Source organism: Pleurodeles waltl, chromosome 5, assembly GCF_031143425.1.
Source record: "Pleurodeles waltl isolate 20211129_DDA chromosome 5, aPleWal1.hap1.20221129, whole genome shotgun sequence".
NCBI lineage: Eukaryota > Metazoa > Chordata > Amphibia > Caudata > Salamandridae > Pleurodeles > Pleurodeles waltl.
This window is the reverse complement of record NC_090444.1, coordinates 1856852876-1857140873: the sequence shown is the minus strand read 5'-3', so window position 1 is coordinate 1857140873 and position 287998 is coordinate 1856852876. Positions and strand designations below refer to the sequence as shown.

Sequence of the window (287998 nt, the reverse complement as noted above, 5' to 3'; positions counted from 1 at the left end):
GAACGGTGTGCCCACTGACCCCAAGTCCCTGATTGTCTTGGGGGCGAGCTGTGGACTGGGGTCCCTGTAGAGGTGGGCACAATGCTGATTGACGTGTCCTGGGGACAGAGGTGTGGGTACGCTGGGTGGGTGCTGTGGTGGTGTTTCCCGATGGGGGAGGCTCTGTGGTGGTGTGTGACTGGGCTTGGGTAACAGGCTGTCCAGTGGTCCATAATGGGCCAGGTAGATCGACCAGATCCTGAATACCAGAGTTACTGTCATCACTGTGGGCCTCTTCTGTTTGGGGAGTGGATAGTGCTGGCACCTCTTCTCCGCTTACATTGGCTGGGGTACCTGTGGGGATGTAAATGCTGTGTTATGGTTTATGTGTCTGACATATTGTAAATCTATGGCTTCCCCTCTATGGTTGGATTTGCCCTGCCAGCTTTCACTTGTGTATGTTAGTGCATGGTGGGATTATTAGTTCTCTATGGTGTGAATGCTTTAGTGATGAGTGTCCATGCAGGGTTGTGAGGGGTGATCATGCATTGGTACAGCATGTAGGGCTTGGCATTGGGATAAGTGAGATGTGAGGGTGGAGTGTGTGGGATATGGTGGAGTGATGGGAGTGAGGGTGAGGGTGTGTGATGGCATGCACCTATGGGCGGGGTGATAATTGTTGAAAGCTGACTTACCAGAGTCCAGTCCTCCTCTGACTCCTGCAAGTCCCTTAGGATGAAGTATTGCCAAGACGTGAGTTGTGGGGGAGAAGGTGGGGGTCCACCGCCAGTCCTCTGGATAGCAAGCTGGTGTTTTGCTGCTATGGAACGTACCTTCCCCCGTAGGTCATTTCACCTTTTCCTGATGTCATCCCTAGTTCTGGGGTGCTGTCCCACCGCGTTGACCCTGTCTACGATTCTCCACCAAAGCTCTATCTTCCTGGCTATTGATATCTGTTGCACCTGTGTTCCAAATAGCTGTGGCTCTACCCTGACAATTTACTTCACCATGACCCTTAGCTCCTCCTCTGTGAAACAAGGGTGTCTTTGTGGTGCCATGGGTGTTATGTGTGGTGTGTTGGTGAGGGTGTGTTGGGTAATGTGTTGGGGTGTGTGATGTGGGGTGCGTGACTGGTGTATTGGTGTGAGTAGTGTGTGGCTCTAGTTGTGTTAGTGGTGTTGGTGTCTGTCTCGTGGCAATGCTTTGTAGTTGTAAAGGGTTGTGAGTAATGTGGGTGTGTGTTTTATAGTGGTGTGGGTGTGGTGTGTGTATGGGTGTCAGGTGTGTGTTGTTGGAATTGTCCAATGTAGTGTTGTTTTCTATGTGGTTGTCCATTGTGAGCGCAGCAGTATGTACCGCCAATGGTTTACTGCCGTTGAATGTCTGCCATGGTGAATCGTGGATCATAATGTGATGGGCGTTGTTCTGTTGGCGTAATGGTGTGGGTATTGGGACCGCCAGTTTATCACTGACCTTTGGACTGGCGAATTTGTGTCTGTGGCTGAATTCTGTCGGATTGGTGTGTGTGTGTTATAATATGGTGAACGGATATCCGCCGCTGCGGCGGTAAGTTGGTGGCCGTCAGCGTGGCGGTCAATGGGATTTACCGCCAATGTCATAATGAGGGCCTGAGTGAATTCTCATACCCAATACAAGAACCTAAACGTTCTCAGCACTGGCAACATTTCAAAGGAATGTTTGTCATCCTTGAACTATGGGGAGAAAAATTATATTGATTTTGGAACAAAAGTCTGATAAAGACTTGTAAACACAGATTCCTCACCTTAGAATATTCCCAGGTGACAGACTGGATCTACAAAATCTTGAGCAGTCCCTCTGCACACCGGCAGGTAGCGTCAATTGGCTCCAAATGGCAACCCTGGTGTGCTGACATTGCTTCCTTTCTTTCCGTGCCAGTAGAGTGGATCCGGAGAGCTACCACAACCACTTTTTTTGTCAACTTCTGTCCACATTCCTTCTTGAGCTTGCTCCCAGTGTGCTTGGAACATGTCCCCTGCTATACCCTCTGGTTTCAACCCTTGTGGGGATTGTCATCATCCGATATAGGTGTCAGATCCCCATCGGGTCTGTCCCTGGTGCCTGGGGTCGAGGCACGACCCCAAAGCTTGTGCTGAGTGCAGGTCAGGTATGTCCAAGCAACACAAGAAGAAGTTGATGCATTCTTGGGCTTCCCCCTTCTGACATCGAGCTTCTAGGCCCTGCTCCTGCACTCCAACTGTGGAACCAGCACCAGGTCCCACCTGATCTACCCAAAGTTACTGGTGCTGCGATGATGCCTGCCCAGTTTTAGGAATTTTACAACACCATGCATGCCATATTCAGACCTGACTCACTTTGGTGCCCCTTCAGGCTCTATGGAGCTCAGAGGTATCCATTCCGGGATCCGAAACGCCACCTCCCAGGATATCACAACCTACCCTGGCTCCGTTATGACCAGCGCCTGCCACAGTGCCGCTTATCACAAGCTATGTCATCCCATCGCAGCCTTGGGGCCACTCAGCACTGAGCCCAACTTCAACCCATCTCTGTCAACTGGACTTTCCTCCACTTGAATCACCCTATAATCCCCTCAGAGGTGTCGAGGGGGCGGTGTATGGTTGTTTGGAGGAGTACACTGCTGATGAAAACTGGTATGAGGAGCTGGGTGATGCTAGTGACTTGACATCTCACCAGACACTCGCATGCTGTCCCCTTCAGCGGTAGGCATGTCATTCACCACATTGATGTGCAGGGCTGCAAAGGTCCTTGACCTTCAGCCTCCTGCTGTCGAGGTCAAGACAGATATCTTGACCAAGGTGCTTCAGGTAGGGGCAGTCACCCCAGAACTTTTGCAGCAGAACTCAATGGCACTCTCCAGAGGGCCTATACTAAACCATCCACAGGGGCTCCTATGCACAGTATGACTGCCCAATGGCATTGTCCCACCTCAGGGGACCCAGCTTTCCTTTCACAGCACCCCTCACCAGAAAGCCTAGTGGTCCAGGCCTCCACGGCCAAAATTGACCTCAGTGCGTTCCCTACCACACCACTGGATAGGTGACTTGAGAGACTGGATATCTTTGGGAAGTGCATGTTTTCTTCCACCAGACTTGCATTGTAGTTGGTTAATACCACATGCCTTTTAGAATGCTATTCCTAATCATTGTGGGATTCAATTGCCTAGCTACTTCCTAAGTGGTCAGATGAGAAAAAGTAATCATCAACCAGGCTTTAAAGGACAGCAGGGATGCGGCTAACTTCGCCATACAGTGTGGACTGGACACCACAGAGTACATTGGTAGGGGCATGGCCTTTACAGTGGGGGTTTGCCTCCATGCCTGGTTATGGTTCACTGGATTTTACACCCCACCATGTTCTTGGGGGATGTTCGGTCATCATTGATTGACATGCCCTTCGATGGGTTCTGATTGTTTGGCGAGAAGGTTGATGCAGTGCTCAAGTGCTTTGGCGAGATCAGGGTCATCACCTACTCTTTGATGCTCTCTTTCGACCTGGCCGCAACAGCAGTCCTTTCATCCCTATTATAGCAGGGGCAGTTTTGGGCCTCCACAGTACCAGTCCGACCCTTTACAACAGCTGGCCCAGTCCTTTTGGGGATGTGGCCACAGAAATCAAATTGGATGTGGGAACCATGCCCAGCGTGCTGCCCAATCCCCCACTTCTCCGGCTGCCGCAGATTCAAACATCTTTAGAGTACCCTAATCACTGTGTGGGAGACAGAATTAGACATCTTCTGCTCCAATGGTCCTGCATAACCTCATACGGTGTTTTCTCCAGATAATGCAGAAAGGGTATGCCCCACTATTTGTAGACACCCCGGCACCTTTGCCACCCACCCAAGAATGGCTGACGGAGGATCATCTCACTTTAGTCTGCCAGGAAGTGCAAACCCTCTTGGTCAAGGAGGTCTTAGAGAAGGTGCCCATGCCAGAAAGAGGGTGTAGTTGTCAGTCCCACAAATTTCTAGTACTGGAGAAGGACGGAAGCCTAGATCTGCACCCCTTCAGTACCTCCCAGAAGTTCAAACTGCTCATGTTGGCTCAGGTTTTGTTTGCCCCGGATCGCAGAGACTGGCTCGTAGCACTGGACTTTCAGGGTGCCTATTTTCATATCCCTGTCCTGCCTGCCCACCCACCAACTTTACCTGCAATTCGTTTTGGGGCAAAAGCATATTCATTTTGCTGTGCTCCATTTAAGGCTCACCACCACCCTTCAGGTGTTCACCAAGGTGAATTCCGTGGTTGCAGCAAATCTGAAGAGGTTCCAGTATTCTCCTACTATGACAACTGGTTGTTGAAGGCAGGCTCCTACCTCCAGATTAAGGTGATTCTCCTGCATTCGCTAGGGTTTTCCATCAATGTGCTGAAGTTGCACCTGGCATCCTTTCAGATGCTCCTTTTCACCTGAGTCATTCTGGACACTGCAATTTCGTCCCTTCTTCGGGAGTAGGAGTCGTGGATATTTAGGCTATGATACTGATGTTTCAGCCTCTATCCTGGATTTCTGGGGCAGATATCTGGGGTAGGTGAAGCTCAAAGGATTCTGGTTTCTGGTGCTTTCCCAGCTCTACATCAATTTGTTGGAGATAAGTGTGATCTCTTGGCACTGAAAGCCTTCCCTCCACCCATCAAAGAGAGGCTGGCTCAGGTATTCACAGACAACACTACCACCATGTGGTATTGCAACACACAAGGCGGTCAATCAATCAATCAATCATGGATTTATAGAATGCTGCTAATCACTCATAGGGTCTCAAGGCACTGTTTGTGGACGGGCTGCTCAGTCGAAGAGCCAGGTCTTGAGGTTCTTCCCGAGCTGCTTCAGTGATGCGGTCTGCCGGAGCTTGAGAGGCAGCATGTTCCATGTCTGGGCTGCTAGGTAGGAGAAGGAGCTTCCTCCTGCTGTGCTTTTCTGGATCTTGGGGATGGCTGCCAGGGCGAGCTGGGAGTATTGGAGATGTCTGTTGAGATCGTAAAAGGCAAGGTAGTGGTTGAGGTGTGCTGGTCCTATGTTGTGCAGTGCCTTGTAGGTGTAGATCAGGAGTTTTATGTGATTCGCTTGTTTACTGGTAGCCAGTGTAGGTCTCTGAGGTGGGAGGAGATGCAGCTGTATCAGGGGATGTCCAGGATCAGTCTGGCTGCTGTATTCTGGACTCTATGGAGTCTTGATTGAAGTTTTTTGGTGATGCCGGCATGGAATGTGCTGCTGTAGTCCTATTTGCTAGTAATGAGTGTGTGGGTGTCTGTCCTTGTGACGGAGGGAATCCACTTGAAAATCTTCTGAAGGAGTAGGATGGTGTGAAAGCATGACAAAGAGACAGCGTTGACTTGGCGAGTCATGGATAGAGAGGAGTCCAGGATGATGCCCATGTTGCGTGCGTGGTCAGGATGGGTGGGGGCATTTCCCAGGGTGGTGGGCCAACAGGAGTCATTCCAGGCCGACGGAGTGGAGCCAATTACGAGGCAGTGTGGGGTCATCAACACTGTGCCAGGAGGCTCTGCACCTCTGGATCTGGCAGGGGTGGCAGGGCATTTCCCAGGTTGTTCAGCACCTGGCAGGCTCTTTCAATCCAGGGCAGAAAAGCTTAGTCGGAGTAGCCTGACGGACCATGAATGGCATTTGGGTCTACTTTGCCACTGCCGAGAACAAGTAATGTCTAAGCCTGGGCGGAGTTCATGGTGTTCCACTTTGCAGAATTCTGCGGAGTTGATTAAAAACTTCATGGAATTCCACAGAGGTGGAGTTCCGTGACCCGTAGATTCCTGAATGGTTAGCCAGCACCTGAAAATGTGCACCCTTCAACTTAATGCATGGAGATTGAGGTGCAACATTTGAGAGTGTTGATCTCCATCCCAAAGTTTGTGATGTCATTTGGGCAGCCAGGCATCCTTCTACCAAATCTATCATCACCTGCCTTTTGGGACAAGTTTGTGGCATGATGTTCTACACTCCAAGTAAATCCTCTATCTGCACCCCGTGTTGGAGATTTTGTTATTGGTTCTTTCTCTTGCCCAGGAAGGCCTTGCCCTGGGCACTGTCAAAGATTATTTGTTGACCATTTCTGCCTTTCTACAGATGCCAAATCAACCTTCCCTTTATTAGTCACCAGTTGTGACTAGGGTCCGGATGTACAAAAGGTAGGAATTGCTCTTTTTCAAATTGTGATTATTACCAAATCACAATTAGGAAATCACTATTCCTTAGGTAAGAAAATGTATAACTTCAAATCAGCAGTTCCTAGTGGGTCCCAAATCGACCTACCTCAGGAATATTAATGAGATACGTTGCAATTTGCGTCCCTTTAGGAATTGCAACCATCACAGGGATGGTGACATGCTGAGGTCAGCAGACCCACCTGTCTGTTATTACTTTTAAATAAAGCAATCCATTTTTTTTTTTTTAATGAAGCCAACCTTCCTGAAAAGGAAAACAGGATGTTTCAAAAGAAAAAAAGAAAACTTTGAAGTTCCGTTCTTGAAGAGTTGGCAGTAGTCTATAGGACTAGTGCCTGCTCTTAAAAATATGTTTTCAACATTCCCAGAGGGGGCCCCTTCCCATTTGCGAATAGGTCACCACCAATTTTAAAATGATGGTAAAGTATTACTGTTTTACAACTGGAATTCAGTCACAATACAGTAATACATACCACACCAATTGGGCATTTGGAAGGGATGCCCAAACCCCCCCCGTCGTGATCGAATTTTGATTCAGTAACAATTTTTTACATTTGAAAAAACATTTTTCTGGTTGAAAACTGCCTGATTCTGTGAATCTGGCTGTTAGCAACCGGAATATGCTTTGTACTTCTGGCCTAAAGTTGCTTAGAGGTTTGCAACATCTCTTTCCTTTTGCCCCATTAGCCATGCCCCAATTGGATCTGAACATTTTTTCAGGACAAGCTGGTCCTTAGAACCTAGGCCTCTTCACTTCTGGAAGTGCTTGCCCCCTTCCAAGTTGGCCAAAGCATTATTCTGCGTGTTTACTATGCCCCGCCTCCTCTTCCAAAGCAGAGGGGAGACTCCATTGACTAGATCCTAAATTAGTTCTTTCCTGTTATAATGATTGCACATGAGCTTTTAAGTGAGTATGGTGGGGGGAAGTAGGGCAAGGCTGTTCAGAAGCACACCATCTCTCACTGAATTGTTCTGTGTATCAAAATATGCTATGCACTGGTTAAGAAACAACCAACTGAAGGGGTGCATACCCATTCCACCAGGAGAAAGGCCATCACCACTGGGTTAGTGCACGGAGTCCCATACCTGGACATCTGTCAGGCAGATGCTTGAGCTTCTCTGCACATATGTATCAAGCACTACTGCCTTTGCAGCCACATCTAGCATGACAGGCATTTTACCCGTTTAGTCCTTTTGGACATTTTGGTCTAGACAGTTTGCAGTTCTACCTCTGGGGAGGTATTGCTAGGGTATCTATTCTGAGGTGAGGAATCTGCAGTTAGACGTCTCTATCAGATGACCAAGTTACTATCTTCAGTAACACCTTATCTGGTAGAGACTCTATCAAACCACAGATTCCTCAGCGACCATCCCATCCCCACGCTATGCGTACTAGTCTCTTCCCCAAAAGATCTTGCTAGATGCTGCACCAGTAGTACTTTACTTTTAGCATGGATCCACGTTTTTGGTGCAGAAACAGCCACAAAAGAAAACGAAGTGAGCGTGCCGGGGTGTTGTTTATGAAGTCACCACAATGTCTCTTCTGACGTAAATAGAATTGATGTGGAGCCGATCAACACCACTTACCGGCAGGCAGAGGTACTGCTCAAGATTTTCCAGATCCAGGCTGACACCTGGGCATATACTAAGTTGAGGAATCTGTTGTTAGATCTGCTCTTTCACCCTATTCCTCAAATATCTGTTACTAAAATGACACCATAATAGAGCCACAACTCCATTGAAAAAAGATTTTGCAGCACATATAGAAAGAGGAAAAAGCCTCTGAGGATTTTTAAATGCCACTGGCACTAATGTTGTGGCACTACACCCTGGGCCTTTATTGGACAGAAAATCATCACTCCCGTTTTTCGCCCGCCGGTCCAATTAGGAGTTTTCCACTGGGCCTGCGTTTCCACCCACTGGCCCAGCAGAATACTCATCACAACATTGACGCCGGCTCGTAATCGAGCCAGTAGCAATGTTGCGGTGCGCGGGGTGCAGGAGCACCCGTCTCGCTTTTCACTGCCTGTAATTCAGGCAGTGAAAAGCGCAAAGGGGATGTCCATGGGGGCCCCTGCACTGCCCATGCCAAGTACATAGGCAGTGCAGGGTCCCCCATGGGGCTCCCCGCACCTCCTTTCCGCCAGCCTTTGCATGGAGGTGGGACTGCCATGCAAAGGCTGCTGAAAACGCGGGTCATAATCCGGATTGAGACCGCCAACACCGCCAGGCCATCATCTGGCAGCAACCTGGCGGTGCCAGCGGTCGGACTGTGGCGGCTCCACTACGGTCATAATATGGCTGTCGCACCACCCCTGTCGGCAGCGGTCCGAGCACCACTGCGAGTCTGGAGATTATAATTATACTTGAACACTTTGGCAGCCAAAATTCATGAGTAGATTAGGATTTCGGTCCTGATGAATTGCCATGATCAGTTTTGACATTAAACAGACAAGAAACATGCCAACCTTATTTTTACATATCACCTTTTGAGCCAGTTTGAATCATTGTATCCGTTTTTGGCCTGTGTCATATTAGTTTTAACCATAACAAGGGTACCTGTAAATTAAACAAGATAAGGATACCCCTTAGTTATTTATAATCCTCACTTAACACCATTCTACTCACATCACTACCCAGAGCATTACACCTCACTCTTCACATCCGCAGGACACATAAGAACTCTCTCAAAGAGCTCCCAGGCCTTTTGGGCATTGCGGTGCCGGCCCAACAAGGACCTGCCCGATGATGAGGCATGAGACCAATTTGGGAGTGTGAGGGCTCTTGTTCCTGAATAATCAGATCTTTTGATCTGTTGCCTCAGGTTATCTCTGACCTCCTCCTTCTTTATCTAAACTTAAGAACTACATACCTTCTCTATCTACATAATGATTTGTCCATCCATACCCCAGGCTTTTCATAACCACCTTGGCGGCAGGGAGAGTGCCTTAGGATTCAGACTAAACCAAGTAGAGGTGGGTATTCAGGTTATTACCCAACACTATCAGCTACATTTTCTCCCCATTTAGTTTTAGTCAGGAGACTACCGTCCAGCTAACTACTCTCTCCAGACAAGGTCCTAGTGTGGTAGAATGGGAGTCACCTCTCTAGATTAGAGAGAACACCAGGAAGGCAGAACAAAGGATTTCCTTTTGGAGAGGTGTGTTACACACTCTTCCTTTGGAAATAGGTGTTACATAGCTTGGGAGGGGTAGCCTCCCCAAACCACTGGTATGATTTGAAATGCACATCTGGTGCGAAACTGGACAATGGAAAGTGGAGTGACCACTCCCCTGTCCATCACCACCCCAGGGGTGGTGCCCAGAGAACCTCCAGAGAGTTCCTGGGTTTTGCCATCTTGAATCCAAGGTTGGCAGCGAACTCTGGGAGCATCTGAGTGGCCAGTTCAGGCAGGTATGTAAGAGCCCCCTCTTGATAGGTGGTCACCCAGCTAGGTGACCAACCCCCCATTCAGGGCTATTTAGGGTCTCTCCTTTGGGTGGTTCCTCAGATTCGGCTTGCAAGATTGCAGCAGGATTCCTCTGTCACCTCGACTTTGACTTCTGAGGTCTATTAGCACTTCTGCCAAAGGGTCTTCAGGCATTATGTAGCTCCAACCCCCTGCACCCCTTCCTGCAACGCACAGCTCCCTGAGTGGCTCTCCTGCGGCATGGGATTCCTTTTTGTAGTGCTGCATGGGCTCCATTTACAACTTCTGTGGGACTCCTGTGAGTACTGCCTGTGCTTCTGAGGGCTCTCTGTGATACAAATGGACCCCTCTGACTACCATCCTGGGTTGAGGCCTCCTGGGCCTTGCTGGTCCCCGGCAGCACCACTTTCCACCAACCGCAAGTTTTGCCTGTGTCAAGGCTTATTGGTGGGATCCGAACACACAAGCCTGACTGCAATCTTCCTTCCTGCATGGGACATCACGTGCATTCTCCAGGAACTCAACTCCGACTCCAGAGCTGCAGTGCTGACTTTCTTTCCTCACCGTCGACCAACTCCTGCATCCTCAGCTTGGTGGGTAGGGGCTCCTGCCCCCACTGGACTCTGCTGTGTCTTCTGGACTTGGGCCCCTTTTTCCACAGTTCTTCCTATTCAGGAATCCACCATTGGTTTCATGCAGTCATTTCTGGGTTTTGCAATTCTCTTCTTTTCTTCTTAGTTGGTGTTTTGGGGAAATTCTAGTAATTTACTCCTGCTTTCCTGGTTGCTGGGGGGTGTTGAGGTAGTTACCTTTGTGCATTCCTGGTACCCCCAGCGCCCCTTTACACACTCCACTTACCTAGGTGGGGGTCCAACTCTCGCATTCCATTTTTTTAGTATATGGTTTGTGCTCCCCCTAGGGTCACTATTCTCTATTGTGTTTTACACTGTTCGCACTGTTTTCTAACTATTCTTATGCCTATTTCTGACTACTAGTGTATATATCTTGTGTGTTACTTACCATCTAAGAGAGTATAGTATTTTTGGTGCTGTGTTACCAAAATAAAGTACCTTTATTTTTGTAACACTGAGGGGGTCATTCTAACCCTGGCGGTCGGTGATAAAGCGGCGGCCAACCCGCCAACAGGCAGGCGGTCCAAAAAATGGAATTCTGACCCTGGCGGGAACCGCCAACACAGCCCGCCATTTCAACACTCCGACCGCCACGGCGGGACCGACAAACAGCGCGGCGGTCACCGCCAACAGGCAGGCGGCAGACAATGTACCGCCCACCCTATCACAACTCACCAATCCGCCACCTTTTCCGGGGCGGGAGCCCCGCCGATAAAAACACGGCGGAAACAGACTACGAACGGGAAAACGCTCACCTATACACACTCCACGAGGAAGGAGGACAGCATGGAGTCCGAATTACACATCCTACCAGCTATTGTCTACCTGCTCATCTACCAGGAGTACGAACGCCGTCGCAGACGACAACGGTGAGTACTGCACCTACGACACAGGGGAGGGGGGAGGAGGAAAGGTTACGTGCACACACATACGCGATACACCCACCCCCCCAACCCACCCCCCCAAGACCTACACACCAATGCAGAGCAACAAGTCAGAGTGACACCCCCCAAACCCCCTGGAAGAATGCAAAGACATAAGTAAAATGAAGTTGAAAATTTATGTATAAAATAGGGTCATTGAAGTCATGGTAAATATGCCAATTGAAATATACAAAAGAAATAATGAACATAGTGCAAAGTATAAACATAGTCAATAAGTCCTGCACAGTCCGTTCAATATCCATAGCCCGTGGGCCAATGTGTACAAACACATGGGCAAAGCCCACACATGAGACCGGATACCATTGGAGAGAACACTGCAGGGGCATCAGATGATAAAACAACAGGCACCTCAGGGGGAAGGGAAAGGGGGGCACCTCAGCCACATGAGTCCACGACGCCAGATCCACGAGGGGCCTCCATGCCCACTGTACCATCCTGGGTAGTGCAAAGCCACAGTCCATCAGATGGATAACCGACTCCACTGGTATTGGAGGAGGCATGGTGCCCAGAGTGCTTCGTGAACACCTGCTCGACACAGAACCGGCACTGTCAATGGACCAGCGGTGCTTGAGACGGCGGTGCCCAGCGGAGCGGTGCTTGAGACGGCGGTGCCCAGCGGAGCGGTGCTTGAGAGGAAGGCCCCAGCGGAGCGGTGCTTGACAGGAAGGGCCCAGCGGAGCGGTGCTTGAGATGAAGGGCCCAGCGGAGCAGTGCTTGACAGGAAGGCCCCAGCGGAGCGGTGCTTGAGAGGAAGGCCCCAGCGGAGCGGTGCTTGAGAGGAAGGGCCCAGCGGAGCGGTGCCTGAGATGAAGGCCCCAGCGGAGCGGTGCTTGACAGGAAGGGCCCAGCGGAGCGGTGCTTTACAGGAAGGGCCCAGCGGAGCGGTGCTTGAGATGAAGGGCCCAGCGGAGCGGTGCTTGACAGGAAGGCTCCAGCGGAGCGGTGCTTGAGAGGAAGGCCCCAGCAGAGCGGTGCTTGACAGGAAGGCCCCAGCGGAGCGGTGCTTGAGATGAAGGGCCCAGCGGAGCGGTGCTTGACAGGAATGCCCCAGCGGAGCGGTGCTTGAGAGGAAGGGCCCAGCGGAGCGGTGCCTGAGATGAAGGCCCCAGCGGAGCGGTGCTTGACAGGAAGGGCCCAGCGGAGCGGTGCTTGAGATGAAGGGCCCAGCGGAGCGGTGCTTGACAGGAAGGCCCCAGCGGAGCGGTGCTTGAGAGGAAGGCCCCAGCGGAGCGGTGCTTGAGAGGAAGGGCCCAGCGGAGCGGTGCCTGAGATGAAGGCCCCAGAGGAGCGGTGCTTGACAGGAAGGGCCCAGCGGAGCGGTGCTTGACAGGAAGGGCCCAGCGGAGCTGTGCCTGAGATGAAGGCCCCAGCGGAGCGGTGCAACAGGAAGGGCCCAGCGGAGCGGTGCTTGAGATGAAGGGCCCAGCGCAGCGGTGCTTGACAGGAAGGGCCCAGCGGAGCGGTGCTCTTCACGGCGGGGCCCTGTTCAGCGGTGCCTGTCTTGGCGGGGCCCTGTTCAGCGGTGCTCTTCACGGCGGGGCCCTGTTCAGCGGTGCCTGTCTTGGCGGGGCCCTGTTCAGTGGTGTTCTTCACGGCGGGGCCCTGTTCAGCGGTGCTCTTCACGGCGGGGCCCTGTTCAGCGGTGCTCTTCACGGCGGGGCCCTGTTCAGCGGTGCCTGTCTTGGCGGGGCCCTGTTCAGCGGTGCTCTTCACGGCGGGGCCCTGTTCAGCGGTGCCTGTCTTGGCGGGCCCTGTTCAGCGGTGCTCTTCACGGCGGGGCCCTGTACAGCGGTGCCTGTCTTGGCGGGGCCCTGTTCAGCGGTGCTCTTCACGGCGGGGCCCTGTTCAGCGGTGCTCTTCACGGCGGGGCCCTGTTCAGCGGTGCCTGTCTTGGCGGGGCCCTGTTCAGCGGTGCTCTTCACGGCGGGGCCCTGTTCAGCGGGGCTCTTCACGGCGGGGCCCTATTCAGCGGTGCCTGTCTTGGCGGGGCCCTGTTCAGCAGTGCTCTTCACGGCAGGGCCCTGTACAGCGGTGCCTGTCTTGGCGGGGCCCCTGTTCAGCGATGCTCTTCACGGCGGGGCCCTGTACAGCGGTGCCTGTCTTGGCGGGGCCCTGTTCAGCGGTGCTCTTCACGGCGGGGCCCTGTTCAGCGGTGCCTGTCTTGGCAGGGCCCTGTTCAGCGGTGCTCTTCACGGCGGGGCCCTGTTCAGCGGTGCCTGTCTTGGCGGGGCCCTGTTCAGCGGTGCTTGTCCTGTCTTTCAAGGGAGCCAGACCTGGACAAGACTCCCCGCTTAGTCTCCCTCCGACCTTGCGGTAGCGGGCCCTCCTGTGATGGAGTCTTGGGCCCGTGGGTGTCTTCCGTCACACCCGGTATGGGGCTGGTGGGGCCCTCCTGGTGCGCTCGGCTGCTGCATGTCTTCTCCGCCCTGCTGCCCTTGCCCTCCTTCGCTGCAGCTCTCTGGCCCTTGCCTCCCTTAGATGATGTGGCAGGTGACGTGGCAAGGCCACTCTCCTTGGTGGCAGCCGTCTCAGTCTTTTCGCGCCGGCCCTTAATTTTTCTTGTCCTCTTCCCAGGGGGTGGGCTGGCTGTCCCCTTGCTGCTGGCCGATGTTCCTTCCCTAGGAGCTGGTGGACTCCAATAGCCCTGCACTATGGTGATACTAGATGCAGGGCTGGTGGTGGCTGAGGTGCTCTTTGGACTCTTACCAGATGGAGGGGGTGGATCAGGTGATGCAAAGAGGTTAGCTTTGGAGAGGAAAAGTTTTTTAGGAAGGGTAGGTGCAGTGGGTATGGGAGTGGAGGGAGAGGATGTGGTTGTAGGAGAGTCAAGTGTGCTGTCTTTGGGTGCAGGTGCTTGGGCTGGAGGCTGTCGTGAGGTGGATGGCTGTTGGGTGGGTGGCTGCCTGCGTTTGTGTGGTTTGGAAGAGGGGGTGACAGACACAGTGGGAGAGGACACAGGGGACGTGTAAATGGCAGTGGGGGTGGTGACTGAACGTGTGCTGACTGTAATGAAGGGTGTGCTGGTGATGGAAGTACTGGCTGATGGTGGTGTGCATGCAGGTGTGAGTGGAGACGTCACAGGGAGGGAGGAGGGAGACGAGGAGGAGGGGGACACAGAGGTGGTAGTGACTGTTGGCATGTCTGCATCTGGATGTTGTTTGTGTGAATGCTTGTGGGATCTGTGGTGCTTATGTCTGGATGAGCTGCCCTTGGGTGTTGAGGTGTGTGCAGGCTGGTCTGATGGTGTGGATGGGATAGGCTGAGGAACAGGAGACTGGGACTGGGTGGAGGGAGTTAGAAGAGGGAGGCTGGAGACAGGGACAATGGCTGCCGTCAGTGCTGAGGCCAGAGCGTTGAACGATCGCTGATTGGCAGCCTGACCCGAATGAATGCCCTCCAGGTATGCATTGCTCCGATGCACCTCCCTTTCTACACCCTGGATGGCATTCAAAAGGGTAGACTGCCCAACAATGATGGTCTGGAGGAGGTCAATGACCTCCTCACTGAGGGCAGCAGGGGTAACTGGGGCAGGGCCTGAGGTGCCTGGGGCGAAGGAGATGCCCACCTTCCTGGGTGAGCGGGCAAGGAGCAAAGGCCGAGGGGCTGCTGGGAGGGCGGGGCTGGTGCGCTGGGTGGCGGCTGTACCTGTTGTGGCGGTGGGCACGGATGTTGCCGCCACCGCAAGGGAGCTCCCTTCCGGGGACGTGTCGGTGTCGCTGACGTCTCCACGGGTCCCCGTTGTGGAGCTCCCCTCGCCCTCCGTCTCACTGGTGAACTCGGAGTCGGTTGCATGGCCCTCCGGGGCCATGTGAGATGCAGCTCCCTCATGCGCAGATGCCACTTCTCCTCCGCCTGATGATGCTAATGCACACATGCACAGGAAGAAAAAGAAAATGGGTGGGGGGGAGAAATGAAGACAGGTTGAGTGCATGCATTGGCAACACCGTTGGCGGAGAGGACAGACACAGTAGCCCCCTGCACTATGCTGCACAATCGGGGTACACTACTCAGTTCTTGTGACTAGGCCTACAGGTCTATGGACGACAAATGCACACATGGGTGATGCAGGACCATGGATACCTGTACTTGGCACCCTACAGAGGTGGGGGGCGGGGGCACAGGGCCATGCCTAACGGAGGGGACTAGCCTACAGAAAGCGCCCTGGCCTTGAGTCACCCACAGCCCTCCTCCCCAACCCAGACACCTCCACTGCGCGCAAAGATAGCAGAATGTGCTGATACTCACCCCCTTGTGTCTGCTGTGATGTCCTCACGCGCCCATCCAATCGGGGTAGGCCACTGCCAGGATCCGGGACATCAGGGGGGTCAATTGGCGGCTGACACCCCTCCTATGTTGGGAGGCCATCCCCAGCAGAGACTCTGCGGTCTTTCTGGTCCCGCGGCAGATGTCCTCCCACCTCTTTCGGCAGTGGGTGCCCCGTCTGTTGTGGACCCCCAGGGCCCGGACGTCCTTGGCGATGGCACGCCAAATGTCGATCTTCTGATGGGCACTAACCTATTTGACATGTACAGGGTGGGAAAGGAAATATCATCACTTTTCTGCATGGTAGATGTGAGTGGCCCCCCCTCACCAACCTTGCCATGTGGCACATGTTCCCATCTGCCGTGCGTTGCACTCCTCATTCGCTCCCCTCCCCACCATCTTACATACACCCCACTCAACACAGGCATAGCCCATTCAGCGTGCACCCTGTGTACTAACCTGTTGGTCTGGAGGACCGTAGAGTAGCGCATACTGGGGGAGGACCCCATCAACAAGTTTCTCCAATTCTTCGGAAGTGAAGGCAGGGGCCCTTTCCCCAGTCGCAGCAGCCATTGTATCTCCCAGACCGAGGTCACAGCAGCACTTGCAGTATAGGTCCTCTCCTGTGGATGATCAGGTCTCGAGTGATTAATCAGATAGAAAATGGCGGTCACGCCCACGGCGGTGCGTACCGCGGCGGTGCGTACCGCGACCGCCGGCGCACATCGTCATTGGCTCCTGAGACCCATAGGGTTCAATGTTAACCAATGCTGCTTTGCGCCGCGGTCTTCGACCGCCTACCGCCACGGTGTGCCACGCCAGCGCAGTGACCTCACATCGCACTGTCACACTTCACAGGTCAGGCAGCCGCCATTTCAAGGGCCCACATGGCATGATTTCTACTGCGTCACACAGGCCTAGGCCTTGCATTGCCACTCATACAAGCCGTTCCATGCATAGCGATTCGTGTACTGTGCAAGCTGTGTGAACGAACCTGTGGGTTGCTTGACTCTGTGCTCCATGTTGTCCTTCCTAGGCACCGTCCGCTGGGACTTGCGAGGAGAAGGATGAATCCTCCCGTGTACCGACCGCTGGTGGACGTGTCGACAATGGAAGAACGACATATCATACTTACATACCGGCTTGACAGAGCAACTATACATGAACTATGTGCCCAGCTGGAGCCAGACCTGATGTCCCCCATCCGCCAACCCACAGGGATTCCCCCTCTGGTGCAGGTTCTGTCAGTACTCCATTTTTTGGCAAGTGGGTCATTTCAGACAACAGTGGCCATATCATCTGGGATGTCTCAGCCTATGTTTTCTAAGGTTTTATCCAGAGTGTTGTCTGCCCTGATGAAATACATGCGGAGCTACATTATTTTCCCTGAGGTGGGCGAATTGGCTACAGTGAAGGGTGATTTCTATGCCCTTGGACATATCCCCAACATCATTGGGGCCATTGATGGGACCCATGTGGCTTTGGTTCCCCCCAAAGACAGTGAGCAGGTGTACCGAAACAGAAAGAGTTATAATTCGATGAATGTCCAGGTGGTCTGTTTGGCTGACCAGTACATCTCCCATGTAAATGCCAAGTTCCCTGGGTCAGTGCATGACGCGTATGTCATGCGAAATAGCAGCATCCCTTATGTGATGGAACAGCTACAGAGACACCGTGTGTGGCTAATTGGTGACTCTGGTTACCCCAACCTGTCGTGGCTACTGACCCCAGTGAGGAATCCCCGGACCAGGGCAGAGGAACGGTACAATGAGGCCCATGGGCGAACTAGGAGGATCATAGAAAGGACCTTCGGGGTCCTGAAGGCCAGGTTTAGGTGCCTGCATATGATAGGGGGATCCCTAATGTACTCACCAAAGAAGGTGTGCCAGATCATCGTGGCCTGCTGTATGCTTCACAATCTTGCATTGCGACGCCAGGTGCCTTTTCTGCAGGAGGATGGTCCAGATGGTGGTGTTGTTGTAGCTGTGGAGCCTGTGGAGAGTGAAGAGGAGGAAGACGACGGGGACGACACGGACAACAGGGATACAGTCATACAACAATACTTTCAGTAGCACACAGGTAAGAAACAGCCACCCCAATTTACATTTACTTAAGGCCTCATGCGTCTCCACTGTCTGTGTTTCCCCCCAGTTCCTGTTAACTGATTTGTGACTTTCCCTTCCCTTTTCAGAGCTGTATGACCCACTGCCTGACTTCAGCTTTGTTTGCCCATGGACTAAAGCTTATTGAAATTGGTATGTTGTCATCACAAAGTACCTGGACATTATTGAACCGTTATGTGTAATACATTTGTTAAGAATACAAGCAGACTCCTGTTTATTTAAGTGGAATAAGTGATTTATTTTAAGTGCTAGATATAGGTAAATGATTGGGAAGCGGGGATGGGTGGGGGTGGAGTAATGTCCATGGCAGAGTCCAGTTCTCAGTCGCACAGGTGCATTGTCCATATGCCTGTGGAAGGATGGAGCAGGGGCAGTTCAAGGTTGGACAGGGTGACAATGTGGGACAGTGGGATGACATCAGGGGGTATCTTAGGCTGGCGGGGGTCTTGCAATCCTACTCTGTCTTCTTGTGAGATCTCAGGTTCCGCTTGCGGGGTGGTTCTTCTTCTGCAGGAGGTGGGGTTCTGGTGGCCTGTCGTTGTGTGGGGGCCTCCTGTCCACTAGCGCCGGCGGAGGTGGTAGGCTGTTCCTGGCCTGGGCTAGTGACAGGGGTCCTTTGGGTGCCACATGGTCCCGCAATGTGGTGACGATCTGGGTAAGGGCCAGGACGATGGTCCCCATTGCGGAACCGATGTTCCTCAGTTCCTCCCTGAACCCCATGTACCGTTCCTCCTGCAGTTCCTGGATCTCCTGGAACCGGGCCAGTACCGTCGCCATCGTCTCCTGGGAGCGGTGGTATGCTCCCATGATGGAGGAGAGGGCCTCTTGGAGAGTCGGTTCCCCGGGCCTGTCCCCCCCGTCGCACAGCAGCCCTCCCAGTTCCCCTGTTTCCCTGGGCCTCTGTCCCCTGGCCGGTGTGCCCACTACCACTGCCCCCAGGTACCTGTTGTTGTTGGGGTGGTGGGTCAACCTGGGTGCCCTGTAGTGGTGGACACACCGCTGATTTACGTGCCCTGGAGACAGAGGCATGGGCCCGCTGGGTGGGAGCTGTGCTGGTGTTCCCAGAGGGGGTTGGGTCTGGTGTAGCCTGTGGCTGTCTGTGGGGAACCGACTGTCCAGAGGTCCCCGATGGGCCGGGCTGGTCGTCTGGCTCCAGGGAGACAGAGCTGCTGTCATCACTGGGGGCCTCTTCTGGGGGTGGGATGGACATCTCTGGACCCTCCGTGGCGGTGTGGTGGCGTTCGGGTCCTGCGGCGGTATAAAGGTATGGTTATAGCTTCTGTGTGTGGGATTTCGTGTGATGGGTGGGTGTCCGTGTATCCATGTGCAGGCATTTCCTTGTGGGGGCTTTTGTGAGGGTGGTTTGTGGGGGTGATGTGTGTGTGCAGTGGGCATGCTTTGGTGATGGGTGTCCATGATTTGTGGTCGCATGCAGGGCTTGGTGTTGGGATGGGTGGGTTGTGATGGTGAGGCTTTTGCTAGGGGTTGGTGTGATGGGGGAGGGGGTGAGGGCGGGGGTATGATTTGGCATGCAGGTGGGGTGGGGGTGGGAAACAGTAGTGAAGATTTGCCTTACCAGAGTCCATTCCTCCGCCTACTCCTGCGAGGCCCTCAGGATGCAGGATGTGCAAGACTTCCTCCTCCCACGCGGTAAATTCTGGGGGAGTAGGTGGGGGTCCGCCGCCAGTCTTCTGCACTGCTATATTGTGCCTTGATACCATGGAACGCACCTTCCCCCGTAGGTCGTTCCATCTCTTCCTGATGTCCTCCCGATTGCGTGGATGCTGTCCCACAGCATTGACCCTGTCCACTATCCTTTGCCATAGCTCCATCTTCCTGGCAATTGTGGTGTGCTGCACCTGTGCCCCGAAGAGCTGGGGCTCTACACGAACTATTTCCTCCACCATGACCCTGAGTTCGGCGTCACTGAACCTGGGGTGTCTTTGGGGTGCCATGGGGTGGTGTGGTTGAGGTGTGGGGTGGCGTTTGTGGTGATGAGTGTGGTGCGTGTGGTGGTGTGTGGTGTTTGGTGCGTGGATTCTGTGTGGGTGATGGTGTTGTGTGCCTCTGTGTTGTGGGATTCTCTATTCTGTGCTCTGTCTATAGCCTTCGTCAATGATTTCGGGTCGTAGGGGCTTGTGGGTGATGTGGGTGTGTGTTTTATATTGTGTTGGGTGTGTGGGAGTGGTGTTAGTATGTGTATCAGGTGTGTGTATATCGGACTGACCAATGTGGCTGAGTTTTCTATGGGTGTGTGTATTTTGACCGCGGCGGTGTGTACCGCCAATGGAATACCGCATTTGAAAGACCACCGCGTGGATTTGTGGGTCGGAATGGTATGGGCGTATTTCTGTTGGCATGACGGTGGAGGTTTGGTCAGCGCCATTTTTTCGCTGACCTTTGGTGTGGCGGATTATTGAGGATGTCGGGTTTTCGGCGGTTTGGCAGTTGCGGGTCAGAATGACCGTGGCGGTTTACCGCGGCCGCGGCGGTGTTATGGCGGCCTTCTGGGCGGCGGTAAGCGCCATTTACCACCGAGGTCAGAATGACCCCCTGAGTATTTTATTTCATGTGTGTGAGTGCTGTGTGACTACAGTGGTATTGCATGACCTTTGCATGTCTCCTAGATAAGCCTTGGCTGCTCATCCACAGCTACCTCCTGAGAGCCTGGCTTCTACCCACTGCCTGCACCACACAAATAAGGGATAACTGGACCTGGTATAAGGTGTAAGTACCTTAGGTACCTACCATACACCTGGCTAGCTTCCTACATGTATGTAGAAGAGGCTCAGCCTACTAAAAGATGGGAATGTGTGGTGGGGGTCTGGCCACTTGCTACAGAGCTTCGTTTTGGGAGACACCTCCATGTAGAAGAGGTTTGCCCTTTTCAGTATATGATGTGTGTGGTGGGGTGCTGGAGTCTTCAGGTTGACTTTGGTTGAGGGAGAAAATTGTATGTGTAAGCGGCTCGGCCTAGTAATAGTTGATGTGTCTAGTGGGAGGCTGGCCTCTGGAGGCGGAGATTTATTTAGAGGGAAAACTGTACCATCTGGCATGTTCAGCTTCTTAGGGAGACAGCTCTATGTACCAGAAGCTCGGTCTACTAAATGGTATTGTTTGTAGTGCAGGACTGGCCTCTTAATGCTCAGCTTTATTTAGACTTACAGCTCAATGTAGAAAGAGGTCTCAATTACAACTACATACTATGGCCCAGATTTAGGAGGGCCTAGCGCCTCATTGCGTCAAATTATCGTCATATTTTTTACACTAATGTGGCCCAACGAGGCCAAAATCGGTGCACCAGATTTACAAAGTGGTGCAATGCATGCACTGCACCACTTTGTAACCCCTTGCGCCACATTATGCTTGCGCCAGGCATGATGTATGCAAGGGGGACGTTCCCCCATTAGGGGGGCAGAAAAAATGGCACAAAGAAATCAAAAAGATTTATTTGTGTGTTTTTTTGCGGCATTTTTTTATTGCCTGCACAGAGCCTGTGGATCTGTGGGCCTCAATGTGCTTTGCAGGATTAGCGTCAAAAAATTTTACGCTAATCCTGCAAAGCGCCAAACTAGCGTAAAAATGCAGGTTTCCTGACTGTCACCATGGTGCACCGTATCTTAAATACGGGGCACACGTGGTGGTGTTGGGGGGGGAGCTAAGGGGAACAAGAAAAGTGGTGCTGCATTGGAAGCAGCACCACTTTTCTTAAATCTGCTCCTGTGTGTGGTGGAGAACTGTAGTGTTCAGGCTGAGCATTGCATAAGGAGAAATTTGTATGCAGAAGGGGCTTGACAAGGTTTCTAGTGGGAGACGGACCTGTTGATGCTCAAACGTGCTTAGGGGAACAGCTGTACAAAAGGCTTGCTGTACTTGTGCATACTATTTGTGATGGGAGATGGGAATCTTCAGGCTGGTACGTGTGGTAGGGAGCAGCACTTTTCAGGTTGAGCTTTGCTCAGTAAGAATATTGAATGTATGAGGGGCTCGACCTAGTAATAGATAATGTCTATTGAGGGCTGGGCTCTTGATGCACAGCTTTATTTATGGGAGCAGGTGTAGAAGAAGATCAGACTTCTAAAAGAAGGGATACGTGTTGGGGGACTGGTGTCTTGATGCTGACCTTTGGTTAGAGGGACAGCTGTATGCTGAAGAGGCTTAGCCTAGTAATAGGTTATGATTCTAGTGGGGAACTGGCCTCTTGATGCAGAGATGTGTTGAGGGAGACAGCTGTATGTCGAAGAGGCTTGCTCTACCAGTACATGGATGTGTTATGGGGGACAGCACATTTCAGGATGAGTTTTGCACAGTAAATATATTAAATGTATTAGGGGTTTGCCCTAGTAATGAGTACTGTGTCTAGTTGGGGGACTGGCCTGTTGATGCAGGACTGTGTATAGGGAAACAACTGTATGTACAAGAGGCTTGGTCTATTAAGCGGTAGTGAGTGTTGTACTGTACAAAAAGGGGGCAGTTTCTCATAAAACAAAATCCCATATTAGTTTTCAAAGGCTATGCAACACACAACGTTTGCACTGGACTGAGCGCTTCACAGACAGACCAATACCACCACAACAAACACAAGCTACAACTTATCCAAGACTCAACAAACAGCTTTACACCTAAGCTGACCTCTTAACTAAGATGCCACATAAATCACCTATTGCTTGGCAAAGCTTGTTTTACATAATATTTTGCTCTCTAACCAGAGGTTATCATACAAATGCGAGTACCCTATTATACACATCACCTATTAACTAACAAAGCCTCTTCTACATGAAGCTTTCACCCTGAAGATAGGCCAACATTGAGACACCTGTTCAGTACCACACACATCACTTATTGGTTTCCCAAACCTCTTCTACACACAGGCGATCAATTACAATATTTTGGCGTAGGGCAGCACTGCAAGGCTTTCTGTGGCGCTGCCCTGCATCATAAGAAAAGGGGAAGGAATGTGCTGGATCTATGAGATATGGCACATTCCTGTCCTCTTCCTGTGCGCTGGTGCACAATGGGCTGCTATGCATCAACACAGGCATCCCTGCACCATGGGGCATGGGTGTCTGCGTTGCAGGAATGATTGTTTTTGTTCAGGAAGCCACACCTTCCTGGGCATGTTTTCCTCCTAGGAATGCATCAAAATCCATGGATGTTGTGTGAGAACACCCATGCAATGCCCATTGTGGTGCAGAGTAATGTAATGCAGCAATTTGTGCTGCATTACATTACTCGAGATTTAAGAAGCCATGCACAGCCACGCACAGCCCCCTAATTCTCACTTAAGGTTTGTGTCACTCTTGCCCCACATAGCGTGGTGCAAGAGCGATGAAAACCAGGCCATAAATATGGCCCTTCACATTTATGTAGCATGCCATCTGAATTTAATATTACCCAGATGTGTACCATGCTCACTTTGCTAACCCTGGACGTTATTTAGGGGTCACCAGAGGTTGCAGTTGTGATCCCTGGGCTCTCGCTTGTGACCTCTGGCATTGTTCTTGAGACTCCTTCCCTCTACAGTGACCCAGATGCACCAGGACAAGAGAGAACTATTTTCCAGAGTGCACTTAGGCCCTAATTTAAGAAAAGTGTCACTGCACCCAGTGAAGAACCACTTTTCTTGCACCGCTTAGTGCCCCCTAACTCCACCATGTGTGCACCGTATCTAAGATAAGGCACACCATGGCGGTAGTTAGGGGAACTAGCATCAAATATTTTAACATAATCCTGGAAAGCCCATTGAGGCCCATTGAAAACAATGGTATGCCTCCTTTTAACGCTTGCTCCGAGCAGGCGTTAAAAGTGCCAAAATCAATGATGCAAAGAAATCTTTTAGATTTTTTGCACCATTTTTTCAAGCCCTCACTCATGAGGGAACGCCTCCTTTCCATAGATTACACCTGCCGCAGGCATAATGTACCGCAAAGGTCTACAAAGTGAAACAATTCATGCATTGCGCCACTTTGTAAATTTGGCACAGCGATTTTGTACTCGTTGGGCAACATTACCATAAAAAAATGATGCTAATGTGGCGCAAGGAGACGCTAGGGGCTCTTAAATCAGCCCCTTAATCTTTTAAAAGAAGAGTAGACCACAACTTAGATCACTGAAATTTTGCTCTGCTTGTTTATAGAGCTAATTTCCACAGCATACTTTGAGCACCTGCCTCAACACCCAACCGTATATCAAGAACCCTCATCTTGAGTTTGAGGATTACACCCGCTCCATCCTTGTAGGTTGTCTTCACCTGTAGGCGCCTACTTTGCCAATTATCTGTGAAACTATTGTCACCAACACACCTAGTTTTGTGTGGATTCTTGGCAGTGGATTGAGCTTGTCTACAATTTATGTTGTGAAGTAAGTGCCAGGAACACAGGTAAGTAACGATGAAGTTTATTATTCGAGTTATACAACCAGCAAGCCACCGCTGTGATGCCCTCTCAGGAATCTCTCCAACTGATGCCAGTGGAATATCCCTCAGACAACCTACAGCTATGGAACACAAAACCCCAATATTCTGCTACCAAATTTTCGACATATCTGGAGCACAACAAACTTGTTTTTGAGTCTGTTGATAGCAAACTATGAGGTGAATAAGTCAAGTTCCTCAGGAGAAAAGACAGGAAAAGAGTCAGTAAGCCTCCATGTTTACAAGGAAGGAACATTAAGCTATTTTAAGGAGAATTAGGGGTTGTTAAAAATGGCCCTCTTTACGGGGTCAATCCCAAACCTTTTGCCTTCTTCCTCCTACTTTTTTGCTGGATTTTTTACTTAGGACTCTGTGCATTTGCCACTGGTATCCAGTGCTAAACTGCTTGTGCTCACTTCCCCAAATATGGTTTGATTGGCAAATTTAATTTACTTCAAAGTTCCTTGTAGAGTGTAATACCAAATACAAAAGGCATGTAAATTAAATGCTACTAATGGGCCTGCAGCACATATTGTGCCACCCACTTAAGTAGCACCTTAAAACGTGACCCTGACCTGCCTTTGCAGCCTTAAGGCAGTATCCCACTGCCATGTCAGCTTGGAATTTACAATCCCATGCTAAGCCCTCAGCTCCCATCTTATTACACGTTTCCCTTAAAGTAGGCCCTAGGTAGCCCATAGGGAAGAGTGTTATGTAATCAAAAGGTATTACATGTACTTTTATGTTTTACATGTTCTACTAGTGAAAAACTCCCAAACAAATGTTCTCTACTGTGAGCCCTACCTCTCACGTAGGATAACATTAGAGATTCCTTATTACATTTAATAAGCTGTAATTCCTAAACCAAAGGAGGTGGCAATGACATGTTTGGTGTCTATGAATTTGTAATGATAAACCCTCTTTATTGGAAAAGCTTAATTTATCATTCCAAATTTAAAAATGCCCTTTTAGAAAGTTGGCATTTTCCTGCACTCAGCCCTCTGTGCCTGCAGCCTGCCTTATGTCACATAACTGGGTTAACTGACAGTTGAGACTTTGTGAATTTATCCCAGACAGTCATACAATAGGGGGTTTAGCAGAGCCTGGATGTCCTTCACACTGCCAGGATGGGGACAGAGCTGAGCACAGTCCCACGTGTACCGGAATAGGCTGTGCTCTGCCACCACACAATAGGCTTAACAACCCTGTATTCTCAGTGCAGCCAGCTAGGAGCCATGGCAGCGAAGGCAGAAAACTCCTGGAACTTCAAAATACCTTTCTGGAAACGTCTTCCATCTTCTAGTAGCAGGGCACCAGGGTAGAAAAATAGGGTCTCAGACCAACTCTTCAGACTTGTGGAAGGACTCTCAGAGGACTACCTGCTGCTGTAACCTACTGTGCACTCACCTAGACTGCTGCTGTACCTGGAAGGACTGCTTTGCTGCCTGGGGCCTGACTTGAGCCCTCAGAGGCCAGTCCTACTGGTGAGCCCTGCAGCTGCAACTGCATCCAAGGCAGTGACTCCAAGTGCTAGTTTGCAGGCCTCCTGTTTAGAGCTACGGGGACAAAAAAGTATCTCATCATCTTGAACCCGCACCTGGACCCAGCCTAAGTGAATCTTGAACCCCCAAGAGGTCTCCATACAGTCCTCGACCCTTGGTTGTGGTGCTAAAAGTGACCAGATGTTCACAGTTGGTACCTTTATCATTTAGGCGATATTTTGAACCTTAAACTTCAAAAATTCATAACTCCATTATTACTGATTTGAGTTTTGCTGTTTTGGATCAAATAATGTATTACAAATTTCTCTATTTTTCTAAGTTAGTTCGGGATTTTGATTGTGTTGTGTCTTCACTGTATTTCTCTTTGTGTGTTGTATAAATATTTAATGCCTTGCCTCTAAATTTAGTCTGACTGCTTTTTGTGCCACACTACCCCGGTTTAAGTACAAGTTAAATTAGTGACTTTTTGTGGTTCACACCTTAGTCAGCCAAAAAGCCACTTTCTCACAGGGGGTTCCTGGATTTGAAAAGAGGCACTTACATGATATGAGACTTTTACAAGTGTTATTTTGAAATGTATTGCACACTGATCACCTAAGAAGATATCCAGGCACTTGGACAGTTGTGTGGGAGTGGGGATGTGTAGTCCCCAAGGTGTTAATGCAAACAGCCAGGTCTTCAGCCTCTTGCCAAACTTGAGAAGTGAGGGAGAAACTCTGATGTGTTGAGGGAGATCGTTCCATGTCACAGGTGCAATGTAGGAGAATGAGCGACCTTCTTTTTTGCCTTTGCAGATGCAGAGATTCTGTGAGAGTGAAGCAGAGAGTAGGTGTCTAGTGTGTCAGTGAACGTAAGTGCAGCTGTTCAGGCATTCTGCACCTGTGTTGTGTAGGTCTTTGAAGGTGTGTGTGAGAGGTGTGGATTGGCTGTGCTTTTGAATAGGGAACCAGGAAAGCTTCCCGAGGTGTGGTGTGATGTGCATGCAGTGTAGGAGGTCGACTGTGAGTCTTGAGGCGGTAATATGGATGGTCACGAGTCTGTGTATGAGTTGTTCGGAGATTCTGGCATAGAGAGTATTACTGTAGTCCAGACTGATATTGGTGAGTGCTTGCATGATGGTCCGTCTGGTGTTCTGAGGCAACCATTTGAAGGTATTTTGCAGCATGTATAGGATATGGAAGCAAGAGGTGCTTACCGCATTGACTTGACCTATAGTGGTGAGCTACGATGATCCCTAGATTTCTGGCCTGGCATGTCAGTGTGGCGATTGGTCCTAGTTCAGATGGCCTGCAGGTGGAGTTCCATGAAGAGATGAAGAAGTCTTGTTGCCAAAGACCAGTACGCTAGTATGCCGAAGTATGTCTGTCTTGTCAGAGTTGAGCTTCAGACAGTTGGTCCCCATCCAATCTGCTACTATGGTCACGCAGTTGGTGAGGTTGGTTCTGGTGGTGGTTGTCTTGTCCATCAGGAAGAAGACGATTTGGGTGTCATCGGCGTAGAAGATGACGGTGATGTTGTGTGATAGGATGATGTTGGCGAGGTTATCTTGGAAAGGGTGGGGCTGAGGGATGATCGCTTTGGGACTCCACATACCAGTTTCTTGATTTCTGATGTGAAAAGTGGCAACCAAACCCACTGGGTTCTTCCCATGAGGAAGGAACAGATCCATTTGAGAGCAGATGCTTGTATGCTAATCGCGTGGAGTCTTCTGATGAGGGTGTTCTCTGAGACAATTTCAAAGGCCACAGAGGAGTCCAGCAGTATGAGGGCAACTGTTTATCCTTGGTCCAGGATGATTTGAATGTTGTTGGTGGGTTTGATGAGTGCTGTTTCAGTGCTGTGGTTCTTTCTTAATCCTGACTGAGTATTGCCTAAAACAAGTGAAGTTCAAGGTGGGTTGTGAGCACCTGGACAGCGCCCTGCACCAGGACCCCTGCCCCCCATCCGATCCACTGGTGCTCCTCCAAGGAACTGCTAGACCTCAACACCAGACCGCACAACTATGACTGTTTCTCAGCCTCTCCTTGCTCTACAAAGAGACCTTTCGGCTGCATCCAGGGCCGTTTATCCTGATTCTCACACCAGACACTGCACACCAACACCCCAAGAAAATCCATACAAAAGACCACAACCAACCCCCTACCACTCCAATGCTTCTTGCTCAACGCATGCTCCCTATACAAGCACACCATGGAAATCTGGGACACCATCACCTCCCTAAATGCAGACATTGCATTCATCACTGAAACCTGGATCAACCCCTCCTTGTCCCCTGACATGACTGCTGCCACCTCGGCCAGATACAATATTCACCACTGAGACTGCATCAACAAGCAGGGCGGGGGCATCGCCATCATCTTCAAAGAATCCATCTGATGCTCCATTATGGACGACGACCAAACCACCATCATGGAGCACCTCAATTTCCAAATCCAAACCGACACTAACACCACAATGAGAGGCACCCTAGCATACAGACCCCGGGCCATCAAGCAGCATTCTGCAATGCCATCACCAATCTATTTTCTCCTCTTGCCATCAACTCCCAACATTACCTCCTTCTCTGAGACCCCAACTTCCATCTCGTCAACACCAGTGACACCAACTCAACATCGGTCTCACCCAACTGGTCAACAAGCTCACCCACAAAGCAGAGCACACTCTTGATGCAATCTTCACCTCAAGCACACAGATCTCTTTCTCCCATGTCTCAGATTCCATATGGTCGAACCACCACATTGTCTATTTCCTCACCCACGTCATTCATCCCCCTGCCGCCAAATGTGAATGCACTCTCTGCCGCAGCTGGGGCAACGTTAGTGAAGATCCCTGGTCACAGACCCCACACACTGCAAAGTCCACATCCATGACCAACCTCGACCAGAACATCAAGAACTTCTCCAACTGGATCACCAACTGCACAGACAAAATCACCCCTCTAAAAATGGCCACACCACGCAATGCCCCCAAGTGAGCCAGCTGGTACACCTCTAAGATCAAATTAATCAAACTGAGCTGCCAACTACTCAAACAAAAGTGGCAATCAACCAAAGATCCTGCTGACAGAACAGCCTTTAAGATAGCCCTTAGCAACTACCACAACCACATTAAGACCACCAAGAAAGCAGCAATCTCCACCTGCATCAACACCCCAGCAAACCACTCCAAGGAACTCTTCAAAATCATCAATGAAGTAGCCACTGAAACCACCCCACCCCTTTCCAGCAACTTTGCAACTCCTTATCTAACTACTTTCACAGCAAAATTGCCACCATCTATAACAACTGTGACCCCAAAACCAACCCCACCCACTTGGACGACGGGATGCAAGCAACAGCCCGTGTCTCAGCACAAACCTCCTGGACACCGGACCCCACCCAAACCACACCCAAGATCATGGCCTCCACGCACGCAGGGGTACCCACTGACCCTTGCCCCACCACCTCTTCAATGCCGCAGCCAGTGCCATCAGCCCAGTTCTAAGCAACATCATTAACACCTCCATCTCCTCTGCCTCCTTCCCAGACACCTGGATACATGCAGAGAGCACCCCCCTCCTCAAGAAGCTCCCCATACTACTGTACCCCGCCAATGTAATTAAAAAAGTCATCAACCAACAGCTCACGGAACACCTTGAACAAACCCAAATACTGGACTACTCACAATCTTGGTTTCGAGCCAACCACAGCACAGACACTGCACTGGTTGCAGATGCGAACGACATCAGACCCCTCCTCGACCAGGGAAAAACAGCATCTCTTAGTCTACTAGACCTCTCACAGCTTTCAACATGGTCTCCCACCACACTCTCCTTAAGAGACTTCACAACATCAGCATTCAACACAACACCCTCACATGGATTGCCTCCTTTCTCTCAGGCTTCACGCAAAGCATCTGCCTCCCACCCTTCACCTCCACACCTAAAACCATCACCTGTGGCATACCACAGGGATCCACCCTCACCCCCACCCTCTTCAACATCTACATGACCCCCTCGCCAACCTCATCAGATCCCACAACATCACCATACTGTTCTATGCAGATGATACCCAACTGATCTTCTCCCTCACCACAGACCCCCACAATGTTAAAAACAACTTCCACAACGCCATGAAGGACAGAGCCACTTGGATTAGGGATAGCTGCCTCAAGCTCAACACTGACAGACAGAAGTCCTGATCTTCGGAAAGCGCTCCAACATATGGGACCACAGCTAGAGGCCTGCTCAATTCTGACCCTCATCCACTCCATCAGACCACGCATGCAATTTCAGCATCATCTTCAGCAGCCAACTCTCAATGAAATGCCAAGTCAACTCAGTGGTCTCCTCCTGTTTCTGCGTACTCCTGATGCTCCACAGAACGTTCAAGTGAAAGGAAAACAGATACACATGCCTTGATCACCAGCCATCTCAACTACTGCAATGCCCTCTACATCGGTCTTGCTGCCCAGTGACTTAAGAGACAGCAGTCCATACAGAAAACAACAGCCAGACTCATCCTGGACCTCCCCAGATGCATCTGCATTACTCCCCACCTTGGAGCCCTTCATTGGCGCCCTGTCAAGAAAAGGTGCCATTTCAAGATCCTCACGCTGGCCTTCAAGGCACTCCACAATCAAGGCTCGATGTACATCAACCACAGACTGAAATTTTACACCCCCGTTAGACACCTTCAGTTCGCCTCCTTCAACCTCGCTCACGCCCCCCCCACCCACCGTGCCTGCAGTGGCAGCTCCTTATTCTCCTACGTTGCTGCTGCCAAATCCTAAAATAGCCTTCCCCAACTCCTCAGGATGGCCCCCTCTCTGGCAGACTTCAGGAAACATCTCAAGACATGGCTCTTTGATGGACATACAGTCCCCAAGCGCCCTGAGACCGGCAAAGGTGAAAATGCTGCGCTCTAGGAAAACTGATTGATTGTTGATTATCTTCTCAATCACTTTGGCTGGATAGGGGATAATGGAGATGGGTGGAAGTTGCTCAGTTGATTTGGTTTGGCTGTGGGCTTCTTGAGGAGGGCAAGTTTCTGTTACTCTGGGAAAGTGGCAGACGTGATGGGAGGTGTTGATGAGGTGGGTCAGGGTGGTGCTGATTGGTTATGCTACCAGGTTGTAAATGTGTTGGTGGCATGAGTCCATTGAGGCCCCTGAATGGATGGTTTGCATGATTGCCACTGTTTTGTTTCTGGTGAGGGTTGTCCATTTGGTCAGGTGGCCATCTTGGTTGGTGGTGTGTAGGGTAGTGATGAGTTCTCTGGTGTTGAATTGGTGTCCAAAGTTGCTGCCCCTATTTTCAATCTAAACGAGGCAACCATTTTGGAATGCTGTTGTCTATAGTGTATCATTATTTCACCTTTCCAAGATGACCAACATGTTGTTTCTAAATGTGGTGTCCATGCTTGAAACTTAAAACAATAAACTATTTACGTGCCCTTGCAAAACGGACCCCAACTGGTATTTTTAATGTTGTTATTTCAATCATATGCCTGCCTTGTTTGGACAACAGCATGTTGTCTGTTTTCTACTTGAATACATTTAATTTATTTTGCACATGTTGCTGAATTTGTGTGTGTTTGATTGTGGAATGAATGAGATAATGGATGGATGGATGGATGAATGGATGCATGAGTGCAAAGACGGGTAACAGAGTGCTTGTGTAGTGACTTATTGACTTCCTAAACCCAGAAGCTACACCTATTGGCATTACCAGTTCTTGTAATATATAGGTTATATAGGCATATTCTTTCAAAAAGTGACACCGGTACCAATAACATGATGGAATGTTAACAACTTAATACCCGAACCAGAATGGGCTGTCCTGCACATACCTTTGGCGAGGCGTTTTCCAGTGAACCTAACAGATTACAGCCTCTGAGGCTTCCTCATAAAGCCTTGGTACCCTCCACCGAACAGGCTCAGGTGACATTGGCATCTCAACAGAGCTTATCGGCTGTTTCCTTAGTGAAGGACTTTTGGCCCAGCTGCCTCCTCCCTACGCTGCTGCGTCATTACGCTTGGCACAACGGCCATCCTAGGAGTAGGAAATCCACCGCTTGTCACGCATTGCCACCCTTGCTCTGCTGTTGACATTTGCCCGACTGAGCTAAATCCTTGAATGACTAACTAGGAGCAAGGATGGACAACTATAACCTCATGTGCCCTCATCATCTGACAGTGCTTCAGTGCACTGTTTATCTGGCGCAGAGTTACACCCTGCGGCCCATCTCTATGGCCTTCCTGGCACAGGGCAGGCCAGTAGGTCACCTTGCTGCAGTGAGTGATCCTCAGACTGAGTCATGGGGGCAGTGCAGGTGCATCAAACAGAATACAGTGTGGACGATGAATGGCTTTAATTAAATGTAGAAACGCTCCAATCTTCCTATTAAAATAAAACATTTGTTTTGTCATATTTATATTTGTAAATTAAATAAAATGTGTGATCATTCGTGTATATGTTTGATGAATGCTTGTTTCTGTATTTTTTGTGTATTGCTTTGCTGTTCAAATCATCAACAGTGTTTAGGCCGGGGTCCACGGATCCAGTAATGACTCAGTGGGGGTTCCTAAATTCCAATAATGATTCAATGGGGGTCCCCTGGTTCCAGTAATGATAATGTGGGGGTCCACAGAAGCCATAAGGTTGGGAATCATGCTTTTAAAAGAAAAGCGAAACGCAGCTTAAACCTCTGAGATTGTAAACAGTTGCAAAGCAACTTTACAATTTGTCGAGTGACAGCGCAGCCCACCTCCTAGGGTCGGGGCGCATGGAAGCTTCACTGCAGCATAGACTTTTGGGACGACTCTGCACACAATGGGGCTGATTATGAGTACACCGTCCGCTTAACTTTCGAAGTGGAGGTTGCCGCCATAGTGGATACCTCTCTGCCGGCCCCAAAAGAGTATCCTGCTGTGTCAGGGGGCGAAAACCTGAGTTTCCGCCTACTGGCCTAGAGGAAAACAGCCTACAGCATTGTCTCCGGCTCGTAATCGAGGCAGTGGCAATGTTGTAGAGTGCAGGGTGCACCAGCACCCTTGCGACGTTCACTGAGCATTGCAAGGGTGCTGGCCAGGGGGGGCCCTGCACTGCCCATGCCAATGGCATGGGTAGTGCAGGGGCCCTCCCTGGGCCCCCCTGCACCCTTTCTCTGCCAGCATTTTCATGGCGGTACTACTGGCGGAGAAGGGGGTCATAATCAACAGGCTAGCTCTGCTTGCAGCACTGCCCTGGCGGATTAGGACCACTACCAGACCGCCAGGATCTCTGATCCTGGCAGAGCTGGCAGCTCAACCACCAGGATTGTAATGTGGCCGACCTCCACCCGCGAGTCTGGCGGTCAAGTGACCGCCAGACTCGTAATGAGGCTTAATGTGTCAAAATAATTGACATCAACTAGGAACGAAACAGCTTCATGGAATTGACAATAATGTAATAGAGGGTCTTTGTAGGTAAACATTTCAAAATGTTGTTTAAATGCTAGAGGGAACTGTATTGTGAGTTGTTTTTGAGAGAGGGAGAGACAGAGTGAGAGAGACAGAGAGAACACGTGAGCATGTGTGCGAGTGAAAATGACAATTCAAATGGCATATTGTACGTAATTATCAGAAAATGTATGCCAGTGGCATACTGTGTGTAATTCTTGGCAAACGGGCATACGCCCATTAAATATAGAGTCTAGCCATTGACATACAGGGGGAAACCATTGAACATTTTTTTTTAAATGGGGTGAACTCCTGGGTAACCTCAGACTACATTGGCTTGCACACCACTGCCTTTTGAGCCAAATTGTGTGAAATTTGATCCTATTTTTTCTGCATTTTCTCTCCGGGGTGAATCCGCTAAAATCTCATAGCAGGAGTTTATGAGCATGATTAAAGCCCGCACTGCTACACCCACAGATGTTCCTGATCATTGTGCCTTTCAGCCTCAGTAGTTCTTTTTCCTGTGGCGCTGCGGCTGGCATTGTGGGCAGTAATTGGATGCTGAGGGTGTATCTGGGCAGCAAAGGATGAGAATCTGGCAAACAATGGCGGCTCCTGGATATGTGATGGCTGCATCCCTGATTTGATTTCAGCCCTGTTGAAATATGTGTAATAACTAAAACAGATGTGTCCCTACTCTATCAGTTTATTTTATTTTATTAACCCTGGTTTTAACTGTGTTCTTTTTCAACTTTGGTGATGTACCTACTTATGATATCATCAGGACTAAAAGTGACATGTCATTACATCCTGTAATGCTACCAGGGGTGATGATATGTGGTGTCACTTCCTATGATGTCATCACTGGTCAAAGGGCATGTGATGCCACTTCTGCTACCCCAGGATGTTGGCAATTCGACATCCATGTTTGCTGCTGTAACCAAGCTACGCCCACGTGAAGAGCCCCGCCTAAGACAAAAAGTCTTGGCTTGCGTATGTGTCAGTTCAGAGAGGATTTGGCCTGGCAGTTCAGGCTGGACAGTTTTTATTAGAGCAGTATCAAGGCTGACTTCATATGTCTGTGTGGCACTTTTATACAAAGAACAATGGACTGAGACATTACTAGGGGCTAAGATTAATTCAAGCATCACTTTTTTATTTCAGAACTTTGGAGACCACATGCCAGTGGCTGATGCACAAGCAGGTTGGTTTCTGTGTCGCTTATAAGCCCCCATCTGTGCGGGTTCTGCAAAGCTTCCTTCCCAGGTCTATATTTGCTCTGTTAATGTAGTGTCTGCATTTTGATTTCATTTCTCAACGTGAACCCAACGATCATTCAAGATCACTGTGGGGCCATGGATTGCAACCTCAAAGCAAGGTTTTTGTGTTTGAGGGGCCACCTAACTTGCACCCTTATTTGGCAGTGTGAATATTGCCCTCTCTACCTAGGCTTTGTGGGACTGGCGGTGGAGATGGCATGTTTCATATTAAATGGATAGGCTTTGTCTGCTCATTTCAAGGGAAGATGCCTGCAAGCCCCTTATGTAAAATGTTCCGTATGTATTCCATAACAATAGTCTGTTACTTCTGTGTGGGACATCAGTGAAACTCATACGTACAATGGGAATAGGGCTCAGGATGAGCCTAGAACTTGTGTGCATTTTGGATACAGAGCAGGAGGAAGTTTATTTGTGCCTTCCTGTGCAACACTGGAACCCAGGATGGTGGAAGGCTTGGTGAACAGCTGGCATGGCTCTGCTAATTTGAAGGCCTGCAGATTTGTCATTGATTTACTTTCTGTCATCCTGCTTTGTGGGTAGAGGTGTCAGATTCTGTAGTTGCTTGCCAATTCCCTGCCCGACTGCTCTCCGCTCCGCACTTCCTTCTGCTTCAGAAACAATGTGGCCTGGGGTCTGGGATCCTGATGCATATCCATATCTGAACAGGTTGAAACCAACTCAGGACCGGCCATGCCTCGTTTGAGACGAGAAGCCAATGAGGCATCATGGATGAGGGCCTTTGGCTTTAGCAATGCTTTGTAGCTGTACAGCAGTGCGGATGCTTGGCACTGTGCTTACAAATAATTTTTAAAAAGCGCTATGACGCAGCCAGGGCTAATGCACTTTTTTCAAGTTCATTTCCACTAGATGCATTATTATTGTTAGCCATGCTGCACACCAGCCACACTGCTGCACGGCATGGCTACAAATCACTGCCAAAGTCAGCGATGCCCATGCGGTACAGCATGAACAAAGACAGTGTCAGAGCCAATTGTCTCAAAGGAGACATCTATTGGCTTTCCCAGTGCTTGTTAGGTCTCGGCACAAAACCCCTTTGTTTATCAGCAAGTCTCCCTGTGGATGAAAATGAAAAAAAATACACTGGTCAAAAAATCCTATCACATAAAGAAAGCAAGAGTGCCCAGGTCAATGGCTTAATGAAAATGCATTCAGAAGCAGATAACATCTGTTGTCACAATAAATATACATTTTAAAGGAGAAAAGAGCTTCTTTGAAGTGTGTGTGTCTTAGTAAAACATAGCTACAAATGAACGAGGATGACAGGAAAGAAGAACAAATAAAGTAGTACCTTGATCACAGCGCTATCAGCAGAAGGACAGCAAGTAGTACTTGGTCCATGCTCCAGCCGAAAGTAAAGGAAGTAAAGACAGCATGTGTTGGCCAATTAAACTGCAGCAAATGATGTATGGATGACAGTGAGAGGATGGATGGAAGGATGGATGAATGGATAGAAGTGTGAGGGGATGGTTCTGTTGATAGATGTATAGGTGAGTGGGTAGAAGCCTGAAAGGATGGATATATGGACGTATGATCGCTAGAGGTGTGAGAGGATAGATCTGTGGATGATGTACTTGTGAAGTAACTCTTCTATTTAGAGGATGGATCTATGGATGGATGAGTGGATAGAAGGGTGAAGAGATGGATCTATGGATGGATGAATGGATAGAAGGGTGAAAAAGATGGATCTATGGATGGATGGATGAGTGGATAGAAGGGTGAAGAGATGGATCTATAGATAGATGAATGGATAGAAGGGTGAAAGGATGGATCTATGGATGTATGTATGGATGAGTTGATAGAAGGTTGAAGAGATGGATCTATGGATAGATGTTTAGAAGGGTGAGAGCAAGAATGTAGATGTCAAAGGAACTCTTCTAGTAAGGGGATGGATCTCTGGATGGATTAGTGGATAGAAGGGTGAAAGGATGGGTCTATGGATAGATGAATGGATAGAAGGGTGAAAAGATCGGTCAACGCATGAATGTAAATGTCAAAAGAGCTCCTCTGGTAAGGGGATGGACTGATGGATGGATGTATGGATGAGTGGAGGGTGAAAGAAGGATCAATGAATAGATAGAAGGGCAAGAGGATTGGCCACTTGATGAATGTAAATATGAAAATAATTCTTCTAGTAAGGGGATGGATCTATGAATGGATGGATGAGTTAATAAAAGGGTGAGAGGATGGGTCTATGGATGGATGGATGGATGGGCAGGAGTGTGAAAGAATGAATCTGTGGATAGAAGAGAGAGAGGAAGGATCTATGGATGATGTACGGGTGAAAGGAACTCTTCTATTTAGAGGATGAATCTATGGATGGATGAGTGGGTAGAAGGGTGAGAGGATTGGCCAATGGATGGATGTAAATGAAAGGAACACTTCTTTTAAGGGCATGGATCTATCAATACAAATATGGATGAGTAAATAGAAGAGTGGAAGGATGAGTGTATGTATGGATGAATGGAAAAAGCATGAGAGGCTGGATCTATGGATGGATGAGTGGATAGAAGGGTGAGAGGACTGGTCAATGGATGGATGTAAATGAAAGGAACTCTCCTTGTAAGGGGACGGATCTATGGATGCATATATGGATGAGTAGATAGAAGGGTGTATGAATGGATGAATGGATAAAAGCATGGGCGGATGGATCTATGGATGATGTACTTGTGAAAGGAACTCTTCTAGTAATAGGGATGGATGAGAGGATAGAAGGTTGAAACAATGGATCTATGGATGAATGAGTGGATAGAAGGTTGAAACAATGGATCTATGGATGAATGAGTCTCATGAAGGGTGAGAGAATTAGCCAATGGATGGATGTAAATGTGAAGGGAACTCTTGTAATCAGTTTGGTGCCATTGGAGGCTAAGATCGTGGAGGTAGGTATCTTCATTTTCTGTCTACAGCAGGACATTCATGTCTGCTGTCCTCCTCTAGACTAAGAACTAAACCTAGGACAAGACTGATGCCAGAAGCGCCTCTGTCTCACTCGGAAAGAAGTGCGTCTTCCACTGTGAGAGGAGCTGTTGCCCCACACCCTCCACAGGAACCCACCCAAGGGGAGGAGTGCCTAAGACCAGCTGCAGGAGTGCTATGGGAGCTGTCATGAAGACTTGGGCCCTGATCTAGACTTTGGCGGATGAGTTACTCTGTCACAACGGCGACAGATGTCCCATTTGCTGAAATCTAAATCCCATTGGATATAATGGGATTTATATTTCACCAGATGGTATTTCTGTCACCGTTGTGATGGAGTAACCAACCCGCCAATATCTAAATTAGGCCCTATGTCTCCTGTCTCCTCTTTGCATTGCCCAGGGGCCTAAGTACCATCTCCTGCAGCGTGTTTGGTGAGCCCTGTATCGCAGATCCTGCTGCTGCCACTTCATGCCCCTGCTTGCCACCAAGATACTCCCTCACTCTTCTCCTTGGCCCAGAGACAGACAGAGAGGAAGCCGTGTGAGATCCCATTGATACTAATTCAACAGACGCCCTGTAAATCCATTGCATTGTTTCAGAGATATGAGGATGTGAGATCCTGGGATGTTAGCTTTGCTACTCTGTGGCTATGTCCATATCCTGGCCCTGCTCACATTCCTGGCACAAGAAAACCAATGAGTCAAGCACTAGGGCTCATGTTATGGGCTTTTGACGCAGAGCAGCTCGGCACGTCGCCATGCTGCGCTGCCTGCATCAAAGGAAAAGGGTAGTAATGCACCGTATCTATACAATATGGTGCATGCCTGTCCTTTCTCACTGTGCTGGCGCCGTTTTGCCTGCCTAGGGCCAACACAGGCACCCTTGTGCCATGGTGCAATGCAGGATTGTCTTTGTGCAGGAAGGGGCAGCTTCCTGCAAAAAATGATCCATAGAGGCTTTTTCCACTATCTATGTGTGCAGCAATAAGGAGAAATAGATATTTCTCCTCGTTACGTCTCTCGAGGGAAGGTCTACTAGACCCAGGTCTACTAGGTTTGGTAAATCTGGAAATGCCTCAAACTCCATGGGAGTTGCGTGGGAACACCCATGCAACGCCCGTGGAACACCTCCATTTCGCATTACTCCAGATTTTTGAAGCCACTTAAAGCCACGCAAAGTGGCTTTGCATGGCTTCAAAAATATGACTTAGAGGTTTGTGTCACACATGTGCGAAGATGCATGGTGCAAGCATGACGCAAACCTCTTATTAATATGCCCACAAATGTCCTCCAAGAACATGTGTATGTGGGAATATTTATTGTGCCTACGATTAAAATACTTCGTTATGAATTACTTAATTTTCAATCTAAGAGATGTCATTTCATTTCTGAATCACAATGCTTTTAATGAAAAAGGTCCTAGTAAGTATTTTCTTCAAAAATCATAAATTCATATATTTATGTCTTTTAACTCCTGGTCCGTGAAAGTGATGAGCTGTTATGCTGCTCAGACAGCTTTTCTATATTCGGCCTGAACAGAAATTTATCAAGGTAGGTCGCCAATATCATGGTTTGTAAAGAGCTTTGCTGTGGTTCCCAGTATCAGACGGCCATTGAATTATCAAGTCTCAAAAAACCATTACAAGTGGGTTTTACTTCTACCATACCATACAAACAGAGCTGGCTTTTGGGCTGTGTGACTGGTGCAGCCGCACTGGGCACTGACCTCAAAAGGGGGGGCACTGACCTGGTTTTCACTTCTGCCATACCAGGCAAGTTTCTGCATTGGACTCAGCATTAGGACACCTCTTGAGACAACATTGTGACCTTCGCAAAGTGGTGTGATTTCTGGCATATTGTGGGCGGCCAGACTATCATGATATGAATGGAAATCAGTTTTAATACATTAAAGTCTCAGGGAAGAGAAACGGAAATACTCCACTTGCCAGGTGCTGGCCACCATCGTATTTCTGTGTTTCGCTTGGTGTAGGAAGCTGGCACTCTATTTATTGCACTAACATAAAGTACACTGTGCAAAGAACCCAGTGGAACCCCAATTGGTATTGCAGAGGCAAAAGTAAGTAGGTCTAATTCTCTGTTTGTGTTACGGTGCTTAAGAAATTAGGCGTATCATAGGGCACTGCTAAGCCTTTGTTATACTCACATAAACAATAAATGAGACACACACTCAAAAAATAAATCTGAGACCAATATAGAAAAATAGCAATTCTTTATATGTGTGTTTCAAATCCAATACCTTCATAATCAGGTAATTAGAATTTCAAGCATAAATACTTTGCACTTTCAAAAATCAACACATTTAAAACAAAATTCAGTTCAGCAATGTTAACCTATGGGAGGAAAACAAGAATGCAGTTTTGCAGGTAAATACACAACTTAAAAATCCAGTCTTCGGGGATTCGGGTCAACACTAGGCAAGGTTCAAATCAGTACCAAGTGTGCACCCTCGTCGGCACGGGGGGGCTGGGTGCATAAGTCAAATTCAGGTTTGGGTGCCTGATGTTAACCAATGGAGACTGGGGCTGAATGAAGATGCGCTGCTCACGGGTGAGTAAACCGGTGTCAAGGTTCGATCTCCTGAGCTAAGGTAAGCACGTGGGGGACCACAAGGCAGCACCAAATTTAAACCCTCAGCAACACAGGGGCAGCCAGGTGCAGAGTGCCAACACAGTGTCGGGCACCCAATGTAAATGAATTGGGGAGGTCAGTTTTGGAAAAAGGATGCAGGCTCAGGCCAGAAGGCTGAACAAAGAAAACCTACAGCTGCCAAGGTAACTTCTGATGCTAGGGCATGTAGGGATGCCAATGGTCCAGCTCCCCAAGACCCAGGGGCTCTGGTTGCAGGGTTGTCATTTGGCATCGGGAACAGCTTACCGGGCAGCTCGCAGTCAGAGAGAGTCTTCGGTTTGAGGCTGCATTCTTGGAGTCAGAGTCCAGCAGGGGTCAGCCCACAATGGACTCATACTTAGAATGGCTGTGGAACCTTCACAGGACCAGTGGGCTACTTGGACTTGGGCTGTGGGTGTCGGGTGAAGAGGTGGATCGGGAGGCAGGTTTTCGGTTCCTCAGGACAGCATTCTTTTTTCTTTTAACTTTTGAAGTAGGTTTCTTTTTTAACAGGTCCGCTGTTCTCTGGAGATCTTGATCTTTGTCGAAGGCAGGCAGCCCTCCCAAAGCATTGGGGCAGGATCGTTGAGGGCTGCAGACAGGCCGGTAGAGCTGGGTCCTAGTCAGTTGGTATCTGTAGTATTCTCTGCTGGTGCGACTCTGTGGTGTCTGGCTCTTCTTAAGCCATCAGGAATCTGAGTTCTAGTGTTCAGGAGTGCCACATAAAAACTCAAACTAGGGGCTTTACAGGGAGTGCCAGGCACTAGCCAATATGACTACACCCTTCTGATGACCACTTCCTCTGGGAAGTGCGCATAGCCCTAACCCTAGTTGCCTAATTCCATCAAAACAAGATGGAAAAATTTGAAAAGTAGTGTCCACTTCTGCTCGTCCACCTTAGGGGTGGGACGGCATGAAGTGGGCACTGCTCCTAATTTCACTAATATGCTCACCTGTGCTGCCATCAAAAGCAAGGTCAGGACAGTTGAGTTGGTCATCTCCACCATCTGGGAAGATCTGGGTTGCTTTAAAAAGATGGCAATGCCTTAATAGCTCCCCACCCTGGGATGTCCATCCTGCCTGGGGGAAGAGGTCACACCTCTGCCCAGATCAGGCCTTTGTTTCAGGCCCTTGGGCGCACTGGCTCTGTCCTGAGGGGCCCAGAAATGCATCTGTGGTGGCTGAACTGGTCAGAGCCAGTCAGTCAGCACACTAATGGCTGGTAGGTTTTCAGGGGCACCTTTAAGGTGCCCTCTGTGTGCTTTGAGGTCAGTGAGTTTTTTTATATTCTGAGATGTTTGATACCAAACATACCAGGACTCAGAGAAGCCATCATGTACCTGGGGAACTCATAATGATGAGTGTCCAGCATATACATTTAACATGGCTTTCCTGTTCACTTACTATTTCTCAGAATTGACAGAGACATAGCAGGGGCATTTCTGCTCATGTGTATACGCCCTCACATGTAACATAATGCACTCTGCCTTAGGGTGCTAAGGGTTGCTAGACGGATGACTTACATGTGTTGCATGCAGCTTTAGGGGACATGGTACACAGGCTGTGTGCCATGTCATGTTCTCGATTTTGGGAGGACCTTGTCATGCAGCCTGCAATGGCAGTCTGCATAAGGGGGGTGCTGGGTCCCTCAGAGTGGCACAATATGTGCTGCAGCTCTGAGGGGCTCTTTTTAGTACCCATGTCCTAGTTACCAGAGGTATCATTTACTAGGGGGCTGAAGGGCCTGTTCACTTGGGGATCAAGTAAAGAGGTGTCTTGTTTTAGGTAAGGAACACTGGAACTGGGGACCTAGTTAGCAGGAACCCAGTGCACTTCAGTCGAAGTTGCATCAAAAAACTAGGCAAAAAGTGAGGAAGTACTGCAACCAGACCCCAGCTCCCTACACATGGGGAATCCCCACACATGGAGTGCCGGTACCAGTTAATCAGCTGACAAGGGTTTTGCTACGGCAACTCTTCAAAGATTTTTTCATTCATCCACATCTGATGCTAGGACAAGAGGGAAACCAATTAGGAATGTGAATGACCCTACGTCTGGTGTTGATGAGATGAAACAAAAGTGCCCCTTTGGCATCAAACGCAGGCCAACTTTACAGGGAATTGGTGTAGGGCAGGAATGCCCATATCTATGCCATACTGTGCATTCCTGTCATTTCCCCCTGCCCTGGTGCCGTTTCGGCAGCCTAGCGCCAAAGCACGAACCCTGGTGCAAAGTGCCTGTGATGTCAGGAGGAATGTATTTGTGCAGGAAGGGACACCTTTCTGCACAAAAAACAATCCTGGGAGGCGTTTTTCGCTATCTATGTGTGCTACAGAATGCAGTACACATGGAAAAAGAAAAGAAAGTTGAGAAGTAAAAATGTATCTCCTCGTTACTCCTGCTTTGGGGAGGTGTAAGGTTTTGGCGCAGATCCATATTTACAGACTCTAGTAACTATGGGGATGTGTCAAAATCCATTGGTGTTGTGTGGGAAAACTCACTGCAAAGCCCATGGAACACCTCCCTGGCACAGAGTAAGGCAACTCAGCGACTATCATGTTGCCTGTCTTCTGCATCCTGGAGCTTTACAAAACTTCTCAGGCCAGTTGAAATGGGTGCCAGAGATCATGTACTTGGATATGGTTTTCATGGCCCTGCGCTAAGCACCTTTCGAGCTTGGGCTACAGAAGTCTGGATGTCACTGCTGTCTTAGACAGTCCGACATTCCTGGTTACGTGAGCAGTCTAGGCGATGTGTGTGAGCCCCCTCTGTTACTGACCCCAGTGGCTGAAGACTACTCACCTGCTGAAGGCCTTACCCTACAAACACAAGGGAGTTCCTCCATAAAGTGGCAACTGATCTTCTCTAACAGTTGCCACACATGGAAGCCACCAGAGCACCCTGGTTAGCCTGTGCACGGCATCAGGCTCAGGGAAGCAGGTAGTGGCAGAACAATTTTACATAAATTGCTTGGACTTTCTTACGGATTCTACTGCATTGGTGGCAGTATGCCTCATGTCCACCAGATGTCAGCAGAAGGGTGCCTTAGGCATCCATCTATGCATTAGGCACTGTTATGAAGTGACGTCGGCCAATCCACTATGGAGGGATTTCCACCCCTGTTGTCATAGTGATTTCCCCCTACCTCCATGAGCAAGGTGGTGTGCCCCTGACGTAAGGGTCGAGGTAATAAAGGAGGCTATGGTCTTGTCGCCCGGCAGTTACTCTACTAACCTGGTATCCTGTACTCTGGTATACGCGTTACTGAGGCTCTACACAACTCAGTAACACAACAAATTGGTGACGAAGGTGGGCGCCCTCAGCAGCTTCGCGAGGTGCCTGTAGGAGGCTGGCCTGGCTTGTAGTGGGTACCAAGGGGTACTTACACTCTGTGCCAGGTGCAGTTATCCTTTATTAGTGTAGAAGAGGTGTTTCTAGCAGCTTAGGCTGATAGAAGGTAGCTATAGCAGAGCAGCTTAGGGTGAACTAGGAGACATGCAAAGCTCCTACTATACCACTGGTGTCATATGCACAATATCATAAGAAAACACAATACACAGATATACTAAAAATAAAGGTACTTTATTTTTATGACAATATGCCAAAAGTATCTCAGTGAGTACCCTCAGTATGAGGATGCCAAATATACACAAGATATATGTAAACAATACCAAAAATATGCAGTAATAGCAAAAGGAAGTGATGCAAGTAGTGTAAAGTTACAGTAGATTGCAAAAGGAGCACATAGGTATAGGGGCAACACAAACCATATACTCCAAAAGTGGAATGCGAACCACGAATGGACCCCAAACCTATGTGAGCTTGTAGAGGGTCGCTGGGACTGTAAGAAAACAGTGAGGGTTAGAAAAATAGCCCAAAAGACCCTGAAAAGTAGGTGTAAAGTGCACCTATAACCCCCAGAGAGCACAGAAGTCGTGATATGGGGTTTCTGCAAGGAAGACCAACACCAGCAAAGCAACAACAGTGGATTTCCCGACCTGAGTACCTGTGAAAAAAGGGGACCAATTTCAAGAGTCGCGACAATGTCGAGAGTGGGCAGATGCCCAGGAAATGCCAGCTGAGGGTGCAAAGAAGCTGCCACCGGATGGAAGAAGCTTTGGCTTCTGCAAGAACGAACAGGGCTAGGAACTTCCCCTTTGGAGGATGGATGTCCCACGTCGTGAAGAAGCTTGCAGGGGTGTTCCCACGCAGAAAGACCGCAAACAAGCCTTGCTAGCTGCAAGGGTCGCGGTTAGGGTTTTTGGATGCTGCTTTGGCCCAGGAGGGACCAGGATGTCGCCACTTGGATGAGGAAACAGAGGGAGCGCCCAGCAAGTCAGGGAGCCCTCACAGAAGCAGGTAACACCCGCAGAAGTACCGGAACAGGCACTTGGAAGAGGAGTGAACCGGAGTCCACCCGAAAGACACAAAAGGGAGTCCCACGATGCCGGAGGACAACTCAGAAGGTTGTGCACTGCAGGTTCGAGTGTCGGGAACCCAGGCTTGGCTGTGCACAAAGAAAATCCTGGAAGAGTGCACAGGATCCGGAGCAGCTGCAAATCACGCGGTACCCAGCAATGCAGTCTAGCGTGGGGAGGCAAGGACTTACCTCCACCAAACTTGGACTGAAGAGTCACTGGACTGTGGGAGTCACTTGGACAGAGTTGCTGAGTTCCAGGGACCACGCTCGTCGTGCTGAGATGGGACCCAGAGGACCAGTGATGCAGTCTTTTGTTGCCTGCGGTTGCAGGGGGAGATTTCCTCAGAGCTCCTGGTGCAAGAAGGAGGCAAGGTACCCCCAGAGCATGCACCACCAGGAAACAGGCGAGAAAGCCGGCAGGAAGAAGCGATACAAGGTTGCAGTAGTCGTCTTTGCTACTTTGTTGCGGTTTTGCAGGCGTCCTGAGCAGTCAGCGGTCGATCCTTTGGCAGAAGGTGAAGAGGGCGATGCAGAGGAACTCTGATGAGCTCTTGCATTCGGTATCTAAAGAATTACCCAAAGCAGAGACCCTAAATAGCCAGAAAAGGAGGTTTGGCTACCTAGGAATGAGGATAGGCTAGTAACACAGGTAAGAGCCTATCAGAAGGAGTCTCTGACGTCACCTGCTGGCCCTGGCCACTCAGAGCAGTCTAGTGTGCCAGCACACCTCTGAATCCAAGACGGCAGAGTTCTGGGGCATGCTGGAGGAGCTCTGGGCACCTGGGAGGTGCAGGTCAGGGGAGTGGCCACTCCCCTTTCCTTTGTCCAGTTTCACGCCAGGGCAGGGCTGGGGGATCCCTGAACCGGTGTAGAGTGGCTTATGCAGAGATGGGCACCATCTGTGCCCATCAAAGCATTTCCAGAGGCTGGGGGAGGCTACTCCTCCCAGCCCTGACACCGTTTTCCAAAGGGAGAGGGTGTAACACCCTCTCCCTGAGGAAGTCCTTTGTTCTGCCTTCCTGGGCCAGGCCTGGCTGGACCCCAGGAGGGCAGAAACCTGTCTGAGGGGTTGGCAGCAGCAGCAGCTGCAGTGAAACCCCGGGGAAGGTAGTTTGACAGTACCCGGGTCTGTGCTAGAGATTCGGGGGATCATGGAATTGTCTCCCCAATGCCAGAATGGCATTGGGGTGACAATTCCATGATCTTAGACATGTTATATGGCCATGTTCGGAGTTACCATTGTGACGCTATACATAGGTAGTGACCTATGTATAGTGCACGCGTGAAATGGTGTCGCCGCACTCACAACGTCCGGGGAATTTGCCCTGAACGATGTGGGGGCACCTTGGCTAGTGCCAGGGTGCCCACACACTAAGTAACTTAGCACCCAACCTTCACCAGGTGAAGGTTAGACATATAGGTGACTTATAAATTACTTAAGTGCAGTGGTAAATGGCTGTGAAATAACGTGAACGTTATTTCACTCAGGCTGCAGTGGCAGGCCTGTGTAAGAATTGTCAGAGCTCCCTATGGGTGGCAAAAGAAATGCTGCAGCCCATAGGGATCTCCTGGAACCCAATACCCTGGGTACCTCAGTACCATATACTAGGGAATTATAAGGGTGTTCCAGTATGCCAATGTGAATTGGTGAAATTGGTCACTAGCCTGTTAGTGACAATTTAGAAAGCAGAGAGAGCATAAGTACTGAGGTTCTGGTTAGCAGAGCCTCAGTGAGACAGTTAGTCATCACACAGGGAACACATACAGGGCACACTTGTGAAATATGGGGGTAACATGCCAGGCAAGATGGTACTTTCCTACACAACCCCCCCCCCAAACGAAGGACAATAAGACTAGCCATGACCTGATGAGTCTTCATTGTCTAAGTGTCATTCGAAGGGTGTGGAAGCAAGAAGACGAGACGGCGTTGACTTGCTTGGTCATGGTGAGAAGGGGATCCAGGATGAATCCGAGGTTGCATGCGTGGTCTGAGGGGGTTGGTGCGGTGCCAAGGGCCGTGGGCCACCAAGAGTCGTCCCAGGCGGATGGGTTGTTTCCGAGGATGAGGACTTCCGTTTTGTCTGAGTTCAGTTTCAGACGGCTGAGTTTCATCCATTCTGCGACGTCTTTCATTCCATCTTGCAGGTTGGTCTTGGCGCTGGTGGGGTCCTTGGTGAGGGAGAGTATCAGCTGAGTGTCATCGGCATAGGAGGTGATGTTGATGTTGTGTTTGTGTACGATGTCGGCGAAGGGGCTCATGTAGACATTGAAGAGAGTCGGGCTGAGCGAAGAGCCTTGAGGGACGCCGCAGATGATCTCGGTGGGGTCTGAGCGGAACGGAGGGAGGTAGACTCTTTGGGAGCGGTTGGAGAGGAAAGAGGTGATCCAGTCCAGGGCCTGTCCTTGGATACCGGTGGAGCGCAGGCGGGATGTTAGGGTTCGGTGTCAGACGGAGTCGAAGGCAGCCGATAGGTCGAGGAGGATGAGGGCGACTGTTTCTCAGTTGTCCATCAGAGTTCTGATGTCGTCTGTGACTGAGATGAGGGCGGTTTCTGTGCTGTGATTGGCTCGGAATCCAGACTGGGAGGGGTCGAGTAGGTTGTTGTCTTCAAGGAAGTTGGTAAGTTGCTTGTTGACGGTCTTCTCTATGACTTTGGCAGGGAAGGGGAGGAGCGAGATGGGGCGGAAGTTCTTCAGGTTGCTGGGGTCCGCCGTAGGTTTCTTCAGTAGGGCGTTGACTTCTGCGTGTTTCCAGCTCTCGGGGAAGGTGGCAGAAGCAAACGAGCTGTTCATGATGGTCTGGAGATGCGGGCGATGATGTTGTCGGCTTTGTTGAAGATGAAGTGTGGGCAAGGACCGAGGGGGCACCGGAGTGGATGGAGTTCATGGTAGCTTTGGTCTCCTCCGTGCTGATGTGAGTCCAGGCGTTAAGGGTGATGGCTGGGGTTGTAGGTTCTGTGGTGGTTGGCTGGGTCTGGTGTCCGAAGCTGTCGTGTAGGTCGGTGATCTTACGATGGAAGAAGGTGGAGAGGGAGTTGCAGAGGTCTTGTGAGGGCGTTTTGGCATTGGAGTTGGCGTTAGGATTGGAGAGCTCCTTGACATTGATGAAGAGTTCTTTGCTGTTGTGAGTGTTATTGTCCAGTCTGTCTGTGAAGGAAGTTCTTTTGGTGGCGCGGATCAGTTGGTGGTGTTCGTGGGTGGCGTTTTTGAGGGCAGACATGTTTTCTGAGGTGTGGTCCTTGCGCCAGGCTTTCTCGAGGGTGGGGCAGGTTTTTTTTTATTTCTTGAGGGTGTCTGTGAACCAAAGAGGTTTCCTGGTGTCGGTCTGTCTTGGGAGGCGTCTGGGAGGTGTGAGGTTGTCCACGCAGTTGGTGATCCAATGCGTGAGGCTGAGGGCTGCGTCGTTGGGGTTGGTGGAGAAGGTGGGTTGGTTGTCGCTGAGAGTGGAAAGAAGCTGTTCCTTGGGGATTTTGTTCCAATGTCTGCGTGGGATGGGCTGTGTGCGGAGGTGGAGAGTCTCGCGTCTGAAGGTGAAGTGGACACATCTGTGGTCGGTCCAGTGTATTACGGAGGAGTGGCTGAAGGATACGTGGTTGCTGGCGGAGAAGATGGGGTCGAGCGTGTGTCCGGTCGTTGTTCTGTTCCAGGTGGAAGTTGAGGTCACCGAAGAGGATGTAGTCCGGCGAGGCAAGGGCGTGCGGGGAGATGAAGTCAGTGATAGATTCGCTGAAGAGGGCGCGTGGTCCAGGGGGTCTGTAGATGAGAGTTCCTCTGAGGGTGGTCCTGGGGTCGGTGTGGATCTGGAAGTGCAGATGTTCGGCGGCGAGGGGGGTGTCTTCGGTGGAAGTGGTGACGTTGATGGAGACCTTGAAGACGATGGCGATTACTCCGCCGACTTGGTTGGTGCGGTCTCTCCTGGAGATCTTGTAGCCGTCGGGGATGGCTATGGCGATGTCGGGGGCCGAAGAGGCATTCATCCCGGTCTCAGTGATGAAGGCGACTTCCGGTGCGGTGGAGTCCAGGAGGTCCCATAGTTCAATGGCGTGTTTGTGGACGGAGCGTGCGTTGATCAGGATGCATTTGAGGTGGTTGTTGGCGCGTGGGCTGGCGGGCGGGGTGGAGTCACGGTGGAAGGTGAGTTTGCAGGTGAGGCATGCGAAGGGTCCATGGGTGCGTTTAGGGTTGGCTTGGAAGCAGGTTCTGGAGCGCCCCGGGTTGAGGGCGTGGAGGGAGTTGGGGTCGTAGCGGTGCTGTGGGGTTTGGGAGTGCTGGGGGCCAGGGGTCGTGGCGCTGGGCGCGGTCCAGGCCCAGACGGGCTTGCCTTTGGAGAGAAGAGTCAAGAAGAAGAGGAGAGAAGAAGAGGAGAGAAGAGTCAAGAAGAAGAGTCAGGCAGAAGAGGAGAGACCAGAGAAGCAGAGGAGGGAAGTGTCCAGAAGATGAGGAGAAGGCCACAGAGGAACAAAAGGAACACGCAGAGAAAGGTACAGAAGAAGAGAACAACACGCAGGACTGGGTGCAGAGGAGAAAAGAAGAACACAGATGAAGAGCAAAGCAGGAAGAGAACGTGGTGAGGAAGAGGAGAAAAGAAGAAGAACACAGATGAAGAAAGAACACGCAGGACGGGGTGCAGAGGAGAAAAGAAGAACACAGATGAAGAGCAAAGCAGGAAGAGAACGCAGTGAGGAAGAGGAGAAAAGAGGAAGAACACAAGAAGAAAGAACACGCAGGACGGGGTGCAGAGGAAAAAGAAAAACACAGATGAAGAGCAATGCAGGAAGAGAACGCGGTGAGGAAGAGGAGAAAAGAAGAAGAACACAGATGAAGAAAGAACACGCAGGACGGGGAGCAGAGGAGAAAAGAAGAACACAGATGAAGAGCAAAGCAGGAAGAGAACGCGATGAGGAAGAGGAGAAAAGAAGAAGAACACAGATGAAGAAAGAACACGCAGGGCGGGGTGCAGAGGAGAAAAGAAGAACACAGATGAAGAGCAAAGCAGGAAGAGAACGCGGTGAGGAAGAGGAGAAAAGAAGAAGAACACAGATGAAGAAAGAACACGCAGGACGGGGTGCAGAGGAGAAAAGAAGAACACAGATGAAGAGCAAAGCAGGAAGAGAACGGGGTGAGGAAGAGGAGCGGGGCACGGAGGAAGAGCAGAACACGCAGCAAATGGGCTGCAGAAGAGGAGCAGAGAGCGGAGGAAGATGGCTACCAGAAGGAGGAGCAGAAAGCGAAGAGAAATGGACAGCAGAGGTGCGGAGAAAGGTTGGAGGAGAGAGCGGAAGGCAGAAGACAGAAGTACAGGGAAAGAGAGGTGAGTAGCGCGGGGCTGGGCAAGGGGCTGGGTGGGGGCGAGTACTTACGGTTTTAGCAGATCTTGCTGGGAGGTGTCAGGAGCCTGGGCTGGTGGAGCTGCAGCGGCAGGGGGAGCGACCTACCCTTGTGCAAACCCCTCAATCTCTACAGGTATTTGGCCTTTTTCTGTTGAGGCATCTGAGCCACCCACACAAGTGAGGTATCATTTGTACTTGGGGAAATGTTGGGTGGAAGGAAATGTGTGGCTTCTCTCAGATTTCAGAACTTTCTGTCACTGAAATGTGAGGAAAAAGTGTTTTGTTGGCCAGATTTTGAGGTTTGCAAAGGAATCTGGGTAAGAGAGCCTGGTGAGAGCTGCACAAGACACCCTATTCTGAATTGCCCTCGGTGTCTAGTTTTCAAAAATGAACAGGTTTGGTAGGTTTCCCTAGTTGCCGGCTGAGCCAGAGGTCAAAATCCACAGCTAGGTACTTTCCAAAAAACACGTCAGATTTCAATGTAAAAATGTGATGTGTCCATTTTGCGTTTCCTGTCCCAGGCATTAGGCCTACCCATGCAAGTGAGGTACCATTGTTATCGGGAGACTTAGGGGAATACAGAATAGAAGAACAAGTGTTATTGCCCCTTGACTTTCTCTACATTTTTTCCTTCCAAATGTAAGACAGTGTGCAAAAAAGACATCTGTTTGAGAAATGCCCTCAAATTCACATGCTAGTATGGGCATCCCAGAATTCAGAGATGTGCAAATAACCACTGCTTCTCAACACCTTGTCTTGTGCCCATTTTGGAAATACAAAGGTTTCCTTGCTTGATACCTATTTTTCACTTTTTATATTTCATAAAATGAATTGCTGTCTACCCGGTATAGAATGAAAACCCATTGCAAGGTGCAGCTCCTTTATTGGCTCTGGGTACCTAGGGTTCTTGATGAACTTACAAGTCCTATATATCCTTGCAACCAGAAGAGGCCAACAGACATAACAGTATATTGCTTTTGAAAATCTGGCATGGCAGGAAAAAGTTACAGAGTAAAACGTGGAGAGAAATGGCTGTTTTTTTACCTCAATTTCAATATTTTTTTATTTTAGCTGGTATTTTCTGTATGAAAACCATGTAGGATCTACACAAATGATCCCTTGCTGAATTCAGATGTTTGTCTACTTTTCAGAAATGTTTAACTTCCCAGGATCCAACATTGGTTTCATACCCATTTCTGTTGCTAACTGGGAGGAGGCTAAAAGCAAAAAATAGAACAAATGGGGTAAGTCCCAGGAAAATGACAAAACTGTGTTGAAAAATGTGGTTTTCTGATTCAGGTCTGCCTGTTCCTAAAAGCTGGGGTGATTTTAGCACTGCAAACCATTTGTTGATGCCATTTTCAGGGAAAAACCCACAAGCCTTCTTCTGCAGCCCTTTTTTCCCATTTGTTTTAAGAATATCAGTTTTTGCTGTATTTTGGCTAATTTCTTGGTCTCTTCCAGGGGGACCCACAAACTCTGGGTACCTCTAGAATCCCTAGGATGTTGGGAAAAAAGTACGCACATTCAGCTTGGGTAGCTTATGTGGACAAAAAGCTATGAGGGCTTAAGCGCAAACTGACCCAAATAGCCAAAAAAATGCCTGACACCTGAGGAGGAAAAGGCCTAGCAGTGAAGGGGTTACATTTTTTTAGTTTACATTGTATTAATGTAGTATATTGAAACATTTATGATTTACTATAGTAAACTGCATACTTATAATTAAATCTATATTTTCGTGTTATTTGTACAATATTAGCCTGAAACTATATTTTGTTTTTGATATTTTTGTATTTACCATTATGAAGATAGGGAAACAATATTTGGGTCAACAATATTTTTGGCACAATGTTTGTGTGTCTCGATATTTGTGTAAACGATAGTATGTCAGTGATCCCCTCAAAAGAACTCCTGTTTGGCCATCCTTTAAGGAGTCCCCTGAGTATATTGAGGAAAGTTTGAGAGAATCCTCTCAAACAACCCAAACAGGACCTAGTGGACTATGTACTGGGCCTCTGTTAACGCACGTCGGAGTATATGAAAAAATCAAAAAGGAATTTGAAGGTCAGCCAAGAGCTTCCTAAACTCTGGTACGACCAAAAGTCAGTACTGGTTGAGTATCAACCAGGTCAATTAGTGTGGGTGTTGGAGCCTGTGGCTTCCAGGGCCCTTCAGGACAAGTGGACTCGGGCCTACTTCATGGTGAAGAAGAAAGAGGAAGTCACCTACCTGGTGGACTTAAGTACCCCCAGGATCCCTCACAGGGTGTTCTGTGTGAACCGTTTGATGCCACACCACGACACGGCTGACATGTCTTGGTGGGGCTGACCTGACTATGCTGATGGTCACTGACATGAAGTCAGGTGGTGGCGCTGTAATCTTGTCCTAGTTCACTTGTAAGGTAAGACATGCTTTTGAGTAGCTCTGCCCCCTTCGCACTGGGATGCTTACCGTTCTGGAAATATATTTATTATTAGAATCGCCAGTCACACATGTGCAAGTGGCTGAAATCACACATGTCGACAAACCAGCAGAGTGAGGGAAGATTTCTCCCTCATTACTCACACAGTTAAATACAAAAACATTTATATTATTTGTGGAAAGCTTTAAGTGGTGTTATTTAGATACAAGTGTTACATATTATACATGTAAGTACAAAGTGTGCGGTGAGGATACTCACAACCATAGGGCATCCTGAAACTTAATACCACTAACCAATAATATTTCTACAGCACCACTGAGAAATGCAGCAACATGTTACCTTTTTTCAAGTAGACAGTACCCCAGTCATGGACCTGAGAAGGGTGAATGGCAGACTTGGTGCTGCTAGGAGTTGAATGTCTGATTTGCAGATCCCATTTAATGTCATTGGTGGGGTTTAATTCACAGAACCATCCAGCTAGAAAAGTGCTACTGCCATCACTTAAAGGGTAGCAGTACTGCTTGAAAGTGCTAGTAATGTCCTGCAACAGCAATGCAGTGCTGTTAGGATATATTAGTCATGCCTCGTCATATTTCTTTTTAGTTGGATATCATTGGTGATTGCTGTGTCTGTGCAGTGTAGTTGCTGGTGAGTCTAGCTTTTTTAGACAAGTGAGTGGTATAGTGTTTGAGTACTTAACTCTTTGTGAGAAAGCCACACTTTGTTTATTACTTATTTTAGACAGTGCTGGTTGTTGTTGGCGCATTTGTCAAGTTGCACTTCTTAAAAAGGATCATGGCTAGCCACAGAGTGACCTCTCAGCAGGTTGTTGGCATGCTTTTCGAGTCATTTTCTGACCATGATTATGAGACAGACTGCATCTGAGGCAGAGGAGGAAGAGAGAGATTCTGGCAGTGAGGCCCATATTTATACTTTTTTAGCACCGCATTTGCGTTGCTTTTTGACACAAAAGAAGCACAAACTATCAAAATGCAATAATTTTTTGTAAGTTTGCACCGCTTTTGCATAAAAAAGCAGTGCAAATGTGGCGCTAAAAAGGTATAAATATGGGCCTGAGTTTACTGTCTGAGAAGAGTCTTCTGATGAGGAAGCCACTCTCAGTGCAGATGAAGGATCTGTTTTAGAGGAGGACACTGATGTTCCAATGGTGCAGGAGCCAGCGACTGAAAGGCTTCCCATTGGAAGACCTGGCACCTAGGTTGCCCCAAACATGGAGCACCCACAGTTGCCTGCCTTTACTGGTCTCCCAGGGTGTAGAGTAAATACGGAAAACCTTTTGCCTGTCAATTTCTTTTAGTTGTTTATGGACGATGTATTTTTGGAAGAGGTTGTTAAGCAGCCTAATTTGTATGCAGAGCAGTATTCGAGGGGCAACCCTGCCATACTTAGGCTTCAGTCTAGAGCTACCCAGTGGATTCCGACAAATCTGGAAGAGATGAAAAAGTTCTTGGGTTTGTCTTTTTTGATGGGGTTGATAAGGAAGCCGTCACTGGCTTCTCATTGGTCTACTAGTCCCATGATGGCAACGGCTATATTTCCTGCAACCATGAGTCGTAACCGGTATGAGCTTCTTCTTCAGATGCTGCATTTTGTTGAAAATGCTTTAGCCTTGCCTCGAGATCACCCTGATTCTGACCGTCTTTTTAAGATTAGGCCTGTCCTTGATCATTTTGTAGATCGGTTTTCGGAGGTCTATGTTCCAGGCAAAGAAATAGGTGTGGACGAGTCTTTGGCCCTGTTCAAGGGTCGTTTGGTTTTTAGGCTGTACATTCCTAGCAAGAGGGCACTTATAGAATTAAATTGTATATGCTGTCTGAAAGTAGTACAGAATATGTTTATAATTTCCATGTTTACACTGGTAGGGATTCCAGTATTGACCCCCCTGGTTTTCTGCCCACTTTTGGAGTTAGTGAGAACATTGTGTGGGTCATTGGTAGACAACTGTTTAACAAAGGTCACCATTTGTATGTAATTAACTTCTACACAGGAGTGCAGTTGTTCAAGGAGTTGTTTAGAGTGCACACTTTTGCTTGTGGCACAATCCGTTCTATCCGGAAATGCTATCCAAGGGAACTAGTCTGTAAAAAACTTGAGAGGGGACAGGAGGGATGTGTACATGCTAACTACCATCCATGATGAGAGTACTTCACCTGTGGCTGTTTGGGGTCAAGTTGCTGAAATGCTCAAACCTGTGTGCATTTTATATTACAATAAGCACATGGATGGTGTTGATAGAGTAGATCAGAGATTGGAACCCAAATTGCTGTTCATAAGTCTTCTGTGTGGTATAAAACGTTGGCTATTAATTTGTTTAATCTAGTAATTTTTAATGCTTTTATGGTGTTTAAGGATTGTTCCCCTGAGTCAAGGATGACATTTGTTAAATTTCAGGAGTCAGTGATAGAGAGCCTTGTTATGATGGATCATGCAAGAGCTCTTAAAGTAGCAGTTATGGAGGATGTGGCTAGATTGAAAGATTGCCACTTTTCAGATCAGAGGTCAAAATTTACAGCTAGGTACTTTCCAAAAAACACGTCAGATTTCAATGTAAAAATGTGATGTGTCCATTTTGCGTTTCCTGTCCCAGGCATTAGGCCTACCCATGCAAGTGAGGTACCATTGTTATCGGGAGACTTGGGGGAATACAGAATAGAAGAACAAGTGTTATTGCCCCTTGACTTTCTCTACATTTTTTCCTTCCAAATGTAAGACAGTGTGCAAAAAAGACATCTGTTTGAGAAATGCCCTCAAATTCACATGCTAGTATGGGCATCCCAGAATTCAGAGATGTGCAAATAACCACTGCTTCTCAACACCTTGTCTTGTGCCCATTTTGGAAATACAAAGGTTTCCTTGCTTGATACCTATTTTTCACTTTTTATATTTCATAAAATGAATTGCTGTCTACCCGGTATAGCATGAAAACCCATTGCAAGGTGCAGCTCCTTTATTGGCTCTGGGTACCTAGGGTTCTTGATGAACTTACAAATTCCTATATATTCTTGCAACCAGAAGAGGCCAGCAGACGTAACGGTATATTGCTTTTGAAAATCTGGCATGGCAGGAAAAAGTTACAGAGTAAAACGTGGAGAGAAATGGCTGTTTTTTACCTCAATTTCAATATTATTTTATTTTGGCTGGTATTTTCTGTATGAAAACCGTGTAGGATCTACACAAATGATCCCTTGCTGAATTCAGATGTTTGTCTACTTTTCAGAAATGTTTAACTTCCCAGGATCCAGCATTGGTTTCATACCCATTTCTGTTGCTAACTGGGAGGAGGCTAAAAGCAAAAAATAGAACAAATGGAGTATGTCCCAGGAAAATGCCGAAACTGTGTTGAAAAATGTGGTTTTCTGATTCAGGTCTGCCTGTTCCTAAAAGCTGGGGTGATTTTAGCACTGCAAACCATTTGTTGATGCCATTTTCAGGGAAAAACCCACAAGCCTTCTTCTGCAGCCCTTTTTTCCCATTTGTTTTAAGAATATCATTTTTTGCTGTATTTTGGCTAATTTCTTGGTCTCTTCCAGGGGGACCCACAAACTCTGGGTACCTCTAGAATCCCGAGGATGTTGGGAAAAAAGTACGCACATTCAGCTTGGGTAGCTTATGTGGACAAAAAGTTGTGAGGGCCTAAGCGCAAACTGCCCCAAATAGCCAAAAAAATGTCTGGCACCTGAGGGGGGAAAGGCCTAGCAGCGAAGGGGTTACATTTTTTTAGTTTACATTGTATTAATGTAGTATATTGGAACATTTGTGATTTACTATAGTAAACTGCATACTTATAATTAAATCTATATTGTCGTGTTATTTGTACAATATTAGCCTGAAACTATACTTTATTTTTGATATTTTTGTATTTACCATTATGAAGATAGGGAAACAATATTTGGGTCAACAATATTTTTGACACAATGTTTGTGTGTCTCGATATTTGTGTAAACGATAGTATGTCAGTGATCCCCTCAAAAGAACTCCTGTTTGGCCATCCTTTAAGGAGTCCCCTGAGTATATTGAGGAAAGTTTGAGAGAATCCTCTCAAACAACCCAAACAGGACCTAGTGGACTATGTACTGGGCCTCTGTTAACGCATGTCTGAGTATATGAAAAAAATCAAAAGGGAATTTGAAGGTCAGCCAAGAGCTTCCTAAACTCTGGTACGACCAAAAGTCAGTACTGGTTGAGTATCAACCAGGTCAATTAGTGTGGGTGTTGGAGACTGTGGCATCCAAGGCCCTTCAGGACAAGTGGACTCGGGCCTACTTCATGGCGAAGAAGAAAGAGGAAGTCACCTACCTGGTGGACTTAGGTACCCCCAGGATCCCTCACAGGGTGTTCTGTGTGAACCGTTTGATGCCACACCAAGACACGGCTGACATGTCTTGGTGGGGCTGACCTGACTATGCTGATGGTCACTGACATGAAGTCAGGTGGTTGCACTGTAATCCTGTCTTAGTTCACTTGTAAGGTAAGACATGCTTTTGAGTAGCTCTGCCCCTTTCGCACTGGGATGCATACCGTTCTGGAAATATATTTATTATTAGAATCGCCAGTCACACATGTGCAAGTGGCTGTAATCGCAAATGTCAACAAACCAGCAGAGTGAGGGAAGATTTCTCCCTCATTACTCACACAGTTAAATACAAAAACATTTATATTATTTGTGGAAAGCTTTAAGTGGTGTTATTTAGATACAAGTGTTACATGTTATACGTGTAAATACAAAGTGTGTGGTGAGGATACTCACAACCATAGGGCACCCTGAAACTTAATACCACTAACCAATAATATTTCTACAGCACCACTGAGAAATGCAGCAACATGTTACCTTTGTTCAATTAGACAGTACCCCAGTCATGGACCTGAGAAGGGTGAATGCAGACTTGGTGCTGCTGGGAGTTGAATGTCTGATTTGCAGATCCCATTCAATGTCACTGGTGGCGTTTAATTCACAGAACCATCCAGCTAGAAAAGTGCTACTGCCATCTCTTAAAGGGTAGCAGTACTGCTTGAAAGTGCTAGTAATATCCTGCAACAGCAATGCAGTGCTGTTAGGATATATTAGTCATGCCTCGTCATATTTGAAGGAGCTAGTACTATCTCCTAACAGCATTACAATTCTGCTGGATAGTCATAATACTGTGTTTTACTACTGTATCATAGTATGGTTTCTGCCCTGCTGGACGGTGCATATATTGTCAGTACAGGACAGCAGTCCTGCTGAGAAGTGCTATTAATGTTTCATAATAGGCTAGAGGTCCTGCTGAGGGTCGCTAGTAATGTTTCACAATAGGCTATCAGCCCTGCTAAGAACTGCTAGTAATATTTCATAATATGCTAGCAGTCCTGCTGAGAAGTGCTATTAGTATTCCATAATAGGCTAGCGAACATGCTGAAATGTTCTAGTAATATTTCTTCATTAATAGGCTAGAAGTCCTACTGAGAAGTACTAGAAATATTTCATAATAGGTTAGCAGTACTGCTGAGAACTGCTAGTAATATTTCATAATACGCTAGCAGTCCTACTGAGAAGTGCTAGTAATGTTTCAAATAGGCAACCAGTCCTCCTGAGAAGTGCCAGTAATATATCATATTAGGCTACCGGTGCTGCTGAGAAATGCAGTAGTGTTTCACAATAGGCTAGGGCAGTGGTTCCCAACCTTTTGATTTCTGTGGACCCCCACTTTAACATTAATGGAACCCAGGGACCCCCACTGAATCATATTTAGAATCTGGGGACCCCCGCCTGAGTCATTACTGGAAGCTGGGGACCTAATTTGTCAATCTTTGTTAATATGTTTTAATATTCTCGGCTCTCACGGACCCCCTCAGAAGGCTTCGTGGACCACCAGGGGTCCCCGGACCACAGGTTGGGAACCACTGGGCTAGGTAGTCTGCTGAGAAGTGCTAGTAATTTTTGATATTTCATAGAGACTTATAGCCGCAGCTTCCTTACCTTAGAATAATCCCCAGGCTTCAGACTGGATGTGGAAGCTTTTGAAGCAGCACCTCTGTGTGCTAGTTAGTAGGTGCCATAGTTCACCTCCGCGTTGGCATCATTTGCAAAAGACCTAACATGTGCAGTGCCTAGCCTAGATAAGGGCCATCCTGGCACCCTGACATCAGTTCTTTTCTTTCCACACCAGCGCAGATCCAGAGTAAGCTGCCTCCAGTTATTTTTTGACTGACTTTTTTTTACTTTTTCTCAAAGGTTTTGTTGAGACTTTGGGGGTCATTACAACATTGGCGGTAAAAGGCGATTACCGCCGTGCAGAAGACTGCCAATACACCACCGCGGAAATCCGCCACAGCTATTATGACCCACATCTCGGGATCCGCCGAAATTCAGACACCCACACAAGTCCGCCACACCAAAGGTCAGTGATAAACTGGCGAAAACAAAACCTCCACTGTCACGCCAACAGAAACACGCCCATGCTATCACGACCCACGAATCCACGCGGCGGTCTTTCAACCACGGTATTCCATTGGCGGTACACACCGCGGCGCTCAAAATACACACACATCTCCAAAACACCGCCACATTGGACAATTCGAAATACACACACCTGATACACATACACACACCACTCCCACACAATCAATACTATATAAAACACACACCCATATCACCCACAAACCCTTACAACAAAAAATTTAGACGAAGGCCAGAGAGACAGCACTGCAGAGACAACCCCACCACACAGAGGCACACGACACCATCACCCACACAACATCCACGCACAAGACACCCCACACCACTACACATCACCACACTCATCACCACATACACCACCCCACACATCACCTACACCACCCAATGGCATGGCAAAGGAGGAGCTCAGGGTCATGGTGGAGGAAATCGTACGGGTAGAGCCACAGCTTTTTGGATCACAGGTGCAGCACACCTCCATAGCTAGGAAGACGGAGCTATGGCGAAGAATCGTGGACAGGGTCAATGCAGTGGGACAGCACCTAAGAAATCGTGAGGACATCAGGAAGAGGTGGAACGATCTACGGGGGAAGGTGCATTCCGTAGTCTCCAGGCACAACATTGCGGTACAGCGGACTGGCGGCGGACCCCCACCTCCTCCGCCACAACTAACAACATGGGAGGAGCAGGTCTTGACCATCATGCATCCTGAGGGCCTCGGAGGAGTCGGTGGAGGAATGGACACTGGTAAGTCAAATCTTAACTATCATATCCCACACCCTACCTGCATGCTATCACAGACCCCCACCCTCATCCCCTCCCCTATCACTCTTACTCCTCACTAATGTACTAATAACACAAACCACACATCCCAACACCAAGCCCTGCATGACACCACAAGGCATGGTCACCCCTCACTAAAGCATGCCCACAGCACATACCCATAACACCCCCCCAACCATCATCACACAAGCCCCCACACAGGAATGCTAGCACTGGGGTACACGCTCACCCACCCATTGCACACCATGACACACACAGATGCAATAATCATGCTTTTATACCCCTGTAGGACCACTACCCAACGTCACCAGACAGGAGAGTCCAGACATCTCTACCCCACCCACAGAAGAGGCCCACAGTGATGACAGCAGCTCTGGCCAACCGGATCCAGATGACCAGCCCGGACCATCGTGGGCCTCGGGTCAGTCGGTTCCTCTCGCACAGGCACAGCCCAACACTGACCTTCCACCCTCTGGAAACCCCAGCACAGCACCCACCCAGCGGGCCCATGCCTCCGTCCCCAGGACACGTCAATCAGCTGTGTGTCCACCACTACAGGGAACCCAGGATAACCCACCACCCCAACAACAACAGGGACCTGGGGGCAGTGGTAGTGGGCACACGGTCCAGGGGACGGAGGCCCAGGAACACAGGGGAACTGGGAGGGCTGCTGTGCGACAGGGGGCGGACAGGCCTAGGGAACCCACTCTCCACGAGGCCCTCTCCTCCATCATGGGAGCATACCACCACTCCCAGGAGACGATGGCTATGGTCCTGGCCAAGTTTCAGGAGACCCAGCGCCTGCAGGAGGAACAGTATTTGGGGTTCAGGGGGGAACTCGGAACCATCAGCTCCGCCCTGGGCACCATCGTAGGGGTGCTGAAGAACATACAGAACACCATGAGGGACACCGTGGCACTCCAAGGGTCCCCTGACACTAGCATGGACGAGGAACTGCCCACCACCCCCGCCGGCGCTAGTGGACAGGACGCCCCGCCACAGAACCACCACACCAGCACCCCACCCCCTGCAGACGGTGAACCACCCCGCAAGCGGTCCCTGAGATCCAGGAACAGGACAGAGCACGATGGCAAGACCCCGCCAAGAAATGAGATCACCCTGATTGCCATCCCACTGTCCCACTTTGTAACCCTGTCCATATTGGAACTGCCCCAGCTCCACTTCCTATGCCCATATGGGCAGTGCACCTGTGAGACTAATAGACTGGACTCTGCCATGGACATTCCTCCATCATCACCCATCACCATTTTACCACCCCCTCCAATAATTAGCACTTCAATAAACACCCTTGAAGCACAAAACAATCTGGAGTCAGTCTGTGATTTTGAAAATGTGTATTAGCAATGACAGTGACAAAATGCGTTTTCAAATGTACTGTCAACATACCTATGTCACACATCACAAGTCCATGAAGGATGCAAGCACATGACACACGTTGGTAACCACACCTGTGAAACCGTTATGGATATGTACAACTCTGTTACCAAATACTGCTTGAAATAGACAGACAGGATAAAGGTAGAAGTGTGAAAGTACTTGTAGTAGGCAAGAATGTGTTCTCACCTGTGTGTCACTGGAAATATTGCTGGATGACTGAGTCCCTGTTGTCAATGTCTTCATCCTGTGGTTCCTCCTCATCATTGTCCACAGGCTCCACAGCTGCCACAACACCGTCATCTGGACCATCCTCCTGCAGAAAAGGCACCTGTCGTCGCAAAGCAAGATTGTGAAGCATACAGCAGGCGATGATGATCTGGCAGACCTTCCTTGGTGAGTAGAATAGGGAACCACCTGTCATATGGAGGCACCTGAACCTGGCCTTCAGGAGGCTGAAGGTGCGTTCGATCACCCTCCTAGTCCGCCCATGGGCCTCATTGTAGCGTTCCTCTGCCCTGGTCCTGGGATTCCTCACTGGGGTCAGTAGCCAGGACAGGTTGGGGTAACCAGAGTCCCCTAATAGCCACACCCGGTGCCTCTGGAGTTGACCCATCACATAAGGGATGCTGCTATTCCGCAGGATGTAGGCGTCATGCACAGAGCCAGGGAACATAGCATTTACCTGGGAGATGTACTGGTCTGCCAAACATACCATCTGTACATTCATAGAATGATAACTCTTCCGGTTCCTGAACACCTGTTCACTCCTGTGGGGGGGGGGGTCAGAGCTACATGGGTCCCATCAATGGCACCTATGATGTTGGGGATATGTCCAAGGGCATAGAAGTCACCTTTAACAGTAGCCAAATCCTCCACCTGAGGGAAAACTATGTAGCTCCTCATGTGTTTCAGCAGGGCAGACAACACTCTGGCCAACACGTTGGAAAACATAGGCTGGGACATCCCTGATGCCATGGCCACTGTTGTTTGAAAAGACCCACTTGCAAGGAAATGGAGCACTGACAGCACCTGCACTTGAGGGGGGACTCCTGTGGGATGGCGGATTGCTGACATCAGGTCAGGCTTCAACTAGGTACACAGTTCCTGGATTGTGGCACTGTCAAACCTGTAGGTGATGATTAGATGTCGCTCCTCCATTGTCAACAGGTCCACCAGCGGTCGGTACACCGGAGGATTCCGCCATCTCCTCACATGTCCCAGCTGATGGTGCCTAGGAAGGACAACAGCGACCACAGAGTCAAGCTACTCAGAGGTATGTACCCACAGCTACTCAGAACACAAAACATAATCCAAAAGGTTGTCTGTATGTGTGTTGAGTCCAGGCCTAGGTATGTGTGACGCAGTTGAAAATGAAGCCATGTGAGCCCCTGAAATGGCGGCTGCCTGACCTGTAAACTGGGACAATGGGATGTGAGGTAACTGCGCTGGCGTTGTACAACGTTGCGGTAGGCGGTCAAAGACCGCTGCGCAGTGCTGCATTGGTTAACATTGGAACCTATGGGTCCCAGGAGCCAATGACGAAGTGCGCCGGCGGTGATGATACGCACCGCCGCGGACGTCAACGCCATTTTCTATCTGTTGAATCACTCGATACCTGATCTTCGACAGGAGAGGACCTATACTGCTGCAAGTGCTGCTGTGACCTCGGTCTGGAAGAGACAATGGCTCGTGCGTCTGGGGAAAAGGCCCCTGCCTTCAGTGCACAGGAGTTGGAGAAGCTCGTGGACGGGGTCCTCCTCCAGTACACGCTACTCTACGGTCCTCCAGACCAACAGGTGAGTACATAGGGTGCAAGTTGTATGGGCTATGCCTGGGTGGAGAGGGCTGGTTGTAAGAAGTAAGGGGGCAGAGTTCTGTGAGCAGGAAGGACTGTGAATGCATGTGCCACATGGCAAGAGCAGGGATGTGGGCCACTCACTTCGACGGTGCAGTTGGTAATGACTTCTATTCTTCCCCTGTACATGTCATGTAGGTCAGCGCGCACCAGAAGAAGGCTATTTAGAGTACCATCGCCAAGGACGTCCGGACCCTGGGGGTCCACCAGAGACGGAGCACCCACTGCCGTAAAAGATGGGAGGACATTCGCCGCTGGAGCAAGAAGACGGCGGAGGCTCAGCTGGGGATGGCCTCCAAACGTGGGAGGGGTGCCCGTCGCACCATGACCCCCCTGATGTTCCGGATCCTGGCGGTGGCCTACCCTGAGTTGGATGGGCTCTTGAGGGCATCACAGCAGACACAAGGGGGTGAGTAGAACATCAGTCTGGGGACTTTGCGCGCAGTGAAGGTGTCTGGGTGGGGGAGGAGGGCTGTGGGTTTCCCTAGGCCAGGGCGAGTTCCGTAGGCTAGGCCCCTCCGTAATGCAGGCCATGTGGCACTCTACCCCACCTCTGTAGAGTGCCAAGTACAGGTATACATGCCCCTGTGTCATCTATGTGTGCTGATGTCCACCATAGCCATGTAGGCCATATCCCAGGAACTGCATCAGTAGAGCCCAACAGCACGGCGTAGTGCAGGGGGCTGCTGTGTCTGTATTGTCTGCCAACGGTAGCGGTAAGCCATGCACTCAACCTGTCTTTCTTCTGTCGTCCCGTCCCCCCTTTTTGAGCTCTCCCTGTTCTTGTGGGCATCAGCATCATCAGGCGGAGGTACAGTGGCACCAGAGCACGAGGGAGCTGCATCCCACATGGCCATGGAGGGCCACACCACGGACTCTGAATACACCAGTGGGACGGAACGCGAGGGGAGCACCACGGCGGTCACAGGATCTGCAACAAGCGACACAGACTCGTCCTCCGATGGGAGCTCCCTTGTGGTGGCGGCAAAATCTGTGCCCCCCACTTCTACAGGTACAGCCGCCACCCCCTCTACCAGCACCGCCCTCCCAGCAGCCCCTCAGCCTTCGCCCCGTGCCCGCTCACCCAGGAGGGTGGGCATCACCTTCGCCCCAGGCACCTCAGCCCCTGCCCCTGTCACCTCTGCTGCCCTCAGTGAGGAGGCCATTGACCTCCTCAGGTCACTCACTGTTGGGCAGTCTACCATTGTGAATGCCATCCAGGGTGTAGAAAGGGCAACACAGTAATGCATTCCTGGAGGGCATTCATTCTGGTCAGGCTGCCCTTCATCGAGCCCTGCAATCTCTGGCCTCAGCACTGATGGCAGCCATTGTCCCTGTCTCTAGCCTCCACCCTCCAACTTCCTCCACCCAGACCCAATCCCCTGTACCCCAGCCTATCCCAAGCACACCATCAGACCAGCATGCACACACCTCAACACACAAAAGTGGCTCTGGCAAACATAGGCACCACACATCCCACAGGCACTCACACAAGCATCACCCACATACAGACACAGCAACATCCACTGCCTCCACTGTGTCCCCCTCCTCGTCATCTCCCTCCTCCCTCCCAGTGTCATCTACACTCTCACCTGCATGCACTACCACTACAGCCACTAGGACCCACACCAGCACACCCACCACCACACCCGCTCACCTGCACTCACCACCCCCACTCCCATTTACACGTCCCCTGTGTCCTCTCCCAGTGTGTTCGTGACGCCCCCTCCCAAAGTACACAAATGCGGGCACACACAAACCCAACATCCATCCACCTTACGACAGCCTCCAGAACATGCACCTGCACCCAAATCATCAAAAGTTACACCTCCTACAACCACCTCCTCTTCCTCCACTCCCAGGCCCACTCCAGCTACCCGTCCCAGTGTTCGTCAGAAACTTTTCCTGAGCAACGTTGACCTCTTTCCCACCACCCCCCCTCCAATTCATAGGTCCCATACTAGCACCTCAGCCAAAAAATCTCCGGTACCAATGGTGCCTGTTAGAGGTATGTGGAGTACACCAGGCACCAGGGCAGCCAGTGTGACATGGAGCCAAAGCACAGCCAGTCCCCCCCCCCTATGAAGCACCAGAAGTTGGACAGTGCCTGACGGGATAGGGGGAAGACTCCAGCCGGAAAAGCCGCTCACAAGGGTCCCGGGGGGAGTGTCGAGTCAGCTGTGACTCTTTCCAAGGTGGGGAACGGGCAGAAGAAAGTGCCAAAGTCTGGGAAAAGCAGCACGGCGGAGAAGGCTGCCATCATCCCCGCTGCCCAGGAGGCCACTGCCAGCCCGATCGTCATTGGTCAGGAGACCACCGCCAGAGTCAGTGCCCAGGAGGGCCCCGGCAGCCACAGCCCCGCTGGGCAATGAGGGCCCGCCATGGCAAACACCGCTGCACAGGTCAGAAACAGCAAAGTCAAGCACCGCTGAACAGGGCAAAGACCGCCATGGCAAGCACCGCTGAACAGGGCAAGCACTGCTGAACAGGGCAAAGACCGCCATGGCAAGCACCGCTGAACAGGGCAAAGACTGCCATGGCAAGCACCGCTGAACAGGCCAAGCCCTGCTGAACAGGTCAGAAACTGCACACTCAAGCACTGCTGAACAGGGCAAAGACCGCCATGGCAAGCACCGCTGAACAGAGCAAGCACCGCTGAATAGGGCAAAGACTGCTATGGCAAGCACCGCTGAACAGGGCAAAGACCGCCATGGCAAGCACCGCTGAACAAGGCAAGCACCGCTGAACAGGGCAAGCACCGCTGAACAGGGCAAGCACCGCCATCTCAAGCACCGCTAGCCCATGTGCGGCAGGGGCAGTGACGGAAGTGGGACCGTCACCGGGAGAGTGATGCACTCTGGGCACCAGTCCCCCTCCAGAACCAGTGGAGAACTGCATCCACTACCTCAATCCTTAACAGGATGAAGCACTCTGGGCACCAGTCCCCCTCCAGAACCAGTGGAGAACAGCATACACTACCTCAATCCTTAACAGGATGAAGCACTCTGGGCACCAGTCCCCCTCCGGAACCATTGGAGAACAGCATCCACTACCTCAACCCTTAACAGGATGAAGCACTCTGGGCACCAGTCCCCCTCCGGAACCAGTGGAGAACAGCATCCACTACCTCAATCCTTAACAGGATGAAGCACTCTGGGCACCAGTCCCCCTTTAGAACCAGTGGAGACTGTCATCCACTTGAGAGACTGTGGCTTTGCACTCCCCAGGATTGAACAGTGGGCACACCACCCACTGTAGAGACTTGAGAGACTGTGGCTTTGCACTCCCCAGGATGGTACAGTGGGCAAACCACCCACTGTAGAGACTTGAGAGACTGTGCTTTTGCACTCCCCAGGATTGAACAGTGGGCACACCACCCACTGTAGAGACTTGAGAGACTGTGGCTTTGCACTCCCCAGGATGGTACAGTGGGCAAACCACCCACTGTAGAGACTTGAGAGACTGTGCTTTTGCACTCCCCAGGATTGAACAGTGGGCACACCATCCACTGTAGAGACTTTAGAGACTGTGGCTTTGCCCTCCCCAGGATTGAACAGTGGGCACACCACCCACTGTAGAGACTTGAGAGACTGTGGCTTTGCACTCCCCAGGATGGAACAGTGGGCAAACCACCCACTGTAGAGACTTGAGAGACTGTGGTTTTGCACTCCCCAGGATTGAACAGTGCGCACACCACCCACTGTAGAGACTTGAGAGACTGTGGCTTTGTACTCCCCAGGATGGAACAGTGGGCAAACCACCCACTGTAGAGACTTGAGAGACTGTGGTTTTGCACTCCCCAGGATTGAACAGTGGGCAACCCACCCACTTGTGAGACTTGAGAGACTGTGGCTTTGCACTCCCCAGGATACATCATGGGCATGGAGCCCCCTCGTGGATCTGACGTGGTGCTGTCATCCGGCTGAGGTGCCCCCGCTTCGATTCCCCCTGAGGTGCCTGTTGTATTTCTATCTGATGCCCCTGCAGTGTTCTCTCCGTTTTGCTCAGGTATCGTGTGGGGGCCTCGCCCATGCATTTTGGGCCCAGTGGTCCACGGACATTGAATGGTGTATACCTGCACTACTAATCGTGATGTATATTTTGTTGAATGTGTATATATATCTGTATATATTTGCTTACTGTATTTTGATACATTACAATGGTTGCACTCATTTCCTTTTGTCTTTGCATTCTTCCGGGGTGGTTGGAGGTTGTTACTGTAATGTTTGGATATGCATTGGTGTGTGTGTTGTAGTGGGTGAGGGTCAAGGTGGGGGTGGGGGTGTTGCGTGTGTGTGTCCCAGACTTTTGCCTCCCCCCTCCCCTATGTCGTAGGTGCAGTACTCACCGTTGTCTTCGGCGCCGGTGTTGATGATGAATGTACAGAAGCAGGAAGACTATCACAGGGAGTATGTGGAGTTCCGGCTCCATGGTGCCCTCGTTCCACGTGGAGTGTGTGGAGGTGAGCGTTTTCCCATTGAAATGGCTGTTTCCGCCGTGTTTTTATCCACGGTGAATCCGCCCCGGAAAAGGTGGCGGATTGGTAGGTTGTGATACTATGGGCGGTACTTTGTCTCCTGCCTGTCTGTTGGTGGTGACCGCCGCGCTGCTTGTCTGTACCGCCGTGGCGGTCGGAGTGTTAAAGTGGCTGTCTTTGTTGGCGGTTTCTGCCACGGTCATAATTCCCTTTTTTTTTTCGCCGGCCGGTTTGCGGTCTTACTGCTGCTTTAACACCGTCTGCCAGGGTTGTAATGACCCCCTTTGTCTCCTGCTGCGATAGGATAGTCCCATAAAAAACAGCAGGTTTTAAACCCTGGGGTGCCTGTCACAGGGAGAAGTCTGTGACAGATCCACACCTGGTTTGTCTTTGGTCCTAGGAGTGGGAACACATCTCCAAGACGTACGAGGAGTGCTGCACCATGCACCCAAAGGCATTGAGGGGTGTGGTCTTTAAAGCTCCTCACTTCTTTGCATCAACATTCGTCATCTTAGCTGAAGTAATGGTAACTCCCACAAACAGAAAAAGTCTGATAAGTCAAAGCATTCTTAAACTTTATAATGCTGGTCAAAATGTTTGAACAGAATGACAACATAGTTTGAGGCATCGCTCCTATGCACCCACCTCAAAACCAGGTCTTTGCTCTGCTCTCGTCCTCATAGATTCACCTAGAGCCGGAGTGATCCTCACCCAACTCAAGGAGCTTTAGGAGTCCATGCACCTCATATCTGGGAAGCCAAACCCCCAAGTAGTACCTTTAAGTCACATGGGATCATCCACTGGATTTCCGCCAGCGTATTCACCCTCAGTGCTAGCAAGACTCTCTGGATCCTGTGCTTGAATGGGAGCGGCTCCACCTGCAAGACCGTGACCTTCCTTGCAGCACGCTTCAGTATTGTTGTTCCTGGCAATGTCAATTCCTCATGAGGGCACAGACCGCATTGTCATTCAACTCTGAAACAGAGCCGGGTGGACATTGCCCGACATTGACTCTGGCGCCAGTTAGAATCCATGCTCTCAGAGTCAGAGCCAGTGTCTTTTTCTTTTGACAGGATTGAAGAGGGAGACGGTTGAGAGAGTTCTCAGAACCCTTATGGTAGCTCTCACCCCTTGATGAGCTTGAGGACAACTGGAACAAGGAGCTGGTGAATGCCATTGGATTGGATATCTCACCAGACATTGGCTTGGTCTCTCCTCTTACTGTGGCTATAAAGGAAGGAGCACTGTCGGTGGCACTCAAGATGCCATGCCTGATTGAGAATCACTGGCTCCTCTGTGGCCACATGGTTCTCACAGACCACAGGGGACCACCAGCCAGATGTCGACCCAGTCCACTATCTTTGCTGATAGCCACATATTATCATGGATAACTAGTGTTGGGCAAGATCCACTGTCACCTGCCACACTAGCAGTCCATAACAGTGGACAAGTGGTCACTTCAGATTATTTAGCTGGGTTACTATATCTCCTTTTTAGAAACCTCGCCGCCCATGCCACCTTCTTATGACCAGCTGAGAGAGGACCACCTCTCCCAGCTCCTTCAGGAAGTACAGGCTCTTTTGACCAAAGGAGTCATTGAGAGGGTGCTTGCATCAGAAGTAAGTTGTAGTTGCTATTCCCACTACTTTCTGGTGCTGAAAAAGGACAGAGGCCTCTGATCTGATCTAGACCCACACCCTCTTAGGTACTTCCTGAAAAAGGAGTAGTTCAATATGCTCACATTGGGTCAATGTTCTGTCTGCCCTCCACCCTCGAGAGTGGATGATAGCGCTGTACTTGCAGGATGAATACTTTTTTAACATTGTCATGTCTGTCCACAGCCATTACCAATGGTTAATGGTAGGCCATAAGCATTATCAGTTCTCTATGCTCCCCTTTTGTCTTACCTGTGCCCCTCAGGTGTTCCACCCAGATGATAGCAGTGGTCACCACACATCTGCGGGGGTCATGGGTCCCAGTGTTCCCCTACCTCAATGACTGTCTGTTGAATGTGAGCTCATTCCAGACAGTCAACTCCCATCTCCAGACTATGGCAGACTTCCTGTACTCACTCAGGTTCACTAAAACATGTCAAATTCATACCCAACTCCCTCCCAGATGCTCCCTTTCATCAAAGCTACTTTGGACACAGTGCAGATTTGGTCTGATCATCTGGAATGACAAGTCCAGGACAGTTAGGCTATGATTCTGATGTCTCAGCCTCAATTCTGGATTTCGATGAGACTGAATGATACTGTTGGGTATCATGTCCTCCTGCATTCTGGTGGTGATGTGCGCCTTTTGGCATTTGCAGCTCTGCAGTGGGACCTGAAATCTAAGTGGGTACAGCACCAGGAGAATCTCTCTGACCTGGTCCAGAACTCAGAAGGAACTGCAGAAGATCTGCAGTGGTGGCTTACAAACTGCAATTGAGTCAGCAGCAGACCCCTCTCTCTTCCCCAAACAGGACTGACTGTAGTGACAGATGAGTTACTCCTGGGAGGTGGTGGCCATCTGGGACTGGGAGAGATCAGAAGACTCTGGTCTCCTGTGGAGTCATGGCTCCACATGAACTTGTTGGAGCTGAGGGCGATCCGATTGGCAATAAAAACATTTATCCCTTCAATTAAGAGAAGGCTAGTTCAGGTATTCAAGGACACCACTGCCATGTAATACTGCAACAAACAGGGTGGGGAGGGGTCATAGACCCTGTGTTAAGAGGTTCTGCATCTCTGGACATGGCTGGAACACCAGGATGTTTCCCTGGTAGTTCGACATCTGATGGGCTGGCTGAATGCCACAGTGGAGGAATTCAGCCTCTAATGCCTAGTTGATCATGAAAGGTATCTCCATCCAGAGGTGGTGCAAGGTCTCTTCTAAGCTAAACAATATACGCCTACCGTTGGGAGAAATGTTTGGCTTGGTGTGCCTCTAAAAATATAGATTACATTTCTGCACCCTTATCCCTGGTTTTGTTGTTCATTCATTCCCTGGCCCAACAAGGCTATGCTTTAGGCACAGTAAAAGCCCTTTTGGCTTCCGTGCTGTTGCGGGACCAACCTTCCTTGTTCAAGTCACCCACAGTGATTTATTTTTTTAAAGAGATTTGAACCCCTGTTCCCTCCACTGCCATCCATCATGCCCCACTCAGTCCTCAATCTGTCTCCTGACCTTTCTTGTGTGTGAGCCCTACCAGTCGCTACACAACCGTTCCATTCATTTACTCACCATCAAAACTGCTTTTCTCTTCGCTATGATAGCAGCCAGAAGAGTCGGTGAGCTGCAAGTACTTTCTGGGCTCTCTCCCTATACAACATTCTATCCAAACTGGTACTGAGAAACCGTGCCTCCTTTCTTCTGAAAGTACTAACACCTTTTCAAGTGGACCAGAATACAATCTTGCCTGCCTCTTTGGTTCTGCCTCACCCTTCCAAAGAGAGACTCCACTGTCTGGACCTAAAAAGAGCATTGACATTCTACATTGATTGTGCCAGAGAGTTTCAAGTGGACAATCATCTCCTCATTGTGTACATTGGGGGCAAAAAAGAAAGGCAGTGAAGAAGTGAACCATCTTACGGTGGATTATGCTCTGCATTAAAATTTGCAACACATTAGCAAAGAAGCACACCTTGACAGCCTATGTGGTCATTCCACTGGAGCCAAGCCTGCCACCACTGCATTAGCTCACAGAAATCCAGTCCTTGATATCTGCCAGGCTGCAACGTGGACATTTCTGCACACGTATACTCAGTACTACTGCCTTGACAGTCAGATCTGTTGTAAAGGACATTTTGCCCACTCAGTCCTAGACAACTTCTTCATCTAAGGAATGTGGAGCTAGAAGTCTCTTTCAGATAAACAAATTACTTACCTTCAATATCCCTTTATCTACCAGAGACTCTATCGATCTTATTTAGCGGCCCTCCCATTCTCCCCATTCTGCAACCTGATTTTTCTGTGTACAGAGACCCTAAGTGCCTTCACACCAGTACATCAACACACTTCATCGTTCCTTGCTTCTGGTGTGAAAAGGGTTGCAAAAAGAAACTTTATGTCAGTGCTCTGGGATGGCACGTATATAGGCACATCATTTCCAATGCAGACACTGCCGATTAAGATACAAATTATGCCATCTATTGGCACACAAAGGTACTGCCCAAAAGGTTTCCAGATCCAGTCTGATGTCTGGGGATTATTCGAAGCTAAGGAATCTGTGGCTAGATGGAGTCTCTACCAGGTAAAGCATTATAGAAGTTAAGTAACTTGTTCGACGGGCTAGCAGCCGTGCTAAGAAGTTCTAGTGATGTAACACTGGTTTGTACACTCTGTCTGCAAAGCTATTCCTCATATGCCCTCTTTTTTACTGGTTAGTCAGACCATATTTGTGGGGCAAGCTGGGGCTACAGGGCCACAACCATTTTTGGGGGACACTTGCCACTGCTGTCACTGGGTGTGTCCTACTACAGCACTGCACACTGGGCCCAGTACAACCCATCCATGCTTGACTCTCTGAGCAGTAAACAGTCACACAGTTCTCACGGTGGTGATGTCGGTGGTAGAGACTCACAACTTAAATAGTCAAACAACAGACACTATAATTCACCCAGTGCTGGACTTTAGTTTAAAAAAACATTGCTTAATCTAAGAAATAGTAAACATTTGGATAGGAACTACAAGATTAACAATCTCTCCTATGGGCTCTAGTTAGGCACTATTGTACCTTCCACAGTGCCCTCTCCCAAATCTATGGTGTTCCCGCAGTGTTTATGGTGGCTTATCACTGATACAGTCAACATTAGGCACAGGTTCATATTCATTAAGCAGTTATCACCTCAGCAACTTCTAGGACAGTTCACATAGTTCTTGGGACCCAGAGAGTTCACATCATCAAAGGTTAACCTCCTAAAAACAGGATGATCCTTGTGTGATCAACACAGTCTCTCAGCTAGTTGAGTTTGGACCTGCATTATCTACTCAGTGAAGACAAAGCTTGGAAGATGCTGTAAAGTATGGTCATTAGGACTGCACCATTGGTTTCTTTTTTGGCTTTGTAGGACTGGGCTGTGGCCTTGATCTGCACTTCAGCTGCTAAGGAGATAAGCATGGCAGCCCTGACTGGCTTGGGCAGTTGTCTCTGGGAAGTGGGCAGGTCTGCCACTTCAGCAATGGCAGCTGTAGCACCAGGTCTTCAGGCATGATACCGGGTTGCTAGATGGCATGCTGTTTGGCTTATAGTCTCTTCACTCAGTTTGGCACAGGAACTGCTTTCTGGTGGTGGTGGGCATAACTCAAAGTACTTTGCTGTAGCCAGAAGCATAACCTCAAGTCTGGTGGGAACAAAGGCACTGGTGGAACACCTAAAGCAGAAAGAGTTGGTGGAGTAGAGGAACCAATAAAGCAGGACTTCCAGTATGCCACCATGCTTGCGGTGATAAGGGCTGACACTGCTGTTACTCCTGCAGAGAAAGTGCAACTCAGTAGCCCATCTTTCAACTAACCAAGGACTTTGAGTAAGCTAAAGTCCCTCACTCAGGTACTGAGGACCCACTCAAAAACTTGGATTCAAGTGCATCTTAAATTGGGACACACACCCTAATCACGAGCAGACTTGACTACAGCAACACCCTCTATACCGGAACCTCCAGGAAGCACCTGAACAACCTGCAACAAATTCAGAATGCCACCACCAGAATCATCTTAAACATCCCCCACCGAGAACACATCACAGAACACCTGAAAAACCTCCACTGGCTCACAGTTGAGAAGAGAATCAACTTCAAACTTCTTGTACATGCCAACAGAGCCCTCCAAGACAGTGAACCCAGCTACCTCAACCACCCCATCACCTGGTACTCCCCTTCCAGTCCTCTGCGCTCATCCCAGCAGTCGCTCACCAAAGTACCCCACATAAAGAAGTCCTCGACTGGAGGAAGATCTTTCTCATACCTGGCAGCATAAGGTTGGAACACCTTACCTCCTCACCTCAGACAGTCAGCATCGCTGCCTCAGTTCAGGAAGGACCTCAAGACCTCGCTCTTCAACTGATCTCTGAGGACACACCTATCAGTGCCTTGAGACCCTATGGGTAACTAGTGTGCTCTAAAAATATATAATTGATTGATTTATTGATTGATTGTTTCTTGTTCAGCCCAGGGTGACATATCACTCAAAGTTAGTAGACCCTGTCAGGAGCTATGGCTATGGATGGCATAAGATAATACGACTACAGGTGGGACCTAACGTATGTGAGGGGTGTTTGGATAAAATGTCAAAAACACAAATTTCGTGAGACAGAATATTGTGTCAAAAATATCAAGGAAAAGAATATTGTGAAGATAATTTTCTTTGGGTAAGTGAAGTTTAACTATATATAACTCCACATATGTACTTTGATGATACAGTATATACATATCTTCCAGGTACGTGGATCTGGAGTTAAGAATAGTAAATTTAAACTTACCCATTTGCACTTAACTTCTTGATATTGTTGTCTGCGATACTTTTGACGCAATATTCTGTCCACTCAAAATTTGTGTTTATGATATTCTGTCACTGGCCCTCAATTGTATAAGTGTGGACAAGCTGCTATGATGTCCTAACCTTTACCTATTCATCTCAGCTTAGAGGAAAGGGGCACCTGGAGTTTATCAGATGCATGCCACTGGCTAACCTGCTGGAGCTCATACAAACTGGTATACCTATCACAAAACCTTCCTTCCTAACCTGTTGTAACCCAGATACTCACAGCAACTAAGCTATAACAACGTTTTTGAGGAGTAGAGTAGAAATGACAGCATCTTATTGAAGGGGGAGACAGAGAGAGATCAGGTACCCGAAGAAGTCCACAACTTGTGCCTATGAAGAAACCAACATCTCCACTAAAGGTACCCCATTTCCTCAAATCTACTCACAGATGCACAAGGCATTTACACAACTCTTTGGGGGTGTTAGTGTGAGGTCCCAGTTATGAGGAATGATACCTTTTCTATCATGAGGAAACAATTGAACTAACATATACATACAAACACACATACATTCTAGAGTAGGGATTCTCCAACCTTTTCTGTAACAAGAGCTACTAATAATATTAGTCTTTTATTTGCGACCACATCAGACAATATTACATTAGTGACCACTCCATGCAATATTACTAGCAGTAATAATGTAAAAGGTTTTGTCAATTTGGGATACCTCTACATGGCTAGCTGCACCAGTCACCAAAGTAATATCAGTAATATTGCATGATTTATCACTTGAATATCAGCTTAAAATGTGTTTTGAAAAAAAGTTTCTCCCAACATCAGCTTATTAGTTTAGAAAATATACACATTTTCGTCTCATATACACTCTTTATAGTTGTGAAATACATTGATTAATTCAACCATGCAAAATCTTCTAGTTTAGTGGGCTGGGCTGAGCACTGGAAAGCTGCATCCAGGTGGCTGGAGAGCTACCAGTAGCTCACAAGCTACTAGTTGAAGAAGCCTGTACTAGACAAACCCGGCAATAGTAGCTGTGAACTAATAGGACTGGTGGCAATCATCAGTTTCTCTTTAGAGTGGACAGGGGGCAGCAGCATTACCTGCTAGGAGTGAGGATTTCCTTATGGACACCGCTGCTTTCTTCAGCAGAGTCTCACCTTGAACCCTGCAGGAGGATACTCAAGACATAAGGCACCCCTAAAAGGACTTGTGGTATGACTGTCCCAACCATGAAAGGTAAAGTCAGGAGCAGGGCAGCACACAGGCAGGGCACCAGGATCTTTTGACCTTCGTTGCTCTAAAAATACCCAAGACTTGAAGAACATTTACCTTGGTTTAAAAAAAAAGAATAAATATTTACCTTTTCCGTGCTGCTTATGGGTCTGCTGAATTTGGTTCACCTTCCTTTTCTCAGGTGACACTTCCACCCAGGCTGTTCTTTCAAGCTTCTAGGACCACCTTCTGAGTATGCAACTTGCACATTAGACATGTACAATAAGGGTGAACTTCTTCAAGCCCAAGCACCAATTAAAGATTCTCCTAATTCCACCCCAAAGGACACAAAGCATTTTACACTAAGCAGTTTTGAGTTTGTAGCATCTAACAAAAACTATATATAAAATAGGAAATCAAAGCACATCAGCAATTGGACCATTTTGAGATTTATTAAGAACAGGTCAATGTTACATGGCAACGGTAAGTTAGTCATTTCAAATCTGTGAAATATTTTGCTCTGTGGTATGTCAATGACTCGTTGGTCTCCATCAATGTTAGAATTTCTGCATGCGAACGACGTCCTGTGGATTACCCATGGTGTTTGAGGATTCATTCCTGCTGAAAAGGGATATATGCTGCACTGGTTAGAACATAAAAACTAAACGACTCATAATTGTTCAGCAATTAACTAATTTATATTCAGCAGTTTTGGGTAATTTGTTAACTAATAGTTAGGTACTCATTCTCACATTCACTTCTGTCACACGTTCTGGAGGTTTAAATCTACTGATGCATAAAAAACAGCAAAGGTCACAGGAGGGGAAGGGTTATTTGACTGCCTGAACCATCACACACTGTCAGACCCTGTTCAGGGAGCTGTGGGCAAGCAGAGGCTTCTTGGCCTCCAGCATGGGCAGGCATATTTTGCCTTTGATTTCTTGGGTCCTTCCTAATATGGCCCTACAAATTGGTTCAAGTACAACTCCTTTAGCATTGACTCTCAGTGGTAGCAAAGGCAAGCAGTTGCAGGCTTTTCAGGGACGTTAATGTAGGTGTACACCAACAGGCTCAGCACTTAACAGAAGTCTAACCTTTGGAGAATAACTTGATTTTCCCGACAATGTTTATCTTTGTAAATATGTTAGAAATACACCACAAAATGGAAAATACTACACACTACAAAATCTCAGGTGGTCCAAGTCTCTGGCTCCTCTGGTTATCTCTCCAGCTCCCTGTGCAGTTCTGAGCCCTAGGCCCACATACTGGAATGAATGACATGGTAGGTAGGATAAATAACTGTAGGGCCATTTTATTGACAGTGTCAGCTAACCGGTGATGCCTGTGTTAAATGGGTGTGAGTTAGGTGTAAAGGCCAGCCCTCAGGGAGTGGCTGGAAACAGCTACATGTCTGGCAGGGCACCGCATCCTTCCCAAAATCCAAATGAAAGGACAATGAGTCCAACTGTGGGAATAAGCAAAACATGCTAAACACCACTGAGTCTCTCAGTCTGGAGAGTCATTGAGCGGGACAGCCATGGACACGTTGACAGGTGCAACTGGGGGAAACACCACTACATTCATATTTAAACAAGATGATTCTTGCAGAGTGTGGATCGAGTCCGGATTCTTCAAAAACATTTAATTTGGGTTGAAGTCTACCCATGCAATGTTGGCCCGTCCTGACTGCTCTTGAGGTGGTGTGGTTGATGTCAACAGTTCAAACTGGGGCGCATCTGGAGCATTGGTGGAGTCCACTGCAGAGCCTTCTCTTTGGGTTTCGTGACTCCATGGGACAGCGTGGACTGTGTTGGGCTGTGCGGGGGCCACTGCAGGACTGCCAGCAGAACCCGGCTGAGTTGCTTGTGCAACACAAGGGTAGATGACTCATTGTCAGTTGTGTTCACCAACAGGACTGAGGCACATGGGGCTAGCAGATAGTGTCTGGATGATTCACCTCTCATGGTGCCAGGAGTGCCTCCTTGGTCTCTTGGTGGTTTGCGGGTGTAAGACTACACTCCGATGGCGATGCGCTCCTTCTGTTGGTACGATGATGCACATAACATGATGGTTTTGATACCATTAGACAACTCTTTACGACAGGTTGTGGTGACTTGCAGGGAGTGAGGGTGACTGGAGGGTCTTTGAGGCCCCATAGCTTGGTATATTGCAGTCGCAGTTCTTCTACTACAGCATTTGTGGTTCTTAGCAGGGAAGCCATCAATTATCAAGCAGCTTGTGACTGTGGCCAGATGGTTGCACTGGAATAGTGAGGCAGATATGTGGTTCGGACACACGTGCAGCTTACTTTCAGTTCACCCGCTGGGCTGTTCCCAGTGACACATTGGTTGCTTGTGTGTGTTGGTAGGTGCACTCTCGTGTCATAGACTGAATCCCCGGTTTTGTCACCCTTGGTCATTTCTCCTGCGCACCAGTGATCATCAATTTTGCTTCAGGGAGACAGGTATTTTCACACTCCCTTCTCTTCTCTTCTTTTTTAGTTCTCCTTTGCAATATGGCAACATTCCATGTGTCACATGTGTTCCTTTTTATTTCTTGTTCGATGTGGCACCAGCCATGTGGCACCAGTTCTTTTCTCATTGGCCTCTCACCTGTCTTGTCTGTAGAACTTGACTCTTCTCTTTGGATCAGTGTGTCATCCACCCACACTTCACACATTCCCTCCACAAGGATCTTGAGTACCATTTTACTCTAATTGGTTGACAATAAACATATGTAATTCAGCGCCAAGATATCCTTCTGGGTGAATGAGTGCTTTACAAAATACACGTTATGTCATGTTTACAAAATATACATGTAATCTTCTCAGGGCTGCACTCCATGCATGGCGGGTAATCTTCCTTCCGTCTACTCTTTGCTCAAAGACCCAGTGCTTGCGCCTCAAGGTCGCGCGTTCACTCTGCTTGGTTCTGCCTATGGTTGTGTGTGCCTGGCAGTGTGTTGGTCATTCAATGTGACATTCTCATGGACGGACCTATGGCACCCATTTGTTGCTGTGGTTGTGTCCCTCTTGCCGGCTTGTGCACACATTGTGGTGCCTCTGGGGTTTCTAATCTTTTTTTTAGTGTGTTGTACTGGGTGGATTGCACCTTGCTGCCTAGGTGCTTCCTGGGATGCTTCAGTGTCTCTGTCATGCAGGGGTGAAGGTAGCTCGCTCTTCTCCCATGTCCTGCTTGGAAACTCTGATCCTCTTTTTATCCCAGGGGTGCTGGGCTGCAGGCCGTTCTGTGGCTGGGACAGTTGTCTGTTCTGAGAAATTAGGTTGTTGGTTGACTCGGTGTGAGCCCTGATCAAGCAACAGCCAAAATCCCTTGTAGGGTAAACCACAGAAAGTCACTAATTTAACCTATGTTCAACCCTGGGTAACTTGGCCCAAAAAGCAGTTAGGCTAACTTGAAGTCAATGTGTTAAGTATTTATGCAGTACACAAAAATCTAAAAAAGTGAAAACACAACACAATGAAAATCCCAAACCAATTTAGAAAAATAGAGTACATTTTAATACATTATTTGACCCCAAAACTATCAAAATCCAATTAGTAGAACCATATTTATGAATTTTTAAAGTTTAATGTTAAAAAGTTAGCAAGCCCTCAGTTTTAGAAGCCCTCGGTTTTAGAAAATGGCCACTTGGGCACCTGTAGAACCACAACCAAGGGTCCACAGCTGGATGGAGACACACTCAGGCTGGGTCCAAGATTGTGGGAGCCAATTATGTCCCTGTGGCTCTGAACAGGCCAGCTAAACTAGACCATGAAGTTATTTCTGAATTCCTGGGCGCATTTAAAGATGCAGGACTCCACAGCAGGGCTGGCCTCTGACTGTTCAAGGCAGGCTCCAGGCAGCAAAGCAGTCCTTCCAGGTACAGAAGTTGGCTGGTAGACTGCACAGCAGGTCACAGCAGCAGCAGTCCTCTGAGAGTCCTTCTGCAGGTTCAGTAGTGCACTGGGGAGTGGGTCTGAGAGCCTTATTTGTATACCCTGATGCCCTGCTCCTAGAAGTAGGGAGATGTTTCCAGAAGGGTTCTCCGAAGTTCCAGGAGCTTCCTGTCACCCCTGCTTTGCCTCCTAGCTGGATGCACTAACAAGACAGAGCAGTTACACCTATTGTGTTACAGCAGAGCTCAGCCTTTTTAGGTGTAAGTGGGGCTGTGCATAGCTCTGCCACCCGTCGAGTCCGTTACCAGCCTATTCAGGCTCTGCTAATACCAAAGACATGTTAATTTTCTTATGAATGAGGCATGAGTTGATAGATCTTCATTTAACAACTTCAGCGTGCTGTTTATGTCAAGTTTTAGCATATCTGTCATGGGGGAGAAGGGAAGATAAATCCAGTACAAAAATGAATTACTTTACTTTGGGACATTTACAATAAACAAAGTGCATTAAACTATGGCATGAAGTACAACAGCCACAAATATTGAGTGTGATGGGTGCCAAGTACAGAAAGTCGCGCATTGAAATTAAGGTATGGAGGTAAGCCACAAGGCACTGCTCAGTGCACAAACTAAGTCAATGAGGTGTAAAACGGAGAAAACAGATGAACTAAAATGTCTTTCTTTAAAAGAAGGGCTTTCAGTTTAGATATAAAGAGATCATGTGAGGTTGTGGTGCATAGCTTCAGAGGTAATGAGTTCCAGACTCCAATGAATGTTCCTAAAAAGGTTTGAGCTCAATGCCTAACTTGGAAAAAAAAAAAGTGCCAGGACACTCTTAAAGCCAACACCACAGCTGGCACCACCCATTGCCACTGCCAGGACTGGCAGTGACAGAACCAGCACAACTGATAACCATTTCACTCCTACCAGTGTGACAATTCAGACTGTTTGAGGTCCCCAAAGCTGTAAGAATGGATTGGGAGGCAGGTATTCGTTTTTTAATGTATAATGAATTAATAAACAATGGTTGTTTTCTAAATCACCCAAACAGTGCATCCATGTGGCAGCTGTCACAAGTGCCAGTGCAGACCACCAGCAACCACCTTCTCAAATTAAGCAATAATTGAGCGATAAATTGTTCCTTTTAAAGGGTCATGGGCTCCAGCAGAAACGCTTCGGCTTTCCGTGATGGTCTGGCACCAACCCATACCTTAAGAATGTCAGCCATGTAACGTGAAGTGGATGCGTGTAGCGCCTTGCGAGTGATGCATGTTGTTTTGAAGATAACCCTGACTTCAATGGGAAGCCAGTGGAGTGTTATCAGAATTGGCAAAATGTGGTCATTCCCTTTCAGAGATAAAGCAATCCTACATTTTGCAGTATGTTTCAAGTGTAGTGCAATGAAACTTGAAAAGACCAATCAGGAGAAAACTACAGAAGTCTATTCTAGACAGCACCAATGATAGAAGCAGAGCTCTGAGATGTTGCTCAAGAATGAAGCTTACAATCTCCCGGAGAAGACACAATTAAAAATGTGCATTTCTGGCCAAGGAGATGACTTTGGGATTGTAAACTGAGTCATCTGTCTAGGAAGAATAAGGATTTGACACTGTTGAGCATAGTTGGTTTGCTGTTATGGATGCTGACTGAGTTCATTCCAGGATTGTACTGGCAGTGATTATTTCAATAAGGAAATGAGGAGAAATTAAGCTTTTGCTTTTTGTTTTAAATGATGGTAATGTTGCATGAAGAGAAGACCTTTAAGTATAGGTGGGTATCATTAGCATGCCAATGGTGAAGGATCTTGGTGTTTCTTAGTAAGACTCTGAGGTGTTTTATGCAAACTTTGAATAAGATCGGGGACTAGAATAGATCTAGTGGACCACCTGAGCTAAGGTCACACTAGTTTTGATAAGCCTGTATCAATTTTCAGCCTCTGCGAACTTCTCATGAGGTAAGATGCAAACAATTTGAGAACCACACCATCAGTGCCCATCTCTTTTTTGAGTGTCAAGAACCATGCAGTGATTTACATTATCAAAGGTCATTGATCTGTTGACAAGAATTGGGAGGCAGACATTGCCAGACTCTAGGATGCAAACCAGTGCTGTTTCAGTGCTGCGACCACGATTAACACCTGATTGGTATTAATCTAGGAGGTGTTATCTGGATGTGTTGGATAAGATAGTGTCCTACCCATGTTTCTGCAAATAAAAGGAGGATGGAAACAGGATAAGAATTGTTGAACTTGCTGGCATCTGCAGAAGGTTTTTTTTTTGGGGTGGGGCGTTACTTGTCCACTCTTCCAGCAGTCATGAATCACTCCCTGGCTGAGCAACAGATTCACAAGTCCAGCCCAATATGGAATTATGTGTTTGTAAAGGTCTTTGGCAATGTTGCCAGCAACCTCGTCCACAAAATGGTTTGGGGATTTCATCTTTCTGATGGTTTTCAGAAATTCTTCCTCCCCAATTAGGCTGCCAAGTGTCCTTAGATATGCATATAGTGATCAGTTTGTGTTCATGATTTTGACAGATAATCAGTGATTGACCTTGGCCTGGTCCTCATTTCCGACCTCACTAACGTGGTGGCATATAATAAACCAGGGGAGTAACAAAGGCACCCACGGTCCTTGCGGTGCGGGGGGGGCCTGAGGTCCAGGGGCCCCCTCCGCACAGTATCCTGGCATAAGAGCACCTGTGTGAGTCCAGATTGGGCCCCTCTGTGTACTTTGCAGGGGGACCCCCTCAAGTTTCGTTATGCTGGTGTAATAAATACCAAAGTTACTCTACCACCAACTGCAAATCAGAAACTTGCAGTATATTCTGTCCCTGAAGTGTCATCAGTTGACAAGCTGCACCCGTGCCTGAGATTGCTTGTGCAATAGGCGTTCACAGCAGGTAGACTCCATCAATGTTTTATGACTTGCCCCATGCTTGCTCTCACTATATGCACAGCCACACAAGCATTTTGGAATGGGGTGGTGAGCAAAATGATGGATTTAGACCCAGATCTCTGACTGAGGTGAATGTTTGACATTTTCAGCATTCTGTCCATCATCAGTTCTTTTTGTATTTCTCACTGTCTGTAGGAGTGGCCACACAAGCATTTAGGAAGCCGGATGGGGCTTAACTTGATGGAGGCATGGCACTCAGAAGGTGCAGCAGCTGTCACCAATCCATCAAAACCTCCCACCCTGCTCCATCACTGGCTTCTCCAAGCCCTGCTTCTGCCCACAGCCTACCTAGAGGTGGCATGTGGTCATATGGATTTTCTCCTGCTGTCCACTTCTGACTAGAATATGAAGCTGTCTGTACTTGTGTGGGGAGCAGGTCTGGAGCAGGGCAGGGAGAGATAGGAAGTGAGGTGGGAGCAAAGAAAGAGTGCAGGGAGATAGAAAAAAACAAGGAAGAGAGCAAGGAAATGCATGCATTCCAAAGACGTTCTGAAAATAACATTAAAAGAGGTTCATCAAGTAAGTAGTGAAAGGATACAACTCATCCATTCAGACAAATTGTGAGACCAAAATGCTCTTGGGACAGTCAAACACAGGGATAGGGAAGAAAGCCAATGACTCAAGAGGCGGCAAATGTGATAGACAACAAAGTCATCCAATCATGAGGAAGGGGATGACGCAAAGCACATGCTAATTATAGGTTATATATTTAAACTACTACAAGTGGCAAATGTTGTCTGTAGGTAGGTTTAAAAGGAAATTAGTATCCAAGGCCAGCAGAGAGCACTATATGAGGCTAGAAGTAAGTTGATTAATATTTTAGCATCCTTTCTACAGATCCCTACAGATAATAATCCTAGATATGTCCATACATACAGATTACAGGGGGATGCCTTACCGTGCCTTCTCAGTATCCTTTACTGTTTCAGGCAGTTGCACATTGAGAGTCTCAGGAAGACAAAAAGCCACCAAGCCGCAGACAGTAGCCGCAGAAGAGAAGATAACCTGAGGCAGGAACTTCCATACTTCGTCCAGCAGCAAGGTCAGTGGAGCCACAGACACACCAATGCGTGAAACAAATGAGTTGTACCCCATGCCATTCTGCCTGGAAAAACAGTGAAAGAAACATCTGTATGGATAATGCCCATGCCTGGCCAGGAATAGCTCACATTATACTGAGTTGTAGCAGTAATCTCAAAGTAATGCGCCCCACATATTATCACTAGTTAAGTTTTGTGTCTCAAAAGTTGTTTGTTTCCTTTGACTGAAACACTGAATCACACAAAGGGCCAGGAAGAAAAGTGGTTAGGAATAGGGCTGCAAGTAAATCACTTACAGCTTCCTAGGATTTATTTTGTAAACACATATCCTTCTAGGTTAAATGCCATACAAATGTGTTTGTCGTAGTAAACTAACACAATATGTAGAAACAGACAGCAAACAAAGCCAGCCTGTGAAGTTCCAAAGGAATAATAGATACAGTTGATCCATATCCAAACATGTTTAATGTTAAATAGACATCAAAACGACCCCATCATCTCAGATATCCTGCAGCTTCTGCCACCAGTAACCAGTTCCCTGCAAGTCAAAATTCCTCCAATAAGCAAGGCCCCTGAGTCATAATATACTAAGAATACCACACACCCTTATCTTCCCTTGTCTCTTTAACCCACCATTTACTCTGTTTCTCCATTTTAACATGCTGTATTTATCTTTGTTTCCACACATGCCAGTTATCCTTTTTCATTTGTCTTCTAACTTGCAAGACATTTGGGCCGAGATTTGTGGTGGCCTAACACCATTCCAACGCCACATTAGCATAATTTTTTTACGCTTGTTAGAAATGGGGTCTTTGATTGGCAGTCAGGTTACCCCCTGTCCAAGCAAGGACCCTCACTCTAGTCAGGGCAAAGGAGAAACACACCTGGTTAACCCCTACTCACCCCCTTGGTAGCTTGGCACAAGCAGGCAGGCTTAACTCAGAAGCAATGTGTAAAGTATTTGTACCAACAAACGCAGTAATACATGGAAACACTACAAAATGGACACCACACCAGTTTAGAAAAATAGGCAATATTTCTCTAAATCAAACAAGACCAAAACAACAAAAATCCAACATACACAAGTCAAAATATGAATTTTCAAAAGAATAAGAGTCTTACTCCAAAGAAAACAATAGAAACAATGATGTTGCACAAAGTGCATGGTTTGCGTTAAAAATAATGCTGCACGGGTGAGTGTGCATTGGAAAAGTCAGCGATGCGTCGATTACTTCCTCGCAAGGGAGGCTTTGCGTTGTTTCTTCTCCGGTCGGGTTGGCGATGTGTCATTTTTCTCACCGCAAGATTGCGATGAGTCGATTTCTGGACTGGGCACCTCGGATCCGCGCAGAGTCGGGATGACTTTGCCGCCCGGTAACGATGCGTGGAATATCCGGTCACATGGTGTTAGAAAACTGCACTGCGTGGGGTTTGCGTTGTTATCAGCAGCCACAAGCGGATGTTGGGCGTTGATCTCCCAGGCGCGATGCAGGTGGACTGTCAATTTCAGCCGCGAAGTCGGCTGTGCATCGTTTATCAGCCGTGTTGCAGATGGTGCGTCGAAAATTTCCCAGCACGGCGTTCTGTACTTGGATTTTCAGCTCTTGTTCTGCCAACTTCACCTTTCAAGGGCACAGGGACTGGATAGGGCACCACTTGACAGGGTAGGAGTCTCAGGAGAGAGTCCAGGTGCTGGCAGAGGAAGTCTTTGATGGCCCTGAGACTTCAAAATAGGAAGCAAGCTCAGTTCAAGCCCTTGGAGATTCTTCTCAAGCAGAAATGCACAACAAAGTCCAGTCTTTGTCCCCTTTCACAGGCAGAAGCAGCAACTGCAGGATAGCCCATCAAAGCACAGTCACAGGCAGGGTCAGCACTTCTACCTCAGCTCTTCAGCTCTTCTCCTTGGCAGAGGTTCCTCTTGATCCCAGAAGTAATCTCGAAGAGATCTAAAGTATGGGGTTTTGGGTCCACTACTTATACCCCTTTCTGCCTATGAAATAGGCAAACTTCAAAGGAAAGTCTCTGTTGTTCCTGCGTTGCCCAGACGCACACCAGGGGGTTCGAGACTGCATTGTGAGAGGGCAGGCACAGCCCATTCAGGTGTAAGTGACCACTCCTCCCTCCACTCTAGCACAGATGGCTCATTAGTATATGCAGGCTACACCCCAGCACCCTTTGTCTCACTGTCTAGAGGAGATTCACAAACAGCCCAACTGTCCAACTGACCTAGACATGAAATCCACAGACAGACAGAGTCACAGAATAGTTAAAGCAAGAAAATGCCCACTTTATAAAAGTGTAATTTTCAAACTAACAATCTAAAAACCAACTTCGCCAAAAGATGTATTTTTAAATTGTGAGTTCAGAGACACCAAACTCCAAATTTCTATCTGCTCCCAAAGGAAATCTACACTTTAAGAATATTTAAAGGCAGCCCCCATGTTAACCTATGAGAGAGATAGGCCTTGCAACAGTGAAAACCACATTTGGCAGTATTTCACTGTTAGGACATGTAAAATACATCAGTACATGTCCCCCCTTTAACATACACTGCACCCTGCCCATGGTGCTACCTAGGGCCTACCTTAGGGGTGCCTTACATGTATCAAAGGGAAGGTATAGGCCTGGCAAGTGGGTACACTTGCTAGGTCAACCTGGCAGTGCAACTGCACACACAGACACTGCAGTGGCAGGTCTGAGACATGCTTGCAGAGCCACTCATCTGGGTGGCACAACCACTGCTGCAGGCCCACTAGTAGCATTTGATCTACAGACCCTGGGCATCTCTAGTGCACTTTACTATGGACTTACTAGTAAATCCAATATGCCAATTAGGGATAAACAAATCACCAATATAATTTACACAGAGAGTATATGCACTTTAGCACTGGTTAGCAGTGGTAAAGTGTCCAGAGTCCTAAAGCCAACAAAAACAGGTCAGAATAAATAGGAGGAAGGAGGCAAAAGGTTTAGGGATGACCCTGGAAAAAGGGCCAGGTCCATCATAACCCCCCACCAGCCTAAAGCCAGGGGAGACCAATCAATACCTTGATGGACTTCCCCGATTGGGGCAATAGAACAAGGACCCAGGCCCACAACAGCTGCAGCATGTTCCAGTTCTATGCCTTCCTGACTCCAGTTGGATCCCTCTGTCCATACTCACGGGGCCCACTAAGCTAGCCTATGGGGAACCCTTCTCCTCATCTGTAGATACCATCTGTGCAGCACCTAACCTTACTTTGCTCACAGATATATCCCAGGGGGCAGACAGTACCACCATGGCCAACACAGTGGTATGGCCCACTCCACCCCGGGGTGTGACTCCTGCCCCACCCCTCTCCACAGGCAACTCTGTCCACCAGGACAGCAAGCCACAGTGGCCACTGACAGCTGTCAGAGATGAGAGTCAGGCCCCAGGCCTTTCAAGGCTCTACAACCTCCGTGACTGTGGAGAGTGGGGGTCAGTAGCCCCAGGTGCCTGGCACCCTTTGACCACTCTCCCTTCCACCCAGTCAGGGATGGCAGCCTGTCACTGCTAAGGGGTGCAAGAAAACTGGCCACTTTTCATAAATCTGGGCCTTGGTGTAAAAGCATTTGTTTTTCAAATAAACCCTTTCTGGTTCTTAATTGACAGGCACTGACTCTCTATTCTCGCCGCCATTCTTGCATGTGAAATTATATCCTGCAAGTGTTTTCTTTTGACCACCTGTTCACCTCCAGATTGTGGAAAGTCACTTTTGTGGCAGTATGGGCACTAGTTACAAAAAAATCCAAGTATGTTTGTCATTGTGCTAAATAAGTTTCAAAAAAACCCTCTCAGCCTACAGTTTCTTAGTTGATTTGGAAAGTCCGGATAATGTGCACATACCTGCGTCTGATGTTGTAAGTATCTGTTTGTCCAGTGTTATTAATTTATATTTACTTGGACCGGTAAATAAGCAAGTAGTGTAGTAATCTTCTTGGGGATCCTTGATATGTGTAAAAACATTTTATATATATATATATATATATCAATATCAAAACAAAAGGATGATGGAAGGAGTGCTGAACAATGCAAACACTCACCCCCAGTCACAGATCTGGGTTTAATCCATCGTTCTTTTGCTCATCATGCCACCCCAGTTTGGACCCAGCCATATGCAAATCAGTCTTGACCCTGTTCCTCATGTGAACAGTCCAGCCCGAATTGTCAAGCCAGGTCCTCCCTGGAACGGAAACAAGCATTTTGGGACCGATTTCAGGGTATCACCCTTCATCAGCCAGGCTAGCTTGAATCAAGTGGCACAGTGAGCACGGGACCCACATCTAGGCATACCCTTCCCACTTAGGGCAACTTTAGCAATGCAAAAGGATGATGGACGGAGTGCTGAATAATGCAAACACTCACCCCCAGTCACAGATCTGGGTTTAATCCATCACTCTTTTGCTCACCATGCCACCCCAGTTTGGACCAAGCCATATGCAAAACAGTCTTGACCTGTTCCTCATGGGAACAGTCCAGCCCGAATTACCAAGCCAAGCCAAGCCAAGCCAAGTCCAGCCCGAATTGTCAAGCCAGGTCCTCCCTAGACCGGAAACAAGCATTCAAGGACCGATTTCAGGGTATCACCCTTCATCAGCCAGGCTAGCTTGAATCAAGTGGCACAGTGAGCACGGGACCCACATCTAGGCATACCCTTCCCACTTAGGGCAACTCTAGCAACACAAAAGGATGATGGACGGAGTGCTGAATAATGCAAACACTCACCCCCAGTCACAGATATGGGTTTAATCCATCACTCTTTTGCTCACCATGCCACCCCAGTTTGGACCAAGCCATATGCAAAACAGTCTTGACCTGTTCCTCATGGGAACAGTCCAGCCCGAATTACCAAGCCAAGCCAAGCCAAGTCCAGCCCGAATTGTCAAGCCAGGTCCTCCCTAGAGCGGAAACAAGCATTCAAGGACCGATTTCAGGGTATCACCCTTCATCAGCCAGGCTAGCTTGAATCAAGTGGCACAGTGAGCACGGGACCCACATCTAGGCATACCCTTCCCACTTAGGGCAACTTTAGCAACACAAAAGGATGATGGACGGAGTGCTGAATAATGCAAACACTCACCCCCAGTCACAGATATGGGTTTAATCCATCACTCTTTTGCTCACCATGCCACCCCAGTTTGGACCAAGCCATATGCAAAACAGTCTTGACCTGTTCCTCATGGGAACAGTCCAGCCCGAATTACCAAGCCAAGCCAAGCTAAGCCAAGCCAAGTCCAGCCCGAATTGTCAAGCCAGGCCCTCCCTAGACTGGAAACAAGCATTCAAGGACCGGTTTCAGGGTATCACCCTTCATCAGCCAGGCTAGCTTGAATCAAGTGGCACAGTAAGCACGGGACCCACGTCTAGGCGTAACCTTCCCACTTAGGGCAACTTTAGCAACACAAAAGGATGATGGACGGAGTGCTGAATAATGCAAACACTCACCCCCAGTCACAGATCTGGGTTTAATCCATCACTCTATTGTTCACCATGCTACCCCAGTTTAGACCAAGCCATATGCAAATCAGTCTTGACCTGTTCCTCATGGGAACAGTCCAGCCCAAATTACCAAGCCAAGCCAAGCCAAGTCCTCCCTGGACCGAAAACAAGCATCCTGGAACTCATTTCAGAGTATAACCCTTCATCAGCCAAGCTAGCTGGAATCCAGTGGCACAGTGAGCACGGAACTCACGTACCACTTAGGCAACTTTAGGAACACAAAAGGATGATGGGTGGAGTGCTGAACAATGCAAACACTCACCCCCAGTCACAGATCTGGGTTTAATCCATTGTTCTTTTGCTCACCATGCCACCCCAGTTTGGACCCAGCCATATGCAAATCAGTCTTGACCCTGTTCCTCATGGGAACAGTCCAGCCCAAATTGCCAAGCCAGGTCATCCCTGGACCGGAAACACGCATCCGGGGACCGGTTTCAGGGTATCCCCCTTCATCAGCCAGGCTAGCTTGAATCCAGTGGCACAGTGAGCACTATACCCATGTCTGGGAAAAAAACACAGGTTACAGTGATATTGCAGCTAGGAAATAGAATAAAAAAATATAAATTTACTTAAAAAAACAAAGGTTACAGGGACGTTATAGTTAGGCTTACATTTTAAATGTAGGTAACCATACAAATTCACCAGTTATAGTTAGTGAATTAGTCAAGTAACTATAACTTGTGCCCTAAGGTGACTATAACTCGCGCCCCCGCCATGCACAGTTTGTTTGCCAAAAATGTACTGTAAATATTATATTGATAATAACAATTATGTTATCAAAGATGTCATGAGTGCCGTAATTTCTGGGGAATTAGCAGTGCATGGCAAGGGTGCGAGTTATAGTTACCTTAGGGCACAGTTATATTTACTTGAGGTAACTCTAACTATAACTGGTGAATTTCTATGCTTTCTTATGTTTAAAATGTGAGCCTAACTATAACATCCCAGTAACCTTTGTTTTTTTTAAGTGAAAAGCTATATTTTTTTAAATTCTATTTCCTAACCATAATGTCACTGTAACCTTTTGTTTTTTAGTGAATTTTTATGGTTTTTTTAACGTACATTAATTTTCATTACTATAGGTTAATCCAACCACCGCCGCACATGGCCAGAGGCCCTGAGGCCAACCCCCTATAAGCACCCAACCTTGTACCCTGCGTGGCCTTCACCCACGTGCAGCGGAGATTGTCTGCAAGACCTGACCTGTAGCCAGACCCTGTGGCCAAACCCCCTAACCACCCAAAGGGAGTTGGCCGTGGCCTCCCTGTGTGTGAGAATAGCTGTGAGAGGGTGTATCTGGTGGTGAGAGTGGCTGTGAGTGTCCACCTGGGTATGAGAGTGCGTACATCAGTGTTTTACTGCATGTGTCAGTGTGTGTGCGGGTCTGTGAGTTGGTGCATGAGGGTGTCAGTGGGTCTGTGAGTGGGGGTGTGAGAGTCTAACTGGGTTTGTGAGTGGGTGCATAACTGTCTTAGTGGGTCTGTAAGTGGGTGAGTGAGGGTCTGACGGGGCTGTGACTTGGTGCACGAGGGTCTGAGTGGGCCTGCGAGTGGTTGCATGAGAGTCTGAGAGGATGTGTGAGTGGGAGAGCAAGATTGAAAGAGAGAGAGAATTAGAGTGAGAGGAGGAGAGATTGAAACTTTTTTAGGCTTTGATATACATATATATATATATATATATATATATATATATATATATATATATATATATATATATATAACAAAATGCTCCTTTGGGGCGAAAAGATGTACAGAAAATAATGGCTGACTTCACCAGTCTTTCATGATAGGGTTCCACTGAGAAGTACTCCTTTCCTTGTTTTAAAGATTAACGTTAAATGTTACCAATCTGTATAGGATTTTGGTTGAAAAATGTCATGTGTGTCTCTCTTTCAGTGTTCATGGAGCGGAAGGCATCAGGAAGAAGGAAACCTAATGGCCTTGACAGAGAAGAACCAACTGAGTGTGGACGCCGAGCGCTAGGGAAGGAAGACACGCCTCCAGACAGGTGAGAACTGGGGGAACTGGATGATGATGATGAGCAGTCGTCATGGTGCCTTTGCTCTCCACCTTCAAGGGCCGCCGCATTACATGCAGCACCCAACAGCAGGCTAGTCTAGGGTTTCCCTGGTGCTGTTTAATAGGCTTAATGGGATGAGTGCCCCATATTTTGGTTGTGTATTCCTACCTTCCAGTGGGGATTGTTGGAGGCCATGTAAAGTCAATGTTATTATTATTATTTTTAAATTATTTTAGCTGTGCAGTGCTACTAGGCCACTCACTTACATTTTTTGCCCTGCCAGGCCTTTTCTTTTTCATATTTGTAACTTCAAACCTACCATTCTCAAATGGCAGTATGCCATGTTATAAGTAATGATTCATGATAAAAAGGCTACGGTGCATCAAAATGCATGTGCATGCATGGATTAGGAAGCACACACATCACAACATGTGAGTTTATGTGCATTGTGATGCATATACATGCATCACATGCCACTGTGAAATGTGTTTATCTTTATAGAAAACTTGCAATAGCCTGTGAATAATGTTGCATGTAAATGACAAGATAGAAGAATTGGCAAGGCCACTAGCTTGCTCTTTTAGAGCTAAGGTGCTTGGCTTTGTTAATGCTTGTTTCTGCTGGGGTGTTAGACTTGTGCTTCTACCTGTGGCCCCTGCTGGGCTTACAGTAGTTAAAGGTGGGTATTGCATCCCTGTTTCATGTCCCTGTCAATGACCCTTCCTTCTTGCTGTGCTTGGCCTTGTCTGTTTCCCTGACGTGTTTGGGGCTGGCACTGGGTCTACATTTCTTGAATTGGAGGTAGGCCAGACTTGGTATTCCCCTTGTGCCCCTGCATGGCTTTGGGCTTGTAGGATGTGTTTCCTTGCTTCGAAGTGTACTGACCCCCATTTCCACCTTTTTGTTTTTTTTAATTCATCTGGTCCAGAGCATATCATAGGGCATCCACTGTGTCTTGCCAGGCATGGCCTTGGTGCTCGGGGGCACTGATTGTTGGCACAGTGCTTGTGCTACAGGGTATTGCCTCTTGTAGGAGGCTGGCCTGGTTTGTAGTGAGTACCTAAGGTACTTACACTTTGCACCAGGTCGAGTTATCCCTTATTAGTCAAATATAGCCAGTGTCTAGAAGCCAGGATCTCTAGGGGTAGCTGTAGCTGAGCAACTAAGGCTCATCTAGGAGACATGCAAAGCTCATGCAACACCACAGTAGTCACTCAGTACGCACACACATGAAAGAAAAATACACACTGTTACAAAAAGAAAAGGTACTTTATTTTAGTGACACAAATGCCAAAAATACCATAGAGACTATACTCACTTAGGAGGTAAGTACTACACAAATTATATATACTACTATGCAAAATCAGGTTTAAAACCAGTTAGAAGACAGTACAAATAGTGAAAATCACAATAGTTAAAAATGGGCCTAGGGGGATTACAAACTAGATACTAAGAAAGTGGAATGCAAAAGTTGGTTTCCCACCTAGGCAGGTGTAGTTTGTAGAGGGGCGCTGGGAGTATTAAAAAACACCAAAGGTAAGTTATAGAACCTACCCCAGAGCCCAACAAAGCAGGAGTAAATCACAGTAACTTTCATGAAACACACAAGAATACGAGAAAGAAGATTTTGCAAGAACCAGAAGAGACTGCAAAACACCAATGATGGATTCTTGGACCTGAAGACCTGTGGAAGAAGGGGACCAAGTCCAAGAATCATTGAAGAGTCCAGGAAGAACAGGAGCCCCTGCTAACCCGGATAAAGGTGCAAAAGAAGAACCACCGGTGAAGAACAACAGTCAGTAATGCACCCAAGAAGATGGATGCGGGGTTCCTGGTTGGTGCAGAGGAAGTCCCACGCCAGATGGATGACTGCAGTCTGGTTTGCGTCACTGGATTCTGCCAACAAGCCTTGGCACACGAAAAGATTGCAGTGAGTGGAAAATGGCACTGCCCTGGACCAGGAGGGATCTGACATACTCTACCCAGGAGGGAGAGTCAGAGGGGGCTCTCAGCAACTCAGAGATGTAGGAGGCTTGTAAGGAAATGCCTCCTTGGCATGGTTACCCCCTGACTTTTTGCCTTTGCTGATGCTAAGTTTTGATTTGAAAGTGCGCTGAGGCCTGCTAACCAGGCCCCAGCACCAGTGTTCTTTCCCTAACCTGTACTTTTGTTTCCACAATTGGCACACCCTGGCATCCAGGTAAGTCCCTTGTAACTGGTACTCCTGGTACCAAGGGCCCTGATGCCAGGAAAGGTCTCTAAGAGCTGCAGCATATCTTATGTCACCCTGGGGACCCCTCACTCAGCACAGACACACTGCTTGCCAGCTTGTGTGTGCTGGTGAGGACAAAACGAGTAAGTCGACATGGCACTCCCCTCAGGGTGCCATACTGTAAGAGGCTGGACTGGCTTGTAGTGAGTACCAAGGGGTACTTGCACCTTGCACCAGGCCCAGTTATCCCTTATTAGTGTATAGGGTGTCTAGCAGCATAGGCTGATAGATAATGGTAGCTTAGCAGAGCAGCTTAGGCTGAACTAGGAGACGAGTGAAGCTCCTACAGTACCACAAGTGTCACTTGCACAATATCATAAGAAAACACAATACACAGTTATACTAAAAATAAAGGTACTTTATTTTTATGACAATATGCCAAAGTATCTCAGAGTGTACCCTCAGTGAGAGGATAGGAAATATACACAAGATATATGTACACAATACCAAAAATATGCAGTATAGTCTTAGAAAACAGTGCAAACAATGTATAGTTACAATAGGATGCAATGGGGACGCATAGGGATAGGGGCAACACAAACCATATACTCCAAAAGTGGAATGCGAACCACGAATGGACCCCAAACCTATGTGACCTTGTAGAGGGTCGCTGGGACTATTAGAAAATAGTGAGGGTTAGAAAAATAGCCCACCCCAAGACCCTGAAAAGTGAGTGCAAAGTGCACTAAAGTTCCCCCAAGGACAAAGAAGTCATGATAGAGGAATAATGCAGGAAAGACACAAACCAGCAATGCAACAACGATGGATTTCCAGTCGAGGGTACCTGTGGAACAAGGGGACCAAGTCCAAAAGTCACAAGCAAGTCGGAGATGGGCAGATGCCCAGGAAATGCCAGCTGTGGGTGCAAAGAAGCTTCTACTGGACAGAAGAAGCTGAGGTTTCTGCAGGAACGAAAAGGGCTAGAGACTTCCCCCTTGGTGGACGGATCCCTCTTGCAGTGGAGAGTCGTGCAGAAGTGTTTTCCCGCCGAAAGAACGCCAACAAGCCTTGCTAGCTGCAAATAGTGCGGTTAGCGTTTTTGGATGCTGCTGTGGCCCAGGAGGGACCAGGAGGTCGCAAATTGGACCAGGAGGTAGAGGGGACGTCGAGCAAGACAAGGAGCCCTCTTAGCAGCAGGTAGCACCCAGAGAAGTGACAGAAACAGGCACTACAAGGATGCGTGAAACAGTGCTCACCCGAAGTTACACAAAGGAGTCCCATTTCGCCGGAGACCAACTTAGAAAGTCGTGCAATGCAGGTTAGAGTGCTGTGGACCCAGGCTTGGCTGTGCACAAAGGATTTCCGCCGGAAGTGCAGAGGGGCCGGAGCAGCTGCAGAAGTCGCGGTTACCAACAATGCAGTCTGGCGTGGGGATGCAAGGACTTACCTCCACCAAACTTGGACTGAAGAGTCACTGGACTGTGGGAGTGACTTGCACAGAGTTGCTGGATTTAAGGGACCTCGCTCGTCGTGCTGAGAGGAGACCCAAGGGACCGGTAATGCAGCTTTTTGGTGCCTGCGGTTGCAGGGGGAAGATTCCGTCGACCCACGGGAGATTTCTTCAGAGCTTCTAGTGCAGAGAGGAGGCAGACTACCCCCACAGCATGCACCACCAGGAAAACAGTCGAGAAGGCGGCAGGATCAGCGTTACAGAGTTGCAGTAGTCGTCTTTGCTACTATGTTGCAGTTTTGCAGGCTTCCAGCGCGGTCAGCAGTCGATTCCTTGGCAGAAGGTGAAGAGAGAGATGCAGAGGAACTCGGATGAGCTCTTGCATTCGTTATCTAAAGTTTCCCCAGAGACAGAGACCCTAAATAGCCAGAAAAGAGGGTTTGGCTACCTAGGAGAGAGGATAGGCTAGCAACACCTGAAGGAGCCTATCAGAAGGAGTCTCTGACGTCACCTGGTGGCACTTGCCACTCAGAGCAGTCCAGTGTGCCAGCAGCACCTCTGTTTCCAAGATGGCAGAGGTCTGGAGCACACTGGAGGAGCTCTGGACACCTCCCAGGGGAGGTGCAGGTCAGGGGAGTGGTCACTCCCCTTTCCTTTGTCCAGTTTCTCACCAGAGCAGGGCTAAGGGGTCCCCTGAACCGGTGTAGACTGGCTTATGTAGAATTGGGCACATCTGTGCCCATGAAAGCATTTCCAGAGGCTGGGGGAGGCTACTCCTCCCCTGCCTTCACACCATTTTCCAAAGGGAGAGGGTGTAACACCCTCTCTCAGAGGAAGTCCTTTGTTCTGCCATCCTGGGACAAGCCTGGCTTGACCCCAGGAGGGCAGAAACCTGTCTGAGGGGTTGGCAGCAGCAGCAGCTGCAGTGAAACCCCAGGAAAGGCAGTTTGGCAGTACCAGGGTCTGTGCTACAGACCACTGGGATCATGGGATTGTGCCAACTATGCCAGGATGGCATAGAGGGGGCAATTCCATGATCATAGACATGTTACATGGCCATATTCGGAGTTACCATTGTGAAGCTACATATAGGTAGTGACCTATATGTAGTGCACGCGTGTAATGGTGTCCCCGCACTCACAAAGTCCGGGGAATTGGCCCTGAACAATGTGGGGGCACCTTGGCTAGTGCCAGGGTGCCCTCACACTAAGTAACTTTGCACCTAACCTTTACCAGGTAAAGGTTAGACATATAGGTGACTTATAAGTTACTTATGTGCAGTGTAAAATGGCTGTGAAATAACGTGGACGTTATTTCACTCAGGCTGCAGTGGCAGGCCTGTGTAAGAATTGTCAGAGCTCCCCATGGGTGGCAAAAGAAATGCTGCAGCCCATAGGGATCTCCTGGAACCCCAATACCCTGGGCACCTTATTACCATATACTAGGGAATTACAAGGGTGTTCCAGTAAGCCAATGTAAATTGGTAAAATTGGTCACTAGCCTGTTAGTGACAATTTGAAAGAAATGAGAGAGCATAACAACTGAGGTTCTGGTTAGCAGAGCCTCAGTGAGACAGTTAGTCACTACACAGGTAACACATTCAGGCACACTTATGAGCACCGGGGCCCTGGATACCAGGGTCCCAGTGACACATACAACTAAAACAACATATATACAGTGAAAAATGGGGGTAACATGCCAGGCAAGATGGTACTTTCCTACACATACCAACCTCACACTGCCTATGCAGTATAGATAAGTCACCCCTCTAGCAGGCCTTACCGCCCTAAGGCAGGGTGCACTATACCATAGGTGAGGGCACCAGTGCATGAGCACTGTGCCCCTACAGTGTCTAAGCAAAACCTTAGACATTGTAAGTGCAGGGTAGCCATAAGAGTATATGGTCTGGGAGTCTGTCACACACGAACTCCACAGCACCATAATGGCTACACTGAAAACTGGGAAGTTTGGTATCAAACTGCTCAGCACAATAAATGCACACTGATGCCAGTATACATTTTATTGTAACATACACCCCAGAGGGCACCTTAGAGGTGCCCCCTAAAACCTCAACCAACTACCCGTGTAGGCTGACTGGTTTTAGCAGCCTGCCACACTCGAGACATGTTGCTGTCCACATGGGGAGAGTGCCTTTGTCACTCTGTGGCTAGTAACAAAGCCTGTACTGCGTGGAGATGCTTATCACCTCCCCCTTGCAGGAACTGTAACACCTGGTGGTGAGCCTCAAAGGCTCATCCCCTTTGTTACAGCACCCCAGGGCATTCCAGCTAGTGGAGTTGCCCGCCCCCTCCGGCCACGGCCCCACTTTTGGCGGCAAGGCCGGAGGAGATAATGAGAAAAACAAGGAGGAGTCACTGGCCAGTCAGGACAGCCCCTAAGGCAACCTGAGCTGAGGTGACTCTGACTTATAGAAATCCTCCATCTTGCAGATGGAGGATTCCCCCAATAGGGATAGGAATGTGACCCCCTCCCCTTGGGAGGAGGCAAAAAGAGGGTGTAGCCACCCTCAGGGCTAGTAGCCATTTGCTACTGCCCTCCCAGACCTAAACACACCCCTAAATTCTGTATTTAGGGGCTCCCCAGAACCTAGGAACTCAGATTCCTGCAACCTAAGAAGAAGAGGACTGCTAAGCCAAAAAACCCTGCAGAGAAGACGGAGACACCAACTGCTTTGGCCCCAGCTCTACCGGCCTGTCTTCCCCCTTCTAAAGACACTGCTCCAGCGACGCTCTCCCCAGGGACCAGCGACCTCTGAATCCTCAGAGGACTGCCCTGCTCTAGAAGGACCATGAACTCCCGAGGACAGCGGCTCTGTTCACCCAAGACTGCAACTTTGTTTCAAAGGAGCAACTTTAAAACAACTACGTTTCCCGCCGGAAGCATGAGACTTGCTACTCTGCACCCGACGCCCCCGGCTCGACTTGTGGAGAAACAACACTTCAGGGAGGACTCCCCGGCGACTGCGAGACTGTGAGTAGCCAGAGTTGTCCCCCCCTGAGCCCCCACAGCGACGCCTGCAGAGGGAATCCTGAGGCTCTCCCTGACTGCGACTGTCTGACTCCCAGATCCCGACGCATGGTAAAGACTCTGCACCCGCAGCCCCCAGGACCTGAAAGATCGGAACTCCAGTGCAGGAGTGACCCCCAGGAGGCCCTCTCTCTTGCCCAGGTGGTGGCTACCCCGAGGAGCCCCCCCCTTGCCTGCCTGCATCGCTGAAGAGACACCTTTGTCTCCAATTGATTTCCATTGCAAAGCCGACGCGTGTTTGCACACTGCACCCAGCCGCCCCCGTGCTGCTGAGGGTGTACTTTCTGTGCTGACCTCTGTCCCCCCCGGTGCCCTACAAAACCCCCCTGGTCTGCCCTCCGAAGACGCGGGTACTTACCTGCTGGCAGACTGGAACCGGGGCACCCCCTTCTCCATTGAAGCCTATGCGTTTTGGGCACCACTTTGGCCTCTGCAGCTGACCGTCCCTGAGCTGCTGGTGTGGTAACTTTGGGGTTGCTCTGAACCCCCAACGGTGGCTACCTTGGACCCAAACTTGAACCCCGTAGGTGGTTTACTTACCTGCAAAAACTAACAAACTCTTACTCCCCCAGGAACTGTTGAAAATTGCACTATGTCTAGTTTTAAAATAGCTATATGTGATTTATGTGAAAAGTGTATATGCTATTTTGCTAATTCAAAGTTCCTAAAGTACCAACTTGCAATACCTTGCATTTGAAGTATTACATGTACAATTTGAACCTGTGGTTCTTAAAATAAACTAAGAAAATATATTTTTCTATACAAAAACCTATTGGCCTGGAATTGTCTTTGAGTGTGTGTTCCTCATTTATTGCTTGTGTATGTACAACAAATGCTTAACACTACTCCTTTGATAAGCCTACTGCTCGACCACACTACTACGAAATAGAGCATTAGTATTATCTCTTTTTGCCACTATCTTACCTCTAAGGGGAACCCTGGGACTCTGTGCATACTATTCCTTACTTTGAAATAGTGCATACAGAGCCAAATTCCTACAAGGCTGGCCTAGTGTGTAGTGGGTACCTTGGGTATGTACACCTTATATCAGGTCCAGTTATCCCTTATTAGTGAAGTAGTAGTGTTCTAGCAGCTTAGGCTGATAGAGGTAGCTATAGCAGAGCAGCTTAGGCTGAACTAGGAGACATGCAAAGCTCTTGCAATACCACTTATAGTTACACAGTACTTATACACAAGTAAAGACAATGCTCAGTGTTACCAAAAATGAAGGTATTATTTTGGGTGACACAGTACCAAAAATATCTTAGAGACAATACTCCTTCTGGAGGTAAGTATTATACACAATATATAAAGAAGACACCAAAATTAGGCAAGTAAATATTCATAGAACAATGCAAACAGTAGGAAATCCCATAGAATGCAATGGGAGAAAATAGATCTAGAGGCAACACAAACCATATACTAAAAAAGTGGAATGTGAATCACAAATTCTTCCCTAGACAAGTGTAGTGTGTGCAGAATCGCTGGGAGAGTAAGAAAACAGTAAAGGTAAGTAAATTACCCCACGCCAGAGCCCAGAAAAGCAGGAGTAAAGCACTGCAAGTTTCCTTAGGACACACCACACCTCGTTTTGCAGCAGCAAACCAAGGCCCTTATTTATACTTTTTGGTGCAATTTAGGAATGGTGCAAGCCGGTGCCAAGGGTAGGCTAGAGTAAAAAAAAAAAAACTTTAGTCGGGTGGGACTGGCAGTATAGAAGAAGGGGGTTTAGCACCAAAAAATTACTTTAGGCAGGTTAGAGTAATAACAAATGAGTCTAACCAGATTAGCGACATTTAATGGTGCTAAGCCTACCATGCCACATGACTCCTGCCTTAGAAAAGGCAGGAGTCATACCCACCACCCCAATGGCCAGCACAGGGGACAAGGGTCCCCTGGGCATGGCCATTGCACCCTGTGCCATGTATGGGTGACCATTACAGGGCCCCCATGGCATTTTAAAAAATAAAATGCAATACTTACCTGTACTTATCTGTACTTACCTAGGATGGGGCCCCCCATCCTCCGCAGTTCCTTTGGTGTGGGTGGGGGTGCCCCTGGGGTCTGGGGAGGACACCTGCAGTCGTATTCCATGGTGTTTCACCATGGAAATAGGCCCACAGGTCCCCTAACGTCTGCCCTGACCCAGGAGTTTAAGAACCGGGCAAAGCAAGCTTTGCACCATTTTTTGACCCCTCCTCCATCCCGTGTACCATTTTTGCACAGGAGTATAAATATGGTGTTAAGGTCATAGAGACATTTGCACGGGAACGCCTACCTTGCATCTCATTAAGGCAAGGTAGGTTTCCACTTCCAAAAAATGACTTTAACTCCATAAATTTGGTGCTAGACTGGTCTAGCACCAAAGTATAAATATGAAGTTAGTTTTGCACCGAATTAGAGTAAAAAAAAATGGCGCTAATTCGGTGCAAACAGAGTATAAATATGCCCCCAAGTCTGCAAAGAACAACTGCTGGATTATTGGACCTGAAGACCTTCAAAGGAAGGGGACCAAGTCCAGAAGTCGAAAGAAGTTCCAGGAAGGGCAGGAGCCACTGCCAAACCAGAAGAGGGTGCAAATGAAGAGTCCCTGGTTAGTCGAAGACTGCAGAAATGCACCCTAGGAAGATGCCAGCAAGTTCCTGCATGATGCAAAAGATGTCCTACGGCGTGAAGATTGTTGCAGATGAGATTTCGTGTTGGAAGGCACAAACAAGCCTTGGCTACGACAAAAGTGCATTTTTAATCAAAATGGCACTGGATGGACCCAGGAGGGGCCTGGGGGCTCAACTCTGTGTGAGGAGGAAGAGGGGGCTCTCAGCACTTTAGAGAGCCCTCGGGATGCCAGCCAGCCTCCCCCAGAAGCCGCAGGATCCGGGTTCAAACGAGGTGCAAAACGCGGTTGATGCAGCACAACAAAAGAAGGTCCCACGCGGCCGGAGAACAACTCAGCAACTTGAGCGTCGCCGGGTGGAGTGCTGGGGACCTGGGCCAGGTTGTGCACCAAGGAATTGTGCACAGAGTGCACAGAAGCCTCAGGAGGCGAAGAAGACACAATACACAGGGGTACCATCGTTCTCGGGGAAGGCAAGGTCTTACCTCCTCCAAATTGCGTCAGCAGGACCTCAGGACAGTCTATGTCGATGATGTCTACCCTCTGTTTCCTTAGGAGCATGCTCGTCGCCGTGAGAGGACTCCCAAGGTACCAGTCGTACCCTTGGAAGGTGCCTGCTTGGAGCAGGGGAATGACTCCGTCACTCCACTGGAGATTTCTTCGGTCCTTCTGGTGCAGGATGAAGACAGGGAGTCCCCAGAGCATGCACACTGTGGAAACTGTTGCAGTTGCTGACTTGGAGCTGAGGTTGCTGAAGAAAAGTGTCTCTTGTAGACACTTTGTTGCAGTTACAGCGTTTCTTGGAGCAGGCTGTGGCTGATCTGAGGTCAGAAGAGTCTGAAGTTGTTGCAGAGGATTCCTGAAGGAAACTTGCAAGCAGAATCTGAAGAGAACCCACAGGAGAGACCCTAAATAGCTCTGAGAGGGGGATTGGCTACCTTATCAGGTATGGCCGTATCAGGAGGGGTCTCTGGCATCACCTGCTGCCACTGGCCACTCAGAGCCCTCCAGAGTGCCCCCACACATTGCAAAACAAGATGGCTGGAGTCTGGGACACACTGGAGGAGTTCTGGGCACCACCCCTGGGGTGGTGATTGACAGGGGAGTGGTCACTCACCTTTCCTTTGCCCAGTTTCCTGCCAGAGCAGGGGAGAAGGGGCCCCTGAACGAGTGTAGACTAGTTTATGCAAGGAGGGCACCATCTGTGCCCTTCAAAGCATATCCAGAGGCCGGGGGAGGCTTCGCCTCCCAGCCTGTAGCACCTATTTGCAAAGGAAGAGGGTGTAATACCCTGCTCTCAGAGGAAATGCTTTGTTCTGCCTTACTGTGACTGGGCTGCCCAGACCCCAGGAGGGCAGAACCCTGTCTGTGAGGTGGCATCAGCTGTAGCTGCAGTGCAGGCCTCAGAGAGCTGGTTTGACAGTACTGGGGGTCCATAGTGAAGCCCCCAGGATGCATGGAATTGGCTCCTCAATACCAAATTTGGAATGGGGTGACAATTCCATGATCTTAGACATGTTACATGGCCATATTTGGAGTTACCATTTTGTAGTAAGGTAGCCTCTTTCTAGCATTGTTACCCTCACTTTTGGTCTGTTTGTGAGTATATCTCAGGGTGTTTTTACTGTCTCACTGGGATCCTGCTAGCCAGGGCCCAGTGCTCATAGTGAAACCCTATGTAGTAAGTGTGTTTGATATGTGTAGGAGGCTGGCCTGCCTTGTTGTGGGTACCAGAGGTACTTACACCTTGTGCCAGGTCCAGTTATCCCTTATTAGTGTAGAAGAGGTGTTTCTAGCAGCTTAGGCTGACAGAAGGTAGCTATAGCAGAGCAGCTTAGGCTGAACTAGGAGACATGTAAAGCTCCTACTATACCACTGGTGTCATATGCACAATATCATAAGAAAACACAATACACATATATACTAAAAATAAAGGTACTTTATTTTTATGACAATATGCCAAAAGTATCTCAGTGAGTACCCTCAGTATGAGGATGCCAAATATACACAAGATATATGTACACAATACCAAAATTATGCAGTAATAGCAAAAGGAAGTAATGCAAGCAGTGTAAAGTTACAATAGATTGCAATAGGATCACATAGGTATAGGGTCAACACAAACCATATACTCCAAAAGTGCAATGCGAACCACGAATGGACCCCAAACCTATGTGAGCTTGTAGAGGGTCGCTGGGACTGTAAGAAAACAGTGAGGGTTAGAAAAATAGCCCACCCCAAGACCCTGTAAAGTAGGTGTAAAGTGCAAATATAATCCCCAGAGAGCACAGAAGTCGTGATGGGGGTTTCTGCAAGGAAGACCAACACCAGCAACGCAACAACAGTGGATTTCCGGACCTGAGTACCTGTGAAACAAGGGGACCATGTCCAAGAGTTGTGACAATGTCGAGAGTGGGCAGATGCCCAGGAAATGCCAGCTGAGGGTGCAAAGAAGCTGCCACCAGATGTAAGAAGCTTTGGTTTCTGCAAGAACGAAGAGGACTAGGAACTTCCCCTTTGGAGGCTGGATGTCCCACGTCGTGAAGAAGCTAGCTGCAAGGGTTGTGTTTAGGGTTTTTGGGTGCTGCTGTGGCCCAGGAGGAACCAGAATTTTGCCACTTGGATGAGGAGACAGAGGGGGTGCCCAGCAAGTCAGGGAGCCTTCACAGAAGCAGGCAGCACCCACAGAAGTACCGGAACAGGCACTTGGAAGAGGAGTGAACCGGATTCCACCCGAAGTCAGAAAAGGGAGTCCCACGATGCCGGAGGACAACTGAGAAGGTTGTGCACTGCAGGTTAGAGTGTCGGGGACCCAGGCTTGGCTGTGCACAAAGGAAATCCTGGAAGAGTGCACAGGAGCCGGAGCAGCTGCAAATCACGCAGTACCCAGCAATGCAGTCTAGCATGGGGAGGCAAGGACTTACCTCCACCAAACTTGGACTGAAGAGTCACTGGACTGTGGGAGTCACTTGGACAGAGTTGCTGAGTTCCAGGGACCACGCTCGTCATGCTGAGAGTGAACCCAGAGGACCAGTGATGCAGTCTTTTGTTGCCTGCGGTTGCAGGGGGAAGATTCCGTCGACCCACGGGAGATTTCTTCAGAGCTCCTGGTGCAAGAAGGAGGCAGGCTACCCCCAGAGCATGCACCACCAGGAAAAAAGGTGAGAAAGACAGCAGGATGAAGCAATACAAGGTTGCAGTAGTCGTCTTTGCTACTTTGTTGCGGTTTTGCAGGCGTCCTGAGCAGTCAGCGGTTGATCCTTTGGCAGAAGGTGAAGAGGGAGATGCAGAGGAACTCTGATGAGCTCTTGCATTCGGTATCTGAAGAATTCCCCAAAGCAGAGACCCTAAATAGCCAGAAAAGGAGGTTTGGCTACCTAGGAAGGAGGATAGGCTAGTAACACAGGTAAGAGCCCATCAGAAGGAGTCTCTGACGTCACCTGATGGCCCTGGCCACTCAGAGCAGTTCAGTGTGCCAGCACACCTCTGAATCCAAGATGGCAGAGTTCTGGGGGACGCTGGAGGAGCTCTGGGCACCTCCCCTGGGAGGTGCAGGTCAGGGGAGTGGTCACTCCCCTTTCCGTTGTCCAGTTTCACGCCAGAGCAGGGATGGGGGATCCCTGAACCGGTGTAGACTGGCTTATGTAGAGATGGGCACCGTCTGTGCCCATCAAAGCATTTCCAGAGGCTGGGGGAGGCTACTCCTCCCCAGCCCTGACACCTTTTTCCAAAGGGAGAGGGTGTAACACCCTCTCTCTAAGGAAGTCCTTTGTTCTGCCTCCCTGGGCCAGGCCTGGCTGGACCCCAGGAGGGCAGAAACCTGTCTGGGGGGTTGGCAGCAGCAGCAGCTGCAGTGAAACCCCGGGAAAGGCAGTTTGGCAGTACCCGGGTCTGTGCTAGTGACTCGGGGGATAATGGACTTGTCTCCCCAATGCCATGGCATTGGGGTCACAATTCCATGATCTTAGACATGTTACATGGCCATATTCGGAGTTACCATTGTGACGCTATACATAGGTAGTGACCTATGTATAGTGCACACGTGAAATGGTGTCCCCGCACTCACAAAGTCCGGGGAATTTGCCCTGAACGATGTGGGGGCACCTTGGCTAGTGCCAGGGTGCCCACACACTATGTAACTTAGCACCCAACCTTCACCAGGTGAAGGTTAGACATATAGGTGACTCATAAGTTACTTAAGTGCAGTGGTAAATGGCTGTGAAATAACGTGGACGTTATTTTACTCAGGCTGCAGTGGCAGGCCTGTGTAAAAATTGTCAGAGCTCCCTATGGGTGGCAAAAGAAATGCTGCAGCCCATAGGGATCTCCTGGAACCCCAATACCCTGGGTACCTCAGTACCATATACTAGGGAATTATAAGGATGTTCCAGTATGCCAATGTGAATTGGTGAAATTGGTCACTAGCCTGTTAGTGACAATTTAGAAAGCAGAGAGAGCATAACCACTGAGGTTCTAGTTAGCAGAGCCTCAGTGAGACAGTTAGTCATCACACAGGGAACACATACAGGGCACACTTATGAGCACTGGGGCCCTGGCTGGCAGGGTCCCAGTGACACATACACTAAAACAACATATATACAGTAAAATATGGGGTAAAATACAAGGCTAGATGGTACTTTCCTACACAACCCCCCCAAACGAAGGACAATAAGACTAGCCATGACCTGATGAGTCTTCATTGTCTAAGTGGAAATATCTGGAGAGTCCATCTGCATTGGAGAGGGTACTCCCAGGTCTATGTTCCACTGTATAGTCCATTCCCTGTATAGATATGGACCACCTCAACAATTTAGGGTTTTCACCTTTCATTTGTTTTAGCCAAAGTAAAGGTTTGTGGTCTGTCTGAACAATGAAGTGAGTGCCAAACAGGTATGGCCTCAATTTCTTCAGTGCCCAGACCACAGCAAAGGCCTCCCTCTCTATGGCAGACCAACAGCTTTTTTCTAAGGATCAACCTTCTGCTGAGAAAAGCAACAGGTTGATCCTGGTCCTCAGAATTGAGTTGTGATAAGACTGCCTCTACCCCTAATTCAGATGCATCAGTTTGAACAATGAATTTCTTGGAGTAACATGGGCTTTTTAGGACAGGTGCAGTGCACATGGCCTGTTTCAGCTCCTCAAAAGCTTTCTGACAGCTAGCTGTCCACAATACCCTTTTAGGCATTTTCTTGGAAGTGAGATCATTAAGTGGGGCTGCAATGGAGCCATAGTTCTTAATGAACCTCCTGTAATACCCAGTGAGGCCAAAGAAGGCTCTCACCTGGGTCTGAGTTGTAGGGGGAACCCAATCCATGATTGTCTGGATTTTCCCCTGAAGTGGTGCAATCTGTTCTCCACCTACCAGGTGTCCCAGATAAACCAGTTTCCCCTGCCCTATCTGGCACTTTGAAGCCTTGATAGTGAGGCCTGCCTTCTGCAGGGCCTCTAAAACCTTCCACAGGTGGACCAGGTGATCATCCCATGTGGAGCTAAAGACAGCTATATCGTCCAGATATGCTGCACTAAAAGCCTCCAACCCCTGCAGGACTGTATTCACCAACCTCTGAAAAGTGGCAGGTGCATTTTTCAAACCAAAGGGCATTACTGTGAATTGGTAGTGCCCTCCAATAGTCGAAAATGCAGTTTTTGCTTTAGCATCCTCTGATAACTTGATCTGCCAATACCCTGCAGTCAAATCAAAGGTGCTTAGATACTTGGCAGATGCCAGTGTATCTATGAGCTCATCTGCCCTGGGTATAGGGTGAGCATCAGTTTTTGTTACCTGGTTGAGACCTCTGTAATCTACACAAAACCTCATTTCCCTTTTTCCATCTTTGGAGTGAGGCTTTGGTACAAGCACCACAGGAGAGGCCCATGGGCTTTCAGAATGTTCAACCACTCCTAGTTCAAGCATTTTCTGAACTTCTTGTTTTATGCAGTCCCTGACATGGTCAGGCTGCCTATAGATCTTACTTTTGACAGGCATGCTGTCTCCAGTATCTATAGTGTGCTCACACCAAGAAGTGGTGCCTGGCACAGTAGAAAAGAGTTCAGAAAACTGACCTAGGAGATTTATGCAGTTGTCTTTCTGCTCAGCAGTAAGACAGTCTGCCAAAACTACACATTCCACTAGAGCATCTTGTTCTGTTGAAGAGAAGAGATCAGGGAGAGGGTCGCTCTCGTCTTCCTGTCCTTCATCTGTTGCCATGAGCAGGGTGAGATCAGCCCTGTCATAGTAGGGTTTTAGGCGATTGACATGGAGCACCCTAAGGGGACTTCTGGCAGTGCCCAGGTCAACCAAGTAGGTGACCTCTCCCTTCTTTTCAACAATGAGATGGGGTCCACTCCATTTGTCTTGGAGTGCTCTTGGGGCCACAGGCTCCAATACCCACACCTTCTGTCCTGGTTGGTACTGAATCAGAACAGCCTTCTGGTCATGCCCTTGCTTTTGGAGCTCTTGGCTGGCCTGAAGGTTTTTTACTGCCCTTTTTCATGTACTCAGCCATTCTGGATCTTAGGCCGAGTACAAAATCCACTCTGTCTTTCTTGGGAGCTTCTAAAGGTTGTTTCCAACCCTCCTTCACAAGTGTTAGGGGACCTCTTACAGGGTGTCCAAATAGGAGTTCAAAGGGGCTGAAGCCCACTCCTTTCTGGGGTACCTCCCTGTAAGCAAAAAGGAGGCAAGGTAACAGGACATCCCATCTCCTCCTGAGTTTTTCAGGGAGTCCCATTATCATTCCTTTGAGAGTTTTATTAAACCTCTCACTAGTCTATTTGTTTGTGGATGATAAGGTGTGGTGAATTTGTATGTTACACCACATTCCTTCCACATGGCCTTCAAGTATGCAGACATAAAGTTGCTACCCCTGTCTGATACAACCTCTTTTGGGAAACCCACCCTGGAAAAGATTCCCAGGAGGGCTTTTGCCACTGCAGGAGCTGTAGTGGTCCTTACAGGAATAGCTTCAGGATATCTTGTGGCATGGTCCACTACCACCAAGATAAACCTATTGCCTGAAGCAGTAGGAGGGTCAAGGGGCCGACTATGTCAACCCCTACCCTTTCAAAGGGAACCCCAACCACAGGTAGTGGAATAAGGGGAGCCTTTGGAGTGCCACTAGTCTTGCCACTGGCTTGGCAGGTCACACAGGACTTACAAAAGTCTTTTGTGTCCTCTGACATCCTAGGCCAGTGAAACAGGGGGACAAGCCTTTCCCATGTTTTAATCTGACCCAAATGTCCAGCCAAGGGAATGTTGTGTGCCAGAGTTAGGAGGAACTCTCTGTACTGCAGGGGAATGACCAATCTCCTGGCTGCTCGAGGGTTTGGGTCCCTTGTCTCTGTGTACAAGAGGTTGTCCTCCCAGTAAACTCTATGTGAGTCACTGACACCCCCATTTTGCTGTTTGACAGCTTGCTGTCTGAGACCCTCTAATGTGGGACAGGATTGCTGTGCCACACTCAGCTCCTCCCTGGCAGGCCCCCCTCCACCCAAAAGCTTAGCAGTGTCTGCTGCCAGCTCCTCTGGTGAAGGTTCTGCACAGGGGGGAAATTCCTCTTCCTCAGAAGTTGAATCATCTGTAGAGGGAGGGATAGTGGGTAGGGATTTACCCTTACTAACCCTAGCTTTAGGGAGAACTTGTTCCATTGTTCCAGGATCCAAGTCACCCTGTACTTTTTGCTTTTTGGTCTGAGCCCTTGTTAAAGCAAAAATATGCCCAGGAATGCCCAGCATTGCTGCATGAGCCTCCAACTCCACTTCTGCCCAAGCTGATGTCTCTAAATCATTTCCTAGTAGACAGTCTACAGGTAAATCTGAAGCAACCACAACTTTCTTTGGACCAGTAACCCCCCCTCCCCCCCCCCCAGTTGAGATTCACAACAGCCATGGGGTGGCTAAGAGTGTTGTTATGAGCGTCTGTTACTTGGTACTGGTGACCAAGTAGGTGTTGTTCAGGGTGTACCAGTTTCTCTATTACCATGGTAACACTGGCACCTGTGTCCCTGTAGGCCTGAACCTCAACCCCATTGATTAGGGTAAGTTGCTTGTACCTATCCATATTAAGGGGACAAGCAACCAAGGTGGCCAAATCAATGGCACCTTCAGAGACTAGCACAGCCTCTGTTGTCTCCCTAACAAGACCAACCCCAACTAAATTACCAAAAGAGAGCCCAGCTACTCCCTTGGATTTGCTATTACTAGGGGCACTAGAGGTTGCATTAGGGGTTGTGGTAGTGGGAGGCTTGGTGCTTTTCTTTGGACAACTGGCATCAGTTGTCCAATGGCCTTTTACTTTACATAAATAGCACCATGGTTTTTTTACTTGATTAGAAGAGGATTTGGGCCCACCACCCCCACCAGAGTGTTTTTGTGGGCCTGATGAAGACTCATTTTTAGATTTGTCCCCACCCTTGTCTGAAGACTTACCATCCTTCTTCTTGCCATCCTTGTCACCCCCTGTATGAACTTTTCTGTTCACTCTTGTTCTGACCCATTTGTCTGCCTTCTTTCCCAACTCTTGGGGAGAGGTCAGATCTGAGTCCACTAGATATTGGTGTAACAAATCAGACACACAGTTATTCAGAATATGCTCTCTCAGGATTAGATTGTACAGGCTTTCATAGTCAGAAACTTTACTGTCATGTAACCACCCCTCCAAGGCCTTCACTGAATAGTCAACAAAGTCTACCCAGTCTTGTGAGGACTCTTTTCTGGTTTCTCTGAACTTAATCCTGTATTGTTCAGTGGTTAAGCCAAATCCATCCAAGAGTGCATTCTTCAAAACTGTAAAATTATTGGCATCACTTTCCTTAACAGTAAGGAGCCTATCCCTACCCTTTCCATTGAAAGATAGCCATAGGATAGTAGCCCACTGCCTTTGAGGGACCCCCTGTACCATACAGGCCCTCTCAAGTGCAGCAAACCACTTGTTAATGTCATCCCCCCTCCTTGTAAGGGGGAACTATCTTGTGCAGATTTCTGGAATCATGCTCTATAACAGGATTGCTATCAGGAATACTGCTGCTGCCACCATGGGGTCCAAACCCCAACCTCTGTCTCTCCTTCTCTAAGTCTAGGGATTCCAAGTCTAGAGCCAGCTGTTGCTGTTTAAGCTTCAGCCTGGTCTCTTCCACTCTCAACTTATTGAGTTCCCTTTCTAACAATTTGTCTTGCAGGTCTGTGGGTTGGGAATTCTTTGACACAGAAGAAAGATTTGATTCAACAGAGGGAGACCTGCCTCTAACAGCTGGCACTCTAACAACCTGGCTTTCAGGAACAAAACCATCCCTACTATGATGGGAGCTTCTATTACTACCAGTAATGCTAGGTGGTCTCCCAAGGGGCAGATTAGGAAGTGAACCCTGTACAGCTCCCTCAAGGGGCTCCCCTGAGTCAGAGTGTGAGCTATCTATCAACTTTTCAGATGAGGTGCCACCCTGGGCCTTATCATTCTCAATAAGCATATTAGACAGAAATTCTCTAGTAGGGTTCTTTCCTACCACTAAACCTCTATCCATTTCCATTTCCATTTCCATTTCATCATCAGCTTTATTCGATCAATGACCATAAAAGCACATAAAAACAGAGATAATAAATAATACTTAAGTAAATAAATACACAACTATTAATTGGTATAAGAACATTAAAACAATAATGAACTTGAGTTACACATAAAACTCTAAAACTTATCTATAAAAGAAATGAAGCCTTAAATTGTTTTTTGGAGGTGACGTCGTATACGCCAAGCTGTTGCTAAATACTTGCTTACTGAAAGAATTACGTTGGCTGAATTATGGCTTTTTAAAACCCGTAGAGCCAAGGAACAGTTCTTAAATCCCATAGACCTGCATGTATTACGAATCCATTTTGATCGCGGAATAGCATAAGCTGGGCAAAAGAACATAAAATGCTCAATGGTTTCAAGAGTGCTGCCACAAGCAGGGCATATATCAGGAAGATTGATCGGCCCCCACCTATGAGTCAATGACATCAAAGGCAAAGAGCCAAAACGAAACCTTGCATATAAGCTCTTGCCCTGCAAATCCAGTATAATGTCCAAATAAGATTCAAACTTTGGAGCCCATTTGAGATCAATAAAGGAATTGATTAAGCGACGATGGGATTTGTGGGTTATATAGTTATCCCTAACATAAGACCAATAAGTTTGCTTTAAAACGTTTTTATGCCGTCTCTCTAGTTCATGGGGATTTTCCCAATATTCACCCAGACCCAACAGCCGAAGCCAATGGGCCACATGACGTATCCAGGGAAGAGTGTTAGCATTTTGGCATTTTAATAGGTCGAGTAATGAGGTCTTATAGATATCTAGTTCGGGGATTATCCATAACCTGATCCAATAAAGGAGGGGTCTTAAAATAGCTAGATCTGCTACTCGGCTTAACCCCAAATCTAAAAATAATGGAAGCAGGGGTGTGGTGCGTGGACATGCAATTAAAGCTCTTGCAAAATTGTTTTCCCCCACACTGATCTTGTTACAGTTAGAGAAACCCCATACTTCCGTTCCGTACAGGGCTGCACCTTGAGCCTTAGCTATATAAGTATTTATTGCTGGGGAAACAACTTTTGTAGAGGTGCTTTGATAAAAACGCAATATAGATGAAGCTCTGTGTTGTAGGAGCCCTGCACTTTTTGTTATCTGCTCTTCCCATGATAGTTTGCTAGTTAACCTGACTCCCAAGTAGTCTATAGAGCTAACTTCCTTCAAGGGGACTCCGTCAATGTGAATGGAGCATTTTTTCCTAAGTCCTTTGGATAACACCATCAGTTTGGTTTTGTTAATATTAACCTCCAACCCATGATCGCTGCAGAATCGATTAAACCGATCAACAAGGATTTGCAACCCCATTGGTGTCTTAGAGATGAGAAGCGAATCATCGGCGAAGAGCAGGATGGGAATTTTTTGTGTGTTCAGGGAGGGAGCATCGTTCTGGCATATGGACACAGCATTTACTACTTCATTAATATATAAGGTAAATAATAGAGGGGCTAGCACACAACCTTGGCGAACTCCCCTTGTAATTGGGATCTGTTCAGTCAGTTCGCCTTGTTCACCCCACCTCACTTGGGCATAAGTGTTATCATGTAATCGTTTTAACAGTAGTAGGTCCTCTGGGACTCCCAATCTACCCAGCACTTCCAACAGTTTGGCTCTTGGAACCAAATCAAAAGCAGATCGCAGGTCTATAATAAATACTACATACAGGCACTGCTTGGCAATAAGAACATATTTCCAATACAATATGGCCAGTCGAAAGACCTGGTCAACCATGCTAGTTTTAGCACGAAACCCAGCCTGTAATTGGGAAAGGATTTGGTACTCCTCAACCCAACTGGTTAGCCTCTGCAAAATTTGTTTAGCGAAAATCTTTTGTAAATTGTCTATAAGGCTAATTGGCCTGTAATTGGCTGGAAGGTTAGCATTTCCTTTTTTATAAATGGGTATGATCTCTGCCCCCTTCCATGTACCTGGAATTTGTCCCCCTGCAGCTATGCTATTTGAAATGGAATTAATATACCAGGACCAGATATTTGGTTCCGATCTATAAAGATCTCCAGGAAGCTTATCCGGTCCAGGTGCTTTGCCAGGTTTCAGGCTATTTATAGCCTCAAGGGTTTCTTCTACTTTGAAGATAAGGTAACCCTTAGGAACACACTGGGCCCCCACTTGGAGGGCCGTGCTGGGGTTCAAATACAACAGCTTTGGTGGAGAGTGGACCACATTAGTGTCCATTGAGCCCTCTGGTAGGGCATAAAGAGTAGTAAAATGCTCTACCCAGCTTCCTGGTTGTATATGGTTGCTGGGACAACTCCTACCTCAATTTTCTCTTTTGGACAGGAGTTCCCAGAAGCGCTTGTTATTCTTCTCTCTAGAAGCATCTAATAATTCCTGCCACAGGGAATCCGCCCACTGCTTTTTTGCATTAGACAGGGTTGCTTTGTATAGGGACCTAGCTTGTGTAATTTCCCCCGGGGAGCCAGACATTACTACTGCTCTTAACCCAGACTTAGCCTTTGAGCACCTCTCGTCAAACCATCCCTTACGTGCCCCTTTCCCTTCATGTGGCTTTGACTGCCTTGCTTTGTAAAAGAACCCCCGTAGCTGAATAGTCATGCTGTCATGTATTTTGAGAATCAGAATATTCCCCACAGCCTGGTCTTCGTACTCAGTCAAACTATTCTAAAAAATTTGATATATTGCTCTAATGTGGTGAGGGTTGGACATCACTTTTGGCCAGGTAATCTTAGTAAATTTGTTATTCCAGCATGGTGGCGGAATTATTGTGGCATAGTTATTGAGTGTTCTCCTGAACATTTCCCCAGCGAGGGTAAGGAGCAAGGGGAAATGGTCACTATCACATCTCACTTCTACTTTCATATCTACCAAATGGGGCCACAACCTAACATCAACTAAAAAATAATCAATAGTGCTTATAGACATGCCCCTTTTGAATGTTGGTGTGGTATTCATATCAGATAGAGTTCTACCATTATAGGCCCTAAGGCCATGTTTTAAACATAATGTGGCTAATTGCATGGCCACCCGAGAGTTTTTGCAAGGCCGAGTAGTGGATAATTGTGGGATCCCCCACAACTCATCCTCTTCATCGGTTAAACCACTTATGAGGGTAGAAAGTTTGAAGGTACAGTTAAAATCTCCAGCTACAATTAAGATAGTCGAGGTGTGGAGGCTTCCCACAAATTCGGACAGGATAGCCAAGGTATGGGACTCAGAGCTATATGGGACCGATCGTATGTAGGCATTAACAACAACAATTGATAAACTTCTGTTGAACGTGATACACATGGCTTTTAAATCTACAGAATTAATTTCCAAAAGCTTATAGTCACACTGCAGATTCTTGTTAACAAGTAATAAAAGCCCACCTTTCGCCCGGCCCCTCCCCTTCTCTGGAGGTATAGCAGGTGCACTAAATGAGAGAAATCCATCTATATTGGTAGAGTCCTCTGCCCAAGTTTCCTGAAACAGACATATATCTATTTTTTTAATAAAAGAGGCCCATTCGCTGTCATCTAGTTTCTTTGCCAGGCCAGCAATGTTCCATGACATAAGATCTAACGTACATTTATCTTGGTTTATCACCATGGTTGTACATCCAGCATCCACCGGGCTCAAGTCATTACTGCAGATGTCTAATGGTGGTGCTTTATCATCCCCCGTTGGAAGTAAGACCTTGGAGCGGGCTGTCACATTAGTCGCTGATTCAGTAGTCAGTCATACAGGACTAGGCAGCGACCCAAGATTGGTAGCTACCTTTCGTACAGCACCTCCACAGGAATTAATTAAAAGATCTAATCCATCCGGTCCCATGGCTAGTCCAGAATTATGTGGGTGTAACATGAGTCTTATTCCCCCCCCCTAGTTGTTACACTATCCAAGTGGGTGCGAGAGACAAAATCCATTAGTTGTGTCACCATAGTCTTATCTTCAAAATAGATAGTTATTGTATCAAAATTGGTCCCTGGGATGCTGCTTCTCAGGGCCGATATTATATCAGAGCGAATAACAGAAAGACAACTTCGTCGGGAGCGTATCCAATGTATGACTTTGTTAATCAAAGAGGCTTGGTTCTCAGCTGACCCTGGCGATAGTTTTGGAACATTGGTCAAATAGATTTTGTTAGTTCCATGACTTATAGGCAGGTCCCGTTCTTTAATAACTGTACTCTCAATATTGTTGCGACGGAGAGTGATGTTGTTAAAGGGGATTTTATGTGGCCTTTTAGAGGTTTGTGTAAAACTGGCCTCTTGGACAGTTTCCGGGAGGTCAGATCCGCTGGTCCTACCTCTAGCTCTGTCACTAGTTAAATTACTTGACCAATTACCTTGACGATCTCCGTGTCGAGGTACATTTGTGGACCTCCTTCTGGGCCTTGTATTATCTTTGTTGAGGTCGCAGCGGTAATCTTCCCTCCCTTGTAAAGCTGTCTCCCCTCTAATGGGGAGACAAGAATTATCCCTTGATTCAGCCCCCTGTGTTGGGGCAGATGATGGAAAAGCTTCTTTCCCCCTGGCCTCCCCACAAACCTTACAAATCCCTGCACAAGCACAGTTATTTCCGTGCTGGTGTGCACGGTTGTTCTTCATAAGAGCTATTAATACTAAAACCAATCCCTTGACTTCATCAACTCTCTGAAGGACTGTAGCCAGGTTATCTCTACTAGCTGCAGATTCTTTGCTTTCCGACTCGGACTGGGAGATCAGTGGGATAACACTAGGGTCGGATGTTCCAACTGCTGACTTACACTTAGACACACTCGTAGGCGAATCCTCTATTACTAACGAAGGTTCAAAGCGATTTGTACAAAATCGGCTTGGGACCACCTTAATCACCGGAGTCAATGGAAGGAGGGTTGGTGTGTGCGGTGCAAATGGGAGACCCCCCTGGGATATTGGAGGACTTGCTATGTTATAAGTGGGTTTTGGGGTGGGGCCCCTACAGTTATGCGGGCCCCCATCCCCATCAACCCCTGTTATAGCATTTACAGAATTCCTTGTCCCCTTCTTTTTAAATATCTCTGGGATTTTCTTATCCTTAGGAGGGCCTTTCTTGGGATTATTTACCCCTATAGTTGTTTGTGTACCTAATATAGCTTCAGCCTGGTCTCTTCCACTCTCAACATATTGAGTTCCCTTTCTAACAATTTGTCTTGAAGGACTGTGGGTTGGGAATGCTTTGACACAGAAGAAAGATTTGATTCAACAGAGGGAGACCTGCCTCTAACAGCTGGCACTCTAACAACCTGGCCTTCAGGAACAAAACCATCCCTACTATAATGGAGTAGGAAAGTACCATCTTGCCTGGCATGTTACCCCCATATTTCACTGCATATATGTTGTTTTAGTTGTATGTGTCACTGGGACCCTGCCAGCCAGGGCCCCAGTGCTCATAAGTGTGCCCTGTATGTGTTCCCTGTGTGATGACTAACTGTCTCACTGAGGATCTGCTAACCAGAACCACAGTGGCTATGCTCTCTCTTTGCTTTCCAAATTGTCACTAACAGGCTAGTGACCAATTTCACCAATTCACATTGGCATACTGGAACACCCTTATAATTCCCTAGTATATGGTACTTAGGTACCCAGGGTATTGGGGTTCCAGGAGATCCCTATGGGCTGCAGCATTTCTTTTGCCACCCATAGGGAGCTCCGCCAATTCTTACACAGGCCTGCCACTGCAGCCTGAGTGAAATAACGTCCACGTTATTTCACAGCCATTTACCACTGCACTTAAGTAACTTATAAGTCACCTATATGTCTAACCTTTACCTGGTAAAGGTTGGGTGCTAAGTGACTTAGTGTGTGGGCACCCTGGCACTAGCCAAGATGCCCCCACATCGTTCAGGGCAAATTCCCCGGACTTTGTGAGTGCGGGGACACCATTACACGCATGCACTATACATAGGTCACTACCTATGTATAGCCTCACAATGGTAACTCCGAACATGGCCATGTAACGTATCTAAGATCATGGAATTGTCACCCCAATGCCATTCTGGCATTGGGGAGACAATTCCATGATCCCCGAGTCTCTAGCACAGACCCGGGTACTGCCAAACTGCCTTACCCGGGGTTTCACTGCAGCTGCCAACCCCTCAGACAGGTTTCTGCCCTCCTGGGGTCCAGCCAGGCTTGGCCCAAGTAGGCAGAACAAAGGACTTCCTCAGAGAGAGAGTGTTACACCCTCTCCCTTTGGAAAAAGGTGTCAGGGCTGGGGAGGAGTAGCCTCCCCCAGCCTCTGGAAATGCTTTGATGGGCACAGATGGTGCCCATCTCTGCATAAGCCAGTCTACACCGGTTCAGGGATCCCCCAGCCCTGCTCTGGCACGAAACTGGACAAAAGAAAGGGGAGTGACCACTCCCCTGACCTGCACCTCCCAGGGGAGGTGCCCAGAGCTCCTCCAGTGTGCTCCAGACCTCTGCCATCTTGGAAACAGAGGTGCTGTTGGCACATTGGACTGCTCTGAGTGGCCAGTGCCAGCAGGTGACGTCAGAGACCCCTTCTGATAGGCTCTTACCTGTGTTGCTAGCCTATCCTCCTTCCTAAGTAGCCAAACCTCCTTTTCTGGCTATTTAGGGTCTCTGCTTTAGGGAATTCTTTAGATAATGAATGCAAGAGCTCATCAGAGTTCCTCTGCATCTCTTTCTTCACCTTCTGCCAAGGAATCGACCGCTGACTGCTCAGAAAGCCTGCAAAACCGCAACAAAGTAACAAAGACGACTACTGCAACCTTGTATCGGTGATCCTGCCGCCTTCTTGACTGTTTTCCTGGTGGTGCATGCTGTGGGGTTAGTCTGCCTCCTCTCTGCACTAGAAGCTCAGAAGAAATCTCCCTTGGGACGACGGAATCCTCCCCCTGCAACCGCAGGCACCAAAAGAACTGCATCACCGGTCCTCTGGGTCCCCTCTCATCACGACGAGCATGGTCCCTGGAACTCATCAACTCTGTCCAAATGACTCCCACAGTCCAGTGATTCTTCAGTCCAAGTTTGGTGGAGGTAAGTCCTTGCCTCCCCACGCTAGACTGCATTGCTGGGTACCGCGTGATTTGCAGCTGCTCCGGCTCCTGTGCACTCTTCCAGGATTTCCTGTGTGCACAGCCAAGTCTGGGTCCCTGATACTCTAACCTGCAGTGCACAACCTCCTGAGTTGTCCTCCGGCGTTGTGGGATCTCCTTTTGTGACTTCGGGTGAGCTCCGGTTCACTCTTTTTCGTAGTGCCTGTTCCGGCACTTCTGCGGGTGCTACCTGCTTCTGTGAGGGCTCCCTATCTTGCTAGGCACCCCCTCTGTCTCCTAATACAATTGGTGACATCCTGGTCCCTCCTGGGCCACAGCAGCATCCAAAAACCCTAACCGCAACCCTTGCAACTAGCAAGGCTTGTTTGCGGTCTTTCTGTGTGGGAATACCTCTGCAAGCTTCTTCACGACGTGGGACATCCATCCTCCAAAGGGGAAGTTCCTAGTCCTCTTTGTTCTTGCAGAATCCACAGCTTCTACCATCCGGTGGCAGCTTCTTTGCATCCTCAGCTGGCATTTCTTGGGCATCTGCCCAATCTCGACTTTGTCGCGACACTTGGACTTGGTCCCCTTGTTCCACAGGTACTCTCGTCCGAAATCCACCTTTGTTGCATTGCTGGTGTTGGTCTTCCTTGCAGAATTCTCCTATCCCGACTTCTGTGCTCTCTGGGGAACTTAGGTGCACTTTACACCTACTTTTCAGGGTCTTGGGGTGGGCTATTTTTCTAACCCTCACTGTTTTCTTACAGTCCCAGCGACCCTCTACAAGCTCACATAGGTTTGGGGTCCATTCGTGGTTCGCATTCCACTTTTGAAGTATATGGTTTGTGTTGCTCCTATACCTATGTGTTCTCATTGAAATCTATTGTGACTGTACATTGCTTGCATTACTTCCTTTTGCTATTACTGCATATTTTTGGTATTGTGTACATATATCTTGTGTATATTTGCTATCCTCATACTGAGGGTACTCACTGAGATACTTTTGGCATATTGTCATAAAAATAAAGTACCTTTATTTTTAGTATATCTGTGTATTGTGTTTTCTTATGATATTGTGCATATGACACCAGTGGTATAGTAGGAGCTTTGCATGTCTCCTAGTTCAGCCTAAGCCACTCTCCATAGCTACCTTCTATCAGCCTAAGCTGCTAGAAACACCTCTTCTACACTAATAAGGGATAACTGGACTACATGGCCATGTAACATGTCTAAGATCATGGAATTGTCACCCCAATGCCATTCTGGCATTGGGGAGACAATTCCATGATCCCCCGAGTCTCCAGCACAGACCCGGGTACTGCCAAACTGCCTTTCCCGGGGTTTCACTGCAGCTGCTGCTGCTGCCAACCCCTCAGACAGGGTTCTGCCCTCCTGGGGTCCAGCCAGGCTTGGCCCAGGAAGGCAGAACAAAGGACTTCCTCAGAGAGAGGGTGTTACACCCTCTCCCTTTGGAAAAAGGTGTCAGGGCTGGGGAGGAGTAGACTCCCCCAGCCTCTGATAATGCTTTGATGGGCACAGATGGTGCCCATCTCTGCATAAGCCAGTCTACACCGGTTCAGGGATCCCCCAGCCCTGCTCTGGCGCGAAACTGGACAAAGGAAAGGGGAGTGACCACTCCCCTGACCTGCACCTCCCAGGGGAGGTGCCCAGAGCTCCTCCAGTGTGCCCCAGACTTCTGCCATCTTGGATTCAGAGGTGTGCTGGCACACTGGACTGCTCTGAGTGGCCAGGGCCAGCAGATGACATCAGAGACTCCTTCTGATAGGCTCTTACCTGTGTTACTAGCCTATCCTCCTTCCTAGGTAGAAATCCTCCTTTTCTGGCTATTTAGGGTCTCTGCTTTAGGGAATTCTTTAGATAATGAATGCAAGAGCTCATCAGAGTTCCTCTGCATCTCTTTCTTCACCTTCTGCCAAGGAATCGACCGCTGACTGCTCAGAAAGCCTGCAAAACCGCAACAAAGTAACAAAGACGACTACTGCAACCTTGTATCGGTGATCCTGCCGCCTTCTCGACTGTTTTCCTGGTGGTGCATGCTGTGCGGTTAGTCTGCCTCCTCTCTGCACTAGAAGCTCCGAAGAAATCTCCCTTGGGACGACGGAATCCTCCCCCTGCAACCGCAGGCACCAAAAGAACTGCATCACCGGTCCTCTGGGTCCCCTCTCATCACGACGAGCATGGTCCCTGGAACTCATCAACTCTGTCCAAATGACTCCCACAGTCCAGTGATTCTTCAGTCCAAGTTTGGTGGAGGTAAGTCCTTGCCTCCCCACGCTAGACTGCATTGCTGGGTACCGCGTGAACTGCAGCTGCTCCGGCTCCTGTGCACTCTTCCAGGATTTCCTTTGTGCACAGCCAAGCCTGGGTCCCTGAAACTCTAACCTGCAGTGCACAACCTCCTGAGTTGTCCTCCGGCGTTGTGAGATCTCCTTTTGTGACTTCGGGTGAGCTCCGGTTCACTCTTCTTCGTAGTGCCTGTTCCGGCACTTCTGCGGGTGCTGCCTGCTTCTGTGAGGGCTCCCTATCTTGCTGGGCGCCCCCTCTGTCTCCTAATACAATTGGTGACATCCTGGTCCCTCCTGGGCCACAGCAGCATCCAAAAACCCTAACCGCAACCCTTGCAACTAGCAAGGCTTGTTTGCGGTCTTTCTGTGTGGGAACACCTCTGCAAGCTTCTTCACGACGTGGGACATCCATCCTCCAAAGGGGAAGTTCCTAGTCCTCTTTGTTCTTGCAGAATCCACAGCTTCTACCATCCGGTGGCAGCTTCTTTGCATCCTCAGCTGGCATTTCCTGGGCATCTGCCCAATCTCGACTTTGTCGCGACACTTGGACTTGGTCCCCTTGTTCCACAGGTACTCTCGTCCGAAATCCACCTTTGTTGCATTGCTGGTGTTGGTCTTCCTTGCAGAATTCTCCTATCCCGACTTCTGTGCTCTCTGGGGAACTTAGGTGCACTTTACACCTACTTTTCAGGGTCTTGGGGTGGGCTATTTTTCTAACCCTCACTGTTTTCTTACAGTCCCAGCAACCCTCTACAAGCTCACATAGGTTTGGGGTCCATTCGTGGTTCGCATTCCACTTTTGGAGTATATGGTTTGTGTTGCTCCTATACCTATGTGTTCTCATTGAAATCTATTGTGACTGTACATTGCTTGCATTACTTCCTTTTGCTATTACTGCATATTTTTGGTATTGTGTACATATATCTTGTGTATATTTGCTATCCTCATACTGAGGGTACTCACTGAGATACTTTTGGCATATTGTCATAAAAATAAAGTACATTTATTTTTAGTATATCTGTGTATTGTGTTTTCTTATGATATTGTGCATATGACACCAGTGGTATAGTAGGAGCTAGCTAAGCTGCTAGAAACACCTCTTCTACACTAATAAGGGATAACTGGACTACATGGCCATGTAACATGTCTAAGATTATGGAATTGTCACCCCAATGCCATTCTGGCATTGGGGAGACAATTCCATGATCCCCCGAGTCTCTAGCACAGACCCGGTTACTGCCAAACTGCCTTTCCCGGGGTTTCACTGCAGCTGCTGCTGCTGCCAACCCCTCAGACAGGTTTCTGCCCTCCTGGGGTCCAGCCAGGCTTGGCCCAGGAAGGCAGAACAAAGGACTTCCTCAGAGAGAGGGTGTTACACCCTCTCCCTTTGGAAAAAGGTGTCAGGGCTGGGGAGGAGTAGCCTCCCCCAGCCTCTGGAAATGCTTTCATGGGCACAGATGGTGCCCATCTCTGCATAAGCCAGTCTACACCGGTTCAGGGATCCCCAGCCCTGCTCTGGCGCGACTGGACAAAGGAAAGGGGAGTGACCACTCCCCTGACCTGCACCTCCCAGGGGAGGTGCCCAGAGCTCCTCCAGTGTGCCCCAGACTTCTGCCATCTTGGATTCAGAGGTGTGCTGGCACACTGAACTGCTCTGAGTGGCCAGGGCCAGCAGATGACGTCAGAGACTCCTTCTGATAGGCTCTTACCTGTGTTACTAGCCTATCCTCCTTCCTAGGTAGCCAAACCTCCTTTTCTGGCTATTTAGGGTCTCTGCTTTGGGGAATTCTTCAGATACCGAATGCAAGAGCTCGTCAGAGTTCCTCTGCATCTCCCTCTTCACCTTCTGCCAAAGGATCGACCTCTGACTGCTCAGGAAGCCTGCAAAACTGCAACAAAGTAACAGTGTTACCATGGTAATAGAGAAACTGGTACACCCTGAACAACACCTACTTGGTCACCAGTACCAAGTAACAGACGCTCATAACAACACTCTTAGCCACCCCATGGCTGTTGTGAATCTCAACTGGGGGGGGGGGGTTACTGGTCCAAAGAAAGTTGTGGTTGCTTCAGATTTACCTGTAGACTGTCTACTAGGAAATTATTTAGAGACATCAGCTTGGGCAGAAGTGGAGTTGGAGGCTCATGCAGCAATGCTGGGCATTCCTGAAAGACCTCCACTGGCTCCCCATGGACAAGAGGATCACCTTCAAGCTCCTCACCCACGCTCACAAGGCACTCTACGGCGCCGGACCAGCCTACCTGAACAACAGACTCAACTTCTACGTCCCCTCCTGCCATCTCCGCTCCACCAACCTCGCCATCGTTCCCCGATTCCAACGCAAGACCTCCGGCGGCAGATCCTTCTCCTACCTTGCTGCCAAGACCTGGAACACCCTCCCGACCCCCCTGCGGCAGACCCAGGACCTTCTCACCTTCAGGAGACTCCTCAAGACCTGGCTATTCGACCAGTAGCAGCACCCCTCCCCCTCAGCGCTTTGAAACCCTAGCGGGTACGTAGTGCGCTCTATAAATATTGTGATTGATTGATTGATTGATTGATTCCTGGGCATATTTTTGCTTTGACAAGGGCTCCGGCCAAAAAGCAAAAAGGACAGGGTGACTTGGATCCTGGAACAATGGACCAAGTGCTCCCTAAAGCTAGGGTTAGTAAGGGTAAATCCCTACCCACTATCCCTCCCTCTACAGATGATTCAACTTCTGAGGAAGAAGAATTCCCCCCCTGTGCAGAACCTTCACCAGAGGAGGTGGCAGCAGACACTGCTGAGCTTTTGGGTGGAGGGGGGCCTGCCAGGGAGGAGCTGAGTGTGGCACAGCAATCCTGTCCCACATTAGAGGGTCTCAGACAGCAAGCTGTCAAACAGAACAGCAAAATGGGGATGTCAGTGACTCACATAGAGTTTACTGGGAGGACAACCTCTTGTACACAGAGATAAGGGACCCAAAACCTGGAGCAGCCAGGAGATTGGTCATTCCCCTGCAGTACAGAGAGTTCCTCCTAACTCTGGCACACAACATTCCCTTGGCTGGACATTTGGGTCAGATTAAAATATGGGAAAGGCTTTTCCCCCTGTTTCACTGGCCTAGGATGTCAGAGGACACAAAATACTTTTGTAAGTCCTGTGTGACCTGCCAAGCCAGTGGCAAGACTGGTGGCACTCCAAAGGCTCCCCTTATTCCACTACCTGTGGTTGGGGTTCCCTTTGAAAGGGTAGGGGTTGACATAGTTGGCCCCCTTGACCCTCCTGCTGCTTCAGGCAATAGGTTTATCTTGGTGGTAGTAGGCCATGCCACAAGATATCCTGAAGCTATTCCTCTAAGGACCACTACAGCTCCTGCAGTGGCAAAAGCCCTCCTGGGAATCTTTTCCAGGGTGGGTTTCTCAAAAGAGGTTGTATCAGACAGGGGTAGCAACTTTATGTCTGCATACTTGAAGGCCATGTGGAAGGAATGTGGTGTAACATACAAATTCACCACACCTTATCATCCACAAACAAATGAACTGGTAGAGAGGTTTAATACAACTCTCAAAGGAATGATAATGGGACTCCCTGAAAAACTCAGGAGGAGATGGGATGTCCTGTTACCTTGCCTCCTTTTTGCTTACAGGGAGGTACCCCAGAAAGGAGTGGGCTTCAGCCCCTTTGAACTCCTATTTGGACACCCTGTAAGAGGTCCCCTAACACTTGTGAAGGAGGGTTGGGAACAACCTTTAAAAGCTCCCAAGCAAGACATAGTGGACTATGTACTCGGCCTAAGATCCAGAATGGCTGAGTACATGAAAAAGGTCCAGTAAAAACCTTCAGGCCAGCCAAGAGCTCCAAAAGCAATGGCATGACCAGAAGGCTGTTCTGATTCAGTACCAACCAGGAGAGAAGGTGTGGGTATTGGAGCCTGTGGCCCCAAGAGCACTCCAAGACAAATGGAGTGGACCCCATCTCATTGTTGAAAAGAAGGGCGAGGTCACCTACTTGGTTGACCTGGGCACTGCCAGAAGTCCTCTTAGGGTGCTCCATGTCAATCGCCTAAAACCCTACTATGACAGGGCTGATCCCACCCTGCTAATGGCAACAAATGAAGGACAGGAAGAAGAGAGTGACCCTCTCCCTGATCTCTTCTCTTCCACAGAACAAGATGCTCTAGTGGAAGGTGTAGTTTTGGCAGACTGTCTTACTGCTGAGCAGAAAGACTACTGCATAAATCTCCTAGGTCAGTTTTCTGAACTCTTTTCTACTGTACCAGGCACCACTTCTTGGTGTGAGCACACTATAGATACTGGAGACAGCATGCCTGTCAAAAGTAAGATCTATAGGCAGCCTGACCATGTCAGGGACTGCATAAAACAAGAAGTTCAGAAAATGCTTGAACTAGGAGTGGTTCAACATTCTGAAAGCCCATGGGCCTCTCCTGTGGTGCTTGTACCAAAGCCTCACTCCAAAGATGGAAAAAGGGAAATGAGGTTTTGTGCAGATTACAGAGGTCTCAACCAGGTAACAAAAACTGATGCTCACCCTATACCCATGGCAGATGAGCTCATAGATACACTGGCATCTGCCAAGTATCTAAGCACCTTTGATTTGACTGCAGGGCATTGGCAGATCAAGTTATCAGAGGATGCTAAAGCAAAAACTGCATTTTCGACTATTGGAGGGCACTACCAATTCACAGTAATGCCCTTTGGTTTGAAAAATGCACCTGCCATTTTTCAGAGGTTGGTGAATACAGTCCTGCAAGGGTTGGAGGCTTTTAGTGCAGCATATCTGGAAGATATAGCTGTCTTTAGCTCCACCTGGGATGATCACCTTTTCCACCTGTGGAAAGTTTTAGAGACCCTGCAGAAGGCAGGCCTTACTATCAAGGCTTCAAAGTGCCAGATAGGGCAGGGGAAAGTGGTTTATCTGGGACACCTGGTTCCCCCTACAACTCAGACCCAGGTGAGAGCCTTCTTAGGCCTCACTGGGTATTAGAGGAGGTTCATTAAGAACTATGGTCCATTGCAGCCCCACTTAATGATCTCACTTCCGAGAAAATGCCTAAAAAGGTATTGTGGACAGCTAGCTGTCAGAGATCTTTTGAGGAGCTGAAACAGGCCATGTGCTCTGCACCTGTCCTAAAAAGCCCATGTTACTCCAATAAATTAATTGTTCAAACTGATGCATCTGAATTAGGGGTAGGGGCAGTCTTATCACAACTCAATTCTGAGGGCCAGGATCAACCTGTTGCTTTTATCAGCAGGAGGTTGACCGTTAGAGAAAAGCGTTGGTCTGCCATAGAGAGGGAGGCCTTTGCTGTGGTCTGGGCACTGAAGAAGTTGAGGCCATACCTGTTTGGCACTCACTTCATTGTTCAGACAGACCACAAACCTCTACTTTGGCTAAAACAAATGAAAGGTGAAAACCCTAAATTGTTGAGGTGGTCCATATCTCTACAGGGAATGGACTATACAGTGGAACATAGACCTGGGAGTACCCACTCCAATGCAGATGAACTCTCCAGATATTTCCACTTAGACAATGAAGACTCATCAGGTCATGGCTACTCTTATTGTCCTTCGTTTTGGGGGAGGGAGGTTGTGTAGGAAAGTACCATCTTGCCTGGAGTGCCCCAGTGCTCATAGGTGTGCCCTGTATGTGTTCCCTGTGTGATGACTGTGAGAAGGTAGCCTCTTTCTAGCCTTGTTACCCCCACTTTTGGCCTGTTTGTGAGTGTATGTCAGGGTGTTTGTCACTGTTTTCACTGTCTCACTGGGATCCTGATAGCCAGGCCTCAGTGCTCATAGTGAAAACACTATGTTTTCAGTATGTTTGTTATGTGTCACTGGGATCCTGCTGGTCAGGACCCCAGTGCTCATAGGTTTGTGGCCTATATGTATGTGTCACTGGGACCCTGTCACACAGGGCCCCAGTGCTCATAGGTGTGCATGTATATGTTCCCTGTGTGGTGCCTAACTGTCTCACTGAGGCTCTGCTAACCAGAACCTCAGTGGTTATGCTCTCTCATTTCTTTCCAAATTGTCACTGACAGGCTAGTGACCATTTTTACCAATTTACATTGGCTTACTGGAACACCCTTATAATTCCCTAGTATATGGTACTGAGGTACACAGGGTATTGGGGTTCCAGGAGATCCCTATGCGCTGCAGCATTTCTTTTGCCACGCATAGGGAGCTCTGACAATTCTTACACAGGCCTGCCACTGCAGCCTGAGTGAAATAACGTCCACGTTATTTCACAGCCATTTTACACTGCACTTAAGTAACTTATAAGTCACCTATATGTCTAACCTTTACCTGGTAAAGGTTAGGTGCAAAGTTACTTAGTGTGAGGGCACCCTGGCACTAGCCAAGGTGCCCCCACATTGTTCAGAGCCAATTCCCTGAACTTTGTGAGTGCGGGGACACCATTACACGCGTGCACTACATATAGGTCACTACCTATATGTAGCTTCACAATGGTAACTCCGAATATGGCCATGTAACATGTCTATGATCATGGAATTGCCCCCTCTATACCATCCTGGCATAGTTGGCACAATCCCATGATCCCAGTGGTCTGTAGCACAGACCCTGGTACTGCCAAACTGCCCTTCCTGGGGTTTCACTGCAGCTGCTGCTGCTGCCAACCCCTCAGACAGGCAGCTGCCCTCCTGGGGTCCAGCCAGGCCTGGCCCAGGATGGCAGAACAAAGAACTTCCTCTGAGAGAGGGTGTGACACCCTCTCCCTTTGGAAAATGGTGTGAAGGCAGGGGAGGAGTAGCCTCCCCCAGCCTCTGGAAATGCTTTGTTGGGCACAGATGTGCCCCATTCTGCATAAGCCAGTCTACACCGGTTCAGGGACCCCTTAGCCCCTGCTCTGGCGCGAAACTGGACAAAGGAAATGGGAGTGACCACTCCCCTGACCTGCACCTCCCCTGGGAGGTGTCCAGAGCTCCTCCAGTGTGCTCCAGACCTCTGCCATCTTGGAAACAGAGGTGCTGCTGGCACACTGGACTGCTCTGAGTGGCCAGTGCCACCAGGTGACGTCAGAGACTCCTGCTGATAGGCTCCTTCAGGTGTTAGTAGCCTTTCCTCTCTCCTAGGTAGCCAAACCCTCTTTTCTGGCTATTTAGGGTCTCTGTCCCTGGGGAAACTTTAGATAACGAATGCATGAGCTCAGCCGAGTTCCTCTGCATCTCCCTCTTCACCTTCTGATAAGGAATCGACCGCTGACCGCGCTGGAAGCCTGCAAACCTGCAACATAGTAGCAAAGACGACTACTGCAACTCTGTAACGCTGATCCTGCCGCCTTCTCGACTGTTTTCCTGCTTGTGCATGCTGTGGGGGTAGTCTGCCTCCTCTCTGCACCAGAAGCTCTGAAGAAATCTCCCGTGGGTCGACGGAATCTTCCCCCTGCAACCGCAGGCACCATAAAGCTGCATCTCCGGTCCCTTGGGTCTCCTCTCAGCACGACGAGCGAGGTCCCTCGAATCCAGCGACACCGTCCAAGTGACTCCCACAGTCCAGTGACTCTTCAGCCCGAGTTTGGTGGAGGTAAGTCCTTGCCTCACCTCGCTGGGCTGCATTGCTGGGAACCGCGACTTTGCAAGCTTCTCCGGCCCCTGTGCACTTCCGGCGGAAATCCTTTGTGCACAGCCAAGCCTGGGTCCACGGCACTCTAACCTGCATTGCACGACTTTCTAAGTTGGTCTCCGGCGACGTGGGACTCTTTTGTGCAACTTCGGCGAGCACCGTTTCACGCATCCTCGTAGTGCCTGTTTCTGGCACTTCTCCGGGTGCTACCTGCTTCAGTGAGGGCTCTTTATCTTGCTCGACGTCCCCTCTCTCTGCAGGTCCAATTTGCGACCTCCTGGTCCCTCCTGGGCCCCAGCAGCGTCCAAAAACGCCAAACGCACGATTTGCGTGTAGCAAGGCTTGTTGGCGTCCATCCGGCGGGAAAACACTTCTGCACGACTCTCCAAGGCGTGGGGGATCCATCCTCCAAAGGGGAAGTCTCTAGCCCTTGTCGTTCCTGCAGTATTCACAGTTCTTCAGCCTAGTAAGAGCTTCTTTGCACCAACCGCTGGCATTTCTTGGGCCTCTGCCCATCTCCGAGCTGCTTGTGACTTTTGGACTTGGTCCCCTTGTTCCACAGGTACCCTCAGTCAGGAATCCATCGTTGTTGCATTGCTGATTTGTGTTTTCTTTGCATTTTCCCTCTAACACGACTATTTTGTCCTTAGGGGAACTTTAGTGCACTTTGCACTCACTTTTCAGGGTCTTGGGGTGGGTTATTTTTCTAACTCTCACTATTTTCTAATAGTCCCAGCGACCCTCTACAAGGTCACATAGGTTTGGGGTCCATTCGTGGTTCGCATTCCACTTCTGGAGTATATGGTTTGTGTTGCCCCTATCCCTATGTTTCCCCATTGCATCCTATTGTAACTATACATTGTTTGCACTGTTTTCTAAGACTATACTGCATATTTTTGCTATTGTGTATATATATCTTGTGTATATTTCCTATCCTCTCACTGAGGGTACACTCTAAGATACTTTGGCATATTGTCATAAAAATAAAGTACCTTTATTTTTAGTACAACTGTGTATTGTGTTTTCTTATGATATTGTGCATATGACACTAAGTGGTACTGTAGTAGCTTCACACGTCTCCTAGTTCAGCCTGAGCTGCTTTGCTAAGCTACCATTATCTATCAGCCTAAGCTGCTAGACACCCTATACACTAATAAGGGATAACTGGGCCTGGTGCAAGGTGCAAGTACCCCTTGGTACTCACTACAAGCCAGTCCAGCCTCCTACATTGGTTGTGCAGCGGTGGGATAAGTGCTTTGAGACTACTTACCACTCTTGTCATTGTACTTTTCATAAGAGAAAAATATACAAAACAAGGTCAGTGTATATACACATAGCCAAAAAGTTTTGCATTTCCTCTTTTCACTCTTTTCTAAGTGCTGAAAAGTACTTCTAAACTTTCAAAAAGTTCTTAAAAGTTTAAAAAAGTTTTTTTCTGTCTTTCCAAAAAGTTCTGAAAACTTTTTTCTCTTTGTCTATCACTTTAACTCTCTCTAAAAATGTCTGGCACAGGCCAAAAAGTTGAACTGTCCAAACTTGCATATGATCACCTTAGCTGGAAAGGAGCAAGGAGTCTCTGCATAGAGAGAGGTTTGAGTGTAGGGAAGAATCCTTCTTTAGAACTGTTAATTAATATGCTTAGAGTACAGGATAAGGCCATAAGTGCCCAATCTGTAGAAAAAGTAGCTAATGGTTCTCAATCTGATCCAGGGACTGCCCCAGGAAAAGGTTCAGGAAAGAAACTTCTCAGCCTGCCCATTACTAGACAGTCTAGCATAGTTGGTACAGATGTTGAATCACACCATACTGATGGTGTGCTCTCACATTATACTGGTAGCCAAGCTGTTAGGGTGCCCTCTGTAAGGGACAGGTCTCCTTCTGTTCATTCCCATCATACCTCTGTATCTAGAAATGTCCCTCCCACCCACCCTGATGACAGATTGTTAGAAAGGGAGCTCAATAGATTGAGAGTGGAGCAAACCAGACTGAAGCTCAAGAAGCAACAGCTGGATTTGGATAGACAGTCTTTAGAAATAGAGAGGGAAAGACAGAAGATGGGTTTAGATACCCATGGTGGCAGCAGCAGTATTCCCCATAGTCATCCTGCAAAAGAGCATGATTCCAGGAATCTGCATCAGATAGTTCCCCCTTACAAGGAGGGGGATGACATTAACAAGTGGTTTGCTGCACTTGAGAGGGCCTGTGTTGTACAGGATGTCCCTCAAAAGCAGTGGGCTGCTATCCTATGGCTATCATTTACTGGAAAAGGTAGGGATAGGCTCCTTACTGTAAAAGAAAATGATGCTAACAATTTCCAAGTTCTTAAGAATGCACTCCTGGATGGTTATGGCTTAACCACTGAACAGTACAGGATAAAGTTCAGAGAGACCAAAAAGGAGTCTTCACAAGACTGGGTTGATTTCATTGACCAGGCAGTGAAGGCCTTGGAGGGGTGGTTACATGGCAGTAAAGTTACTGATTATGACAGCCTGTATAACTTAATCCTGAGAGAGCATATTCTTAATAATTGTGTGTCTGATTTGTTGCACCAGTATCTGGTAGACTCTGATCTGACCTCTCCCCAAGAATTGGGAAAGAAGGCAGACAAATGGGTCAGAACAAGGGTGAACAGAAAAGTTCATACAGGGGGTGACAAGGATGGCAATAAGAAGAAAGATGGTGAAAAATCTCAAGATAAGCATGGGGATAAGGGTAAAACCAAAGATCCCACTTCAAATCTTAAACACTCTTCAGAGGGTGGGGATAAAACAAATTCTTCCTCTTCTTCCCAACCTGCACACATTAAAAAGCCTTGGTGCTTTGAGTGTAAAAATAGAGGCCATAGGCCAGGGGATAAGTCCTGTCCAGGTAAACCCCCTGAGCCTACCACCACTAATACATCAAGCTCTAGTGCCCCTAGCAGTAGTGGTACTAGTGGTGGGACTGCTGGCAACAGTCAAGCAAAGGGTGTAGTTGGGTTCACTTATGGGTCCATAGTGGAAACTGATGTAATCAGTCCCAAGACAGTTTCTGTCACACCTAGTGGCACTGGCCTTGCCACACTGGCTGCTTGTCCCCTTACAATGGATAAGTACAGGCAGACAGTTTCAATAAATGGTGTTGAGGCCTTGGCCTACAGGGACACAGGTGCCAGTTTCACTTTGGTGACTGAAAACCTAGTGCACCCTGATCAACACATCATTGGACAACAGTATAAGATTATTGATGTCCATAACTCCACTAAGTTTCTTCCCTTAGCTATAATTCAGTTTAGTTGGGGTGGAGTTACTGGCCCTAAGCAGGTGGTGGTATCACCTAGCTTACCTGTAGACTGTCTCTTAGGTAATGACCTAGAGGCCTCAGGTTGGGCTGATGTAGAGTTTTATGCCCACGCAGCCATGCTGGGCATCCCTGAGGAATTGTTCCCTCTCATTTCTACTGAAATGAAAAAGCAAAGGAGAGAAGGCCTGAAAACTCAGGATCCCTCTCCATCAACAGGTAAAAAGGGTATCACAGTATCCCCTAACCACCCTACCATTCAGGATACTATTCCTGTGGTGGGAGAAACCTCTCCTGGGGTGGCACCTGTTCCAAGGGAATCATCAGCTGGCAAAGCTGGACTCCCTGAGGTAGAAGTACCTCTCTGTGGGATAACTAACATTGGTGAGAAAAAGAGCACCATTTTAGTTAACATGGAGCATCCCTCCAACCCTCCCAGAGAAACTTTAGTGCAGAAACTCTGCACTGCCTCACAACACTTAGGACAGCATCCCTGCCCTAGTGTGGAGCTGATAGGACAGCATCCCTGCCCTGCTCCAACTCAAGAGAAACAGCATCCCTGTTCTCTCTTCCAGCCAGATGGACAAAGTTTTTGCCCAGCTATGGCTTTTCTGAGACAGCATCCCTGTCTGGCATTTCCATCACTACAAATAGGTTCAGTGGACAATTCCCACTGCTCTAAACTAAAACTTACTGATAGAAACTCTGAAAATACATCTTCACATTGTTGCTTAGCTAAAAAACTTCAAACAGGGTGGTTTACATCCCCACAGGGAAGTAACCATATAGTGGATGATAAAGGGAGTAACCAGTCTATTGCAGAGCTACTCTCTACTTATCACCACTTAGCCAATAAAGTCTCAACTGGCCAAGGTTAGCCTTATTGTCCTTCGTTTGGGGGGGGGTTGTGTGAGAAGGTAGCCTCTTTCTAGCCTTGTTACCCCTACTTTTGGCCTGTTTGTGAGTGTATGTCAGGGTGTTTGTCACTGTTTTCACTGTCTCACTGGGATCCTGATAGCCAGGCCTCAGTGCTCATAGTGAAAACACTATGTTTTCAGTATGTTTGTTATGTGTCACTGGGATCCTGCTGGTCAGGACCCCAGTGCTCATAGGTTTGTGGCCTATATGTATGTGTCACTGGGACCCTGTCACACAGGGCCCCAGTGCTCATAGGTGTGCATGTATATGTTCCCTGTGTGGTGCCTAACTGTCTCACTGAGGCTCTGCTAACCAGAACCTCAGTGGTTATGCTCTCTCATTTCTTTCCAAATTGTCACTGACAGGCTAGTGACCATTTTTACCAATTTACATTGGCTTACTGGAACACCCTTATAATTCCCTAGTATATGGTACTGAGGTACCCAGGGTATTGGGGTTCCAGGAGATCCCTATGGGCTGCAGCATTTCTTTTGCCACCCATAGGGAGCTCTGACAATTCTTACACAGGCCTGCCACTGCAGCCTGAGTGAAATAACGTCCACGTTATTTCACAGCCATTTTACACTGCACTTAAGTAACTTATAAGTCACCTATATGTCTAACCTTTACCTGGTAAAGGTTAGGTGCAAAGTTACTTAGTGTGAGGGCACCCTGGCACTAGCCAAGGTGCCCCCACATTGTTCAGAGCCAATTCCCTGAACTTTGTGAGTGCGGGGACACCATTACACGCGTGCACTACATATAGGTCACTACCTATATGTAGCTTCACAATGGTAACTCCGAATATGGCCATGTAACATGTCTATGATCATGGAATTGCCCCCTCTATACCATCCTGGCATAGTTGGCACAATCCCATGATCCCAGTGGTCTGTAGCACAGACCCTGGTACTGCCAAACTGCCCTTCCTGGGGTTTCACTGCAGCTGCTGCTGCTGCCAACCCCTCAGACAGGCAGCTGCCCTCCTGGGGTCCAGCCAGGCCTGGCCCAGGATGGCAGAAAAAAGAACTTCCTCTGAGAGAGGGTGTGACACCCTCTCCCTTTGGAAAATGGTGTGAAGGCAGGGGAGGAGTAGCCTCCCCCAGCCTCTGGAAATGCTTTGTTGGGCACAGATGTGCCCCATTCTGCATAAGCCAGTCTACACCGGTTCAGGGACCCCTTAGCCCCTGCTCTGGCGCGAAACTGGACAAAGGAAATGGGAGTGACCACTCCCCTGACCTGCACCTCCCCTGGGAGGTGTCCAGAGCTCCTCCAGTGTGCTCCAGACCTCTGCCATCTTGGAAACAGAGGTGCTGCTGGCACACTGGACTGCTCTGAGTGGCCAGTGCCACCAGGTGACGTCAGAGACTCCTGCTGATAGGCTCCTTCAGGTGTTAGTAGCCTTTCCTCTCTCCTAGGTAGCCAAACCCTCTTTTCTGGCTATTTAGGGTCTCTGTCCCTGGGGAAACTTTAGATAACGAATGCATGAGCTCAGCCGAGTTCCTCTGCATCTCCCTCTTCACCTTCTGATAAGGAATCGACCGCTGACCGCGCTGGAAGCCTGCAAACCTGCAACATAGTAGCAAAGACGACTACTGCAACTCTGTAACGCTGATCCTGCCGCCTTCTCGACTGTTTTCCTGCTTGTGCATGCTGTGGGGGTAGTCTGCCTCCTCTCTGCACCAGAAGCTCCGAAGAAATCTCCCGTGGGTCGACGGAATCTTCCCCCTGCAACCGCAGGCACCAAAAAGCTGCATCTCCGGTCCCTTGGGTCTCCTCTCAGCACGACGAGCGAGGTCCCTCGAATCCAGCGACACCGTCCAAGTGACTCCCACAGTCCAGTGACTCTTCAGCCCGAGTTTGGTGGAGGTAAGTCCTTGCCTCACCTCGCTGGGCTGCATTGCTGGGAACCGCGACTTTGCAAGCTTCTCCGGCCCCTGTGCACTTCCGGCGGAAATCCTTTGTGCACAGCCAAGCCTGGGTCCACGGCACTCTAACCTGCATTGCACGACTTTCTAAGTTGGTCTCCGGCGACGTGGGACTCCTTTGTGCAACTTCGGCGAGCACCGTTTCACGCATCCTCGTAGTGCCTGTTTCTGGCACTTCTCCGGGTGCTACCTGCTTCAGTGAGGGCTCTTTGTCTTGCTCGACGTCCCCTCTCTCTGCAGGTCCAATTTGCGACCTCCTGGTCCCTCCTGGGCCCCAGCAGCGTCCAAAAACGCCAAACGCACGATTTGCGTGTAGCAAGGCTTGTTGGCGTCCATCCGTCGGGAAAACACTTCTGCACGACTCTCCAAGGCGTGGGGGATCCATCCTCCAAAGGGGAAGTCTCTAGCCCTTGTCGTTCCTGCAGTATTCACAGTTCTTCAGCCTAGTAAGAGCTTCTTTGCACCAACCGCTGGCATTTCTTGGGCATCTGCCCATCTCCGAGCTGCTTGTGACTTTTGGACTTGGTCCCCTTGTTCCACAGGTACCCTCAGTCAGGAATCCATCGTTGTTGCATTGCTGATTTGTGTTTTCTTTGCATTTTCCCTCTAACACGACTATTTTGTCCTTAGGGGAACTTTAGTGCACTTTGCACTCACTTTTCAGGGTCTTGGGGTGGGTTATTTTTCTAACTCTCACTATTTTCTAATAGTCCCAGCGACCCTCTACAAGGTCACATAGGTTTGGGGTCCATTCGTGGTTCGCATTCCACTTCTGGAGTATATGGTTTGTGTTGCCCCTATCCCTATGTTTCCCCATTGCATCCTATTGTAACTATACATTGTTTGCACTGTTTTCTAAGACTATACTGCATATTTTTGCTATTGTGTATATATATCTTGTGTATATTTCCTATCCTCTCACTGAGGGTACACTCTAAGATACTTTGGCATATTGTCATAAAAATAAAGTACCTTTATTTTTAGTACAACTGTGTATTGTGTTTTCTTATGATATTGTGCATATGACACTAAGTGATACTGTAGTAGCTTCACACGTCTCCTAGTTCAGCCTGAGCTGCTTTGCTAAGCTACCATTATCTATCAGCCTAAGCTGCTAGACACCCTATACACTAATAAGGGATAACTGGGCCTGGTGCAAGGTGCAAGTACCCCTTGGTACTCACTACAAGCCAGTCCAGCCTCCTACAATGACTAACTGTCTCACTGAGGCTCTGCTAACCAGAACCTCAGTTGTTATGCTCTCTCTTTGCTTTCCAAATTGTCACTAACAGGCTAGTGACCAATTTCACCAATTCACATTGGCATACTGGAACACCCTTATAATTCAGATTACACTGGTACAGGGTTCACTTTCTAATCTGCCCCTTAGCAGACCACCTAGCATTACGGTAGTAATAGATGCTCCCATCTGTAGGAGGCTGGCCTGGCTTGTAGTGGGTACCAGAGGTACTTACACCTTGTGCCAGGTCCAGTTATCCCTTATTATTGTAGAAGAGGTGTTTCTAGCAGCCTAGGCTGATAGAAGGTAGCTATGGAGAGCAGTTCTTTCCTACCACTAAACCTCTATCAATGCAGAGACTCCTTAGGCTCTTAAAGTTAAGGTGGTCATAAGTTGTATTGACCAAATTAAGAGGAGTTCCTACACCAGACATGAGAGAAGAAGGTTTAGAGACAGATAAAAGAGAGAAAAAGTTTCAGGACTTCTTAAAGAACAGGATAAAAAATCTTTTTTAACTTTTTGAGACTTTTAGAAAGTTTTGAAGTACTTTTCAGCACTTAGCAGATAGTGTAAGAGAAGAAAAGCAAAAATCTTGGTTAGGTGTACATACACTGAACTTGTTTTGTATATTATTGTCTTATGAAAAGTACACAATGACAAAGTGGTAAGTAGTTACAAGTACTTATCCCACCACTGCACAACCAATGTAGGAGGCTGGCCTGGCTTGTAGTGGGTACCAGAGGTACTTACACCTTGTGCCAGGTCCAGTTATCCCTTATTAGTGTAGAAGAGGTGTTTCTAGCAGCTTAGGATGATAGAAGGTAGCTATAGCAGAGCAGCTTAGGCTGAACTAGGAGACATGCAAAGCTCCTACTATACCACTGGTGTCATATGCCCAATATCATAAGAAAACACAATACACAGATATACTAAAAATAAAGGTACTTTATTTTTATGACAATATGCCAAAAGTATCTCAGTGAGTACCCTCAGTATGAGGATAGCAAATAAACACAAGATATATGTACACAATACCAAACATATGCAGTAATACCAAAAGGAAGTGATGCAAGCAATGTACAGTCACAATAGATTTCAATAAGAGCACATAGGTATAGGGGCAACACAAACCATATACTCCAAAAGTGGAATGCAAACCACGAATGGACCCCAAACCTACGCTTGTAGAGTGTCGCTGGGACTGTAAGAAAACAGTGAGGGTTAGAAAAATAGCCCACCCCAAGACCCTGTAAAGTAGGTGTAAAGTGCACCTATAACCCCCAGAGAGCACAGAAGTCGTGATAGGGGGTTTCTGCAAGGAAGACCAACACCAGCAACGCAACAACAGTGGATTTCCGGACCTGAGTACCTGTGAAACAAGGGGACCAAGTCCAAGAGTCGCGACAATGTCGAGAGTGGCCAGATGCCCAGGAAATGCCAGCTGAGGGTGCAAAGAAGCTGCCACTGGATGTAAGAAGCTTTGGTTTCTGCAAGAACGAAGAGGACTAGGAACATCCCCTTTGGAGGATGGATGTCCCACATCGTGAAGAAGCTTGCAGAGGTGTTCCCACGCAGAACGACCGCAAACAAGCCTTGCTAGCTACAAGGGTCGCGGTTAGGGTTTTTGGGTGCTGCTGTGGCCCAGGAGGGACCAGGATGTCGCCACTTGGATGAGGAGACAGAGGGGGCACCCAGCAAGTCAGGGAGCCCTCACAGAAGCAGGCAGCACCCGCAGAAGTACCGGAACAGGCACTTGGAAGAGGAGTGAACCGGAGTCCACCCGAAGTCAGAAAAGGGAGTCCCACGACGCCGGAGGACAACTCAGAAGGTTGTGCACTGCAGGTTAGAGTGTCGGGGGCCCAGGCTTGGCTGTGCACGAAGGAAATACTGGAAGAGTGCACAGGAGCCGGAGGAGCTGCAAATCACGCTGTACCCAGCAATGCAGTCTAGCGTGGGGAGGCAAGGACTTACCTCCACCAAACTTGGACTGAAGAGTCACTGGACTGTGGGAGTCACTTGGACAGAGTTGCTGAGTTCCAGGGACCACACTCGTCATGCTCAAAGGGGACCCAGAGGACCAGTGATGCAGTCTTTTGTTGCCTGCGGTTGCAGGGGGAAGATTCCGTCGACCCACTGGAGATTTCTTCAGAGCTCCTGGTGCAAGAAGGAGGCAGGCTACCCCCAGAGCATGCACGACCAGGAAACAGGCGAGAAAGCCAGCAGGATGAAGCGATACAAGGTTGCAGTAGTCGTCTTTGCTACTTTGTTGCGGTTTTGCAGGCGTCCTGAGCAGTCAGCGGTCGATCCTTTGGCAGAAGGTGAAGAGGGAGATGCAGAGGAACGCTGATGAGCTCTTGCATTCGGTATCTGAACAATTCCCCAAAGCAGAGACCCTAAATAGCCAGAAAAGGAGGTTTGGCTACCTAGGAAGGAGGATAGTCTAGTAACACAGGTAAGAGCCTATCAGAAGGAGTCTCTGACGTCACCTGCTGGCCCTGGCCACTCAGAGCAGTCCAGTGTGCCAGCACACCTCTGAATCCAAGATTGTCCTTCGTTGGGGGGGGGGTTGTGTAGGAAGGTAGCCTCTTTCTAGCCTTGTTACCCCCACTTTTCGCCTGTTTGTGAGTATATGTCAGGGTGTTTTTACTGTCTCACTGGGATCCTGCTAGCCAGGGCCCAGTGCTCATAGTGAAAACCCTATGTAGTTAGTGTGTTTGATATGTGTCACTGGGATCCCGCTAGCCAGGACCCCAATACTCATAAGTGTGTGGCCTATATGTGTTCCCTGTGTGGTGCCTAACTGTATCACTGAGGCCCTGCTGACCAGAATCTCAGTGTTTATGCTCTCTCTGCTTTCTAAAATTGTCACTGTAGGCTAGTGACTATTTTATCCAATTCACATTGGCACACTGGTACACCCATATAATTCCCTTGTATATGGTACTCAGGTACCCAGGGTATTGGGGTTCCAGGAGATCCCTATGGGCTGAAGCATTTCTTTTGCCACCCATAGGGAGCTCAGGCAATTCTTACACAGGCCTGCCACTGCAGCCTGTGTGAAATAACGTCCACGTTATTTCACAGCCATTTTCACTGCACTTAAGTAACTTATAAGTCACCTATATGTCTTACCTTCACTTAGTGAATGTTAGGTGAAAAGTTACTTAGTGTGAGGGCACCCTGGCACTAGCCAAGGTGCCCCCACATCGTTCAGGGCAAAATCCCCGAACTTTGTGAGTGCGGAGACACCATTACACATGTGCATTACACATAGGTCACTACCTATGTGTAGCATCACAGTGGTAACTCCGAACATGGCCATGTAACATGTCTAAGATCATGGAATTGTCACCCCAATACCATTCTGGTATTGGGGGACAATTCCATGATTCCCCGGGGCTCTAGCACAGAACCCGGGTACGGCCCAACTGCCTTTTAGGGGTCTCCACTGCAGGTGCTGCTACTGCCAACCCCTCAGACAGGTTTCTGCCCTCCTGGGGTCTGGGCAGCCCAGTCCCAGGAAGGCAGAACAATGCATTTCCTCTGAGAGAGGGTGTTACACCCTCTCCCTTTGGAAATAGGTCTGAAGGGCTGGGGAGGAGTAGCCTCCCCCAGCCTCTGGAAATGCTTTGATGGGCACAAATGGTGCCCATCTCTGCATAAGCCAGTCTAAACCGGTTCAGGGATCCCCCAGCCCTGCTCTGGCGCGAAACTGGACAAAGGGGAGTGACCACTCCCCTGACCTGCACCGCCTAGGGGAGGTGTCCAGCGCTCCTCCAGTGTGTCCCAGACCTCTGCCATCTTGGATTCAGAGGTGCTGGGGCACCAGGGAATGCTCTGAGTGGCCAGTGCCAGCATGTGACATCAGAGACCCCCTCTGATTGGCTCTTACCTCTCTTGGTAGCCAAACCTCCTGTCTTGGTAATCAAACCTCCTTTTCTGGCTATTTAGGGTCTCTCCTCTGGGGTATTCTTCAGATGACGAATGAAAGAGCTCACCAGAGTTCCGCTGCACTTCCCTCTTCGGCTTCTGCCAAGGATCGACCGCTGACTGCTCCAGGACGCCTGCAAAACAGCAACAAAGTAGCACGACGACTACCAGCAACCTTGTAGCGCCTAATCCTGCCGGCTTTCTCGACTGCTTCCTGGTGGTGCATGCTCTGAGGGCTGTCTGCCTTCCCCCTGCACTGGGAATCCCGAAGAAATCTCCCGTGGGTTGACGGAGTCTTCCCCCTGCTCAAGCAGGCACCAAACTTCTGCATCACCAGTCCTCTGGATCCCCTCTCATCGTGACAAGCGTGATCCCTGACACACAGGAGCTGCATCCAAGAGACTCTCACAGTCCAGTGATTCTTCAGTCCAAGTTTGGTGGAGGTAAGTCCTTGCCTCCCCACGCCAGATGACATTCCTGTGTTCTGCGAGATCCGCAGCTGCTCTGGCTTCTGTGCACTTTTCCAAGACGTCCTTGGTGCACAGCCTAGCCTGGGTCCCAAGCACGCCGTCCTGCAGTGCCCAGCTCCCTGAGTTGGCATCCAACGTCGTGGGACCCTCCTTTGTGACTTTGGGTTGACCGCTGTCCTCAGGTCTTCTAAGTGCCTGCTCCAGTACTTCTGTGGGTGCTGCCTGCTTTCGCAGGGGCTCTCTGAGTTGCTAAGCATCCCCTCTATCTCCTCCTCTGTGTGGCGACATCCTGGTCCCTCCTGGGCCCCTGCAGCTCCCACAAACCGCTACCACGACCCATGCAGCTAGCAAGGCTTGTTTGTGGTATTTCTGCGTGGGAACACTTCTGCAATCTTCAGCGCGCCGTGTGACATCTTCTTTCTAAAGGAGAAGTTCCTAGCTCTCTTCGTTGTTGCAGAATCCAAAGCTTCTTCCATCCAGAGGCAGCTTCCTTGCACCTTCATCAGGGATTTCCTGGGCTCCTGCCCCCCTGGATACGATCGCAACTCTTGGACTTGGTCCCCCTGCTTTGCAGGTCCTCAAGTCCAGGAATCCGTCTTCAGTGCTTTGCTGGTGTTTGTGGTTCTTGCAGAATCCCCCTATCATGACTATTGTGTCCTATTGGGGAATGAGGGGCACTTTACTCCTACTTTTTAGGGTCTTGGGGTGGGGTATTTTAGTAACCCTCACTGTTTTCTTATAGTCCCAGTGACCCTCTACAAGCTCCCATAGGCCTGGGGTCCATTCGTGGTTCGCATTCCACTTTTGGAGTATATGGTTTGTGTTGCCCCTAGGCCAATTTCTACCTATTGCATTCTATTGTGATTCTACATTGTTTGCACTACTTTTCTAACTGTTACTTACCTGTTTTGGGTTTGTGTGCATATAACTTGTGTATATTACTTACCTTCTAACTGAGGGTGCTCACTGAGATACTTGTGGCATATTGTCATAAAAATAAAGTACCTTTATTTTTAGTAACTCTGTGTATTGTGTTTCCTTATGATATTGTGCTATATGATATAAGTGGTATAGTAGGAGCTTTGCATGTCTCCTAGTTCAGCCTAAGCTTTGCCATAGCTACCTTCTATCAGCCTAAGCTGCTAGAAACACCTCTATTCTACTAATAAGGGATAACTGGACCTGGCACACGGTGTAAGTACCACAAGGTACCCACTGTAAGCCAGGCCAGCCTCCTACACATTGTGAAGCTACATATAGGTATTGACCTCTATGTAGTGCACGTGTGTAATGGCGTCCCCGCACTCACAAAGTCTGGGGAAATGGCCCTGAACTATGTGGGGGCACCTTTGCTAGTGTAAGGGTGCCCACACTTAGTAACTTTGCACCTAACCTTCAGCAAGTGAAGATTAGACATATAGGTGACTTATTAATTACTTAAGTGCAGTGAAATTGTCTTTGAAATAGTGTGTGCACTATTTCACGCAGGCTGCAATGCCAGTCCTGTGTAAGGGTTTGTCTGAGCTCCCTATGGGTGGCAAAATAAATGCTGCAGCCCATATGGATCTCCTGGAACCCCAATGCCCTGGGTACCTAGGTACCATATACTAGGGACTTACAAGGGGGTCAAGTGCCAATTGAAATTGGTAAATGTAGTCACTGGCCTACAGTGACAAATGTAAAAGCAGAGAGAGCATAAGCACTGAGTTTCTGATTAGCAGAGCCTCAATGACACAGTTGGGCACCACACAGGCATACACATTAGGACACAAACTATTAGCACTGGGGTACTGGCTAGCAGGATCTCAGTGAGACAGGCAAAACACACTGACATATAGGTTTTTATCTATGAGCACTGGGGTCCTGGCTAGCAGGATCCCAGTGACACAGTAAAAACACACTGACACACACTCACAAACAGGCCAAAAGTGGGGGTAACCATGCTAGAAAGAGGCTACTTTCCTACGTGAGAGCCCTCAGGAGTGTCTTGGGGAGGCTACCCCTTCCAAGCAGTAGCACCTATCTCCAAAGGGAATCCTTTGTTCTGCCTTGCTGGGTTTGAGCTTCTCGAGCAACAGGAGGGCAGAAACCTGTCTGAGAGGTGGCAGCAGCTGGGGCTGCCTGGAAAACCTCAGAAGCCTCAAATGGCAATACTAGGGGTCCTCTAAGGAGCCCCCAGAGTGCATGGAATCATTCAACCAATGATTGCAAAAGCCTTGGGGTATGATTCCAACATGTTTGACACAAACCATGCATATTTTCGGAGTTACCATTATGTAGCTGGACACAGGTAGTGACCTATGTCCAATACACGCATAAAATGTCATCCCCACCCTCACGAAGTCCAGGAAAATGGTCCTAGAGCTCGTTGGGGCACCTCTGCTAGTGCAGGGGTGCCCTCACACACAGTTACTTTGCACCCTGCCCTCAGGGCTGAAAGGCCTGCTATAGGGGTGACTTATAAGTGACCTGTTGCAGTGTAAATGGCAGAGAAAGGGTGCTTGCACCTTTTCACACAGGCTGCAATGTCAGTCGTGTAGAAACCTTTGCATAGGCTCCCTATGGGTGGACAAATAAATGCTGCAGTCCATAGGGATCACTTGGAACCCCAATGCCCTGGGTACCTAGGTACCATACACTAGGGACTTAGAAGGGGGCACCAGTATGCCAATTTTGGGTGAAATAATGGGTTACCAACATGCAGTGACAACATTTAGAGGAGACTGAGCATAATCACTGGGATCCTGGTTACCAGGATCCCAGTGAACACAGTCAAACACACTGATATCAGGCAGAAAATGGGGGTAACCATTGCAAAAAGAGGGTTCTTTCCTACACCTCTGTTCAGTCCTACAATCCTGCCTGCCTATCTCCTTTTAGTTGCTGTAAGGGCTGTTGGGCTGCTAACCAGGGTGGCCTGTTCTGCTTTTGACATGGTTAGGCCTCCTCTGCATGTTTTATGCTTCAGGACGGGAATTCCCCTGCATGACATACAGTTGTGACACTTGTCAACCCGTACCCCTGCCTCTGGAAATGCTTTGATGGGCACAGATGGTGCCCATCTCTGCATAAGCCAGTCTACACCGGTTCAGGGATCCCCCAGCCCTGCTCTGGCGCGAAACTGGACAAAGGAAAGGGGAGTGACCACTCCCCTGACCTGCACCTCCCAGGGGAGTTGCCCAGAGCTCCTCCAGCGTGCCCCAGACCTCTGCCCGTACCCCTGTCATCCTGAACCCCTGTCATCCTGTACCAGATTGCAAGTAGCTGGTTATCCGATTTTGCCCCCAACCTTATTCTATTTAGTGTGTACGTGAAGGCCTAGGGCTACCCTTGACTTACAACTCGTTCTGATCCTGTCCTTGATCTAGAGGGACACACCAAGCAGACCCTCTTTAGTGACAAGAAAACGATTGTCCCTTTCACAGATTCACACATGTAAAACAGTTGTGGTAGCATACTGTGTATTGTAGTGATTATAATATAGAATTGCCTTTTTACCTGCATCATGTGAATGAGAGCCTACTGGCCCTTTCACCCAAAGTTGCAAAGCTGGTGGTGAACCCAGAATTCTAGTGCTGTGTGCACTTAGGGTGGTAAATACAAAAAACAACCAGGGGATGGATGGAATGCTTAAGTTAATCTCAGCCATTTGCAATCGTTAGGGGCCATATGTCACTCCATTGTTTTTTTGTCCACCGTGCCAGCCCAGTTTGGACCCAGCCATAGGCAAATCAATCTTGATCCGGCTCCCTGCGAGAAGAGTCTAGCTGAACTGTCAGGCCAGGTTCTCCCTGGACTGGGAACAAGCATCCTGAGACTGGTCTTCGGGTATCACCCTTCATCAGCCATGCTAGCCTGAATCTAGTGGCACAGTGAGCCCGGGACCCACGTTTGGGCATACCTATTGCACTTAGGGCGGTATGTGCAAAAATAACAAGGTGATGGATGGAATGCTTGAATTTATCTTAGCCACTAGCAATGCTTCGGCCACACTCCAATCCATCGTTTGACATTGTTAATGTCACAGCGCATTTTAGCTTTTTAAACTGCTTTTACTTTTTTTCTTTTACCACTTACTGTTCTTATATTCTGTAGTCTTTATTGACAAAAAACCTCAACCTTAATCTAATTATTATCTGTTGGGCACACTGTTTTCCTCGCCTGGGGAATGAAAGGGCCTGTCAGAGCTCTCCCCTTTTTTTGGCGGTGGCAAATTAGGGTGTCGGGCCCAGGTTAGCAGACTAGCTGCTGGGCGCCTGCTGTTGCCGCATGGAGTGACCATCGGTATTTAAACCAATTGGGCCGCTGGCGCACAGCGGACGTGTGCAGCGAGCGTGCAGCTGACACATCAAAGGAGCACCTAATGCAAGCCCATCTGCGTCTGTCTGCACCCGACCAGGCCCGGGGGCCGAGGTCTCTGCCCGTATAGTTCTGGACCTCCCTTGCATCCAGTACCCGAGACAGCTCCTGGTGGAAGTTGCCACTAGGCAAATCTTTAGGGGCTGAGAACGGGCTTGCCCAGATCGGCTTGAGGGGTGGGGGTGCAGTAATTGCACCTGGGAGTTTTGGTTGATGGCTCCCCATATGCACATCGGTGCTATCCAGCAGGACCGTCTTCTTATGCCAAAGGAATGCGGGGCCGGCGATTCAAGCCAGTTAAAATGTGGTTTAGTTAACACTTGCTTACTGATTAAACATAGTGTTGAAATTGGCGATATGATTGAATCCTTAGACCTGGAATGTCTGTTTATTGCCAGGGAATATTCCGGGATGGATTTTACAGTAGTTTCACCTCCAGGCTATTAGTCTTCTAGACTAGATAGAATTTGCAAGAGGGGAGGTGGGTTTGCAGTGATACTGATGAAGCAGAAAAAGAAGGTCCGACATATATTCATACATATCGCAAAATTAAAAATGTATATTGTGGTGTGATTTTAGTAAAGAAAATAATGTACGAGGGAAATTGTGCCCTCGGGGTAGTTTGCCATCATTGTAAACGAGCTTTATTAATCATGAAGTATTGAAAATGTAGTAATCAGTCATAATTGCAAATGTATGCCATGATTTCTTGTTTGAAAACTGTTTTGCTTAGCTTAAATTTAGTACAGGCTTTGGCCTAGTTGCCTGGTCTCAAATTCTAACTGCGTGGTTTTTCCTTGAACTAATGAAACATATATTCTTGCTTGAAGTTGTATTTTTCCAGCAGAGATGACTAATACACTTATCTCCAAGGTTTCGTACTAGGCCGGTTTCATCCCCTTTGATACAAGGTCAGTCTCTGCAGGTGCGGACAATGAAGGTACAGATACCAAACATAATTGGCAAACCATGATACAACTTGTGTTCCAAGGCTCCAAGGCTAATGTATGCATAAATAAGTTCTAGTAAAAGACAATTTTTCATTGGACAATTTGAAGCCAACCTATGAACCCTCCAATGGAAGACCCTGCAAGATTTGGAATGTTTCTTGCTTAAACCCACTGAACAAAGAGAAGTCAGCCATTTTCCTCGATGCCAGTTTGAAGCCTGATGCCAGACTCCATTTTGGACGACACCCTAATACCCTTTTCTCTATCAGAGAGAGAGAGACTTTAAGAATTCTCACCCTAGAGACTTTAACTTTGATTTGCCCCGTCTTGCCTATGCAGTAACTTTGCCCTATTTTCCTTGCCGCTGCAAGGAAGTTTGCCCTTAACTTTGCCCCTTTGAAACTTGTCCCATACTGATCAACCGGTACCTGAAGGACGAAGACTTTTCTTGAATGCTGATTGTATTTGGTAAATATGAAAGGATAAATGTATTATGCATTGTGTTTTTTTTTTTTCCTTTTAGGTACCAACTGCTATTTTTATAGGGTCCTAGCTAGAAGTTTTCCAAATTTGTGTTGACTAAATTCGTTTTCGGATGAAGTCCCACATGCCAATGTTAATTAGAGGTTAGTCGAGGGATTCATTTGATGCACCATGTTGATTTGAAATCTTGTTATGCTGACAAATGTATGCAATTAGTCAAATACAGTTAGTCATATTGGTGATTTGCATTGCGATAACAGAGTGTATCATTATTCAGATTTTACGTAGATTGCGTTTCTTCCGCCGTTATGGACAGCTAGTAATGTTCATATACATATATCAATTGGTTTTGAGACATATATATATCGTGCTAGCTTTGTTAATATAGGGAAATAAATTCACTAACTTTTAATAAACTGGTGTGGTTATTCATGACTGAAAGGTCATGGTGCGCCGAAATATCAACTGTTATTGATTTCTGATGTGCTAGAATGATCTATTAATTGAGTATTGATTACCGACTACAATAGTTATTGATTATTGATCTGACTGACTCCGCTATTTTAGGATGAGGAGAGCCTGACTCGGTTAAAAGATCCACCGACCTCCAACGTGTCCAGGTACAGGTAATTTATAAGGTCTGGACGCGTTATCAGTAGATGGTAGCAGAGATTGATGGTTTTGCCCTTTGGGACCCCATCCGAACAATAGACAGAGTCAAGTTAGAATTTTCTTTGATAAAATAAGTTGGAGGGATGATGATGCCCTAAGTCCCCAATGACTTTCCGGGGATCTCGGAGCTTGCGAATGGAGGACATGGAGGTGTGAGAATGGTTTCGGCGTTTCTAGTGACGGTATGAGTGAAGTTAGGGTTTTGTGCTTGCATAGCTTATTGCCGCAGATTAATTGAGGAGTTTGTGAGAGGATTTCAGGGAGTTAAGGGGAGTGTTATTCTAAAGGTGTGAGAGTAGGGAAGTCGTCGAACTTCACGTGTGTGTAGCGCTTTGTGCAGAAAAATTGTCCACGTGGTTGTTGATGTTGAGACGGGCCCTGCGAGGTCAAGAGACTCCGGAGTATGTTGAAAAGTGTATGAGACACTTGTCTAATGTAGTAATCTGGTCGGTTTAATAGGTTGATCAGGCGTGGTCAACGAGTCAGTATGAATGTTGCGGACTGAAAGAAAACTTCGACTTTGAGATTTGACGAATTCTAAAGTGCACTAGAATAGTTCATTGATCAGTTGAGAGTAAAGTTTGTGGGTCAAATTTTGCTTGCGAAAGCGGGAAACCGAGAAAGATGGAATAACTGCCGAGGCTAGTGAAAAATCCCTAAGGTTTCTGAAGCGATTGTGTTACCCTTCCTGTAGTAAACCTACAGATTTGTTTTATTATTTTGGTAATGTGCTCGCATTATATTGCAGAAATTAGTTTGAGAGTGAAAGACGAGTGAAAGAAGACAAGCCGCAGGACTTTGTCAGCCGCAGTGTGTGAGTGTGACGTCACTAGGAGCCGCGCTGGGATAGGTCGGTTGGTGAGAAGGGTCGCGCACGGATTGGACACAGTCCGTGAAGCGCAATTGGAAGGGGAAAGGCAAGCGAAGAGTATTCCGGGAATTAAAGTCACTTATTGATTACACATATTAAGAAAAATAAGAGACGGAAAGATGAAATTTTTCAAAGCATTTAAGAGTGCCAAGAGGGGAGATGCTTATATTAAAGCAAACGTAGGAGAAGAAACACCGCCTGAGGGTACACCAGCTTACATTGTCATTGAAGAAAAGGGTGTAGCGCCATGTTTATGGTTAAAACAATGGTGCAAATTAACAGAAAAACATGGGAGTGTAGCGTTCCCTATCCACGGGTCGTTTAATCTGAGGGTTTTAGAAAATCTGAGATTTGCGTTATACGACATGAAAGTACCTCCAAGACCAGCACAATTTGAGGCACTGGCAATTTGGGAGCTGATAGCTAGAAACCAACAACAAAAGAAGTTCGAGACCAGAATAAGAAAGGTAGAAAAGACACTAACGGATGCTAGATGGGACACCACACAAAAGGTTTGGAGATCAGACGTATTGCAGGGGATTAAATTGTTTCCAGCAATTACTGATGAAAGGGAAACGGAAGGAAGAAAAGCTACCTATAAGACAAACAGGAGTCAGTCCAGAGAGAGAGAGAGCAATAGAAACTCAAAAAGGGGAGACGAGTCAGACGATGAGGAGTTCATTATACAATTGTTGAATGATAGCCCGCCACCGTATGTGGAAAACGAACAAGGCTCAAGTATCAGTACTGCCCCTCCAGAACCAACACAGGGTAATGTAACACCTAATTTGAGAAAATCTCAGAGACCGAGCAGCTCCAACATGCCTTTTTTTCCACAAATACCACAGGTTCAAAGAATGTACCCAGAAGTGCCTACATTGAAACCTGCTGATAACTATCAGCCAAAGGTTCAGAGGCACTGTTGTGATGAGCATAACATGGGAATGACTTCCGATTCAATGGCGCAGGGAGGACAAAACTATCAGAGACCGACATTGATTCAAGCTTAATCAACACAGTTCTCGATGCCCCAAAAGCAGACACAAGAAGTGCGAGTAATAGAAAGCCAGTTAGGTATGCCAGCAATGATGAACCACAATGTGGGGATTAACATGCCACAGAATTCGGGGAACAGACAGAATCCAGACGCAATATCTCTACCTATCACTGTAGGCCCACCAGTACCACTGTACATACAGGCAAATTCAAGCACAAGCGACCAAGGGTCAATGATACAGAATGGGACAGGGAGGAGATGCATAGAAACCACTCCAGAGACAACTCCGATAGCGGCAATGCCAAATGGATCTGGGTCCTTGTCGGAATTTAGTCCAATTCCAATTTGTGCTCCGTCAACCGTGGTAAGGACACATCCACCACTATTAGTACCGTTAACCTCACAGACTGAAACATTACAGAAACCATCAGTGGCAGTTGATGTAACTGCTACACTGATGGGACTGAACGCGCAACAGCTAACACAATGGTTCAACAGCCTGAACTCCCCACAGAGCACATCTAGCGGGAAGGGAGAAGAATACCTGAATAAAATAAGGTTGAGCATGGAGGCAGATGAACTGGTTGAGGGAACAATGGGTTTGAACAGATTAGAATCATACACAGAGGAAGAACTAAGATACCTATGCCCTAGGATTACAAGAGAAGTGAGCAGCATACATAAGAAATTACAAGAAATTGCAGACAGACACGAGATTGATATAGGTAAGACTAAACACCTGAGTAGAAGTTACAGGTTAGATTTCGACACAAAAGACTTTGAACACATGAGATCCGCAGGGATGAAAACTCACCTTAAAGAGATACTGCAGAGTGCACAGGTATGGAGATGTTTAGACAAATGGGAAAGCAGATGGGTTTAGAAAAAGGATAAAAAGAAAGAAAATACTCTAGAGCGGAATGAGAAAAAACAACAGAATGATGATTTGATAACTATGGGCCAGATGTAGCAAAGATTTGCGAGTCGCAAACGGGCAGAATCGCTATTTGCGACAGTGCAAAATCGGAAATGGGATGCAAAAAGCCCATTTCCGACTTGCAAAAAGCGATGGGACCCGTTTGCGACTCGCATCAGTTGCGACCCCATTTTGCGACCTGCAAATAGCAAGTCGCAATTTGCGAGTCCCAAACCTTATGCAATTGCAACTCGCAAATTGCGACTAGTCGCAAAAAGCCCAGTTTGCACGTCCCATTTACCACTAACTCAGAGCAGGTGGTAACCATTACCAAAGTATAAAAGGGGACCCAGAAGCCATCTGGGTTACTCAAGATGGCGGAGATATACCTGATAGCAGTGAGGAGGAGAGCCCACGCCGCCCAGCAGAGGAGGAGGAGGGGCCACAGACAGGAGAAGATATATAGAACAAGGCAGACTCTTTTTCAGCAAACTGAGGATGAGATATATGATAAATACCGCCTTAGCAGCGCAGCCATCCTAGAATTAATTGATTTACTCAAACCACAGCTAGAACACCAGACTCTGTGCGGCTGCACCATCCCTACGCATGTGCAAGTACTATGCTCACTGCACCTCTTGGCCTCAGGGAGCTATCAGGGGGTCATTGCTGTGGCAGGTGGGGTATCCCAAAGTGCAGTGTCAAGGTTCCTCAGGGCCTTCCTAGATGCCTTAGTCACGCACATGTCTCACTTCGTATACCTACCAAGGAATGAGGCAGAAATGAACAGCACCAACCTGGACTTTTACCGCATTGCCCACTTTCCCCATGTCATAGGGTGTGTAGATGGGACACACATTCAAATATGCCCCCCTGCAAATCTTGAACACCTTTTCCGCAACAGAAAGTGTACCCACTCACTCAATATTCAGGTTGTTTGTGACGCCCATTATGTCATCACGGACATTGTAGCTAAGTTTCCAGGCAGTACCCATGACTCATACATGTTTAGGCACAGTGGGATACACCAACGCCTGGAACGTGGGGAATTCGGAGACGGTTACCTCCTAGGTAGAGCTACAGACACTTGCAGACATACACACAGGTCACTGTGCACGACAATATGGACTTCCTAACAGTTTACTTTTTGTGCCCAACAGGTGAGAGTGCATATGCTCTTAGGCCTTGGATCATGACTCCGTTTTTAACACCCAGCAATGATTCAGAGAGGCAATACAACAATGCACATAAGAGGACCAGGAACCTCATTGAGCGCACCTTCGGACTCCTGAAAGCAAGATTCAGATGCCTCCACCGCAGTGGAGGTGCCCTCCAATATACCCCCATTACCGCATTCAAAATTGTGGTCGCATGCGCCATCCTCCACAACATAGCCACCCGACGTGGGCTACCTCTCACCCCTGCAGACCCAGATCCTGATGATGAAGAGCAAGAACAACCACATCGCCATCATGGGGATAGGAGTATCGCTAATCAAGGCAGACTGAGACGGGAACACATTGCAACACAATATTTTGGAAGGTACGTGTCAACTCCAACCATACTCACCTATTGACCAAAAACTCCATTTGTTAAGTGGAACAAAAATAACTGTTTTATTTGTGCATTAATGAAACTATTTACAATTACTGATTGTCCATGGGCATGAAAATGCAAACCAGGCATGTGGCACATTAACGTCATGTGCCACATCTTATGGTCCAGGGTGATCTCTAAGACCTTCTGCCCCTCCTGCCAGCCTGTCTGCTCCCTGGTGCTTCCGTCGTGCTCTGCCTGCTACTCCTGAGCACCCTGCTGTCAGTTACAGAGACACTGCTCACTGTTGAGCCCTCCTCACTGTCCTGGGGTGTTTCCCCTGTGCCCCTCGACATGTTCCGTGTCTCCATCATGTCTATGATGTGGGTCAGACGTCCCAGGCCCCTAGCCACATCCCCAGCAAAATGGCCCATTTCCAACTGCAGCCCAACTGTCCTCCTCGACAGGCCTGTGGTGTTCATGGCGAGCCTGCCGATGGATGTGGCCATCCTGTCCAGTCTGTGCAGGAGCTGACGGTCCCTGCGCCGCCCACCCTCGGCCTGGGCCAGTAGTCCTCCCGCCAGTTCCCTCATGGCAAGGGCAAGGTCCCCAGTGTTAATGCAAATCATGTCCATCCTTGAGTTCAGGTGCTGCATGCTGGCATGGTTATTGCGCACGAAGCGGTGCAGCACACCACTAATCCTCCCTAAAATCCGATTTTGTAGGCGCTGACCATGCAGCAGATGTGCCTCACTGGTGCTGGGAGGAAGTAGCCCGGATGCAGACTGCAGCCCTGATGTGATGGATCTGCGACGCCTGCGCAGCGGTGGCTGCCCTGTGCTTTCACCTGTCTCATCCCTGCCTGTTGCTGGTGCAGCCTCTTGGGATACTGTTGCAGCAGGTGTGGCTACTGCAGGGATGCTGTTGACCGTGCAGGTGGGGGTGCTGGCGGGTCGTGAGGTGTCCTCATGGGGCTGGCTGCTTGGAGTAGTGGTGGTGTTTTGTTGGAGACCTGTGGGACATGGGGAACAGACTGTCAGTGTCTACTATCTATTGCACACTTCACAATAAACATTTGCCTATGAACTGCCTACTTGACTACATTTCCCATAATGCATCATTCTGGTGTTTGCTACCCTGAAATGGAGCTATCTTGGTTGTGCATGCCCCTGTGTACATGGTGGGTGGGGGTATGGCATTGATAGGGGTACAGGCATATCACATGGTACTCACCGGTTGATGTGGTGGGCTCTGAGGTGTCCAGGTCCCCGAATCCAGACACTGCCTCCTGCTCCAAGGTTTCCTCCACCCTTTCTTCCAGGCGTGTGGGTGGTGGCACAGACGATGGTCCCCCTCCTGTGCCTCTCATCTCCCGGAGCCTTTCAGCCACCCTCTCCTTGGTCCGGGAGCGGAGGTCATACCACCTTTTCTTGATGTCGTCTATGGTCCTATGGCTCACCCCCAGGGAATTAATCTTGTCCTGTATGTCCTGCCACAGCTGTTTCTTGGTGGCTTCAGGAACATTGAGGGCTGATCTACCAAACAAGTCATCATAGTGCTGACAGCATTCCTCTGTCAGCACCTCCAGCTCCCTCTCAGAGAATTTCAGCTTCCTCTTCCTTGGTGTTCCCTCCATGGCAGCTGCTGTTTGTCCTGTGTGTAGTTCGGCAGTTATAAAAGGGTGTGGTCCTCCCTCCTCCCAGGTGTATTAGTAAACTTCCTGGCTGTGATGTCATCATCATGTGCCAGGAAGTGTTTCCAGAGTGTTCTGGAGTGGTTTCTGGAGTGTTCTGCTGCACCTGAAAGCAATTTACAAGTTTATCGCAAATTGCGACATGTACTCGCTAATTGCGAGTGCGTTTTTTGCACACTCGCAAAAAGCGACCTCGCAATCGGCGGACTCGCACACTGCGTTGCGAGTCCGGGTGCGAGTCGCTATTTCTGCACGTTTTTTTTTCCCTGCATTCCAATTTGCGACTCGCATTTTGCGAGTCGCATCAACTCGCAAAATGCGAGTCGCAAAATTTTTGTTTGCTACATCTGGCCCCATGTCACCAATGAGAGAGACAGCAGGGGGAAAACTTGTACATGTACCGTGGCACAGGTGCGATATTCAATCCTTTACGGATGACTTTCCCAAATTGAGAGAGAAGCCGATTGAGTGGTATCAACAAACAGATAGATTTGTGAAACTCGCGAAATGTCTCTGGGAAGACTAGAATACTTTGGGACCGCCGGGGCCAGGGTCGGCGGTGACAGACCGGCAGTGCCCCGCAGGGCATTCTGACCGCGGCGCTTTGGCCGCGGTCAGTGCAGGAAAACCGGCGGTCTCCCGCCGGTTTTCCGCTGCCCGTCAGAATCCTCCAAGGCGGCGCAGCATGCTGCGCCGCCTTGGGGATTCTGACACCCCCTACCGCCATCCTGTTCCTGGCGGTTCGCCCGCCAGGAACAGGATGGCGGTAGGGGGTGTCGCGGGGCCCCTGGGGGCCCCTGCAGTGCCCATGGCATGGGCACTGCAGGGGCCCCCGTAAGAGGGCCCCGCAAAGTATTTCAGTGTCTGCAAATTCGGAGCCGGCGTCCTCGTGGGAAGGTCGATTTGCCCTGGGCTGGCGGGCGGCCTTTTGGCGGCCGCCCGCCAGCCCAGGGCAAATCCCAAAATACCCTCAGCGGTCTTTTGACCGCGGAGCGGTATTTTGGAGGGGGAACATTGGCGGGCGGCCTCCGCCGCCCGCCAATGTTAGAATCACCCCCTTTGTTTGAGATTGTGGTTCCGGCAGATTTGTGGGAAGATTGTAAAAGGGCTGTAGGTTGGCCGACGAGTGAACCAGAGAGAGATAGGGACACAGGTGCGCCATCACCTACGGTAATGAGTTTGTACCACAAGGTGATTGAGCACTTGAAAACCAAGGTTGCGTCGAAAAATGTGGATTGGCAAAGGATTGACAGGACCGCCCAAGAGGTTAAAGAATCTATACACGCGTATTATGAGAGGTTGTTGAAAGCATTTAAAAATTACAGTGGCACGGAAACGATTGAGCCAAAGGACATGCTCCATTTTGTGTTCAGGTTTGTGGAAGGGCTGAGACCCGAAATTAGTCAGATGATTAAGTCACACTTGATTTGTTGGCAGTCAAAGTCGATCGATGAAGTGTTGAATTATGTGAAATACTGCAGTGATGAGATTGAGACCAAACAGAAAAGATTGAAGGAAAAGGTGATGGTGATGCAGCTCAGAGCAGCTCAGACAGGTTTACAAGGTTTTCAACAACAGATGCCGCAGCAGCAGCAGCAGGGAAATGCTATGTTTCAGCCGCAGATGAGAGGCAGAGGCCGAGGAGATTTTGTGAATAATGGTCCTGATTTGAATACCGTTATGATTCCAAATGGTATACAGGCAATGAAGAAGGTGCTGCCATGTCACACGTGCGGAATCGTCAGGCATTGGAAACGGGAGTGCCCAATGATGATGCAGGAAGGTGTAGGTCAGCAAAACAATGATGTCAATGCATTTCAGACTATGAGAGGACCAAAACAGAGAGGTCCAAATCCAAATTTCCAAAACAATATAAACCAGCTGCAGGGTTTACAACCCATGCAACCGCAACAGGTGCAAATGCCCTGTGTGCATATGACACAATTGCAGCCAATGCAACAGCAGTTTCCCATGGTACCTAATCAGCAAATGCAAATACCCTTAGCACCAATGAATCAGCAGCAAGCAATGCTTCCTCAACAGGTTGCGGGTCAGGGAATGAGTCAAAATGACACAGTACACCAGTTCCCATTACACAGCGAGAATGGAATAAACAATGTATGGGAGAGTGAAAGTTCAGATGAGGGAAATTGTGTGCTTGCAGCATCTTTGGAAGTTGATCAAAAGGGTCCGTATGTGGAGGGAACAGTTATGGGTCATCGCGTCTCATTCTTGGTTGACACAGGGGCTACACGTTCCACTGTTAGGAGCATTGAAGTACCAAACTTGCCACTTTCAGGAAGAACAGTACAGGTAGTGGGAGTGGCAAATAGGTACTTGACGAACCCAATCACAGACCCAGTACAAGTCAGAATTGGCAACTACCGAGGGTCACATAAATTTGTGGTGTGTGATTCAAGCCCGATATCACTGTTAGGGAGAGACCTATTGTGCAAATTGGGATGTTCAATTATGTGTTCGAATGATAGGATTAAAATTCAGACGAGTAGCGATGGGGAAGAAGAGGACAGTGTAGGAGGGGATGAAGTGGAAACTGTCGATGAATAGTATCCCCTGATTACCCTTTATCCAATGGTCACTGAGGCAGACATTCCTGCTGAGTTACAAGAAACAGTCGGAAAGGAAGTGTGGGACATGACAGGGAAAGAGGTGGGACTGGTGAAAGGAGTGGAACCATTGAAAGTGACTGTAAAACCCAATGTAACCTTTCCCCAGACCCCACAGTACCACATGGCACAAGACACCCTTATAAAAGTTGCCCAACTCATTGATGAGTTTGTGAAACAGGGATTACTGAAGGAAGTGTTGAGCAGTCCATGTAATTCACCAATAATGGGACTAATAAAACCAAGTGGAAAGGTCCGAATTGTTCAGGATTTGAGGAAAATAAATGACATAATAGTAAAATGTTGTCCCGTGGTACCGAATCCAGCTGTGATAATCTTTCAAATTCCCTGTGATGCTGAATGCTTCTCAGTTATCGACTTATCGCAAGCATTCTTTTCTGTGCCTCTTCATGAGGACAGCCAGTTTCTCTTTTGTTTCAAATTCTTAGACAGAGTTTACAGTTGGTGTCGTATTCCTCAAGGGTTTTCAGAGTCACCGTCAATATTCAATCAGATTCTAAAGAAAGTTTGGAAGCACTGGAGTTGCCATTCGGGTCAACCTTAGTACAGTACATTGACGACTTACTGATCGCGTCCAAAACAGAAAGTGACTGCACAGCTGACACCATTGCCCTACTGAACCACTTGGGAAGAAATGGACATAAGGTGTCCCCTTCAAAGTTACAATTCTGTCAAAAGAAAGTGAAATATTTGGGTCACCAAATAGAGAAAGGGTCACGTAGGATAAAGAAAAAAAGAATAACAAGTGTACTCCAAATGAGTCCCCTAAAGACGAGGAGGGAAGTGAGGAAGTTTTTGGGAATGGTGAGCTACTGTCGCCAATGGATTCCAAACTTCTCAACTCTAGCAAAACCTTTTCTAAAATTAACCCAGAAAGATGCGTTGGATGAAATTGAGCTGAAAGGAGATGAGATGGATGCTTTTATTGAATTAAAGGAATGCATGTGCAGGGCTCCAGCTTTAGGTATGCCTGACTACACAAAACCTTTCACATTGTTTTGTCATGAACGTGATGCATGTTCCTTGTCTGTCTTGACCCAAGCCCATGGCGGCGTAAACAGACCAGTAGCATATTTTTCAGCTACTTTGGATCCGGTCGCAGCAGCACTGCCAGGGTGCTTGCGTGCCGTAGCAGCAGTTGGTATCAGCCTCACTCAGAGTGAAGGAATAGTGATGGGACACCCTTTAACAGTCATGGTCCCTCACTCAGTCGAGATACTTTTGACACGTTTCCGAACACAGCACATGACCGGTGCTAGACTCACAAGGTATGAAACAATAATTCTGGGATCACCTAATGTGCAGCTGAAAAGGTGCACTACGTTGAACCCAGCAACCTTGTTTCCCAGTGAAAATGCCGAAATTGAGAACGCTGAAGACATCGAGCACGACTGTCTTCAGGTGACTGAATTTTGCACCAAACCAAGACCTGATATCAAAGACACCCGATTGGAAGAGAATGATCAAATCATTTTTGTTGAGGGTTCATGTTTAAGAGATGCATTGGGAATATTGAAAGCAGGGTATGCTGTATGTACTGTAACAGGTGTTCTGGAAGCCTCTTGGATTCAAGGAGTTTACTCTGCACAAGTAGCAGAAGTGGTAGCCCTTACTAGAGCTTGCCAACTTTCTGCATTAATGAAAGTTACCATTTACACTGACAGCCAGTACGGATTCAGAATAGTGCATGATTTTGGACAATTGTGGTCACAGAGAGGCTTCATGACCTCTTCAGGATCACCAGTGAAAAATGGTGAAAGGATAAGAGAATTGTTAAATGCCATCCAACTACCAGGAGAAGTAGCAGTGGTAAAATGCAGTGCACATTCGAAGGGACAAGCCTATGTTTCCCTGGGAAATGGATATGCGGATCAAGTCGCAAGGTTTTGCGCATTGAACTGTATATTGCTCAGGGATGAATGGAATTTGATAAGTGAACCAGAACTAGAACAAAGCGAAATCTTTGCTCTAAAGGTTTTAGATACAATGGACAAATTGAAATCCTTACAGAATGATGTCAGTGAGGATGAGAAACTCTCATGGACCGAATCACAATGTGTCAAGAGGCTGGATGATTTGTGGGTTTCAAGCAAAGGGAAATTTGTTCTTCCATACAGTCTTTTGACACAGATAGCTAGATTTTACCATGGACAAGCTCATCTTGGGAGGGATGCCATGATTAGATTGTTTAAAACTGATTGGTTTAACCCCAAATTTCATCAAGCTGCTGAAGCAGTTTGCCACCGTTGCATCATTTGCCAACAGATGAACGCAGGGAAGGGAACCGTAGTAAATTTGAGCCACATTGGAAGAGCAGGGGGTCCATTCAGCAGGATGCAAATGGACTTCATTGAAATGCCTGTGCATGGAGGCTTGAAGTATGTGTTGGTGGTTGTGTGCCTTTTTAGTCACTGGATTGAAGCATACCCTACATGTAGAAATGACAGTCTCACAGTTGCAAAACTACTCTTGAGAGAGTTAATACCACGTTTTGGATTCCGGAATCTGAAATGGCCTGACGCGTTGCCTTTGGTGCTAATGTCAATGAGAAACACCCCTGACAGAAAAACTGGACTGTCCCCACATGAGATCCTCATGGGCAGAGCTATGAGACTTCCAGCAGTCCCTGCAAATGCGCTTTTGAATATTACAGATGATATGGTGTTAGACTACTGCAAAGGTCTAGCTGATGTGGTTCGCTCTTTCTCTCACCAGGTGGAGGCAACCACCTTGCCACCGATCCAAGGTCCAGGACACGCCCTGAAAGCAGGTGACTGGGTCGTGATAAAGAAACACGTGAGGAAATCGTGTTTGGAACCCCGTTGGAAAGGACCTTTTCAAGTGATTCTGACGACTACCACAGCTGTGAAGTGTGCGGGAGTTCCCAACTGGATTCACGCCAGTCACACAAAGAGGGTATTGTGTCCCACAGACGAGGAAGTTGAAGCGCTGAAGTTACCAGTACCTGATAACAAAGTGCCAAGCGTTGAGACAGAACGAAAAAGAACTAGAAGCGAACAGGCAGAAATAGAAGAGGGAGAAATATTCTCTGAGGACGAAGCAACTGACTCACTTGGGAAAGACCAAGGAGGAGCCTCAGAAAGCGATGAAGCAGCTGAAGGTAACAAAGAGCCCGAAGCAGCTGAAAGTGACAAAGAGCCTGAAGAAAGTAACGGCGACAAAGGGCTCGAAACAGGTGAAGAAGCAGGAGAGCCTGATCAGAGGAGGGCTTTCCCAGAAGCAGACGATACAGGAAAGGAACAGGAAAACCTGATTGACTTCCCAGAAGGAGAAGACGGAACAAGACAGAGTGAAACTGTTCAAACTCCTTCGGAAGAGATTGCAGGTCCGTCAAGTGGACCCAGTGCAAAACGTAGACAAAGCATATCGCCAGTAAAACTAAGAGCTAGAGAAACGTTGAACGACAGTGAAGGGCCAAAGGTGAAAGAGAAAAGAAAGGAAGTGTCTGTCGTAGTACCGGCACCAAGTGAAGAAAGGGACTTGGCCAAAGAGGAAAGTACCAGCGAGAAAGAATCAAAGAGAGATGTAAAATTGAAAAGAAAAAGGATACCGAGCAGAAGGTATTCCGGTCCAGAGTGGGCATACGTAGCCAATAACGATTGGTCAGACGAATTCGTATCCCTCAGTCTCGAGAACGAAGAAGCAGAACTACACTTTGGAAACAAAAGTTTTATGGACTCTGTTGATTGAAGATATTGACCACCTGATTGACTTTCAACCGGCTAAGGCATTGCTAACTTGATTGACTTTGAAACCGATCTTGAGACAACGCTGATAACCGATAAGAGACTAAGCTGCTAAAGAAAACTGTGTGAACATTGAACTCGTTCAGCTTTGTAAATACCTGCAAAAACCGCTTTGATAAGGTGTCCTCAACTCTCTGATTCTATACAGATCATGACTAGTTTCACTACACAGGGGCGTAAAATGAAGTGTTGTAAATACATGGGTATAGGTTTATTAACTGCATGCGTACTAATCATCGTAGTAATAGTTCTTGGAATGCATGGGAAGAATGAGAAAGAGACGAATGATGCTACTACTTCTAAACCTACTATCGTTACTGAACTAACCGCTCTGAAAAGACTCGAACAAGACGAGAGACACTTGCATGATAAAAAGGAACTTTCATCTAACGTTTTCTATCGCTTGCTGAGTGAGTATGTTGAGACCACGGATGCGAAAGATTGTTATGTGTGTACGCAAATACCTACCTCAGTAGTGGAAGGGGTAACATATCACAGCATGCCTCTTACATATGGAATTACATGTAGTATTATAGCTTCCAGATTTTATGGTCAAAAGGACATTCATTATTTCTACACTAATTATGATGTTACGTTTGCATATGTCCCCATAATAGGGCATCTAAGTAAAATAGCTAGAGATTGGTATGCCAAATTAATGAGGGAATTCTTCGAACCAATGTCACCTTTTCGCACAGCTCACGCACATAGAGAGAACCTTACAAGCTTGCTTTCACCAGTAGAAATAGAATTTTTAGACCGCACTGATGACCGGAAAAATGAAATGAAGGAGAAATTAGAAAGGGAATTACATGAAAGAACATCTGTAGATAATTATGCTTTTGCTGCAATAAAGACACAAGGAAAAATAGCTTTAGATACATTGCATGTGGCAAGATTTTGTATACATAGATTTCAATCATATTATGACACAGTTTTTGTGGGAACGAGTGAATGCAAACATACGTATGCATTTCAATCTAAGTGGACGTTCATGCTGAATGAATAAGACCCAGTTATTCCTGGAGTATATTATATTTGTGAACTCAACGCCTATTATCGTCTTCCTAAAGGATGGTATGGGAGGTGTTATTTGGGAATAGTGTTCCCAAAAGTTTACCAACTAGACGACTTAAAGAAATTTCCAAGGCTGTCTGAATCACATCGTGTTCAGAAAAGGGAGACAGCTTCTGGTGTGGTAGGAGATATATTTGGAGCAACGATTCCTTCAGTAGGAGTCATATTGAATTCAATCAAAATACGAAAGTTGTCTACTATTGTGGATAACATGTTGACAAAATTTTCAGGAGCAATAATCCTGATGGATGCTGAACTTGCTGCAGAAAGAGCTATGACTCTTCAAAATCGGCTTGCCTTAGACATTCTTTCAGCAAAAGATGGCGGCGTTTGCAAAATGCTTGGTACGCGTCACTGTTGTACATATATACCAGACAGCAGTGGTAAAATTAGAATGCTGCTGCTTACGAACTTAACCAAAGAAAGCGTAGATTTGAAGGAATTAAAAGAGCCCGGAGTTTGGGAGAATATTGGAAAAGGATTTGCGTCAGTGGGAAATTGGCTCAGCAGCGTTTGGAACGGATTGTTATTAAAAATAGTAAAGGGAATATTAATAGTATTAATTTGTTTATTAGGCCCTTGGGGAATATGGAAAGCTATTAAAATATTAAAAGCAAGGAACAAAAGGAAGAGAGAAGAGAAAATAGAGAACAAAAAGGTGGAGATATATAGGGAAAAGTCAAAAGGGACTAAAAGAAAAAGGGAATTGACTGAAGGGCCAAATTACTATACAGAATTTTAATGGAATAAAATTTGTGGGAAGATTTGATGTGATGACATAAGTAGTCATCAGAGGAGAGATTGATGAAGCAGAAAAAGAAGTTCCGACATATATTCATACATATCGCAAAATTAAAAATGTATATCGTGGTGTGATTTTAGTAAAGAAAATAATGTACGAGGGAAATTGTGCCCTCGGGGTAGTTTGCCATCATTGTAAACGAGCTTTATTAATCATGAAGTATTGAAAATGTAGTAATCCGTCATAATTGCAAATGTATGCCATGATTTCTTGTTTGAAAACTGTTTTGCTTAGCTTAAATTTAGTACAGGCTTTGGCCTAGTTGCCTGGTCTCAAATTCTAACTGCGTGGTTTTTCCTTGAACTAATGAAACATATATTATTGCTTGAAGTTGTATTTTTCCAGCAGAGATGACTAATACACTTATCAAAATTAAGTAATACACTGTTCCAACCATGTAAAACAGAAAGTAGTGACCGGGGTCCTAAATTCTAGGAGCAAGAGGCCTCACACACCCATAGGGTGTCATGCTTCATCATAGGCACTGCTCCTCGTCAGACCGGCGCTGCAATGTCTGACGGGCACCACCCCGTGAGGGGGGGCTCTTTGCCGGAGATCTTTTTATGTGGTGGTGCCGTGACCCCAAAGGTAATTGAAGTGTCAACGGAGATCAAAAAAGAATGTGATTTAAAATTGACTACCAAAACCGCCACTGAGACAATGGATTTTATTAGACCAGATGGACGGTCAGGGCCAAGGTTAAAAATATATAGTCAGAAGAGTGAATAGAGAAATTAAGATCAATCACTCTTATAGTGAAAAAATGTATCAAAAGGAGGGGTCTGGGAATTTTCCAAAATCTACCCTCTCATGGGTCAACATGTTTCGCATCCTGGTGGTCCAAACGGATCCAGTGATGCTTCATCAGGACCTTATATGACTATGTGTATCTTCTAAATACTAAGGGCCACATATATTTCCGAACAAGGTATACAAGTTACTATCAGCCCGCAATTAGCTGGGGGGAGTAACAATCACTTACATGAACGTGGAACCAGTCGTTCCTAACTCGTGCCCTAGAGAGAGAAGTACAAAAGTTATACCACAGTAAGCACGAGATATGACTTATGTGTATCATGGGAAAGGAAAGCGACCGTGCAGTACAGTGAAAGTGTTAACTCGTGAACAGCAAACATGCAAATGCTTGTGAATACGAGCTTACCGTCCTAAACTTGAAGACGCGCATCCTAGGAATACACAGACCAATGGTCCAGCGCTAAATGACGTCTACAGAGGAGATGTGGAACAAAAAGTTTAAATGACAAGTAGATTACCCACTCAAATGTCTCAAATGTCCAATAACATAGAGGTCTAATGTGTAATAATGGTAGGTTCTAAATTAGAAACATCACAGGAAACATGGTAGCTCAAACGTGACTGGTAAAAGTCATAAGTACTGTATTCTAATCAAATAACTGATGATCAGTAATAAAAGACACGGTGTCTCTGGAAAGCAGAACAAAACACAACAATACAAACATTAGTTCCGTATTGGTAAAAGAGTTTAAACAACAAACAGTATATGGGATGGTACAAAATATTTGTCAATGTCCCGGTAGAATAACGAGTGTCAACTATGGGGTGGATCACAATAAATGTGGAGGTATCACCTTAATCGATGCACCGGTTCATAATAATAGGCCACCAGGTAATAGGTCTAACGGTGAGAAAAGCCGGAGAGTATAAGCAGAATCTTGCCTCTTTATAAAGAGCGCAATGCACGTGTGACCGGCCGAGTCCCGAGAAAGCAAACTAGCCTCGGAAATGTAAAAACGGAGATCGGCGGTGCACTTACTTTTGTCTGCTGCTGTAACCAGGACGTAACCTACCCCGGTCCGTGGTTCCCGAAGATTGGAGGGGACCGGGCTGGGGCGTTGAAATGAGCCTTACACCGGAAGCCGGAGAATAGTATTTCCGGCAAGAGGCAAGGTCAGGCAGTCAGGCAACGCGGGAGCGTTGGTCTGAACAAGCTAGAAAGTGAAGAAAGACTACGAAGCGGCCCGGGAAGCAGAAAGGGGGAAATGCATGCAAAGTCTAAGAATAGCTCAGAGCACAGATCACAACACTGGATCAGAAGTCACAGGGCTAATAGTATTAAAAAGTCAATAATAATACAAGGGTAACTCCAAGTCAATTATCAGTCAAAGATAGTTGGGACATGGGGTACTGTAAGTTCAAAGTTGAAGAAGGCAGGCTAGTGGAAATCAGCAGTAATGACTTTTCTAGTCAAAAAAGTATAAAGAAGAATTATTTGGATAGACAGTTCCAAGGAATGTCATTATTCAAGCCATACACATGGGTGCGTAACTTAAACACCCATCGTTGTTCTAACTCAAACAGAGAGTTAGATGTATTGCGTGAGTCAATTTGTAATACTACCCACCACATGTCGTCAGGGCTATGTCTCTTATCAAGGAAGTGTAGAGCCAGTTTGGTCGTGGCACGGCCACATCTGACGTTACTGCGATGTTCATTAATTCTCAGTTTTACTGCTCTTGTGGTCATACCTATATATTGTAGTTTACATGGGCAGGTGATCATATAAACACAATTCTTTGTGTTGCAATTCGTATGTGAGGCTAAAAGCCAGAGACCTATAGAATCAAATTCGATGGATTTTAAACGTTTGGTAAGACTGCATATATTACATGTACCACAAGGAAAATGTCCGGCCACAGGTGGAATACCCCATAATGTTTGAGAATAGGGGGGTGATTGGATGGGGCTGGGTCTAGTATGGACGAGTAAATCTTTTACATTAGTGGTGCGTTTAAAGGCAAATAAAGGTTTTGGAATCTGTGCACCACCACTACATAAAATGGACCATCTCTTATTCACAGCTCTTTTGATGGCGTTAGAAAGAGGAGTGAAAGTAGATACACACGTAAGTTTTGGGTCTGTATCCTGTGAAGTAGTAGATAGTAAAATGTCTCTATTGCAGAACTTGGCCCGTTTGAAGGCTGTCCTAACCACCTTATCTGGATAATGGCGGTTACAAAGTTTGTTGGTCAGGTCATCAGCTTGGGAATTGAACATACGTATGGTACTGCAGTTCCGTCGTAGTCGGAGGAACTGGCCGTAGGGAAGATTGTCTCTCAATGTCTTGGGATGGTGACTCTCATACATAAGGAGACTGTTACGGTCTGTAGTTTTATGGTAAGTATGAGTATATAATTTCCCACCCTCGATGCAGATCATGAGGTCCAGAAAAGGTATCTCTGTTTCGGAGACAGATGATGTAAATTTCAGAAATGGATTCAGTGTATTAATCCAGGTAGTAAAAGCTTGTACCTCCGACTGGGCGCCTTGCCATATGATCAAGATGTCATCAATATACCTGCGCCAGAGTTTAATATTGGTATGAAAGGGGTTGATGTCAGGAAGTATAAACCTAGATTCAAAGTCAAACATATATAAACATGCCAAGCTGGGGGCGAAGGTGCTACCCATCGATGTTCCGCGTGTCTGATGAAAAAGGAGGTCCTCGAACTGGAAGAAATTTTCTTTCAAGGCTAGAGAAGCGCAGTGCATGATGAAATGTATAGGAGAAGTAAGTGTCTCATTAGTTGAATGAAGTGCAGTTTCCACAACTTCCAAAGTAGCCTCTTGTGGGATATTCGTGTAGAGGGCTTCAACATCAAGAGTGATAAGGGCGTGAACTTCAGTGGTTAAGTTGATGGCTGCAATCAAATTGAGGACATCTTTAGTGTCCTTCAAATAGGTGGAAGATGACTGGACAATCGGTTGTAGAAATCTGTCACAAAAGGTGGAAAGGGGTTCGAGAATAGACCCTATGCCGGAGACTATAGGGCGTCCCGGAGGGGGTATCTTGCCCTTGTGGATTTTGGGGAGACAGTAGAAATACGGGATACGCGGGCTCGTGGTGTCTAAAAAAGTAGCCTCGTTGCGTGAAATCCAAGAATTCCCTAAGGCTTCCTCAATCATGCCTCGTATTTCAGTTTGTAATCGTCTCGTTGGATCAGTATTAATCCGTGTATAGTAGGTCTGATCCCCCAATAGACGTAGGCATTCATGTCTATAATCGGAAGAATTAATAATGACCGTGGCTCCCCCTTTAATACACTTATCTCCAAGGTTTCGTACTAGGCCGGTTTCATCCCCTTTGATACAAGGTCAGTCTATACAGGTGCGGACAATGAAGGTACAGATACCAAACATAATTGTCAAACCATGATACAACTTGTGTTCCAAGGCTCCAAGGCTAATGTATGCATAAATAAGTTCTAGTAAAAGACAATTTTTCATTGGACAATTTGAAGCCAACCTATGAACCCTCCAATGGAAGACCCTGCAAGATTTGGAATGTTTCTTACTTAAACCCACTGAACAAAGAGAAGTCAGCCATTTTCCTCGATGCCAGTTTGAAGCCTGATGCCAGACTCCATTTTGGACGACACCCTAATACCCTTTTCTCTATCAGAGAGAGAGACTTTAAGAATTCTCACCCTAGAGACTTTAACTTTGATTTGCCCCGTCTTGCCTATGCAGTAACTTTGCCCTATTATCCTTGCCGCTGCAAGGAAGTTTGCCCTTAACTTTGCCCCTTTGAAACTTGTCCCATGCTGATCAACCGGTACCTGAAAGACGAAGACTTTTCTTGAATGCTGATTGTATTTGGTAAATATGAAAGGATAAATGTATTATGCATTGTGTTTTTTTTTTTCCTTTTAGGTACCAACTGCTATTTTTATAGGGTCCTAGCTAGAAGTTTTCCAAATTTGTGTTGACTAAATTCGTTTTCTCATGAAGTCCCACATGCCAATGTTAATTAGAGGTTAGTCGAGGGATTCATTTGATGCACCATGTTGATTTGAAATCTTGTTATGCTGACAAATGTATGCAATTAGTCAAATACAGTTAGTCATATTGGTGATTTGCATCGCGATAACAGAGTGTATCATTATTCAGATTTTACGTAGATTGCGTTTCTTCCGCCGTTATGGACAGCTAGTAATGTTCATATACATATATCAATTGGTTTTGAGACATATATATATCGTGCTAGCTTTGTTAATATAGGGAAATAAATTCACTAACTTTTAATAAACTGGTGTGGTTATTCATGACTGAAAGGTCATGGTGCGCCGAAATATCAACTGTTATTGATTTCTGATGTGCTAGAATGATCTATTAATTGAGTATTGATTACCGACTACAATAGTTATTGATTATTGATCTGAATGACTCCGCTATTTTAGGATGAGGAGAGCCCGACTCGGTTAAAAGATCCACCGACCTCCAACGTGTCCAGGTACAGGTAATTTATAAGGGCTGGACGCGTTATCAATACTTAGGAATAATCTTCATTATATCTTAGATCCTATCAACGTTAGCCGAGAAATTTGGAAAGGTGCCTTCATTAAGGTTCGCCTGAGTAATGTGGTGTTCTTCGAGGGCCTTTTGATCTATCAACCCCCTGGTCCTAAGAACTGTTTCTTACTTCACTGGCCATCCATTATTGAACCATTTATTGTAACCTCTAAGTGTATTGTGTTGGGAGACTTTTACTTTCACCTTGATGATAAACAGAAATGGCTACTAGCGCTTTCCTTGACCTGATGTCTAATTTTGATTGGGACCTTAAGGTTACGTCAGCTACCCATCGGGTGGGGCACTCCCTGGATGGCATTTTTGCACGCCATGATAGTTGTACCATTGTGGAGAATATGGCCCTTGACTGGTCCGATCATCATCTGCTATCCTTTAATGTGGCTGGAAGGGGGGAGCCCACTTATATCCCTCTGGCTGCCAAGTTTATTAGACATTGGGGTAGAATTGGGGAGCAGAAATTCACACAGGCCTTGAAGGATGGTTGGGAACAGGATAGAGGGCTGTTTAGCTCCTCGGTGGAAAGGTACTAATAGGGGATAAGGGCAGCTATTGACTTGCTGGCCCCCTTAAAGAAACTAGACTCTTGGCCAGTAAGAGAGACTATTCCCCTTGGTACACCAAGGAACTCAAGGATCTGTAAAGATGCAATAGGCGGCAGGAGCACAGATGGAAACTGGTCCAAAACTCAGTAGAGAGACAAGCTTAGGTCTCTGCCTGGGGACTACAAACTGGAGATTAAGAAAGACAAATCGGACTATTTCATTCGCAAAATTGAGGAAGCAGACAATGCACCTAGGGAACTCTTTAGAGTGGTCCGCTCCCTCACCTCCTCGGCCACCTAACCGGAATTAGAGAATTCTCAGGCCTTTTGCAATAAGGTAGCAGACTTTTTTCAAAAACAAAGTCTTATAGATCCACTAAAATTTTACCCAGCACCCTGTGGATCTGGACCCTGAAGTCTCTAGGGTGGACATGGTGACTAACAACAGTCCTGTACTCACCAAATTCCTCCCATTGTCAGAGAACAGGATTAAAGCACTGATGTCCAGGGTTAGGTCAGGGTCCCCTAACGATCCTTGTCCACCTAAAATGCTGAGGCTCGCTCCTGACCTGGTGTCCAAAGCATTAGAATTGGCTTACCAGGAGGTATTGAACGCCGGGGACTTTCCCCTCTCCTGGAAAGAGGAAATTGTAATCCCACTCAAACAAAAAAACAGGAGGCGCCCCTAATGATCTTAAGAATTTTCTCTCTATTGCCCACCCCGGCTAAAATTCTGGAAAAGCGTCTTAATATCGAACTAGACTGTTTCCTCCAGGAAAGTGGCTGCTTAGATCCCTCCCAGCACGGGCTTCGGAAAGTGCACAGTTCAGAATCTGCTCTCTTTGCCACTTCTGACTTGATCCGCCGGATGGTGGATCAAGGGGAGGGAGCCATTCTGGTATTACTAGGTCTCTCGGCCTTGTTCAACACTGTCTCTCCGCAACTGATGGTGCAGCATGTCCATCTAACCGGGGTAAGAGACAGCGCCCTGGAGATCCTGGAGTCCTTTCTGTGTGAAAGATCAACCATTGTGAGCTGTGGTGATTTCAGAGCTGTCCCGTTCCAACTTCCTTGTGGGGTCCCCCAGTGGACTTCTCTTAGCCCCACCCTGTTCAATCTTTATGTGGCTCCGCTGGCAAAGTTGGTCCGATCATATGGCTTTCAGGTTTCCTCATATGCGGATAATACCCAGCTCATTATCCCAGTCAATAGGAACTGGGAGGAGGTAGCAACCAGGTTTCACAACTGCATGAATGAGGTCAATGAATGGATGAGCCAAAACTGGCTGAAAATGAACTCAGAGAAAACTGAAATCCTGTTCTTCCACGCAAACAGCTCTTTATGGAGCGAGGCAGGTGCTCAGCTCTACATCATTGTACTCGTAGGCACTCACTTTGGCTGATTATTTCAGAAGCGATTGCAATGCAATCTCCTCTGTCCTCCTTGTCTCCATAGTGAATTAGTAATATCTGTGAGTTAGTGATCTCTGTGACTTTTTGCAGCTCGTAGACTCCCAAGCAATTTCACAGTGACATAAGTATGCATCTATGCATTGCAAAAAAGGGACACTGAGGGGTCCATCAAGGGGGTTGAGAAATGAGAATAGAATGAAAGATCATTCATTGCAATGCATTAGTTCCAAATGTAGCTTTTGTTAAAGAAATTGGGAATAGGGATTTTAGGAGTATAGCCAACTCAACAATAGTTGATCATACTAGTACCAAAGGGAATCTGATTTAGGTACAATGTCATTGTATTGGTCTGTTATATAATAACTTTGTGGAGATTAATGGTACCACTTAGGTATTTTATTTTTATCTTCTTTATTTCTTACACCAGCACCCAAGGGCAAGAAGAGGGACACTGTACCAGCGGGTCCGGCAGGAGCCGCTGAGGTGCCGACCACTAGTGCCCATGCTGATGGCTCTGCTCATCCCAGTAAGTCCTATTATTTAATATTATTATTATCAGTATTATTATTTTCCTAACTTTTCTTCTACCCTCTTTTATACTACTTTTAATTTTGCCTTGCTCACTTTTTTTATATTGTCTCCCTTTTTTCCAATTCTCCTATCCAACTTTTGTTTCATTCCAGTCATCCCTGCGTTATCTTTTTTTTCTTTCATTGACCATTTTGTATTCCACCTCATCATTGCACTTCAATGATTCCGAGTCATCATCATCATCAATCATAGGTTATAGCTCCGCCCCTTCATTACGCAAGCTTTTGATTGGCTTGATTACCTGTTTTTTTAAACATTCCAACAAAATGCCCAGAGTGATATTTTTGATAGAAGATACTGCAGTGCTAACCTAACTGTAACGATGTATTGAGGTTGCATTTATGTGATTAAATAAAAAATTTGGAGGAGGTGTACCTGGTGTCTAAAAACTGTATATTGTTTTTTTCTAGCCACATCGACCGGTGCGACCAGTGGAGCCGGCTCAAGTTCCACCGCTGCAGGAGCAGACTGAGCAGGGGGAGACACAGCGGCAGGGATGGCAGTGGTAAGTCACATTGCTTGCTTATTGACAATTACTATTATGCAATAGCTGCAAGTGCATTGCAGTGATCATATTTGTAAACCCCCCGCATTACAGCTACAGTGGTGGTTGGGATACGTGTGGTCTCTCCTATCTGAAACACAACAAAAGCATGCATAATGTATGCTAAAAATGATGGCTTGATGGAAACGTGAAAGAACAGAAGGTTAAAAGAAAGGATGGGTAAAAATAGTGAAAAGAAAGGATGCATGGGTGGATGAAAAAGGATGCGAGGGTAAAAGCATGATTGAAAGATGGATGGATAGTGGGTGCTGAATGGATAGGTAAAGAATTGTGAATGTGGGTGAAAGGCTGAATGAGAGAAAGTAAAGCTGAAATCATGGTGCCTAGGAGTGAATATAGTTGGAAGAATGAAAGGATGATTGAATAATTCCTTGGATGAATAAAGAAGGGAGATCTTCTGTAGAGGGTCATGCTTCTCACCTACTTCACTTACTTTTTGTCTATTATCATTTATGGTTATCAAAGCTATGGTTAAAAGTGTGGGGGGGTAATGTGTTAATCCCTTGACTCACAATTTCTGTTAAATGAGGCAGATATGTATCCCATCATCATACATCAACCCCCTCCCTGACTATGGCATTTCACCACTCATGACTGAAGAAGTGCAGAGCAGTATGCCCATAACAAATTTATTTTTCGCCTGTTCAGGTTTTTCCCTTTAGATGTTCGCCATACAGTGACTGAATCAGCCAAAGCTTAGGCACATGATGAATTGATGATCAGTGACATCCCTCTACTCTATAGCAAAAGCTCTACCTACCTGCCTAATCCCTCTGCCTTACTCTGTAGTAGAGTCAGTCAAGTGTTTTTCCTTTCCTTACTGCACAGCGACTGAATTTGTTGGAAACAATGTGTGATGGTGGGCGTGCCCGATTTGATTTCAGGTTTGGCTTAGGGGATGCTCATTGATGAGTGTGCCAAATACAATCTAAATACCCCATTCATTTCCCTCTAGATCAGTGCATCATTTTTCCCACCGACTACTTACGGCAGATATATATATCCACATTTTATACATGACATTTGTGTAACATATCTGATTTATTCTTCTGCCTCTTTGGAGTCGGGGTAAAAACTACGTGAAAGGCATTTGGGGAAGAGCAGGGCCATTGGGATTAAAGATAGATAATTGTCAGCTACAGCTGCCCGAGCTGCAGACAACAGCAATGTACTTGAAGCGCTGGCTAGCATGCCTCCAATAATTTGCTACAACAACTTGTACCTCATAGTGCATAATGCCTCACTCACCATAAATAAGAGGTCATTCATTATTATTTTTCAACTAAATGTGTCTGTTTAGTTACTAGAAAAGCCCTTAAAAGAAAAAATGAAATCACTTTTTTATTTTTATTTTTTTATCTGGTGTTATTCTGCCTTAATAAAATTGGCCATGTGACTCCCCTAATCATAGTCACATCAAATTCCAATGTCCCTAGGGGACCAGCAATGTAGTGCTAATGTGCAGCCCACTACCTACTTTTGAAGAAGTGTTTGTTCAGAGCCTTATTTACAATTTGTCTTTTTTCTTCTTTTTTTTTCTTCTCAATATAGCTACTCCTGCTCGACGATCACCACCAACCAGGCAGGAGAATGGGCTGTCTGCAGCAGCAGAGGCTGGGGAACACCCAGGCCGAATAATGGCGACTGATGATCCTGGAGGAGTAAGAGGTTGAAACAGCTACCTCAGACCCAGGACCTAGCAGAGCAACACACCAGTCCCCAGCTTCCGGGCCAGTACATCAGCAGCGCTGCCACGAGCAGTCAGGGTACCTGACTACACCTGCTGCTGTACCTTTCCGCTCCAATAGGGCATTCCTCAACTGCATCCTGCAGCGGATGGACCGCATGGCTAGCCAGCTCACCAGCATTGAGCAGAAACTGGACCCGCTCTGGACCAATATTGACAGTGCCCTACTCTAGACCCTTTTATTAATTTTTCTGTTTACGTGGGAGGGACTTGTGAGTGGAGAGGGTGAGGAGGGAGTTGGGATGGACTTTAGACTTTTCGTTTGACTATTTGGGGATGGATAATTATTTGTTTGGGGACAGGGATAGGACTATTGTGGGTGGAGAGGGAGAATTTTCTAATTGTAATTAATTAAAGGGAGTCATTTTTCTACTTCATTTGCACCTCAAATCTAGATTTTGCTGTTTTCATTTGCACTGATGTCTTTTAGTGTGGCCTGTTTTTTTAATCTGCTAAAAAAGTGTAAGTCATTCACTTATATACTTGCTCTATTGCCCCCTACAACTATGTATTGACCACTAGAGGATGATTGCCATTGCCTATTTTGCCTACATAAACCTAGTACACACAGACAACATCTTCTTCAGTAGAAGTTAATTATTAACTAAACAAGTTAACTTCAATCCATAGCTCTCTTACCTGAATAGATGAAAAAAGTGAATCTTCTTACTGCATAGTTTTTCCTAAGATGGCATCTTAAGGAGGTGTTAGGGGTAGTAGCAGTAGCAGGCTAACATGCTAACAGGGAAGACAGAACGTACCACTCCCACCTATGTGAGCTACAACTACAGGATTAATCAAAGGGTTATCCATCACTGCCAACTAGATGAAAAGAAAACAGAGAGTGAGTCATGTATTATAACTTTAGGAAGAATGAGACCAGACTACCACAATGACAGCATTATACATTCAACAAAGAAGACCTGATATGATAATAAAATATTTGCAATATCAATTACTCCTGAGCGATGATAAGGAGCTATAAAACTAAACGTAGGAAATGAAGTCATTGAGTCAGGAGAAGTGGGCTCAGGATCAAGATTGGTTGGTCCAGGTTAAGAATTTACAGAACATACACACTAGTCATGAATGATGATGTTGGTGGTGCTGGTGTGGAATATTGCTCAGGTAATAGAAGATTAGAAGATCATGCAGTGAATTGGTGTCACTTTCACCACATCCGCCTCAGCAAGTGTGTGATTCATTTATCGTATAACGTTAAGTCATACCTCAATAAATCACACAGCCCAGGGGAAGAAGGTTAGGGGCTCAATGAATGGATGGGAATGGGGATTTGGGGAAAGGTGTGACAAAGGCAAGCAATACACAAAAGGAACCACAACAATATTCATTGGGGCGCTGAGCAGCACACCATCATCAATCTGTTGCAGAAAGAAAAGATGAAAGGATAAGTATGACACAGCTCAGTTAAATGCGTTGCTAACAGTCCTTTTGCCCGAGAGAGACTCCAGATAGTAAAACCTAAATGTTATGTCTTCTAGATTTGAAATATACAAATTATGGAAGATTGCACTTAACCCACCCAGTTCTAAAAATTATGATTGTTAAAAGGAAAATGATACTGCATTGCCAAATTGGGCAATGCATCTCCATTCTTCTTGGAATGTCTGTCACTCTGGTGCCTGTCTGAACCTGTGCAGTAGGTAAACTAGAGCCTTGAGCTTTTCCCAAGTTTTGTTCATGCAGGAGAGATCAAGGAGAAGGCCTGCATATTGAAAAAACAGTAGCTGTTTTATAGAGTAATGGAGAAGAACAAATGGAAGCAAGGTAATCTCCATGAGGAGTCAGGAGTGTATCAAGAAATCTGAGAGGCAGAGCGAGAACATAAGAGAGGAGTCTCACATTTGAGCCAGCAATGCAGAAAACACATACGCAGCAGAATTTCCAAGTCAATGTACCTCGCTCCAGTTCACAGAGCTGAGTGTGTACTAGGCCTCAGAGTCTTCACCATCGTCATGGTTTCTCTTCGAAGTCAATAACTTTCTCCTTCTAACTTTTGAGATAGTCCCACCTTGAGTCCTTCCATCCTCCTCTAGAATCTGAGTAACACCGTCTCAGTCCCAAACCGAGCAAGGTAGTCCTGTGAAGTGTACTGCTGTTGAAGAACAAATAGTGAAACAGAACTGAGTGTTTTGTATAGATTTGTGTTTGGTAACTAAAGTGGCTGGGATGTTCTATGGAACTAGAAAAAAAAGGAGTGGACCCCGAAAGTAAATTTAACTTAGCTTGAAAGGCCAAGCTCTTTCAGGAAAAAATGATAACCCTTTAGCCCCCAAACATTGCAAATGATCGGAAACAACTTTACAAATTTGTTGAACTCCTTCTCTCACTGTCAGCCACCATATATCAGTCATCACTCACAAATTCACAATCCCTCAATATATCACCACTCATTGGTGCAATAGTTACTTAATAGTTACCTCTTCAAATCTAAGCATGGTGGTTGAACAAAATATCTCCTCTTTGATGGTATCAACACATTGGAATTTGGTATTGTCACTGGCAGTCTTTTTATCAATGATTTTCTAGGGCAGCCCTGCTAGGTGATGTAAAAAAATAGGATAGGCAATGGCATGTGAGGGAGTCCAACTCTAGTCCGGGCTTATATTGTACTACAAAATGGTGGGGCAGCATAAATCTAACACAAACATAATGTTCTACTAGCATTCCATTTTTTTTGCAAAGAAAGAAAGAATAAAAGAAGTTCAACAAGAAATAATTAAAAAGTACCATGGTGGCACTGGCACACTCAGTCCAGGACGAAGAGTTCATCCTCAAACTCTGGTGGTTCTCTCAGAAGTTGGTCAGCTAACACACTTGATTCTGACCAATCATCCTCTTACTTCTCCTGTGGTGTTTCAGCAACGGTGTAATCAGGTGATATAAAATGCTGGTTCATTTTGATCATGATCAATCTCTCCATGTTTTGAGGCAAAAGACTGGTCCTTATCACTGTAACAACTGCATCAGCTACACTGAACACACGTTGAGGAGACACACTGGCTGCAGTACAAGCCAGAAACTTTATTGACAGCCTGCTGAGCTCTGGCCATTGGCGCAACTTCTCATACCAATACACCATTGGGTTTTGATCCACATACACCTCTTTCCGGTCATCAAGATACTCCTGGAGCATCCTCTGAATGGTCATTGGTGCTGCCACTTGCTCAACTGCATTTTCCTTCGCCTCTGTACTGGACTTAATCTCTGCCACTTCAAACCAAGCCAATTCAGAAGTTGGGTTTGGTTCTTCAGACAAGACTGCCATCTCAAGAAGTTGAAGGCGGCACTCCAGCACTGCGGAGTAAGAACCAAAGTTCCAGGAATTCTTCAAGTTCTCCTGCTTGCTCAACAATCCACTTCTTGTATTGTGAAACAGCCCCTTCAGAAAAAGAAATGAAAGTGGAAATACTTTTTTTGTAGCATGGATCAAGTAGGATGACACAGATGTACTCTTTGGAGGAGACAATGTCATTTTGCAGCCTTGCATTACAAGTCAAGCGATAATTTAGGTTCTCAAACAAGGCAGGTACTTATGGGTTTTCATTTGCTCTCCCAAATATAAACCTTTCAGACACCTTCTTTAGCTGCTGCTGTAGCGGATGTAATAACTGGATAGCTTGTCCCAATGTACTGTCCTCAATGCTATCTTCCCAAGTGAAAATCTCAAAAGGGAACAGAATCTGTATGAGGCATTTGACTAGGCCCCATTTGTCCGCATCCATGGTCATAACTTTCCCAATTGCATCCCCTCCTCTTTGAATGACATAGTCATTGATCTGTTTGTACTGCTCAGACAGATGTTGCAACATATAATTGGTTGAGTACCAATGTGTTGGCACCTCATGTATCAGGGCATTAACTGGTACTCTGTTAGCATGCTGAATAATCTTCAGCTGTTTCCAGGCTTTAAAAGAATAGCTGAAATGAGTGCAGATGCTTCTGCAGGTGGTCATTATGTTGCTGACTATGTCTTCTTTTTTAAGAAAGTCTTGCACAACCAGGTTGATGCAGTGCGCCAAACACAGGACCCTGAAATAGCCACTGTCTGCCATGGCCTTGACCATGTTATTACCATTGTCTGTGGCAACAAATCCAATTCAAAGCCCTCTCAATTGCATCCATTCAGACACCTAGGGCCAGATGTAGCAAACTTTTGCGAGTCGCAAATGGCCTGAATCGCAATCTGCGACCCTGCAAATCGGAAATGGGATGCAAAAATCCCATTTCCGAATCACCAAATGCTACGTGAGCCATTACCAACTCGCAAAAATAGCGACCCCATTTTGCGACCCGCAAATAGGAAGTCGCTATTTGCGAGTCGCAAACCATATGTAATAGCCACTCGCAAATTGCGACTAGTCGCAAAAAGCCCATTTTGCACTTCCAATTTACCACTAACTCAGAGCAGGTGGTAACCATAACCAAAGTATAAAAGGGGACCTAGAAGGCACCTGGGCCACTCAAGATGGCGGAGATATATGTGATAGCGAGGAGGAGGAGAGTCCACGCAGCCCAGCAGAGGAGGAGGAGGGGCCACAGACAGGAGAAGAAATACAGAACCAGACAGACACTTTTCCAACAAACTGAGGAGGAGATATATGATAAATACAGACTTAGCAGTGCAGCAATACTAGATTTAATAGATCTACTCAATCCGCAGCTTCAACGCCAGACTGTGCGCGGCAGCGCCATTCCCACACATGTGCAAGTGCTATGCTCACTGCACCTCTTGGCCTCGGGCAGCTATCAGGGGGTCATTGCAGTGGCAGGTGGGGTATCCCAAAGTGCACTCTCACGGTTCTTCAGAGCATTCCTAGATGCCATACTCACACACATGTCCAGATACATATACCTACCCAGGAATGAGGCAGAAATCAACAGCACCAAGATGGAATTCTACAGGATTGCCAACTTCCCCCATGTAATAGGGTGTGTCGACGGGACACATATACAAATATGCCCACCTGCAAATCTGGAATATCTGTTCCGCAACCGGAAGTGTACCCACTCAATGAACATCCAGGTGGTATGTGACGCCTATTATGTTATAACTGACATGGTTGCCAAATTTCCAGGGTCATTTACACATGACTCCTACATTTTCAGGCACAGTGGGATACACCAACGCCTAGAACGTGGGGAGTTTGGAGACGGATACCTCCTAGGTATAGCTGAATACACCTTCAAGACATACACACAGGTCAATGTGGAACCCATCTATGCCCAGCTAACATTGTACATTTTGTGCCAAATAGGTGACAGTGCATATGCACTACGACCATGGATACTTACCCCGTACTTAACACCCAGCAATGATACAGAGAGGCGATACAACAGTGCACATAGGAGGACCTGAAATATTATAGAAAGGACCTTTGGACTGCTGAAGGCAAGATTCCGATGCCTCCACAGAAGTGGAGGTGCCCTCCAGTATGCCCCAATAACAGCTTTCAAGATCGTTGGCGCATGTGCTATACTGCACAACATTGCCACCAGACGTGGGCTACCTCTCAACCCAGAAGACCCAGATTCGGAGGATGACGAGCAAGAGCTACCACATCGCCATCATGGGGATAGAAGCATTGCAAATCAAGGCAGACAGTAACGGGACCACATTGCAAACCAATACTTTGGAAGGTACGTGCTAACTGTCACCACACACACGAATGTCACACAGAAAGAGCCCAGGTGTGAAGTGGAACAAACAAGGACTTTAATAATGTGCACCAAAAAACTATTTACACAAACTACAGTTCAGGGGCTGTAAAAGTCCACCTGCCATGAGGACACATTAACCTCATGTGCCTCCAGTCAATGACAGTGCGTAGCTCACAGCCTACGCCGTGCTCGCCCAGCATGGCTGGTTCCTGGTGCGTCTGCAGTGCCCTGCCGTGCGCTACAACTGCGCAACACCCTGGTGTCTGTGGCTGAGACACTGCTAATGGTAGAGCCCTCCTCACTGTCCTGCGGCGTGTCTGCCACGCCCCTAGCCACCTGTCATGCCTCCATAAGATCAACTGCGTGGCTAATTCGTCCCAGCCCATGTGCCACATCGCTGGCAAAGTGGCCCATGTCCACCTGGAGGCTGACCGTGCGCTGTGACAGCCCAGTGGTGTTAACAGCCAGCCGAACGATGGAGGCAGACATGCGGTCCAGCCAGTGGATGAGCTGCCGGTCACGGCGCCTTGCACCCTCTCTCTCGGTGACAAGTTCTGACACCAGTTGTCTAATTGAGAGTGCAAGGTCACCAACATGGGTGTTTAGCTGTTGCAGCTCAGTGTGGATCTGTTGCAGCCCTGTAGTCTGGTTGCGTTCCATGCGCCGCATGGCCCCTGAAATAATTCTTATCTCCCTTGTCTGCAGGCGCTGGCCATGTAGGAGTGCAGCCTCGGCGGCAGACATGGAGGCGTCCCCTGCTTCACCCTGTGGCACTGGAGGGACATTGAGACATCACCTGCGACGCAGTGGAGGTTCCATGTCCTGTACACTGGCACTGTGGCTGGGACCGGGTGCTGGCTCACTCTCCAGTATGGCCACTGGTGCATCAGGACGGGACAGTGTTTGGGTGGTGCAGGTCCCCTTGGTGGCTGGTCCTGGGTCCTCTGCTGGCTGGTGGCTGACCTGTGGCCCCTGGACACTGTGGCTGGAGGTGGTGTCGTGTGGAAGACCTGTGGGGCATAGGGAACACACTGTCAGTATCTACCATCTGTCATCTGCTTCCTAATAAACTGTTGCCTATCAACTGCCTACTTGACTACATTGCCCATAATGCACCATGCAGGTGGTTGCTACTCTGATATTGAGCTATTGTGGTTGTGCATGCTGTTGTGTACTGGGTGGGTGGGGGGTATGGCAGATATGGGTGTAGATCCATGTCTCATGGTACTCACCGGTTGATGGTGCTGGCGCTGACGTGTCCAGATCTATCCCGGACACTGCCTCTGGCTCCAGGGTCTCCTCCACTCTTTCCTCCAAGGGTGTGGGTGGTGGTATGGTAGATGGTCCCCCTCCAGTGCCCCTCATTTGCCGGAGCCGCTCTGCCACCCATACCACCGTTTCTTTAGTTCCTCAATACTCCGGTGGCTCACACCCATTGAGTTGACTTTGTCCTGGATTTCACTCCAAATCCACCTTTTTTCCTGCTCTGGCACACTGAGAGCTGCTCTCCCAAATAGTTGTTCGTGGTGCTGGCAGCATTCCTCCATCAGCACCTCCAGTTCTTTCTCTGCAAATTTCAGTTTTCTCTTCCTTGGAGTTTCTGCCATTGTAGCTGATGTTCCTCCTGTTGGCTGTTCAGCAGTTTAAAACGGGTGAGGTCCTCCCTCCTCCCAGGTGTATTAGTAAACTTCCTAGCTGTGATGTCATCATCAAGAGCCAGGAAGTGTTTTCCAGAGTGTTCTGCTGCACCTACATTCGATTTGCGGCACAGTTGCAATTTGCGACACCCACTCGCAATTTGCGTGTTCGTTTTTAGCGCGGTCGCAAAAAGCGACCTCGCAAACAGCGGACTCGCAATCTGCAGTGCGACTTCATTTGCGAATCGCAAAATGAAGTCGCTTTTTCTTCTTGGATACCATTTTGCGAGTCGGAAATTGCGAGTCACAACGACTCGCAATTTTCGACTCGCTAATTTTTTCCTACCTACATCTGGCCCCTAGTTATTAAATTCGTCCAAGATGTTTGCAGCTGTGTGTGATTTCTCCATGGTGAACATTGATACTGTTGCATGCCGCCAAACGCTCTAAAACATTTCTTTAGGGCCAAGACCTGTAGATAGCTTTTGCTTTACCCCAACAAAAGAGTTTCAGTGTGCACTGATGCACTGGTGACATGTCTTTTATCAGGTGGATAGTGTGGACAATACTTTGCTGCAAAGCTTGTCCAACCAATTGCAGCACATCACAATGCCATACTAGAATAGCAACTCTGGCAAAATAGGTCTGACTTAGAACCTTCCATTTTGGGCAGATGACTGCCACAAACTCTAAGAATCTCACTCCTTCAAAAAAAGAAAAAAGGAGGAGTTTCAGCGTTAACATTTTTGCCAGATTCCCATTGTAAAAACATGCCATTGAGTGGTTGCGGTCGTAGGGTCCCTCCTGCCTAAACATGCCTATAATTATAGCCTGAATTTTCTTCTTTTGTGGGGCCACTGACACAGGTTGACTTTTGAGATGTAGGTGGTGGTAAACTCAATGCATGTAGCGGTACAGTCACCGTATGCCGTGGTGTCTCCATCTGACCCTGAGTCTTCCTCTGCCATTGTGAGGCCCCTGAGGTGGATGATTCAGGTGCACTGCTTGGTACAGGGCTGCTTTGTATGAGGATGACACCCTCTCCTTTCTCACCTTCCACTGAGATTTGGCCAGTTATAACTGATGTTTACTGGCTCTCCTCACCTTCACCACCGTGACTGCGTTCAGCCATGTTTTTTCATATAGGTCATCTGGCCTCCAGTACCATAATGTGAAACAGTATTACCTTGGCGTACATTTACATGGCAAATGGAGCATATGGCAATGTTCTCCTCCTATTTGCTAATCGTAAAAATGTTCAGAACCGGTGGTAAGTGGATGTGTCAATTGCCTCTCTGCAGTGCATACTTATACTGAGTTACAGGCTGGTGCAGGTCTCTGCTGGGGTCTTACAAATATGGGAGCTGGTGGTGCTGCCTGTGGCACATCCTTTGGAGAAGGTTGGACACTAATGTCGGACTCCACTGGGCCAGCTTCCGCAATGACTGGCTTGTCATCATCATCATCCTCCTCATCATCATCCTCTTCCTTGACTCTAAGGCTTTCTGGAACTTCTCTTTTCCCTATCCTCTCCTGGCATCTCACAGACTCTGCCGGGGTCCAATCCATGTCCCTACCATCATCATCAGAAGTGGTGCTTGGAGAAGATGGTGGAGTGGTACCCTTCCTTTTTCTTGCTGGAGAGCTGGAAGCCATTGATTCTATAACAAGAGGTTCTTCCTCGACAGGTAGCTCGACCTCCTGTTCTGCTCCAACTCCAGGAGATCTACTATTGCTGGCTGTGGCTGCTGTCCACTTTGTTCTGTTTCCTGAAATGATTGGGTACTACTTTGCAAAAGGGACAAATCCAACTCAACATCACAGTTCGTTGGCGTAGCCGTGATTGCGGTGGCTGCCTCACTGACAGACATGGTCTTGGTCTTAGGTTGCGGTAGTGCTGTTAATGCAGGAGTGCTGCTCCTAGGTTCCTCGATGGAGGCCGGTGTGGCAGGCACATGTCTCCTGAAAAAGGCTGCGGTTGGCACACCACTGGCGGATAGCTGCTTCTTCTTCTCACTGGCCACTTTCTTGGGAGCAACTTTCTTTAGGGCCACTGTAATCTCTAGGTTGGCAGTGGCATTAAGATACATAAGAGTTTGGTGGAGCAAAGTAAGTGTAAGGCTTTCTCTTGTGCACCTAAATACAACCAAGTAAGGAAAACATGTAGTTAGTGAAATGTGGCATTGTTGCAGGTTGAAATGGTACAGACAAATGCAATCTTAGTGTGGTTGGTTACTTATGTAATAAATAACAATTTATTCAAACTTTGCAAAGTCAAACCACACCATAAAAAAAAGAATTACATTTCAAATCTGACAGCACAAATGCAGATCTTGCTCTTTGCTTTACCCCCATCCGTGTTAAAGGAAGCACCTGGATAATCAGAGAGAGATGCATGGGTAAGGTGGAATAATCCTTTAAAAAACCTATGGCATCAAGGTGGTCCAGGAGAAATGGAATAATCATTAACATAATGAATTATGCTGCTGATTTGTCTGCAGTGCTCCGCAGCTAGGGCCTCCTGAAGGAAATGGAATTACACCTAAAGAAACTGAATGCTGTAGTGCAGATGTGCATCTTTGGTGGATGGATAGATGAATGGATGGGTAGAGGAATGGATGGATGTGGATGAATGGATCAAGACAAAATGTAGAATTAAATAAAAATTAGAAAGAAATACAAAATATAAAAAACTTGAAAAAAATTAAAATAAAAAATACTTAAAAAAATTAAAAATCTAACTAAAAATATTAAAATAAAACATTACAAAGAATTTTTTTTTAAAAATCAAAACTAAAATATAAAAATTTAAATAAAAAATGAAGCATGAAAATAAAAAATGAAATACAAATTAAATTAGAAAATAAAAATAAAAAATTGAAATGGAAAAATAAAAATTTTAAAAAGAAACTTAAAAAACAAATTAAGATGTGTGTATGTAAGCCTATGGCAAAGAAACACTGTCTGCATGCACAAAATGGCTGCCAGCCAGCTAAATGGTCAAACAACAACAACAAGGAGCAAGGAGGCAGGGAAAACAAAGGTCACATGCAAACCTATGGCAAAGGACAATGACTGCATGCACAAAATGGCTGCCAGCAAGCCACATGGTGAAATAACAACAACAAGGTGCAAGGAGGCATGGCAAACAAAGGACACATGCAAACCTATGGCAAGGGACACTGGCTGCACATACAAAATGGCTTCCAGCCATCCACATGGAGTAACAACAACAAGGAGCAAGGAGGCACGCAAAAGAAGGACACATGCAAGCCTATGGCAAAGATACACTGGCTACATGCACAAAATGGCTGCCAGCCAGCCACATGGTCAAACAACAACAAGGAACAAGGAGGCATGGCAAACAAAGAACATACATAAGCCTATGGTAAAGGGACACTGGCTGGATGGAAAGAAATGCCTGCCAGCCAGCTACATGGTCAAACAGCAACAACAAGGAGCAAGGAGGCATGGAAAACAAATGATACATGCAAGCCTATGCCAAGGGACACTGGCTGGATGGACAAAATGGCCACCGGCCACATGGTCAAATAACAACAACAAGGAGCAAGAAGGCATGGTGAACAAATAACACATGCAAGCCTATGGCAAAGGGACACTGGCTGCATGATCAAAATGGGTGCCAGTCACATGGTCAAACAAAAACAACAAGGAGCAATAAGAACAAACAAGAACACATGGAAGCCTATGGCAAAGGGACATTGGCTTGATGGACAAAATGGCCACCTGCCACATGGTTAAACAACAATTGTGAACACTGAGGTATGGGGAACAAAGAACACATGCAAGCCAATGAAAAGGGACAATGGCTGGATGGACACAATGGCTGCAGCCACATGGGCAAACAACCACAAACAAGGAGGCATGGAGAACAAAGAACACATGAATGCCTATAGACATAAAATGGCCCCTGACCACACTGCACAGAAAACAAAGACAAATGGTGGACGATGACAAAAAGACACACAGACACTGTCCAGAAGGAGGCATGGTGGTAACACTGAAGAAAAGTGACCAAAATGTATTCAGCAATGCAAAACATGAAAATGAACTGAGCTGTAAAAATTTCACAACACACATTCTCCTATACTATAAAATATTACCCAATAATATATACACTTTTTGCAAAAACAAGAAATGCAAAAAGTCAACATTTTCAATGATTCCAATGCCATTGCTGCCCTAAATAAAAATTTAAAAACATATACCACTGAAACATTTATTTCATACATTGTTACTGTTAGTGCTGGCTCCTACTGGCTGGATGACCCATTGGAATTGAGGCCACATACTAAAATAATATTGCTAATGTTACAAATATATAGAAAAGGTACTGTGCTGTGCAGCAATTTCCTTTACAAAAGGTGAAAAATAAATGCAATGCAAAATAAATATTAACTATGCCTACTCTAAAACTCCAGGCCCTCCCCACTATAAAATTGAAAAGTGTAATTGAAGTACAAAGAAATACTGGTGCATGCCCAAGCACACAAACAACAACCTTATACAATCGTTTTTTAACGTACTTGTGTGATTCAACAAAAACAAAGTCCTTGAATCCAAAGGTATATCAAGGAGACAAAGAGAGTGATCCTTCCACCTCAAAATCCAAGTGGAAAGTGACCAGGAGATAGAAAAAGCACTGTGAGGAGCCTGCTGGACAGGAACAGGAAGTTGGAGTCTCTGACGGACTTCATTCCTATTTGGAAAAAAAAGGCTTCTTAATCTGAAAACCAAATTGCAGGGTCCTTTGAAGAACAAAATCTTGTCCAAAATCTCTTTTAACTGGATTAATAGTTAAAAACCTCTTTTTGACTAGATTTAGTGGCAGCTGGAGTACAAAATCTACTCCAGAAATGAGTTTGTACTTGTGAGCGCCAGTTTTGGTTGCCAGCATGGCTGGAAGCAGTGTGAGCGAATGCAAAATCTTGTGTGTGCCTACTAGTGGCCCGGTAGCATCATGGCACTCTTGAAAGAGCACCAAAACGAAATCTGGTGAGCACAAACAAACTCCTCTCCGCACTGAGGTGCAGAATTCAGAAACTCCGCTCTACTGTGCGTAGCGCAAAGTGCCTGAATTCTACAAACTCTGCCGGCAGTGCGGAGTTCTACGCCCTGGCATCATTTTAAGTGCACAAAAAGCAGTATTTCAGAGGTTTCAAAACTATTCCTTACCTGAAGTGTGAATTGTGCCTGTCTGTATCCAAGGAGATTCTGAATAGAGGGGCACCTCTCTGCCCCTGCCATAGCAGCCTAGGCTTCAGGTCACTTGTCCCTTCTATAAGTTTCTAGTGCTTGCTGCATCTGTTGCTGTGATTGGTTGCTAGGGCTACTATTTCTATTGGAGTAAGGGGTTAGGGTTAGAGTTGTGATTGGCTGTTTGGGCTAGGGTTCTGATTGGCTACTAGGGCTAGTGTTTCCAATGGACTAAAGGTTTTAAGGACACAGTTTTGATTGACCGTCAGGGCTAGGTTTCTGATTGACTACTGGGGCTAGGGTTTCTATTGGACTTAGGGTTTAGTGTTACAGTTTTGATTGGCCATCAGGCCTAGGGTTCTGATTGGTTAGTGGAGCCAGGCTTCCTATTGGACTTAGGGCTTACGGCATTGTTTTTCATTGGTTGTTAGGGCCAGAGCTGTGATTGGTTGGTAACACCAGGTCTCCCATTGGCTCTAGGGTTTATTGATTGGTTAGGGTTAGGGCTAGGATTCCATTGGCCAGTAGGGCTATTTAAGCCTAGGGCCCGGGACATCTCAGCCTGGGTGTTGAGGTTAAGGGCAGAGAGGACAAGAGTAGTTGCCTGTTTGGGCTTGTTTGGGAATGGTCAGGTCTAGGGGAAGAGATGCTGCCCAATTTCTTCCTTGCCAATTACCACCTCAAACCCTCCACATCCTCAGACATTCAAACATAATATCAGAACAGGCATTCTACAAATGCACCACAAAAAAAACCTCATACAGATTTTGATGTCTCAACAACCACTACAAAACCCCACATACCACACCTATACACAATTTTACCACAACTACAACACTATGGCACCTTCATTCTCACACAAAACACAACTCTGTCCTATACCACTGACACATCCACACATCACCAACACAACACAAAACAACATTATACATAACTTTAATGCATCAGGACCCACACTCCCTGTTCATGCAAAACACCAGCTCTATCTTCTACTTGCTTCTAACAGACCCCTTTAATCGTGACAAAACCTACATTCAGCCTTCCACCACGCCATCCACAAACACCCTCCTCCTCCTTTTACAAATTACATACAACCATACAATCCTTACACCCCACTTCACCACACATTTTACCTCTTCCAGCGATTTAACTCAAACACTCATAACTCGTGTCCATCCCCTCTTACACACCATTTACACTCTTCTCCAAAACACAACACCACCCCTGTACTATTCAAATATCACTCACCAGCAGTAACTCACATACACAACCTTCACAGAAAACCACTACATCTATATCTCCTCTTACTACTCAACAAAAACAAAACAAAACACATAACCAGCACAACAAAATAACACACTTTCACAATACTTCCCATCACACCCACTCCCACCGTCATGACTATATTATAATAATAATACAAATCCTCAACCAACTGTATTCCAAAATTCTCATTCTCAACTCCCCAACACAACAACATTCATTCACCCACCTCTCATCCATTGCACAATTTAGAGCCTTAGAATATGACCCACATGCTCCTCATCACTCCTAAAACATAATCCTTCCACCCTAAACAGATGTAAACAAAATAAACAACATGCCATTCTTTACAATTTTGCATCTCCATGTCTATTACACAACAAGACTACTCTACAAAAAGAACACAACTCACCATTTCACTCGCAACCACCATCTCCACCATCAACACACACATACCCAACAAAATGCTTTGTAAGACTGCTGGATGACGAACACAATATAGAAAAACAACACTAATATGACCATTGTACAGTTAATATCAGCACTAGAGACACACCTGCTACAAGTTCAAAATATACTGATCACAAAACAACATTACACCACCACCAATACACAAATTGTAAACTGTCTGCTCATAAATGCTCAATCACTCTCTAAAAACAAGCATAACAGCTACGACCTACACATGGACACACAACCTGATTTACTCTTCAGAACTGAATCATGGTTTGGAGATGCAATGACCACAGTGCTGTATAAAGCCGTTCCTCCGGGCTATCAAACCAGCACAGAAAACCATACAGGCAAAAAAGAGGAGGTGGACTAGCTGTTATATTCAAACAAATAATAAATCTCAGCAAAACAGACAACATCTCCATCCAAGGGTCGAGCATGGTCCTGATGTCGTCTGTGGCAGCAATGAGTGCGGTCTCGGAGCTGTGGCTTTTGCGGAAACCGGATTGGGAGGTTTTGAGTGCCTTGCTGTCTTCCAGGAACCGGGATAGTTGGCTGTTCACGATTTTTTCAATGACTTTGGCTGGGAAGGGGAGGAGGGAGATCGGGCGGTTCGATGTGACTAGGCCAGTGATGATAGCTTTTGGATGGGCCACATTGGGTTTGTTTAATCAAATGTTTAGATCCCCAAGAATGCATAGATTGTAGTATAGTCTTATAAGGTTTGAAACTGTGTCTAGAAATGTGTCCGGGAATGTTGAATTGCTGGGTGTTGGTCTGTAAAGGAGGAGGAAGTTACAGGAGGAAGTTGGTGTAGGGTTGCACCTGGTGATAAGAGCCTCACAACCTTGGAGGAGAAACAGCAGCACTCATCATCCTGGACCTCTCCGCAGCCTTCAACACAGTATGTCATCACACTCTCCACACACACCCCCGTAACGCCGGAATCCACGATAAGGCACTCAACTGGATCTCATCATTTCTCGCAGGCAGAACCCAGAGAGTCCGCCTTCCACAGTTCCTAGCAGAAGCCTCCAGAATCATCTGTGGCGTTCCCCAAGGATCGTCGCTCAGCCCCATGCTCTTCAGCGTTTACATGGCCCCACTCGCCAACATCACATGAACACACCACATCAACATAGTTTCCTATGCAGATGACACTCAGCTAATCCTCTCCCTCACAAAAGACCCTACAACTGCAAAGAACAACCTCCACAACAGACTTCACACCATCGCCAGCTGGATGGAATCAAGCCGCCTCAAATTAAACGCAGACTAGACAGAGAGCCTCATCTTTGGTGCCAACCCCTCAGCATGGAACGACTCCTGGTGGCCCACCTCCCTAGGATCCGCACCCTCTCCCACCACCCACGCATGTAACATGGGATTCATCCTGGATTCCACACTCAGCATGACTCAGCAGGTCAACGCCATCTCCTCTTCCTGCTACAATACCCTCCGCATGCTCTGCAAAATCTTCAAGTGGATTCCCGTCTAAACCAGGAAAACTGTCACCCACGCCCTGGTCAGCAGCCGATTGGACTACGGAAATGCCCTATATGCAGGAACAACAAACAAACTCCAAACAAAACTACAAAGAATCCAGAACGCATCCGCCCGCCTCATTCTAGATGTCCCATGCCACAACCACATCACCCCACCTCAGAGACCTACACTGGCTACCAATACCAAAGAGGATCACCTTCAAACTCCTCACCCACGCACACAAGGCCCTCCACAACACAGGCCCAGCCTACCTCAACGACAGACTCACCTTCCACACCCCCACCCGCAATCTCCGCTGTGCCAGCCTCGCTCTCACCTCCGTCCCCCGTAACTGCCACACCACCGCCAGAGGAAGATCCTTCTCCCACCTAGCCGCCAAGACCTGGAACTCCCTACCGCTCAACCTTCGCCAGACCGAAGACCTCTTGACTTTCAGGAAACACCTCAAGACATTGCTTTCCGACCAGTAGCTCCCCCCCCCCAGCACCTTGAGACCCTAACGGGTGATTAGTGCGCTTTATAAATCCTTTGATTGATTGATTGATTGATTGATCACTGGACACATCATAGATGTCATTTTTGCAAACCCAGAGCTAGTTACCGTTCAAAGCATCACACCAGTCAAATGGGCAGACCACCATTTGGTAATTTTCCAAAATAAAAGAACATAAATCAACACACCCAAGATCACGTTACATACATACATCTATCGAACATGGAGCAAATTTAATTTTGAATACTTAGAACGACAACTAACAGCCAACACAGATCTAGACACAATAAATTCTGCTAAAAAACTTAATGAGTGACTACAGGAAGCTTTCGATATCCTGATACCACTCAGAAAAACAAAACAGGAAAAAAAGGACAGCACCTTGGAGGAATATAGAACAAAAAAAAATAATACAACAGATTAGAAGGCTGCAACAAACCGCCTCAAAACAAACAACATTCAAAATAAACCTCAGCTATGCAAACTTAATCGAATATACAAATCATCAGTCAAAAAAGATTAAAAAAAGGTACCAGTCAAACAGAATTCAAATTGCTATTTCTGCGAATAAAGAATTTAGAAAAATTCTCAACAAATTTTGAAAACCTAAATGCATGGAAGCAAATCATCACATTACTCAAGATTTCACAGAAAAACTTGCAAATCTTTACACAACCAAGGCAAACACATTGGGCTCCTATTTAAAATAAAGGAAAACCACCAGTACCAACCCAATTGCAAAATCCCCTCCATGAGTAAGCCAACCCAGTCTCTGCAATCCTTCAAACAAATATCACACAGTGATTTTATGGATTCGGTCAAAGCAAGCAAGCCTTCCGGCTGCCTTTCTGACCATTCTCCACCACACATCTTCAAGAACATTCTTCTATCTACTTCTGCTACCACACCAGTAAGAAGAATCATCAATAATTCTTTAACTATGGGAATATTTCCGGAAGACCTTAAGAATGGATTTACTTCACTACTTCCCCTGGAACTCTCAGCTGTCTTTGACACAGTTGACCATGACACCCTAATACAAAGACTCTAAGAAGCAGGCATAGAGAGGACTGCTCTCAACTGGATCACATCCTACCTTAAAAACAGAACTAATGTCATCCATACTCCCCCTTTCTCGTCCAAACCCTACTTCACAAAAGCAGGGGTCTCTCAAGGGTCAATCTTCTAACCCATGCTTTTCAACATCTATATGGTGTAATTACTGGCAATGATCAATAATTTTTCAACTCATATGCTACAACTATGCAGATGACACACAAATACTGCTTAAACTGGAATGCCCCAAAGACATTGGAAACTCACAAATCTTCATTTGCTTCAGAGCCATTGATCAGTGAATAGCATGGAGCCATCTCAAACTGAATGCTTCCAAAACAGAAATACTCACATGTGGTAACTGGAAAAATTATGATCTACTCTGCACCTGGCCTGATGATCTGGTACCACCTGCTAAAGTATCTAAGAAAGTAAGAAACCTTGGAATTGCCACAGACTCCAAGTTAACAATGAATGCTCAAGTGGACAAATTAGCAAGATCAAGCTTCATCGCCATGAAAACACTGAAACGCGTCTTCCACCACCTTGGATTTCCACACAAGGTGCAGGCAACTATCTCTCTTTTACTATCTAAACTAGATTACGCCTATGACCTCTACCATGGATCATCTCTATCTACTATGAAAAAATGACAATGCATTCAGAACTCAGCTGCCAGACCACTCCTACATTTAAAGCCACAAGCCAACATCCCCCCTGCCTTGAGGGCTATATGTTGGTTACTGGTTGCCAGAAGATCCTCCTTCAAGGCGCTTTGTATCACACACAAAGCAATACATGCAACAGGACCACTTTTCATCAAGAATAAAATCAACAAATACATTCAAGAAAGAAACCACTGCTTAAGATCAGCACCTCGCCTCAAAACACCACCATAGAAGAAAAAGACAATAGGTAGTACATCTTTCTCTGTTCAAGCAGCCAAACTATGGAATTCATTACCCCCCAAATATAAGATCCACGGATAACTATCTTATCTTCAGAAGACCACTCAAGAGTTGGCTCTTTCCTACGTAACCACTATACTCAAACAGCAATGGACTGCATGTCCCATTGTATGTAAACATTTTATAATCTGGTTAAATGTATATATCTAGATATGTGTGTTTCTTAGGGCCAAATGTATCAAAGGGTTTTACCCATTCTGTGTCTATGGGAAATAGTGTTCATACATATGGCCCTTAGTGCCAATACATATAATAACTATTTTATCTTAAAATATATACATACTCTTTAGGTCTGTTTAACAAATGTATATTTTTCCTACGGTGAACGAAAAAATAATGTTATTAAAGTACATAAATAAATTAACATCAAATACTGCAACTCTTGAAAGTCTGTATTTATAGGATACAACTTTAAATCTCAATATATTATATTCCTTACACATATATTCCCTTACTATGTAATCATGTATCTATTTATTTACTACTTTACTCCTACTGTACAAGAGGAAAAAATGACTCTCTTTAAAGCTTTAGTCTCACTATCACCCTATTCTTCTATCTATCTATCCTCTACCTCCACCCTCTGGCTCATCCCAAACCCATTCTACTACTATCTCCAAAATAACCCTCCTAGACTGTTCCCTCATCTACCTCTCCTAACTCACCCCAAACCTCAGTTTACCACTATCATCTCCCAAATAACCCGACTACATTGTTCCCTTGTATACCACTCCTTTGACTCATCCCAAACCCCATTTTACTAGTATGATCTCCCTAATCCTTTTCTACAGACTCTTCCATCCTCCACCTCTCCTTTACTCATCCAAAACCTAATCTTACTACTATGATCTCCCAATTAACACTTCTGGATTCTTCCCTCCTCTATCCCGCATTATTCTGTTCAACCCAACTAACAGACTCACATGACTTCCGCTCCAATTAACTCATACCTCACGTACACTAATACACCACTAATCCTTTGGGTTCCAGAGTAGCGTGCTACTCGCCAAAAAGCACTTTACTGCCTCATTAGGGGTAGTAAGCGCTATATAAATACTATTACAATTACAATTACTAACACATTTAGGTGCTGGTGGCAGCATCACCACACTAAAATGTATTAGTCATGCAATACAGCTCTTCTGACCCTATGTAATTGTGATACGGAAATTAAGTGTGCTTGGAATTTTCATCTGCAATATAATTTGCAGTTCCTTTATCTTGCTAACACTCTGTTTTGGTGTAGCCCATATTGTTAATCGTGAATGTCAGAAAGAATTGTTTGTGCATACCTGAGGACAGTGGGGTAGAGCTCGATGGTGCACATGAAGATCGCCATGGCAGCGGATACAGAAAATCCTTTCCCTACAGCAGCGACTGTGGTTCGCAGCGCCCCTAGTGCTTGAGGTGAGTGAGAGCAGGAGAGAGAAAAGAGGCAAGAGTTATACAACTGGACACAGTTAAAGGGCTAGGTGAGGTGGAGGGAGGAATTAAACGCTGTTTATGTTAAGAGAGGGAATGTGATACAAAGCTGTTCAGAAAAACAAACAATCATCCATTGGAGGTTTTACTGGTCAACAAACAAAACACTTTTTAAACATTAACCTATCGAGAAAAAAAATAGTGCAGTACATAACAAGATACCAAAATAATTTTTTAAACGTGATGGAAAAACAGGCCAAAGACACTTTACATGTGGTAAATTTCAGGCATTAGTAATTTTCACACTGCTTTAGCAGGACAGATTAATGAAGCCTGGATAACAGCGAAAGGATTATGTTGCACGAACAGGGTTAAGCAACACCTACTGGCGCCTTCAGTGTCAGAAGGCTCAAAAATTAGGACCCTGCTTAGCCAAAAACAGAATTTTCTCCCTAATAATATTGCTCCAGTCATCTCTAGGTTGCCAAATTCTTAGATTTTTTTGAGCTTTTCATAATGCACATTCTGATGAAAAAGTAGCCCTTAGTTCTGGTGTCACATGGCCACAGGCATAGAGCTATTGCACATTTTTCAGCCTGTACAATCAGTCTTTCCTGGACCACCATAATAACTTTATGAAGTCTAATTCTAATCTCCACACATGGCCTGCAGAAGCTAGAGGTGGAGCATGGAGATTGTGCCCAATTTCTGCTGTAAACGACTACAATCGGAATAAAATCCTTTGGTTTATAGGTTAAAAGGAGAGTACCTAATCCACTGGAAGGGGATTCCACAAATCTGTTCCCAACAGTTCACTTCTATATCATCTGTATTTTTCTATACTATGGGGTATTTGTTTGTGTGTAGTGTTATAACTTTCATGAAGAGTCTGGTTAGGGGTTTATGCTTCTCTTTACATATAGGGCCTTAAAGGCAATAGGCTTCATTAAAAGTTATGCGTTAATGTAAATTGTTCCAAAGATGAGAATCCACAATCAATCAATCAATCATAGTATTTGTAAAGCACACTGCTCATCTGTGAGGGTCTCAAGGCGCTATGGGGAGGGGGGGGGGGGCTGATGCTGCTCTAACAGCCAGGTCTTGAGGTGTCTCCTGAAGGTTAGCAGGTCATGTGTCTGTTGCAGGTGGATAGGATGCGTGTTCCACATCTTGGCGGTGAGGTGGGAGAACGATCTGCCACCGGCGGTCGTTCTCTGGATGCGTTGAACGGTGGTGAGGGCAATGTCAGCAGAGCGAAGCTGGCGGGTCAGGATGTAGAAGGAGAGTCATCTGTTGAGGTATTCTTGACCAGTGTTGTGCAGTGCTTTGTGAGTGTGAGTGAGCAGCTTGAACATGATTCTCTTGTTGATGGGGAGCCAGTGCAGGTCTCTCAGGTGGGCTGTGATGTGGCTGTGGCGGGGATGTCCAGGATGAGGCATGCGGAGGCATCCTGTATGTGTTGCAGTCTTTTCTGGAGCTTGGCCGTGGTTCCTGCGTAGAAGGCGCTGCCGTAGTCCAGTCTGCTGCTTACGAGGGCTTGGGTGACCGTCCTTCTGGTTGCGGTGGGGATCCATTTTCCGGTGGGAACCTACCTATGCATGCATTTTGGATGTGTGTGATGATGTAGAGCTGCTCAATGTGAGGGTATATGATGTGGTTTCAAAGTTGTATGTGCCCTGGGCCCCTACTAAACAGGTTCCCAGGGCCAGATCCCTTTCCCCAAAACTGTTGGGATGCATTGGCACAAGTGGTAACACCTTTAGTGGCCACTAAGTACTAAGGGTAGGTCGCTGAGGGCAGCAGCACAGATTGTGCCACCCTCAGGAACACTGCATCCAAGTGCACTCACCCCTGCCATTGCAGGCTGAGTGTCCTGGTGCAACCCTAAAATACAAACCAGACATGCCACACAGCCTGTGTGACCTGTCGACTACACACTGCATGCAATATAGGTAAGCCACCCCTCTGGCAGGCCTTACAGTCCTAAGGCAGGGTGCACTATCATACATGTGTGGGCATAGGTGCATGAGCAATATGCCCCTACTGTTCCTTGTGAAAGTTGGGACATAGTAAGTATACAGAGCACCCAATTTAAATGCATGTGCGGGATACTGGTGATGGCCACTATGAACCCTGGGTTGTTTGGTATCAAACAACTCAGAACAACAAATCCAAACTGGTACCAGTATAGGATTTATTGTCAAATGCACCCACGGGCTAACTTATAGGTGACCCTTGTAAAGCTAAATAACTCTGGCATGGTTGCTGGCCACTCTCAACCAGCCTGCCACCATCAGGCAACATTCTGGATCCCTGGGGTGAGGGCCTTTGCTCTCCATGACCAGAAAACAAAGCCCTTTCTACACACAGGAGTTATACCTCCTCCCTAGGAATGTGCACTGCCCTGCCTGTGAGCTACAAAGCGCTTGCCACCCTTGAAATTCGACCCCCAGCGCTGCTGCTAGCAGCAGATGGCTGCCTCCAGTGCCAACCTCCACTTTTGGCAGGAGCAACTGTTAGAAAATGCTCAAAGACTAGGAAGAGTGGCCACCCTCTGCCTGCACCACCCCTCAGGAGTAGCAGGCGAGGTGAACTCTCCATTGCATTTTCTTCCATCGTGATAGGAAAGTAGCCAATCAGGGTTAGGGGTGTGACCTCTCCCCTCAGGAAGTATTCACATAGTAGGTGGAGCCACCCAAACGTAGATGGCTCATTGGCCACTACCAGGTACTCAACTAAATGCCCCTTAAATGCAGTATTTAGTGGGCATCCCTAGATCTGCAGATCAGATTAAATGGACACAAGAAGGCCAGTGACAAAGAAGACCCAAGGCTTGAGAACAGAAGTCCTGCTGCAAGACGGAAAAGGTGCCAAACCTTGCCTGCTGCACCCAGGACTCGACAATCACCGCTGAGGGGTCGACTGGACATTGGACGTACTCCAAGAAACCTCAGAGGACCTCCAAACACCTAAAAACTGCACAAGAACAACCCTCCAGAGTGAAGGCATCACTATCTGCAACCAGCAAGCAGGATCCAGGGAGGTCCAGTTCTCTGACTAGCTGCTGACCAAGGGACCAGAATGAGCAGCCAGACCAAATTTTGCCTGACGGACCCGGAGGACAAACCCCGCAAGTGTTCCATGTGTGATGGCACTGCGACCTCCTGTGACTGAACCATATAATAGGCAGCGGTACTGGACCCCCAATGTTGGACACCCAGACAAAAGTACACTCTGGACTCTCCAGGGTCCTGAAGCAAGCACCAGTCAAGATGCTTCAGGACACCCAAGAACCACCCTCCAGAATGGCCCTGCTGACCTGCAATCCACCCTCGAAGTAACCTGCCGCCTAGTTCCAAAGGTTCCTTTGCACACAGCTCTTGGCTGACCTATCTGATCTGTAGCCGTCCTCCATGGCCCTTTTATCAGAGAACCAGCTGGGCTCTTGGGGTCCCCAACCCTTGCACCTTCTACACTTCAAAGGGACCCACTAGACTCATCTTCAAGTCTGCCTGTGCAGTGCATTTCCAAGTGATCCCCTTGCCTGTAGTTCACCAGCTACAAGACTTTTAGCCGCTGTTCCCACTCGAACCGGGAACCACCAGAACTTCTCCAGCTGGCCCACAGGACATCTCAATGATCCTGACTTAAAACTTGAAAGTGACATTTATAAAAGCATATGCATTTTTTACGTTTTCTCCGATTGATTCCTATGGTGCGTAATTATCCACAAAAACACTATTCTTGCTAAACTTTTGAAAATCATAACTTACAAAACTACTTACCTGATTTTGATGATCTTGGTCTTAAAACATTCATAACAATCTGAAGTAGTGTTGTAAATTGGTCTTGAGTTATTCTTTTGAGTGTGTCCCCACATTTATTGATTCTTTGAGTACAACAAATGCTTAGCACTTCTACAAGATTGGCCTAACTGCTCGACCAAGCTACCACAAAAGTTAGAGCATTAGGTGGTCTAGTTTTTACTTCTGTGAACCAACGTGAGGTTGCTTGGACTCTGTGCACAGTGCACATCATTGCTGTGCACTATTTAGAGAGCCAGCCTCCTACAACTACTTTCAGCTCAGATCTCTCTATAGATGAAGCAAATTCTGGCTTCCAAACATTATTTTACTATTCAGTTTTTTTGTGAATGTCTGAAGGGTAAATCACATTTCAACATCTGATACAAATACATGCCAAATGCTGAGGGTAGATGATCTGTTCAAAGAGGATGGGATCCGTCCAGTACATCAGTACCTTTGGTCCTACAAAAGGAGTAGCGGCAGATACTCTTGCTGGATTTTACTAGATACAAAAGGTATTCTAGTTCTGTATTGGGTTATATCAATTTTCGGTCCTAGCATTGGCCTGCATGGCACCCCAGCCACTTTCCAGCAGCTCATGGACTGCATTCCTGCTCTATGACAGAAATATTCTGCTAGACAGCCTGATGGTATTGTTTACAGCAGCTACTGGGCCACTCTATCATCACTTATAGTTGGTCTTTGTAGCCTTGGGAGAGGTGACTCTCAGCATCAATGCCTCATGTTGTGCTATTACAACCACTCAACGGATAGATCTTAGGCTCAAGATCTGTGGGGGAAGACTTTGTTTCACAAAGTTAGAAATTAATAACCTTGTATCAGATACTCCAACCCCGAACAAAGGAAGTCACATGCTCATATATAGAGTTTGATGGACATTGCAGGCACGTTATTGCATATTTGTTCTACTTCAGCTAAAAACTTAAACCCAGATTTAAGAAAATTGGTGCTTCACATCTTGGAGCCCCACTTTTCTTACACCCCCCTGCATCCCGCTAATGCCACCATGTGTGTGCTGTTTTTAAGATGCGGCGCACCATGACGATATTAGAAAGAATAGCGTCAACATTTTTTATGCTATTGTGGCGCTTTGCTCCACTAGCGTCAAAAATGTTGACGCTAGTGGAGCAAAGTGCAAGGCGGCCCATTGAATCCAATGGGAGTGTCCTTTTAAAGCCTGCTTTCACAAGGAGTTAAAAATGACGTAAAAAATGGTGCAATTAAATCTTGTAGATTTAATTGAGCCATTTTTGCGGGCCTCCTTGCGCCAGAACGCCCGCTTTGCGTACATTATGCAGGGGACATGCATAATGTGGCACAAAGGGTAGCAATGTGGCACAACTCATGCGTTGCGCCACTTTGTCAATATGGTACAGCGATTTTGCAAGCCTAATGCAACATTAGCATAAAAAAATATGCTAATGTGGCGCAAGGCTTCTTAAAAATGGCTTTGTTTCAGCGGTCAACTCGTAGCACAGAATCTTGGTGCAATGAGAAATAGCAAGCCTTTGTGGGTTTACATGAGGATTTGGCCTCCAACCTGGTTCAGCGAAACCTAGATTTTTCCTTACCTTTTGTTATGCAAATGGATGCTTCATATATTGAACTAGAGGCAGTACTGTTTCAATCACTTGAGGATGGGTCTTACCCCTACCATTTCACTAGTCGCAAACTCCTACCCTAAGAAGTGACTAACAGAACTGTCAAACAAGAATGCCTGACCATTATGTGTGTTTGAAGCTTTAAGTTACTATACTTCTCTGTGGTTACATACCATGCTCATTTACCTTGTCTCACCTATATCAAAGATGGTAACCCCAGATCTGCTATGGCATTTGTCCCTCCAGCCTTTCTCCTGTGAAGTCATTTGAAGTCCGGGCAAGACTTACAATACTGTCAATCTACTGTCTCATCATCATTCCTTGCTCCAGCCCAAATGTCAGGACTCCAGAATACAGGGGTTTTGTGAACAGACAGCTCCAGTCTTCATTCCCATGCAACACAGCACACCGACCTTAGGAAATAAGGGCATAGGCCGAACCCTTTTCTCTGGACATGGGCTTGTTTTTTAAGTGTGGTGACCTCAGAGGTTGGTAAGGTGACCACGTTTAGGTGGAGAAGAAGTCACCAGGCCACCCACCCCACGGCTGACATAAAAGACACTGTCCTGCCCTTATATTGGGACCCAGTTGTTCTTCTCAGTGACTTGGGGGTAGAAGAAATGGGAACCATGGATCTCCGGAATGCAGGTAGGACCTGGCATCATCTGCCAGCAGAATACCTGGACCCATGAAATGGTTTTACAGCAGGAGGATGAGGTCAGTCATGTGGTTTCTCGGTCCAGTATCTGGGGCAGTGCTTGCCTCTTATGGGGAGGCGGGGTCACAGACTACTGGCTTCCCATAGACCTTTCTGAACATAATAAGAGGTAGGAAAAACTGACTAAGCACCAATCACAGCTCTTATACCCTGGGGGTTTTCTAAATTCCTCTATAAGCCTTTGAGCTAGAACCCTAGGGGTTCATCTGGTTACATGTCTGATTCCTCCTCCTTTTTCTTGGCCCACCAGCCGGGACTCATGTAAAAGCAGACCCTCTTGAGCTTATTCTCTCTGGCATCCTCAAATATCCCTTTTAGGAAGGAATTCACATGAATACCCTGAGAATCAAAACTCAGAAACACTTGGTAATATATCTAAGAACGTTTATCTTTAGACCTGATGTTGGTGAAGGGAGCAGAGTTTAATTGAACCCAGCAGAGGGACCTAATGTCATACTTGAAATCCTTGTGATCAGCAAGAATCATAAAGACTCTTGACAGGCTTAAGTACCCATTCAACATTGTGAAAGCTATATAAGATAACTCACCAGCCTGCCTCCTGAACTATTGCTGGAGGTTATATTGCTGAGATAGGATTTTACTCTGCTTCCATCTTCCTGTGTCCTATAATCCTTTCATGTTAATGTGGCATATTATTATCTGTGATCATTTGTATTGATTATCTGTTTTTTGTTGTTATATACTGGACAACATGTAACAAATGATAATAATAACAATTTGAAAAAAATGCACTGGACTAGACATGTGGTGTCTGAAGAAACTCACAGACTGGAATGATGACATTGATGCCCAAGGAGAAGCCTGTGATCAGCATGGGCCAGGCCATTGAGCGACGTCGGCCATACTTGTCCATAAGGATGTATATGCTCAGGATGAAGGGCATTTCGATGGCTCCATAGATGAACTGTGTCAGGTACATGTCCACTCCAAAGCCTGAGATGTTGAGGCTGATTCCATAATAGGTGAATGACATGCTAAACCTACAACAGAGGTGACAAAACCCACCTTGAATAAATTGGATGTACTCTTCTAAACCAATAAACAATAAAGAATCACAAGTATTAACACATACAAAATATATCCTTACCATACAATGCCTGTACATATGGAGATTTTCCTCAGTACTGGATTTCTAAATAAGTCAAAGTATGAGTAATGTGTATCAGTATGTTCCTCTTCAGCGATCTTACCAAGTACCTGAGAACAAAAAAGTACAAGTCACACGTTGTCACGTGATTAGTTACTGATTACCGTATGATGCCTGGGTCAACCTGCTTCTTGTCCCGTGTCATCAACTTAAAGACAAGCCATTTGTTATGTATGGTACTTCTATAATTCAAACCCAGCCCATAAGGCAGAAGAGCTTCATTTAACTATTTACTAGATTAATTGCGACGTAATGGCATCATTCAGTGCTTAATCAGGGTTTTCTCCATCACAGCCAATGTGCGCCGGACTGGGAACTCAAAGCAGCCTTGGCAAATTTTTTCAGACCATATGGTTTATTGCGAGTGAGTGCAGCGAGCGAGCTTGACCACTTCAAAAGTGTTAAGTGGGGGGTTCCCCCTTCCCAAGTAAATTTGGGAAAAAATGGCAAAAAGGGTTAATTTTATAACACGTTTCATTATATATTCAATTGCATTCATTTTTAAAGCTCAGTAAATGATGAGCGCTCAGTCCACCAGGATACTGCAATCTTTATTGTGGCTCTTTAATGTTTCTCTTACAGTCGCCCTCCAACAGTGCCTTCCAGCTTTCCATTCTCTATATAGCGCCTCTCTCATATGTATTTCATTTGGCTTATAGCGCCTCTCATACCAGTGCAGGGTGTGTGAACACTTCACAACACACACACAAACAGAGACAATGAATCATGTATGTGTAAATCAGTGCATAGAAAATGTTACATAAAACAAAGTGGACCACAAGGTGTAGGATTCACGTCATCCATAGTGTGTGCCTGGTCTGGGGAAGCACAAAGTTAACGTAACACAGTAATTAGGTTTCACTTCACGTTCTACCCAAACAAACCCTTTTTAGCAAAATTATGATAATGAAAGACTGGGAAAAACATAACTTTCTAACTTGTTCCATGCAGTTTGCATGCAGCTCCTAGATGAGAGTTCATAATTCACTGTGCTAGATTATGATTGTAACGTATGAAGCACACAGTAAAAAAACGATCCCTGTGACAAAAGCAGTATCCCACTGAGCATTGCACATAAAATACTGTTCTGTGATCTGCATAGTACACATTCTTTGCAGCAGGTACATTAACCCTCTGTGCTATCTTAGATGAGTCAAAACTTCCACTAGACAAAACATCCGATCTCTCTTTAGCAGGTAAGTTAATCACCAGTGTTATCTTGGCACTTTGTTGCCTGAAAACTGCTGCAATGCTACACCCTCCCCCCTACCCTGCCCCCCCAGTAACAGAACCGGGCGCTCACTCGTCAAGCCTCCCGGGGGAGCGGCCGGTGTCCGCTGAGGCCAGTCGGGCCTTGCAGCCGATCCCACATGTCTTTATGTGTACTGTAACTGTGTATTCATACATTGTTTACTGATTTAAATTAGATTTAAAAGTCTCTGCTAGAGCCAACAATATTCAATAAACTTGTTAAGCAGATGTGATTTTTCTAATTTGGAAATGCTCAAAAAACAAACTCTTGAAAACAAGACTAACTTAAATGAAGCAGATTCAAGAATCAAATTCACACAATCAATAAGGGAGGAAATCATGTTTATAGGGGACTGAGCTAGAGTCAGAAAACCTCAAAACGTCAGAAACTAACAGAGCAAAAACATTATAAAGACATGAATGCTTTCATCATTAGTCAAAAGCCTAACATTATGACAGGCACATCGGAAGAGCAGAATATTCTCTTACAAAACATATGGATAAACACAAACAAATGGATGACAGGGAAATTGCTACAAAAAGAATACCCTGACAGAATACTACAAACAACAACAGAAAAGAGCAATGATAGAACATATTGAGAATTGTCAAAGGCAGAAGACAGAAACATTTGTATGCACCTTAACATCTCCGAACAAAGACAGAGGAACAACAGACAGTGTCTGAGGCCTCTTTGAAGGCCTGTGGCGCATATAGGGTGACCAGAATTTTAAAGCCAAGAACCGCAACATAGACGTACAGAAGAGGCACTAAGAACATAAATAAAATGCAACATATAAAGCCAGTATATTGCCTGTTAATTAAATTGCTTTCTGATAATACCTGCTCTATCTCTTCTTTGTAAAACACAACAATTCACCTCCCACAGTTTTCAGGTGATCCTCTCTAAAAACCGGGACATGAGTTAAATTTCCCAAAATCTGCCGGAACATCTGGGACACCTGATCACCCTAGGCGCAATACAAATGTGTTTCATCATCACCGTGGATCTGACAGAAGAGAGTGAAGGGGAGATCACTTGCAGATCAGCAGTTGTGTACATAACCCCCAATACAGCTCCCCTCACCTCAGTGTTTATACTAGGAGGTAGCTGTGCTTGGCCGTTCATTGAAGAGCAGCGAACCAGCAGGTCGTGCGCCTCCTGCATCTTGCCTTTGGTCAATAGCCATCTTGCAGACTCAGGAAGCCACCTGTTTGGGGAGAGAAGAAACTGAGACACAAATAGCATAAACGTACACTTCTTGAAACTTCAGATGATGTTAAGAGAAAAAAGGTGAAGGAAGGACCAGATGAAAGACACACACAGCAAGAGTTTGGGATTTAAGAGGTCTAAATGTCACAAAGACTGGGAAACATGTTCATCATTGAGTTAGGAGGGACAATGCTGGTACTAACTGGATGGGAACAGTGGACACATTGAACCAATTACCAGAAAGAGAGTGGATTTGACTATCACAATTCCTGTAGCTCGTCAGAAGCAGTGGTGTTCTGAAGTTGACTCTAGAATACGATGGAACAACCTTCCCCTGCACCTCAGGCTCGCCTTCTTGCTCCAGCAAATCAGGAAAGGACTCAGGACCTGGCTGTTCCAATGAGCAGATCACCACTTAACAGTTAGAAACACCAGCGCCTTGAGACCCTCACAGTTGATTTCCCATGCTTTAAAAATCCTTGATTGATTGATAGGACCACAATAACTCCTGGGACCATAGATTCAGATCACACTTAAGAAGCACTGGCAAGGCTCTGTTTGGGACCCCCTGTCAAAAGGTGGCGAAGGATGAGCGTAGAATGGATGGAAGCTGTGATATAGTTCTGGAAGCATTATGTCTAGAGTTGCAGTCTTGGATAATCAGGGGGACCATTGCATATTTACCCTCATGTCAGTATTCACTCACCATATGCTGATAATAGCCACAATATAGGGGCAGGTAACAGCAACGAGAAGCCAGCGCCAGTCGCGGATTAGGTACGCTACTAGGGACAGGAGCATGATCCCAATGCAGCCCCACACGTTGCCCAGGAATCCGGCCAAGGTGTGGTGCTTCATGTCAACCCACTCCACACCTGCAAGAGAAGACACAAAGGTCAGACATTGGTCCCTGGTGGTCACCATGTAACTCAAGGTCCTGCAACTTCATCACAGGGTAAATCTCTCTCCCACAGTCTACTCACAATTTAGCAGCTTTATTTCTAGTCTATCTTCAATTATGCTCTTTATTTATTCATTCCTTCTCATAATCCATAATCTAACAAAGTAGTGTAGTCACAACAGCACACAAAAAGTTGCAGACAACAAAGACTAAAGAGTTTGGGAGAAGTTGCTTGCAATGAACTGCTCAAAGAAGACCTGAGTTACTTTTAACCCTTTGGGAATGGACAAATTGCTGATTGTTCATTGTACTGGACTGTTCCCATGTGGAGCAGAGTCAAGACTGATTTGAATATGGCTTGATCCAAACTGAAGTGCTACGGCGAGCAAAAAAACAATGGATTTAGGCCCAGATCTGTGACTTGGGGTGAATGTTTGATTTGTTCAGCATTCTGACCATCATCTGTTCTTTTTGCATGTCCATTGGTCAGCCATGGTACTAGCATACTGTATCTGTACACCTTTATTCATATTTAAATAAACGTCATGCTTAAACTTTCTCCTTAGGTCCAGAACAGGCAGTCAACAATGACTACAGAAAAGCAGGACACAAGAGCCCAGCGTTCTCAAAAAGTGACCCTCATCACACACCAACAGTATCTGTTGTACAGAGTATTTGGTTTCTGGCTGAGTCGGACTTGCATAACCTTTCAATGACTGCACAATGATGTGTAGAAGTAGGAGTCTTAGGATCCGAGTGTCACAAAAGTGCCATATTAATTGTACATCAGAAAATGTGCAAATAACCCCTTGAGGGCATGACCCTCGTCCCTCACAGTATGTGTAGTCAAAATACTAAAAGATGTGGAGATATTTACATCCCAGCAGCATATAACCACATTGTGAACATTCTCAAAATCACTCCAAATATAGTGAGCACAGGTAGTACTGGTCATCACATTCATTAGAATAATTTAAAACAGTTGCAACCAAAATTGCCATAAAATAACAATGATTCAACGTCTCTGTAACCCATAACCAAATGTAAACACACTTGTGAGTCACTGGACCCTCTTGAGCAGTTACAAGCTATAAGGGTACACACATCTAATGGACTGATTTAGAAAAGAATACCTACTGCTGTATGTTTTGTGAGGAAGCAATGGTGGTCGGAAAGGTGTCTGGTATCACTTGTGAGAGGCTGGAAAAAGCAAATGGAAAATAGGGGGCATATTTACAAGCCCCCTGTGCTGCTGTTGCATCCCTGTTTGTGACACAGTGATGAACAGTTGCGTAAAACTTGAAATCATATATATGAGGCCTCATAAATATGAAGTAGGATAAGGCAGCTCAAATCGCTGCGTCCCCTTACTCTGCTTAAGGGAGGCATTCCATGGGAGCTGAGGTGGGTATTCCCACACAACACTCATGGATTTTGACACATCTTCAGATTTGCAAGACCTTGTAAACCGGAAGATGCACCAAAACCTCACGCCTCCCCAGGCGAGCCGCAACGAAGAGAAATATCTGTATTTCTCCTCATTTTTTCCTCTTGCTGCAGCACACATAGAAAGAGAAAAAAGCCTCCCAGGATTGTTTTTGTGCAGGATGGTGACCCTTCCGGCACAATAACAAGTCTACTTACATCGCAGACACCCTTGCACCATGGTGAAAGGGTGGCTGTGTTGGCACTAGGCTGCCAAAACAGCGTCAGCATAGTGGAAAAGGACAGGAATGCACCACATGGAATAGACATGGTGCATTCCTGTCCTTTCTCCTTGACCTAGGGCAGTGCAGCAAGGTGACTTGCTGAGCTGCCCTGCGCCAAAAGCCTACAAATGTGGGCCTTGTTGTGCTTACACTTGGAAATGGGTGACATAGATTGTTTAAGTCATGTATTCTCACACAACCACTACTTCATAAGCAAATTTTAAAATGTATATCAATTTGACTAATTTCATATACTAATGGTATTTTTCAGCCTTGAAAAAGCCTCAGGCCTATGTGCTGAGACAGAGCGAAACGTCTTTGCTGTTGTTTCTTTGTTAGGAGCTGTTATCTCTTGGCCATGAATAATCAAGAATAAACTGAACAATGTTAAATCATTTTTATTTAAAGTCAATTATTTTAAACTCCTTTCAAAAACTATTTTCTAATGAATTTGCTAATCAGTACCTCTAATGCTCACTATATTTGGAGTGATTTTGAAAATGTTCACTATATGATTATATTCCAATAAAATTTAAATATCCCCACAGCGTTTGGCATTTTGAATACTGTAGAAAACCTAGATAAAAATGTATATAAAAAGGGGAACATTTGCAGTAAAGGTCCCTCTCTCTGAGTACCCAGTAGATTCTGAGCTCAGTAGGGTCATAAATTGAAAACCTTGTGGTAGGGATTGTCTCATTTGAGTGAGTATGCAGCTATGGTCATTACCTTGTGAGGGGGTCATGGCTACTGCTTGCAGAAGCTGCACCATGGTGATGTCAAATGCTCAAACACAGGCAAAACAGATGTGCCAGATGCATGCCCTTCTTGATGAAGGATGCCTTTGAAGCACAGGATCACACTCCATAAACACCACAAAGGACCATTGTGTGATTGTGCTTGGGATACACTAGATATGAGAACAGGCATCCGGCTGATATGACATGAATTGTATGAACATATGAGTAATGGTCACCGGATCTTTGTGAGGTCGGATTTCTGGTGAACAAGTGCATATCGTACTGATCAATAGAACACTTACACGATAATGCAATGGAAATATAGTTTCTTGAGCTTCACACTAGTGTGTGATGACAGGGCCACTCTCCACCCGGTACTCCAGTTTTAGAGACAGAGGCTGAAAAACTTGGTAAGCGACCACTGGTAGCATGATTTTCTCACTGATTTTGACTGGGTGAAGTGCCGTGGTGATGGTGTGTTGATTATAATAGAGGCGATGGATTAGTGGACAGAGGAGAATCTGGATGGGGGATTCTCCAGGTCTGATGCCTATGACAGAGTGATGGTATTGCCATATGGGTGCATATTGCATATGGGTGAAAACACAGTGGTTCTTTATGTCTGTATAGGTCTATTAGGATATTCTTTTTTTACAGGAATGTACTTCTGTGTGTGTGCAGTGCTAAGGGACCATAGACTCCAGTATATACCATTGCCAAATAATCTATGAAATCAGATATGGGGTGATGATAGAGGGATCCAATGTCCTGATGAAGGCCATCAGACCTATATGGGTGGAGTGGAATGGCCAAAACTTGTTGACACAATAGCAGATGACAGGGGTGAATGGGTGATAATTCCCTAGTATCACCTCCAAAATATAAGGTTTTTAACCCTATCCAGGAGACGCATAGACAAATAATATTAGTGTACCCTTGAGATAGTTTTAACATAAATATGTTCTGCGGAGAAGGTCCCTAAGTTTATGATATGTATTGTCTGAACTCCTCCCGTTTTCGCTCCATCCCTGATGTTGGCAATCTCGGGGATGTTGAAGCAAAAGCCTGATGATGAAGCATGCCACAATTAGTGGGTGAGGGCATTTTTAAGAATCCAGCGTGATTTCCTACTAAGGTGGACCTTGCCTCATTGTCCTATTTTGTGTGTGTAGTGATTGATTTTCTCCTCTGCATAGTCAACCACCAGCTACTCTGGACACTCGTCCAGCCTAGTGGGGGTAGGCACAGCTAGATGATTCAGGTACTTTGAGCAGAGGTACCCCTAGAGCTCACAGGCATTCAGGAAAGCAAGACAGCTCTGCAGACTGGTAAGTCAAGTTATTTAAGCTTCTGTAGAGAAAGTGTGGCCTACAGAGCTGACTATTCTTCCACACTTAGGGTGACTCATAAGCTGGCTGCAGATTTACCAGAGAAACCTCAAGTCCGTCAAGAGGACGGTCATTTTTGTAGTGTGCCTCTTGAACATGCTCTGCAAATGATAGATGAAACAGACATCACTATCTTTGGGAGGTATTTTAAAAGTCACAGATTTAAGCCCTTCAAATCAGACTGTATATCGTCCTCAGGAGAAGAGTGACCATTGTTGCTCAGCTGCACCTGCAGGGGAGAAGGTGAAAAAAGTCAGAGGCTCACAGACTCTCCTCTTCCAGCTAAAGTTGGGGAAGAGTTTCAGTCAAATGGGAATCTCTAAGACCCAAATTTAAGAATGTATTAAAAGAGAGGTTGGCTGTTAGAAACTAGATACCAGAATCTAAATGAATTCCAAGAATGAATATCTTGATTTACTGTTTCATACATATCTCTGTAATAAACATTGCTTAAAATCCATAAATAGACAATTAATGAGCTGAGAACGTCTCAGAGGTCTTAAACAGCAATGGTCTCCTTATCCCACTTGATTAAGCCACATGCAGCCCCAATGGGGCCCACATCACATCAAGGTATAGCGTGTCAGAGTCGGAGTGCCTGAAGAGTGCTCTACTCCAAGGTTGGGATCTTTGGTACCCACAGCAGATAATATGAACCCTTTCCGAGGAGAGGAAGTGCAATCAAGTACTTCAACTGCTGCCATCTGAGGTGGGCAACAGTGGAGGCACTGTTGGAATGACCCCAAAACCACTCCCCTTCTTCAGGATGTCACCAGCTGAGCTCCCAACTCCCTTTAGTCACTTACTCAAACATGGGTCAAATTCCTCCAAAATAAGCTACCTTCCAGGCCTCTCCTAACTTGCTAATGCATTCAGAATTGCTTATGTAGGATCAGTACCATAAATTCCTCCATCAGCCCAAAGAAGACAGTTAAAGGTGAATACTGAAGATCTCACAGCACATGCACAATACCAAGCTTGCTTCTCCTCCTACACTCACCCCTTCTTGTAGAACTCCACAAAGGTCAACCCATATTTTTCACTGATCTTGCCAACTTGCTCAAATACCGAAAATCATTTCCTATGAAAATGAGGTGTTCATCAAAGGTCTGTCCGGGAAAGCTGCCCCACATTTACTTTATCAACACCTCCCTCACTCAAGGCAATTTCCAAGAGGCTCTCAGAACAGGCTAAATCCTCCCACTCATAAAGAGACCTACACCAGACCCTGCTGAGACTGAAAACTACAGGCCGATCACTTATCTACGATTCATCAGCAAAATCATTGAAAAATAAATCGACACTCAACTCCAAGATCACATTAGCGCACATTTACTAGTCTGGCTTCAGAGTACACAAGCAGCATGAAGAGTGACACCTTACAAATCACAGGTGCCCTCCTGATCAGAGATGAAGACAACCCCTCCCTCCAGATATTGCTGGCTCTCTCAGTTGCCTTCAGCATAGTTGATCACCCCACCTGCATCCACAACCTGGAGTCTAACATGGAATTCACTGTATTTATTGTACTTCATATTACTTCTTTGCCTGATAAATATTTGTGAATTATTAGCACCTAGATACCTTCAAGTAATAGATTGTGCTCATCAAATAATAATTATATATACATAATTATACATATATATATAAATGTTTGCAAGGGGAACTGTGCTATAAATGACCACCTAGGTGTTGCTGACTAGATTCTGGCAGCCTTATAGAAGACATGTGAGAAACTGGAAAATTAAATTTCACATTAAGGTCCTCATTCGGCGATCTTTTCAACAGACCGCTGAAGTTGTAGGCGCCAGAAGACCGTCAGTATTGGCAGCCCGAAGATGGCCATATTACGACTTCATTCGGATTTCTGCCTGTTTACAATTGAGAATCCGACACCGTCGGCCTCCCCAAACACAGCAGAGAGGCGCCACGCCAACAGGACTCTGCCTGCCATATTAATACGTAATACGGCGCAGCGGTTTCCTGAACGGCAGTGAGGTGCTGGCAGTGGAAATCGCCAAGACCCATTCCCTCCCGGACGACCACCTCGTAGGTGGACCGTCCGAAAGGGGGATATGTGTGTGTCTGTCTGTCTGTGTATGTGTGTGCTTGATTGTAGAGTAGTGGGGGTATCTGTATGAGTGCGTGTTTGTGAGCGAATGGTGTATCTGTATGAGTGCATGTTTGTGAGCGAATGGGGGTGTTTTAGTGTGTGTTTGTGAGAAAATGGGGGTGTCTGAGTGCATGTTTGTGAGAGAATGCAGTGTCTGACTGAGTGTGAGCAAATGGAGTGTTGTGTGTGTGTTTGGGTGCGAGCGAGTAGGGGTGTTTATCGGCAAGTGCGTGGGTGAGTGGGTGAGTGGGCATGCATGTCTGTGTGTGTGCGGTCATGTGGGCGTGCATGTCTGCAGGTGTGTGGACGAGTGAGGGGGTGTTTGAAAGTGTGTGGACGAGTAGGGGGGCTGTTTGAAAGTGTGTGGACGAATGGGGGTGTTTCAAAGTGTGTGGATAAGTTGGTGGGCTGTTTAAAAGTGTGTGGACATGTGGGGGTGCATGTGCCTGGGACAGGAAAGGGGATTCCTGTTGCCGGGTGCATTACCGCCAGGGTTTTCGTGGCAGTGCGACTGCCATGAAAAACCTGGCGGTGTGCCGACTCATAATACTGCCGGCAATCTTACTGCTGCCATTGGGCTGGAGGTGCTCACCTCCGGCCCGGCAGTCTGACCGCCCTGGCGGTATTGGCGGCATTGTGGTGGTTTGGCTTAGGCCAGACCACTGCAGTCATAATACAGCAGTCTTTACCACCGGCCCACTTGTAATGAGGACCTAAGTGTACAATATTGTGGCATTTTCAGGAACTTTAATAAAATGTAATGAGGATAACTATGCATTTCTGACGCGTCTTTAGACAAACAGAAACCTGAGTTGATTCATGACTGTATTCTATCTGTTGTGTCCTTTGAAGTAACCTGACTGCACAAAGCTTCCCAACTTCAGTTATCTATGATTTAGTCTCACAGCACCCAGAGCCAAGGGTGTTAGGGTGTGGTTATTAACAGCCAGGGGCAGCTCCTCCATTAGGGTGGAGGAGTGTCGCCCCTGCCAGCAGCAGGAGCTGCAAACGTTTAAAAATAAAACTATAATAAACTATGTTTATTATAGTCTTATTTTTAAAGGGGGTGGGGCCATGGGGTGATGAGCACCGAGGTGAGTGCACAGAGCACTCCCCTCAATGCGCATGTATATTTGGCCGGCCGTCTCACCCTGCTCAAACATAAAGGAGCACAAGGGCTCTCTCCAACCCGGCACTGTGTAGCCAAGTTGGAAAGAGCTGTCCCAGGCTCCCAGTCTGCGTTGGAGAGCCCAGCCAGGGTGCTCCAGCCAATCAAAGTGCTGCTTTAAGCAGCATAATGATTGGCCGCACGGCAGGCTGGAGCCTGCAGTGCAGTAAAGAGCGGCGGCAACTTCTGTTTAAAAAAAAATTATATTTGATTTCTGTTTTATCCCCCCCTAAACCCCACTTTTCTAAGTCGCCAGCGATGACTGTTAACAGCTATGACGTGATTCAACAGTGTATGGTCATATCCTTAAGAAGAAAGACATCTGTTGATGAGCTCCGTGTGTGACGTGGTCATTTACATGCTACTGGGCTGGGGAGGATGCTTCAGTGTTCAGTCACTAGTCCTGGAGTAGCCTCAGGTTTTGGAACAGCATCCCTAATCCTGCCTCTGCACTCAAAAATTGGCGATGGCAGAAGTGGAGTTAGTGGTGGTGACACACTCATCAGGATCACCAAGCCCTCAACCCTCTCACATTGGATCACAGGCTAGACAGTTCTATAGAGCAGGTGGACACTTTCCTTCACACAGGTGCATAGCTTCCTTGCATTGTCTGGACCACAACTGCCATCATCCGTAGCCTATGAATAATCTACCTGGTCCATCTTCGCCTCGGCCTTTTCCAGTCATCTTGCTCTGCTGGGGCAGTTTTTTACTGCCCATCATGAGATAGGCACACAGAGGAGGTAGGTTACACTGCCATCTTGGCAGTTGGCTCCATAACAACCCAGTCTTGAAATCCTGAGAGCTTGTCTTCCTTTATCACAAATTCAACAAAGTCATGTGTGTGCTGCTTATCCGAGGACTGGATATTTATAAATCTAGCAGGAGTAAAAGATTCATTATTTAAGGACTCGGGCCATGGAGAGCGTGTTGAGGTAACTTTTTGTTTACTTCCCAATAATCCCTTGACTCTGAGTCACTATTCTGGGTCCAGGTATTCATGACCTATGCTTGCACCCATCGTGGGTTTTTGTGGGGAATTGGCATAGGGCAGCAGCGCAAGTCTTCTTGCAGCGCTGTCCTGTGCCAATGTGAAAGGGCAGGAATGCACAGTAATTATGCTATACGGTCCATTCCTGTCCGTTCCCCCTGCTCTGAAGCCCTTTTGGCAACCTAGAGCCAACGCAGGCACCCTTGCACTATGGTGCAAGGGTGTCTGCATTACATGCAGGATTGTTTTTGTGCAGAAAGAGACACCTCAGAACAATCTCAGAATGCATCTCACATGGAAAGAGGAAAAAATGAAGAGAAATAAAAATATTTCTCCTTGTTATGCCTTCCCTGGGGAGGCGTAAGGTTTCGGCGCTGCCCCAGGTTTACGTGATTTAGTAAATCTGTGTCACCTTCAAAATCCATGGGTGTTGCATGGGAAAACCCAAGGCAACACACACGGCACACCTCCCTAGCACAGGGTAAGGCAATGTAGCGCCTTGCACTGCTTTGTCTTACTCCATATCTATGAGGTCATTTAAAGCCAGGCATAGCTATGGCTGAGAGGCTTGCGTGGCTGGTGTGTCAGAGAAAATGGCGCTCCGGAGACGCAAGTCTCTCATAAATAACCTCCAACATTCTTATTGCTTTGTTTCATAACAGGTTTGGTAATCAGCACAGGAGTAGACAGAGAAAGCTGTCCAAGTCACCTGTCCATACAACATATGATATGATGTTTCTAAGATGGGGGAGGGGGTCAGTAGGGTGACTGTCCTCTAGAGTGGATTTGAGAGATGGAGTGAGCTGTATTAGGTGCGGGAATTAGATAAAAAATATATTTTTTAACAAACGTTCCCACCACATTGACCCTTTACGTACCTAATGCTGGTATGATGATAGGAAATCCAGAAAGTGACATCCCAGAAAGCGACCGGAAGATGGCAAACATGAGATAATTGACAGATACTGCGGCAGCCATTTCGAACAGCAATGTGAATACACAGCAGACCAGGAGCATTGTTCGCCGCCCGTACCTGTATAGAAACAGATGAAAGCCAGGCTGTCTGAAACCGCTTACACTCTTATGGCATTAATGGACACACTGTCCTTCATTCACAGATTCTTGAAAGCAGATATAAAGCAACACCAAACTGGTCAATTGGGTGCAAATCCCAAGAGTCCATAAAGTAAGGGGCATATTTTTGAGAGGCTTAGGCCCTGTTGCATCACTTTTTTTGATGCTCCAGCGACACAAACCTCTCATCCATATCTATGAGGCCACGCAAATCCACTTTATGTGGCTTTAAACAACCTCATAGATATGAAGTAAAACAAAGCAGCATAAGGCGTTGCCGTAATCTGCACCAGGGAGGTGCTCCATGGGCATTGTGGTGGATATTCCCGCACCACACTAATGGATTTTGACACTGCTCCAGATTTACTTAATCATGCAAACCTGGGGCACCGGCAAAGCCTTACGCCTCCCCAAAGTAGGCAGAACAAGAAGAAATATTTTTATTTGTCCTTGTTTTTTTCCTCTTTCCATGTGTGCTGCATTATGCAGCACACAAGGAAAGAGGAAAATGCCTTGCGGGATTGATTTTGTGCAGGAAGGTGCAGGGGTGCCTGCATTGGATGTAGGCGGCCAATTGTGCACCAGCACAGGGGGAAAGGGCAGGAATACACCATATTGCATAAATACAGCACATACCTGCCCTACAACTGAAGCTACAGTCATTTGGGGAAGGAAAGCATGAGGGTGCAGTGCCTACGCTTAGTGTCTCTGGAGGACAACTGCACATATGCACAGGGGCATAATTCAGAAAACTACATTTCCCATGAAGCTGTAGAAATATCACAGTTCGGAGCATCTTTACTGGGCAATCAGCATAGTTTGCTGCTGTAGGAAGGATACAGAATACTATTCTAAAGTTTCCAATCGTACTTTGGATATGAACTTCAGAGGTAAAAGTACTGTTCAGAGATAACCTTGAAAGAGTTTAAAGTCTATTTTAATTTGCACATTTGGATACTAAGCTATGTGAGGAACAGGAAGGATTCTCAACTCTTTAAAGGCTGTTGATATTTTTAATAATGCATATGTTGTGTTTGAGGTAGAGGCATGCGATTAGGGAAAGTGATTAATACATATTGCTGTTGGAAAATTGTTTATACTAGAGTTAAGAAAAGACAATAAATGTAGAAAAACCAGAGAATGTGTTGTCACAAAAACGTAAAGTAGCTATCCTGTCAGATAAGGGAGTGAGATTTTGCCCAAACTGAATGATATTAATTACTTAGGTATTATTTGTGTTTCAGTTTCAGAAATGTCAGAGTTCCAGCAATGTCCCAGAGAATCTGAGCAATAGAGATACTCAGTTTTATTATTTGTTATTATTATAGTAACTTTCATGTGACCTTTTATGCCAATAAGGTAGTAAAGGGATCACTCTTGGACCCGAATCTCAAAGGTAAACTTAAACTTTTGGCTTAAGTTTAGACCAAAAGTCCAAGTTTAGACTTTTCAGTATTCACAAAGGTAAGTTAACAGTAGTATCTTTCACTCCTGGTGTGGAGATTCCGCCCAAGCACAGGCGTAAAGATACTACACGCAACTTACCTTTGTGAATACCAAAAAGTCGTAAACTTTGATTTTTGGTCTAAATTCGGAAAAAAAGTCCAAGTTCATCTTTGTGAATCAGGCCGCTTGTCTTCAGATATTCACTATGACACAGCAGGCATCACCACCAGAGGAGTAAACGTCAGATCCCAGCACAGAGGTAAGTCGGTGTGGGGATACCCAGGGATACCCAATTATCTCTTATCAAATTCTCCTTTCCAGGGATCTATTCGCAGCCAACAAAGTCCCATTGTGTATGGTTGGTTGTGGACATAGAGATGAACAGAATAGTAGTACTGCACACAGGACAGGTCGGTGCACAAGAGGTCTGGGCAGCCCGGTGCACAAGAGGCTTGAAACTGCAGCTTTCTCTGCCTACGGCCCTGGCCAGTGGGCACATTAAAGAAAAAACGAGGACTAACCTGAGTTCTCCCAAGGGGTCCTCGTTGCCAGCGCCATGGCCTGGCTCTCTGCCTCCCTCTGTCCCCTGCGCATGAAATCCATTCTGGAGATGCTGGCGAGCAGCTCCACTGACGTCAGGTGAGTGCGCCCTGCCGTCCAGTTATGGTCTACACAGCGCAAGCGCAGACAATCTGTGCTTGTGCTGTGTGGCCCTTAACTGGGCTGCAGTGTGCACGCTGTGAGCTCTGCTCTGCTGGTGGGACTACCAGAGTTTTTAGCTGAACTCCCCACTCCAAGCGGAGCACCGAGTGTCAAAAACTTCATCAGCTCAGAAGCAAAGCGGAGCTCGCCGTCCACCCTTACTTTATACTCGGGGTGAATGATAGATCTTGATACTACTGTCTCAACTCTTAGATAAAGTAACCTATGGGGAAAGTTCGGGTTGGCCTGAGACTAAAGCATCACAGGCAAACAAAAAATAGGTGTCATGAAAAAGACAGAACAGAAAGATGTTAGCCAAGTGCCATTCCCCTCATTTTCTAAAAACACAGATCCCTGGGACTTACGACCTCGTTATGAGATTCGAAGGTTCATTCTCATATATATCCACTTGTAACACCCAACATACTTTAGCACCTCCAAAGAGACTTAATGGCAATCAAAGAAGTTTGAATTATTCCTTAATCAGTGTCATTGCATTTTATGTGCAATTCTGTGGTATTTTATGATGACTAAACTAAGGTAGCTTTTGTTCTGTAATATGTAAGTGGAAATGCTGCTAAATGGAGCATCCCATCAGTAGGGATAAACAATCCATCATTATGTAACCGCTTTGCCTTTTGCAGACAAAGGCCCAGATTTACAAGAGAATGACGGATTGCAACTCTGTGCCAAATTTGGCAGCACTGAGCTCCATCATTCTCAAAACGCAGAGATGCCCCATATTTAAAAAAATATGACACACCCATGTGTTGCCCCCTGCGCCAGCACAAAATTTGCTGCAAAGCCAACGTAGCCACCCTTGCATCATGGTGCACGGTTGGCTGCCCTGAGGGGGAGATTATTTTTGTGCTGGAAGGGACACCTTCCTGCACAAAAACAATCTTCAATGACCTTTTGCTCTTTCTATGAAAGATCAAAAAATGAGGAGAAATCAAAACATTTCTCCTTGTTACACCATGCTAACATCACCCAAAGGGTGGCATTATATTCTGGCGCTGCCTCAGGTTAACTAAATCTTGTGGGTTTTTTTCTTGGGCAGCGTCAAAATGCAATGAGTGTTGCTGTGGCATGCCCACAGCCAACACCCATTGCACGCCCCTTCCAAACAAAGTGGTGCGTGTGAAGGGTCCATATTTACAAGGTGACCTTAGGGGCCAAAAAGAGGCTTAAGCTTAACACCAGCTTGTAAATATGGTGCAGCACATAGCACCACCGGAGTGTCACAAAAAGTGAGGCTTTGATAGCGATAAGGCTTTGTAAATCTGGCCCAAAGTTTTTTGATAGAGAGTCACACATTCTTTCTCTGGATAATAAATTAATGAACTTAAAAAACTTAAAGTGGGGCATTTAAGATTTGTTGAGGTATATTGCCACAATTAATCATTTAGTTGATTAGACTGGTTGGCCTGAAGAGAAAACAGCACCAGTATTTAATAAAGGGCTACAAAGTGAAATAAATAAAAAATTGGAACAGGTGGTAAATCCTCCTATGTGTGTATATTGTATAGGCTCAGTAGTGGTCTGCTTAGCATTTAGCCAAATCCTGTTCAGACAAACCCAAAGCAGAGACTAAGGTACAAGTAGTACATCCAAAGTTGGAAGAGACTAGAAACTCAGCAGAGCCTAAACCGATGAAGTTAGGGAGTGTAAAGGTCCCCATTTCAAAAGAAGACACAGAACTCATGAAGATAATTTTGTTAAGGCCTGTCAGAGTAAACCTAGAGTAAAGCGTCAGTAATGACACACAAAGAGGCAACAGACAGCAGAAAACTCAGGGCCTCATTTACGCGGTTTTGGCGCAGGGCAGCGCTACAAGAAGTCTTCCTGCGATGCCCTGCATCAAAAGAAAGGGGTAGGAATGCGCTATTTCCATGAATTACATAGAATTCCTGTACTTTTCCCCTACGCTGTCACACAATGGGCTGCCATGCGCTTATGCAGAGACACCTTCCTGCACAAAAACAATCCTGAGAGGCGTTTTCCTCTTTCTATGTGTGCTGTAGCACACATAGAAAAAGGGAAAACAAGGAAAAAAAATGTATTTCTCCTTCTTGCATCTCCTTTACGTCTCCCTGGGGAGCAAAAGCTTTTGACGCATTCCCAAATTCATGAAATCTCATCAATCTATGAATGTGTGAAATGTCATGCGTGTTACGTGGGAACACCCACCATAACGCCCATGGCACGCATCAGGTTGAGGCAATGTTCTACTATATTGACTCTGTCCATATCTACTAGGCCATGACAAGCTATGCAGGGCGGCTTTACGTAGCCTTGTAGATATGGCCCTGCAGTATATGCTGCCAGACTGTCACTAAAAGTGACGTTCTACCAGCACACACAGGGGCTTGTAAATAAGCTTCTAGATTTCTTGGCAAAGGAGCTGCCTTGTCGAGTAAAATATTGAAGTCACTTCCAAAAATGAGTAGTAAACACCATGCAGTCTTCAGTAGTCCGCATTGTTATACCAATGAAAAATAATTTGTTTGAAAGTCATGAAATATTCCGGAGCTGCAGAAAACCATGAAGGTGCTCAATCTTTGCAAATCTCTTTGATCCAGGTCCAGTAAAAAAAAATTATACACAAAGGATTTCCTTGGTTTATGTCAGGTTTGCATTTCCCCTTCCACGCAGTTCCCGCACAGACTGCTACTCTGAGGCTCATGGTTGTGCATGTCTTCAGCAGAAGAAGAAGATGGAGAGTGTGCAGGGGCAGTGCATGCTGCCTAGCCTGAAGACTCACATCCCAGAAGGAAGAATTTTGTGGAACATTTGACTAACGACAAGAAGGAATACATGTCACATAAATCAAAAGGACACTCACAAGACTTGCCAATAGTGAAGGCCAACGTGAAAGCAGAGAGTACAAGTTTCTTGTGTCCCATAGAGTCCCAGCCAAGACCTTTTGCTATAATTCTGTAATTATTTCTTTAGTGAAGTGATGAAAGCCCTCCTGGAACCAGAGGAGTATCTTGCAAGAATGCAGACTACACTTGTGGTTTTCAGAAGATGAAGCACTAACAAATATGTTTAATATTACAGCTATTTGATTGCCACTCTGAATGTAAACCAATCACAATTAGGTAGCTTTCATTAGTAAATAATCAATATTAACCCTACTTGTGATTCAGAGTTACTATATCAAACTTAATTGTGTTTTGGCTCCTCAGGAGTGGAAAGATGGAGTTTCACAATATAAGAGACAGTGGAAATACAGAGAGTGTCACTGGGTATATAGTAGGTATCTACATTTCAAACTTCATTGTTCAAATTGTAGTCATGTTAAAGATCACCTTTACTTTTTAGATATAAATGCTCCTATAGTGCCGACTAAGTCCAGTTGTGCAACCAGGTGTGTGACGCTGTAGAGTGCCACAGTTTCTCTCTCTAATCTCATTCCCCTTTCCCCAGACCTAGTACAAATCCCTATGATCACAGTGTGGGACCGGCTGTGTGTTTCTCAAAGTGTGGAAACCATCATCACTCCTGTTGAATCCAGATTTCCAGGTTAATGCACCTTGAATAAGTTGCCTAGTTACCTTTCTGAATTGAATGATGGATTCTGCTACCAAATTATCTTACATTCTAGATATGGTAACAGGTCAATTCAATGAAAACTGAAAGTACAGTTCTATAACATGAATGAATACAGATTAAACAAAACTAAGACATCTATTAAAACCTTATTAAAGTGAAGAGGCTTGGCATTTACTGCTACCTGCCGAACCTGAGGTTATTGATCAACAGGCCTTACTGCCTCCTATAAGAGAGTGTAAGTCTAATGTACAGTTGTATGCTTGAGTGCTACCTGTTATACCTTGGCACAACCCTGAGAGATTTATTAAAGACCCTTAGACGTTGTCATTGCTCCTTAAACAAGTTCAACAACATTTCCTGTGTAAACCTATGACATTCCCAGATGATCAATCCAAGGTAGCCTTTGTCTTGTCTTATATGAGCAGGAATGCTGCTAACTTCAGATCTAAGAAAAAAGTTTGCTATTTCCTATCAAATTAATTTCACATTTGTTCACAGAACTCAGAGAAATTATTTATATCCAAAGGGATGATTAACAGAGAATAATCATGGTTTGGGATATGATAAATTTTTCTGAGTTCTGTGAAAGAACACGAAAATATATTTGATAGGAAGCATGTTCTTTTCTTAGATCTCAAGTTGTTGAATTTAAAGAATTTAATTACGTGTTAGTGAGTTACATGATTACCTCTTATCTTTTAGTGATATAAACTGCTTGGCCTGAAAAGGAGAGGTCCACTTTATTTTACCAAGGGTTACTAGGTAAATTAACAGATGTACTGGCACAAGTATTAAAGCTTACTATGAAGTGTGAGGAGCTCATAGGTTTTAGTGCAACAAGTAGATCATCATTTAGGTGAGACATGCTCTGTGAAAAACTAGAATGGTATTAAAATGTGTATTGTGCATTTAAGTAATCAAAGAGAAAAGTGATACAGAGGTTTTGGAGCTCATTAATTAGGTAGTATTAAATACCTGCTTTCTACAGAGGAAACAGGAGTACTTGAAACTTAAAAAAACAATGTATGTATTGTGGCCAATCTAGACATTTTGTTAAAGATTGCCAGAGTAAAACCAAGGCCTCTAAAAGACCATTAGCAGATGCATCACAATGAGAAAAGTAAAAAACTGTTGGAAAACTGGGTTCCTTGACAATGAAAGTAGTTGCCTTGTTGAGCGAAGAATGTAAGTCAATTTCAACTTGGATATTGAATCCTTTGCAGCCCTCAATCATTCATATCAAACTTTTCATGAAAACGATCTTGACCGGTGGAGATTAAAAAGGTTGTTTGAGGACTTTTAGATCCAGGAGCCTCAGGAAATTACAGGGGCATTACATTTGATCAATCATTTCTATTACTCAATTATTGAAGAAATGGATTCCTGAAGAGCTTGGGCAGTATTGGGTTTAAGGTAATCTTTGGGGCCTTTCCAATTTCACAATCGCATGATTCCTTTAGAATATGATAGTAGTCATTACAAGAAGATTTGTTTGATTTGATTGATGTCCCACAAGAAGAGACTGCAACTTGTTTCTGCACAGTTAAGAAAACAGGCTGTGAGTTGTCTCATTTTTGTAAAACAGGGGGCATCTAGAAATTGCTGAAACCTTTGCCATTGTTAATAGCCGTTTTGGTTGGAGTTAATTTATGTTAAGCAATGTGTGCAGACATATGCTAGTTATGCTCAGATTTAAAGTTAGCACACAAGATCTATGGTACCTTTAGGCCATTGCCTGCACCACTCAACCCCCGACAGTTTAGTGTCTATGAACTTTATTGTGGAATTACCAGAGAGTCAAAACTGTGCTATGATCCTGGTTGTTGATAATTTAACAAAGATGTTTGATTACTGGGCTTCATCTTGCAAGGAGTTAGCACAGATTTTTTGCAAATTATATTATTAATTTGTTCAGAATTCCATAAGCTTTGATGTCTGATAGATGTCCTCAGTTTACATTAAGGTTCTGGTCTGTCTTGTGTAAGGAATTGGATATGGAAGTTTTCTTCTCAACGAATTGTCATCCTCATACAGACAAACTGAGCATTTGCATTAACTTATTGAAAAGCATTTGCAATATAATGCCTTTGTGCAGGACGCCTATTGTTTTAAGATGTGGTTAGCAGAATTAAAAAATAACAACACTGAATTTACTTTCATCAAAACCAGTGCCTTCAGTACAAGAACATTAGTTTGAAGGGTAGAAATCCGCAAGTGGAAACAGCTGACAACTCAACCAGGTTTTGAACAATAATAATATGTTCGGAACCCAGGGAAAAAGGGATCATTGGATAAAGAGCAATACATCTGAAACACTGGTTTAGGATAAAGCCATCAGCATCCTTGAATTGTCTAAAAAACCACTGCTCCATGATCTTAACAGAAGAGAGACAAGCAATCACGACATGTTTTCTGCAAGCAAACAGATGTCCGCCCAGTGCTCTGAGAATATGGCATTATAAGCTTATCCCTCATTCTGCCACTTGCACCAACTCTACCATGAATACGGTCTGGATCCAAAAGTGCCAATGAGAGAAATAGGATGCTGTGGTGAAATGAAGGAAGCACTAGCAGTAGATATTGGAGAACATCCACCGAGAAGGTAAGGGAAACAAGACCTGGAGGAAATAAGAAAAGGAAACCAAGAGATCAATAGTGATTAACTGGAAAAAGGTCAAGGTGACAGGGAACTCAGAAAGGAAGCGCACAACAAACTGAAGGGATGCAGAAACCGGGAGATAAACTTGATTGCAAGCGGAGGAAGCCAAACAACAGGGAAATGTTGCACTGCCCTGTAGGCCTTTGAAGTCCCATCCCTCAACAGAAATGAAGGACACACAGTACTATAATAGCGTCCATGTTCCAGTCAGCTATATCTTTTTGCCTGATCTCTTCTGATCTTATAGAAAGATCTGAATCCTGGATATTGTTGTGAAGTATGGCACTGCCATGATATACCTTCCTATTAAAACGAATTTGTGAGTTTTTCACTACCAGGACATGTAAAACTTAAACATACATGTCTGACTTTTTAAATGCACTGCACCCTGCCCTATGGGATGTTTATGTTTTGCTAGGGCAACCTGGCAGTTTAAAACTGCATACAGGCTGCAATGGCAGAGCTGGGACAGGATTCAAAGGGCAACGTCAGTGGGTGGCACAATTAGTGATGCAGGTCTATGAGTCGCATTTAATTTACAGGCCCTGGGTACATGTAGTACTGCTTTACTAGGAACTCACTAGCAAATTAAGGGGCCGATTGCAGCCTGAATGCAGTGTTACACTACCATGTCAACTTGGCATTGAAACCCCTTGCCACACCTTAAACTCCTCTTGTATTACATATAAGTCACCCCTAAGGTAGGCCTTAGGTAGCCCATTAATTAGCTGAAATTAAGTGCTATTTTTCTAACCAGGTGTGGTATCTTTTTGTGTGATGTTTTCACTGTCTTACTGTTTGAGTTAACACACTGCCTCTTAAGTTAAGCTAGGCAGGGATGAAAATGGCCACTTCAGCACTCGATCAATCAATCAATCAATCTATTTATAGAGTGCACTACATACCCGTTAGGGTTTCAAGGCGCTGAGGGGGGGGGGGGTCAAGCTGCTACTGGTCGAAGAGCCAGGTCTTGAGGAGTCTTCTGAAGGCGAGTAGGTCCTGGGTCCGTCGCAGGTTGATTGGGAGAGTGTTCCATGTCTTGGTGGCGAGGTAGGAGAAGGATCTGCCGCCGGATGTCTTTCGTGGATGCAGGGGACGGTGGCGAGTGCGAGGTCTGCGGAGCGGAGCTGGCGGGTGGGGGTGTAGAAGCTGAGTCTGTTGTTGAGGTAGGCAGGTCTGGTGTTGTGGAGTGCTTTGTGTGCGTGGGTGAGGAGCTTGAAAGGGATCCTCTTTTCAACGGGGAGCCAGTGGAGGTCTCTCAGGTGGGGTGTGATGTGGTTGTGGCGGGGTACGTTGAGGATCAGTCGGGCGGAGGCGTTTTGGATGCATTGGAGACGCCGTAGTTGTTTTGTCGGTATGCCTGTGTAGAGTGCGTTGCCGTAGTCTAGCCTGCTGCTGACGAGGGCCTGCGTCACTGTTTTTCTAGTGTCTGCTGGGATCCACTTGTAGATCCTGCGGAGCATGCGGGGAGTGTTGTAGCAGGAGGAGGTGACTGCGTTGACCTGTTTTGACATGGAGAGGGAGGAGTCGAGGATGAAGCCCAGATTGCGTGCTGGTCGGTAGGTGTTGGTGGGGTTCCTAGAGATGTTGGCCACCAGGAGTCATCCCAGGCGGAGGGGTTGGGTCCGAGGATGAGGACCTTCGTCTTGTCCGAGTTCAGTTTCAGGCGGCTGTTTCTCATCCATTCGGCAACGGCCTGCATTCCCTCGTGGAGGTTGGACTTGGCGGTGTGCGGGTCTTTGGTGAGGGAGAGGATGAGCTGGGTGTCGTCGGCGTAGGAGATGATGTTGAGGTTGTGTTGGCGGGCTACTTGGGCGAGGGGTGCCATGTAGATGTTGAATAATGTTGGGCTGAGGGATGAGCCCTGGGGTACGCCGCAGATGATTTTGGTGGCTTTGGAGCGGAAGGGAGGGAGGGAGGCGGACTCTCTGGGTTCTGTCGGAGAGGAAGGATGTAGTCCACTCGAGGGCTATCTCTTGTATTCCGGCTTCGGAGAGGCGGGTTCTCAGAGTGTGATGGCATACCGTGTCGAAGGCGGCTGATAGGTCCAGGAGGATGAGGGCTGAAGTTTCGCCGTTGTCCATTTGGCGTCTGATGTTGTCTGTGGCGGCGAGGAGCACGGTCTCGGTGCTGTGGTTTTGTCGGAAGCCAGACTGGGAGGGGTCCAGGATGTCGTTGTTTTCGAGGTGGCGAGTCAATTGTGCATTGACGATATTCTCTCTGACCTTCGCAGGGAACGGGAGTAGGGAGATGGGTCGGAAGTTCTTAAGGTCCTGGGGGTCTGCTTTGGGATTCTTAAGTAGGGCGTTGATTTTGGCGTGCTTCCAGCTTTCCGGGAATGTTGCTGTTTCGAAGGAGATGTTGATGACCTTCCGTAGTTGGGGAGCGATGGCTACGTTCGCTTTGTTGTACACGTGGTGGGGGCATGGGTCTGACGGAGATCCGGAGTGGATGGAGTTCATGAATTTGTGTGTCTCGGTGTCGCTGACGTTTGCCCAGGAGGTTAGGCGATCGGAGCGGGTGGTATTAGCGGGGTGGTGTCTGGCGTGGTGGGGGCGGCTGTGGTGTTGAAGATGTTGTGGATGTCGGTGATCTTTTGGTGGAAGAATGTGGCCAGAGAGTCGCAGAGCTCTTGTGAGGGTGGAATGTCGTTGATGTTGGTGCTGGGGTTGGAGAGTTCTTTCACGATGCTGAAGAACTCTTTGCTGTTGTGTGCGTTGTTATCTAGGCGGTCTTTGAAGGATGATCTTTTGGCTAGTCTGATTAGTTGGTGGTGTCTGCGGGTGGCGTCTTTGTGGGTCGTGAGGCTGTCGGGTGTGTGTTCGGTGAGCCATTTATTCTTAAGTTTCCGGCAGATGCGCTTGGAGGTCTGGAGCTCTTCGGTGAACCAGGTGGCTTTCTTGGTGGCTTGGTTGTTGGAGGTCTTCTTGAGTGGGGCGAGTGAGTTGGCGCAGTCGTTGAACCACTGTCTGAGGTTGTGGGCAGCGGTGTCTGGGTCGGTGGGGTCGTTGGGCGGGTTCTGGGCAAGGGCGCTGGTCAGCTGGTCTTGGGTGACTTTGCTCCAGTGGCGGCGGGGTGGTTGTAGGGTACGGTGGTGCTTGACCTGTTACTGGAAGGTGAAGTGGATGCAGTGGTGGTCGGTCCAGTGGAGTTTGGTAGTGTGGTTGAAGGTGATGTGGGCGCTTGTGGAGAAGATGGGGTCAAGTGTGTGGCCGGCTGCGTGGGTGGGTGTGGTGGCAAGTTGTCTGAGGCCGAGGTTGGAGAGGTTGTTGATCAGGGTGGTGGAGTTGACGCCGTTGTTGTTCTCGAGGTGGAAGTTGAGGTCCCCGAGGAGTATGTAGTCTGTAGAGGTGAGTGCGTGGGCGCTGGCGAGGTCAGAGATGGAGTCGCTGAAGGGTGCCCGTGGTCCTGGGGGTCTGTAGACGAGCGTTCCTCTGAGGGTGGTGTTGGGGTCGGTGTGTATTTGGAAGTGCAGATGTTCGGCGGTCTTGAGGGTGTCGTCCGTATGGGTGTGGACCTTAAGGGTGGTCTTGTGGGCGATGGCTATTCCTCCTCCGATTCCGGTTGTGCGATCCCTGCGGGTGATCTTGTAGCCCTCCGGGATGGCTATGGCGATGTCGGGAACCGAGGAGTCGTTCCACCAAGTTTCGGTAAGGAAGGCCATGCCGGGGCTGAGGTGTCGAGCAGGTCCCAGAGCTCGATGACGTGCTTGCGTGCGGAGCGGGCGTTAAGGAGTATGCAGTGGAGGTGGTTGGTTCTGGTCTTTGGAGGTTTGGTGGTTCTGTCGCAGGTAAATCTGCAGTTGTGGCAGGAGAAGGGTCAGTGGGTGTTCTTTGGTGAGGACTGGAAGCATGCTGTGGAGCGGCCAGGGTTGAGTGCGTTGAGGTCGCTGGCAGTGTAGTGGTGTCTGGAGGTGCGGGGATTCCGTGGACCAGGGGGGGTGGCGCTGGGCGCAGGTCCTGGCGCGGACGGGCGCAGACGTGCTTGCCTCTGGCGCGCCTCCGGCGCAACCGCCATTAAGAAGGGGAGGAGCAGCTGGGAGGCGGGAGGCGTGAACGAATGGGGGCTCGAGGGGGGCGGGGCCGCAGGGATGCAGTGGCGGGAAAGGAGACGGCTCGGGGGAGCCGAGGCGCTGGGGGTGGGGAGGCACAGAGGGCGGCAAAAAAGAAAGGAACGGGCGCAGTAGGAGTGGTGAGAACAGTTGGCAGATGCATACAAGATCAGGCAGACGCGGGAATTACGGAGGAGACAAGGCACAACTTGCGAGTTGCAGAAAGACAAGGCAAAACACTGAGATAACAGAGTAGACAAGGCAAAACACAGAGAGACAAGGCAAAACACAAAGAGACAAGGTAAAACACGGAGATTACAGAGGAGACAAGGCAAAACACGGCTATTGTGGTTAAGACAGGGTAGACACTGTAAATACAGTCAGGACAAGGTAAACACACACAGTGACTCCAAGAAGGCGCTTACCGCTAGACACCAGGGATGGCCAGCAGGGAGCAGCGAGGGCGGGGAGGGGAGGACACGGGGACAGCTGGGTGTCGCTGTACGCGTGAGGAGTGATCCAGTGGCCACAAAGGTCAAAGGTCACAGCACTTGCTTTATCAGTGAGTGTATATCCTGGATACAGAGCTGGCATAGAGGTTATTCTGCAAGACCTTAACTAGATAGAGGAGAGAGATGGATGGTCCTGTGGTGCATTAGTCAAAGGGAGTTCCATCAGAGAGCATGCAGAAGGGTATGAGGGCTGGTAGAAATGGGCAGATCCAAAACAAGCTGCCAGGTAGGGCCTTGGTGACAAATGAAGAGACTCAAAGGGAAATACCAGGGGTTTATTGAAGGGTTCACTGAGAGATAAGGGCCTGGCAAACACACTGGGATGAGCCCTCATACTCTTAGTATGCTCTCTAATGGAACTCACTTTAACTAATGCACCACAGGATTGTCCATCTCTGTCCTCTATTTAGTTAAACTCCATATAATAGCCTCAGTGTCAGCTCTGTATACACTTACTGATAAAGCCAGTGCTGTGCTGATCTGCCCAATGTCATCCCCGCCTTTCCTGATGAAAGTTGATCTTGGCTCTGTCCACCATGGCCAGCCCAAGCATTCCCCTATGCAGATGTCCAGTTTCCACTCCTGCTTGCCTGGCTCCACTTAGCACACTTCTCTAACCCTCACCCCCCGCATACGACATAGCTGATGCGCAGGTCACCCCTTCTCCTCTTTAGCAGCAAAGACATTGAATGAGCTACCTTTGTATCTCCGGACCTCCCCATCTCTTCTAGAGTTCTGAAAGTCCCTGAAAACCTGGCTATTTGGCTAATTAACTGGACCCTGCCAGCACCTGGATACACTCACGGGTGACAAGAAGTGCTTTGCTAATCTACAGATTGATTGATTGATCGATTGTCAAGTGTGTGATCCTCATTAAAATATATTGTCCAATATTCACATTTAGTGCACCTGCCATATCATTAAGCCTCTCCAAGTTCGACATGCGGAGCTCATCATGTCATGCCTGGGTTAATCTGGCAGCGATTTGCAGGCCTGGTGGAGGACAGGAATGGAAGATGGTGCTGCTGAAAGCCCCTCTGTTAGCCTTGCACAACTCAAAACTGGCTAATGAAGTGCTCTCTGCCTTTGTTGAAGGAGCATCTGACTAATGTTTTGGAATCAAGGTAAGTGGATGAAGTGAAAGGATTTTAGAACCTGAAGTAAGAGAGTATAGGAGGCACATTAAACCTGTAGTTAAATGGGAGAGTAAGGAGAGAGTAAGGGGAAGAAGCCTACATTGTGAAAGAATAGATGAAAGGAAAAATGGACGACAAAGCCAGTGCAGGTGGATGGAGCTCTGGTGAAGGAAAAGGAAACCGGCCTCACGCTTATGAGATAAGAGCTTCAACAGGTTACTGCAAGAGTTTGCATGGCTAATCACTGGGTGGTTGGGAGACAAGGGACTCAAAAGGGCAGGGCTTCATGGGAAGCTGGAGTATACTAGTAATGCACATGTGCAAGCCCATGTAGTTAGTTTAGACAGACAATGGGATAGGTAGATTTTTTTATACAGCAAGAGGATTTCTTTAGCATGTTGTCCACTGAAAGAGTGGATAATAAAAACACAGGTGAAGTTGCATTTCACAGTCAGGGTGGTACTCTGACCATTAGCTAAAGTGTTATTCTCTTGAGGAAAAGGTGCAGAAAAGCCCACACTGAGAATAAGAGTGAGTAGCACAAAATGGAATGTTGTTTAACTGAGGGACCAGCTGACTTTGGAACTAGTGAACCAGGCTCGAGTCCTGGTGTTGGCACAACATCCTGTGATTCTTGGCAAATCAATGTATCTCGTAGTGCCTGCAAAATTATATATAACGTATTGCAATGTACAAATAAAGAGATCTTTTTTTTCTTTTGAATTTTTTTATTAGAGAAATACTACAGTTCTAAAAAAGGAGGTACAGATACATAGGCCATTTAAATACATCATCATGGTTGTAGTGAAGGACAGATAAGAATAACGACTATTTTAAACCTTTGTGTGGAGGGGAGGGGCTTAGAGTAAGAGGGAGAGAGAGAAAGAAAAAAGACAGAGGGGCCAAAAGGGGGAGGGAGGAGGGATCTTCAAGAGAGGGGGGTAGAAGACACAGGCACAGTTACATTGAATTGAATTGGGGGAGTGACTTGTCTCTGCTGATGAGTAAACCCCTAGAGCCCATCGCGCCACAGGGTTTCGTAAAATCCTGGCGTGGTGTCCCCCTTACAACATCCGTATGGCATGTCTGCTGACCAATAGCATGTGGAGTGAGCCTTCTTTCCTTTAGGCCGAGTGCCGGTGGTCATAATCCATGATGGTGGAGGTCTGTAGAGAACTTATAGGCAGCCGCACCTGTAGCCCCTACGGGGCAGAGTGGAATGCAGAGAATGTATAGAATAACAGTCGTCGTCGAGCATACCATCAGATCATTCCTTCTGGTTTGAAGGACAGGTGGCCCAATAGTGAATGAGATACATCTATAACTTAATGTTACATTTTGTTACATTTCGTTGGGAGGGTGTGATAGATACATTTGGTGTCAGGATAGTAAAGGCCTTTGTGCTGTTAAGGGATAGTTTGCGAAGGAGGATATTGGGTAATGAGGGTACTGACTACACAGGGAGAGTTGAGGAAATAAAGTCTACGTTCTAAGAAAGAGAACACAGAGAGAGAAAGGCATAGTTTGAAGAGTGATGAGTTGAGGAAGAGGGAAGGGTGGGAGTCAGAGGTACACACATCAATCCAATGCCTCAGGGCCGTTGAACACCCAACGCCCGCTCAGTGCCCGCTCATTGATTGTTGGTGGGGTAAGGAAGGCTCTGGAAAGGGGAAGGGAGAGATGGGTGGGGGCAGGGGGGTGGAGGGAGGAGACTGAAGTTGCAGTGACTAACAATGACTAGTGACTAATGACTAGTAGGGGCGAGGGGTAGGAACAACAGGCAGGGTGCGAATGATGGTGTCTCTGTGAGAAAGGGAGTCCATATCTGATTGAATAGGGCTGCCTATCCTGTAATTTGTAAATGACCCGTTCGCATGTGGCTATACGGACCATTGCCCCTATCCACTCCGCTGGAGCAGGGGGCACGGTTGACCTCCAGTGGCGGAGGACGCATATCTTAGCTGTCGCTAGCGCCGTATGGAGCAGCCTCTGTTGAGGTCGGGACAGGGTGTGGAGTGATCCCGTGTTGTGTAGGAGTATTAGAGAGGGGAAGAGCGGTGACTGGAGTTGTAAAGAAGTGCTGAGAGTGGATCCCACCGCTTCCCACAAGAGCTGTATCGAAGGACATTCACATAGGATGTGGAGCAAGTCACAGCGGGCCTCTGGACATCGCCAACAGTTTGCATGAGGTAGGAGTCCTACTTTATGTAATTTTACCGGTGTCTAGTACCAATCATGGATTATCTTAAAGTGACAGAACTTCAGCCGGGCTTCTCAAGTACCTTTATCTAGGGCTTCTATTACGTCCAACCAATCTTCCGGGTCATATTCCTTTCGTGGTCGGGTCTGCCAATTATAGTGTAATGTTTCAAGAAGGGGTTGTGAGTATAAATGCAGCGTTATTACCTCATACAGGCCTGCCATTACCCCTTTTTGATGGCCCTATGTCTTGAGATAGGCAAGGCGAGGTCTGGACTATCCATGGGGCAGCTCCCATACTCTCGAGTAGGCAGTGTTTAAGTTGCAAATAACGCCAATCCCGATGAGAGTGGAGACTGTATTCCTCCCGTAAGTTCTCAAACGTCTTGAGTACCACATCATCAATAATCTGAGCCAGGCTATCATTACCGGCCAGGTTCCTTTGTGGCCAGTCGAGGGAGGCACCTCCTATGCATGGACCGTCATTGCCCCATGGGCAGGCCTGAGCATTTAAAAAGGAATGTATTCCGAGGAGGTGATGCGCCCTGTTCCAGGCTGTATGCAACGCTTTTAAGATCGGGTTGACTGGGCCAGGCTGGGGCAGACCGACATTGTATAGTCGGCTAAATCCACCTCGGTGTGAGAGCAGCTGCCTTTTCGTGATAACCCACTGTGGTTGATCTGGTAATCCAGGAATCGTGTATGCTAGTTGGGACAAGTGGAGGACGAGAGCGTAATGTTCCACTGAAGGAATCCCCAGACCACCTCTAGCGCGGCATGCTATGAGCTTTGCGGATGCTAATCGGGGACGTGTTAAGCCCCACACGAAGGCTCTGAACACTGCATCTATCGATCTCAGGGACCGGAGGGGCACTTGGAGGGGTATCATACCCAACATATATGTAAAGCGTCGTAATGTGACCATTCTCACAGCTTGTACTCTACCCCACATTGAGAGCCCTAAGTGAGACCCATTTCTCAAAGTCCAGTTTCATGCGAGCAGTGAGAAGATCCAGGTTATCTGCCACCATTCATTCTAGTCCTCGATTTACATGTATGCCCAGGTATTTAAGGCGGTTCGGGGTACCTTGAAACAGATATCCGTGTATCGCAGCTCGTGTCGTCAATAGTGAGAGGGGCAACGCTGCACTGTTGTCCCAGTTTACCCGGTAACCCAATATCTTTGCAAAATCCTCAATGATTTCGATTAGAGCTGGTAAGGAACGTCCCAAGTCCGCAAGAGTTAGTACGATGTCATCTGCATACAAATAGATTTGAGAGACCCCCCCTTCAAAGGTATACCTGTAATCAGCGTAGATTGGCGGATCATAGCCGTAAGCGGCTCAATTGCCAGTGGAAATAGAAGTGGCGAGAGGGGACAGCCCTGCCTCGTCCCTCTACGAATTGAGAAAGGGTTGTATAGAGAGCCCCCGCAGTTGACTTGCACCATGGGGCATTCGTAGAGCAGACGGACTTTGGGTATGAATTGGTCTCCCAATCCGAATTTTTGCAGAGTTGCAAACAGATAGTCTCATTTGATGCGGTTGAATGCTTTTTCGGCATCTAGGGACAGCTCAACAGCTTCGCCCGGCAGATTTCTGGCTTCCCACAAGGTGTGGGAGAGGGTGAGCAGATGGTTCCTGGAGGTACGTCCTGGTACAAATCCCACTTGGGTGTGATGGATAAGAGACTGGACAACCTTGCGCAAGTGGCAGCCAAGCCACTGGCCAAGATCTTGATATCTCAGTTCAGGAGAGAGATGGGTTGATAGCTGCCACAGAGTAGGGGATTCCATCTCTATTGTATATTGCACCCAGTGAACCCTCGCAACATGCTTCCGTAAGGGCCACAGGTACAGCACTAACTGCCTATTCACCGGCCCACTTGTAAAATTCAGCGAGAAAGCCATCTTCCCCTGGTGATTTATGGTAGGGGAGGTTGGAGATGGCTTGTGTTATTTCAATCCAGCTAATCTCTCCAGTCAGAAGGGCTTTGCCCTCAGCCGAAAGGTGGGGGAGGTTGGTGCTGTGTAAAAAGGCCTCTATTTGGGCAGGACTAGCCATTTTTTCCAGAGTATAGAGGCATTGTTAGAAAGCCGTGAACTCATTGACGATTTCCTGCAGGCGAGTTAGTATCTCCCCGCTGGAGGACGTTATAGATGGGATGGCTTGTGCACCCGCTCTCTGACGATGTTGTGCCGCTAAAAGTCATCCAGACCTCTCTCCTTGCTCATAGTGTCCACCTTGCAGGCATTGTAACGCATATTTGACCTGTGACGTATATAGCTCATTGGGCATGCTCCAGGTGCTGGCGCGTCCATAGAGAGGGATGGGTACTGTATTGTTCTGTCCTCTAGGACCTTCTGATGGCTTTTCTATCCCTGTTGGCCAGTGCCGCATCTTGCATCATTTGCCCGCAAATGGTTGCTTTAGCCACAGCCCACATGATCCTCTGAGAGGAAACAGTGCCTTCGTTTTCACGCATGTAGGTAGACATATGGATCCATAATTGTGCTTGGCCCTGAGGGGAACAGTAGCGTTGCACAGCGAAGCACCAGGGCTTGCGGCCCGGGGTGGGGAGAACTACATTGATGGACGACGGTCAAGAGGACCGGGGAATGGTCCGAGATGCCAGATTCCAATATTCAGGTATCCTGAAATTGAGCCACTATGCTGCGTGACACAAGGAAGTAATCCAAACGCAATTGGGTTCCATGTACCGATGATAGGAAGGTGTATGTTCTGTCAGTTGGATTAGAGGAGAATGGACGTGGTTAGAATGGGGGGTAGAGGATAGGAAGGGAAAGAGGAAGGGGAGAGAAAGAAGGGGGGTGCAAAGGAAAAGATACAATAAAGAAAGGGAAGAAGAAGGCGAGAAAGAGATGGTATGGGAGTAGAGTGCAAACTAGATACGAAGAAAGATAAAGAAAGAAGTGGCACCGGATCAGAGAGAGGAGCAATGCTCCAGTTGTCTGGATCTTTGGACTCCAGTCTAGACCTGTGAGGCCCACTCGCTCAGCCGGAGGGGCCCCAATTGTGGGCAGAGCGCGCCATCTGTTATGTGTAGGACAGTTGAAAGAGTTATTCAGGACTGAGTACGATAGAATAGAGGGGAGCGAGAAAGTGGCGGGGCACCGGGGGAGAGGGAGAAGGAATTAGAGGGATAGGTGTAATACCTCTGCACATGGAGGGGTACCCTATAATGGTTAGAAGCAACCACAATACTTAATAGATTGCATGGGAGTAGTGACTGTGGTGGCATAGGTGGGTTTGGGCATCCTAGGACTGGTGTCAGTATGGACAAGCAGAGGGGTATCAGAGGCTCACCGCCATGAAATATTGTGCCTAGGAGCACGGTGAGTGCCGTCTTTCAAGCGCCCAAAATCCATACTCTGCATCCTGCTACGCTCATGTGTCGCGGTTGCTTAGTTATATTACATATTCCTGCTGTTTCACCAGCAGATGTCTGATACACCGATAAGGCGGTAAATGCGTCGACAGAGAGAGAGGGGTAAAAGGGGGGAGCAGAGAGTGGGTAGAGGTGTCAGGTGTCTGAGAGGAGGAGGCAGTACTATATATCACAAAATAGTGTTCTACTAAGTGTGACAAATGAGTAGAATGAGGTACAACCGTAGTTTGATTGTGTCCTAACTAGAGCATGTCATAGAACCAACATTACATCATAACGATAACTTTCAACAAAGTACTCAAAGTACTTATCCGCCTGTTTGTACAGTAGTGGAGATCGTAATCCTCAAGTAGGTCTCCAGACCCTCAAGCGTCTCATATCCTAGCTGTGGTTTCTTGGAGGATCTGAGATAGGCTTCAGGGAAGAGCGAGACATGTCCCTGTCTGATAGCTGAGTGTTGTACGCCACTGCCTGTAGTACTCGGCCCGTGTCGTCATGTGTCTGTGCAAGCCTCTCCAAGTCTCTGCCTCTGGAAGATGGTTAAGTTCTTGGCGGCTTTTACCCTCCTTATGCGTTGGGGGGGGCAGTACACTCCATATGTCAGTGGGCAGGACCTCTAGCCCGGCTGGTGGTATTGTTTCCATTGACTGGGGTGGTAAATTATCCAGAAAAAGCTGCGGGTACTCTGGTTCATAAAAGTCCTTGGACATACCGTTTTTTGTAATCCACATTCTTGCTGGGTCAAAAAAGCCATATTTCACATCTAATTGGCGCATCCGGGGTCTGATGGACAGGAAGGCTTTTCGGCGATCGTTGGTCTCTTTTGAGAAATCTGCCGTTATGCAGATTTCATATCCTTCTGTTCGAAATGGACCATGAGATCTAGCCGCTAGGAGGACTTGACAGGCCTGCAAATGGCGGAGGAGACAGGCAATAATCGGAGGTTGCCTTACTGCCGTTTTGGGCCCAATCAGTGTGCTCTTTGAAACTCCAGTGGTGGGTCGAAGGTTAGGTTAGTTGGCGTGGGGAGGACGTCTCACAAAAAGGCTTGGGTGTCAGTTCCTTCAGTTTGTTCCGGGAATTCGAGAAAGCGGACATTGTCTCTGCGACTCCTATCTTCCAAGTGTACAAGCTTACTGCGTAACTAGAACAGTTCCTGGTCCCTGTCTTGCGCGGTATTAATATGGTCTTCCACGGACATCACTCATTGCTCTAGCCCTCATACATGAGACTGAAAGCTCGCAATGTCTAGGTGCATGGAATTCGTCTCCGCTGTCAGCGAGGATATAGCAGAATCCATTCCCTCGAGCCATTAGCCCACAGCCGTGACCTCCTAAAGTATGCTTTCCATAGTTGCTTCCTGCTCCGGATTGGCCATGGTGTGGGATAGAACCAACAATGGTGGTCCTGTAGCAGAGATCATGGGTCACGAGTGTTGGAGGGCTTCAGAAAAAAAGCAGTCGTCTTACCAGCGGGTTTGCCTGCCGTTTTGCTACCAGGCATCTCAATACCAATTATATAGGTTCAGTCCGCACACTTAAGTCTCGGACTCGGCTCTGCTAATGATGTCATGTTGTGTAGCAGCAGAGAAAGGATAGTTGTGAGCAGGAGAGGGAGAAGTGGGAGCTGACTCTCATGTCCCTTTTCTTTACTAGATAGAAGCACCTCGAACAACGAGACTGGCCTGACCTGTAAGCGAAGCCTGGCCGGGTTAATGCAATCGCATAAGGAGGGGGGCAGGGGTCAGTGACCCCCGCTGAAGTCTGGTATAGCTGCTCTGGTGTTTTAGCGGTGAGGAGCCCACGGGGCCATTGAGTCTTTTCTGTTGTCAGTGTGTCCCCAGAGAAGGTAGGCTGTTTGGGAGGGCAGGGAGATGTCGCCTTCTACTCTGTGCTTCCGATTCCTGGGAGGGTCCTAACGTTGGGCCTTCTGTCTGCCTTGATCACGCCGTCGTTGTGTCCTTCACCTGGTCTCTGAGTACCTTAAAGGATGGTGAATGTGGGGAGGATGAGCATTGCTGAGCTCACACAATCGTTCTCTGTTTGTGGGCTTCCCTCTCTCGTGGTGTTGTGTCACCTCCGGCAGTCCATGTTCAGGCCCCTCATGTTCACTCAACAACAATGCCATCAGACGTAACTCTTGATTTCCTCATGCCGGGCCTGCTTCACGGCGGTCTATTGTTGTAGGTGACATTCAGTCGCCCCCGATGACGGCAGGGAAAAGAGGGGTGTTTGGTGCAAGACAGTGAGCAGCCTCCCCAAGCACCTCTGTTCAGCCAGACGAGGGTAATGTCACAGGGTCTTTTGAGGCTTTGCAGGAGGGAGGGGTGTTATATACTCTCCAGCTGGCCCTAAGAACAGTTCTGATGCGCTGGGGCGGGGGTATATCCAGCCGTATTCACTTACGGCCGCCCCGCGGGGCCTCTAGTCGGAGCAGACCAGCATAGGAAGAGCCCAGTGGCCCTGCGTTATGCTGCTGAGTGTTCATATGTTGTAGGGGGGGCAAGAGGCAGGGAGGCAGGGGAGGTTCCCTATGCAGCAGAGGAGGGCCAGAGTCCTCACCTTGTACGCCGCTACTGTTCTGGTGCTGGGGAAGGGGCCATCTGCATCGATCTGCAGTTGCTGCTCTCGATCTTCTCCGGCTGCACTCTGACGGTACACGGGGCCGCGGACTCGTGCGACTGGGTAGGCCTTCCCTGCTCACACCCCGTTTGAGCAGCACTGGAGAGATGCACATGGCAGAGGCACCCCACTCACGGTCCCCCAGCCAGAGTGCGTTGTAGAGTAGTCCTCGGGCTCAATTAGTAGTATTCACGGCCTCAGAGCGCCTCCGCCCGGATCAGGGCCTACCGTCTCGCAGAGCACCAGATTCAGGCGACCATCTTCACCCATGGCCAGACCACGCCCCCCCAAATAAAGAGATCTTGAGGCATTGAGGGATGGGTAAATTGGATAATAAATTACAAAACATTTCCAAAAGCTATTTATTATGTTGGTGGAAGAGTGATAAACTTGAAACTGAAAAGAACAAAGAAGATGTAATTGAAATCTTGTTTTGCTCATAGTTGTTTTAATGTGAATGAGCAAAAAGATTTTTCTTATGTTTGGACTTTTATAACCTATTGAATAAATATCTCTTAAACCATTATAATTTCAACCACCATCTGCCACCTCAACACCAAATGCTTATTTTTTAATACAAATAAGGGAGATACAAATACTTCTCTGTGGACAACACATCGCACCACACACAGTGACTGTTGTTTAATATCAGCAAGAGTTCTACCACATGGAGGAACATGCTTGCACATTATGAAGATAATGGATGTACGATACTGTACCTGTCCGACAGGTAACCAATAAAAATGGCTCCCACCGTGACCCCAATGAAAAAAAAGGTTGATGACGCTTTATTGAGCCACTTCTTCTCACACACGAGGTCCCACTGAAAGAGAGAGGAAGCAGTGTCAGAGATGAATTTCTCTTCACTATTCAGTTTTCCATTACATTGGTCAATGATTATCTTCCATGTATTCATGCACAGGTGGTATGGTGTATCCTGCATCCTCCATTTTGATGAATTCTCTATGAAGAGACAGACTAGAGCCTCATCTGCTATAGTGTGTGAAACCATTGACTGTATTTACATCAAGGAGCCTCATTAATGAGGCCCGGGGCATGGGGCAGCGCAGCAAGTGCCTTGCTATGTCATCCTGCGCCACCGGGAAAGAGTAGAAATACACTGTATCTACAATATACGTCACATTTATGTCCTCTTCCCCTGCGCTGGTGCACAAGACGCTGCCTTCCACCATGGTGCAGGGGTGCCTGCGATTCATGGATGATTGTTTTTGTGCAGGAAGGGACACCTTACTGCACAAAATCAATCACTAGAGGTGTTTTCCTCTTTCTATGCGTGCTGCAGAGTGCAGCACACATGGATAGAGGAATAAATAGGGAGAAATAAAGATATTTCATTCTTAAGCCACCCTTGAGGTGTCATAGGAATCTGACACATTCCCTGCCTTGTAAATCTAGGAATGCGTCAGATTCCTTCCGTTCCATTGATGTTGCATGGGAACAACCCAAGCAACACCCATGGAACGCCCCTTTCACACAGTGTCATGCGTGAAAGGGGTCCATATTTACAAGGCCATGAAATGCCACGCCATGTGACTTTGTAAATATAGGCTGGCACACTGACTCTACATTCCTTCAAACATATACCAGTAACTAAAGTTATTAATCTTGTCAAAGAAAGCAGGTCAGACATCCTCCCTTCTGACCCTTGTCCACCGCATAGCTTCAAGAACATTCTTTTAACTACCTCTGATGCCACATGAGTCAGAACAATCATCAAAAACATTTTCAACGCAAGTGACACACAAATACTTCCTAAACTGGACAGCCCCAAAGACATCAGATATTCAAAAATCTTCAGTTGTCTCAAAGCCATTGATCAGTGGTTGACATGGAGCCATCTCAAATTGAATGTGTTCAAGACTGAAATACTGACATGTGTTGAATGGAAAAATTATGACCTACTCTGTGCCTGAATACTTGGGACCACCCCCGAACGTATCCAAGGAACTAAGACACCTTGAAATTACCATGGACTTCAAGCTATCATTGAATGACCAAGTGATAAGTTAGCAAGATCAAACTTCATTACTATTAAAACTCTGCAATGCATGTTTCCCCACTTTGGATTTCCACACAAGGTCCAAGCTTCTATCTCTCTTGTACTTTTTAAAATGAATTACTCCAATGGCCTCTACCACAGATCATCTTTATTAACTATGAAAAGACCACCACAAATTCAGAACTCTGCTATCAGACTACTACTAAATGTAAAGCCACAAGCCAACATCACCCCTGCCTTGAGGGCCCTACATTGGTTACTGGTTGCCAGAAGATCCACCTTCAAGCTGCTTTGCATCACCCACAAAGAAATACATGGAACATGACTATTTTGCATTAGGAATAAAATTACCAAATACATACAACAAAGAAACCTCAACTCCAGCAAAAAACATGGGTAGTACATCTTTCTCTGTTTAAGCAGTCAAACTAAACAATTCATTATCCTCAAACATAAGAGCCACAGATGACTATCTTATCTCCAGAAGGCAACTCAATAGTTGGCTCTTTCCTTCATCACCACCATATTCAAAACACAAATTTAAAACATATGCCTCTGTATGTAAACATGCATTCTATGATTATATGTATGTATTTATATTTGTGCATTTCTTTGCACACACACACATATATATATATATATATATATATATATATATATATATATATATATATATATATTATATATAAATAAATATATATATTAATTACAGTTTAAAAATATAAAAATATATAATTCTTCTTATGGATCTGCCTAACAAATCTATATATTATGTATGTAAAAAATATATATATATATATATATATATATATATATATATATATATATATATATATATATATATATATATATATTACCTAGTGTCGGTCACCCTAGTTTCTATAGAAGGAACATATTTTGTTTTGCTAATAACCTAGGCGCCGTCTGATGAACCTTCACAACATTTTCCAAGAAGATACGACTCTCAGTTCAGCTGCTGCCCTAAACGTTTCTGGGTGATCCGTCAAGCAGGGGACGAAGAAAAGGGGGTCCCAAAAAGCATTTTCCCCATTCATTTTTCCATAGGGATTTTGAACAACAATAGCACTCAAATCACTGGACGGAGTTACACCAAATTTGGCAGAAAGGTAGCTCTTGGTCGCGAAAGAGCACTTTGTGTTATCTATTGTAAATCTGTTTAGTAGCTTTTGAGAAATCAAATGAATCCAAATTTGTATATATAGGGAAGGGAAGTATTCATAAGCCCTCCCGATCTCGTACTGAGATCTGATTGGTTGCCAACACTTCAACAAGGAAGTGTTGGCAGCTTATGTTGGGACTCGGTTTCAGCTGAGTCCCACAAAAAAATAAAAAATAAAAATACCAAAGGGGCCAGGGTACAAACACCCTGACCCCTTAGCTCTGGTGCTGGGGTCCCAAAGGGAACCCCCAGGGATCATTTTTTTTTTTTTTTAATCTGGCAGATCAGTGTTTTTTTTTAATTTTTTTTTAAAGGGAGCACGGGCTCCTATACTTTGTAATTCTGAAGCCCCCAGGTGGGCCAAGTCCTGGAGGGCATTGCAAATATAATGTGGGGCGGGCCACCACCTCCCAAGGGCTTTCATGAATTGTGAGGGGGGGGCTGCCCGCCCCGCATCCCCAGGGACCAACACCACCCTGGAGACTTGAATCTAATTTTATGCGGGGGGTGTGGCCCCCCCTCACAGCTCCGGGGACCACCACCTCCCCGGGCCTTTAATCTAACTCTATGTGGGGGGTCTGCGTGACCCCCCCCCCACAGCCCCGGGACTTCCTCCTCATAGCGCTATTAAGAAATTGTGTGCGGAGGGGCCTCCACCACAGCCGCGGGGACCACCACTTTCACGGGGCTATATTAGTGGAAGGGGGAACTCCCTTGAGGAGCCACTGATGGCCCTGGGGACCGCCAGCCCCAGGGCAGATCCTGCCATGTCCCGGGTGCCCACCCTGCGACATAGCTGTTTGCTGTGGCTTGACGGCAGATTTGACAGCTGTCGCCAAGTCTCAGAAAACACTGTGCTCCGATGAACAGCTCATTCTTCATCGGATTGGAGGTTTCCTCTATCTGCCTGCCCATGAAGAGGCAAGCAGGCACACAGAGAAAACAGCTGTCACAGAGAGGGAGCTGCTATAGCAGCTCCCTTTCTGTGATAGCACTGCTAGATCCGACAGGAGGTGTGGAGCCAGCTGGGACAGTGGGGGCCTTCACAGGAGGTGGGGAGCCAGCTGGGACCATGGAGGCCTAAATGATCTCCCCGATTGTCTCCCCCACGGTTTCCAATGTTGTGACTTGATGCCCTTGGGGGGAACCCAGGTCATATGACTGGGACCTGCAGGATGGAGTCCCCGGGGCTGAGAGGGCCCTAGTGAGGGAGGCCACATGGCTCCCTCCCAAAACCAAAAAAAATTAAAAAAAAAATATTAAGCTGGATCCCAGGGGATGGGGTCCCCAGAGCCGAGATTGGCCTTGGGAGGTGGGCCGTACAGCCCACTTCCCACAAAAAATAATAATTTTAGAAGGCCTGACCCTGGGGGATGGGGTCCCCTGGGCTAAGATCAGCCTGGGGAGGGGTACTCCCCCCAAAAAATAATGTTTAGGCTGGGCCATGGGGGATGGGGTTCCTGGGGCCAGGATCAGCCCTAGGGAGAAGGGCCACATGTCCCCCTTCCATAAAAAAAGTAATAATTAGACCAGGCCTGGGGGATGGAGTATCCGGCACTGAGATTGGCCTGGGGAGGGGGGTCCCCCTGCCTCCCTCCTCAAATAAAAAAAATATATGTTTATGCTGGACCCTGGGAGATGGGTCCCTGGGGCCAAGATTGGCCCTGGGGAGGTGAGCCACAAGGCCCCTCCCCAATAAAAATATATAATTATCCTGGGTCTCAGGGGATAGGGTCCCTGGGGTGGCGATGGGGGCTGTGTAGCCCCCCCACCCTGAATTTTTTTTAATGTTTAGACTGGGCCCTAGGAGATGGGGTCCCCCGGGCCGAGATCGGCCTGGAGAGGAGGGCCTTGCAGGGTATGGTTGGTATAGGGGTTGTCCGCAGCCTCTGCCAATTTCCGAAGGCCGTCCGCTGCGCAGGGTTAGGTGGTTGTAGATGTTGGCCGCAGGGCCTGACCACAGACCAGACCCTGCTGCCAACCGCCACCACGCACGGCCTTCAGGTGGTTAGATTAACGTATAGTAATGAAAAATGCTTTACGTTAGAAAAACCATAGAAATGTACTGAAAAAAAACAAAGGTTACAGGGATGTTATAGTTAGGTTCCTATTTTCAACGTATGAAACCATAGAAAGTTGCCAGTTATAGTTAGAGTTATCTCAAGTAACTGTAACGCCCTCGCAATGCACTGCTAATTACCCTACAAATTACAGCACTCATGACATCTTTGATAACATCCTTGATAATGTCAATGTAATATTTGCAGTAAACTTTTTGACGAAAAAACAGTGCATGGCAAGGGCGCGAGTTATAATTACCTTAGGGCACGAATTATAGTTACTTGAAATAACTATAACTGGTGAATTTCTATGGTTTGGTACGTTTAAAATGTGAGCCTAACTATAACATTATTGTAACATTTGTTTTTTCGAGTGAGTTTCTATGTTTTTTTAATTCTATTTCCTAATTACAATGTTCTTGTAACCTTTGTTTTTTCAGTGAATATAAAGATAGATATAGATATATATCATTTATGTATGACATGAATATAGGTCATTGCATAGTTTACTTATAATTTAATATTTTATATGCTATGGGTCTCTGCTTAATTTATTTTTTCTATCACAATTTGTGTATATCATCATAACAATTGAATCTATAAGTGTTTCACTATTGAAATATCGGGGAAATATAAAATATAAATACATTTATGTAAATAAATAAAAAATTGAATAAAATCCGCCCCCCACCAAGAAAGAATACAAACAAACAAATAAATTACCTTTATCAACAGCAACAATGAAAGTCCGAGTGTTTAGCTATTTATCCTTAAATGCACATGTTATCTCTTTATTATTTTCCTTATACATGTATACCTTTCTATGTAGTTATGTATCAATCTATGTATTACTTTACTTCTACTGTAGAAAAAACATCTTCTACTCTCTCATATGCACTAATCTATACCTCATCTTATACTTCTCTCAGTATATCCTCTATCTCCACTCTGACTCATTACAAACGTCATTTTACTATCATTCTCTACCTAATATCCTTTATAGATTCTTCCTTCCTCTATCCCTCCTTTGACTCATACCATACCTCATTTTACTATGATTTTCCAAATTAACACTTGTAGACTCTTCCCTCCTCTGTCCCTCTTATGACTCATCCCAAACCTAATTACTCGAATTAACTACTCATTTTTCCCTATACTAATCAACCACTAATCCATTTTGGGATCCAGAGTAGAGTGCTACGCCTTGTCAGGGGTAGTAAGCACTATATAAATACAATTACAGTTACAGTCTTATAACCTTTTAGAAACTCCTCCATATTCTCCTTCAGACTCTCATGAACCTGCCATCTCTGCCTTCCACTGGTGATGGCGTGGTGAGTGTCTAGGTTGTGTAAGCAGTGGTAGGTGCCAATCTTCTGTTCGTGGCTTAACCTGTGAATGTCACATCCCTGTGAACTTTACCTTAAGTTGTAGACACAACACAGCAGGAAGAAGTCAGACCCGAGAGGGTGATTCAAGAGGGTGCTATTTGAATAATATGTATACTGTTTGAATGGCCTGCACCAACCACACAAATAAAATGTGTGCTCGCAGGGAGAATGGAGATGGCCCAAATAATTATTATACATTTAAAGTTCACATGCCATAAACATTCTTAAAACACAAAACCTTTAGCCTAATGTTGACTGGTGTGGTTAAGGTTTATGCCTAATTGGTGTTGGGAGACTTTGAGACAGTCCAAGATATTCTCAAAAGTTAATGTCTCTAACGTTAATCATTAAGGTCCTGAATCACAAAGGTAAAATTAGACCTGAAGTCTAGGTTTAGACCTAAAGTCTCACTTTGGACTGGATGTCTAAGTTTAGACCTGGAGTCTAAACTCAGACTTCAGGTCTAAGTTAGGATTTTTGTCTCAACTTAGACTAAAAGTCTAAGTTTAGACCTAAAATCTAACTTTAAACCTGAAGTCTAAGTTAAGACCTTAAGTCTAAACTTCAGGTCTAAACTTAGACTTCAGGTATAAAATTAGACTTCAGGTCTAAAGTTAGACTTTAGATCTAAACTGAGACTTCAGGTCTAAGTTTATCTTTGTGAATCAGGCCCACAGTTTGAAGGGTGGTTCTGTACGGAAGTTAAAGCAGCATAAGCAGTTAATGTAAAGCATATTTTGTCAATGTCAACAAGACACTTTGCACATGTGGTAGTGTTAATTAGTGTTTGAAAGATTAAAGGAAAACTGTGTTTTAAAAAAATGTGTGTCCTGTGGTCATTGTGGACTTATTTATGAAATCCTGCGCCCACAACAGTGAATTATGGATGTCATTTGTCAGCTGTGTGCAGTAGGCTTTGGGTGCCTATGTCCAGACCCCACAGCTCGTTGCTGACGTGGCCCTGCTCCCCACTACGCTGCTATTTTGTACTTTACACAGTACATGGTGAGGAGCTGCAGTCTTGGCACACTGTGGTCTTACTGTCCTGCAGCATGTATCCAGAAACAGAGGGCCTGATTAAGATCTTGGCGGACGGGTTACTCAGTCACAAACATGGTGGTTATTCTATCTGCCTTATTACGATTTCCATAGGCTCTAATGGGATTGTAATACAGTGGATGGGATATCCATCACATTTGTGACTGAGTAACCCAATCTGCCAAGATCTAAATGAGGCCCAGAGTTTTCTTCTTCCTCAGGGCTTTGTGTGCTGCTGCTTTTTTTTAAAGTGTAATTGTTTTACATATGCCAACACAAACAAAATCAGGTTGAGCTTAATCCTTTTAGCTGCAGCATGCCCCTGAACGGATGTACCAACAGCGGGTCAGTGAGGCATGGCAGCTGACTGAACCTGTCACAAGACAGGATGGAGTTTGTGCCGCAGCGGTGTCTCACCAGAGCCCTCTGTTTACTTCCACTCCTCCTCCGCTTTCCACTGGTGCCTGAATTCTTGATGGAGTTCAGACGGAGAATTAATAATGAATTACTTATTTGTTTTCTGAAGACCAAACTGTCCCATGGCAGCAACTTGGTTTGGATAAGTGCTGCTAAGTCTTTTATCATGAGAAGTGTTTAATGGTCCATCTCTCACTGCAGGTTTCTGGTACTTTGTAACTTTAACCTGTGATGAGGTGCAGGGGAGAGGGAAAGGCCTCATGAGATGTGTTTACTGGTCCTGTCTATGTCTGCACCTGTACTAAGCTTTGTAACTTTAACTTGTGATGAGGTGCATGTGAGAGGGGAAGGCCTCATTAGATGTGCTTACTGGTCCTGTCTCTGGCTGCATGTTACTGAGCTTTGTAACTTTAACTTGTGATGAGGTACAGGTGAGATAAGGCCTCATAAGATTTGTGTGCTGGTCCTCTCTCTGACTGGATGTTTAGGGTGCTTAGTACTTTAACTTGTGATGAGGTACAGGTGAGAGAAGAGCGCCTCATGATGAGATGTGTTTACTGGTCCTCTCTCTGACTGCATGTTTAGTGTGCTTTGTAACTTTAACTTGTGATGAGGTACAGGTGAGAGGAGAAGGCCTCATGAGATGTGTTTACTGGTCCTCTCTCTGGCTGCATGTTTAGTGTGCTTTGTAACTTTAACTTGTGATGAGGTACAGGTGAGAGGAGAAGGCCTCATTAGATGTGTGCACTGGTCCTCTGTCTTACTGCATGTTTAGGGCACTTTGTAACTTTAACTTTTGATGATTACATGTGAGAGGTCAAAGGAGAAGGCTTCATGAGACATGTTTACTAATTCTCTCTCCGACAGCTTACTCCGGGCACTTTGTAACTTTAACTTGTGATGAGGCACAGGTGAAAGGTGAAGGGAGAAGGCTTCATCACATTTGTTTACTGGTCCTCTCTCTGACTGCATGTTTAGGATCCTTTATAATTTTAACTTGCAATAAGGTACAGGTGAGAAGAGAAAGCCCCATGATGAGATACGTTTACTGGTCCTCTCTCTGACTGCATATTTAGGGTGCTTTGTAACTTTAACTTGCAATGAGGTACAGGTGAAAGGTGAAGGCCTCATGAGATGGGTTTCATGGTCCTCTCTCTGACTCCATGTTTAGGGTGCTTTCTAACTTTAACTTGTATAAGGTAGAGGAGAGAGGAGAAGGCCTTATGAGATGTGTTTACTGTCCTCTCTCTAAATGCATGTTTAGGGTACTTTGTAACTTTAACTTGTGTTAAGGGACAGGAGAGAGGAGAAGGTCCCATGAGATATGTATACTGGCCCTCCCTCTAGCTGCATGGTTAGGGTGCTTTGTAACTTCAATTTGTGATGAGGTACAGGTGAGAGGAGAATGCCTCATGAGATGTGTTTACTGGTCCTCTCTCTGACTGCATGCTTGGGGTGCTTTGTAACTTTAACCTGGGATTAGGTGCAGGTGAGAGTGTCGCGTGGGCTCTCATTATCCTAAATGAGACTACTGGATTTCTAGGCAACAGGGTCGTTCCTGGTGTGGGGGACTGAGTCTGACCCACTTAGAAGGACCTCTGTTAACTTTAATCCAGTTTTGCTCCGGCTAACTAGCAGTGCCTCATCTCTCCCAAGGGGAAGGGAGGATTGGGCAGCCGAGCACATCACATCTTTAGAACTTCTCAGGGAAGTCGTGGTCACTCAGGTCCCAACAAGCTCTCTCATTTACAGTATGATCTCATATACAAATGACAAAGGCAGTTTAAGTTTTATAGATAGTTTTTAATAAAATGACTGCATCTTAGATAATAAGGCGTGAGCCGCAATAACCAGAACCATACAACACAGTAGGCTTGAAATAGTCACGATGAGAGTGAAACACAAGAACAACGCTATCATAGTGTTAATAGGTTTGTTCTCTCTAAGTAAGTTCTATTTCGAGCACAAGATGTTAAGCTCTAAGCTTGCCTTTCAGATTCCCTGGGAAGACATCAACCCTCATACCTGAGCAAAGGCCTGTGATCTGGTTCAGCATCTGCAACGAGGCAGTCAGCGTCTAGTTGTGGTTCACGGGTCGGAATCTCCCTCTCCCGTGTATTAGGACAAGGAAGCGTTTTTATAACTAACATGTCAGTGTGATCACAAAACGTCCCTACGCAGGAATGTATCCAAAGACTAAACTCCTACCACATCTATCGGCAATGTACCAGACTGTATCCTTGACTGGAGCCCAGAGTGAGCAAGAATGTGTTATTGAGAACTCCAGTGCTGAAGTAGGCTAAACAGTGTGATATAAAAAATAAAACAAGAACGTAGAACTGGCTATTTGAAAAATAACAGTACGAAGCTGAATAAAATGCATTTAGAGCAAAGTGCACAGAGGCTCCATGCTGCAAGCAAAGGAATAAAATACATCCAGGGCAAAGTGCACAAAGGCCTAACGCCTGAAGCAAACGCGCAAAGGATACATAAAAATGACCGCACTACAAGAGGGGAAGGTCTCATGAGATGTGTTTCCTGGTCCTCTCTCTCAATGCATGCTTGGGGCGCTTTGTAACTTTAATCTGCGATTAGGTGCAGGTGAGAGGGGAAGGTCTCATGAGATGTGTTTCCTGGTCCTGTCTCTGACTGCACATTTAGGGTGCTTTGTAACTTTAACCTGCAATGAGGTACAGGTGAGAGAAGAGCGCCTCATGATGAGATGTGTTTACTGGTCCTCTCTCTGACTGCATGTTTATTGTGCTTTGTAACTCTAAACTGCGATGAGGTACAGGTGAGAGGGGAAGACCTCAAGAGATGTGTTTACTGGTCCTTTCTCTAGCTGCATGCTTAGGGTGCTTTGTAACTCTAAACTGCGATGAGGTACAGGTGAGAGGGGAAGACCTCAAGAGATGTGTTTACTGGTGCTTTCTCTAGCTGCATGCTTAGGGTGCTTTGTAACTTTGACACGCGATGAGGTACAGGTGAGAGGGGAAGGCCTCATGAGACATGTTAACTGGTCTTCTCTCTAACTGCATGTTTAGGGTATTTTGTAACTTTAACTTGTGATGAGACACTGGTGCAAAAAGAAGGCCTCATGAGATGTATTTACTGGTCCTCTCTCTGTGAGAAAACAGGGCTGATTGCAGAGGCCCCATAACTTTTTGCCCCCATTTTCCTCTTTTTGCTGGTGTTTTCCTGACTTTGATGGTGCCCTGGGTACTGCTAACCAGTCCCAGGGCCTGTGCTCTGTGTATAATGGATATGCAAATTAGGCTAATTATAATTGGCTAAGTTAACCTACCTATAAGTCCCTAGTATATGGTAGGGCATGTAGGTTTAGGGACCACAGCATAGGTGGTGCACACCTAGGTGCATTGCTGAGGTGCCCAGTGTCATTTTAAAAGCAAGCCTGCCTTGCTGGCTGCTTTTAAATTAAAGTTATATGCAAATTCGACTTTGGAATTAAAGGTACTTCCAAAGTCTTAAACTACCTTATTTTTACATATAAGTCACCCCTAAGGTGTGCCCTATGTGCCCCTAGGGCTGGGTGCCATGTAACTATAAGCAGGGACTTTATAAAAATAGATTTATAAGCCCTGGTGAGGTAAAAACAGCCAAATTAGTTTTTCCCTCATTGAAGTAAATGGCCTTCATAGGCTAGAATAGGCAGACTTTCTTTTACATTTTAAAGTCTCCTTAAATGTTACATACCAAGAATTTGGTATCAAATTAATTGTTGTAATAAATCCCACAACTTCCAGTTGTTGGATTTAATATAACTTGTTCAGGTAAAAAGTTTAGACTTTACCTAAAAAGTTGCCAATTTCAGCTCTGCATTGTTTTTGCTGCTGTGCTCTGATTGGCCAGCCTGCAGCAGCTTCTGCCAGGCTGCCTTGATGAGGCGTGAAGTGGCCTGGCTTCACACAAAGGAATGTGCTTGGAGGAGAGAATCTCCCCTCAGCAGATGGTGAGGCAGGAAGGGGGAGGGCTGCCAAACTGGTCTTCAAAGGCAGAGAAGGACATTTGCAGCACCCAGCAACACCCCCACATCCTGCAACCCCAGACAATTAGGTGCCCCCTTGATTAGATTAGGAGAGGGCAGGAGAGGGGTGTGTTTATGATTTTTAGCCACACCAGTGGGTGGGCTCAGCCAGATGTAACCTCCAAAAATCAGATTCATCCATGTTGGATTTTTAGAGACTGTTGCCTTCTGGGATGGATTTTTGCCACACTTCCAGGGAAGTGGTCATCACAGGGGAAGCACCCTGCACCTGATTGGAGAACCAGGACCCCCCTGCTTTTCACCCAGGAGCAAGGATAAAACTGGCAGACCTGCACCCACACCTCAGATCCCCACCAAATTGCAAGAAGAAAGAACTTAAGGAGAAGAAGGACTGCCCTGCTGGACCCCTGGCCTGCACCTGGAACCTGCACTCAGAAGGACTGCACCAGCTGCACACTTGGGCTTCACCACAAGAAGGACTTTGCCTGGCTTCAACTGGTTCAAGGAGGGACTCCCTGTTTGCTACAGGTGAAAATTGCTAAACCAGAGTCCCCTGCACCAACTCCTGAAGAAAGCGACCAGCTGACCACTGTCCAGTGGCCAAAAAGGAGTTTGCGCCAGGTGCATTCTGGGAGTTGAAGTCCGCACCCCCCAAGGACCATCACAGAACTTCTGGACCCTTGGGGTGAGCTGTGGACCCCAAAAGAACCTTAAAAGAACATCTGGGTGAAGCCCCAGAAGTTTGGAAAAGATTTGAGAATTTTTGGAAAAAAGCTCCAGAGAGGGACCGAGCCGCCAGAAATTCTAGCCGGCTTGCCTCAACCGCGACCCGGCCTGACTTCGTGGTTCGTCCCGGTAAAGAAAAACATCCAAAAAAGAGACTAAGTCCGAACGTAAAAAGTTGACCGGGACCTCCCAGCCATCGTATCCGAGAAGGGCTCCATGGACGTCGGATCAAGATCCAGGTTTACCCCGGTCGAAGGATTTTCATCTCGAAAAAACGACTAAGTCCGAAGGTAAAAGTCTCCACCGAGGAAACCCACATCGCGTATCCGGACAAGGGCTCCAGGAGGTCGGATTCAACTGGCAGGTTCGTCCCGGTGAAGAAAAACTTCAAAATAAAGACTAAGTCAGAAGGTAACTTTTTAACCGAGGCCTCCCGCGACCTGTAGCCGAGCAGGGCTCCATCGCGGTCGGCCTGAAAGTTTGACTTTGCCCCGGTCGAGGTGCAACCAGATGACCCGATTGGCGCTTTTTGTTTCTAAGCGCTAGAAAAGTAATAATTCTTTAAAAATTCATATCTCCGGTTCCCCTGAACCGATTTTAATCGTTTTTGTGTCATTTTAAAGATAAAAATATAAACTATTTTTATAAATTGGTTTTGGATTTTTAAACTGTTTCCTGTGTTTTATTTAATTACTGTTTTGTGATATTTGAATGCTTTACACTTTGTCTCCTAAATTAAGCCTTGACGCTCGTTGCCAAGCTACCAAGGGTTGAGCTGGGATTAATTTACTGAGACCTAACTGTACCTATGTGGAGGTTAGTGGCTTGTTGCTAGGTGTAGGTACCTACCTGCCCTACCAATAACCCATTTTCCAACATAATTGGAAGCAGCGACGGGATCCTGTACTTGTGTTCAATATCACGTTACAGTTTTAGGTAAAACAAATTAAAAATCCTTTAAATTGTCCTAGTGCAAAAATTGTTTTTAATTTTTAATTTGGATTAATTTCAATTATTGAATTTTTGTAATTTTTCTAAATTCTTGTTTCCAATTTTTGCAAAAAGTTTTTGTTGACACAAAACTAGGGAACCATGGAGCTTGATCTGGCTAGCCTACCCACACTGACAGTAGTCCAGCTTAGGGGGTTGTGTATTGAAAGAGGGTTGCCTGCAACCACTGATCTCAGGAAGCAAATCCTGATCACATCCCTGACAGCATGGGCTGAGGCCCAAGAGGTAGAGTCAGAAGAAGCTCCAGAGGAGGGAGAAAGAAGGGAGGATGCAAGCTCTAACCACTCAGGGGAGGGAAGGCATCTGAGCCCAAGTGAGGATGAGGAAGAACGGTCCTCAGTAAATACAGTCACTAGGGGCAGATCCAAAGCTAGTGGTGGGAAGGGGGTCCTTTCAGGAGGAGAGAACCCATCCATCAGAGAAAGAGAGCTGGAGGCCCAGCTAGCATACATAGCTTTGGAAGCAGAGAAGCTGGCCCTAGAAAAGAAAAAGTGGGCATACAAAGAGAAAAGAGATGGAAGCAGCGATAAAGAAGCTGAGGTGTCCATGGGTGGGGGAGTTTGCCCCAGATTACCCAAAGGGGTGGTTCCTGCCTATGTAGAGGGGGATGACATAGATAAGTGGCTGGGGGCCTTTGAGAGGGCACTCCAAATGAGAAGGGTTAGGCCTCAATACTGGGGTTCCCTTTTGTGGGAGTTGGTCCCCAACTCAGGGAGGGATAGGCTTCTGACCTTAAGGGGGGAGGAGGCAGATTCATACCCTAGTATGAAGAGGTGCTTAGCCAAGAAGTTTGGTCTGACCCCAGAGCAATATAAAATGAAGTTCAGGGACACCCAGAAGGTCAGTACCCAGTCTTGGGTTGACTTTGTGGACATTTCACTAAAGGCACTAGAGGGCTGGATTATTGGTAACAAAGTAGATACTTATGAGGGGTTATACAATCTGATCATGAGAGAGCACATCTTGACCAATTGTACCCAAGAAAGGTTACGCCAGCATCTAGTGGACTCTAAGCAGACCAACCCTAGAGAGCTAGGGGAGGCAGCTGATGAGTGGTTGAGAACCAGGGTGGTTGTCAAGTCCCAGGGGGGAGACTCCAAGAAGGGGGGGACAGGTCCCCAAAAACCTAAGGAGGGAGGTGGTAAGCCCACCACAGAGACTCCCTCTGTACCCCAGAACCCTAAGAAGGAGGAGAGTAAATCCCACTCCCACTCTGACAAGCAGAGACAGGGAGACCCAGGGTTAAAAAATCTCTTGGACAGTAGGGCTTGCTTTGACTGTCAGCAGACAGGTCACTTCAGAGGAGATGCAGCCTGTCCAAAGAAGGTGGTTAGCACTGGGCTGTCCAGTGTAGCCATAGAGGAGGATTCCTCAGATGATGAAGTCCTCCTAGCATTGAGCTGGGAGACAGGACCAGATGGTAAGCTGGTGATCCCTGAGGGTGGGAGTAGGCACTTCCACCACATTCAAGTGAATGGGATCCCTACCACTGGCCTGAGAGACACCTGTGCCAGTCACACTATAGTGAGTGACCGGTTAGTGACCCCAGACATGTATGTCCCAGGAAAGACAAAGAAAGTCAGGATAGCCACAGGGGAGGTCACCTCCAAACCTGTAGCCATAGTGCCCCTAGAGAGGGAGGGTATCCTTGACTGGATTAGGGTGGTAGTCAGTGCTGACCTTCCCCTAGATTGTATCCTGGGCAATGACCTCCCAGAGGTGAGTCTGGTCACAGATGGGGTGGTCGCCCAGGGCGCCCCCCCAACCCAAAGTCCTGGGGAGTCAGTCCCTACAGTTAGGAGACAGGGGTCCCCAAGAAAAGGAAAGAAGAAAAGGAAGGGTAGGCCACTCTTAAATGGAGTTCCAGGGAGCCAAGGGCCTTCTGCCCCAGTAAGGGGGGAGCCCAGAGTTGGCACTGGTGAGGCCTCACCTGACCCCAAGGAAGTCCTGAGTAGTCAGGCAGCTGTCCAGATGCAAGGTGTTGCCCCTGCACTGACAGAAGGGAGAGTGGAAGGAGGGTGTCTGCCACAGGAGGTGGTAGCCCCCCACTCTAGACAGCAAGAGGGGTGCCAGGACCCCAAAGATGCCCCTAAAGCAGCTCAGCCACCTGTCAGTGGAGAGCTTAGGGTGTGGTTCTGGGTACTGACAGCTGTCAGTAGCCTCTGCTGAGTGCTAGCCTTCCTGGCAGCACTGTACTTGGCCTGGGAGGCAGACCCCAGGGCCAATAGCAAAGTAGGCCCCCTGACCCTATTGGTCATGGTGGGGTTGCTCAAGTGTTGGGTGACCTCTTTGGGTAAGCTAGGTGTTGCCCTAGCAAAGTTTGGAGTAGGGGAGGTGGGCACCTCACTACCCAAGTTGGCAGAGAGAAAGGAGGAAGACCCCCCTAAAGGGAAGTTTCAGTTTGAGTTGGGTCCTTTTACTGTTGGGATGGCTTCACTACCCAGAGGGAGTGACCCTGACAGGAGGGTGTAAGGCAGAGTAGGCCCTGCAAAGGGACAGCCAGTTTTCTTCACTGTCTTCCTCGCCTAACAAGCCAGGAAGACTCTCCCAGGGTTGGGCTGAGTCTCCTGGGCGTGTGGGCTGGGGGGGGGGGGTTGTGTGAGAAAACAGGGCTGATTGCAGAGGCCCCATAACTTTTTGCCCCCATTTTCCTCTTTTTGCTGGTGTTTTCCTGACTTTGATGGTGCCCTGGGTACTCCTAACCAGTCCCAGGGCCTGTGCTCTGTGTAAAATGGATATGCAAATTAGGCTAATTATAATTGCCTAAGTTAACCTACCTATAAGTCCCTAGTATATGGTAGGGCATGTAGGTTTAGGGACCACAGCATAGGTGGTGCACACCTAGGTGCACTGCTGAGGTGCCCAGTGTCATTTTAAAAGCAAGCCTGCCTTGCTGGCTGCTTTTAAATTAAAGTTATATGCAAATTCGACTTTGGAATTAAAGGTACTTCCAAAGTCTTAAACTACCTTATTTTTACATTTAAGTCACCCCTAAGGTGTGCCCTATGTGCCCCTAGGGCTGGGTGCCATGTAACTATAAGCAGGGACTTTATAAAAATAGATTTATAAGCCCTGGTGAGGTAAAAACAGCCAAATTCGTTTTTCCCTCATTGAAGTAAATGGCCTTCATAGGCTAGAATAGGCAGACTTTCTTTTACATTTTAAAGTCTCCTTAAATGTTACATACCAAGAATTTGGTATCAAATTAATTGTTGTAATAAATCCCACAACTTCCAGTTGTTGGATTTAATATAACTTGTTCAGGTAAAAAGTTTAGACTTTACCTAAAAAGTTGCCAATTTCAGCTCTGCATTGTTTTTGCTGCTGTGCTCTGATTGGCCAGCCTGCAGCAGCTTCTGCCAGGCTGCCTTGATGAGGTGTGAAGTGGCCTGGCTTCACACAAAGGAATGTGCTTGGAGGAGAGAATCTCCCCTCAGCAGATGGTGAGGCAGGAAGGGGGAGGGCTGCCAAACTGGTCTTCAAAGGCAGAGAAGGACATTTGCAGCACCCAGCAACACCCCCACATCCTGCAACCCCAGACAATTAGGTGCCCCCTTGATTAGATTAGGAGAGGGCAGGAGAGGGGTGTGTTTATGATTTTTAGCCACACCAGTGGGTGGGCTCAGCCAGATGTAACCTCCAAAAATCAGATTCATCCATGTTGGATTTTTAGAGACTGTTGCCTTCTGGGATGGATTTTTGCCACACTTCCCAGGAAGTGGTCATCACAGGGGGACGACCCTGTCCCTGATTGGAGAACCAGGGCCCCCCTGCTTTTCACCCAGGAGCAAGGATAAAACTGGCAGACCTGCACCCACACCTCAGATCCCCACCAAATTGCAAGAAGAAAGAACTTAAGGAGAAGAAGGACTGCCCTGCTGGACCCCTGGCCTGCACCTGGAACCTGCACTCAGAAGGACTGCACCAGCTGCACACTTGGGCTTCACCACAAGAAGGACTTTGCCTGGCTTCAACTGGTTCAAGGAGGGACTCCCTGTTTGCTACAGGTGAAAAATTGCTAAACCAGAGTCCCCTGCACCAACTCCTGAAGAAAGCGACCAGCTGACCACTGTCCAGTGGCCAAAAAGGAGTTTGCGCCAGATGCATTCTGGGAGTTGAAGTCCACACCCCCCAAGGACCATCACAGAACTTCTGGACCCTTGGGGTGAGCTGTGGACCCCAAAAGAACCTTAAAAGAACATCTGGGTGAAGCCCCAGAAGTTTGGAAAAGATTTGAGAATTTTTGGAAAAAAGCTCCAGAGAGGGACCGACCCGCCGCCGAAATTCTAGCCGGCTTGCCTCAACCGCGACCCGGCCTGACTTCGTGGTTCGTCCCGGTAAAGAAAAACATCCAAAAAAGAGACTAAGTCCGAACGTAAAAAGTTGACCGGGACCTCCCAGCCATCGTATCCGAGAAGGGCTCCATGGACGTCGGATCAAGATCCAGGTTTACCCCGGTCGAAGGATTTTCATCTCGAAAAAACGACTAAGTCCGAAGGTAAAAGTCTCCACCGAGGAAACCCACATCGCGTATCCGGACAAGGGCTCCAGGAGGTCGGATTCAACTGGCAGGTTCGTCCCGGTGAAGAAAAACTTCAAAATAAAGACTAAGTCAGAAGGTAACTTTTTAACCGAGGCCTCCTGCGACCTGTAGCCGAGCAGGGCTCCATCGCGGTCGGCCTGAAAGTTTGACTTTGCCCCGGTCGAGGTGCAACCAGATGACCCGATTGGCGCTTTTTGTTTCTAAGCGCTAGAAAAGTAATAATTCTTTAAAAATTCATATCTCCGGTTCCCCTGAACCGATTTTAATCGTTTTTGTGTCATTTTAAAGATAAAAATATCAACTATTTTTATTAATTGGTTTTGGATTTTTAAACTGTTTCCTGTGTTTTATTTAATTACTGTTTTGTGATATTTGAATGCTTTACACTTTGTCTCCTAAGTTAAGCCTTGACGCTCGTTGCCAAGCTACCAAGGGTTGAGCTGGGATTAATTTACTGAGACCTAACTGTACCTATGTGGAGGTTAGTGGCTTGTTGCTAGGTGTAGGTACCTACCTGCCCTACCAATAACCCATTTTCCAACACTCTCTGAATGCATGTTTAGGGTGCTTTGTAACTTTAACTTGTCATGAGGTAAAGGTGCAAGGAGAAGGTCTCATGAGATGTGTTTACTGGTCCTCTCTCTGGCTGCATGTTTAGGGTGCTTTGTAACTTTAACTTGTCATGAGGTACAGGTGCAAGGAGAAGGCCTCATGAGATGTGTGTGCTGGTCCTGTCTGACCAAATCATTAGGGTGCTGTGTAACTTTAACTTGTGATGAGATGCAGGTGAAAGCAGAAAGCCTTGTGGGATGTGCTCACTGGTCCTCTCTCTTCATCTTTAGGGTACTTTGTAACTTTAACTTGTAATGAGGTACAGGAGAAAGGAGGAGGCCACTGCACTGCAAGACCATAGCTAAATAAGCAGCAGGCACCTGAAATCTGGGACAGGAATCTCCTGTGGAGGATGGTGAAGGTGAGATATAGCCTATGCCTCATGTGGAGTGCACTAGTACACTCCTCAAGAGCATTCACAATGGTTCATGTGTGTCCTGAGTATTAACTCCTAGTGCTTGCCTTGGTAGTGGCAACTATTCACCCATACCGTCAGAATGCAGTCAAGTGCACGTCTCGTGAGTCCCAACCTCACAAGTATTAGCTACTAGCACATTTCTGCACAGTAACTACTATTAGTACATAATGGTACTGTTAACTACTCACCAACACCTCCAGGTTATAAACGTCCAGCATGCATCTTCAGAACGTGCACTGCTAGCATGTTCCAGAGGAGTATGAATGACTCATCCACACCTCTAGAGTACCAACTAGTAGCATGCACCTTCAGAACCTGTACTGCTAGCACGCTCCAGCAGACTATTAACTACTCACTCACTCTTCTAGAGTATTGTAGGAAAGTACACTTTTTCTTGCATAGTGACTCCCTTTTCTGCCTGATGTCAGTGTGTTTGACTGTGTTCACTGGGATCCTGCTGACCAGGACCCCAGTGAGTATGCTTCCTCTCCCAAAACTCTGTATTTCATCCCACAATCGGCATACTGGTGCCCCCATGTAAGTTCCTAGTATTTGGTACTTAGGTACCCAGGCCTTTGGGGTTCCAGGGGATCCCTTTGGGCTGCAGCAGTAATTCTGCCACCGATAGGGAGCCCAAGAAAAGGGTTCTGCAGGCCTGCCATTGCAGTCTGCGTGAACCGGGTGCATGCACCCATTTTCACTATAGTTCACTACACCAGGTTAGTATAAGTCACCCCTATGGTAGGCTCTCTCGTCCCAGAGGGCAGGGTGAATGTACCTGTATGTGAGGGCACCCCTTCAGTAGCAGAGGTGCCCCCACAAACTCCAGACCCACTTTCCTAGACTTTGTGAGTGCGGGGATGCCATTTTACACATGTACTGGACATAGGTCACTACCTATGCCCAGCTACATAATGGTAACTCCAAACCTAGGCATGTTTGGTATCAAACATGTTTGCAAGTATTGGTTGTATGATTCCATGCACTCTTGGGGCTCCTTAGAGGAACCCCAGCATTGCTTCCACAGCCTTCAGAGGTTTTCCAGGCAGCCCCAGCTGCTGCCACCCTACAGACAGGTTTCTGCCCTACTGTTGCTTGAGCAGCTCAAGCCCAGGAAGGCAGAACAAAGGATTTCCTTTGGGGGAGGTGTGTTACACCCTCTCCCTTTGGAAATAGGTGTTACATGGCTTGGGAGGGGTAGCCTCTCCAAGCCACTAGTATGCTTTGAAGGGCACATTTGGTGTCCTCTGTGCATAAACAAGTCTACATTGGTTCAGGGACCTGCAGTCCCTGCTCTGGCACGAAACTGGACAATGAAAAGGGGAGTGACCACTCCCCTGTCCTCCACCACCCCAGGGGTGGTGCCCAGAACTCCTCCAGAGGGTTCCTGGGTTCTGCCACCTTGAATCCAATGTTGCAGGGAACTCTGGGAGCATCTTGTAGGAAAGTAGCCTCTTTCTAGCATGGTTACCCCAATTTGTGGTCTGTTTATCAGTGTGTTTGATTGTGTCTACTGGAATCCTGCTAACCAGGACTCCAGTAGTTATGCTCTCTCCCCCTAAATATGGTTGTTGGATACTGTTAACACAGTATTCCACTCATAATTGGCATACTGGTGCCCCTTTATAAGTCCCTAGTATATAGTACCTAGGTACCCAGGACATTGGGGGTTCCAGGGGATCCCTATGGGCTGCAGCATTTTTTTCCCACCCATAGGGAGCCAATGCAAAGGCTTCGACAGGACTGCCAGTGCAGCCTGTGCGAAATGGAGCATGCACCCTTTCACTGCCATTCACACTGCACCAGGTCACGTAAAAGTCACCCATATTCCAGGACTTCAAACCCTGAAGGCTGGGTCCAGAGCACCTGTATATGAGGGCACCCCTGCACTAGAAGAGGTGCCCCCACGTCATCCAGGACCAATTTCCCGGACTTCGTGAGTGCGGGGAGGCCATTTTACACATGCACTCTACATAGGTCACTACCTATTTACAGCTGCACAATGGTAACTCCAAACATGGCCATGCTTGGTATCAAACATGTTGGAATCATACCCCAAGGCTTTTGCAAGCATTGGTTGTATGATTCACGCACTCTGAGGGCTCCTTAGAGGACCATTACAGTCTTCTGAAATTGTCCAGGCAGCCCCACCTGCTGCCACGTCACAGACAGGTTTCTGCCCTCCTGTTGCTTCAGCAGATCAAGCCCAAGAAGGCAGAACAAAGGATTTCCTTTGGGAGAGGGATGTTACACCCTCTCCCCTTGGAAATAGGTGTTACAGGCATGGGAGGGGTAGCCTCCCAGAGCCTCTGGAAATGCTTTGAAGGGCACAGGTGGTGCCCTCCTTGCATAATCCAGTCTACACCAGTTCATGGACCCACAGTCCCTGCTCTGGCACGAAACTGGACAAAGGAAAGGGGAGTGACCATTCCCCTGTCCATCACCACCCCAGGGGTGGTGCTCAGAGCTCCTCCAGAGTGTCTCTGGATTTTGCCATCCTGGATTCCAACTTGGCAGGGCACTCTGGGAGCATCTGAGTGGCCAGTGCCAGCAGATGATGTCAGAGCCCTCCTCTGATAGGTGCTTACCTGTTAGCTGACCAATCCCCCTTTCTGTGCCATTTAGGGTCTCCCTTTTGGGTTGTTCTTCAGATTCGGATTGCAAGACTCCAGCAGGAATCCTCTGCATCCTTTACTTCACCTTCTTACCAAAGAAACTGCATCTGGACCCTCCAGGAACTCTATAACTGCAACAAAGAAGCAAAGACAACTTCTGCAACATTGTATCTTCAGCTTCTGTCAGCAACTGCAACTGATTCCCAGTCATGCATCCTCAGAGGACAGACAGTCTTCAGCCTGCACCAGAAGAATGAAGGAATCTCCTGTGAAGTGAAGGAGTCACTTCCCTGCTTCAGCAGGCACCCCTCTGCAGCGACGACCAGTGGCTTGGGTCCGCTCTCCTGAAGAAGTGTGTGGATCCAGCAACACAGGTGGTGGACTGAAGCAAATCAGACTGCAATCATCCATCCGGCGTGGGACATACATCATATGCACCAACCAGGAACCTGCATTTGTCTCCATGGGTGCAGTACAGACTGTTCTTCTTCACTGGTGGTTCTTTTTTTACACCTTCATCTGGGTTAGCAGGGGCTCCTGTTCTCCCTGGACTCTTCAGTGCTTCTTGGACTTGGTCCCCTTCTTCCACAGGTCTTCAGGTCCAGGAATCCATTTTTGGGGTCTTGCAGTCCCTTCTGGTTCTTGCTAAATCTTCTATCACATGTTCTTGTGGATTCTAGGAAAGTTACTGTGAGTTACTCCTGCTTTCCTGGGCTCTGGGGTGGGTTATATTACTTACCTTTGGTGTTTTCTAATACTCCCAGTGCCCCTCTACACACTACACTTCCCTAGGTGGGAAACCGACTTTCACATTCCACTATTTTAGTATATGGTTTGTGTTCCCCCAGGTCCATTTCTAACTATTGTGATTTTCATTATTTGCACTGTTTTCTAACTGTTTTACAGCTATTTCTCCATTCTAGTGTATATACTGTGTGTATTACTTACCTCCTAAGTGAGTATAGTCTCTAAGGTATTTTTGGCATTAGTGTCACCAAAATAAAGTACCTTTATGTTTGTAACACTGAGTATTTTCTTCATGTGTGTGAGTACTGTGTGACTACAGTGGTATTGAAAGAGCTTTCCATGTCTCCTAGCCTTGGCTGCTCATCCACACAACCGCTAGACAGCCTGGCTTCTAGGCACTGTCTACATTTCACTAATAGGGGATAACTGAACCTGGTATAAGTTGTAAGTACCTTAGGTACCCACTACAAACCAGGCCAGCCTCCTACACATCTGAGTGGACAGGCCAGGCAGGTGACGTCAGATCCCCCTCCTGATAGGTGGTAACCCAGCTAGGTGACCAATCCCTCTTTCAGGGCTATCTATGGTCTTCCTTTGGGTGGTCCTCAGATTCGCCTTGCAAGATTCCAGTACCATTCCTCTGCATCCCTTACTTTGACTTCTTACCAAAGAAACTGCATCTGGACTCTCCAGGACCCAACAATCTGCAACAAAGACGAAGATTTTGCCTGAAACATTGTTTTTCCGGCTCCTGCCAGCTTTTGCAACATTTCCCTGGTCGTGCATCCTCTGAGGACAGCCTGTCTTCAGTCTGCACAGGAAAGAAGAAGCAATCTCCCTTGGAATGAAAGAGTCACTCCCCTGCATCTGCAAGCACCAACAGCAACGATGACCGGCTGCCTGGATCCCCTCTCCTGCTGAGCTGCAAGGATCCTGCACAGGTGGTGGTTGGAAGTGGCCCTTAGGTGGTCCTCTCTGCCAGCTGTCCAACTTTGGTGGAGGTAAGCCCTTGCCTTCCCATGTAGGACAGTACCCCTATGCTCTGCACTTCTTCCAAGAGGTCTTCAGTCTTTTTGTAGCTCCAGCCCCCAGCACTCCTTCCAACGATGCACAGCTCCCTGAGTGACTCACCTGCGGCATGGAACTCCTTTTAGTAGTGCTGTGTGGACTCCATTTGCGCCTATGTCCCTATCCTGTGGGACTCCTGTACGTCGTGCTATGCTTTTGTGGGCTCTCTGCAACGCTGAGGGCCCCCTCTGACTCTCTCTTCTGGGTTGAGTTCTCCTGGGCCTTGCTGGTCCCCTGCATCACCACTTTCTGCCAGCAGCAAACTTTGCCTGTGCCAAGGCTTGTTGGTTGAATCTGGACATATAAACCTGATTGCAATCTTCCTTCTGGCATGGGACACACATGCATCCTCCAGAAACTCAACTCTGACTCCAGGGCTGCAGTGCTGACTTTTCTTATGCACTGCCGACGAACTCCTGCAAACCTCAGCTTGGTGGGTAGGGGCTCCTGCCCCTACTGGACTCTGCTGTGTCTTCTGGATTTGGTCCCCTTTTTCCACAGGTCCTCCTCTTCAGGAATCCATTGTTGGTTTCTTGCAGTCATCTCTGGGTTTTGCAATTCTCTTATTTTCTTCTAAGTGGGTGTTCTGGGGAAATTCTAGTAATTTACTCCTGCTTTTCTGCTTCCTGGGGGGTGTTGTGTTACTTACCTTTGTGCTTTCCTGGTACCCCCAGCGACCCTCTATACACTCCACTTACCTGGGTGGGGGTGACCCTCTTGAATTCCATTTTTTTAGTATATAGTTTGTGCTCCCCCTAGGTGCACTATTCTCTATTGTGTTTTACACTATTTGCACTGTTTTCTAACTCTTCTTATGCCTATTTCTGACAACTAGTGTACATAACCTGTGTATTACTTACCTCCTAAGGGAGTATTACCTCTATAATAATTTTGGTGTGGTGTTACCTTAATAAAGTACCTTTATTTTTGTGAAACTGAGTGTATTCTTCCATGTGTGCAAGTGCTGTGCGACTACAATGGTATTGATGAGCTTTGCATGTCTCCTAGATAAACCTTGGCTGCTCATCCACAGCTACCTCTAGAGAGCCTGGCTTCTAGACACTGCCTACATTTCACTAATAGGGTATAGGTGGACCTGGTAAAAGATGTAAGTACGTTAGGTACCCTCCACACTCAGGCCAGCTTCCTACATTGGTGTTCCAGCGGTGGGATAAGCACTTCCAATACCAGGCCAGATTCCTACAAGTATTAATTGCAGCATGCACCTTCAGAACGACCACTGCTAGTACACTTCTGCAGAGTATTAACTACTCACTCACACCTCTAGAATAATAAATAGTAGCATGCACCTTCAGAACGTGCACTGCTAGAACACTCTGGCAGAGTATTAACTATTCACTCACACCTCTAGTGTATTAAATAGAAGCATGAACCTTCAGAATCTGTACTGCTGGCACACTACTGTAGAGATTTAACTACTCACTCACACCTCTAGAGTATTACCTTGTAGCATGCGCCTTAAGAACATGCACTACTAGCACACTCCTGCAGAGTATTACCTACTCACTCCAACCACTAGAGCATTACATAGTAGCATGCACCTTCAGAACGTCCACTGCTAGCACACTCCTGCAGAGTACTAACTACTCATTCACACATCTAGAGTATTGACTTGTAGCAGTAACTTGAGAACATGCACTGCTAGCACACTCCTGCAGATTGTTGTCTACTCACTCAAACATCTAGAGTATTAAAAAGTAGCATGCACCTTCACAATATTGATTGCTAGCACATCCCTATAAAGTATTAACCACTCACTCATACCTCTAGAGTATTAAATAGTAGTATGCACCTTCAGAACATCCTCTGCTAGTACACTACTGCAGAGTATTGACTACTCACTCACACCTCTGGAGCATTGAATTAAAGCTGTAACTTGAGAACATGCACTGCTAGCACACTCCTGCAGATTATTAAGTACTCACGCCTCTAGAGTATTAAATAGTAGCATGCACCTTCAGAACGCCCACTGCTAGCACACTTCTTCAGAATATAAACTACTCACTTACACCTCTAGAGTATTAATTTGTAGCATGCACCTTCAGAAAATGCACTGCTAGCACACTGCTGCAGTGTATTAACTGCTCTCTCACACAATTAGGGCCATATGTACGAACACTTTTTCCCATAGACACAGAATGGGTAAAAACCTTTGCTACATCTGGCCCTTAGAGTATTAAATAGTAGCGTACACCTTCAGAATGTTTACTTCTAGCACATCCCAGCAGAGTATTAGCTATTCACTTACACCTCTAGAGTATTAACTTGTACCATGCACCTTCATAACATGCGCTGCTAGCACCCTCCTGCAGAGTATTATCTATACACTCACACATAGAATATTTAATAGTAGCATGCACCTTTAGAATGTCAACTGCCAGCACACTCCTGCAGAGTATTAACTAGTCACTCACAGCTCTAACGTGTGGCTTCATCTTGAGAACATGCACTGCTAGCAAACTCCTGCAGATTATTAACTACTCACTCACACCTCTAGAGTATTATATAGTAGCATGAACCTTCAGAACGGCCACTGATAGCACACTCCTGCACAGTATTAACTACTACCTCACTCCTCTAGAGTATTAACTTGTAGCATGCACCTTTAGAAAATGCACTGCTATGACATCCCTGCAGAGTACTAATTGCTCACTCACAGCTCTAGAGTATTAAATAATAGCATGCCCTTTCAGAATGCTCTCTTCTAGAAAATCCCTGCAGAGTATTCACTGTTCATTCTTTTCTCTAGAGTATTAAATAGTAGAATGCACCTTCAGAATGCCGACTGCAAGCACACTTCTGCAGAGTATTAACTATTCACTCATACCTCTAGAGTATTAAATAGTAGCATGTACCTTCAGAATGTTCACTGCTAACACATTCTTGCAGAGTACTAACTACTCATTTGCATCTCTAGAGTATAAACTAGAATTCACCTTCAAAATGTGCACTGCTACTATGCTTCTGCAAAGTATTAATTGCTCATTCACACAGCTAGAGTGTTAAATAGTAGCATGCACCTTCAGAACGTTCACTTCTAGCACACTACAGCAGAGTATTAACCACTCACTCACAACTCTATATCATTACCTTGTACCATACACCTTCAGAAGACCCACTGCTAGAGCATCCCTGCAGAGTAATAACTAGTCACGCAAACCTCTAGAGTATTAACTAGTAGCATGCACATTCAGAACCTGTATGGTTAGTGCATCCCTGGAGAGTATTAACCACTCACTCAAACCTCTAAAGTATGAAATAGTAGCATGCACCTTCAGAACATGCACTGCTAGCACACTCCTACAGAGAATTAACTACTCACCTACAGAGAATTAACCTCTCACTCACACCTCTAGAGTGTTAACTTGCAGCATGCACCTTCATAACATGCACTTATAGCACACTCCAGCAGAGTAATAACTACTCACTCCTCTACAATATTTAATAGTAGCATGCATTTTCAGAACGTCCACTGCTAGCACACTCCTGCAGATTATTACCTACTGATTCACACCTAGAGTATTACCTTGTAGCATATGCCTTCAGAAGGTGCACTGCTAGCACACTCCTACAGCGTATTAACTACTCACTCACACCTCTATTGTATTAACTAGTAGCATGCACCTTCAGCACATCCACTGCTAGCACACTCCTGCAGAGTAATTCTTACTAACTTACACCTAGAATATTAAATAGTTGCATGCACCATCAGAACATCCACTGTTGGCACACTCTTGCAGAGTATTAAATACTCACTCACACCGTTAGACTACTAACTTGTAGCTGCAACTTGAGAACATGCACTTCTAGCACACTCCTGCAGATTATTAACTATTCACTCACACCTCTAGAGTATTAAATAGTAGCAAGCACCTTCAGAACACCCACTAGTAGCACACTCCTGCAGAGTATTAACTACTCACTCACACCTTTAGAATATTAACTTGTAGAATGTACCTTTAGAACGTGCATTGCTAGCACATCCCTGCAAATTATTAACTACTCCCTCACACCTCTGGAGCATTACCTTGTAGCATGCACCTTCAGAACATGCACTGCTAGCACATTCCTGCAGAGTATTAACTAGTAGCACATATGTGTAGTGCATTAACTGTTAGTGCACTCATTTAGAATATTGACCACTAGCGCAGTCCTTCAAGGTAGTAGGTACAAACCACCCTTCCAGAGGCTTACCTGCTACCACATACTTCTAGAGTATCATCTGCTGGTACACACTTTCTGAGTATTAAACACTAGCACATGTTTCCTGAACAATAGTGAATAGTTTGCATGTAAATACTAAAACACACATCTAGCTGATTAAATATTGGCAGACTTCTCAATGGTATCCACTGTTTATCGACACCTTCAGAATATTAACTGCTACCACATTGTCCAAAGCTATTACCCACTAGTACTCATCTTGTTAGTAATATTTAGTCACAACACCAGAGTACAAAATAGTACTAGCACATTCCTGCACAGTATTAAGTACTCCCACACACCTTCATATTAACTTCCAGTGGATACAATTAACTCATACCATCCACAGTGTTAATTATTTCAGCACATCTTGTTTTCTTTACTAGACTGCACACAGTTAAGGCATTAGCTGCTACTTTTAACTAATAGAGCATTTTCCAGGGCATTAACTACTTACCTATGTCTCTAAGATGCTAGTCCTCCAGAGTATAACAATATCATGATATTCTGGAGCAAACCACTGGTGTATACCCTCAAAATATGAGCTACCAGCTACCTTCTCCAGAGTATCAAATACTACTAATGTCCTCATGAGTATTTACATTTGTTGCATACCTCTAAGTTCTTAACTGGGACAGACCTCCAAAGTATTACCTTCTAGAATAGTAACTATTAGTGTACAATTGCAGAATATTAAGTTCTTGCACACTTTACCAGTGCAGTGAACCCAGGCACCAACTGTTCATGCATGCTTGCAGATAATTGCTGCTAGCATAGTCTAACTACTAATACACACTGCTTCACTATTAAATAATAAGGCACATCTCCAGAGTTCTCTGTATTTGTCTCTATCTCCTCCTTTTATACTTGATATGGCAAACAAACTTAATCCTGAATGTCTATCACTCCACAAATCATATCAGTAACTGCCCCTGGCAGTACAAATCTCAAATACATCGTACTACTGGGGTTCAAGCCTCACATCTTACAACAGTTCCACACTTTGGGCTTGAGCTCATAGATTGGTTGTGAGCCCTAGTGCTATGGCTGTTGTCTCTCATTCAATGTGGGATTCCCTCCTTGACTCACATTCTCACTCACTGGGACTCACATCTATGGAGCACAGTCTTACTCAGGAAGTGAAACTCTCAAACATGCACCACAATGTCACTAGTTGGTATCCTCACAACTTTGGACAAGAGTCTCACTCATCACTTGTGAGTTTCACTCCTAGCTGCACAACCTCAATCTCAGACTGTGACTCCCAGTCATAGGTCCACCTTCTCACTCTTTTGCTATTACTGACCCTCCTCAAAGCATACTCTCGCTGAGTATATTACTCACTATTTGTAGCACTGTCTCTCTCATTTGGAGTGACTCTCATTCCTTTGAGCACAATGTCACTCTTGGCCACCTTCTCACTGGCTTTTGTATAGTTCATAATTGCTCTGCTAAAATATTACATCTGGTGCCGACACTGTTCCATCTCAAGGTGGAATCTTTGATCCTGATTAACATTTGTATTTCAGTTGTCATTGCAGTGCTTTCAATTGCATATAATAATACGTTTTAAATGTGTATCATTTTTATCCTGGCTGTTTTTTAAGGTTCAAACCTTCTGTCTGGTTAGGTCATTTTATGTTGATTTGTATAGAGCACCAATCACCCCAAAGGATATTGAGGCCCTTGAGCAAGGTGTGTAGGTGTTTGGTCCCAGAGTGCTTATCTGAAGAGCCAGGCCTTCAACTTCTTGTGGAACTCAAGAAGTGAGGGGGAGGGTCTGATGTGTTGAGGAAGGTCATTTCCTATCTTCAGTGCAATGCAGGAGAATGTGGATGGTTGTATGACAATTGTTGGCATTTAATCAGCTCTTACCTGAGTGGCTATTGTGGAGGTGAACTGGGAATGGTCATAGGTCCAGCCATGCTGACAGCTCTGCACAGTGAATGCATTCGGTGGTCCACAAGTGGAGGCACCGGGTGTCTCCCAGGTGGAGATTTTGGATGGTCTCCAGGTGGAATTGTTGGGTGGACCCCATGTGTAGTTCTCCAGCAGGTGCCACTGGGGCTCTCCGTACATCCTGCATGAGCTGAAGGTCCCATCAGGCTCCCTGGGGATGCTGATGAGGAGCAGTTCTTCCTCTGTGAGGTTCCCAAACCCTTCCAAGTCAGGGAGGGCACACCGATGTGGAGGTACCACTGCCAGGAAATTGTTCAGCAGGAAGTGTAGAGGGATGGTAGTCCGCGGAATGGCCAGGAGAAGCAAAGTGAAGACTTGGAACCTTCCAAAGCCCCCGGCATCCAGTAAGAGTTCTTCAAATTTCATCCCGAGCAGAACTTCCTCTGTAGAGTGGAGGAAAAAAAGGTGAAACAAAGGGATAGAGGTTTATTTCTACCAGCCTCCCACTATGTTAGAGAGGTTAAAGGTAAGATAACTTCATCCTGAGTGGCACCCAACTGTGGAGCTGAGAGAACTGTGTGTGTTGGATGATGAGTTAGAGTTTAGACAGAAATGAGTTAAGCTAGATGAATGGGCCCTGTGGTGACCAGGGAAGCTGAGGCAAAAGGAGACTTGCAGATAGGGTAATCTAGTGACAGCAGACTGGGAGTGGAAATGCTGCAGAGCTGGGGTGAGCAGGGTGCAGTGGAAAGAAGGCAGTATGCGAGTGTTACTGAGCACCCCACAGACGTCTGCTGGCTGTGGAGAATGAACTGGCTTCATGGGAGGGGACAGCTACCAAGTGTAAGTAGAGGAATGCAGTGCAACCGGAGCAGCTAGTAAATGAGGGCAGGTGTGGACACTTCAGAGAGAGGGAGATACTCTAGCTGAGGAGGACCTGGCTTGAAGATAACTCGGAGAGGCACTGGGTCGAGAAGCCATTAGTCATGAATGGAGACTGTCCAGTAGCTGAGGTGGGCTTATACTGAACCATGGAACTGATACCCTAATTTATATATTTATCTTTTGAATCTATTTTCTTCCTCAAATTTGACATCTCACTTAAGCACACTAGGGGTCTGCCTAGTTTGTACATACAGTGTCCATCCTGGTACAGTCAGTGAAAGTAGAGGCAGTCAGGCTAATATTTATTTAGTCTGGCTAGTGACAGTAATAGCTGACTGCGTAAACACCTGTGAAAGCTGCAAACAAATTGCAGAAAGGGGATTTTAGTTTTGATTTGTGCAGTTATGCATTTCGCATTGGTTGGGGCTAAAAAAGTAGCACTTCTCGTGACACAAATGCTTAATTTTTGATGACTGCCCAATGGGATGTTAACTTGTGCATCAAAAGGTATGCCTGGGTAGAATCATTGAGATGAAGACACCCTGCACTCACTTGCTCTCTGTGCTGTCCATCACTCTCCTGTGCTCCCTTTCTCACCCTGGGCTCGCTTTCTTAGTCACTGCCTCTCCCGCCCTTTGTTAGTCTTGTTTTCTCCTGCTTGGATTGTATCTCTCACCCTATCCTACTCCTCAATTTTTTATTTTTTTGGTTTTATGTAACCCGAACTCGACCCAAAGGTATCTGAGCGCTTTACATGAGCACCAGTTACATCACACAAGGATACATTCATTGTTTTGTAGGCACAGGGAGATTAAGGGCTTGATTTTGAGTTTGGTGGAGGGGTTACTCCGTCACAACGGTGACGGATATCACATCCACTGAAATATAAATCCCATAGGATATAATGGAATTTATATTTCGGAGGACGGGGTTTCCGTCACTGTTGTAAGTGAGTAATCCCTCTGCCAAACTCTAAATCAGGTCCTTGGTGATTTGGCCAGAATCAAGATTTAGGCCTCAATTACGAGTACAGTGGTAAAAATACCAAAACTGCACATTTGGCAAAATGCCAATTCCGTGGGCTTCAGTAACTGACATGTGGAATGAATAACACTGAATAACAGTGCCAACTTCAACAAAAATCTCACAGTACGAGGAGTTGGCAGGGCCTTCGAGGGGACAGGGCCTTGCGGTGAGAACTGCCTAAGAGGCACTTTTGCCCCCAACCTGGCCCCACACCCTCTCCCCTAAAAAAACTCCAAAACATTCTGAGGCTTTTGCCGATGTCCTGGGGTGCTTTCACACCCATTAATGGACATCGGCAGTTGAAAAGCTCTGAAAATGAGCTGAAAAGCACTGTTACAGTGGTTTTCAGCTATTTTTCCCTGCCACTGTGTGACATTGGTTCGTTACCAGGTGACTGTGTGATGAGAGCCAAAACGTGTGTGTCAGAAGTTGGTAAGTGGTTGGTAAGTCTGAGTGGTAAGTCTGAGTTTCCATTGAATCAGTGTTTGGTTTGTGTTTTAAATACCGAATGAGTGCTGTTTACTGAATGTGGTAATACCACACTTGATGCTGAAAATGAATGAGGCTTTTGGTGACCAGAGACATTGAGGGTAGGTTGGTAGAGTTTTTTGCAGGCAAAAAGAAATGGCATCAACCAACCCTACTGTCCGGTGTGTGTCGCCATTTTAGTTATAGCTCCATGCACGTTAGTTTAACATACCAGGCCTGCCTCTGTGCACTTTAACCTAGATGTCTTTTATTTGGCCTTGCTTTATTATTGTTACAGTAGCCAGTTTTATGGTCTTGTTTTATTTTCTCTCTATCTGACTATTTTTGCCTAGGCCAGCACTCTGTTCTCAAACAGGATATTCTTGCTCACTCTGTGCTTCTTTGAAGGCTACATTGCCGGTGAACGTGGTATAAGTTTAGTCTCTGGCATTCATAGAAAATACACATCCTTACGTAGGGACATTTTCTTAGCACACCAGCTATTTTATTGTAAAAACACTTTCCTGTCCCTTACATGTTAGAGAGAGATTCCAGCCAGAGAACCACGACTGTTTGCTGATTGCAGAATGCTTTGCTGCAGCTGTATTGCAGACTTCAGGCATTTTTCTCGGGTATGGGGGATTATGTCTTCCCAGGGGAACCTGAAGGGCAGAATTAGAGCTTCACACGCTGTGCTCTATCACAGCCTAGGTAGGAATTAGTCTGTTGACTCTAGTGACAATATAGTAGCATTATTTTTATGTTTTACTCTCCTTGTCACAATTGTAATCTTGTCATGATGTATCATCCTGGTTATTGCAGTCCACGCTTTGATATCTAAGATCCAGTGGCTTTATTAAAGCATTAATGAAATATATACTACCTCTCTTTGTCATGGTGTATGTGAGACTAATGTAACTGAGAGAAACGGATGAGACCTGAGTAATCCCTGCTTCCCTGAGAAACCAGTTATGTCATGCGCTTGGCTGCTCAATCATCCCTGCCCTTGGGTAGAGATGAGGCGCTGCTAGTTAGCCGGAGCAGAACCCGGATTGGAGCAGAACCCGGATTGGAGCGACAGGTGTCACCTGTAGTGGGTTAGACTCAGTCTCCCACATCACAGGCGATTCTGTAGCTCAAAATCCAGTAGTCTCATTAGAATAATGAAAGCCAACACCATGCTCCAAAATATGTGGGGATGCAGGATCTAGAGGAGAACCAGTTTTGCCAAAAGAGCAGACAGAGGCTATGTTGACCACTTTGATAACATCAAATTTCAGAAGCTGGAAGGTTTAATCAGAAATGATAAACCAAGAACTCAGGTGTGGAACTTTTCTCTCTTCGGCCAGAATTGTGGAATAAATATTGCTTAGTTTTGTGGTACAGAAAAATGACAAATTGTTGCATCTTTCGACTGAAGGTGAGATGACAGAACAGACTGAGCATAATGAGGTTAATGACTTAACTACAGAGAAAATTTCTCTCAAGGTATTGGTTGCTTTCTGCAAAAACTTCTCCACATGTTTGTCTAATTGAATGGTTGTAAGTTTTTGAAGCTGCTAGATAGTTTTATTTACATCTCAGCTCAAAGGATTTTCACCATAATTGTTCAAGATGTTTGAATTTTTTCTTCATGGCTGAGAGACGCCTACTTAGTGAAAGGCATTGTTTGATTTTAAGACCCTGGTAATCCAGCTGCCAATTACTTTGTTGGCGTTGTCCAAATTTTCATCGAGGAAAGGTTTACTGTTGTCTAGCACTTGACAAATTGCTTGGGTCGAGCTTAGTTTACCACTGCTAACCAGTGCTAAAGTGCATATGCTCTCCGTGTAAATTGTATGCAATTGGTTTATCCATGATTGGCATATTTGATTTACTAGTAAGTCCCTAGTAAGGTGCACTAGAGGTGCCAGGGCCTGTAAATCAAATGCTACTAGTGGGCCTGCAGCACTGGTTGTGCCACCCACATAAGTAGCTCTGTAATCATGTCTCAGACCTGCCATTGCAGTGTCTGTGTGCGCAGTGTTAACTGTAAATTTGACTTGGCAAATGTACCCACTTTCCAGACCTAAACCTTCCCTTTTCTTACATGTAAGGCACCCCTACGGTAGGCCCTAGGTAGCCCCAAGGGCAGGGTGCAGTGTATGGATAAGGTAGGACATATTGGCGGTGATTCTAACTGCGGCGGGCGGCAGTCGCCGCCCGCCATGCGGTTACCGCCAAATGACCGCACCGCGGTCACAAGACCACGGCGGCCATTCTGGCTTTCCCGCTGTGCTGGCGGGCGACCGCCAAAAGGCCGCCCGCCAGCACAGCGGGAAAGACCCAGCAACAATGAAGCCGGCTCCGAATGGAGCCGGCGGAGTTGCTGGAGTGCGACGGGTGCAGTAGCACCCGTCGCGAATTTCAGTGTCTGCTACGCAGACACTGAAATTCTTTTTGGGGCCCCCAGGGGCCCCGCGGCACCCCCTACCGCCATCCTGTTCCTGGCGGGTCAGGATGGTGGTAGGGGGTGTCAGAATCCTCATGGCGGCGGAGCGCGCTCCGCCGCCATGGAGGATTCTGTAGGGCAGCGGAAAACCGGCGGGAGACCGCCGGTTTTCCTAGTCTGACCGCGGCCGAACCGCCGCAGTCAGAATGCCCTGCGGGGCACCGCCGGTCTGTCGGCGGTGCTCCCGCCGACCCTGGCCGCCGGGGTCAGAATGACCCCCATAGTAATGTGGTTTATATGTCCTGGCAGTGAAATACTGCCAACTTCGTTTTTCACTGTTGCAAGGCCTGTCTCTCTCATAGGATAATATGGGGGCTACCTTTAAATATGATTAAAGTGTAGATTCCCCTAGAGAGTAGATAGACATGTGGAGTTTGAGGTCCCTGAACTCACAATTTAAAAATACATCTTTTAGTAAAGTTGATTTTGAGATTGTGCGTTTGAAAATGCCACTTTTAGAAAGTGAGCATTTTCTTGCTTAAACCATTTTGTGACTCTGCCTTGTTTGTGGATTCCCTGTCTGGGTCAGTTTGACAGTTGGGTTGTTTTTCACCTCGCACTAGACAGTGACACAAAGGGGGCTGGGGTGTAACCTGCATTTCCTGATTAGCCATCTCTGCTAGGAGGGAGGGGTGGAGTGGTCACTCTCATCTGAAAGGACTGTGCCTGCCTCTGACAATGCCGTCTCCAACCCCCTGGTGTGTGTCTGAGGCCTTGCCTGGGCAAGGCAGGATTTCACAAGTAGGTGTGAGTCCCCTTTGAAGAAAGGTGACTTCAAAGACTAAAATGGGTATAAGAAGGGCACCCAAATCTACAGACTTTAGAAACACTTCTGGAACCAAGAGGAACCTCTGCCTGGAGAAGAGCTGATAGCTGAGGAAGAAGTGCTGCCCTGCCTGTGACTGTGCTTTGTGGAGCTTTCCTGCAGTGCTGCTTCTGCCAGAGTAAGAGGGCAAAGACTGGACTTTGTGTGCCTTCCATCTTGTGAAGAAATCTCCAAGGGCTTGATTTAGAGCTTGCCTCCTGTTGTTTGAAGTCTCAGGGACAGCAAAGACTTCTCTCTGCCAGCACCTGGAGTCTCTGGAGAGACTCCTGCCCCGACAAGTGGTGCCCTATCCAGTCCCTGGGCCCTTGAAAGGAAAGCTGGTGGAATCCAAGGAAATCAACTTCGGACGACTTCGGACCGACGCCGCTGCTGAATCCGGTGACGCCGCCTGCACCCGATGCCGTGACTTTCGCTGGAACGGGACGCTCTTCGCAGGCCCGACGCCGTAGCAGCCCCGCTGAAGTCCGCAACTCCATGGAAGTCGCTGTACCACGTCGTGACTGACGACGCTTGAAGTGCACGGATTCAACATTTCGCACAGATGCCGCGATCACCGACTTCGCGCATCGGCTTGTTTTCACTCTTCACCAAAGTTACTGTACTTGGGGGTCTACACTACTCCGTGTCCGGCGCCGCTGGTGTCGGCTTGTTGGGAACGACTCCGTCACGAGGCCGTGTTAACATCTCATCGAAGCATTTTTGTTTCTAAGAGCTATTATTTTAGTTTAATCTTTAAAAATTCATAACTTGACTTGTGTATGTCGGATTTTTGTCGTTTTGGTCTTCTTTTGTTTAGATAAATATTTCCTATTTTTCTAAACTTGTGTTGTGTCATTTTGTAGTGTTTACATGAAGTTACTGTGTGTGTTGGTACAAATACTTTACACCTAGCGCTCTGAAGTTAAGCCTACTGCTCTGCCAAGCTACCAAGGGGGTAAGCAGGGGTTAGCTGAGGGTGATTCTCTTTTACCCTGACTAGAGTGAGGGTCCTTGCTTGAACAGGGGGTAACCTGACTGTCAACCAAAGACCCCATTTCTAACATTGGTGATCAGCGGTTGGGATTTGGACTTTTATTTGTACTTGACATACAGTGATTAAGTGTACACTGCTGTTTGAGTTCAGACCACTACGTGACCACATACTACTTGTTTGGTGATCTGTTGCTTTTTCTCTTAAGGACTCCTTTTTGTTCTACTTCCATGATTTTTCTGATCCCTTGACGGATTCTTTTTACATTCATTGGGACCTTATTTTCTGCCTTTGGAACATTGCACTTGTGACTATCATGCCTCAATCTGGAGATGCACCAGCTGGAGCTGTGTTTGAAATGGAGAAACTGAAGGAGTACTCAGTTGCTCAATTGAAACAGTTCCTTAAAGACCTTGACTGTCCCACTGAGAGCTCCATCAGGGAGGGGGAGCTGCAAAAGGCACAGAGGGCCTGGGTGACAATCAAGAAGGCTGGAGGGCACACAGAGGAGGAGAATGTGGGTGGGGAAGTGCAGAGGATACACAGTGGTGTAGTGGAGGTACCTGTTACGCCTGGGGGGAGGGTCCCCAGGAGGGGTAGCAGGGTGTCATCCAAGGGTCTGACTCCTGAAGAGTTACAGGAAAGACAGGCAGAGAGGGCTCGCCGGTTCAAGGAGTTGAGGATGCAAAGGGAGAAGGAGTTGGAAGAAAGGAGGAGGGACTTAGAGATCAAAAAGAGGATTTGGGCTTATGAGCTCAAAATGAAGGAGCTGGAAGTCATGAGGGCTAAATCCAGCTGGAATGGTGGCAGCAACAATTTTATATCTAGTGCTGCTGAAGAAGTGCACATGCCCAGAGATGTGGTGCCCTACTTGAAGGAGGGAGTTAACACACACCAGGAGGTTCAGGGGTATGAGGTAGCTCCAGTGATGCACAGGGTCCCTGAGGTGGATTGGGGAACTGGCATGGGGAGTCATATTCCTACTGGTGGGAGGGACACTCTACTGACTCTAGGTGAGAGTGACAGGGAGAGGGGTTCCCCCCAGGTAGAAGTCCTGGTTATGGAGTGTGAAGACATCCCAGAAGAGTGTGGGTTGAGTGTCAGGGACAGTCAGGTACTGTCTCACCAGTCTCAGGAGGGTGATGTGGGGTGCTTTTTCAAAGCAGAGTCACTGGATGGTTGTGTGAAGGGTACTTTGGTTAATTCATGTGAGGGGCTGAGTGATGTAATTGCTGGAGAGCATATGTGTAGTCTTTATTTTCCAGAGCTATGCCAACACCAGGTGGAGTGTGAGTTATCTGACCCCAGGGAGCTTACAATGGAGGCAGACTTCTGGGTGAGTACCAGAGAGTCTGAAGAGGCATTTGGGGGTGCTCCTGAGAGGAGTGGTCTAGGTAGTTCCCAACCAGGTGAGGTAGGGAAGGATTGTAGTGTCCCAGGTAGGTCCCAGTATAGTGGGATGGGTGAGGGACCCCATGTCCAGTCTCAGAGGAGAGGGAATGGGGATGGGTTGAGGCCCAAGGTGCCCAAGATCCGGTCCCAGGTCCTGGAGGGTTCCATGAGGGAACACCAGGAGGGGAGCATAGCCTGTACCATAGGGCCATCAGTTGAGGGAGACCCCACAGTGTCAGGAGAACTTGGGGGGGTGGCTGTAGCCAGCGTCCCACCAGTTCAGGTGTCTGGCAGTACCACTCATAGTGAGGGGGTGCAGAAGTCCAGACAGAGGGTTGAGAGGGAAGTTGCGGACCCCAGTGGAGAACCTGGAGGGTCAGTGGTCAGCTCTGAGAGCAGAGCCCCCCATGAATGACCTTGGTGAGACCATTTCTGGGTTGGGGGAATCCAGACTCTGTCAGATGGGCAGAGGTCAGGAGACCTGCGCCATCCAGACTCTTGTGTGGCCCTTTGGACAGTGTGTCCCTTGAGGGGGGTAAGTGTGCCCCACCGGAAGTCCTGGTGTGCCAGGCAGTGGTTCAACCGCAGGGTGGTGACTCTGGGTTGGATGACCAGGTTCAGAGGGTAAACTCTGACCTGGTGGGGGGTAGGTATGCCCCCCAGGAAGTCCTGGGTTCCCAGGCAGTGGTCCAGTCTGTGGGTACAGACCCTGGACTGGAGGATCAGGTGCAGGGGGTAAACACTGACCTGAAGGGGTGGGCGGTTTGCCCAATCACCCACCGTGATTTCAAGGGGTACTCTCCCTGAGGGGGGGTGCAGAACCCTGAGAGTAGGGGCAGGGGAGAAAGAGCCTCACCCCTCGCCCCAGTGCAATCTAAGGGTACAGACCCTGGATTGGAAGGCCAGGTTCAGGGTGTCCCCCCTGACCTGGAGGAAGGGGCTACTGCTAACAGTGCCCATCCCATGTTGTCTTCTGAGGGGGCCACTCCTAGTTGTGGGGTGCAGGACCCCAGAAGGGAGGACAGGGGGAGGGAAGCCTCACCCCTGGCCCTGGTCCAACCTGAAGGTACAGACCCCAGGTTGGTGGACCAGTTGCAGGTTAACAGCCCTGCACTGGTGGAAGAATTGTGCAGGACTGCTTCTACAAGCACCCTGACAGTTTTTGACTCTGGGGGTGCCTCTTCTGCAGGGAGGGTACAGAGCCCCAGAGGGGAGGACCATGGTCAGGTTGTGATCCCTGACCTGGTGGAAGAGAGAGTGGTCAAAGGGTGCCAGGCACCTGGGGCTACTGCCCCCCACTCTCCACAGTCACAGTGGTTAGAGAGGCCTGAGGTCGGGCTCTCATCCCTGACAGTTGTCAGGGGTCACTGTGGCTTGCTGTCCTGGTGGACAGAGTTGCCCCTGGGGGGGGGCGAGAGTCACACCCCGGGGGTTGAGTGGGCAACACCACTGTGTTGGCCCTGGTGGTGCTATCTGCCCATTGGGATACATCTGTGAGCAAAGTAAAGTTAGGTGCTGCACAGATGGTGTCTGCAGATGTGGAGAAGGGTTCCCCATGGGTTAGCTTAGTGGGCCCTGAGAGTATGGACAGAGTGATCCAACTGGAGTCAGGAAGGCGTAGAACTGGAACATGCCCCTGCTGTTGTGGGACGGGGTCCTTGTTCTATCGCCCCAATCAGGGAAGTACATCAAGGTATTGGTTGTTCTCTCCTGGCTTTAGGCTGGTAGGGGGTCGTGTTGGACTTTTTTGCTTATGCAGGGTCATCCCCAATCTTTTTGCCTCCTGCCTCCTATTTTTTTCTGACCTGTTGCTGTTGGCTTTTGAACTCTGAGCACTTTCCCACTGCTAACCAGTGCTAAAGTGCAAATGCTCTCCGTGTAAATGGTATGTAATTGGTTTATCCATGATTGGCATATTTGATTTACTAGTAAGTCCCTAGTAAGGTGCACTAGACGTGCCAGGGCCTGTAAATCAAATGCTACTAGTGGGCCTGCAGCACTGGTTGTGCCACCCACATAAGTAGCTCTGTAATCATGTCTCAGACCTTCCATTGCAGTTTCTGTGTGCGCAGTGTTAACTGTAAATTTGACTTTGCAAGTGTACCCACTTGCAAGGCCTAAACCTTCCCTTTTCTTACATGTAAGGCACCCCTAAGGTAGGCCCTAGGTAGCCCTGAGGGCCGGGTGCAGTGTATGGTTAAGGTAGGACATATAGTAATGTATTTTATATGTCCTGACAGTGAAATACTGTCAACTTCGTTTTTCACTGTTGCAAGGCCTGTCTCTCTCATAGGATAATATGGGGGCTACCTTTAAATATGATTAAAGCGTAGATTCCCCTAGAGAGTAGATGGACATGTGGAGTTTGGGGTCCCTCAACTCACAATTTAAAAATACATCTTTTAGTAAAGTTGATTTTGAGAATGTGCGTTTGAAAATCCCACTTTTAGAAAGTGAGCATTTTCTTGCTTAAACCATTTTGTGACTCTGCCTTGTTTGTGGATTCCCTGTCTGGGTCAGTTTGACAGTTGGGTTGTTTTTCACCTCGCACTAGACAGTGACACAAAGGGGGCTGGGGTGTAACCTGCATTTCCTGATTAGCCATCTCTGCTAGGAGGGAGGGGTGGAGTGGTCACTCTCATCTGAAAGGACTGTGCCTGCCTCTGACAATGCTGGCTCCAACCCCCTGGTGTGTGTCTGAGGCCTTGCCTGGGCAAGGCAGGATTTCACAAGTAGGTGTGAGTCCCCTTTGAAGAAAGGTGACTTCAAAGACTAAAATGGGTATAAGAAGGGCACCCAAATCTACAGACTTTAGAAACACTTCTGGAACCAAGAGGAACCTCTGCCTGGAGAAGAGCTGATAGCTGAGGAAGAAGTGCTGCCCTGCCTGTGACTGTGCTTTGTGGAGCTTTCCTGCAGTGCTGCTTCTGCCAGAGTAAGAGGGCAAAGACTGGACTTTGTGTGCCTTCCATCTTGTGAAGAAATCTCCAAGGGCTTGATTTAGAGCTTGCCTCCTGTTGTTTGAAGTCTCAGGGACAGCAAAGACTTCTCTCTGCCAGCACCTGGAGTCTCTGGAGAGACTCCTGCCCCGACAAGTGGTGCCCTATCCAGTCCCTGGTGGAATCCAAGGAAATCGACTTCGGACGACTTCGGACTGACGCCGCTGCTGAATCCGGTGACGCCGACTCCGTGTCCTTCGCTGGAACGCGACGCTCTTCGCAGGCTCGATGCCGTAGCAGCCCCGCTGAAGTCCACGACTCCGTGGAAGTCGCTGCACCACGTTGTGACCGACGCCGCTCGAAGTGCACGGATTCAACGTTTCGCACAGACGCCGCGATCCCTGACTTCGCGCATCCGCTTGTTTTCACTCTTCACCAAAGGTACTGTACTTGGGGGTCTACACGACTCCGTGTCCGGCGCCGCTGGTCTCGGCTTGTTGGGAACGACTCCGTCACGACGCCGTGTTAACATCTCATCAAAGCATTTTTGTTCCTAAGCGCTATTTTTTAGTTTAATCTTTAAAAATTCATAACTTGACTTGAGTATGTCGGATTTTTGTCGTTTTGGTCTTGTTTTGTTTAGATAAATATGTCCTATTTTTCTAAACTGGTGTTGTGTCATTTTGTAGTTTTTACATGAAGTTACTGTGTGTGTTGGTACAAATACTTTACACCTAGCGCTCTGAAGTTAAGCCTACTGCTCTGCCAAGCTGCCAAGGGGGTAAGCAGGGGTTAGCTGAGGGTGATTCTCTTTTACCCTGACTAGAGTGAGGGTCCTTGCTTGAACAGGGGGTAACCTGACTGTAAACCAAAGACCCCATTTCTAACAGGAATGTAGAATGATGCCACCAAATTAGAGGATTGGAAAAGATCAGGTCAGGCATGTGTCTGGACTTGTGTGTAGTGCTTCACAGTTGTTGGATGAGTTTCAAGATCTCCAATCACCCTATCATATTTTTAACCACAGGACGACTAGTGTTTTCAAAGTGCAATTTGAGGTTGCCTAACGATAAAAATTAAATATTGTAGCTCCGGAGGAGTGATAGTGTTGACTAGGGCATTAGCAAAATGAGAGCGTCCTCCTGGGAGTCAGCAGACCAAAGGCCCTGACAGAGGAAACGTTTTGGTAAGTTCTAGAGAAAAGGAGGACCCCTCACATATATCAATTTTTGACTCTGAAAAGGAGAAATCAAATCCCTATTTAACAATAATGGCTGCCCACATGCTTTTGAGTGCCCCTGTACTGCCTAATAGTTGCTCAATCCTAGGGAATAGCTTGTAAAAATATCCGGAGCGGAATCATTCCTCAACCAAGCTTCTATTGAAAGCTGAGCGCCTGCTACATGATCACTGATAAATTTAAAAAATATCAAGTTTGTGTTTTTCCATGACTTTGCAATTCATTGAGAAAAGATTTACAACTGTGTGAGGCGGTTGTGACTGGCTTGCCTAGCCTAAATTTAAAGGTGGACTGCCAATCAAAAAGTTGCAATAATTACAGCATACCTCACTTTTATCAGGATCCATGGAGCGAGCACACGATGCTAAAGGGACAGGTGATTTGCACGAAGTTTTTGCCCAATATAGCTAAAAGAAACTGGGCCAGGGGTCCTTGCCCCTGGCACCGTCTGGGCACAGAAGGGCCTCGCCAGGATTGCCTTGAGCAGGCACCAGTGGCACGCATTTACTTTGCAGATGTGCACTTCCTATGTTAAGATAGCTTGCCTTAAGGAGGGGGTGTGCCTTTGGGCATGATGCACACGCGAAAATCAGGGGAGGAGCAAATAAAATCAAACTGGAGTCCAGACACTCCCTTCCCTAACGGAAGGATTCCTTGCAGAAGAAACACTGAAATAAGGCAAAAGAAGACATGAGAAAGTAACGCCTAAAAGCAGTGGCAGCCTCTTTCAAGCTGGGTACCAACAGTCTTTGGAGCCAGGCACCTTCAATTGCAGTTACTAAATACAAGGGACTAACACATGCTGTGATAGCAAATATGGTCAGATTAAGCCTCTCCATGCAGAGTTCTACACACACCCGTCGCACATTGAAGGGAGAGGTGTCTGCGGAGAGGCCAGCCCATGCTCACGCCTTACAATGCACAATGGTCACCCTAGGGACAGGTACTGATAGAAAGGCCATTCTGTCTCCACATCTTAGCATGCACGTTGGTCAACTTGGTGAGAGGTCTCAACAGAGTAGGTAGTCTCTCCCAAATCCTACTATGCATGGTTGTCACCCTGGTGAGAGGTGTCAGTGGAGATACTATTTTCCCAGGATGATGGACAATGTTCTAAAAGGACCCCCGAGCGCCTTTCCCTTTGATTTTGGAGGCAGGCTCTTGATGCACAGGAATATGATCACATCTTCACCAAACAAAGAAACACTTTAGGAGTGGTGTGGGGCTGAGAGGGTACAGGGGGTATACTTCAGGGCTTGGCCGCAGGCCAGGCCTTGCAGCCAACCCCTGCTGGGCCGAGCACGGTCATGATTGGATTAACGTAAAGTAATTACAATTCCTTTACTTTTAAAAAAAACTAGAAATGTACTGAAAAAACAAAGGTTACTGGGGCGTTTTAGTTAGGAAATAGAATTAAATAAAACCTTAGCAATTCACTTAAAAAACAAAGGTTACACAGACATTATAGTTAGGTTCAGATTGTACACCAAAAAACCATAGAAATTCAGCTGTTATAGTTATTTCAAGCAACTATAACTTGTGCCCTAAGGTGACTATAACTTGTGCCCTTGCCATGCACTGCTAATTACCCCGGATATTACATCACTCATGATACCTTCTTTGACATCAGTGATAATATCACTGTAACATTTGCCTAAACCCAAACTCGTACCCTAAGGTAACTATAACTGGTGCCATCACCATGCAGTCGTCTCATCAATTATGTTATTTCAAATGTTGTAATGATGTTACCAGTGATGTTATAGAATACGTCATGAGTGAGGTAATATGTGGGATAATTAGCTGTGCATGGCAAGGGTGCAAGTTATAGATACCTCAAGGCATAAGTTATAGGCCCTCATTACGACCCTGGCGGATGGCGGTAAAATGGAGAAAAGTACTGCCAACAGGCTGGCGGTACTTTTCTCCATATTATGACATTGGTGGTTTGGCAGGAGCCAAACCGCCAATATACCACACCGTCCGCCATAGCGGTAACGACCGCTGGGCTGGAGACTTCAGTCTCCAGCCAGGCGATCGTCACTAGCTGGGCGAAGGATTATGACCCCGCCTACCGCCATGGTTTTCGTGGCTTCCTTACCGCCACAAAAACCATGGCAGTAGCCACTATCAGTGACAGGGAATTCCTTCCCTGCCACTGATAGGGGTCTTTGCCACCCCTCTCCCCTTCCCCAGGTTTCCCCCACACCTCTTCCCTCTCCAGACCCCCCATGACATACACGCACCTTCACTTACGAACGAACACATGCATACACAAACTCACACCCACATTCATCCACCTATGCATACATCCATTCACACACACATCCACACACACTGATATACATACATGCACAGATGCATGCACACAACACAACATACACGCAATCACACATCCATACACGCACACACAGACAACACGCATCACACACTCGCATACACGCACGCACAGACATACACACACACCCCCGACACACACACACATCCCCCACCCCCATTCCTGTTGATGCACCCGACTTACCTGATGTCATGGGGTCCTTCGGCAGGAGACGGGACAAGGCGCTGCTGCCAGCAGAGGCGTCCGCCAGCAGAACACCGCCAGGCCGTATCATGGGTCATGATATGGTCTGCAGCAGTCTACTGGGGTGGCGCTACTGCTGGCATCAGAGCCACCTTACTGCCATCTGCCGGCATGGCCGCAGCCAGATTTCCTCCATCCTTCTGGTGGAAATCCAGCTGCGGTCATAATACGGCTGACGGCTGGTAGCCGCGGTGACTATCTTTTGGCGGCCGTCGCCGCAGTGGTAGCCAGTATATACCGCCAATGATATAATGAGGGCCATAGTTTCTTTAAATTACTCTCACAGCTGAATTTAGTTACTAGTGATAACTATAACTGGTAAAGTTCAGTGGTTTTTGGAGTTTAAAACTTGACATTCTCACAAAAATGTTTATGTAACTATAATGTCACTTTCACCTTTGCTTTTTTCCAGTCAATTTCTAGGGTTGTTTTTTTAACATAAAGTAACACTTTATTACCATGCAAAAAGCCAACCCCTGAATATGCACAGCTTTTGGCAGTGCACATTCGGGGTTGACGAAAAGCCTAGTGTGTGGCCAGGCCCTGTGTCCAACCCCCCCCCCCAGGGCAGCCAACCCTATGCAAAGCAAAGCACAGCATAGGGGTGGCTAAAGAGCCGGGCCTGCTTCCAGGTTCCTATGTCCACTCCATTGGCACAGCCTCCTCCCCAGGCCACTTCGGACCCCAGATTCCATCTCCCAATGCCTTTTGTTTTTTTATTAACAGGGGGTCCCCTGCCCCAGCATATAGGGACCCCTGAGACCCCTAACCCCTGGGGCTAAAACATGTATTTAAAGGGGAGTTGGTGCATGGCCCCCATCCCTGAGCTACTATGGGCCCCGGGAACCCATCCTCAAGGTGTTTTTTTTATTTTTATAAATGGGGTGGGGCATGCAGCCCCTCTCTTCATACCCCTATGAGCCCTGGGAAGCCTATCCTCTGGGACCTTCTTTTATTAAAAAGGGGAGGGGAGCCATCCCCAAGGTATGGAGTCATTGGGGCAAATAGGTGGCTCGGGGAGGGGGTGCTGGGCACCCTCCTTATTGTATTAATTATTTAGGCCCCAGAGGATGGGGTTCTCAGGTCCTATCCAGGGTCAAGGAGGGGGACCGTGTGCCCCCATCTCCTCATCTACTTTGTCACGGCATCTGCTGTTTGCCATTTCTTTTCTTTTTTTTTTATTCTGCAATCCGGCGGGAATCCCCCTTTAAAAAAAATATATATATTGTTTGGCCCTGGGGCATTCCCCTGGTACCCTACCACAGAATCTGGGTGGCAGGGTATTCCTTCCTTGCCCCCTCAGATTATTTTTTAGCTTTAACTTCAGGAAAGGGTACTGTAATGGCTTACTGCTACATTCTTCTTCATGTTGCTGACAGCCAACCTGAGCGTGTCTCCAATAGCTGTGAACTGGCCCAAGATAGACAAAAAGGCCCACAGACCTACCCATCCAGATATACAAATACTTTTGATACCTAATTTATAAAAATACTACTGAAGTCATTTGCACCAAATTACAAAAAAACACACTTTCTGGACCAAGATCTAACTTCCAGCCAATTTTGTTGCAGTTCTGTTCAGTAGTTTTCATTGTAGTGCTACCTGAAAATGTCAGCCAGGTCTGCCATATCTGGCATAGCAGACAAGGGCAGGGAAAATAAGTGATCAAGGAGAACAACACCCTGGACAGCTCCCAATCAGGATTCAGAACTAACCACAGCACCAAGACCACCCTGCTCGCTGACACAGATGACATCCTCTCTGTTCTCAACCGTGGCCAAACAGCAGCCCTCATCCTACTAGGTCTTTCAGCTGCCTTCGATACAGTGTTCCACCGCACACTTTGCCCCATACTCCACACAGCAGGCATACGTGACAAGGCCCTTCGATGGATACACTGCTTCCTGACAGGCAGAACACAGAAATTCAGGCTCCCGCCACATCTGTCAGAACATAGAGAAATCAGCTGTGGAGTACCCAAGGATCCTTGTTGAGCCCCACACTTTTCAACATCTACATGACCCCACTCGCCCCAGTTGTCAAGAACTGCGGTATGAACATCGTCTCCTATGCTGACGATACCCAGCTGATCATCTCCCTGACCGAAAACCCCTCAACAGCCAAGAAAAATTTCAAAAACGGGATGGAAGCAGTTGCCACCTGGATGAAGGAGAGTTGCCTGAAGCTGAACTCTGACAAGACCGATATCCTCATCCTGGGACCTTCCGCTTCAGCCTGGGATGACTCCTGGTGGCCCACAACACTCGGCAGCCCAATCACCCCCACAGACCATGCACGAATCCTTGGTGTCATCCTTTAATCAGTGCTCACATTGACCAGACAGGTCAACTCCTTCGCATCAACCTGCTTCCACACCCTCCAACTCTTCAGATGGATACCAACCAACTGCCGAAGAACCATGACACACGCCATGATCACAGGCACACTTGACTACGGCAACTCCCTCTATACCGGAACCTCCAAGAAAAACCTGAGCAAGCTTAAACAAATCCAGAACTTTGCTACTAAACTCGTCTTAAATATCCCCTGCCGAGAACACATTACAAGAAACCCTAGGGACCTCCACTGGCTCACCGTTGAGAAGAGGATCAACTTCAAACTCCTCGTACACGCCTACAGAGCCCTCCACTAAAAAGAACCCAACTGCCTCAACCACCGCCTCGCCTGGTACTCCCCTTCCAGACCTCTTCGCTCCTCCCAGTAGTCACTCGCCAATGTATCCCGCAATAAGAAGTCCTTGGCTGGAGGAAGATCTTTCACCTACTTGGCAGCAAAAGGTTGAATCACCTTACCTCTCCAGTTCAGACAGTCACCATCACTACCTCAATTCAGGAAGGACCTCAAGACCTGGCTCTTCAACTGATCCCTGAGGACAACCCCACAGCGCTTTGAGACCCTATGGGTGAGTAGCACGCTCTAAAAGTATCCCCCACCAAACTCACTGGTCATACTTCTGTAGCCACTGCGTAAGCCCCCATTAAACCAATATTCTAGATAAATAGTTAATGAAGGAATACAATTGGCAGCGCTGCAAAGGATGATTGTGTGATGGTCTGGTAGGAAGGCATAGCCTATAAACTGAGGGGCATAATTCTGGGGAAGCACAGCAAATCACCTTACTGCTCTGCCCCGCATCAAACTGAAGGGGTAGGAATGCACCATATCTACATCATCTGCTGCATTTCTTGTCCTTTCTCCCTGCATTGGCTCGCAACAGGCAGCCTAGCGGCAAGGAAGGCACCCTTGCACCATGGTGCAAGGGTGCTTGTGTGCAGGCAGGATTGTTTTTATGCAGGAAGAGACACCTTTCTGCACAAATACAATCCTGGGAGAATTTTCCTTTTTCTGTGTGCTTCAAATTGCAGCACACATGGAAAGAGAAAAAACGAGAAGAAATACAAATATTTCTTCCCGTTACTCCTCCCCTGGGGGAGTTGTAAGGTTTTGGTGCTTTCCCAGAGTTACATGATTAAGTAGATCTGGTGCAGCGTCAAAATCCATGGGTGTTGCTTGCAATGCCCATGGAACGCCTCCCTTACATTGAGTGAGGCAACGCAGCGATTTGTGCTGCCTTGCCTTACTCCATATCTATGAGGCCATTCAAAGCCACTCATGGCCACTTAAATTAATTTATTCCTAGCCTCAATAGGTCAGGGCTGAGACTACTCCCTCTGCAATGCTGACATTAAGCTCCAATAGATTTCACCAGTATCTACAGTGTGGCTTTTTGTCATTAGTTGCCACTACAATGTACAGTGAGTAGATCAAGTAGCATCACTGCCTCTCACCACCATGTAACATTTGTATGGGCCATTGAAAAGGGGACGATGAGCTACACAGCATGGCACCTGAAATCCATGGGTAAGGCCTTATTGTTTGTTGTTTGTGTCACTTATTAATCAAAAGATGATGCACCTTAGCTATATTTGCATAACGTCACTTATTTCAAACATACCTGTAGGTTTCCATCTTGTTCACAATACCATTCCTCAGTCACTCAGTGCATAGATATAACACACCATGACATCTGTTGTAGATAATTTTGGAGATGTCCCCTGGTCCAAGAAACATCTCACACTTGCAGTGACCTTTACTCCCCTAGGGCCACTGGGGCCATTCACTCCTTTGCCCTGACGGATTACAAACATGTCCAAGAAGAAATTTGCAGGGCCTATCTTAACTCTTGGCAATAGCTGTTGTTTACATCTGTTTTGAAGGGCTTACAGGGTAGCCTCAAGATGGAATTTCTGGACAGTGTGGAGAATATGTACACCAATCATCACTGACAAGAAACTGTGAAACCACATAAAGGCTGTCACACCACCGTGAGCTCAAGAGAAAAAAGTGTCAACCAGCTGGTCACGCACCTGCATACCCTACCCTCTGTTTGGGACAACACCGTAGTTCCCAGGATTCAGACCAGAGGTATATGTAAGCCTTGATGTACTGCAATCTTGTGCAAGACACACCAGGCTACTATTATCTTGCACACAACTTCATGGAGTACAGCAGCACCCTCCCCCAACCACATCCGCACAATCAAGACATCTGAATCGCGACTATAGGAAACCAAAAGTGTGATCTTTGATGGATGGTGCACCAATAGGTGCCCTATTGTACCTACTCAGAGGTACAGTGGTCGCACATCTGTAAGGTGTGAGGATATGAGGAGAAAGTGTACAAGCTACATCATCTTAGGGGAAAATAGCAATTTGCAAATTGCTCTCTCTCACCTGCATATACATCATGTCTTGAAAGCTACATGCAGTGTCAGTTGGGGTCATGTATGTGCTATAAGTATTAGCCATTTGGCAGGGTTGCAGATATGTACGCAACATTTACACGTACTAGTCCTGTATAGTGCATGAGTACTTACACAGGACCACATATTCTCAAAATCCTCCTGCTGCCAGGCGAAGGGCAAGAGGTGACCTGTGAACATGAAGCTGTCCTATGCACTGCCTGGAATACTACATACACATCTGCAAAGCAAGCGACGGCAACACACACACCCTGCATGTTGATGAAGTGCCAGATGTGTCTATTGCGGAAGATGTGTGCTGTATGGTGAGATGGCTGCGTAAGTGCAATCAATTGTATCTACCACACGTGGGAAGTGGGAACAGAGATAAAAATCCCAAGCAGCCCTTTGCCTTCCTGCAAGTGTATGTGGCATGGCTTTGAACCTGATGCAAGCATCAGGACTGGTTTGAGTGAGAAATGCACACAATGTCACCGGAGACCCTCTGTAATGACCCAGTAGCAAAGAAATGTAGAGCTGCTAGGATCTTGGCATAGGCTGGGATGGTGCAGAATCGGCACATCTCAGGGTCAAGATCCTGCTCCCACTCACAACCCATGTCCAGGAGGACATCAGGAATCTGCAGGTAACATCTTGACTGGAAATCTTAAAGATGTTAACCCTTTGCCGAAAATCCTTTCAACTCTTATTCTCTTCCTCAGATCATTAATTCGCATGACAAGGAACAAACCCATGAACACATCCAGCAACGGCCTAGAGGAGTTTGGTTCTGCCTACTATCAATTCATGTATTCAGCCTGGCTGTGATTTGCTTTTGGGCAAATGAGAATCTGGTGGAGATGGCAGGGGATGGAAATCACATTGACAGTGCTTGAAGTGTTTGGTATAATGTTGGAAATGTGAGGCATTGGCTTGTGACCTTACATTCACATTTTAACAGATTGTGGAAGAGAATACAGTACAGATATTTGATCATATTTGCAACTGAAGAAGAGACATTGTAACAAGTTTACTTTTATTTTTCTGGTTGCCACTTGAAAGGCGATATGATGAAGTAATTGGTAATGTGTATTACTGGATATTTCTTCACTGTTTTGGGGGTGGGTGTTGCTGGGCAAATTTACTCCCCTCACATTTGAACCACACCTGCTGTTTTTTGTCCTTTGAGTTATGTGTGTCCCTCGCTCATTGTGTATGCTAGTGTTTAGTTACACAAGTACACACATGGAGCAGGCAGAGGCTTGATACTGCAATGTTTTTCATTACATTTGGCACTAATATTTGTTCTACTACTAAATGTATCATATGTCATTGTGTCTCATTCTGCCCGAATGTGTAGAATTCTGCACCCCTGCCTGCCTTGTTATTTGAGTGTGGTGTGCTCCACCCGAGTGCGGAGATCCTGCCCTGAGTGCAGAACCTCAGCGGTCGTAAAGATACTGGTGCGCAATAGACTGCCGAGTGCCAACGCAGGGACCCTGGCACCGTGTGTCTGTGTTGCCTGCAGGATTGTTTTCGTGCAGGAAGGGCGGCTTCACAAAAACAATCCTGGGAGGCATTTCCTCCAAGTGTAATGCAGCTCACATAGAGTCCTGCTGCTCACCTGGGGAGGCGTAGGATTATAGGTGCATCTTCAGGTTTATCAGGGTTGGCTGGTTAACCTGGAGAGGTGTCAAAATCCATAGGTGTTGCGTGGGAAAACCCACTCAAGTGTCCATGAAATGCCTCCCTTGTGCAGAGTAAGGCAAAGCAGTGATTTGCGCTACTTTGCCTTACTCCATATCTATGAGGTCATTCAAAGCTACACAAAGTGGCTTTGTGTGGCCTCATAGATATGGTTGCAAGGAATGTGCTGACATTGCATCACAAAAAGCGATGCCACAGAGGTGCAAGGGGTCATAAATATGCCCCTTAGGCTTCAGGTCTTAACTTAGACTTCAGGTCTGAGTTTATTTTTGTGAATTGGGTCCAAGGTGTTGTCAGTTATAAAGCTAATTTGGTGTCATACATGACAAAGGTCAGGTTGGCTAATGTTAGTGTGGAAATTTTCAAGCTGCTGTTTGTGTAACCTCGTAATCTCACCACCTCACACCTTTTTGACGTTCAGTAGAGACACTCTGACTGTCCGCGTTTTTTGGAATTCCATTACTATTACCTTGTAAATGTGTATAAATGTGAATGCCATCATATGATGGCATATTGGCACTACACGAAACTCTTACAACAAAATCATGAGACTGGGCAAAATGACACACTGATGACTTTTTAATGCTGACGGTTACACGGCTCACTGGTTTCCCCATGTCAGGTGTGGTTTTCTCCTTTTTACATTTCATTTGAGCACTTGTAGTTCTTCATTTACTGTAAGCAAGAAAACTACAAGTGCCAGAATGCAAAGTAAAACCCATGAATACATGAGGCACTCCTGCCAGACACATGACAAGTTTGAAAGATTTAGATTTGAAGCAGGGACATACAAAAAACAGATATTTTGAGTCTCCAAATAATGGTGTGTTCTCCTTAAGACACATACTAAAGGTGTTTAAATGAATCAACACTTGCACTGGAGGAGGTGGGCTGCTCCTAGCTGGTGTCTTCTGGTGAGTAGGCTGCTTAAGTGGGAGGTTGCATACTTTTGAAGTTACAACCCTCTGATTGGGCACTCCATATGTCCCATTATTTAAATGCATTCAGCCTTTATATGTTCAGATATTATTTTACTCCATTCTTGGTGTGCACTCAAGGGCAAAGTCATCTGGTCCCTGAAACCCTGTTTCACACTCATAGAAGCACTAACAGCATCTGGGTTTGTGAGTAATGGAGTCCTGTCTGCGTTACAGGTCCTACAGGCTTTCTTTACTACCAAGTTCTCGTAAAATTAGCCCTCCTGATACTAACCAAGCAATGCGTCGCAAAAGGTCACAATCCACAAATGTCATAGCTGCCAAGTTGCCCTGGTCCATGTATAATCCTGGTATTTTCCTCCTAATTCTGAGACTTGTAGTCCTGTTTTATAATGGAATAAACAAAACTACAAATCCCAGAATTTAAAGAAAAAACCCTTGACTGGAGCAGCACATCACTCATGGACCTGAGAAACTAGGCAGGGCTGCAATTTGGGCCACTTTATTTTTTTTGAGTTCCCGGGCCTATGTTTGTCTCCAGTCTGACTCTGCTCTCTCACCACCCGGGACCTGTAACAGTGCCAGTCAGATGTCCACAGCTTCAGTCACAGGCTGCAGCAGGATTGAATAAAGGGGCGAGAGGAGCTTCCGGGGTAATGCTCAGGATGGGAGGCTGAACAGGAAGAGAGCCCTCAGGTGTGAGAAACGGTGTGAGCAGAGGATTTCAGGACAGATGGACTGTGGGTGAAACAGTGTGGCTGCTGCTGCGGTGTGTGGTATGTGCCAGCACCCTCTTTGTACTCAAATCAAATCCAATCTTTATTCTTTTCAGCCATAGATGGCCATAACAGTTAACAGTGCAAGTAAAAACACAATAATCACACTGAAATTTGCAATTAGCTCTTGATATCACATATAAAATGCAGATAATCCGTTAAATTAAAAAAATATTTAAAAGTTATAATTGCGAATGACCTTCTAACCAAACTATGTTAGTGCACAACTTCTTGTTTAAAAACAATGGTGCATATTTATACTTGGTTTGCGTTGTGTTAGCGCCAACATTGTGATGCTAACATGGACCAAACTTAACTCCATATTTATATTTTGACATTAGGCTCGTCTAGCATCAAAATATAGGAGTTAACGCCATTTCTAGGATGCGTGAACCCACCTTGAGTCAATGAAATGCAAGGTAGGCATTCCCATCCTAAAAATGACGCTAACCCCTCTACTCCCATATTTATACTCTGACACAAAAAAGATGGAGTTAAATAATGTTGCTAAGCCTGCTTAGTGCCATTATTTAACTCCTGGGTCAGACAAGGCATTAGGGGACCTGTGGACCCATTTCCATGGCCAAACACCATGGAATGGGCCCACAGATGTCCACCCCAAGCCCCAGCAATACCCCCACCCACACCAGAGGATTTTTTTTTCTATGCCACTGGGGGGTCCCTTACATGGTGCTGTATGTTTGTCCCTCCTTGGGGCGGTTTTGTTGCCACCTTGGACATCAACCCTGTTACATGGATAATTGCACTTTTGCCAATAAGTATGACTGCGAGCGAACTTCTTTCCTTTAGTGTGTGTCTCCACGCTGATGCTCATGACGGCCGTGGCGCTGTGAATTGGCTCACTTATGTGAAACTGTTTTGCTTTTCATTTTCAATTTATGTGGCAAGAAAACCCAGTTAGGAGTTTACAACGCTAAGAGCTCTAACGAGAGCAAATGCGAGACCCGTTGCATTGCAAATGCTTGTTTAAATGCTCTGGTAGCGCAGGCCTCCTAACCATATCTATGAGGCGATAGAAAGTCACTTTGCGTGGCATTGAATGGCCTCGTGGATATGGAGTAAGGCAAGGCCACGCAGATTGCTGTGTTTCTGCACTCTGCGTCCAAGAGGCGTTCCATGCATGTTGCAGTGGGTGTTCCCATGCAACACTCATGGCTTTAGATGCTGCCCCAGATTTACAAGTGCAACACCAAAACCTTACCCTATCCGAGGGCAGGGCCACTGAGGAAAAATATATTTATTTCTCCTGTTTTTAACTCATGCCATGTGTGCTGCATTCTGCAGCACACATAGAGGAAAAGGCCTCCATGGATTGTTTTTATGCAGGAAGGTGTTCCTTCCTGCACAAAAACAATCCTGCTTACAACGCAGACCCCCTCGCACCGTGGTTCAAGGGTGTCTGCGAAGGAGGCAAGGACAGGATTGCGTCACATCTCTGTAAATGGGGCCCCCGGTGCCTACCGGAGAGAAGGGCAGATTATCTTGTACTTTAGAACATCAAGACAAGGTAATTTCAACATGAAAACGCCCAAATAAAGCGCAAAAGCGCTTCGCTCGGTGGTGGCCCTGCAGCCAGTCAGTGCAGGGGCGCTGGGGAGAATGCTGTCTTCATTAGAAGAATTCATTTTGGCTGAATATCCAATCAAAAGCGACGCGCTGAGGGCATAAAGTGCATTGGGAAATCAGTATTCCCGCGGGGTGTCCCCCCCGGGATCGATCCATGATTGCACTGGAGTTTCAGAAGGGAGTTGCCTGGTTACTGTGGTGTCTGGTGAGGCTCAATCCGTGGCCATGCAGAACACCTCCTGGGGGCTAGCTCAGTGGTACATGTTGGGGTACATGGATAGGTGCGGCGTACCTGCTTGGATGAAGGTTTGGTTGCGCGGGTGCCTAGGTGTGTTTGTGACCTTATACTCATTCACTCATTTAATCGTGCACTCACTCTTCCATTAATCCAGCTATGCACACGCGGGCTCTTGTATATGCATCCGCCCAGGGACTTATTGTCACGTTCACCCACTCAACAATACTAACAACACACACTTACACAATGTAGAAAAAAACTGTGTCATGAAAATCCCCACCTATTTGTTTTCTGCTTGTGTGATGCCACAGGTTCTAAAAGAGCTGCGTCTGTGACCACCTTTGGCATGACTGTCAGAGGATGGGAGGTGAGTGTGTTAACGACCACCCCACCAAACCAGTGAGGTCTGACTGTCACAGGATGAGAGAGGGATGTATCAAAGACCACCCTCCCCGTGAGATCTGACTGTCACATGATGCGAGGTGGATGTGCCAAGGACCCCCCGTGAGATCTGACTGTCACAGGATGAGAGATGGGTGCGTCAGAGAGAGTGCTCCATCTCTTAGAGATCTGACTGTCACAGGATGAGATGTGGGTGTGTCAAAGAACTCCTCCCCCCACCCCACCTGGTGAGATCTGCCTGTCACAGGATGAGAGGTGGATGTGCCAAGGACCCCCCGTGAGATCTGACTGTCACAGGATGAGATGTGGATGTGTCAAAGACTCCCCCCCCGCCCCCCCCCCCCGTGAGATCTGACTGTCACAGGATGAGATATGGATGTGTCAAAGACTACCCCCCCCCCTTTGAGGTCTGTCCCAGGATGAGAGGTGGATGTGTCAAAGACCCCTCCCCCTGATGAGGTATGCCTGTCACAGGATGAGAGATGGGTGCGTCAGAGAGAGTGCTCCATCTCTTAGAGATCTGACTTTCACAGGATGAGAGGTGGATGTGTCAGGGAGAGACTGCGCTTTCCTGTGAGATCTGACTGTTTCAGAATGAGAAGAGTAGGGTGTGTTAAGGAGAGGCCTTGAGATCTGGCTGTCACAGGATGAAGGGTGGATGTGTTAGAGAGAGGCCGCTCCCTCCTGTGAGTTCTGACTGTCACAGGATGAGAGGTGGGTGTGTCAGGGAGGGACTGATCCCTCCTGTGAGTTCCTACTGTCACAGATCGAGAGGTGAATATGTCAGGAAGAGACTGCTTCCTCCTGTGAGAGTGACTGTCAACGATTACAGGTTGATGTGTCAGAGACAGGCGCTCTCTCATGTGAGGTATGACTGTCACACAACGAGAGTAGGGTGTGTTAAAGAGTGGCTGTTCGTCCTGTGAGTTCTGACTGCCAAGGATGAGAGGTGGATGTGTCGAAGAGAAACTGCCCTCCCTAGGAGATCTGACTGTCAGAGGATGGATGGATGTGTGATTGATGCATTTGGGTGGGCGAATGATGAATCTGGGTAGACGGATATAGGTAGATGCCTGGACTAGATGGATGGATTTGTTTGGGTGGATTGGTGGATAAATGGATGTAATTGGATGGCTGAATTCATTGATGTATGGATGGGTGCGTGGATATTTTATGGATGGGTGAATGGATGTCTATGAGTGGGTATAGATGAATAGCTTCATGGGTTTCTTGGTGAGTGGATATATGATGGGTGTGTTTAGGTATGTATGAATGAATAAAGGGATGGATTACTTACAGCATGTCTCTCCACAGATAGCCTCTGTCACGCCTCAGGGATGTTGGTCGTATCTTCATCGCTGGAATGCTTTATATGGCTGGACTTTGGGATCTGGGAGCTGATGAAATAAATCTTTAACAAGATCTGTTCCTGTTTACTTCTTATTTGGCTATGATTCTTAACCCTTCATCTACTGGACTGTCATAAAGGCCATTTACTCGACTGTCATAAAGACCTTGTACTGGACTGTCAAAAAGACCATCTACTGGACTGTCATAAAGGTCATCTATTGGACTGTCATAGAGGCCATCTACAGGACTGTCATAAAGGCCATCTACCGGACGGTAATAAAGGTCATCTACCGGACTGTCATAAATATCTTCTACCAGGACTGTCATAAAGGCCATCTAGTGGACTGTCATAAATGCCATCTACTGGACTGTCATGAAGGTCATCTACTGGACTGTCATGAAGGTCATTTACTGGACTGTCATAGAGGCCATCTACTGGACTGTCATGAAGGTCATCTACTGGACTGTCATAAAGGCAATCTACCGCGTCGATCTTCTCCTTGCAAAGTCAGGCTGTGTCGTTCCGGTTCGGCATGCAGTGATTTTCTCGCCGCGATGCAAGCTGTGTATCGTTTCTTGCAGGCTGTGCATCGATTTCCGCAGCACAAGGAGTTCTTTTGCAGGAATTAAGTCTTTTTGGTTCTGAGACTTCAGGGAACAGGAGGCAAGCTCTATCCAACCGTTAGAGAGCACTTCTCAGCACAGCTAGAGGGCAGCAGGGTAGCAGGGAAATAGCAAGGCAGCAGTCCTTCGCAGAAAGCAGTCCAGGTGAGTCCTTTGGACAGCCAGGCAGTTCTTCTTGGCAGGTTGCAGGTTTTGGTTCGGGTTTTCTTCTCCAGGAAGTGTCTGAGTTGGTAGGGTCAGAGACCCTGGTTAAATACCCAAATGTGCCTTTGAAGTGGGGGATACGTCAAACAGTAGCTTAGAACTGCACAAGGTCCCCTTACAGTTCCATCCTGTCTGCCAGGGTCCCAGTAGGGGGTATGGCAGTCCTTTGTCTGAGGGCAGGCCCTCCACCCTCCCAGCCCTGGAAGACCCATTCAATATGCAGATGTATGCAAGTGTGACTGAGCATACTGT

General features: G+C 47.0%; 1 protein-coding gene across 1 annotated transcript; it reads right to left on the bottom strand.

Moving 5' to 3' along the window:
• Window positions 1-75027: 75027 nt before the first annotated feature.
• Window positions 75028-286923, bottom strand: LOC138296881 (solute carrier family 22 member 7-like). The gene is made up of 11 exons (XM_069236375.1): window positions 286866-286923; window positions 260317-260783; window positions 231085-231188; window positions 207878-208032; window positions 198696-198864; window positions 197864-197987; window positions 195466-195575; window positions 195144-195358; window positions 188082-188190; window positions 82330-82536; window positions 75028-75196 (listed from the first exon to the last, which is right to left on the bottom strand). The coding sequence occupies exons 2-11, from the start codon at window positions 260764-260766 to the stop codon at window positions 75136-75138; spliced, it is 1704 nt and encodes a 567-aa protein (XP_069092476.1). The 5' UTR covers window positions 260767-260783; window positions 286866-286923; the 3' UTR covers window positions 75028-75135.
• Window positions 286924-287998: the final 1075 nt, after the last annotated feature.

What these genes read in the sequence shown, in the direction of transcription:
- LOC138296881 (XM_069236375.1), bottom strand. Translation starts at nt 260,766, where the DNA reads ATGAAATTTGAAGAACTCTTACTGGATGCCGGGGGCTTTGGAAGGTTC. An exon ending in GTGGCTATTATCAGCATATG is followed by an intron (nt 197,988 to 198,695) that starts GTGAGTGAATAC and finishes CTCCCCAAACAG; the next exon opens with GTGGCTTCCTGAGTCTGCAA. An exon ending in CTCCTAGTATAAACACTGAG is followed by an intron (nt 195,576 to 197,863) that starts GTGAGGGGAGCT and finishes TTTTGTTCTCAG; the next exon opens with GTACTTGGTAAGATCGCTGA.